This window comes from Gallinula chloropus, assembly GCF_964237585.1.
Source record: "Gallinula chloropus genome assembly, chromosome: 6".
NCBI lineage: Eukaryota > Metazoa > Chordata > Aves > Gruiformes > Rallidae > Gallinula > Gallinula chloropus.
This window is the reverse complement of record NC_140091.1, coordinates 28,041,760-28,285,552: the sequence shown is the minus strand read 5'-3', so window position 1 is coordinate 28,285,552 and position 243,793 is coordinate 28,041,760. Positions and strand designations below refer to the sequence as shown.

At 36.4% G+C, this 243,793-nt stretch overlaps 1 protein-coding gene across 3 annotated transcripts; it reads left to right on the top strand.

Moving 5' to 3' along the window:
* Positions 1-216: 216 nt before the first annotated feature.
* KCNT2 (potassium sodium-activated channel subfamily T member 2) lies at positions 217-130,980 on the top strand (the record flags this gene model as incomplete). Of its 3 annotated transcripts, XM_084266332.1 has the most annotated exons (28): positions 217-311; positions 29,279-29,358; positions 36,972-37,071; positions 40,844-40,892; positions 42,616-42,675; positions 46,892-46,966; positions 47,451-47,534; positions 48,117-48,211; positions 72,614-72,794; positions 74,866-75,030; positions 76,554-76,690; positions 81,074-81,137; positions 88,208-88,316; positions 94,835-94,943; positions 100,227-100,376; positions 101,450-101,679; positions 102,270-102,486; positions 103,831-103,936; positions 104,213-104,385; positions 106,385-106,456; positions 109,473-109,607; positions 114,394-114,505; positions 117,464-117,565; positions 119,476-119,559; positions 120,121-120,249; positions 126,047-126,347; positions 128,030-128,114; positions 130,846-130,980. In XM_084266332.1, 28 exons carry the CDS (start codon positions 217-219, stop codon positions 130,955-130,957), a joined length of 3,411 nt encoding a protein of 1,136 aa, XP_084122458.1. In that variant the 3' UTR covers positions 130,958-130,980. The 3 variants fall into 3 exon arrangements, with proteins under 3 accessions (XP_084122458.1, XP_084122460.1, XP_084122459.1); XM_084266334.1 differs by lacking the exons at positions 100,227-100,376; positions 106,385-106,456 and adding an exon at positions 122,254-122,274; XM_084266333.1 differs by lacking the exon at positions 106,385-106,456.
* Between the last annotated feature and the right edge of the window lie 112,813 nt (positions 130,981-243,793).

Here is a 243,793-nt window from a genome sequence, read left to right as displayed (position 1 = left end):
CCCGCCACTCCCCGAAGCCGCCGGCAGACGCCGCGCGCCGGCCGCCTTTGTGCGCGCGGCCCCCGCACCCGCCCGGGGGGCAACCTGCGCCGCGCCGCCTCCCGCCCCCGGCCCCTCCTGCCCCGCTGGGCTTTCCCCCCCGCCCGTTTCGGTGGGCGGGGGGTGACCGCCCCTCCGCAGGGGAGCGGCGGCGGGTGCTCCCCTCCTCCGGGCAGGATGGTGGACCTGGACAGCGAGGTGCCCCCGCTCCCGCCGCGGTACCGGTTTCGGGACTTGCTGCTGGGCGACCAGGGCTGGCAGAGCGACGACAGGTGAGCGCGCGGTCCGGGGCCGCGGGGGGCCGGGGTCACAGCCCGAGAGCGGGCGTGGGGTGCTCCTCGGGCGGTGCCGCCGCCTGAGAGGGGCGGCCCGGCGGCGCGGGCCCGCGGAGGGTCGGGGTGGCGGCACCGGGGTGCCCGGCACCGCCGGCCCTGCTGCCGGCGGGTCAGCGCGCTGTGAAGGCACGCACCGCCCGCAGGAGGCCGGCCCCGGTGGGAAACTTTCCTGGGAAAAGGGATGCGGCGGCGGGTGCGCCGAGGGGCTGCGGGTACCTCGCCCCGCAGCCGGGGGCCAGTCGGGGGCCGGCGCTCCTCACCGGGGCACGGGGCATCCCGTAGCCTTTCGGGGCGCTGCCGCCGCTGCAGGAGGGCAGCACCTCCCGCTTCCCGACGGCTGTGGCAGGGGGAAGAGCAGGACGGGTACAATACCGCCTCCGGACAGCATCGCGCACCGAAGGGAAACCCCAAGCGAAATACGCGTTTGCCGCTTGCCGGAGGGGCTGGCTGGGGGGTCACTGGATGTTTGTATCGCCCAACGTGCCCGGTCCTTCCCATGCAGTGTCTTCTCACGCTCCTTTAGTAGGCTTGGATGTAACTACCGCTTATTCCTTTATTAATTATTTCAAAGGGCTGTCAGCGTGTGTAATTAAAAATCGATAGGGGAAAAAAAAGGTATTTGTCTGAAAGGAAAGAATGTCTTTAAAACAATCAAAATAATCCCAACCGTTAGGTTAAAATAAACATACCGGGATCGTTTGCTGAATTTCGAGGTGCCCAGTGAGCAGTATTCAGGGACACGGCAGCCTCGTGCCTGTCTGCCTGCCCGCTCAAGCTGGCGTGTCAATAGGTGTGTCACACCAGCCCATCTCGCAAAGCGGTGTGAGATCCACGTCGCAGCAACGTTTTTACTGCGGTCAAATGGCAGGAAAGCAACATTGTCTGGTAATATATAATTGCGTATTGGATCGATTTTAATTCAATATATTGATGGTGTCAGAATGGGTCTTTAACACAGCAGTCAGAAACTTTGATTTTAGTTCTGATCTGCATTGTTTAGGTTTTAGCCACGTTTTATTTTCTGCTGGAACAGGAAAAAAAAAAACAAAAACCCACAACCTTTCTTATTTTATCAACATTCTGTATTTAGCTAGGGTTTTGGTGCCCAACACCAACAAAATATTTTCTGCACAGCTTTGGGCCACTCTGTAGCTTAACACTTTTGCCAGCCTCTGTTTTAAACTTCTGTCAAGCACCTCCCTGATATGAGCTGTTTGACTTGAACTTTATATAAAGTTACCTTCTACAGAAGAAGCATGATCTGGTCTCTAATAGGAAATAGTGTGTAAGCAACTGCACAAACCATAGCAGCCATTTAGCTATAGAAATGTCTACTCCAGGTCTATGAGCACTTAACAAAATGAAAGTAACTAATCCTTTAAAAGTATTGATAGTATAATTATGGCATACACGTATTACAGAGCACAATTACTGTTGGAGAAGACTAGTGGAAAATGAATAGTTACTTTTAATTATTTCATTAATATTCATACAAGAATTGTAAGAAAGACCTCTGGCAAATCTGAAATATCTAATATGAACACAGGGCTGAAAACAGCTGGTTGGAAAGGGCTTTCTAGATCTTCAAGTACTGTCCTGTGCTGAAGCTGGACACAGCTGTAGTGTTTCAGGATACCTGCACAGTTGTTTCCCCACAATGTAATCAGGATTGTGCTTTACACGAGGCTGTGGCAGCGCTCTCTCCAGCTCTGCTAGTTACTGTTAGCAGTCTCTCTTGATACTAGCTTTCCATTAACTGAATAAAGTCCATTATTAAAAACATCTTAGAGTATTGTCTTTTGTTTGCTTATCTTACGATAGGGTCCTGTCCAGATTCTTGTTTTTTCTGTACAGGAGGGTCTAACTTCTAATACTGAAATATTAATCCAATCCCATGGTGCTGGTATTTTGTTACTGTCCATTATAGAAAAAGTGTGCATATTCTGCATAGAGATATTGTAAAATGGACTATTTACAACATGAGACATACTTTCAAGAAATATTAATGAGAGACTGCAGGCCTGTGGGGACTGTGAGATCAATAGCTTAGTTAGTAATGATAAGTATTATATCTTATTTTGATAGTTTGCTTTTTTGTCTTTGCACCTTTATGTAACTGGTTCATCTTTGGTTTTGGTGAAGTACATCTGTGTTCTGTTCTAATTGGTGTGCAATACAGGTATTGCCAAAGGTGTTGCTCATCCCCTCTTCAATGGAATGGATATTAGCTATGAAAAGAATATCTGAACACTAAAGTACAGATGAAGTAGTCTTGTAGTATGGCTATTCAATGGCACAGAATAAAGATAACCTCCAAAATAAACCATTGGGTCTTGGCCGAGATGCTGGAAATAATTTTGAATTCTGGAAGTCTGGTTTTTATCAAGGGTTTTTCTGTCTGTGTGGTCTGTGAAGTTCAGGTTTGTTATGAGCTGCACTTCTTGTCTTCCATCTTAGTCCTACTTCCTTTTTGATCTTCCCAGTCTGTTCATCCTTCCGTTCTCTCATTTCTCCTTCCATTCTGCCCTTTCTGGGAAGATGCTCACTTCTTGCTGTCTGGAAAGCATATGTTCCATCTCTGTGTTTTCAGATGCTTGTTGATTCTTCAAAGGGGAGAGGAGATAGAATTATTCCTCTCATTTGCCACAAACCAACCAGGATTCTATGTCACCGAATCACAATTTTGGTAGCACAGTTTGCCAGTAAGTCATATGGTAGTATTTAATAATAAATGTGGCTGAAATGCTATCAACCTCTCCTTTCTTCTTCTGGAAGATCTATTTCTTGAATAAGCATAGTACCCAATTTTGAAACCTTACTGGTTACATTTCTTTAGCAGGACATTTTGTTCGTCTATTTCTTTTAAATTAACCTGCTCATTTACAAAATGTGCACATACTAAAATGCTTAGCTGAATGTAATGGAACTGATTCAGGAATTTTGTTCTTAGATCTGTACCTGTTTGGGAGACAGATTTCCAATCATCTTTTCTTGAGAACTTCTCCTGTGCTGTAGCTTTACTTAGACTTCTTTTTTTGGTGTCTAGTTCATTGTCCATTTCTTACTCATACCTTCTCCAATACAGTGGCATCCATCTCACTGCTTTTGCATTTCTCTCCCAGAAAAAAAGAATTCTATTTGCATAGCTTAGATTCCTCACCAACTTTGCAGTTGGCTTCAGTAACAGATGGGTTCTGGGCTGTCATATTCCACAAACCACCAAATTGGATTGTATATCATTTTTCATAAAAGAAGTTGTTGTGTGCAGAAGAACATGGTGAATCTTTGGAAAATGCACTTGTTCAGTAAATAAGCTATTTTGAAAAATTAAGATTTTTGAATTTGTTGAATGATTTTCTTCCTGGGGAGAAAAAAAAAAGTTTGTTAAAACCAGTTTTGTTTTTTGAAGGGTTAGATTTTCAAAAGACCCAGTTCCCTTTGAAAACAGTGGAGATGAAGTACACACATTTTATATGGAATAGTTAAATACTCATTTACTCAGAGAGATAACTTTCCTGTCACTATATAAAATACTCAAATGTTTCCTGGATCAATCTGAAAAGCTTCCACAAGTCAGCATGCAAAAAATCAGCCCAGCAGCTAAAGCATGTGTGTGTGCATCAGATGGGTTATTTCTGTGTCAGGTAGGGTATTGTACCACATTTCTTCTGTGTAAATATTCCAGTCACTAGGCTGAGAGTAAAGAGAAGATTAAGATGACTGACTTTTTCAAGAATTTTGTAAATATCGCTAATATCCTTCTGAGAATCTCAAAGTTGCTTTCATTATTGAAAGTATCTGAACTTGAAATAAACTGTTTTGATTTGCTGGGTATTCTGAGATGTTTCCTGACCATCACAATGCAGTTTGTCTTTCATCTTGGCTGCTGGGGAAAGGAACTTGGTGATTAACCGACCATCAATCCTTAGTCTTACCAGCTGTGTTGTTGAGCAACACATGTACAAGTAGAAAATATCCTACCTACCTTTGAACCTGACATGTTCAAAGCTGGCAAAGAATTTGATTCAGAGATGAGGAGAAAAGAATATATTTATTTTAGGCTCCCACGTAAGCTTGCAAAAGATGCAATGAGGAAGTTTTTCACTAAAAAATGTTTTCTTATTTAGATATGCAGTTACCATGTACTTCAGAATAGCCAAACCATAGGACATTAGAGATGTAAAGAAATAATTCTGAGTTAAAAATAAAAAAACCCATACATTATGTTGATATCACTGCTTTTTAGTAAGGTATCTTGCAGAGCACAGTTTACCACACATTTTGTAAGCCATTTATGTACTAATGCCCAGTCTGTTCTTTAGAAGCTTATAAAGATAGAAAAGTTGCATTTGTTTTAGTAAGTTCAAGCAAGCCTGGAGTGTGGGAACGCTTTTGAAACACGTCTGCTTGTATTAGTGAACTGCTCAAATTTTCCTTTGCATGCTTTGGCTGTAGCCAGCTAGCCAAAACTGTCTTGAACACTGCAGTGCCCAGGAATGATTTGGCAGTTTGAGTGTCGAAGGAAACACTCAAAGCAGAAAAGTTGCAGGGAGTCAACCGATTTGGGAAGCTGGAACAGTTTTCCGAGACATACGTAGGCTGTTTTGGGCCATTTAACATCAGTGCCTGGGCAAGTGTAATTTAAAGATGAGCCCAGAGAGGCTCAAAGTCATTTTATTGTGAAGGTAACCTCTACGCTTCAACATTACATCCTTCTTCCCTTTGTGCTCCTAGTTCTCTCTTTGTGGTTCTCTACATTTCCTGGACAGTCATGCACTCAGGTTATGCATATATGGTGATGCATTTGTAAAGCACAGACCTGCTTATGTGTGGTGCCTTCCTTCCTGTAATACACAGTATAGCCCTTATATACGGACAGCAAGTGCATTTTCTCCTAGAGTCCTAAGAAAAGAAAAGAAAAAACAACCCAACAAAAACGACCAAGTTTTTAATTTGAGTAATTATTTAAAAAAAAATTAAAGAAAAAGAGAAACATACGGATGTTAAAATACGTGGGGTAAGATTCATGTTGCTGACTTCATAAAACTGTATGTAGCATTTTTTGGTTTATATACCTTTTACACTCTAAGTCCCTTTGGGTTTTGGTAAAATTAAGCAGTATGTTGGACTTTCTTTGGACCTTGTACACCAAGGTAAATTTTATCAATGCCGAATAAAAATATTAATTAAGAGACCATGAAGTAGATATTCCGGCTTTGAACTGCTGAATTAACAGTCTGTCATATGAACATGTCATTTGACAATCATAAATATCTATTTTATAGTACTATTTCATTCTGCTGCCCGTTAACTTTTAGTATTGTAAACAGAACTATTATATTCTAGGAAAAAAGTCACTATTACTGTGCCACTTGAAATTTGAGTCATTTTGCTAAGGTAGATACTTTAATATTGAAACTATAGAGCTAAATTTTACTTTTGTGCAAGAACCGTTCTTATGTTGGGATACTTAAAGGACTAAAGTAAAATCAGCTTTCTCCTCTGACGTGTTTCGTGCATTAATGAACATTACCACCTATCTTGAAAGAAAAGAGATTCAGATAATACAGAACACCTCCACACATCACTTGGACAATTGTATACTGCTGGCTGTCATGTCGACTGGTGACTTTCAAAGAACTCCCTACTGTAAATCTGAGAAGGCACTTTAACAGTCATTTGTCACAGTGTGAATTAGTAAAGCCCTCCCCTTGCCTTTCCTTTTGGAAATCACCTGAGATTGTTAAACTAAAAGGGGATAAAAAGCCCACACATTTCTGAATCAAGTGATTTAAAATATCTGAGTCTAGATTCAACTTGCACAAAAATTCTATTATAATTTCCTCAAAAGCAAATTCTATTATGGTTTCTTCAAAATAATCCTCCTCTTCAAGAAATATTTCAGTCAATTTGGCCTCCTCATTTTAGAAAACCTGTTAGCTTTCATGAGTTCTTCCATTTAATGGTCTACAAAGGAAAATTACTTAAGCAAATATTGTCAAAATTACTTTGATTTGTCCTTTTAATTTTTGAAAATAAAGCTATTTAGAAGCTTAAATTCTATTTTAAAAACTTGATTTTTTGATTGAAGTTGCTCAAGATCTTGATGGTCTAATTCACTACAAGAACAAATATTTTCATATCTGCAGTGAGCCTCTGCACAGTAGTAGTTAGAAAGTTTGAGTTGCTCTAACCTGAAGAAATTGTTGTGTGTATAGGCCAAGGCTTTTACCACCGTGGAAAACCATCTAAAAAAAAAAAAAAAAGCAGTAAAGAAGAATATTAACATTTGTAAAACCACTGCATTGGCCACACTGAGAGGTCTGCGTTTTTGCTTTTGTGGCAGGTTTAGGAGTACAGTCCCCTGTAAGCAAACTGTCACTGTCACCATCCCTCTAAATTTACCTTAATTTTAGGGATTTCGCCCCTTTTATAGCTAAATGAGGGAATCCATTTACTTGTGTGGGAGGAAGTAAGGCTTTATAGAAGGCAGCCTCATGCTAATTTCTGTTTTAGCAACATTCTTTCAACAGCAATGAAAACAAATATGTATTATTTCTATATTCCACTTAAACTAGAAGACACTGGAATTGTGTTAAGGACATGAAAAAAGAGGAATACTTCAGTTCTGTTATAACTGCACCTGTCTGAGGGCTTTAGTGGTACGTCCCAGCAAAAGTTTTCTACGTGCAGAAAAGGTTTAAGTGTCTCAGCTTAAAAACTCATGCAGATCAAGTAGTCTTCCTCCTCTGGGACAACATGATGCACAGTTTGTAAACGTGCTTGGTATTTCAATCATTACTTAATTATACACTTATTACTCTAAAGCTCTTATTTTTCCATCTAGAACTTGATACATGCTACTTTACATCTGGCAGATACTATAATAATCCATGGGGAACTGAAGCAGTTCTTTCCCAAATGGTTTCTCTCTTAATTTTATGATTATTATTCTATCACAGCCAATGATTCTGATTATTTATTTTATAACAGTAAACTTCTGTGCTGCCCCACTCATTGCTCTCAGAATGACACGTCTGTAACAAATGGTAACATTGATTCATATTGTCTCCCTTTTACCCTGTAACAAAGAAATAGATCACTTGAAGCATCAGAAATGCCTGAATCTTCAAAATAGTTTCATTGTAAAATAAATCTGCCAACCATTTCAGCAGCATGCAATTGGTTTCTCGACTTCAAAATTAAAAGTGATCTTTTGTACTGAATTCAGATATGTACAGTATGCCCAAGTACTTCTACTAATCCCCTAAATGTTTTAAAAGTAGATTCTTCATGTTTTTTTCAAGTAAATGAGCAAGTTAAATCCTTCCCAGAGGCCTGCACACCATGGTCCCATAATCTCTGTGTCACTGGAGAGAATGCCATTCAAAACCTAAATGCTCTGCAGCCCAGAAGATTTGGTATGAAGTGCCTTTAAAACAGCTGTTAAAGATTTCAGCCTCCCCCGTGCAATCATCTGCTAATTATGTTAGCAGTCAACTTCCTGGTGGGAAGTAGCAGTAAAACAGAAACAGTCATTAAGAGACATAAAACAGTGTTTATACTCACAGATAAAAACAGTGATATTATTATTTACTCAGAACTATCTCTTGAGGGACAAATCCTGCCTCCACTTACAGAGATCTCTGTTAGGAAGTGCCTTAGTTTTGTGGTGGAAAGCAGGTTGCCAAGTCGGATATTGTCGTGCTTGATTTACTGAGTATCAAGCTATGGTAGGTAGGGAAGGAAGGCATTAGATTAAGATCAGTGCAAGTTACCCACTGAATTAGCAAAAAGAACAACATTTTGCCACTCCTAAACCTTAAAAGTCTTTTGCTATCTTTAGCCATTTACAACTGCATATCTAACTGCTGGCACAAGGATCATGTGTCTGGCTGGGGCAATGGGAAGATTTGAGCAACAGTCCTCACGAAGGATTATCTCTGCCAGAAAAGTCCTGCCCTGCCTCCTGGATTCTGGACCTCAAGTCACATCATTTTTGGCTATTTGTAAAGGAAAGCCCTCTGGCTTTTTATGACGTTAAAGCATTTACCATACTTCAAGTAGCTTTAAGTTAGAGAGCTTCTTCAAAGTATAGTGATTGTTAAAATATTTAATAAGGAGTAAACACTATAAAATAGCCTCACTCTTTTATTGTTCTAAATAGCCAAAAATGTTCTAGAGGTTTTATGTTTTTCTCACTTTGTTTTCTCTTTCCCTTGTGACTAGAGAAAACTGCAGCAAGGATAAAAGCAGTGTTACCAAACCAAATCTGAAACAAATACAGATGGGAAAAACAAGCTGAGTTGCAAATGGAAAGCTGTGGTTATATTTATTCCTTATGTGACAGCATCTGGTAATACACAACATTCCCCACCCAACTCTGGAAGGGGATTTAGTTTCCCATCTTCACACCAAATTCAAAGGAGGGTAAGGGCACTGGTGAATTATCAGTATTGCCCTCTAATTCTCACCATCAAACACACACAGTTCTAACAGAGGTGGTCTAAGGGCTAAGCTCTGTATTTAGCTGAATATACCCTTTCGAAAAGCAAGCAAGATACGTTTTTACTGTGTACAACAATCTAGCATTTGATCGTTTAAAGGTATTTAATCAGTTAAATAACTTCTTTAAAGGCATTTTTGTAGATACTGTCCAGTTTTTAATTACCATTCTGTTCTCTAAGTAGTAATTAAAAAAGAGATAATACAAATACAAAATATTCTGTAGTGTGCAGATGTTTAGTCAACCAGGTTTTATAAAGTTTACCAAAACATAAGTAGATTTTCACTCACCTAAGAGTATCATAAAAAGGAAGCTTATCTCACAAGAGTAATTCCAGATATCATGTATCTCATTGACACTGAGGAATTAATTTACAAACTGTACTCATTGACCCACATGATCATTTATTTTTGTACTGAGACTCACCACAGACTGCATGAAAATTACAATTTAGCTAAAATGATACAAACAACATCCAAAATGCAACGAATTAATTTTAAAAGCTTGATTAGTTTTTGATTCCCATTTTTCGTCTTATTTGGCACTTCACAGATCACAGTCTGAGTCCAGGAAAAAAACAACAAAGTAAGTGAAATTTGTGCTGACATTATGAATTCATTGAATACAATTAATTGTGGCAGTTACTGTTCTCAAGTGATGTTATGTTAATGTCTTTGTAACTAGTTATGAGCTTGGTGAGGCACTTCTAACAGGTTGCTGAGAAGCTGTGGCTGCCTCTGGATCCCTGGCAGTGTTTAAGGCCACGTTGGATGGGGCTTTGGGCAACCTGGGCTAGTGGAGGGTGTTCCTGCTCATGGCATGGGGGTTGGGACTAGAGGCCCCTTCCAACCAAAACCATTCTATGATTCTGTGATTCAACAGGTTATTCAGAACGTTGGGATTTTAATTTGATGTTGGCAGAGTGTTGCATGTGGTGGGAAGAACAAAGCTGGTTACTAGAAATGTTTTACAGTATAGAGGAAGTATCTGTGGTGCAGGAAAAAGGGAACTATGGTAAGACTGTAATAGTCTTCTGACATATGCTATGGGCTAATCTGAGATTATTGTGGAAAAGCTCAGGGTTGCTCTTAATTTCAGACAAAAACGGGCTATTAAAAGATCACCATTATCAAAGTTATAAGGCAAAGTTGTAAGTCTTCTTCCAAGGCAGAGGTGACTGGGGATGTAGAGTATCAGGCAGCCTGCTGCTAGTTGGCCTCAGGCTAAGATGAAGTAAGCATTGAGAAATTCCTTTCCTCTCTAAGATGGAAGTGCCACCTTACAGATAGAAATGGTCATATGGAGAGAAGGAGGCGCTGGAAGTACTACTATACCTTCTTGTATCACCCTAGAAAATTGATGATTGTTTATCATATCTCCTAATATCAATGCAGCCAGTCCAGTTCATAATATATAAATTTCTCCTCATTGTATCTATATATTCCACCCAAGTCTGATCAGCATTAAGATCTCCTAAGGAAGACTTTAAAACAAGATGACAGAACAGTACTTGTTCTAAGAATCAGTTTGGTTCTCACCAAAGGCAGCAAACTCTGAAATTTATGCATTCATTTGGGAAGTCACATTTAAGGAAAATAAGTAGTGTTTATATTGAACAGGACACTTTTCTGAAGGCACCTGATAAATGATTTTCTAAACACACACAAGGCACGTTATGAATGTTTGAAGGGATTATTTTGAAAAATTAAATACTGGGCATACTGTTCCACCAGCCATACTACTGATGATCAGCATTTTACTTCAGAGAGGACTAAAGTTGTTAGTGCTATTTAATATGAATAAAGATGACATAATTAAACATTTAAAATATCATGAAAATGGATATTAATTTTTTCTTAGCTTAATGAAAAGTAAATTAAACCCATGCCTTATGATTAGGAAGTTTAATAGCTCACTCTGAGTAAGAAGACTGAGATTTATATCAAGTTCTTAATTATATGTACCCTGTTAGCTGTAGAGAGAACAGTATCAGACAGGTGACATTATAGAGATAATAATGACTTTTACAATACTTGTTCTATTATGTGTTCAGAGTTGAATCATTGCCACTCCTTAATGAGATTTACACAATTTGTATTAAAAATTTATAAAAGTTTACATTTTTTTAAAAAGTAAAACAGTAATTGTATACTATGTTTGTACTGTGCAGCAAGCTGTATTTGAAGGGAAGAAAGCAATTCCACACCGCTGTTAAGATATATTAGTGTATTTATATGCTAAGATACAAGTATTACTGCAGAAATCCTATGTATTTTATACTCCACCTGGAGTCAAAGCACCTTTAAGTACGAGAGAATGAAGATAGATATGTACCAATGCACAATTCTTTCAGGAAAATCAGCAGAAAATGTCATCAGCACTCTTCTGTTGATTTGGGAGAGTACATGGATTCTCTGACCACCTTTTCTCTGAGGAAAACATCAGGCAAGATGCCTACAGTCAGCGTTGGAGGTGTTTGTTTTACGCCTTTTCCCTGAGTCTTTGCCTGACTACTCCTCCTCTTTGTAATAGCCCCCTTTGTCTTTCGTGTAACTGCTAAATGTGTGATTGTGGGAGACTGAAAGAGTATACAGCTCCCATAATTTCAGGGAATTACAGAGAGCTTGGGGTTGGAAGGGACCTCTGGAAATGGCCTCGTCTGACATCCCTGCTACAGCAGGATCACCTAGCATAGGTTGCACAGGACTGCGTTTGGGCAGGTTTTGAATCTCTGCAGGGAAGGAACCTCCACAGCCCCTCTGGGCAGCCTGTCCCAGTGCTCTGTCACACTCACAGTAAAGAAGTTTTTCTTCATGTTCAGACAGAACTTCTTGTGTTCCAGTTTGTTCCCACTGCCCCTTGTCCTGTTGCTGGGCATCATTAAGAAGAGCTTGGCCCTGTCCTTGTGACATTTGCTCTTTAGATATTTATAAGCTCTGATGAAATCTCTCAGTCTTCTCCAGACCTGGCACTCTCAGACTTTCCTTATACGAGAGATGCTCCAGTTCCAGCATCTTTGTAGTCCTCCACTGGACTCTCCCCAGTAGTTCCCCACCTTTCTTGCATGGGGGAGTCCAGAACCAGACACAATGGAATAGTGATAATTGGAGATTCAACTCCATATTTATATTTACTTCTCAGAGTTGAAATTCTAATGGAAGCTCTTGAGGTATTAAGTGTTTCCACATTGCAAGTCTGTACTGTTTTAACATGTAACTTTAAAAAAAGACTCCTTTTTGTAAAGCTACCCTGGTCCTGGGCATCTGTAAAAAGCATGTGCGGTATCAGTTTTTTTCCCCACTTTTTAACACTTCAGCTATATATGGAATCTCAGAGAAGTTCTTTCTAGGCATGTTAAAGTATCTGTGGGAAGTTCCTGAGAAATTTAATTTGACTTTTTCTATTTTTTTCCCTTTTAGATCAGGCATGGTTCCTATAATTTCTTACCCTCAAATAAACAAATGCTGCTAATCTGAATAAAGCTGTAGACAAGTGGGGAATTGAGTACAGTACACAAAAAATTGAATGAAACATAAATTAACTTTATTGTTTTAGATGTCATATTCTTGCATCATACCTATTTTAATATTATTTAATATTAATATTGCTTCTATCAGTAGAAGGATAAAGGTAGCTTGCAGATTTTTTTTTTTTTTGCACCAGAGCAATCTGATGTAAATGTTATCCTGTGCTTCAGTGCATTTCATGACAATGATCAGTACACATTTTGGATTACATTGAAAAAGATAATGGTGTAATATTTTTAGTTATTTAAATATTCTAAACCCAGTAAATTATCTTTAGGAGTACTATTATTAACTAGTGATATTGAGTCTTTAGAAATAGTGCTGGTTATGACTAGAGTCAAGAAAGAGCTATAAAAGCTAGACTTCTTTGTTGTGGGCTTTTCCCCCTCATAAACAGAGTTCATATGAAGGTGAAGAATGATCAGAATTAGCTAGATATTTATTTTAGATGAAAAGGACTTGGTCAGTATCTTTACTTGGTCAGTAAATTTCCATAATGACTTTCAGAAACTCTGAAGAGGCTATTTTAATCCTTCCCTCAAAAGAAACCAAAGAAAGGCTAAATTGTTTTAGTGAATAGTGGTTTGATGAGAATTAGCACAAAGCTTGATTTTAATTGCAAGTCTAATCTCTTCAAAGCTGAAAAATCTTTTTCAAGTACTTTTCTACTTCTCCGAGCAAGTAAAGATTCACGTTTGAGAAAGTTTTATATCAATTTTCACTTTAGATCATAGGGCAAAAAAGATTCCCTATTGCAAAGCCTAATGTAGATACCCTGTAAAAAAGGCATTGTTCCTAAGAATATATGCACGGATGCAAAACCACCAACTCTACTTATTTGCCATGTTCCCCTCTTCTCTTCTCCTTCCCCGCCAACAGATTTAGAGTTGAGACTACATATTGAAGAAGTGGGACACCAATGTTTTATCCATAAGATTGCCATAGGATCTGAAGTTGATTTGTACAAATTCTGATGTATGCAGCAAGACTGTATAATACTACATCAGAACTGTACAATACTGTCTTGGCCAGAGTATCATTCCCTATGCATCGTTAACTATTTATCAAAATACTGTAAAAATCGTATCAGAAATCATGTGGCAGGAGGGGGAAGTGTTTGTCCCCCTGTACTCAGCACTGGTGAGGCCATACCTTGAGTACTGTTTAGAATGTTGGGCCCCTCGCTACAAGACAGACATTGAGGGGCTGGAGCATGGAGGTGAAAGCTCTGGAGAGCAGCTCTTATGAGGAGTGGCTGAGGGAACTGAGGTTTAGCTGGGAACAGAGGAGGCTGAGAGGAGATGTTATTGCTCTTTACAACTACTTGAAAGGAGGTTCTAGCCACATGGGCAGTCTCTTCTCTCCAGTAAGAAATGACAGGACAAGAGGAAACAGCCTCAAGTTGTGCCAAGGAAAGTTTAGATTAGATATTGGGACAAATTTCTTCCTCAAAAAAGTTGTCAAGCACTAGAACAGGCTGCCCAGCTTGGAACATGAAGGAGAAAATCCAGAGTGGCACAGAAAATTTCCAATTGGTATGTGATCACAGAATCACAAGGTTGGAAAAGACCTTTAAGATCATCAAGTCCAACCATTCCCATATTAAGCTAAACCATATCCCTAAGTACCTCATCTACCCTTTTTTTAAACACACCCAGGGAAGGTGACTCAACCCCCTCCCTGGGCAGCCTGTTCCAGCCCTGACAACTCTTTCAGTAAAAAATTTTTTTCTAATATCTAATCTGACCCTGCCCTGGCACAGCTTCATGCCATTTCCCCTTAACCTGTCACCTGGCTGAAGAGACCATCGCCCACCTCTCTACAACTTCCCTTCAGGTAGTTGTAGGTGGTGATAAGGTCTCCCCTCAGCCTCCTCTTCTCCAGGCTAAACACCCCCAGCTCCCTCAACCGTTCCTCATAGGATTTGCCCTCCAGCCCCTTCACCAGCCTGGTTGCCCTTCTCTGCACTCTTTCAAGGACCTCAATGTCCTTCTGATGGTGAGGAGCCCAGAACTGCACACAGTACTCGAGGTGTGGCCTCACCAATGCCGAGTACAGGGGCACAATCACTTCTCTAGAACTACTGGCCACACTGTTTTTGATAGAAGCCAAGATGCCATTGGCCTTCTTGGCTGCCTGGGCACACTGCTGGCTCATATTCAGCCTGCAGTCAACCAACACCCCCAGGTCCTTCTCTTCCTGACAGCTCTCCAGCCAGTCTCCCCCAAGCCTGTAGCGCTGCACGGGGTTGTTCTGTCCCATGTACAGAAATGTACAGAACTCTACACTTGGACATGTTAAATTTCATTCCATTGGTCTCAGCCCATCCGTCAAGTCTGTTCAGATCCCTCTCTACCCTCAGGCAGATCAGAGCCTCCCTGCCCTCAGGCAGATCAACACTTCCTCCCAGTTTAGTGTAGTCTGCAAACTTACCAAGGGAGCATCATCTCTAACATAAGATGGTAGTGTAAACAGGACTCATGGTTAAGTGTTAAAATACTAACATAAATAGACACAGAATGCTATTTAACACTATATGTGAATATATGTGATATACTTCTCCATTTCCATTGGAGAAATAGTTCAATGTAGTCAACTAGAATAAACTTATCCTATTGAAAAATTATATTAATTTCCTTTTCAATTGTGCAGAATTGAAGGAAAAAATATTCTGAGAAAGACTAAACCAAAAACTGCATCTAGAGCAATTTACTTAATCTCTTAGTCTAATTTCCCCAATCCAGTCATTTTTTTCCACGGTTTTGTTAATGGTAAGAATTCTGAAGACAAGATATTTTACGCTCAGTCATTTTAACTGTTTCATTCACATTAGTGATTGTAATGTATTTTTCACTCTGAGTTGTGAAAGCATTATTTTGTAACTTACCTATCTCTAGTTTTCGTGGTAACATTTTAGAGTTGGAGAATATAGTACTGAAATAAACAAGGGACCACAGACAATACAAGAAGTCCAGGCTACAGAAAGGATTTGAATCAGGACCTCCAAGACATACAACAGAAGGCCATATTTTCTATTACCTAGATGGGTGAGATGGTAGCATGTTTAAAATGTAGGAAGCAAAATAACCATAGTCTTTCTGCTTTTTCAGTGCAGGTGGTAAACTACAATCCTAAACTTTCCATTGCATTTCAGGTAATTTCTTAGACTTCCAACTGTAACAGTGCAATTCCAGAATTTTCAATTCAGTCACAGAGGTACCAGGAGGGAAGGATGGATGCACGCAGTATCCCTGTGCTATCAGAAAAGGAACAAACCTGTATCAACCCTGTTTATTTAATTTTGAGTTGTTTACTTCTTTTCCTTATTATAAACATTTGATTTTTTTATCTCCAGTATCAATCTCCAGAGAACTGTTTCAAATGCCTTATAAAAATTTAAGTACATGATGTTCACTTCAGACTTCCCCCTTATCTATCTCTTCCAATTATCTCATAATGGAGCAGAGTGCTACAGCTCATACTCTATTTATAATCTGTCATTTGCTTCATTCTTAGTTTGTTCCCAGGCTAAATCCAACTTGTAGGTCTTGGCATGTGTGCCATTTATTCTTTTTCATCTCTTCTTGACATTCTAACCAGTACTTATATTTTTATCATTCTTAATGTACATTGTAAGAGTATTTTTGTTTGCCTTTTGCCATGATTTTACTTAGCTGCTATTTTTAATTCTTTACTCTTATCTCTAGCACAGTGGTTACAATCTATGTCAATTCAGTATCTGCCATTGTAGCCTAGTTTCTGCGCCTGGAAACTCCTAATGTTTTAGCAATGTTAGAAGTATGACACCTGGAATATATAGAATGAAGCAGAAGTCAAGTAATGTGTATGTAGCAAGTAGATAGACCAGGATCAAATATGAATCAAGCTATGAAGAATTCAGGGTATTTACCCTTAATTCTGAAGACTGATACCTGAGAGGCAGCTTTAGAGAAAAGAGCACTTTAAGACAGCAAACATGAAAATGGAAGAAAGACTGAAAGAAAAATAGACAAGGTACACACAGTAGTAAATGGAACACAGCCTTCCTCTAGACAGAGCAGTGGCTCTATACCCTTCATATGTAGACACGTATTTGTGCAGTAGTGTAGGACAGGGAGGGGATTCAGCTCTTGACTGAAGGTTAACTACTATTTCAGAATTAGTTTAGCATAAAAAAGATGACCCATAGAAGCTTGCTTTGGGGAATACTGGCTTGTGCATCTTTTTACTTGTACTTCTTTCAAACACAGTTCTGGCTACAGCTGTAAAAGGATTGGTTTTGATTTTATGAACACTAAAAACTGAAATTGGGAACTATAACACGCTTTATTTTAGTAAGCTAGCAGTGCATAATGCTGTTTCAATCTACTGTGTAAATTTATACAACTGAAAGTTAGGATTGTGAATTTTCTAACTGCCATTGTTAAAAGGGTGGAAGCTCTTACAATACTATTTTTTTGCCAGTCATTTGTCTTGCTCTGGGTTGGTTTTTTTTTTTTTAAATTTAAGAGTGTCTGCACTGAGACAGACTATTTACTCTGTTATTTAGCCAATTGAACTGGTCTGGTCAGTTATTTAGCAGACAGTGCTAAGAGGAAATAATGTAAAAGCAGAGGAAATAACACTGTTGCTGCTTATTCTAATATAGTCTCATCCTGGTACACCCTCTTTTCTGACTTTCCCCTCCATCAACATTCATCCCATTCCCACATTTTCTCCATTTTGTTCTTACTGTCAGTATAGTTGTTATTGAAAGAGATCATCAACGTTTTGTAATGATACCAAGGTGCTCCTGTTGCTGTGTCCCGAAGTGCTAAAATCTGATCTGGAACTTTTGTATTAGTTAATATTTACAAAATACTATTAGGCAGGCCAATACAGGCAGGAAAGGTTGCAGAGAATCATCTGCACTATCTTAGAAGTAACTTGTATTTATGAAATGGGCTTTGATTGGGTGATTATTAGCATGATCAAGCAAACAAGTGATATATTCTGCTTAAACTACCCCTGTAGGAGCTCTAACATCCAAATAGCAACAGGTATATGATTTTTTCATAATCCAATTGTAAATATTTTCGTGGTTTAAGAACACAGTTTAGGGATTTGACTACAAAAATATTGTCTCAGTTTAGGGAATTAATTTTGAAAATAAGATTACATTTGTCCGAATTTGAAGGAGACAAAGTTGAACCAACTAAATTATTTTTGAAATGCTGTTTACAAGTGTAGAAATTTGTCAGTTGCAGAAGTTCCAAATGAATGTGTAATAGAACTATGGTAGCTATTATTACTGCATCACAAATAGCACCGATGCTTTACAGAATCAATAGAAGGCCTTTCCTAAAAGGCTCACTAGCTAAAGATCAGTGAGGAAAGTATGTACAGGCAGCAAAAGTCTCACTAATAATGAAGAAACAGTTCAATATGCTCAGTCAAGGTTTAGTTTTAGACATACATATGGATAATGCCTTTTCTTTTTCCAAAAAGACTTGATAGCAACGTAAACCCAGATACCTTTAATCATATTTATGAATGCAATTCCATGAACATCACACTGTACTAGACTAGATTTTTTAATCTGTGGTCTCCCCCTTCCCTCCCATTATTTGCACAATTTGAGAACTGGTTGATGAACTTTACAGCTATACAAAAGAGTCCATAATCACTGGTAATCAGTCAAACACTGCCATTGCACCAAGGTCCTGCCTTTTCCACTACCCCAGAGTGCTTGCTCCTGCAATGCCTTCACATTAGCTATGATAGTTACAATGAAGATGAATCTGATCAACAGACTGATCCAACTGAAAACTCTCTCTCCGAAGGAAAGACTATAAATAGTATTAATTAGAAAAAATTCCCAGCCAGACTCATTTGGAACTCCCCCTTTTCTAAGGGTCACATGAGCTGGGACCCTGCTTGTGGTGACAGTTGGGTCTTACACCAGGCATAAACCAACATCCTACCTTGACAGTGTATCCACTGTGATCAGCTACCTCCAACACAAGCTGGTTTATATGGCTGACAGGTGATTCTGTGTTTACATTCACATCATACACAAGTCTGTACCGCTGGTTTCTCTGGTAATAAGAAAATCAAGTGTTAATTTGCAAGTACTTGGCAAGAAATTGCATTGTTGAGAGAAATGAACTACATGTTGATAAATAAACAACTATATAGTTGCAAAGATAAATCAAACAGCTACTGCATCTGTAAACTAAAAACTGCCTACATGACTTTTCTGAAAGCCAGTAGTAAGCCAATAAATACCAAATAGATGATTGAGTGAGGATATGCATCTGAATATTTCCTGATGATTTTCCTGGTTCTACAGAGGAACCCCAAACCTACACTAGCAAAAGACTCCACACTGAACACATGTACTTATTTCCATACCGTCTATACACTTGATTGCAAGTTTATCACTCATACACTGTAACATTAAGGAGTTCAAACTAAAACTGGTAGACACAGAAGTGCAGTCTAAGCACAGCCTAATGTTCTCAATACTTCTGCATTGCCAGGCCCCCAAGCAGCAGCTCTTTCTTTGTAGTGTGAGTGGAAGCTCAAATCAAAGCCCAAAGCTTGGGTCCCTCCTTCTTTCAGGGCTGCTATTCCTTCCACAGCAGGTTGCAAAAATAAGGAAACTAAGGATTCCTCTGTTCCATCAGTCTGAGCTGAATGACTTTGTGTAAAGTAGCTACTCTCCACATCGTAATCCTGGGCAGCCAGTTTTATTTTCCACATTGTATGCCCCTTTGTGAAGCTGTCCTACTACTTCCTCCAGCCTGTGCTGTAGTTTATTGTGGTAGGTGCCATCTATGCCTCCTTTGTTTTTCATGTGTTTCTGGTTTGGGGTTTTTTTGGTTCTGTGGGTTTGGTTTTTTTATTTCTTCCTTTTTTTTTTAACACACAGAAGGACAAATGATCAGTTGCATTGCCTGGCCTTCATGGATTACTACTGCAATAGTGATGTGGACTGCCAGGCTTCTATTTAAACTCTATTGCACTACATATCACCTGCCAAATAAAAGATTCAGGTCATTTATCTAAGCATAAAATATCTTAATTTGCCAGTCCTACCTATATATTTATGTTTACATTGCTAGGTAGATGTGTATATAGATTTACCTTCCAACATAGCATAAAGCCTTCTTTATAGTGTATAAACTGCTGTGAGCAAGTCTGCAGCAAAGGGACCCTGGAGAGCAGCTTTAGCACTTACTCCACACTCATCATATCCTTCTCCGGAGGGGATTAGGAGGTGACAAAGCAAACTGTGGTGACAGCTGGGGGTGGCAAGAGGAAGTTGTGAGGATTAGGGATAGAAGGAACCGAATAAGTGACAAGGGTGGTAACGGAAAGTGAAATTGAGCACTGTGAAATTGAGCACTTTTTTCCCTTCCCATCTCCTAAGCTGAAGAAGCGTTCTACAGTTTTGCTGAAGGAAAGAGGTCAAATAATCAAGGAATCAAAGATGTATGTATCACAGGTATGCAGAGGTGTACATACGGGCTACAGGTGATCTTCCTGGAGACTAAAATTACCAAGAAGTTTACCTGCTAGGTTTATCCATAGCAGAAAAAGTATTTTTGAGGGAATTGTGTGATTTACATTCTGAGGCATTGTGTTAGTATCACTTCAGAGGAAATACAGAAGGCACTTCATTAGCTTCATTTTAAAGCTGGATTTTTAGATCCTGCAACTGCAATATGTTTAGATATTATTTTTTTCAAAATCAGTGTTTATATACACTTCAGGTTTATAATTGTTTTAGAGAAATATGCTAAATTTCAGGCTTAATTTCTCCCCCAAATAACAATAAAATGGATGTTTTGTTTGTCTGAAGGAAGCAGTTTTAAAAGATGAGAAAAAGAAAAAAGCAGCAGGTCAGTCTCAACGGAGTCAGAGAATTCAGATTGCTTAGAGATACCTCTTTGGTGATCTCTCTAGCATATCTCTAGGGTAAGGTAGGATCTTAAATGTAAAGCGTACTTGTTTTTAGCTTGGGAAGAAAGTTTTCCGTGTTTGAAGGGAAGGCTATTCCAATTAACCTCACACTTCAAAATTTTCTTAGTATTTTCAGTGAGGATGGCCTTATTTTTGCCATTTTTACTGCTGAACTTAGTGGGAAGCTGTTAAACAATTAAGAATATTATGATTCCAATACAGTTATTCATTAAGTAATCATAAAAACAAATTAGGGAAGAGAAATATGAGAAGGGCATAGCTTGAAAAAGGGAGTTTGCACAATATACATGACATCCCACCAGGTCAGTGTGATACAAAAGGCAGCAAAGATCATAGAATCCCAGAAAGTTTTGGGTCAGAAGGGACCTCAAAGATCATCTAATTACAACCCCCTGCCATGGGCTGGGACACCCTTTTCGAGTCCATGTTGCCCAAAGCACCGCCCAGCCTGGCCTTGAACACTTGCATAGTAACTGTAGTTGTACAGGAAATATATTTAAGGCTAAAAAGACTTAAAATTTTAGACAAAGTTCTATTCTAATTGGGTTAGAAAACAATACCAAAATTGAAATGAAAACAAAACTATTCTTTGGATTGATGAATGCATTTTCCTTGGAAAAATTCAAGATAACATAAAATATAATTACCTCCTTGAACTAAAATTTCAGGGGAAAAACAGGAACTTGTGACTTTGATGTAACATGTTGACATTTCTGTCTTAGAGCTCAGAACATTCCATTTCTGAAACTTCTCTCCTTATGAAATGATAATCAGTGAGTAGGACTCCATACACAGATCACATAAATTCATCTGTTTACAATGAATGCTGTAGTTTAAGACAAGTTTTCATACGTTTCTATTTCTTTTTGGGTAGCTGCAGTTAATAATTCCCTATCATTTACTATGTCTTTGTTAAAAATGCAGGTTAACTTACTGAATCCCAAAGTTTCATTTTGAAAAACGAAACAAAAATAAAACCTTCAAGATTTGTTTTTCTTACTTGATACAATTATGCTGTGCATTTTTCTGGGAAACACTGAATAAATTTTTTTATAATTGAAGTTTACTAAATTTACCTAGCATAATAGAGTATGAAACCAAAAAGTAAAAACGCCAGCACATGTAAGTGATAATAAAGCAAGTTGGTAACAATAAAAAGCTGTGGAATTACATTAGAGAAGAATCAATATATAGTCTCTTCTGAATCTCACACTGACCTGCCAGTTTTGTGTAAAATACATTGTATAATTGCAATAGAATGAAAATTGCTTTCATTTTGGTAGAAAAATAGTAACCAAATACTCAAAGCAATAGGGAAATACCTATTTCAAATATTTTTACTATTATTTTACTCAGCATGAATACAATGTTTCCATTGATCTAACTGGGCACTGGATCAGACCTCCTAGGAAGCTGGCTCTGTGTTTCCGGTAACATATTAATGACTCATATTTCAAATTATATTTTACACTTGGTCATGGGATACTTGAAAAAGAACAGCTTGGGATTCACCCACAAAGTATTTTCTTCTTTTTTTTTGATATTTTTCCTATCCATCTGCTCTTTCTTTCTTCTCCCTTCTGCCGCATTTTCGAATAACTAAATCTTAATTTCTTATTTTTTAAAGTAAAAATAAAACTGAAATAAGCAATTTAATCTGCAAAGATACCACATATGAACAGCTTTCATCTTTTTTTCCTATTTGCTGTTTTTGAAAAGATGCAATCTTAAAAGAAAAGAGAGGAAAAGGTAACTTACAGAAAGAACAGCAGTAATGGAATAGTCAGATACGTTTATCTTACAGATGAGAAGTAGAGTTTAAGTGAATAATGATTTCAACATTTCTGCTAATCAAAGGATAACACAAATCACTTGTGAGGGACAAAATTTAAGAAGTGTTTGCTCAGCATTTTCTTAAAGTCAAGACATGCTGAGCACACCCTTTCTTTCATTAAACATGAGACCTATGCAAAAATACTGTATTCTGTTTTAAGCCCTTGACTACTACACCCACACACAATAAATGTAAGAAAAAGGTAGCTGCTCTGTATAAACAAAGATGACATGATTCATTCACAAGTATTTTTTTTAATGTGTAAGAAAGGTATGTGTACCTGTTAACTGCTATATCTGAAGTAAACAATTAGCCTTTAAGATATTTTATATTCTAGAGATGTCAAAATGTACCAGAACAGTTTAAGGCTCCAATCTGAACACCTGTTTCTATCTTTATCTGGATAATCTCCATGACAATGTCCCTCATAGTGTTTAGCTGCTTGCTTTGCAAGAGAAAAGTGTTAAATGGGGAGCATGTAAACTGCATCCAAACTTACTAAAATAAAAATCTAGAGAGAAATAACATCACATGTTAAGTGCTGTAGTAGGAGTGATACAGCTCCATCACTTCCATCAATCTATTTTAAAAGTACAGTGGATATTTTCCTATGTGGTCACCATTAATTTTCTGATGGGCAAAGGAAGCAAAAATAAAGAAAATTGGACTTTGACCACAAGGAAGGTAAGTTTCCAAAGGAGAATAGAAAAGGACTAGTAAATTTGGAAAGGAATAAAAACAGTCGTGAGTTACAATTCTAGACAGTGACAGTGTAAAGAAGAAAGGTATGTTGAAAGCAAAGGTCCATGTAGGGGAGGTTACAGGAAGGATAGTGTACCATTTCCTCAGTATTTTCAGTGAAATAGAGAAGTTCTGTAGTACATAAAAGAAGACAAGACAAGGTGAATTCTGCAAGGAACTAGAAAAGAGGAGCTGTTAAGGAAGGAGTAGCAAAATATTCTTAAAATTTGGGTGGAAGAATAGGAAGAAGGAGTTGGACTGAGAGCATGGTGAGAGTAAATTGTGATCTGAACATGGAGTAGCAGGAGAGAAGTCTCAGAAAACCAAAGAGGTTGGGGGCAAGAAAGTAAATACATGGAGGGCTAGAAAACTACTAAAACTACCCATCATCCTGCAGACTGTGTTTGATACAGAAAAATAATTTCAGGGAAACAATTTTAAAGAAGTTGTTCTGGTGAACAGAGATTAAAATTTGAGCAGAAAAAAACAAAAGATAAGGTAGCTTGCACCAGGTTACTGTGCCTTTTGTTCCTAACAGATTTAAACCCGGGCTGACAGCAACTGGAAGGTGTCATTGCAGTGTGCTTGCTATTCAAGAAGTTTGTTTCAAGTATCTTTTTGACAAGTAGACGCCAACGTTATGAAAAAGCAAACAATCGTTCTTGCTATTCAGATGTAATTGGCACAACTGCATACAGCTGAACAGTGTCTGGAATCAAAGTTGCAAAGCACACTCCATTACCTGGAGTTCTCTGATATTCAGAATTTATACTAAAAAGCCTTGAGTAATGGGATTTGGTTGCAGTGACTCTGTGCTGTCTGTACCATACATGTGAAGTATTTTGCCCAGAGATTAAAAAGAGCTATTTTTACATGAAATAAATCCACTGTAAAGTAAATATTCTTTCTCTCCCTTGTATAATTTGGAGGGTGGAGGAAGCAAAGTTGAAAAACTTGTCAAGTATATTCCTTGTGTGATTTTTTTCCAAAATTCAACTTAAAATCACCCTATTTCATAATGTATCATTCGTATTTGAATTATTGACTTCCTAACCCTAGGCAATATATTTGCAATAGGCAAGTGTATTTGCAGGGCCACTAAAATGGAGAGGGAGATTTCTCCAAGGTTTCTTTTCCCCATGGTAAGACATCATAGTATTTTGTGTTTCCTAAATAAAGTTTCTAATGACAAAGAATATAAATTGATAATTCATTTTCTATTACTGCACCATTACTAGAATAGTAAATTTGTCACTAGTTTACATGGGAGCAGGACAGATATGTTAATTTCCCTTTTGAATCTGCAAGACTGATTGTGAATGGGGGATTTATAAAAAAAACCCCAACAACACATTACTATTTGATTAAAATACATGAATACTGTCCATCACTGAGTTTCAGTCACTTGCTATCAGATTTCCCTTAAAAATCTTTGCCTCAAAGGAGTGGAAAAAATGAAGACATTTTGCACAACAAAGTTTGAAAAATAATGTCATTTCATATCACTATTGCTGTATAGGTGTCACAGAGGAAGTTTTATGTAACCAAGGCCAGCTGATTGTAAAAAAGAACATGAAGCTGGTTTACAATCAGATTATAAAATATATTAGCACTTATCTATATAAAAATATAGATAAACATTACTATTTAAATCACAAGGGAGAAAATTTTAATTAAGGGCTGAAATTTTTTAGCATTTTGGCTTTTGAAAGATTAAGTTTGCCTTTACAGAGAAAATATTTTCTTGTAGCTGCAGCTGAAAATTTTTACTTTGTACAACCTGAAAAATCCCATTTTCTGATGTTCTCTTTTATTTGTTTCAATTGAGCAAGCAGCACTTACTGGAAAGATAAAGGAAAAAGGGTTGGAGCACACATGTAGTTCTAAGCTACAGGGTTATTTATGCATTGCTAATCCTTTATTTTGTAACTTGTGTTTAAGCTGAATTTAGTTCCTGCTATTTCTATATTAATACAGAGAATTTTTACATTGACACTGATAACACCTGATGTCTACAAATCTATTAGTAAATGGTAACATCCAATTACATAATCAAGTGATTTTAGTTATGGCCTGGAAAAACATCACTAGGTAGATTAACTCAGATTCATTAGTTTAGAAGGTAACTTCTAACCTGTAGAAAGAACCAAAGAAACACCCAGGTACAGATACTGTAGCATTCACTCTGAGTATTAAAATTATAAAACATGTCTTTGTTACAGGACAGTTCAAATTTGAACCAGACTGTGTAAGATAGTCTAGAGTAGTATTGTGAGAATTTAGTAAGGAAAAATAAAGAGGTAATACTACAAAGCAATTATTAGAACGTGTGGAACCTGTGTTCTATCATGTACATTTAAAACATTAGATTTGGATAGATTTGAATTCTTTAATAATATCTAACAAGTCTCACATGTTCACACTGTAAGAATGGACTACCAAATTAGGCAGCTGCAAGAGAAATAGCATCTTTTCTGTCCTTCCAGTAAGTGGGACAAGCACACTGCTGCCCCGTTACCAACATCTGTTCTGGGATGCAGTCATTCAGCATGGAGGGGCATGAAAAGCTCAGAACTTTTATCTGTTCAGCTTTCATCATGACCCATGCAACTGATGACTGGTTTCCTACCAGAAACAAACAGAAGGCTTCCCCTAGTTAAGAGCCTGTAATGGAAAAGTACCTGTCTTGTCTCCGTTTCCTTCAGCACAATATGATGAGGCATCATTTAACGATCAGTCTGGGTATGTCATGCTGATTCTGGTGAAACAAGCATGACTGTTGCTCTGTGAAACTCTAAGGAAATCAGAGTTCTGACTATTTCAGAACTTGCAAATATTCAAAAAGAGGAGAGCTACTGCCCAAGACAGTCATTAAAATACAGTAGCTTTTTTGTAAAAGCTATAAGGAAAAATTGCCCATTTCTCTTTCTTTCTCCCCCTCCTCCAGTAAAACAACCTCTGACAATAGCAGCTCACTTCAGCACTTCAAAGACTTCATTTTTAAACATCTATCTACATTTTACATAATAAAATTTCAGGTTTTTGCACATATTGGACTGGTAAATCCCAATAAAAACATATTGTGTCTATATTACAAAGCTCTTTTTGTAGGAAAAAAAACACTAGATGATTGGCTCTGTTTATACAGTTAATGCTTTTTGTTGATTCTAATGTAAAAAAGGAACAAATATAAACATTTACAGCTCTTAGCACAAAAAGAGAGTGAGAAATCCAGTTCATGCTTCTGTTTTTGAAGGGACTACTTCCACCAAATCTGCTGTTTTCTAAGAGAAAAGGCAATTTGTAGATTTGAGGGTGCAAGGTAATACTGTCACTATAGTAAAGTGTAGCCTTGGAGTTAGAATGACATCATAAATAGCAATGGCGAAAGCGCAGACAAAATTAGTTAAGTAACTGGAGTGCAGACAGATTGGTCCCAGTGATTTACAGTCATGAAAAGTGCTTTGCATTAGTGTCCTTGGCATGAATTAGTATTTTCCTGCTATACTTTGTATTACATTAAATTGTACTACTCAAATTACTGAGTAATTGGCTTGAGCTAGAAGAATGAAGCGTATACTCATACTCCGGGTACTTCAAGATTCTTCTTACACTTTCAAAGATTTCGTTTACATCACTATTATTTGGGTTTAAACTAGGAAAGACCAGTATTAATGGTATTTAATTTTAAAAAGAAGGCTACCCCCCCTCCCCAATGTATCAGCCAAGTATTTGCGCATTCTCAATACAGATGAAGCAAGAGTCAGTAACGCATGAGACCTGTTCGACTTCCAAAAGCAGTTTTTTTATGGAATATTCAATGCCTAACACATACTCAGAAAAAGTCAGATGCAAGTAACTGACTGCATATGCAAAATCCATCCATACAAACATTTCTGTCCCAGTAACCATCCTCAAGGAATAGTGTTCTAATCCTTCAGCTTGATTTCCTTTAGGTCAGGGTGGACTGAACTACAATTGTTTTTTACAGAAAGAAAATAAACCTATGGAAAACAAATGGCTTAAACTACAATTTTAAATTACTTATACTAGAAATATGTAACAAACCCAAACCGGCTCGTTAGGCCAGATGATCTGTGTAGACATTTTATCACTCTGTATTGCATGAGTGTCATTGCAACAATTCCATTTTCTTGGAATCAAATTCCAATTAGAATTTTATTCTGCAACAGAATAATCAAGTTTTATATAAGTACACAGCAATGAATTTCACCCACTTGAAACACCCTTACTAACTTGTACTTAAGTCCAGAAAAACTTGTTCAAGCTGTTCACTACTACTAAATGTTTTAACATTGCAAGTGAGGATCAGAATTTGTGTTGCATTCCTGAAAGACTCCACTTCTTGGTGGGGAACGAGACAGTAAAGAGCAAATGCTTGAGGTAAAATTTGAATTCTTAAAAGACTGCAACAAAGGTTGAAGTAGAAGGAGTGTTCTCCCTAAAAATAAAACCCAGAGTGTTGGGAAGGAGCAGTATCTGGAGGTTTCTGTCCTTATCTCTGCTAGCGGCTCTTTCAGGCATTCATTCTTAGCTTGACCTAGTAAATCGTAACCTTTAAGAACCAAATATTCTCAGTCTGGTAGCCAGAGTATAATGAAAGTGTACATTGATTATAGATCAATGATAACATATTTCTTGCAACTGTAAAAGGCCAATATAGTTTTTACTTAAGTTTGAAAAGTCAGTGGAAGGAGAATGAAGAGTTGAGCCACAGAAACGGTGTTAGCAGCATTCGTAATCTATTTTGCCATGGAAACTGCTGCACTGTGGAATCCTGGTCTGCTGTGAGCACAGGTTGCTAAGGAAAGAGAAGTAGACAGCTGTTAGAAGGCTATCAGGCAATTCATAATGGTAGTGATAGGAGGGTGATTAACTCCCACATCCTCTTTCCTCATTATCATTAAATCATGGCTTACTGTTAACATGTTGTTCTTTCGTAAGTGACTACTGTAATTTTCTTACTGAAAAATCTGAGAGATTAAAGTGTGTAAAAAAAACACTGATACTGTGTTCCTTTTAAATACCATCCCTTACTTCAATAGCTTGTGCCACTTTGTTTACCTACTGAAATATGTCCTTGAAGATTAAGTATATACACTTAGCATGTGGCAGCTGCCAAGTAACGGCAAGTGTTTCCCACTAAAGCTGTCACTGCATTAATGACAGTAAGTACCTTGGAAAATGTGCAAAAATGAACTGGAGCCAGAGCTCAGGCCCCCATAAACCTGCTCACCTACTAAGTAAGCCCTGAACAGGCTTCCTTAACTTGCCTTTAGGCTACCAACCATGTAAATTGTACTTCTTTTGAAGGCAATGACTCTTTCAGTCTTGAACAGGATAACACTTAGTTTATATTTAAGCTCAATAAAATCCCAGAAATTAGTTGCACTTCATCTGATGTGCCACCATATAGTTTGGTGGCACTTTCTAGGACACTTCTCTGGGCCCAAGCTCTTTGAAATACACAGTTGCAGATACTCTTAATTTTAAAAGCACAGGACAGGTGTGTTCTTCCTCTTTAATACCAACTGCTTAAAGATCTTATTGCAGAAGGGGTAGAGCCAGATATAGAAAAAGAGCTGCTGTAGGGCAGAGGTTGCTCTTTTTACTGTGTCAAATGTGTCATTCCACAGAATAAATTCAAAATTCTGTAGTTAAAGAGCCTAGATCCAATACTGATTCTTTAAAAATATTGTTACATTTTTTCTTCCTCTGCATAAGAAATAGTGTTATTCTCCATTCTACAAGGAATACTCCAATAAACCACACTAAAGCTAAGTGACTGGCTAAAATTAACTGACCTCACTGAGTCATAGAGAGCCTTCTTTTTATGATGTGCTGACCCTGTCCTACAAAGCGATATGCCTAAACTTCTGGTAATAAGCAAGGAAGAACGAAAAAAATCACATTACCCGAGATGACATTTGTTCTGGGACCATGACTATGTAATCTTCCAACTCCGTAAGTGTACAGAAATATACAGTATTAGGTAAGTATTTGAAGGAAAAAGAGACTATAGATAACATTACATTATACTATGCTTTACACTGTAACATCAGACTGTCCAAGCAGTATGAAGATGATTCTGTATGTAAAGGAGATAAACTAAATAAGATGTCTGTTTTGTGTTTTTTTTTTTATTTTAAACATTAGTCATTCAAATCTAAGTGAGCTTTTGGCTGAACACTCTCTATATGTACCTCCACTTATATGTAAAGAATAGATGATTAGGGAATCAAAGTATTTTGAAAAAATAATTTATTATCTTTCATTTTCAATTCTAATACTTCCTTTTATATTTCAGGGTTCAAGTTGAATTCTATATGAATGAAAACACATTTAAAGAGAGACTAAAGCTCTTCTTCATCAAAAACCAAAGATCAAGTAAGCAGTTGGGTTAATTTCTGTTAAGCATAATTGTGATACTTTGAGTAGAATCCAATTCCTTTGGAGAGAACAGCAATTTTCTTCTAAAATTTTACCCCATAGAGTCAGTTTTATTTAATATCCAAAACAAATCCAGAAATTATTTGAACTTAAAATAATTACTTATTTTGTAGGATCAAATACATAGTGACAATTTTATTTCTGACTCATGATCAAATTTGCATGTATCTGACGTTGGAGTTCTCATTGACAAGTTTTGACCTTACATCAAGGAAAGCAAAGAGCCTCTAAGATGCTGGAGGAAAAGCTGCAGAAGTGCCTAGCTTTTTGAAGTATTCCTAAAGAATACTAGCTTTTGTTAAGTATGCCTAAAGAAATTTAAAACTTGATATGTAGTAAAAAACCAATTTGGAAAGGAAACTGTTGGGGAAGGTATACTTTCTTCTCCTGGATGTGGTACCTCAGAAATGTAGTTTGTGTCTTTAGTCTGATTTAGTGATATCTTCATTGATATATGCATTTAAATTCCTAGGACATCGTAGAAGAGAATAACGCAGAGGAACTAAGATGGTAATCCATGCAGCTGGTCTGGGGGATGGAAGCATGCTCTATCAAATCTTGATTAGACTAATGGAGTTCATAGCTGAGAAGAAACTAACCTCAGTTTTCCTCGTGTAGCAGGATTGAATTTACTTCCATTTGCCCGACCCCTGTAAAGAGCTAAAATTACACTAGCTTTGTACATAAAACATTTAGCATAGAAAGCATACATTTTGGCCTTTGCAATACAGTTAAGATAGTTCCATGGACACGTGTCTGTGAAAGGACAGGAAGAAGGGAAAAAAAAGAACTTCGTGTTTCAATGTCCCAATCTGAAAACCTCCTAAGACCAAGTTTTAGCAGATCTCTCAGTCTGGTTTTATCTGTAAGAGTTAGTACTAAATTAATACTAGTTTTACATCATAGAACATGATTGGCTAAGCTGCTTTAATTTGCCAAGTGTGATAACCAAAATAGTCTACATAAAAAAAAACCCACGTTGTACTGTGAATATCTGATATTTTCAGTTTGAGCTTTGGAAGTATTTGTCAGTTTCCAGCTGGAGAATCAGCTTTAACCAAGCTGTTAGAGCTTCATCCATGGGGAAAGCTTTGTTTATTACACTTACATAGATACGTGGGGAAAAGACATCTTAATTCAGGTGCCTAAATAGCATAAAAAACAGTGAACTACCTCTGCTAGTAAATGATGTGGATAGCCCTCAGGGTATCTCCTGTTCTACACTTCAGGTGGGACATAGGATTTTTCACATTATCTTCTATTTACTAGATTTGGTTGCTAAATTGATTTTCTAATGAAAACTTCTCTGAAATAATTGGCATTTTTTGTATTAGCACACTTTAGAGCTGTCTCATTGCATCTTGGACAATATGAAAAGAATGCAGACAAAAATTCAGTACACACAGAACAAAGAAAGGAGATGCACGAAGAAAAATTCTGTACTCAATTTTATATTTACAAACCTGTGTTGCAAAGACTGAATTTTTGCTCATCCATTTTTGTATAAAGTCTTCGGAGTCTCACTCTATAGAGGTATTAAAAAAACATCTAGACATGGTCTTGAGAATCCAGGTCTAGGTGGCCCTGCTTGAGCAGGGGATTGGAGAAAATGATCTGTAGAGGTCCTTTCCCAACCTCAACCATTCTGTGACTCTCGCTAGAGATAAATTACTTTAACTAGATTTGCATTTTAAATGTAATTAATTGCACTACAGCTTCTCAAATGGGTTTAGTTCTACTTTTCTCCCTGACTTTACATGTCTCCAAGTATTTTATATCTTTGTAGCCTTTGACTTCTTCTGACATTGATGTAGTGTGTTATGGAGTTAAGAGACAAAACAGAAAAAGTATCCTAAACTAGAACAGAGTAATACTTCTGGCTAGAAAGGGACTGTGGGAAGCTGCAAGCCATAAATATCTTCTTTGTTCCTGATATAGTCCAGAAAACATGAATTGCAGCACTCATGTTTACCTACTAAGAACATCTCTAAAGTTATGATGTGACTTGCTGTAAATCTCTTTTCACTGATAAGATAGGAAGGTTCCAAACACTACTTTCTTGCTTGAGATAACAATAAAAAAATTCCCTACTTATATCTTACCAAGATTAAAAACCCCACATATATACAGATACATGTTTTGACTATGTATATCCTATACAGATTGATATACAGAGACTGCAGATTCTGTACATCTGAAAACAGATACATTTATTATCAGCAGCATAAAAATGAAAACAGAACCTAGTATGAATTCATGGTCATTCCTTCACCAAGTGAATATGTTTAATCAGAAGGGCATAAAGAGAGGTGTCTTAAGTTACCATACTGGGACATCTCTATTATGATTGGGTAAGTGTGACGGTATGGGTCCAAAGGAGAGGAATGATGTGAAAGTTTATTTGAAATAGTCAAGCGCAACTGTTAATTCATCCTGTTGTAGATAGGTTCATGCTATAGACAAGTAGCTAAAGAATTTTTCTGTTTGACTTGCTTGATGATTGCTGGAAAAATCCAGATTCTGATGAATTCTTCTACACAACAATGGCATACAGAGCTGAGGTAGATTTTGTAGAAGCATGCTGAAGTTTTAATTAACAAATGAAAACACAGAAGTGAGTTCTTCCTGTAGACAGCTAGTAGAGACATTGTCATGACAGGCACTTTCTTTTCCTGAAATGTCCTTAGTAGAGGACTCTAAAGAAGACTTTGAGATGAGGCATATTTTTTCTATTGTTGAATTCTGCAGCAGTACACAGAAAGAAGTTGGAGAATGAGGGTGCTTACTGTACCTACAGCAGCAAATAGCATGGGTATGCCATTTTCCATTCAAATCCCCCAGGCTCCCCAAGCACAGCTACTGGTTCTCAAGATACAACAAGCTTAACCAACAATTAGACATTAAACAAAGCCATTCTTAGGAGAAACAAACAGGAAATACAGCAAAATTATTACTGTACTGAATGAAAGGAAAAAAAAAGACCCTAAAGTGTTCAGTCAAACAATCCTTCTGCTTAAGCAGATCTTGGTTCCTGTCCAAATACAACCAGAATCCTCTAAAATACAATCTCCAAAAACCTGCTGCTGAAATAGTACATGCCAGTCATTCAAGTGTACTCATTCAATCCCCCACTGAAATGAGAGGATTCTGTTGGTCAGAGGTACCAGGGAGTTATGGCCTTGCCATACTAAAGTTCTAATTGCTACTGTTGAAAAAATACTTATCAGATCTAAGTCACATATAGACAAGTAGCATGAAATAAACTGTTTCATCAATATTCTGGTTCTAGAAGTATTTATATGAACTGATAAAACAAGCCTTCATTTATGTGTAATGTCAACCTAACTTTTACTCAGTGCAAGCAAATGTCTAATCCAGTTCAACGAGTGCATGAAAAGCATTTTACAAAGGTGTCAGCCAGCACCACCCCATGGGGAGAACAAAAAAACCCAAACACTCCCCACCAAAGGAAAAAAAAAAAAAAAAGAAAGAGATGACATATTGGTATGACTTGCTTGTACTTGCCAAGATCACACACTGCATTATCACAGCCTAAAATAAGTCTCAAAGGGAAAAAATAAGTGAAGTTTCAATTCACTGGAGAGGGAATAAAAGGTAATCATCACCAGGATATTAATTATTAACAGTATATTTTGATTCAATGCCTAAATCCAGCTGATACTGCGATAATTTTGCTAACCCCTCCCTCCCCCAAATATGTAGGAGACTTATAAGAAAGGAATAATGGAGGGTGATGCAAAATCTTCAGCTGCTATCTTGCTTTGATTTAGATTAGCTTTCTAAATCAGGGGATTAATCTCCAGAAACACTTACAAGGGAAGCCTCAAGAATTTATAATAAAAATGAAAGTCACAGTCAGTCCTGGTGAAGTATAATGTATTGCTCTGTACTTAAAAATCCTTGCAAAAAATAGCAAAAACTTGTTCAAAGATACAAAAGGAAACATTAACATTTGATGTGGTGGTGTTTATTTCACAAAACAAATAGATTTTGAGCTATTGTTGATTTCTTTTTTTAAAAGGAGACAAAGGATGTAACATCATGGTTATATGTACACAGTGAAACTATAATCTCATCAAACAATATGTAACTGAATAATGGTGTATAACTGATGTAGCTGAATACAAGTTTCAGGCATCAGTGCCAAAACATAGAGATATTCTGTGCAAATGACCCTGATACTTGAACAATCTGGCTGTGAATGGCAAAAAAGAAATTAAGCCAAGCAGGCCATGTTGATGCACTGACAGGATGTAAAGTAGAGGACAAAAATAGTCAGCAAAACAGAAATATGAAATGCTTTCTCTATAACAGAGTAATAAATGAAAACCTATTTTAAACACCTTGTCTAATGATGGTTCCCTCCTTCCATATTTGAAATCCAAGATCTCCATAATAATGGAATAAATGCATTTCTTCCAAATCACAGGTAACATCCCCAACTATGAGACTACAGAATATTTTAACCAGCAAGAACACTTATATGGTAGTCCTACATTAATTATTAATGCTTTAACAGGGGTGACTAATTATGCTCCTTGTGATGAAGGGTCTGGAGCACAAGCCCTATGAAGAATGGCGGAGGGAGCTGGGGCTTTCTGGTCTTGAGAAAAGGAGGCTGAAGGGATGCCTTACTGCTCTCTACAACTACCTGCAAGGCATTTGCAGAGACATTGGGGTTGGTCTCTCAGGTGACAAGCAATAGGATGAGATGAAATGGCTTAAAACTGCAATGGGGGGAGATTAAGGTTAGATATCAGGAAGAATTTATTTACAGGCTGCCCAGGGAGGTGGTGGAGTCACCATCCCTGGAGGTATTAAAAGCCATATAGATGTTCTGCTTGGGGATGTGGTCTAGAGGTGGACGAAGCAGGGTTAGGCTGTGGTTGGACTCAATGATCTTAAGGGTCCAACCCAGGTGATTCTATGATAGCACATCCTATTTCTAAAAGCTGAGGCATACAGAGCTAGGAGAGCTGATAGACTTGAGGTCTCTTCTTCCATATTCATATTGTAGTAACTGACCCAATCACATACAGTGCAAGACCCATCCTATTGCCTTACTTATGTATAACCCAGCTCCTGATACATGCTCCACATCTATGCTGACTAAAACCCTTAGATGAAATCATGCTTAATATGAAAACCCTGCTTGTGGGAAACAACCATTCCTGTGAACAGATCCAGGGCCTGAAGCACTTTTAGGGATTGCCTGGAATAGATCTATGGAACCTAAATACTTGATACTTAAGTAGTTCTAGATCTTTCAGAACTAAGATTTGAGAGTTTAAGGCAGCAGCCAGGAGCACAGGTCCCTTGTACTGTTGTAGTTTTTAATCAGAAAAGCATTCTTTTCTTTTGGCATTTAAACCAACATCTTTTTCAAAAGATGATTAGAAACTAGGACAGTATCAATACAGAAGGATTTCACACCAAGATTAACATTTACAGAGCTAAAAACCAGAAGAAGCTAACAAAAACTTGTATATACCTAAGAAAGTTAGACAACACACCATTTGGTAAGGAAAAGAAATCCTGGTGGATTTTTTTTTGTTTGGGGTTGGGTGTTTTTTGATTTTTAGTCTTATTTAGGTTTTTTTTTAACATTATCTGCTCTTCTTGTTATAATAGTCTAGTTGTTATAGCAACCATTCATACTCCAGCAGACTTTCACAAAAGGCTTAGTAGAGACAAACATGATGATCATGTCATGTTTTCTTCAGCAACAGTTTAAAAAAAAAAAGAAATCATAGCATTGTCCAAGAAAAGTAGTGGGGTTCTTCCTACTCATATAATAGCATAACAACACACTCACCTACTTCCTACAGCCTCTCAACCCATTTACTACTCCAACCTTTTCAGGCATGTTGGGGAATAAATAGTGTGTGGCTAATTAGTCTTGATAGGATAGCAGGAATCACTAGGTTAATGTTCACAAACCTAATTGCCAGTAACAGCTGTGGGACTTCTTATGGTCAGGACCACAGGATTTTAACCCTTTAGTTTACAGAGGGCAAGATGCTCATATGTTAACTGCAACATCACAGTTAAAAGTCATGAGCAGTGTTGTTTAATAAATGTTAAGATTTCTTTCATAAAATTAATGGTAGAATATTTAAGAATCTATTTTCTGTTTTTTCTGTGTTGGCATTTTCTATGATTGCATTTAAATGGGAGGGTAACTAGTAAATACAAAAGGTGATTTAGCAGTTTTATGTGTAAGGTGTTAACTTTGAATTTAGGACTGAGTAATGTCAAACAGGTTAATTATGATTCTTTCCTTAAAGGGAATGTATGTATGTATACAGTTTTGAGTAGGCATAGTGAAGCTGTAATTCTTTAACTGCAGAAGTAGTATTGAGTTCAGCAAACCTGCAGACGTATTTGCAACACAGCATTAAAAGTTACTATCTTTAATATGAGTAGGTGCATATGAAGTCACACCTGTGTAAGACCTAGTCAGTGGCATTCTGCTTTGGACAGAAGTGTTCAGCCATGCAGAACTGGACTCTCAGTTCATAACATGGAAAAAAATTAATGCTAAGAGTGACCTCCCCTCACTTAGCATTAGTCAACTGACACTTTGAACTTGATTAGCGAACAAAAACTTAAAACCAAGAGATAGATATAAATATTTAGACTGGTAAAATTTTTAAGATTATTCAATTTAGTATGACAAGACTAAGAATTTAAACTCCAATTCTCTAATGACTGCAAAATCTGATTAAAATACAGTTAAGTTTCATCATAGTAGATAATAGCTTCAATTAGCACTGAACTAAATTGTGATAAAATCAAGTGTCCAAGTGGATCCCTTTGAAAGAATCCTGATTGTGCAGTAGACATATGTGGGGAAAAGTGTAGTATCTTGTGATTATATCCTTTCAGCTAGAACATTTCAATATTTACAGTTTATAGAACAAGTTGTTTATTCAGTTCAGTTGTGCATTCAGCATGATTTTCAGATGTCCTGATTCTTGAGCATGTAATTACACAACTTTAACATAAATAACTACAGTTTAATATTTTATAAGTTGGGATACTATTAATATATTCTGTATGAGAAGCTGCTGCATGAAGACTTCCAGATATTAATATTTAAATACTTGCTATTGTATATGCTCTGCCTAGGGTTGAAAGTATGTCTTCTTCAGGTCACTGTATCTTGCATCCCAAATACCATATGTCGTTCTGGTTCTCCTTTCAAGAAAGTGGACTTGTAAAACTACAAAAGACACAAAGAATGGCATCATGAAAGATAAATGGGACAGAATAGCTTTCAAACAAATGACTTTTTTTTTCTTTACATTAAAACAGTCAGAGTCTTAACCTAGATATTTCTAGGAACTGGAAAGGTGCATCTGACTGGCTTCTGTATGATATGCCATATCAGGGACAGGTTACTGGCTAGATTGATCTTTGTTCTGTTGCAATAAGGCTGTTCTAGTTCCTTTTAGTTTTACATTAAAAGTGGATGAAACTGTAAATAACCTGAATTTATTTCTTTATTTTCTTTTCTTTTTAAAAAGGTCTGAGAATACGGTTATTCAATTTTTCTCTCAAGCTGCTAAGCTGTTTCTTATACATAATTCGTGTGCTCCTCGATGATCCTACACAAGGACTTGGATGGTAATGTTTTTTTTTTGTTATTTCTGCTCTCAAAGCATTGTTTAGCTTAAAAGAAATTAATTAATGTAATGAATAAATGTCTTCTGTCAACAAGTATTTGGTTTTGTGTTTTGAAAGAACTATAAAGCTAGTCTTGCATTGTGAATAGAAATAAGAACCAAAATAACAATATTCTCTTTTCAATTAACTGCTGAAATAATTCTGGTTATTTGTTCAGTGCATCAGATACAGTTGTGCAAATATTTCTTTTTATTGTATTATCACATAATATTTCTATGTATCATCTTTATATTTATAAAAATAAACTTGCAAATAGCTGGTTGCCAGTTTATACAACAATAATTTTAGAATTTTATGTGAATCATTTTACTTGAAACTCCAGATCCTGGAAACAAGCAGACAAATATATGAAACTGAGCTTTTCTGCAGATGACATTGGTAAAAATTTTCTATATTGGTCATTGAGTTCTCTGCCCTTTTCTTTCCCCCCCATATGCTATAAAGTCAATCATCAAATTAGAAGAAATTGTGTTTATAATTTACCTAATCTGGTGCTTCAGTGGTATTTGTGTCCTTGATATACTGAATCTTCTCAATTCTAAATGGAAGTAGGCATTGCATTTTAGTAACTTACTTGCTTTCAGTTGGTTTTTGTTGGCCTTATATACTGAAAGAAACAAAGCACAGATAAAAATACTAAGTTTGGGATGAACTAGTGCAGTTCCCATAATGTTAGGCAAAGGACAAAGTATGACTTCTAATATTTGAAAAACAGTTTAATAAGGATAATAGTTTTAAAAAATGCCCAGGAGAAATACTGTATTTTACTAGAATTAAATTCAATGCAAAGAGATTTAAAGAATATCAGTTTAACTCATCAGTGCATGAGAGAAAGATAAGTGAATGGGAAGTACAGAAGATGCACATGAGAATTTTTGGGGGTCAAAATTTATTGTAGCAAAATTAGAAAACTGAAAAGGGACAGAAAAAGTCTTCCTGGAAAAGTAAGAACTGCAAAAAACTATTTTTTGATTCCACTTCTATCTTAGAATGTCTCTTCAAGGGGAGGAGCTGTGTAGGGAGGAAACAAGCAGTAAAGACTCTACAAAAACTTTAGAAGTGATGGCAAAGAGAAAATCCATCCTTAGAGATTTAGGCACAGTAGCACAGCAACTCAGGGACTTGAAATTTTACAGCTAATGATACTTTCTGACATGAAGAAGCTGCTGATCTTGCTTGTCATAAGAACTCTAGTGAGCCCAAAAGAGCATATTATACTGCAGGGTTATTTCTGGGTATGCAGAACACATCAGTTATCAGTACTTCACAGAATACTTCAGTACTTTTGTATTCAGATGCAATGGGTTTTCTGCATTTTGCATACTGCTTAATTTGCCAGGACTTTCCTGACATGTTTGTTCCTTCAATCTAAATTTTTAACAATTCACCAGCCAGTATCTGTCTTTATATATTATTCCCTTATATTGTGTTGTAGTCCATTTAAGAGACTAGTTTGCTCCGTCTCTGCATAATGTTGGTCTGGTTGAGAAGTTTCAGGTAAGTCATTTGTGCATGCTAAGACTCCAGTCTTAGTGCCAGACAAATCACTCTGTGCCTAAATAATACTCCATTAACGTCAATAGTTTTGCCCACATAGATCCTGAGGACTTGATACCTAAACTAAACTACTGTCATAATACACTCTTAGAGAAGTGGTGTTAGGAAAAAAAATACCCTTTTTAGATACTGTGTCACAGCACTATGGAAGAAACTATGCTGTGCTGAGGGCATGGCCACAGAAAACACTGTCATCTTGCTGTTTTTAAAGGGACAGTTCTTGGAGGAACGCTTTTCATCACAGACCCCCCCCTGCAGATTTATGTAATCTTTTCAGAAATGCCTGCACAAATTAGTATCTTTCGTTTTACTCCTTGAGGCACAGCAGGTATACAGCTTAAGATATAAAGCACCCTTATTAATGGGTACCATTTAGCACCCATCCCACTCACAGTCCATAAAAATACAGCTACTACTGATCTGTGGTCTGCAAATCCTTTTCTGTTCCATTGACCTTGCTTGGCAAGAGTAAACAAGGATACTTTTCATCATTTACATAAATGTATATTCCCACATGCTTACATCACCGTTTGAAGGGAGGATTTGTGCCAGCAATTCATGCAAGATAACATCACATGTACATAGCAGCTACTTTATTCATAGATGTCACCAGTTTCTTACTTCAGTTACTGCTGCATAGAATATCCAGTCCTCATCATGAGAGGATGTAAAAGTGCAGTTCCCTTTTTCTTCTTGAGATCATGGCATGTACATGCATGGGCACTCTTTCTATCCCAACCTATCCGTGTGGCAGGATTTTTAGTATCTCTTCATCTTCAGTATTTATTGTGTCCTTAGTTTGGCTTTTGAAAGTACAATTTCAGTTGTTTTGTTTTTAATTTGGAACATGTTTGAAAATAAATCTTTAAAAATGTAACCTTTAGTCCTTTATCTACAGCTAGAGAACAGAATCATAGAATCCTAGAATGGCATGGGTTGGAAGGGACCCCAAGGATCATAGAGCTCCAACTCCCCTGCCACAGGCAGGGCCACCAACCTCCAGGCCTGGATCTACACAAGGCTGCCCAGGGCCCCATCCAACCTGGCCTTCCTAGATATGGAACTACTTTCTCTAAGTTATTTTACTTTTTAAAATGTCTATGTTCATCACCTAGGGTTTCAAACTACTGCATGCATTTTATAGAACACTTGATAATGTAATTAATCTTTCCTCCTATATGTTTTTATGACCACGTTCCCCTGTACATTTGCTAATGAAAATGGACTTTGTGTGGATGGGATGACAATTACCAGCAAGGAATTAAACCGGAGTTGTTCCAATCAAAACTACACACCTGGAACCATTGATTGGTGAGTTCCTGATCTGTAAAAGCAAACCAAAAGTCCACATAATAATGGGAGGGGGAGGGAAACGGGAAGACAAATCCATTTCCACCTGGAATGGTAACATTTTAGCATGTAACAGTAATATGTCTGTAACTCTCAAGCAATTACTAATGTGTTCTTGAATGTTCAAAACTGCCTTTAAGATTTTAATTGTTTCTGATTGTGTAAGTGAACTGTTGGACTGGATGGTCTTGGAAGATTTGCATTCCATCAATCCTTATCCTTTGCTGACAAAAAATGAATGCCCTTATTTAAAAACCAACTGTAACTAGCAGTAAATGGCTAACAGTAAACTATTGTGCCATTGAGCATGCCAAATTCCAGCATTAGCAAATCAAGTGCCTATTACCATTGGATTTAGTAAAGATAACATGAGATTTTTCCAAGATATGACAGCTCCTGTGAGTTAGATACCATTTGTGTTGTTACACAGTAAAAAGTTCATTAAAAAATCGTCAAGTTTCTTTTGTCTACCACAAATAATTATTCCTCTGTATCTTTAGAATCAAAAGCTCAAATTGATTTATTCTTTCCGGAATCGTAGGGCGTGACCTAGAAGCCACTGAAGCCAATACAATATTTTGGTGTCACTGGGTGTTGGATTACTCCCATGGGAACACTCTGTCTCAGGATTAGAAATACAAGCAATATTAATACTCTGATATAAAATTTCCATTACTGAGATTTTTTTTTTTTAATAAGGCTGCTCTAATTTCCATTCACATGTACAAATTTCTATTGATTTTGTTCAAAACACTAACCAGACTTTGATTAATTTCATATTTATTTTCTAATTATAATGAACCAGGTCTCCTATTATTTGGGTGAATCGAAGCTTGCCTTTATGGGGATTACAGGTAATATGTAAATGGACAATTTATCTATTTCCATTTAATAAATGTAGACAATATTGAATTACAGCATTTTAGTGATGTTAAAGGATACTTGGAGAACTTGATATCAACAATATATTTATAAAATATAAAAGCTTATTATAAAATATTGGAGAATTAGATAACTTTTTTCTCAGAGTTATCAAGCCTTGTCGAGTGAAGTAGACACTGTTTGCTCTCATAATGAGTTTAGATTTCATAATTGCTTATGACTAGCTTTTGACATGCTCTGTGGGTTTTTTTGTTAAATAGACTAGAAAGCAGAAGTTACTTTGTAATGTAGAAGCCTACATGTTTAGAGGAGCATGTCAGGAATGACGCACTACATCAGGGCCTTGTTGGTCTCGGAGATCTTTTGAAGTTTGCGGTTCAATCCTCAGTGTCCTGGAGCACTTTAGGAACACTTTTCTAATCACAGTGGGAATTTTCCCTGTGAAATGTGTTTCTCTGCTAAGAATTCTGCAAGCTTCCAGAATGTTTATACCGTTATATTCTTGGATCACACTTCGTGCAATGCCATTGCAATGGTCTGTACCTCTATGTAATAGAAGATTTTTCTAAGTGAAGATTCCCTTGGTGATAAAAGCCTTTCAGTTCCCTGAAGTATGTATAGTTTGAATAAACTCTGACCCAGACATTCAGATTACTGTATCCAAGCTAATAAAAAAATAATTTCCTTATGATTACCGTTCTAATAAGTTTATTTGATAAAATAGGAATTTATACGTGTATATGTACGCCTGTGTATATACACATGCATTCAGTCGGCTATACACAACAATTGCAAACTATTTAACCTGCAAAGATACAACTTGTTTATATAAAACCAGTAATGCTTATTTGACCTCATATTTGTTTGTATATGTAAATAGTTTTCCAAGTCATAGCACCTTTTTAAATTCTAGATAATGATACTGTGAGTGCAAATCGTGCACTCCTCTGAGTTTTTAGTAGTAGTGTGAATTAGTTTAAGATTAGAAATCCTGAACCTTGTTTAACTTGAGGGTCCAGTTGGATTTCTACATCTTTTTGATAGGATATTTGCACAATATACACTACAATACAAATATTTACGATAGAAAAGATTTAAGTAAGCTTTGTTGTACTTTAATATGTATGAAACTTTCCATACACTAACTACATATAATCTAAGTGAAGGCTGGTAAGTTGAGCTCTGTTGCATTTAAATATTAAAATGAGCAATGAATCATTGGGTTTTGCTGGTTTTAACTTTCTGAATTAGACACAGTAATAAATGTGTTTGGTTTCCCACACATTTATAACATCTTTACAGAAAAGTAAAGAGCTGACTAGCTTCCCATATTTACAGCTTCCTTCCTTTGTCATGTGAAAAGATCTTGTACTTCTTAGGAACAGACAACTGAAGCCTGAGAAACAGTCTGTCAGACTGTGTATGGAGCTCTCTAAAAACCATGGAAGGCCACCCCACAGGCTTTCTGGAGTTTGATACTTGGAAAAGAGCACTAAGACTCAAGTGGCAGCCTGTGCTTCAGTCAGAAAAAAATCCACTTTTTAAGCTTCATGATAAATGCTGTTAGCTGAGATAATTTTAGAGGATGCATGGAAAAGCTGTTTTTTATCATCTTTTACTTTTCATTGTGATGATTAGTGTTATATGCTTTTTAGAAGTCAATATTAATACACATATTTTATCTCTTCACTTAAGGTTTCTGTGGCTTTAATAAGTCTCTTTGAAACTCTGCTGTTGAGTTATCTAAGCTACAAGGTAAGTTCTTTTCGTTACTTTTAGGCATAATGCATCAGAAAAAAGTAACTGAGTTAAGCATTTCAACATAAAATTCATGTGCTTGCATTTCTGCCCACACTTATGTATAGATAGTTAAGAAAAACACATGCAAAGGACAGCATATTGTGATGGGCAGCCCTGTTCATGTTTCTTGAATTTATGATCAAACAGTAATATCTAGAAAGTGGGAGTCAGAAAGGAAATTTCCATTTTTTTCCACTGTCCACTGGCACATAGTTATTTGAATACACATTCTTGAAAGGGACCTTGACTTTTGGGTACTGATTTTTCAGTTGTTCAGTTTTATGTATCTATTCAAAATGCAATGGGCACAATTCTCACTGATGTCAAAGCCATGGCTGCTCAGTATTTATAAGTCAAGATTCAGGTGTCTGAAACTGAATGCCAAAAAGGTAGGCCAAGATGGTACCTTTTTTTAAAAAAAATATTCTGGATACCTACATACTTGTGTTATGTTACATCTGTCTGATGTTACACACTTGTCACATCACTTATGTCACTGGAACATCTTTGCAAAATGACTTGAAATCATCTGACATGAATACAATATATCTTTGTGTTTGCATTCTCCTTAAAAAGATATATTTTCCTAATATTTCTATTCACTTTCCATTACATTTTCTATGTGCTATCCTAATGAGTTTTAGGTACTCTGTATTTTAATATCTTCAGGAGAAAATAATAAAATAATTTATCAAAGTAAATATGAAAAGATTTGGTTTCTAAAGCTGAAAATATTTTAGAGTTAATTTTTTTCCTTTGCTAATTTCTGAATTAGTCACATTCAGTAGCTATCAGAGCCACCAATGAAACTAGAGTTGTACTTTATCATACTTATCAAGCAATTAGGGCATAAATGTTTTCCTCAGTGCTAATAATGCTAAGAGGCTTAAAACTGTCTACTGTTTAAAAATTATTCTTCTTAGTCCTAGTAAGCATATACCATTTAGGTGTTGGGAGTTAAAAATGCAAATCAATTAGAGGCAGAAACAATCCAAAACTGACACATCTAGTGACAGAACAGTAAAAAGCAATCACAATGTATACTGTTGCTGAGTTTATTGGGCACTGTTTTATCCCTGTCTATTCTGCTTGTAGTCTACGTCAGTTTCACTGAAGATGAGAAAAATATTGGCAAGTCATCTCCCAGGAGTAGTAGTTTATTAGTGTGCAATGGGTGTAAAGCTCTGCTATCCTGATTTGCTGCATATACCTGTCACGGAAGCTGAGGCAATTTTACAATGGCTGTATTTCCAGACCCCATAAAGGAATACAAGTAATGTAAGGAAGAATTATAGTACTGAAATGCATTTTGGCAGTCCACCTGATGCGAACACCTTGTTCCCTTTGGTCCTATTCTCTTAGTTACAGTCTGGAAATATCATGATAGAGCCATTTACCCCACTTTTACAATGGTCTCAGGAAGCCAAGGCGGCTGTTACTTGGCCTGCTGTAAGGCCTTTTGCACAGTCAGGATGACTGAAGGAATCTTGGTTCAGGTAAAGCTGTGACAGATGACTTATTTCATGCAAACATTTCCAAAGCTTTTACAATTGAGGCAGAAGCCAAAGGCAGGAAGAAAACAGGAAGATGATAATGATTGGGTTTGCGTTTGTGATCACATTGCCAGGAGTTCACAAATGACCCGTAAAATAAATAAAACAGCCATTGGAAAGAATACTCCAAGGAATCTGTCTTTCTGATACCTGGTTGATTGACATAAGAGAAATAATTCAACCCACAGAATAGTGAGGGCACAATAGTACACAATGCTGCTAGGATACAGTGAATTTGTATTTTTTAAAATTGCTTTTATATGGGGAGGGATGGAGGGAATGAACGTAGCACTGCATTACACTGGTGATCATTTGGATCCAAGAATTAATGGTTTACAATCTACATACCCACAGCTTAACCCCCTACATGAGGATTTGCCCTCGGGGCAAAATTTTAAAAGATGTCTATTTTAGAAATTTTCATTCCAAAACTTATCACAGACATCTGTCAATCCTCCTATATCACTGGCATACAGGCAGTCTTGGCTGCTTTTACCAGTAACATACATTTTCACTGTAAAAGGCAGTTTTGCAGAAGACACGATGCATTTGTGCATGGAAGCCAGAATCTTAAGCTGCATGCATCATGAAGTACCTACAGCACATCTGCACAGGCATTTTGCCTGCACGAGTAAATTATGTGACATTTCTATAATGCAGAAAAGAAAGCTCTTAACATTAAAAATGGGGGAATTAGTGAAAACAGAATGGATTAGTTGGGAGAATAAATTTTATTTTGATTTTATTATTTCTACAAAGAAAACCTCAGCATACAGTCTCATAATTTCACTTCTGTTACCAAGGCTCCTTATTACAAGAAATATTTAAGATTATTCAAGTACGTCAAACTCCCACTAATTACAATTACATGGAAGACAGTAATCCCTGTCCCATAGAGACAATGGCTTCCAGATGTGTAAAGTTAAAAATAGAAAAAGAATTTTATATACTGTGGAGCTTGTATTTAATTTTCAGTGATTATATAAGATGTTTATTTTAACAGGAACAATTAATATGTCATTGCAACTGAAAATACAATGCTGTACTGCAAATTCTTACAATATTGCCACAATATGTGCTACATTCTTATTGCATTCACAGTCACTGCTCAGATAGAGCAGTGGAAAAGAAGTAGTATCATCTCCGTGCTGTAGCTAGCAGTAAGCAGATTAAAAGATCAGTACCACTTTCACTGAAATGTGTGGGAAGACCTCTAATTTCATTTAAGCAAGATCAAGTTCCAAAATGCCCTAAAATGTAGGAAGTGTTTGTGCAGAAATACAGAACTTGGAACTTGAAGTCCTAATTAAAATACTAAGCACTAGATTGTCTTCCTTACTTCTCTTTCCAAAACACTTGGGAAAGAGAAAATACAAAGTAAAGATAAAAGGTAAACGCAAATGAAGGAAGAACTCGCTGTAGAACACCACTATCTTTCCCAAACTTAATGTAATTAATCTTTTTAATATATATCTCTTAGTAAGTTAATATCTTCATAGTTGGACTGGAATTAATACAGAGCAATATCTAGAGCACTGTGACTAACAGGCAGAGGCTAATGAAACAAGATTAAGAGAACTCGAACTGGTATTTTTTGTTTGGGAAATCCATAATTTTTTCATGCCTCTTTTGCTTTATATTTTGTCATGTAGTTCTGTCAGAAACATTCATAGAATTTATCTCGTCTTTCATACTAAATGCTTACGTGGACTATAGGGTAGTCATCTATGCACAGGGGTAATCAAAACAGTTGATTTGATGGTAAAATCTGAGCAGTGCATGTCCTTTGGATATATGTCTCTGCAACTCTTATGCTGTACTAAGGCTTTTGTGTGTAGTTTTTAGACACTCTAAGACAATAAGCATTAAGGTGAGAAAATCTTTGGCACAGTCAAAAGCTAAAGCATTGTCATGCAGGATTTTAAAGACTTAGAGGCTTCTAAGAAAAAGTAGTAGATATAGTTGCAGATAAAAGAATTTACCAGCAGGGTAGTCTGTAACTTGTATGAAAGGTCACAGAAAACTAAGAATTATAAAAAGATAAATTCCCTAGGACAGGAACATCACCTCCTTGTGTCTCTAAGTGTGTGTGGAAAAATAAGAAGACTTTCTTCTTTGAAGAAGGAAAAAGCAGCGACAAGATGTCTATGTATGATTCCAAGGTACCAAAAAATGTAATAGAAGAAAATAGGAGCATATTATTCACTGAAAGAAATGAAAACTTAATTTAATGAAGCTCTTCATTAGCTGAGAGAATGAGTTAAATAGTTAATACATTTAGAATTCTTCATTGCATCTGTCTTGCTAACTAGGTCACAGCAAGGAAATATATGGTCACATGTAAGCAGATATCTGCTCTAGTAGAAATATAGATTTAAATATATGTTTTTACCTGTGAGGTACATTATGATAAACAGTAAGAAAAATAGGCCAGAGAGCCCTATATTCTACATTCACATTTGACATATGTGTTTAAATTTGAGATGAATGATCTTCCTGAAATTAAGCTAGTGGGAGAGATTCCATATGTAGCATCAGAATAGCATATGTATTTCCTGTCAGAACTATAGGTAAGCCTACTGTGACGCAGTGTGGGTTTTTTTTCTTTTTCTTTGAAGGGAAATATCTGGGAACAAATTCTGAGAATACCTTTTCTCCTGGAAATAATCAACGCAGTCCCTTTCATCATCACGGTAAACACATTTGAATGAATACATTTGTACACTGCCCTTCTATAGCTGCATAAATACTCTTAATTTCTATTGAAGCAAATTTGAACCTTATCCAGAGACAAATTTGTGCCTATGGGAACAGGAATTTGTCAACAACAGGAAGACTGTTTGCTACTTGAATGAAGTAATAATACAGATTAATTTCTCCTTCCTCCCTTGTAGGGGAAAAATAAAACCATAGCCCTCTAATGCAAATTACAACAGAATCAATAAAATAAAACATCTAGGTAGAAAAAAAAATTAAGAATCTCCAGTGTCTGCACTGAGAACTGACTTCCTTATTCTATCAAATTATCTTATATACAGCTCATCACGAAGGAAGAAAAATGTTATTTAAAGCCATTTCTCACACTAGAAACATAGTAATAATAAATATTTTCCCTCAAGTGTTTAATTGCTTTTTGAATAGAAAAGTATTTAATGAATTTATTAATTTTTCTTTCAGATTTTCTGGCCAGTCCTAAGAAACCTGTTTATTCCTGTATTTTTAAATTGTTGGCTGGCAAAGCATGCTTTAGAGAATATGATTGTAAGTATGACGAACGAAATATCTATTTTAGAGTTTCTATTTTTTAAGAATATTGTGTTTAGTGGGATTTTGGCAGTACAGTCCACTAACTAACTTTAATAGGAAGTTAACCAGATCTGTATTTATATCATACAAATGGTCAAGCATGGATTTCTGCAGAAAAATTACAAAAAAATGAGACATCAAGTGAAATCTCAATTAGTATAAATTGTTACTGTGCCAATAGGGGAAAGTTGGAATGGCTGTTTCTTTTGCTACTCTTCCATTCATACACAATTGCAGGGATCTGAACTGCTATGCCTTAATTGGCCCTTGCAGCCTGTAATTTGTAAGCTAGACATGAGTAGACAGACCTTAAGGCAGCTTGCAATAGTATCACGATTGTGCCAGGATGAACAAAGAACTAGTTAAATAATCACAGAATCACAGCTGGCTCTTCTGCACCCTTCTATATGATCAGCAAATTCTAAGTGCATTTGAATGACTGCATTTTTATCAGGGCCCTATATAATACCTCTATAGAATTGTTTCATGCCTTATTAATTCAAAACCAAAAATAACACCTATTTTCCATTACTATAGAATGATCTTCACAGAGCCATCCAACGCACACAGTCTGCAATGTTTAACCAAGTCCTTATTCTAATATCTACCTTACTATGTCTTATCTTCACCTGGTAAGTTCCAGAACCCCTTTGTTTTTACTATATATATATAGTTTTTTATTCCTTTACTACATAAAACAGGCATTGTGGAAGTCATGCATCGAAACAAAGAGAGTAATGAGTGAAAGTGTTAACTAGCACCTGGTACTCCTGGGGTCCTCACATGCTGAGTTTGGAAACAGAATGTGTGTGCATGGGAAAAGAAATCATTCTCTTGCTTTAGGAAGGAAATATAGATGGTGCAAAAACATAGGAGAAAGAAGGGGGGAACATTTATATATGTACCAAGAGTGAAATCTCAGCATAAAAGTCACTCAAATTTGAAGAGTAGCAACAGAAGTACCCATACTTAGGTCACCTTCCTCTCACTAGTGCAACAGAGAAGAATAGGCAAGATCTCAGCTTTATCACTCTGATGACCATGTCAGATTCCCATAAGGAGTATGGGAGACAGCTGTTAATAATTGTTGTAGTTTAACCTGAGAGGCAGCTAAATACCACACAGCTGTTTGCTCATTCCCTGCCTAGAGAGTTGGGGGAGGCATCTGGGCGGGTAAAAAAAGGTCTCATGGGTTGAGATAAAGACAGTTTAATAGGACATAAAAGGGAAGGGTAACAACAACAACAACAAAATGAGTGTTGCATAATGCAATCGCTTACCTGCTGACCAATGGCCAACTAGTCCCCATGCAGTGGTAGCAATCCCTTCTCCCTGGCAAACTTCTCCCCAGTAATATGCTGAGCATGATGGTCTATGTCAGGGAATATCCCTTCGGCCAGTTCAGATCAGATGTCCTGGCTGTGTCGCAGCTTCTTGTGTACTTCTGGCTTTCTGTTGGGCAGAGCACAAGAAGCTCAAAGTCAGTGACTTAACGTAAACACTACCAGCAACACCTGAAATATCAATGTGTAATCAACATGATTCTCATCCTAAATCCAAAACACAGCACTATACCAGCTACTAATAACACTATCCCAGCCAAAACCAGGACAAGATTACAGAAACTAGATTTTATTACTCTGGATTAGAGAAATAGTGGATGGTAGGCTCAAACAATCAAAATGTGTAATTGTGAAGAATTTTTTGCTGGAAGACCTTGAATACTTAGAGGAGTTTGGGAAGCACTGAGAAAAATCTGGTGAGGGCATAAAATATAATCATACTTGGTTAATGAAATTCACGAGCTGCAATTATTGGAGACTAGAACAAGATCCACAGGAAACACCACTTGATTGCCCCATTTTTATACCATACCTTAGAGATCTGCTGTAGAACAAGGCTGGAGACAGATAGACTACATGAGTCTTTGGTGTCAGTATGGCTATGCTTATGTTTCTATATTTGTACAGTGGTTATAATGTAGTTTGGTAGTTAAAGAATCTTCTCAGCAGTAGTGCTTGAGAAATGAACATATATGGGAGAGAGGAAAATAAAATATAGTAGAGGAAGAAAGCGTTTGTTACAAGTCAGTGTACAAGGGGGCAGTGAACAGAGAAGATGATTCTGTGTGGAAAGGCTAAATCACCTGTATTTATTTTGCCAGACAGAGTGCCTTTGGGTCAGCACACTGATAAAGTTTGATCTGTCATTTTGGAGACAGTGATTTGATTTTCTCTTACTTTATTTCTCTAGCTTGTCTTTCTGATAGCCGTTGTTATGTGCTGTCTAACCCTTTTGGTAATAACAGTGTAAAATAACACATGGCCTTTTCTAGTTTTGTCCCTTCTGTCCTTTATTCAAGAAGAGGAGTCTGTTCTAGCCACTAGCTAAACAAATGTCCACTTTCCCCCTTTGTCTTATAGCCACAGATCTATGTACTGCCAATTGCTGCCAGTTCTAAACAGTAACAAATTTCCCATTAAATATTAAGACTCTTTAAGAAGAAATTTTATATTATTAAGGACTACAATACTTGAACCAGAACACATAAAGTAGGACTTGGACATTCTAATTGGCTGTGATTTCACATTTTAATTTTTTACAATACAAAGTGCTCTTGAGTAAATATGCTTTCACCTTTTTTACTAATCTACTTCAATATTTTACTGAACTGCTGAAAAAAATATGTGTGGCTCTCAGTGAAGTTAAGCCAGTAACAATGTTTCCTAAGAACTCACTGTGATGATCCCTAGTTGAATAAACGACAGAAGCTGCAGCTAAACAAAACGTGGTGCTCACAGCCAGGTGTTTTGATAAGTGGCAGTAAAACATGTAGAAAATGGCAAGCTCACCTACAGTAATTATGTCTGGTCTCAACAGCCACAGATAGCAGCTCATTATAGATCATTATATATGGACCTCGTATGGACCCTGCTAGACTGCAAAATAAGCTAAATACGATGAAAACACCCAGTAATGCAATAACTAAGGACATGAAGCACTTTTGGAATGACTAGCAATAGTTGCTCAAGCATCTACAACTGGAGTTCTGTTTAGGCAATTGTTACCATTGCCTACATGAACAAACATAATGGCAGCTTTTACACTTTTTTAGCCATCTATGTATGATTTTATATTACAAAGTATATTTTAAAAATATCTAAAATTTCTCTGTAAACAGGCAAAATTAAATAGCTTAATATCTTTGGTTATGTTACATCTACAGTGAATTTGAGACAATGTTTCATTTTAAGCTTACATAAATTTCTTCATGCTGATAGATAAGCAAAGTCCATTTCTAGAATCTGAATGGCTTTCACCAGGCTGATCTTTCACATTTTCTACAAGAAGCAGCAGTAACCAAGTGTGTTCATCTCCAATAGGAGCCAGATCTATACTTATCCATACCTGTAATGGAGCCCAGCTCAAAAAAATTTTGAGCCAGTACCAGTCTGTTTTCATAGCCATGTTTTGGTGACATTTAGAGATACAGCCTTGGTCTGTGAAGTACCATGGCTTCAGTAACACAAAATTAGTAAGCTTAGATTAGTAGCTTGAACACAGTGCTCATAGTTTTTGAGCACTTTCCCTGGAATATATTCAGTACCATGGGAACATGCTCATGACACCATTGATAACTGCCCTAACCATGCCTCCCTGCTGACCTTTAAGGTTAATGAGATAATGACTTTCAGGCACTATATGGATTAAATTGTAACAAGGCAACCCTTAGTGTCTGACTGGCAGGCTTGCTTTCACTGTCTGCTTCAATAAAAACACTGACCTCTTGGTAATTCTGAAGTCAGTATAACTTTACAGCACAGGGTTCTGTTCAAAGCCATGGGGTTTTTTTATCAGACATACAGAAAGAGGCAGCATACAGATTTGTGTGGAAATCACATCATTTTATAAGTCTTGGATGGTAGGAAGCCCAGAAAGACTCCTCTTTCCACTTTCATATTTTACCAGTTCCGTTAGACTAGTGCCCAGAGGAAGTGCAGTGAAAGTATTTTGCTGTTGTGTCAAGTGAGATGAAACCTTTTCTAAGACTTTTGATGGTCACTTCTGTGAGGAAGTTTAAAACATTGAAGTGCTGAAACCTAACTACTTTCCAGCAATTAGTTTAGATATAAAAGAGGCTCCTTAACCAATTTTTCAGAATTCTGGGTTTATTTTTAACATATATTTAAAGCTGGGTTGTTCATGAAGTGTGAAAGAGATGCTTTACTTCCTTGTGCCATAACAGAAACCTTCAGTTCTTTACATAGTACCAAATAGCTCGATATGTACAATCATATTGGAGCTGACATGTCTCTGATAATTGACAGTACAATTCTGTTACAGAACATGTATTATAGGATCTTTTCTGAAAGCTTGTGTGTTCACAGAGTAAGAGGAGGTATTTATATCAGACCTGTATGCATATCTAACTTTTGTATGGATGCAAGTTCAGGAGCAAGAATGTGCCTCTTCCATCTATCTGTCTAGCCAGAACTGCAGTTATGCTTTTTCAAATGGGGAGTAACTGCTCAGTCCCAGGCATTTAGAAATGCCTCAGCACACCCAGGACCACCCCTGGCTGGAGCTCCTGGTCTCCCAGTTTATAGTGGAGGTAGAAAATTTAGTATATCTAAGACCAGCATATTTTTGTTTGTTCTTCTTGTGTGTAGACAACAACATCACATTTACTACCATTTGGTTGTCTTTCTCAACAGAAATTCACTTTAAAAATCAGTTTGAGGGGTCTATATTATGTACAATAGCTGGAACATATTTATATAAAACATTTTTTAAAAATTATAAATGCAGAAAATGAGCTCTTCCTCATAAAATTTGCTCCTGTCTGCATGTAATAAGTATTTTCAGAATAATTTCTACCATAGCTAGCAGAAAAAACACTGAAAATTAATTAAATTCAGCCTCATGCATCATCAGCAAACATATCTGTTAAATCTCCACAACAAAATCTTATAAGTAGTGGTTACACATGTGGACACATTCCAATTTATATCTTACAAATCAGGTGTAAACTTCCAGATGAAAGGGTTTTTTTTTTTAAAAAAGCAATCTAATGTTTAATTGGCTCGTCTCACAATTCGTATATGTCATTATTCAAACTGTCTTTGTACTCAGAAGATTGTGGGGAATGGCTCCTTCTGTATGTTTATATACAGCTGACAAATTTTAGTGTTATTGCAGAACAAACAGTTACAACAAAATTTTTACTCTATTCCTCTCCTCGATTGTGATTATAATTGTTTCTGGATCTGAGGGTAGAACCCATGTGCAGATTGATAAATTCATAAGCCCAACTCCATGTATCTGTAGTTCACAGATTACGCAGATGAGGTTTTTTTCTTTTCTGATTTCAAAGACAGATTAGGCTATCCAACACTTTTTCTTTCTTTAAATACCTCAGTAGTCTCCTAACCAGGGCAAGATGTGTACTCCTGTATGACAGGCTGCTCAGCAGTTATGAGCAATAGAGTTCTCATGAAAGTTGCAGACCTCGTCAAAGTATATGTTGTGTCATTCAGCTAATGGATGTTTTCACTTGTTTGTCAAATGGAATACTAATTATTTCTGTAAACTGTACAAGAAGACAAATAACAGTGAATGACTATTTCAGGCGTCTTTCTGTGACACAGTGAATCATCTCTTAAGACTTATTTTGCTTTTTAAATCAGTGTTAGTCATATATCACCAGTGTAGAGATATTAGCTTGTGAAAAAGGAAGCTACAAACTGTTTCAGATGGACATTTTTTTTCATAATGAAGACTAAGAAGCCTGCAAAAACTTCACTGAGATTTTCAGTGAAAGCTCACTGAGGTAAACCTTAACATTTCTTTACCCTTCAGTGCTTTCAAGGTAAGAAAATGAGGATGTTGCCACAAACTAACTTACAGAATAAATGTAATATGCCAACTCTGCAGCCTTAATGTCAGTTGCATAGTCAAAATCCTCATCTGGAGAAAACAGCATGAGTAAGTTACTTGTAAGGATGACAACATATCCAGACAATGATCTAGTCCAAATAAGACAAATCAAGACTTTCAGGTTTGGAACACTATGTTACAGAAAAAAAAAAAAAATAAACCACAAAAAAGGATTAATATCACATGATGTTAGAGGGAAAAAAGGCATCTCTGTGCTCCAGTTCCCTTTATTAACAGTAAGCAGAGACAGGCACCTCAGAGGGCAAGGCAGATCTGAAGGGAACTAAATCACTAGATGGAGGTCTGAGCTGCTCTGCCCTTCTGTGTAACAGGAGCTGACAGTGGCAGTTCTCCAAGAAAGACGCCCAGTGTTAAGTAGGGTGACCTTGAAGAATGTTGGTGGATTACGTAATGTAGAAGGAAATGTAGATTTTGGGTTCTTTCTGTGATGTTATGTTTTGTTGTACAACACTCTCAGTGCTCAGGCCCAATCTCAGTTTATAATTTAGAAAAACAGCATAAAAGTAAACAGTAATTCTGTCATTTGGTTTGATCAAATCCAGTGATTATAAAGTGGTAAAGCACATGAAGTCTCAAGATCTAACAGACTAAACAGAATTTAAATCCCAGAACATTACAGAACATTCATTGAAATTTCTAAGTAACTGTAAATACTACAACAAAAATTATTCAAATATTACAAAAATCCCACAAAGTATTAAAATAATAGTGGTTGTGCTTTTCTTTCTCTGAAATCACAGAATGTTAGGGGTTGGAAGGGACCCCAAAAGGTCATCTAGTCCAGCCCAGCCAAAACAGGATCACTAGGTCACAGAAGAACATGTGCAGGCAGGTTTTGAATGTCTCCAGAGAAGGAGACTCCACAGCCCCTTTGGGCAGCCTGTTCCAGGGCTCTGTCACCCTCACAGCAAAAGAGTTTTTCCTTATGTTCACATGGAACCTCCTATGCTCCAGCTTGCTCCCACTGCCCCTTGTCTTATCACTGGACATCACTGAGAAGAGCCTGACACTCACCCTTTATGTATTTATAGACATTGATGACGTCACCCCTCAGTCTCCTCCAGGCTACAGAGTCCCAGTTTCCTCAGCTTGTCCTCATAAGGAAGATGTTCCACCCCCTTCATCTTCTTTGTGGCCCTGCTCTGGACTCTTTCAAGTAATTCCCTGTCCATCTTGAACTGAGGGGCCCAGAACTAGACACACTATTCCAGATGTGGATCTGGAATAAAGAAAGAAAGAATAATAATAATAAAAAAATAAAGCAGCTCTATCAGGAACTTGCTTGTTTCAAACAAGGGATCTCTATTTTCTGTTTTGAAATATTTCTATGCAGCGTTCTCTAAACATAATCAAACAGCTCTAGAAATAGGCCAGGTAGCCCATATAGTACCTTACAAATCCATTGCACCAACTTCCAACCCTACCCTTGTCCTGTTTCATGATTGCTGGAATCAGGGCAACGTGTGTAAGTAGTTTTCCTATGAGTGTGTGCTGTTAGAATTGAGGTCTACTTTAGACACTACTTTAGCTTCCTTAAGTGATGGAACAATAAAATGGTTGTGCAGTCTCTGGAAGGTCAATAACAAAACATTTGTTAAAATATGCATTGGTTATTTAATTAGAGTTTATCTGAACTATTGCCTTCTGGGAAAACCTGTGTACACAAACACAAGGACAACCTTTTCATCAGCTTTGCTAGGAGAAAAGCATATTGCATACAGAGTTTATCCTTTCTTCGGCAGAGAAACCTCTAATGAGGCTTTGCTAAAATCTGCTGTAGAAGGAGAATGTGGAAACAGCATTGACACAAACAGAATCATGAAATGGTTTGGGTTGGAAGGGACCTTAAAGATCATCTAGTTCCAACCCCCTGCCATAGGAAGTGACACCCTCCATTAGCCCAGGTTGTCCAACCTGGTCTTGAACACTTACAGGGGTCCAGGGGCATCCACAGCTACTCTGGGCAACCTGTGCCAGGGCCCCAGCACCCTCATGGGGAAGAATTTTTTTTTCCCAGTGTCTAATCTAGATCTACTCTCTTTTAGTTTATTGTCAGTCTTGATTGTTTAAATGAAACACAAATGGAACAGGCCACTTATGGGATGGCCCACACCTTTTTCACCTTTGCTAGCACTGGGGATCATCAGTATTATTAGTATTTAAGGGCCAAAGCCTTTGAGAAGGCTTGATGAGGAAATGCAATGAAAAATTACAATGATGAAATGTAATAAACCCCCCAACTTGTTTCTTGGATTAATGCTTTTATTTTTATTGTGAAAACACAATATAAACCATATATAAACTTAGTTTTCTCTTTCCCCACTTTGTTTGAAAATGTAATTGTCATACTACCTTTAAAAATATTTTTACATGTTTCAGTTCAAGAGTTCAGCTCTTCAAAATGCATATGGGTGATTAGTATTGTTAAGGGGTTCTGCTGAAAGAGTATAGGATAAGGACTTAAATTACTGAGAAACTGGTTAGTTGTTTGTGAAAGGCAGAACAGAAATCATGTTTATTACAGGGAGAACAGAAGTATAGAAGCCAAATCAGAAGCCTTTTTGGCCACCCATCAAATATGGTTTCTATGGAAACCTAGATAATTATACAGTGATTTTCATGCTATTTTAGTTACTGATTTGGTAGTGACATAATATTTCCTTTGTTAATGTTTTTAGACATTTCTACATAGTTATTTCTAAAATAATTAGGTCAGCATCTTTGCCATGCTACATGAAGGGAATTCTTTGTGCAATTGATGCAATGGAACATTTAAAACTAGACAGAGACCAGGGAAATTAATAATTTGAATACCCTATTTACTGTGGTCTGTGCAACAAACTCATAAAGGTTAGAGACCTCAATCTAAATTACCTTCTGACTGTGAGAGTTGCACCTGTAGTCATCTTGTCTCCTGAAAATAAAAAGTCATCAAAAAGATTAAATGGTAGCTGAGAAAGCTGCTCTCACAAAGTCTCTGTAAAATGGTGTGTCAACAACAGATTATTTATAAGCAAATCCTCCTATTTTTTTAATATGTAGAGAAATATTATATTAAAACAGTAAACAATACAAGAGGTTTCTATTGTTTTATTGCACACATTTACTGGGGCTTCCAGTACTCGTGGACTTTACAAGTTACAGTCAAAGCTTTGATGATTTTCTAGCACAGGTTGTAATTAATTTATTAACCTGAAAATCAGTAGTTCCAAACTGAATTTAGATTAAGGTGGATAAAATTAAATTTGAATAAATTTGAAAGACAAAATAAACTTAATATGCTAATGTTAACTAATTATGACTTGCTAACAAGTGTAAAGCAACACAAAATTTCTCAACGTTAATCTAAATGCAATCCTTTGCTTGTTCTTGTGAAGGAACATGGTGCAAGACAGAATGACTATAAGGAATATATCAAATCTTAGTAAAATAAAAAATTAAATTAGCAAAGCCAGCTTTAATTTTCCATGTCACATTGGCAAAGAAATGGGGCCACAACATTTAATTTTGTACTATCATGTGAACCTCATAATGTAATAAAGGGGATCTGCTGAAAACCTAGAAGTGATTATCTTAAGACCAAGGACAAAGAAAGAATGTCAAAGAGAAACAGAATGCCATACTCCGTTATCCAAGATCCATTACCATATTTTAGTATGTGCAATATGTATTTGAGATATGTCTGCCTTCAAAAGTATCAGCACTTGAAAAAGATCCACAGAAAAATGCAGAGAAGAGGTTTTAGGGGTTGAGACATTGGGAGCTGCGGAGGTAAACTCAACAGGCATGCAAAGGTATGCAAAGTATTAGGATGTGGGTTCTCTAGTAAGCTTTCCATTGGTCTGTAAACACAAACACCTGCTGGTGAATCACAGGCTTGTAAGTAGATACCTTGTGTGAAAATGTAAATGTTACATATGTAAAATATGCATGTTACCTTCAAAACAGGGTGACAAGAATAGCTTTGGTAAAATAAAATGCTAGAATAAAAGTCAATCTGGAATACAACCAAAGTCTGCAGGTTGTGAAATACTGTTATCATCAGACTGGTAAAAGAAATCTTAGGGTTTGCTTTGGTTTTGGTACAACTTCAATAAAAGCAAGTGAAGTTCCCCTTAAATGGGCAATTCGATATTTAAAGTAAGTGTTAAAAACCTCTGTCTTCCACCTCTTTCATTACAGGAAGGCATTACATTTCACATGCTTTGTTTTATCTCTGCAGTAAAAAGAAAAAACCTGATACTCCCATGCTGTGTTTGAGAATGTTATACATCATTTTAGACAGTAGCAAATAGAATGCCATGTGTAATAACAGATGACTAATTATGTTGAGGATGTTAGTTCACCATTTAAAATTCAATGCCTGGCAGCAAACCATCATCACTCACAATTCCTGGCTCAAAATTGAAATTGTCATTAGCATGCAGACTTAAAAAAAAAAATAAAAATCTTTCATTCACTGATTCATTAGCCTGAAAAAAACTATTTATTTAACTTTACTAAAATTTGGTGTTTATGGTGGTTTATGCTAACACATTTAACTGTATTACTAGATGCCATCAGTTATTACGGTTCTTTGATTAACAGTAACTCATTATGCTGATTTGTGATCAGCCTAACTCTTTAGGGATTTGTTCACTTGTATTGTCTGTTTCGTATTCCAAGTGTATTTTAAAGGTGTGAAGTTTGGAAAAGTTCTTTTTTCTCAAATCAGAATCCAAAAAGTTTAAAAAGATGTTGATACATCTTTGGTCATACTAACAGAATTATTCAATCACATTCTGTTTGTATTAGGCATGATTTCGTGGAGTATTGAAAGGACATCTCAGAAGCTTTGGCAGAGATAAGGATGTGATAGGAGACGCTCTAAAAAGAAGACAGATTTTAGTGCATTGACAGTGGATTTTAGAATAAGAACTTGTAAACTGTATTAGAAATTACTATCATGTTTAGACAAATGTTTTTCAAACAGGTGGAAATCTAGAGGCGTATGCAGTCATCCTAATGTAGTATCACATTTGGGTGATAAAAAAACACATGTACAAATTCAGCATCCATGGATTCCTCTCTCTCACCCTTGTGTGACAGTTTTTTCATCAGCAATAGGGGCCCCATTCCCCACGCCAGAGCTGCTGCATGCCAAAAACACTTACTGAACTTAAATAAAGGAAGAAAATAATCAGAAGTATGATTCATTACAAAAATGTTACTTGTAAACTCCATCTTTCATTAATCACTTGTGGACTTCTTAGCCAAAACATACAGGCCTGTCAACTGTCTGACCTAGTCAACAACCATCAAATGTCAGTGAGTGTTCAAGATTAATTTTTAAATGGTATCTCAGCTCCACTAAATTTCTAGCACTGGTGGCAGATACTGCTTTCCATTCTCCATCTCTCCCACAAAGTAGAAATCTGTAAATAAATACCTTTAAGGGCATAATCCAAATAAAGTGTTTTCTGATTAACGAGTTCTGAACAGTCATTGGCCGTTAAAACCATCACCTAAAAATGTTAAAAATACTAAATTACATTCTTTGTTATCTCTCAACCTTAGTAAAATATCTAACTGTATACTTACAAAGTGTAACTGTATACTTATAAAGGAATTCAGACATAAGCTTTAAGTGGAACATACACTCCCATTCTTTGCAAAAACACAACTATATTTAAAAGTTTTTCCAAGTTGTATATTCCTGCAATACATATGAAAAATTATATATACTGTATATTAGAGTGGAAGTGCTTGAGTCACAGCAATAAGGAAGAAAAAATAATTGGTATTCATTTAGTAAACACTTAAGTACAAACCGTGGGTTGACTTTGCAGACTGAAAACTTAGCGACAGGCATGAAATCAAGTTGTCAGTTCCTTTGGGCACAGCATACCACACATAATTACATCCCATAGCAAAGCAGTATGTTTACTAATATATTACAAAAGGAGTAGGAGATCATATAAGAGATGAGGCTATTTAAAGGAATCCAATATTTTATGGTCTCAAATAATCACATGCATTCTGCTCCTCTGCTTAACTCTACAGTGGAAGAACAAAACTCTTCATGGCACTCCAATAAACTTTTAGTTACCTTTTCATATTTTCAGGACATCTGGCTTACATTTATGGTGAACCTTAGCCAACTGCTGAGAATGAGCACTTGTACTTAACTTGCTTTTCCATTTACAGTGTGTTGACATCAACAAATTAAATGCAATCCTGTATTTTGCACATTTGTTATCATTAGTGATGTGCAGTGAAAACAAAGTAAACAGAAACATCTTATGTAAAGGAATTCAAAATAAAATCACTAATGAGAGGGCTCAGCTACATGTGGGCATATATGTACAATTACAAAAACTGGATAAACATAGCAACCATGGGTCATGTTTCAACTGTACTCCACTTATCTTTTTTGTTCACTTTGCTAATATTCTAAAACTAACAAAAATCAGAAAATACTCAGTCAACTTGGAGGCAAATGTGAAGTACTTAATCTTGAACATTCAGTGGTGAAGTCTAATTTTAAGGGCCCTTGTAAGTATGTAATAAGAATAAAAACTTACTGAATATTCTCCATGGCCTAAGCAATCCATGTGAAATATGCCAGTAAAACATAGCAAAGACAAACTATGTAGTGTACTGTCAACCCTGATAGTCATGGTGATCTTTCTTCTTCCTCCCCTGCCTTCACCTTTCCAGCATTATGATCATATTATTTTGCTGGCTACATGAATCAGCTTCCCTCTTCACTCAGCTGTTTTTAGGTCATCCTGACACAACCTGTGCTATTCCCTTAAATTACGAGTATAATCAAGTGTGCTATTTTGAAAATGTAGCATGGTGGGGTTTCATTCAGTCACAACTCACACTTCAGAACAGTCCGGTGAGGTTCTGGATTTCACTGATTTTTAAGAAGAGTTCTATGTATATAACCATTTGAATTCAAGTCAACAGCCTTGAAAGTTTTTCTTTAAGCAAATGCCACGGTCAAAATGGCCTAAAGAAGAAAACTCAGATAGAATTAATCAAAACTTCTATGACTTTCAGGAAGCTCTTTAGCTATTGCAAAGTTCAGGTTTTTTCACTCCACCAAAACATTTCATTGGCAACACCATCAGGACTCCACTGGTGTTAACAACAGAGAAGCGGGAGGAGAAAGAAATCATGGACTTTGTTGATCAACCAAACAAGACCGAGGTATCCAACTCCTCTCGCTCTCTGCTAGAATAATTGCTAGGTTTCCAAGCAAAAACTCAAACTATAAAGGAACCTACCTCAGTAATATATGATACAATACATTGCTTTTATCTCCTAGCAGATACTGCCTGTAATTTTCACACCACTAGGCAACTTTTATTTAATGTTTGTCCCCTTTCTGGTATTTTGGCAGACCTAAGCCTGTTGTTTAACTACATCTTGCTCACAAAGCACCTGTTTCCCTGGTCCAGTCCCAAACAAGTTCTGTCTAGCAAAGACAGTATGTCAGCAAGGAGGCAACTTTGAATTAAATGTATCTTTCCAATAGGAACACAAACAATAACAAATCATTTATGTGGCACACGTTTTCATTTATGCTTTTGATTTTTTATTAATACATTATTCTGAATTAAAGGAGCCAAAGCATACCAAATGAGTTTTTTTTAAAACTGTATACTTTAAGTCACACTGCAGTTTCCATACATACCTTTGGATCTTGCATTACCCTTCAGCAAACTTTCTGCTCATCGTGAACGTACAGATTGTGTTCTAAATAAACAGAGACTGGACATCAGTGCAACTATTTTGAGACTGCCCTTACAGCCACCCACTTAACCATGTAGCTTGACAGGCACTACACTTGTAAAGCAACAACACAGTGTATGCTTTGCTTCCATTTTACTCACTGCCTGTTGGAACAATCTTTTTCTTTTTTAAGAATATCATGAAATTGAGGACAAATTAATAGAAATGAACATGCACAGGATCTACTTCTGTTGCCCAGATCCAGAAAATACCACTTGCAACCTGCAGAGGTATCTCTGTAATTCTTGGTCAGTATTTTCTCCACTGTTGCTTAAGACTGCAGTCATACTCATCTGCCCATTTAATAATCAATCCACCCATTGTCACTATCCTTCACAATCTCAAGGGTTCTCCACAAAAATAAGGAAGATGCTGGCAGTACCCCAAGACTGGAACAAACTGTTAGTAGTTGAGAGGAGCAAGAAGGCTACAGCTGTGACAGTAACTAGTGGCTTTTAGTATTTTCTGTGCAGGTGACCTCACTGGCTGAGGTACCAACATTTACAAGACCTATGTATATGAAAGAATGATATTTTGTGCACAGAATAACAGAATTATTGAAAGGAACCACTCATAATAATAATAACAGAAAAAAGACCATCAGTGAGTGAGGGATTTCACAGCACAGGTTGGAACTCAAAAAGCATACACCACCGTCCTGACACGATCTGACCACGCCCATTTATCTTACACGCTCTAAATTACAGTTTTTCAAAAGGTAGAACAATAGAAAGTTTCCCGTTACCTAAACTCCTCACCCATAAAGGTGTGTTCTATCCAACACCTGGAGATGCAGAAAACAGACATGTCCATCCATCAAACCTGTGCCTTGGAGAACAAACCTGTCTGCTTGCTTCATTTTATAAACATAAGGGGGTAACTGCATTTTAAAGTAGCACAACTTCATTATTTAAATACTATGTAGTGCTGTTATTTTCATTGATACTTTGAATTATTATTGAAAATACTGCAGAATGTTCTTTTCTGTTCATTGTTCAGCATCTTGAATAATTATTTAAAATACCATCTTTACTTCACAAAAATGCACACATCTACTTAAAAAGTAAATAATAGTGGAATAATAAAATCCAAAATGGAGCAGATTACATCCTCATTTAAGTTATGATAAAGCTTTTGCATTTATTAATCTATAAATACTCATAAAACCTCTTGTTGCCAATGTAAACGTCGTGCATTAGGAGTAGAAAAAAAATCTCTATTGCTGTGCACATAATTGTAGCATTTCACAATGGTCCTCATTTGGGCTTATCAAGCGTTCAAGTAAGTCCATCGTGTTCCATCTACCTTCATATCTGCAAACCTCTCTCCTTTATTCTCAGAAATATTATATAAAGCACAGCAAGCAGCTGCCATATGAAACAGATACTTCTTATCAGTTTATAGCCTACGTGACTGGGTCTTCTATTACTCACCCTTTAGTCTTCCAAATTGATATTCTATTGTTTCTTGCTCAAGAAGTGCTCTCTTCCTTTTGGGGCCTAGTAAAAGAATCCAAAAGCTCAGTATATAACATAACATATGAAAAGCTGTTTCTAGTAAATTATATTCCATGATTAGTTTTTCTTGCTTTGGTTATACATCACATACAAAACCACTGTTATATAGAATAATCACTCTAAAAGCTAGACTTGCAAGGACTGGAATGAGGAGGGTAGAATTTATGACTTAGACTGTGCTTCAAGGGGGCCTCAGAGCCCATGTTCTGGCTCAGGAAAAGTCATCTTACTCATATCAGTCTTAGTTCTCCATGCCATATAATGTTGAAGATTATTATCATTATACTACACTGTCCTTTTAGATAATTGGCGATGAAAATTTCTGGAAAAAAGGTGAGGTTATGCAGACAGGGAGGACTGACTGTATATTAAAAGATTGTGAGATACAAATAAGGCAACCAGAAATTAATTTCTTCCATGTCTACAACTAAAATTCACTTCTGACAGGCTTGGACATAACCTTTCAAATGTTTTATGGAAATTTAAGCTGGAAAGGAAAGTTTCACCTGGATATTATTTAGCTGTAAAATTCTGAGAAATTAATTTTTGTTTATGGTGTTAGTAAGAAGAAAAATTTGCATCCAGAGAAAGGTAATTGGGCTTGTCCTGAAGCAGCTGTTTTAAAAGCAGCAACAAGAGTAGTGAGTGGAGATGTAAAAATGGAAGGAAGATCTATGATGAATATCCTTGAGAAAAGGATAAAATCTTGAAAAGGCAAATTCTGATAGAGAGTTTTGACCAACAGAACTGAGGGAAAACTAGGAGGAAAATTGCACAATGTTATTCCACAAAAAGTCTGTCCTAAAAGGAAGGATCTAGGAAAAAAGAAATTACCGGGTTTTGTGTGCAAGATAAATCAAAACAAATACTTAACCATTAAATTAATCCACTTGTCATTAAAATAGGCTATAACTTGAATTAGGTTGAAAATAAAATCATTTTATCATTAAGTCATAATGCTGTCACAGTTGGAAGGTTGTAAATCATCTAAGACTGATCCTGTCTAAAGTGTTTATAAAATCTATTAAATCAAATCTTTTCCTAAAAAAATTCTTGAATTCCATGGCCTGATTTATATGGGAATCAAAAATGTATTACATTAGTTATGTTGCAGACAAACTGTCCAAATAGTCTGAAGCTGAGATATTTTACCACTACAGAGGCACCTACAGAGCTGCATAAAACTTATAAGCTGCCATAAAGGAATATTGGCATCTGGGATTTTCCAGGCATTGGAAGATATTCCACATTTCAGTGAGTTCTGGAAACACCCTCAGCATAGGCAGCTTTGGTACAGAATATATATGTAAACATGAGAGAGGAGACTTCAAGGTCAGGAATTGCAGGTTTCTTTACAATAAATAAATGTTTGTAATGAGGCTGAAGTGTACTCAGGCTAGGATGGACACACAGCTGATTCACTCTCTGTCAGAGAAAGTCTGCTCTTGTAACACAACTAAGGCATGCATACTGAATTATTATTAGTAGCGCTTTTAATGCAGGCAGAGTATTTCAGGGGAGAATCCATACTGATTTTGTTTACCCTTTCATTAATAAAATCTGTTGTTTTTCTCTTAGTAGAAGCAGGAGACTGAATTAGAGGAGCCTTTTGCCTAATCCAATAAGGATAGATATTGGCTTTTTTTTTTTTTCTGTTGCCAGGCCTTTTAGAAACTATTCATCTGGATTGAGAATCTTTTGCTTCTTCTTACCATTTCTTTCATTACTATAATAAAGAGGAAAGAAACAGGATGTGGGCTTGAATTCACAGTCAATAAAGGATGAATAGGAGGCTGGATCTGCCATATTCCCAGTAGCAACCTAATGAATAATGATTACTTCCTTCAAATAAGAGAAAACAATAAATAAAAAGTGTGACTGTCATAGTAGATATACCTGATCTCCCGAGTTTTAAAAGACTGAGTTTCCATTTCTTTATTACATTTAGCTTTTCTTAGCCAACTTACAATTCAGTATATTTTTTTTACAAATTTGACAATAAAAATCCAAGTTTACCATCTTTAAAATCTGTCAAGTATGTAGTTAGACAAGTTCTACAGTGGTACAGTACCAGGTTTTGGAAACTGCATAGTTATCCATGAGTTATCTCAAAACTAACTAACTTACATTCAGACAGGTATCAAAACAGAGTCCTAGAGCTAGTCTGCAGTTTTTAGGTTTTTATCATATTAATGAGGATTTTTTAATTACTTCTTATTATTTATGTTAAGAAGATAACTGTGAACTGCATTCTATCACTCAGAAATAAAATATATGTGTACTTGGTCATAATCAATACTTCTCCAATTCCTATCCTGACTCTACTGGGTTAGTTGCTTCTTATGCATATTTAAGATACATTTGGATAATGATTTTTTCAATTGTTAATTCGGTTGAAGGAGCATGGGTGGTTTACACAACTCTTACACCCTTAAAAGTGTTTCATAACCATTGCAAGAACATTAAGCATGATGTTACAAAGCATATCATATAAATTGTACTAAATTAGAAGTTCGCATTTTAATTTTCCAGCATAACATGTAGTTTCTGAATATCAAATAGATTACTTAATTATTCCTCCTGAGAAAGGATAGTTATGTAGTATTACCTAAGTAACACCCTGTAGGTGATGAGTATCTAGTGGTTGAAGTGCCGAGCACACGATTTCCTTTCCTGAATAGCTACTGACTCCTTGTGTCCAAACCCTCAGACTCCAGCAGGCTCTTACTGCAATAGTATTGACACAGTGACGCTGGAATGCCAAGGTTTACTCCGTTTGCCGTCAAAGTTCTGGGGTAGGCTGAAAGCACACACAATTACAGACAGTTCTTCAGACTTACAGACTGTGTAAGTGTGTACAGACCTTCTTATAGAAACACACTCAGCTGAATGCTGTCCACAGCGGGAACTCTACTTGCACAATCTCCATGACAAGAGTTTTATTGTAGGTCCAGTTCTCATTTCACAAAACACAGCAGCAGGAGTAGAAAGAGTCTCACTCACTTTCAGCAAATATTTATATTCAGATGCCCATTTCATAAGATCCTATTCTACTTAACAAGATGTTCTGCAGTTTCTGGAAGTCACATGGCATATTGGAAACTTATTTTTATAAGCTTGAGATTTTGCAACCATTATCTGCATGTAATGTACTTATCTTTGGGGAAGGAAAACACTTATATTAGACACTATGGGTAAGCAATAATTATATAATCTAATACCATGATTCAGGATCAAACTACAGTTGGAACACAGAAAAAAGTGAATTCCCTTCTAGCAGAAGAGAAATTCAGAATTCATTTCTGACATGGTAGGATTGCTATGCAGGGAAAGAAAGAGTTCTGCACCCCTTACCTCAGCTTGTATTCTAACTCCCACAAAACCAAAGAGCTTGATTCCAATCATCTTGAAGTAATCTGTATCTTTTCCTTTGGTACTGTTATTCTGAAAAAAATAGGGAGAGTGTTGTATGAAAATATGCCGTCTCTGCAAAGAAAATAGTCTGGAAAACCAGAAATGTTTATATTGGACACTCTAATGAAGTGACATTAGAGTTGCAAAAATGTCAGAGATACCTCTTACAGCATTAATTTTGTCTCTGAGTATTAAGAGACTACAATGTCCAGAACTATCTTTTTCTTTTCTGTCCAGTCCAGGAATACGTTTCTCCATGATCTACTGCATTCATAGGATCATTTGTTACCAGCTAAGAATAGCAAGTATACTTCTCTACTGACTTACTTAAAAGACAGCACAACAACATCTTCTTTCCAATCAGTATTTCTCCCTCATTCATTTCACTCTATTGTATACAATTCATCATTTCTATATCCTGAAATTAAGTGATTTCCACTTCTAAGCCTTCTGTACAGAATGAAAGGTGCAGATTGAAACTTGTCAATATAATTCTAAATTTCATATATTACACATGGTATATTGTACCAGATTATACAATTTTAACATTTAAAAATTGCACACCTACTTAACCTAGTAATTTTTCCCCCTATTTTAATGCTGTACATGAAAAATTGTTTTTCATACAAGAAACATTTAGGTTTTATAGAAGACCTGAGAAAGCATCACAGAGCTTGGAGAAAATTGAAGAATTTGATTTTCAGTAACTTAAGACCTCAGTTTCAGGGTGTTTGGAATGGATAGGAATTTTATTATTGGTCAGAAAGTGTTTCTACACTCATTTACTTGGTGTCATTTCTGCTCATCCCGTGTTCTTTGCCTCCTGATAATTGTTTACACAAGAATCAGAGGTCCAGTCAGAAAGGTTTCTAGGTCATCAATAAGGTGGTTAGCAACAACTTCACCTTTTGTAGCAGCAGACTACACAGCTCAGACTACACAGCAAATAAAATTCAGAGGATGTGTTATCATTCAGAACTCAACACACAGTATTTCCATATGTATCTGATGCAGTGAATTAAAAAAACTCATTTTACTATCACCCCAGTTATCAGTATTCAATGTACAGTTTTTTGAAGTGTAAATTGAGTATTTCATTATTCTATGTATAACAGTTCTGCAAGAACTAAGAATAGTTTTCCTATCAATGTCTAAATTTACAACACAGAACAAAGCTGCGTCTGGCTGTATATCAGCGCCCTACAGAAGACAGAACACCCCATGACTTCTCATTGTATGCAAAATTGTTTGCCTCTTTGCAAAGCAAGACATTCTACAGTTACAGCCATAGTACTAACATTGAGGACCTAAGACTAGCACCAGCTTAATATTAACAGTTTTGGCAAGTAGTGAACACTTTTTGCCAATTTCAGGACAAACCTCTATGCATTTATTAGTCTTCTAAGGGATATTACATGCCTCTCAGAGAGACTGAAGTATGAACTGCCCTATAGCCACATTTTATTTTGGTGCAAAGATTGAGGATGTTTCTTTATACATGTGGGTGAACTCTTTCATATCTTCATTTCCTTAAGCAGATAGTTACAGGCACTATAGTCTTAAAATATGTCTCAAATACCTGCCATGTATTTCCTGGAAAGTTAACACAATTGTCTTCTTCAGTATTTCACTGTATTTGAATTTTAACTAGAGATATTAGTACAGTTAATAGCTGATGATCTATTCATTTTGATGATTGATGATTCCAATTTTTTTTTAGAAAGAGAAAAAGTCTTTAACAGCATCATCAGAAAAATTCAAAATAATATAAACTGCAATTGGCAGTACAGAACAATCAAATAATAATTTAATAAAAAATAATAATTTGTAATTTTTTCTAATATCGCCATTCTGTAGTAGGAAATCTGGAACACATCAAGGTTCTTGGGTGGTATGAACTCCTGGGAACACTTAATTAATATGCATAATTACAATGTTTCTTAGTTATTTCAGATGTAGCTTCCGAAGTATTTAAGTGCTGAGCCTGTACTGCAGAATTTCATCGAATTTGATAAAATTAATCCACATTGATTTCAGCATAATCATTAGCTAGTCCCTGTAGCTAGCTACTTAAAACACAACAAAGTAGTTATACAAGTTGAAGCTCAAAGTTAAAGTCCAAAGAAAGCCCTGCTGTTAGCTGTTACCTTATCATCTCTAACTTTTGGCTTCTGCTCCTGGGGCATTGTTTTAGACCTCAAGAGGTTGTAACTCTAAGCAATAATTTTCTAAAAGTAAAAATGAGGAAACCAGACATATTTTGAAATACCGATAAATGAAAATACAAACCAATATAAAAGAGATTATCAGTCATTGATTACAAATAAGGACAGTTAATGCACAGAACTTGCAAACTGCTGTTGCTTTCTATGCCCATTTCTATGACATGCTACTGCAGCACGAAAAAAAACCCCAACAACTTAATCTCAGGGGTTATTATTGCAGTATTTCTGTACTGCATGTAGAGCTAGGTTATTTACCAAGAGTAGTTAGTTTTGGCACATAAAATACTCAAGCAAACAAAGATTCCAGGAATTAGAAAGAAAACTTCCCGTAAAACTAAGATTTGAACTCTCAATAGTTCAAATGATACCCAAACTAAACATAACTCATCTTCAGAGATTATATGTTACTATCTTTACTTCTTGTTTTTCAAGTATAGCAGTAGTACAGTGTTTAAAATTACACTTCTGTTCTCAGTAAGTTTGTAATAAATTTTGTGATTCTACTTTTACTTTAGCAGATCCATAGTTTGGGTTACTGCAGGCTTTTTAGTAACAATATATATCCTTTCCATTGAATCAGGGTTTGGGGTTTTTTGGGGTTTTTTTTTGCTGTAACTGCTCACTTAGATCCACCATGAAAAAGATGGCTTTGCTGAGTTCACAGGAAACCTAACAGAATTGTTATAGAACTGTTATGCTGAAATTGCCCCTGTGCATTTTCTCTGTATTTATTATTCCAAAGGTTTATTTTCTCCACAAGAAATAACTGGTGAGCATTGCTTTTGCTGAACATTCCATGGAATGAAAGAGGAAGAGGAAGTACACAAGGACAAGGAGATAAAAATACCACTATAAAACATCAAAACAGCCAAAAGATGAAGTCCAAGCTACTGCATATTTCATTATGTCAGGAAAAATGAGGAAGCAGACAACAGCATACGTTGTCTGTATTGGTACATGCAGCATTTACACATCTTTAAAAAACAATGCTGAACACTAAATTTACACGAAAAAAAGAAGTTAATGCTACTTTTCATATAAAGAATTAGGTTATATTAAAATATATCAACAGGTTGTGGGGAATGGAGCAACTAAACCATGTGGACTTGGCCTCACGAAAAGTCATTAACTTTGTATTGCACTCTCTATGCACTGTAATTAGGTACCAAAACAGATGGGAACAAGGTATAGATGCTGAGTGATTTTTCTTTAGAGGCACTGGTGGTGACATTAAAGTGTAATATTCTTGGGGGAGGAGTAAGAGGTAATAATTTCATTTGGCAATCAGACTTTGATAATATTGTCTCTGAAAAGTTAGTTTTTTCTACAGTCTTGTGATCTCTAGTTCTAGTACAAACAAAAGGCAGAGCAGCAAAACATTCAGTAAAATTAAGACATGGTAACCTAATTTTAGATTTATCATTCCCTTGTTTTCAGGGTTAGGGCTTCAAGAACAATTTGGTAGAACCTCATATGATATGCAAGTAGTTTTGAGGAAATAATTTAATTTTTTGAACAAGTTGTTAGAAGAGCTGAATTTCTGCTTCAGCAAAGAAGAAATAGCTGCCATGTCTTACTGACTTGAATATTGTTAACTAAATGTGAGAAGCTCTGGCTTATGCCCACTGAGTTCAACAAGAAACAGCTTGAATCCACAACATTTTGGATCAGGCACAAAATAATTTTGATGGCTTCAAGGAATATATAGGACTGTAAGGGAATACAACTGATAAAATGAAATCTTGGCCTCACTAAATTCAATGGGATTTTTACCGTTGACTTATAAAAGGCTGAAATAGTTAATGGTGTATTAACTTAATTCAGTTAAAGTATGACTGAGCAGGCTGGCTCTGGAAATCTCATGAAGAATAAAATGATAAAGAAAATATTTCCTTCAAGACTTGAGTCTTCCTACTAGCAAGCTATTACGTTTTTGAAAGGTTTTACAAAAAGAAGAACAAAAAGAAACAATTCTCATTTCTGGAAAACGTGAAATAAGCCCTAGGGCACCCTAGTCCATCCTGTCAAATACAAAGGGTGAAACTGACCCTTCCATGTATGCAAACACCAGAGAGCAGTGTCAGAAAAAAATATATCCCTACCAATGACAGCATCACACATTATCTTACAATTGCATCAATCTGTAGGTAGTTACCATGCTCAGTGGAGTAGTGCAATAGTGCTGCTATGTAGGAGCCGCATTGCTGGTTCAGTGTGATTGCTGCTCTCCTGGCCCCTGTGAGTTTAGTTCCTGAAGTCAAGGTTATGTGTTTTAGAGATGTACCCAACAAAAGACAACTAAAGAGAAGAAAATGCACCAAGGTGATCAGGAATAATAACAATGAAGAATTAAAAATCCATCAGCACTCTGCTTTTAAAATTACACATAACTTGTTGAAAATTGATATTAAAACAGCTGCTTTTTCCATACTTGGATGACTCTGCAGTATACTCCATTATTTAAAACTAACAATGGAAAAGGATTTAGCTGAAAAACTTCCTTGTCTGAGACCAAAAGAAAGCTGCATTATCATAATTCCTTACAAACCTTCTGTTCATATTTTCAGGGACAAAAATACAATTACCATTTTTGTCAAAAATAGACAAAAAAGAGAAAGAAAAAGAAAAACTGGGAACACAGTGAAATTATGGAACATCTAGATTACAACTCCAGTGAAAAATGTGGGACAAATTGGATGGGAATCTAAAAGTATCAGTTCTGACTGAAGCATGAAACTTATGCAAACAACAGGGAAAAAAACCCCACCCTTTTTAGAACATTTTGAGATGTGTGAAAACTACAAATGCTAGAACTGTGAAAAGGAAACTGGGAATTTGATCCATATGTTCTGGAAATGCCACTGCCCACAGCTAAATTATTTTTGGAGAACAGAACAGAGAACAGAAGAACAACTGCTAAAGCTGTTATAAACACAGGGTCTCCCTGGTGATGCAAAGAGCTTATCATGGCAGATATTAACGACTGACTATTACCATCTGGATACCACATATTAAGAAGTCATTTTGGTATGTTCTAGAATAAATACTAAGGAATAAGATATTATCAATTCTCTCTAATTGTCTGAAGAGAAAGCATTCTGATAACTCCAAGGGGGAAAAAAAACCACTTTTCAGGGTGGTTCAAACATTGATTTTCTTCACATAGGTGAATATCATTTCAAAGCCTGAAATGCTATAATTAATTCCATATATTAGGGAGTATCATACTTTAAGCTTGGGAATCTCTTTATCATGGTATATTTTTTTCAAAGTGAAATATTTTTAGAATCTGCAACATTTGAAGTAGCAGTAAGACCTGTGGACAGATTCTGCTATTCCTTTTCAAAACCACAAGCACATAACACGGATTACAAGAGAAGTAATTGCTAATTACCTTGGGTTACCATCATTTACTTGTTCACAGGAATGTGTAAACTTCATTCATTCTGCTATTCAAAGACAACCAAGACTTCTATTTCTCTTCTGTACTTTCAGCAAGCAGAATCTTATAATCAGTTGGCATCTTCCACCTTCTACCTGAAGGCTGACCAAGAACAGTTATTCCTCTGACAATTCCACAGGCTGCAGTCCTTGTATTCAATTTATTCCAGACAGTCAGAAAACATTTGTAGCACTGTCCTAGGACACAACTTAACGAGTTCATGATAATAACAGAAAGGGACAGAGACCAACATAAAGAGCAAGTGTTTTAAAGAAAATAATATGTGCATTTTCCTGGCCATACTGAAAAAGTTAAAAGATGTTTATGAAAAATTCTCAATGGTGGCAACTACATACCATCTGTTTTGTTCTGGTTTAGAAAGGCATTGCATCAATCCATGATGTTCTATATACCACCTCTCCCTCACAACATCCACTAAGCAAACCTAGCAACAAAGTTGTGACTATCACATTTAAATAATAATTTTAAAAGTTTCTTTTATTACAAATGACATTTTAAAAATTTATTAATAATGCACTTCTGGGTTCATACTAATTTTTACTCTTTGAAAAACTGTCATTGCTAAGCAATTTATGAATTCTGAAAATAATTCTCTGTTCATATAATCATCAAACTTGAACTGACCCTAAGTACAGTTTTTATTTTTCGTGTCTCTATTCATTCTTTTCTACGTAGTATTTGTGGAATTCAGCATCTGGAACGAGCAGGAAACAGGTTGACTCTCTTTGACTCCCTTTATTTCTGCATAGTGACATTTTCCACTGTGGGCTTTGGGGATGTTACACCCAAGATATGGCCTTCAAAGCTGCTTGTTGTCATTATGATCTGTGTTGCTCTTGTGGTGTTGCCCATCCAGGTAAGTGTGGATTTTTCTTCTCTTTAGAATTGTTTTTAAAACAAAAGAATAATAACTGAAATATTGCATAGTTATTATTATTGCATATAAGATACCCTCCTAGGCTGATTCTTTTTTTCCTTTTTCTGTTCTCCTATAGTCTAGATTTATAATAAAAACCAGAGCACTAATAACAGCTCGAAGTGCTGGGCAAAGCTTTCTGTTCCTGTCATGTACCACAGAGCCCCTTCCTTCATCCTGAGATATGGATTTGTTATTAGTGGAGCAATTTAAAAAAAAAATCAACAGTAGCCAGCACTTTCTTTATGAGTACAGCATTTCCTCTACAGGCTCTCCCTGTTTCTAATCTTGGTTCTCTCCACTTCCTATTTTACAGCTCGGGGCTAGCTTGAAACAAATCTCATTAAATCTGCAACTCAAGCAAACTTGGTTTACAGCTGTGTGTGTCAGTGCACACCCACACAGAACCAACAGCACAGTTAGGAATGTTTGACACCTACTTAGGTTTAGGACTTCTAACAGTTTCAACAGGAAAAGGCTGATTTATGAATATTAAAGTATTTCAAGGAGTGAATAAGTTTCATTAAATTTGTACCAAACATTTCCCAGCTTATTAGTTGAGGCTTGATGACAGAAACCCTGAGGTTACATGGGAAGCCCTGCCAAGACATTAACTGTTCCACACTTGGTGATCTCCCAGACCTTGTGCCACGAAAAGATGTGGAGAGACATTGTGCATGATTATCAAAACTTATGGTATCCCTGCTAAACCATGAAGCTCCAAAGTTTCTCATACAGCCGTAGTTTCTCGTCTCTGCTTCTCTGAGAGAGAACTAGAGCTCACTGTGAGCAAAGAAGATGGAAACCTGGGGAGGTTGGAAGCTCAAGCTTTCACTATTAATCTTCTTGAAAGTATTTGATTATTTTAATTATACCTAAATAGTTAATGCTTGCATACACAGACATAGGTACCAACACAATTCTATTTTCACTCAGTGGAAATTCAGTAAAATATATATTTTATTGAAAACCAAAATTTGCTTTAAGAAATTTGGAATTTCATAGGAAATAGAAATTTCATTTTTCAAGTAGTTCTGAGAGACACTACAAGCATAAAAGCTCTGCATTACCAGTAAATAACCTGGAATCTACAGCTCTTTCCCATAAATTTACCTATTATTAGCTATTTTATTTTATAGCTTTGTAGTGATAATGGGGCTTCATATAGTTTTCCATACACAGAATCTGGGAAGCATTCACTCCTGAGCTTTTGTCCTGCTATGATATGAAAATCAGTCATTATTCATGATTCAGTCTCTCCATCAGTTGAATGTGGATGAGAAAAAGCAGGTATCACACAGATAGAGTTAAGTTGAGCTCAGTATTAAATGCATATTACTTAGAAGAACCTTTCAAACGGTGTTTGTATGTTTTATTACAGACTTTTACAATGGCAGTGACTTGCAGTATTCTCTTTAGTCTAAAGGATTAAGACTACTAGAGCAATGTTTCTTGTCAGCCTGCATATATTGTTCAGCTGGCAAAGGCAAATTTGCTGTTATTAACAGCTGCTGTGTATTCATAAGACAGATAAGAGTATATCAGAAGGACGCTTTCAGGCATTGGAAATTTTCTGAGAAGAGTTACTGCCAAAACCAAGTAAAATGGTGTTTCTATCTGAGTTTCTATACTCATGGTATACATTTAAGTGTGTGAAAATTCAACCTTTAAGGGAAGCATTTTAGGTGACATGGCATCAGAAAGAGAGAGCTCAGAGGTATAGAATACCTCTACTTTCTAAAATCTTGAGATTTACTGTAACCTCATGATATTTTAATGGTTTTACCCTGCCATTTGTGTATGCTAGAAACTGACTCTACTGCCATGTTTTTCAATTGTTATTATTCATCTCACCCCCTTACTAGAGAACTTTTTACAAACAAAAGGACATTGTGGGTAAGGGCAGCTTTTCAGAGATGTGAGATGAACAATGCAACATTATTAAGCCGGCATACAGCTGTACTGCATATCTGCTTGTCTACATTTCACTGACAACTGGCATCTCTTGCAGTTTGAACAGCTGGCATATTTGTGGATGGAGAGACAAAAGTCTGGTGGCAACTACAGTCGACACAGAGCTCAGACAGAAAAACACGTTGTGCTGTGCGTTAGCTCTCTGAAGATTGACTTACTTATGGATTTCTTAAATGAGTTCTATGCTCACCCCAGATTACAGGTACAAACAATGAAAAAACCCACACCAAAACCCTCAAAACACTGATTTCCTCAGCCTTCTGAAATAGTCTTTAATTTCTAAAACTGAATTTGGGAATAGCTGACAGAATTTGGAATCCATAATTGCAATAAGCAGCTGAGACAGTATGGAGACATTAATTTTAAATTGAGCTAAATGGACTCAATATAATTATTGTCTTATTGACTTATGCCAGTCTTTTTTTTTGAAAAAATATTTCCAGAACAATTTCTTGTATTCTACCTCAAAAGAGGAAAGATATGAAAACTAAAACTACTCAAAATGTTTTTCCTGTCGTTTCGAGACTGGATCCAAAGCTTCTCACAAGTCAAAGTGTCTTTTGGCTTTTGCATGTTCCTTTTTTTTTTTGTGTTAGGAAAACCCTTTGGAATTGTTGAAATTAAGAAAGAAACAGACACACGTTAAAGGACAAACATTGTGAAAGATTACACACAAGAGGTTTTCTTAGTGTACGCAGATTCCCCAGCTAATGCAAACGCATCATATGACTTGATCACATAAAAAGCTTATTTTATATGGAAGAGCAATTTAGATTCATTATCATTAGCTTTGCTACAAACCATTTCTTTTACTAAATCTTCTCTATGTCTTTTGCTAAGTTACCTGTGGTACACCATGCTTCATTAAGTAGTGCAGAAAAAATCACAATGCAATCCTCAAATTGCTGAGCTGCAATTTGTCAAATCCCAAATCCAAAATATTCCTCGGAATAATTAGCTGGTAAGGTGTATAAGCAAATGCACAAAGAAACCCAGTTCTTTGTAGATGCAAACACAAATTGAAATCCAAAATTTAGTTAAGTAGCCTGAAGAATGAATCAGGCTTTGTGATACACTGGAGACAAAAAAGTCCTAGGACTACTTATGTGGCCTAAAATAGCTCATAAAAATTCCCAACACAGTTGAATGTAAACTGAAGGATACAGGTGATGCGCTGGATCTAATATGCTCAGCCTTCTGCCAAAGTCTGCACGTGCTAAGGAAGACTTCCATAACAAGGCTGTTCTAAGCTCTCAGTCTCTTCTCACATTCCATGTATCTCCTGTTTTCAAGTGTATGCACATGTACACTCCAGGACAACCTTATTTTTTCCTATCAAGGAATGTAGTACATCAAACAGGGTTTCTACCTGTGCATTAATGTAGAGGAAGAAATTTGGGGGAAGATAATTTTACTTCAATTATTGAAAACTTACATTTTCCAGATAGAATGTCAGAATATTTGTCTCTAAAATAACCCTATGCTCATATGGAAACAAAATGTTTGTAAATGGACTTTAGTTGGCACCCTGGAATCTTTTGTGAGCAGTTGACAACTGTACAGCCATTTTTATTACACAAACACAGGCATTCAAATAACTTTTGTCAATTAAATTTGAGAAGTATCAGACATTCTTGACATCCTGAGTCTCTATTGACTCATTCTCTAGCAACAATAAACGGTAACTTAAAATAATGTGACTATTCCCCCTTATGTTTTTGACAGGACTATTATGTCGTTATTTTGTGTCCTACTGAGATGGATGCTCAGGTCCGAAGGGTGTTACAAATCCCAATGTGGTCCCAAAGAGTTATCTATCTGCAAGGCTCAGCACTAAAAGATCAAGACCTGCTGAGAGCTAAGTAGGCAAATATTGACCAATATTGCTTTTTACTTTTGTTTTACTCATATTGTTTGATCATTAAGTTTGACAATTAACTGAAGCTGTGCTATAAAGAAATAACATGTATTTAGAAAGCAAGACTCTTTGATATAATCAGTTTTTCTTAATATCTGAAAATTTTCACGGAACAAATATTTGTAAGCTCTTTCATTTGACCAATTTTTTCTTCACTGTCTTTTCTGTCTCAGTTTTTAAAGGTATTGAAACAGTGCCTGTGGTTTCTTCTGAAAAAGCAGCACAGAAAATTCCAAAACTGACAGAAATGCTAGAATTTTCTTCTGCTCTTTGCAGCAAAGATGGTAAATGTGATGGTAGATCTCCTGACCAACTGAAGGGGAAAAAAGTAAACAGAAATAATTACCACCCTTTGAATCCTTGCACAGTTTTGTTTTCTTCCTAAATTCAGCCCTGTAGTTTAGGCAACTCCTGTACTACACCTCCATGTACTTTCTCTTCCTTCAGGGCCTTCCTCTTACTGCATACTTCCACACTTCTAAAAATTCCTCTCTGGCAGTCAGTAGTGAATGATGTTAATCAAAACACATCAGTCAAACGAGGTTCCTCAACCCCCACCCCCCATTGCTTAATCTCAGGAAGATGTGAAGGAATTCACTGTGGAATTCACACATCTTTAAACTTTGCAAGGAGAGAGAAAGGTGATTCTTAGCAAATGACTGATTTAACTTATCTTCATTGCTCTTTGTAAGAACTTATTCAGCAATTAGCATAAATGTCTAAAATTAAGCCAATACTTGTCTGAGTATTTGTGTCATTCAGCCTTCTTTAGCCCAGGAGAGTTATTTCCAAGAATCTAATCTGTCTAGTTAGCAGTGTTAACCTTCTCAGATTTCCACCACTGAAGAAACAACTACTTCTCTATCTGTTTAAAATTTTAAAAAACAATAAAGCTTTTTCCAGGATTAGGAATGTTCTTTTAGAGAAAGGTTCCTCTTTTTTGCTTTCTTGATAATTTCAAGAAGGAATTAATGTGGGGATTTAGCTGGCATTTGTTCTACACATTAAGAGAAGAAAAATTAGTCTGTTCCCTAAAGATAATCTTGAATTTCACTTATAATAACCTGGAGGTAGTCAACTGTGGAACTGTGCTCTTTCCTGCAGAACATGTAATTGAATGTACCTGTCATAGAATAATTTTCAACCTCTCCTGAGTGAAGAAGCATAGTGAGAATTTAATAGAACATTCAGTATGAAATATAAGCCAGTACCTAAGATATTTGCTGTATTTCTTTTCTAATGAGAGGATAATCTGCTGAGAAGATAACAAGGCACATGGTAAACGTCACATAAATAAAGTAATGGTTACCAACAACAACAAAAAATAACAAAGTGTCTCATTATCAAAAGGTATACATGTATGTGAAAGTCAGTGTCCAAATGACATAAACTTGTGTGAAAAAGTGAAGGGAATTATCAGAAGTTGGCTGACTGCATAAGAGGTAACCAGTGAGTTGTCTAAACAGTGTATTTTTCTTTATATGCTGTCTTACACAATTTGACTACAAAAATGATGTTTGTTCTTGGTTCCTATCATTGAGAGCTTCACTGTGCAAAATATTTGGTGTTCTCTGGAGAGTGCTTATGTGCCCAGTTTAAACAAAGAAACAAACCCAGAACAAACTCTGTCATTAGGTAGCACACTGATACTTATATTGTTCATCAGCATGAATGGAAACTTTACAACTAATTCAGCATTTGAAACAACACAACAGCTGATTAAAACAGTTCTCACTGTCCAAACAGACTAGCACTGGAAAGTGAGTAACACTACAATGCTTGATTTCCTGCCCCTACAGCTTTCTCCCATGTTCTGTCATGACTCCAAGTATTTTTTCTCTCTCCTTCCACTTTCTTTAATGAACCATCACAAGTCTTAATCCTCTGCACATCCAATCTTTTTCTTTACCTTAAACTTTTTCCTTTCACAATTTTTTCTTCAAGTGGTTGAGTCACCATTCCTGGAGGTGTATTAGAAGACATGTTAATGTGCTGCTTTGGGACATCATTAAATGGTGGACATGGTAGTGTTAGTTGAACAGTTGGACTTGGTAACTTTAAAGATCTTTTCCAACCTAAATGATTCTATGATTCTATATAAAGTCCCTTTAATTTCTGCCATCCTCAAGTAGTGGAACTATTGGGTTTTTTGTCTCAGATTCAGTTTTCTGGCAGATAAAAATGGTGTAATTGATAAAGCTTTTCAGTTATTAGGACATAAATAACACTTCACTCATACTCTGGATTCTAATAAATATTTTTAACAGAGTTGCTATTAGTGTTGCTTTTTAAAATTCATCACATCCAGAGGTGTTAGCCTCAGGTTATTATCCTTATCATTAGTGGCTGAAGATATTCAAGAAGTTACAGAAACACATTGGGGAAAGAGCCGAATCTGTCCTCATGAGATTTCTTTTCCTTACAAAATCATCATTGTCAATTCCAGTTATCTCATCAGCTGTCATCACACCATCATCTGATTTAAATTAATTTTCTTTTTTACAACTTGGTTAAAGACCTTATGTTCCCAATTCTCCTCCTATGCTTAGCTGAAACTACTCACACAGCCCATAAATATCTTCCTAATCAGTGCTGTTTTGGATACATGGATTTGCATGTTTTACAGTGATTTTTCCATTTTCAAGTATTTTAATCTTTTGAGGTTTCCCCTGTTTTCCTGCTGCTAGTTGCCAGTGGTGAAATCTACAATGGCCTGACTTTATCCTTCTCTTTTGTTCATACTTTCTCTGAATGATCTTACACAAACCACAAAGATTTAATCAGTATTTCGACCGTCAAAACCGAAAAGGCTGGATAAGCTTTCTCACATCTCATTACGGATATCTATTCATCAACTTTAGTTGCAGACAGTTGTAAATAGATCTTAATTTTTGTTACCAAAATAAAACCCGTATCCTACTCTGAATCATAAACTTGGAATTATATTGTAGAGCATCCTGTGTAGACTAAGCCCATATCTTTGTAGGTGCTTTCTCATACAAACTCTGATTTTTGCCCCACTTAAAACTGTATTTATGTTCTTGACATGTATTATCTCTACCTTCTCACAAGTCTATAGTGCTATTCTTTGTCACACGTACCACAGATTAACATATAAGTCCCACTGTGATATCACCCCTGCTGTCCTTTCAATCCAGGATGAATTTCTCAGAAGCATCTGTAAAGTAATCCCTGTCTTCTCCATCCCATCCTCTCTTCAGCTGCTATCTAGTGAGAACACTTTCTACCATAAGTTTTATATTCAGGTATTGTCACACTGTTTCTTCCTGTTTCCCATGTCTGCATATACTTTGTCATGTCAGGTGGAGCTTATATGGCAAGGACTGTCTTTTTGTTTTATGTTTGTACAATACCTAAAAACCGGGCTCTCAGTTTAAGCCTGGGGTCCCAATGGCTTAAACTGTTACTAATAACCACCAATTCCATTTTTTGCAGCAGAGAAACCAAAGAGTTAGGAATCTCAGGTCCCATTCCACACTACAGAAAGGAGTTGCTGGAATAAGCAGGGAATTGTCTGTTCATTTTCCCCTGCTTTTGTCTCGCTTTCCCCTCCCCAGAAAACCCATTCACCCAAGGAGGTGAACCTAGTCCCTATTTCTTTACTTCCATCTACTACCAAGTGAAGTGGGATTCATTGGAGAAGGATATCAAGATCTGAGGCTAGAGAGGAAAAGTAAACTTTGATGAAACCTTCAGTCAGGCTCTTTCTCCTCACTCCCACCACCATTCTTTTTATTACATGACCACCTGTATCCATTAGAGAACAATTAGGCATTAAAAGTTCTTTAAGAGAACCATTATCAAATGATTAATTTAATGCACACATACACAGAAATGGTTTTACATTTGTGCCAAACACATTATCCTAGTACTCATCTTTCTGCTAGCACTAGGCAAGACAAGACAATGTTATCTTTCCCTGCTCATTGATTCTTACCAAAACTAACTTGTACATATCATACTCTTACACACTACGCAGGCTGGTGCTATTTATTCATCTTTTATACTCATGGCAGATAAATACTTATTTTGCAAACTGCTTTTGAGGCCTCTCTGCTTTTATGACTTTGGCCCAGCTTCTATTGGCACTAAGGAAAGAAAGTTTCCCAGAACCTAGGCCAGAAGTCCTGGTCTACTGTGAGCTAGTGCACAAGGTGACTGCTGTTGACATTCAGAAAATGCATAAGAACAGACAGACTAAACTATTCTGTATTCTGTTTCTATAAGAATATAAGACTATAAACAATGAAACACAAGTCCACAGTTATTTTGTTGGTATGTAACAGGCTTCTTTCCCCTCTTCTAGAATGGATGATGCTGAAGCTTGTTTCATTCTGAGTAGCCGCTGTGAGGTGGACCGGACAGCAGCTGTAAGTTTTGGAAAAAATAGCTAAGAATGAACATGCATATTGTTTATACCATTACTGCCCTTATTCCCCTCAGGGACTGAGACTTCTGTGAACAGAAGTTAAAATTACCTGGCTTTGCACATGGGGTGACCTTCTTGTCACAGTGACAATAACGAAAAGGTTTCCATTGGTTCTGTAAGGCCAATATTCCACACATTTAGGAAACATATCTAATGTCTCACTTCACATAGTACTTCTGCTTTTTTAAAAAAGAAATGACACAACCTTCCTGCCAAAGAAGTCAGGATTCCACAGAACATTTTAGTTCTATATTGAACTTCTTTTTTTAAAATGTAAGAATTTCTACATTTCTACAGGACTTTAAAAAAAAAAATCTAAGAATACAGCACTTTCAGAAAGCAATTTTGATGCTGGACACAGTAAATTGTATGAGTTCCCTCCTTTTTTTATGGAACAATGGCAGAATATTATATAAGCACTATCATGGTACTTTATAGCTATACAGAGATATATAAGGCCATTAATCACTTCAGAGGGTAGCAGTCTGTCAAAAAATGTTTTATTCAAATTAGCTGGACTAATATCAGAGTTTTCTCCAGATATCCAATTCAAAGAGTTATATTTATTAAATCAGAAATCAACTGACTGGTATTTCCATTCACAAGTATTGAAATTTTACTACTAACAAAGTAAAGATAAATTGTAACTAATACCAAATAACAATTATATCTGAGTATTTGACCTTTTTTCATATTGGCCAATTTTAAATGTGAAGAATGACAGATATGCTTTTACCCATGCTGCTAGTTAATTAGTCAGGTAAGTTACTGTCCACAAAGGAACACTGCTAATTCAAGCTTCTACTCAGATATGTGATAAAAGAATTAAACTGGTTTAATATAAATTAGGGTTTTTCAAACTAATGAAAATACTTACTGATCATGAATATACAGGAAAAAAGACCACTGAGAAAGAATTTATGAACAAAATATTAAATTTTTCATCATGAGCTGCATACTAAATTGTTGTACACTTGCATCTGTTCAGTTTAATCTTGAATTCCAAAGGAAGATCAGAATATGCCTGAGTACTCACAAAGTTAAATTAAGATGCTTACAAATTACTTAATGAGATCAAGCTAGTATTTATATTTCACTAAGTATGTTGTAAGCTATATCGATGAAAAAATACAGTTTTGCTGCCACATAATAAGAAATAGCAATTATTTTTCTAAGTATTAAAACCAGCTACAGTTAAGACATGGCAAATGAGGGGTTTGCATTATGCATGTAGTATTTCATAATGTATTCTCTATCCCTTGCTACAATTCATCTGTCATCAAAATTTAAGTTGTTTCCATACCTACACACATGGCTTATCGGAGAAGGAAGAACAAAAAAAGCAACATAAGCTGCAGCTAGCAAGAAGAAAGGATTATTTCCTCTCTAGACAAATGAGCTTCCAGCAGGCAGTTTTATCAAAAATAACTTTTTGTAGACTGTCAACATTCTTTAAAAAATATTTTATTCAAAGCTGAAGAACTTGTGCAGGACCCATCACTTGCAAAAAGCCAATGAATTTGCTGAGAAATAAATCTGTTCTCCTACTATAATATTCAGATGTACTGAGCTGGGATCTTTGAATTTGATTAATCAGCAGGAGATGCTTGAAAACACAGTAGCAAAAGCCATTGAATTGGCAGCAAGTAATCCTGGAGTAGTCAAATAAGGCCAGCGCTCAGAATGTACTGTTTGGAAGTGAGGGAGGTGGTAGGGTTTTTAAGGACATGAACAAGCAAGAGTTCTTGCAGTACCTTGGAAAATACCAGTAACTTCTGAGAGACTGAAAAATATCAAAAAGCCAAACTGCCTTTCCTAAATTAGCCAAGAAGTTCAGAATAAATCAGTTGCTGCAACAACTCATTTCACAAATCAAACTTGCCAGTTGTGAAATGGCTAGGAATGAGAAATTCCATACAAGCAAAATATGTTTTACATTGCACTTAGAAGGTTTATGCAGCTTTAAGGACAGCTGCACCAATACCACAGGATTCACTTTAGAGGTAAGCTGTTCATCTCTGCTCATAACCTCTCTAAAATTTATAGAGATGAAGGACGATTTTCACCTCTGCTTAAGTCTCCTGCATTGCAGACAGTGGAACTTCCATCCATTCTGGACAGCACTATCTAGTTTTGGTTTCAGCTACAGCTGTCTCTAGGCAGCCTTTCTGCCCTTGGGGATGGCATGCCCCAGGACACACCAAAACAGTACCTGGTACATACTAGCTTCCAGTACAGACTGTTATCAAATCCCATGTATCCTTGTATCTGGAGCATGCAGAGGCAAAACTCATCAAAGGCTGAATCCAATTACCTTCCTCTGGGACAGAATGCCCTGTTAGGTGGCTGGCAGGCTAGTCCTAATGGCACAGTATCTCAGCAGTAGCACTGATAACTCTGAAGGTGAAGGTCATCTGAAGTTTTTAAACAAGATGCCACCTCTCTCTGGTTTTGCTTAGATTTCCTTTGCACAGGGAATGCAATTATTTATACTGCAAGGAGAATATAGGACAAGTGTTTTCCTTTTTTTATTTAAACATAGTTTTATGCTGCTGCCCCCTGGAGCTCTGAAATAAAATGGTTTTGATTTCCTACACTGCTCCAGCTACAGTTGCTACTGAGAATTTCAGCTACGTAGTACCTAAGGTTGTAGTTTGTCACTGGGCTGAAGGAAGTTCAGTTGTCAACCCAGTACTAGTCTTGAGAACTACAACTGACATTTCACCCTGCTGTGCTTGAGAAGCTGAAAAAGTGTTAGGATCCTCTCCTGTGTCTGATAGATGTCAAAATAAAGGTTAACAGATGCATCAAGGAGATTCCCAACCAGAACAGCTGTTACTCTTGTGATTTTTCAAAATGAACAAGGATTTTTATTTTCCCAGCTACAGAACTCAGCAGAAGTTCTACTCATTTGCCATAGATACCACTGGTTGTTCATCATTTGCTATTCTGTTAGCTAGTAAGTTTTAGTGCCAAAGCCTGTGTTGCTTATGACCCATGGATATCAATTGTATCTAAGAAGTACAGTAACAGGTGACATGCAGTTACTTCATAAAAATTGTCAGTTGCTTCCTTTTTCACGTGGAGGGCTAGGAACTTCCAATAGTCAGACCCAAAATTTGTCAGCTTTCCAGTCTCCTACCAGAAACTTTATCTTCCCTGGCAAGACAAAAAGCTCTGCCAAATTTTATTCTATCAAATGCTATTTTTATGCCTCAGACCAAGATGTAAGCTATTCAACTGCTACAGCAAGCAAGAGAGACATCTTTTTTCACTTTTGGAGGATACAACTCAAATTGTACTTGAGTCTGGATGACAATTTTTTATTCTTTGGATTGGAGGGTATAAGAGCAGTAGTCTGTGCCACACCATAAAATCAGCCAGTGACTTCAATGGGCTGCCTTCATCAAATTCCTCCACAAAACTTAGGGTGCATGCAAACAGTGCATCTGTTGTTTTAACCCAAGGAGGATTGGAAAGAGAAGTCTCTCTTGAATTATCCTGCAAACAATTCATGAATAGGCTATATAAATGTATGGAAGACCACCTTCTGCAGAAATCTTGGTTCTGATGCTTTATGAAACTTCGGAGATGGTTGAGATCAAGTTGTGTGATATTACTATACTGGTAATAACTATAGCTGTAATACAGTTACACTGCCGTAATGGCATCACAAGATAGATACATTGCACTTCTCTCCAATTTAGAGATAAGGACATGGTGGGGGACTGTGTCAAAGGCCCTGCACAAGTCCAGGTAGATGACATCTGTTGCCTTCCCTTTATCTACCGATGCTGTCACCCCATCATAGAAGGTCACCAGATTGGTGAGGCAGGACCTTCCCTTGGTGAAGCCGTGCTGGCTGTCCCGGATCACACGCTCATCCCTCATGTGCTCCAACATGTCATCCAGGAGGATCTGTTCCATGATCTTCCCAGGCACAGAGGTGAGGCTCACCGGCCTGTAATTCCCTGGGTCTTCCTTGTTCCCTTTTTTATAAATGGGAGTGACATGACCTTTTATCCAGTCCCCAGGGACCTCTCCTGACAGCCACGACTTTTCAAATATGATGGAGAGCGGCTCGGCAGCCACATCAGCCAGCTCCTTCAGGACCCTGGGATGCATGTCATCCGGCCCCATAGACTTGTAGACATTCACTCTCATGAGGCGGTCTCGGACTTGCTCTGCTCTTACAGTGGGCGGGGGGGATTTACTCCCCCAGTTCCCACCTTGAGTTCTAGGGATGCAAGGTTCTGGGACTGCAAATGAAAGCAATACATATTTTGCAGTGTTAAAACAGCAAGTGTGCCAAATAATCAGAAAGAAATTTTAATTTTATAGATTATTTCCCTTTCCTAGACAATTATCTAAAAACATTTTATGTTGAGATTCATATTTCTACTTTTACAACACTCTATGGCTAGGTTTGTTACTAAAATGATGTAATTCAAATATTTTTAATAAGCATTATTCATTTGTTTTTTAAACAATTCTTGTACCTTGGATTTTTAGACAAAAATTAAGAAAAAGAAAATATCTAACATTGTAAATAGGAGAGGAAGAATAAACTTAGTTTGAAATGTACAACCAAACTTGTATTTACTGCTATAGTTTTGGTTTATTACAGTAACTTTAATCTTAGCTCATGTATGGAATACTCAAGAATGAAAAAATAATTCACCTAAATTTCACTGGATATAAGCTATATTTCTATGCAAGTGGCACACAGGAAAGTCTTTTCTCACCACTCTTGCAAACCATTGTGGTCTGTGAATAATTACTGTGGAAAGAAAGGGAGGAAACTGTTCATGTCAAACCATCGCTGCAAGTGACTCTGAATGCATCTCCACAACACACTGTGCATAAAAAAATTAGGTACCATCTACGATACAGGTTTTTCAAATCTGTCCCAAATCCATGCCCAAACCTCCTACCTTTCCTGTAGTATATCAGTATAACTGCCATCTATATCAATACCCAGCCATTTACTACTTCTAGAATGAGTTGGTGTTTAATTCCCTTAAGGCAAAACTGGAAAAAAAAACCCTAAATACAAAAAAACCCTTAAGGAGGATAAGTCACCATATGCTATAGAAAAAGTGAAGAACCAGTTGAGTACAAGGAAAGTGTACAGCAGTGTACATGCAAGTTCTGCAATCTTCTGAATGGGCACAACAATCCTAAATCTGTGAAACTGCTAATAAGAGAAATGTGAAATAAAGTATTTCATCATCCTCAAAAGATCTTCCTCTTAAAACTCCATTCTAGTATTTCTTAGTAGAAAAAGTACCTGCTAACATCTCAATCGGCATTACAATATTATGGTTTGAAAATGTCAATTACACTCTGTTCCAGAGAGAGATTTTCCCTTGTGTTCATGAGTTTGAAAGCTTTTCTTACTGCTGATGCTGCAAACATAATGAATCATTCTTTACATTTTATCTTTTAATGCCACCAATTTCATGACTAGGCAAGGCATTTCTACCCAATTATTACTTCCTACATGCAGCTCTCACATATTCCTTTTTAGTTCCGAAACAAATAAAAACTGATTACCAGTACACTGAAATCAACCATATTTCCTGAAATTCAATATATTAATGCATAATCACATAATTTACTTTTGTAGGATAGCAGTATTCATCCTGCAGTTATCTCACTCTTGACATGTGGGAAGAAGTACAAAAGCTAACAGGCTGGGAAATCTCTTGGAATCCTGTAGCTGGTGAAATCTTAATATAATTTATGCAAGAGTTTTAGTTGCACAAAAATTTAGATCTGCTTTTGAGCTGATATGTTAATAGAATTATCCACAATTTTAAACTCTTAATCCCTGCTGTTCCCATTTAATATTGTTAAAATTCTGAGTCTCCTTGGAAGGACATATCTAATACATCATACTTGATTAATTAGACATGACTCATCGCTATCATCCAAGTTTTCACGCAATTCTTCCACATTCAAATGCCACCCATTCCAAATTAAACAATTCCCAATGCTTGCAATAAGACAGGAAAGGAACAATATACCTTATTAGTAGAAGATTTCTGGAAACAAACCCTCTCTTCTCCATTCCAACAAAGAGAACGTATCATACTAGGACCACAGGAAAACGGAGGTTGGATTGAAGCTCAGGAGGTGTCTATAGTCTGACAAGAGTCAGTTATGAACAGACCATGTTACCCAGGGTTTTATATCTAGGTTGATATGAAGGCACCCAAGGGCAGAGACAGCACAGCCTTTCAAGCACAGCCTGTTCCACTGCCCAACTGTCTTCGAGGGGTAAAGGTTTCTCCTTATATTTAGGCTAAATCTTTCTTTTCAACTTAACATCCATTGTCTCTTGTCATCCGACCACACATCACTGTGTACTAGCTCCATCTGCTCAATAACCATCCTGTTGACACTAGGCATTGCTGTTAGCTCCCCTTGAAGCCATCTCTTCTGCAGGCTGAATGAGCTCCATTCCTTCAGTGACTCCTCACAGGCCCTCTGAGGCACATCATTCATGTGCCCAGAAGTATAGCTCCCTGTTTGAAGATGGGTGGAAATATTACTTTTTCTACTGCTGTTAGAGACTTCCCCGAGTCTACACAACCTTTCAAATAAAGCAACCATACAAGGACAGTGGCCTGCTCTCTTTGCACCTATTTGATCCTGGGGGCCATATGGATTGAGTTTTCTGGAGCAATACCTGTCTAAAATTATCCGCTGCTGGTGATTATCCTCCTGCCTAAAGTGTGCCTGAAAGCAGAGGCCTGAGACACATTCTTGGTGAACACAGAGTACCTGAGTCATGCCTGTCTATATATAGTTAGGTGTTTAAATATGTATAGCATACATCATACACAATATTACTTGCAACATGTATGTAAACCTCCATACTAGATAGTATTATATAATCCTAAAATGAGTTTTCTTCAATGAAGTCAATCTGATTAAGAGGTTCTTTCTCTAATGTAAGATAGTTACTTGTATTTTATTGCCATCACGTCATATTCTTTATTCTAGGATCATCAAACCATTTTAAGAGCATGGGCTGTTAAAGATTTTGCTCCAAATTGTCCTTTGTATGTCCAGATACTGAAACCTGAGAATAAATTCCACATCAAATTTGCAGGTAAGCCTAATATTTCAGCCTTTTGAAACACTTGTTAGTATTTGGCAGTTTGTGGCATAAACACACAAGCAAAGTGAGATTCCCTAGGCATATTTATTCAGTAGAGCATATTGTAAAATAACTTAGCTGTGTGTATCCTATCAGTACTGAAATGTCATGTTTTCCACTGAAGTCTTATTTATAGGCACTTTTAAGGTTTATTACTCTTGTATGTTAGATAACGTACAGACTAGAATTACTTGATATATAACTCATTCCTTACTCCTTAATTATAGATCCAGGTAGAATTCTGGCTTGCTATATCAATGTCTTTAAATTGTTTCTGTCTATTAAAGCATACGTTTACTAAGGGGTATATGGCTTGGAAAAGGCCAAATTTTATCCAACAAACAACTGAAAAAAATAAATTTCCCACTGGACTATTTTTTCCTAAGTGCTATGAAAAGCATTATTTTAATTACTTTCAACTATTTTGGAAAGTGACATAGAATTTACTTCTACATCCAGTAAAATGCGTTGTCTTCCAAATTATGACATAAAATGCAAAATAATGCTAGAAAAATCCAAGCAAATACTGTCCTATAAGAAGAGATTACAAGCTTTAATTTAACAAACTGTTTCTCTGCACTATGTAGGTAGGTGTCTCTTTCTCTGTATACAAACAAACATGTAAGTGCATCTATAGGTACATACAGGCATATATATATATGTTCCTGCACAGAACCATGCAAATACTTTTCCTAATTAATTCATTTTGCCTATCTTTGGAAAAATATCCAAATAGAAGCAAAGCTTTCCTTTTCAACTGTAATTCTGAAAATTACATTTTCTTGAAGGGTATTGAAGAAAAGATTGCTGATTCATGCAAAATTCAAAAAGCTCTATGGAAAAATATTAGTGTCCTCCATCATCCCAGGATGTGATGAAAAACATAAATTCCAGTGCAGAACAATTCCAGAGCAACACTTAAAGCTGTAATTTTAAAAGCTCCTGAATTTACCACTAGGGTGGAAAGAAAAGAAAAAGCATCAATAGCAGTTCTGAGGTTATAAAAGTGTAATCTCAAACTATGAGATGGCACAGCAGGGAATAAGGCTCACGCTGTGACAAGAATGATAGTGCTTTTTCATCTCCCTCTTAAAACAGCACAAATACAGTCTCTTCTCCCCAGCCATGGCCACTTTTCTTTATCGGTAACTCCGTTAATTTGTTGTTCCTAATTGTGTTTTTAAGATAGCTTCATTATTCTTAATGGTTTGTCTCTGTAGGAGGTTATATATAACTAGACTTGCAAAACAGAGGTAATTTTTCATATCTGTTCCTTGTCTCAGATTGAGAATCTGGACTTCCAATAAAAAAAACAACTGAGGTTAACCAATTGGGTATCTTACTGCCTTCATTTATGTTCTGTAGTTCTTCAAGGGCTTGAGGAGACCGTATAAATTCTGTGCCTCATTAGCCTCTGCTATATTAATTATAGCAATACTGCATTGTACTGGGCATCTAAATATTTATGTAACACCTTACATTCCAAAAGAATTTTACATGGATCATAGGGATCACTGCATCCACTTCCACATACACTATCTGCACAACAGTAAAAGGAGAGAATGACAAGCCTTCCTTCAAGATTAAATTTAATCTTATTCATATAAAGCACAGGAATTTTTTAATACGGTTTGAAATCCAATAAGGTTAAAAATATGGTATAAACATCTTCACTGGATGCTTACCACTGATAGTGTCATGAGAACATTTGTTGTATGCATTTTCTTAAGAGGACTTTCTTTAGTAATTGATCTCATACAACTCTCAGTTTGAAATACATACCCAGTGGGGCTGCAGACTATATCTAGTCCTGTCCAGAGTGGTTATGAATAAAATTTGTTATAACCATACTGAACATTTTTCTAAATGCTTTTCCTATTATGATTCAGGACTGCTGTATTACTGCCATAATGCAAAAGCTTCTTTTAAATTTGATAGTCCTTTAAAAAAGAACTCCTCCTTTCCGGAGGTTCTCTAAACCAATATAGTGCATTTTTGGAAACCTGAAATATTCAGTAATAGGATTTCTTTTTGGTATTTCATCCCCCCACCCCTTACACAGGAGTTTAGAGACTGTAATTGTCAAAAAGAAAGTTTCTGAATTTAGAAAACATATAACCAAAGAGTTCCATAAAGTCCTCCTAGCAAAAGTTCAACTTTTAATTACACTGAAAATTCTAAAACATTAGAAGCCCGGTTTCTCAGAAGCTTATTTTAGGCTGACCAGTTGTCCTAGATTGTATGATGTGGACTTGAAAGTCTAAAAATTCAGATTCTGAATACACTTTCCTGTAGAAGGGTATCTTGGAAGTAGGACAATAAATTCTTATAATTTATTCCTATCTGGTAGAAAAGAGTTTTGCATTCTTCCTCTCTTAATAAGTATGAGAAGCTATTCTTGTGGTCACAACTGGAGGCTGGAGAAACATTGCACAGGGTAATATGGCCTGTCAGCAAGTCAGGTTTCCTGTCTTTCACCTGATGCATCCTTGCATCCTGTGTTTTCCCTATATTTTTTACAGTGGAGTTTAACTACGTCGTTTAAAATGGTAACTTAATACAGTGCAAGTATTTCTCTGTACACGAGTATGCTTCTTCAGTGGAACCTGAGAAGCTTGGGGCATAATTGCATGTCCCAGCAAACTCCTTTGCAAGTTCAAGGTGTGAACACTCTCTAAATATACAGTCATACGAACATGACAGTTATCAGATGGGCAAGAAAACACTGAATCACCATTTTTAAGAGTTTTATGCGCTGATTACTCATTATTTTTCAATATACAAATGCCACTATGTGCCCAGCTTGTCTTTTAGTAATACTGTGTTTTCCTTCACTGGCAGTTACATATGGTTTTCTTAATCTTCCTGCTTTTCCCTCAAAGACCTGGGGCTACAAAAGGCCATGTACTCTTAATCTGTGCATCTGGCCTTGCATTTAAGCACAAACATGATATAAAATGAAGACTGACCACAGCAGAGCAATATATTTATGCAATTCAGACACTGGAGTAAGTTGTCTATTTTCTGAGCTGAACTTACAACTTTTATATATTTGATAGAAAATAACTCCTTTTACCTTGAATATTCAGAAATTATGTATAATGACAATTCCAGGAACTGGAGACAAATTTTAACAGTCTCTATTTGTTCAAAGTGCACTAACAAATTAGTACAGATTGGTGAAGCCTGACATTAAACCTTCAGTAGTTTATTCGAAAGGAACACAGTCCAGGTTCATGAAAAATGGATACTGAATGCATCTGATGATTAATCCGTCCAATTACAGATAAAAAAAGCCTTGAGATAATGGATGGGATTTTTCTCTATCTGGTCTGGTAGCAATCATGTTAACTTATCAAATTGCCAACAGTAAGGTTTCTCAGAATAACTGTGTCAGGTCTAGGACATTCTTACCACATGGCTTATGATGCAGGAATAAATCATTATTTTGACTATATTTTATCTTCAAGAATATTACAGAAGTCATAACTCACTGCATTGCATTACCACATCTGAGACAGACTTAGCAAAAAACCTGAGTCAAAATATATTTTCAACAGCAACTGCAGCTTCTGAGAAATTCTAAACAGACTATTTCTTTAGTATAAATGCAATCCAAATACTTTGAGTTGGTCACTGATTTGATATATTTAACATTCAGTTAAAGATAAACAGTTTTGTCTGCTGCCCTACTGAGTAATTTGCTGATTCCAGTACCCACTGTCACTGGACCTGATTATATCCAGACCTGAGGAGTGGGATAGCTGTCAGTAAGCTTCCTCCCTACTCACTTGTGAAGAGAAAGCATCAGATAAAGCTCTGATAAAGCTCTCACCACGTGACACTCCTGACCAGAAATATAAAGCACAGTAACATTATAGGTAAACTAATCTGCCCAATATCTGGGAAAATAAGCAAGTTATTCTTGATCTGATCTGTGACCAATATGAGAACTTAACTCCTTAGCAGGAGGAGAAACCCATAGTATGTCTAGTCACCTCTATACATGTTTCTACCTCTATACATGTTTTAAATGGCTACAGAATTTCCTATCTTGGTAATTAGATCACTGAAGAATCTTTCACCCAGTGTTCAAAGTACCTCTGAAAATTCAAAAGCTTCACAAAACTTCTGAAGCAGGCAGTGTATTACTTTCATATACCAAATTTATAGATGCATGAGAAGTCACAAAGGGGACTGATAACATACACATGGTCACAGTCTACTAGAGGAATGGAAATCATCCTATGAGTGTCAGTTCTATGGCTCCTGATGTATGTCCTGATATGGCTCTTAGATAAAAGCTGAAGATGACCATTGTCAGGCAGAATATCTCTTTGCTGCTGTTAATAGCAAATTTTACATGAAATCTATCCAAATAGTCTACCATATACATTAGAGACTACACAACATATTGAGGATTTAAGTCTGAGATATGCTTTTCATTGTGCCATCAATGATTTATTAATCTTCCTTTATATATATTTAGGTGAGCATGTACAATTTGGTTGAAGTACAAGGTCTAAAGTAACAAACAATGAAGTAATTTTCCTGTAGATTTTTTTTGGTCCTACTTCAAAAGTATTAGTGATAATATAACAACATTCTAAACAAAAAATGAGGGGAAGTTATTTGGCAAAATCCTATACAAATTAAAAAATACAGTGAATTCTCATTCCCTCGGTATCAGGAAGTCAATATTCAACTGTCATAAATCTCTGCCATCTGACTAATGATAATGGAATGCAGATATTCCACCCAAGCAGTAGACAATGCCTTAGTCTCCCAACATTTCTAGTTTAAAATTTAAATAGATTTATTGATGGCACGTGGTCAACTAAACACATTTCTATCTGAAATATTTTCTGCAGGAAATACTTAATTGCTATAACTGAAATGTATTTAGGGGAGGAAAAATCTCATTTTGTTCTATATTTGACAGTGTCTTTATATAACTAAATTCATTCCTTCCCTATGACATTTAAATAGGCCTCGATCTTCAGAAAATGAATGAATTTCTCCTTTCAGTAATTAATGATTCTGTCACTGAAAAGCCTCTAAAAATTTTAGGAAAAGGAATAGAGGAGGCACATAAAGTTTTCCCCTGCTTATAAGTGGCATGCTTATAACTATGCCATAAATTCTGTTTAGAAAGTACCTTAAAGGTAAGGTGGTTCTAAGGACTTCAACGGTACATTATGACAACTAGAAGTAGAGGTATGTAGCCAGCTTGGGTATGGGTGGGGAGATATTTTTTTTACTTTTACTCAGTGATTTTCATATGGCCCTTGTTTTGAACATAAGCTATATTGTATATTTCTTTCTCATCAGAAATAAATTCTGCTCCCATTGAAAATAACACAGACTGAATCAAACACTAAATTCAAACACTTCGCATGCAATAAATACCCTTATGATCTTAGAAAGCCTTTATGACTAAGTTTCTACGCTCACAAGATGTTTAATTAAGTTGTAAGGTTTGTGCTTATCCCTTCTTGTATCTATTTTAATACTGTCTCAGGTATATGTGGATGACATTAAAGAGTAATTTCTATTTCCCTTTCATGCCATTACCAGCACTGAAAAGCATTTAACCATGATCTGAATTTTAAGCACAAGCCATCCAAGTTGAATACTAATTTATACAATACTGAAAGCATGCACAGAAGATTTGGCAGTTTTAAGATTAAGCCAATATCGAGGACTAGCTAAAATACATCTGTTCCTTTCTCTTCTCACTTCCCCAACTCTAATTTCTATTAAAAGACAGAAAAAAAAAATAGGTATAGTCTATAGTGCTGTTCCATCACTAATGTGCAGACATACTTCTTGTAAGGAATCTCAAAACCAAAGCTCAACTTTGTGCTTACAGAAGTCAGACAAGGACTGTGGTAAGGTTGTAAAAGGAAAGGAGAAGACAACCACCCCCTTTGCCTAGATTGCAAGGAGGCAGCAGCTGTTAGCAGTTCCTGGGGGAGATATTAGTCAAATCTACATCGCACAATGAAGTGCAGTGCAAAATCCCAGAGCCACTGCCAAATAAGTGGTCTGCACGACAGCTTTACTGATCAGCACTCGGCACGCGCTCGGGTACCCTAGGTAAGCTGCTTTCTGAACACAGAATTCTACCTCTGTGCAGTCCATGGTATCTCTATGCCAGTTTCTGCAAAACTGCAGAAGGTGCAAAAGGGACAAACCAGACAATGCCACATGGCTTACTCAAACAACTAGTTCAGCAAGTTTCACAGAGCCACTGCATCCCCTCCATGTGTATTTACAGGACAGAAAGTATAAACTGGATGCAAAATTAACTCTACTCACGCAAATTCAAGTGGAAGATGAAGATCTGGAGGTATATTTTGATTGTCCATATCTTCACCATTTTCCTAGACAAGGAAAGGAAGTGATAATTCTGTTTAATGGAAAGTATTTTTGTAAAATAATTTATATATTTTATTTTTTTTCCATAGATCACGTTGTGTGTGAAGAGGAATTCAAATACGCGATGCTGGCTCTAAACTGTATATGTCCAGCTACCTCTACATTAATCACACTGCTGGTTCATACATCCAGGGGACAGTAAGTATACACTAACATAAAAACCCCCACAAATTTATAAGACTTATAGCTGGTATTCTTTGGAAAATGTTTTACCATGAACTCCCAGACAACTACAGTTTTTAAAAAGAAATTTTAACTTTATGCACAGTAAAGGCCTTGGGACATTTTACTCAACATATTATAATTTCAAAGAGGAACACATAGCCCTCCAATATTTAATAATTTGTTTCACCTTCTCGTGCTAATTCTGTAATAGAAAACAGGAGAAAATTGCATTTTCAGTTTAGTAGATTGAATCATGGATCTATCACACAGTTGACTTAAGAACACCAACAGGACCCAAGAATACTTACTTAACATGTTAATTTGAAGGTCTGGGGTTTTTTTACATATAAAAATTCTTTTTTATTGAGCTCCAATGAATATTATTTGCTGTTCCATGCCTGTACATTGAGAAGCAAGCAAATATACACACGAAGAGATGGTTTTTCACATGATAACCACAGTGGTGGAAGGAGTACAGAACTATGGTGTCTCAGCAGACTGCGTATTCACAGGAAAACCTCTCTGTGGTTACCAAAATAATTTTACCACATCCAGTGTATCTCTGTTATGATATATTCTTGGAATAATAAAGTATTCTTATTAAAATATTGCAGGCAGAGAGTAAATCTCCAAGTATATCTGTAGAAATGGAAGACATGCATATAGACTACACAAGAATACATTTGATGATCTAGTAAAAATGCCTACTTTTTTTTCGAGTAACCATGGACCCAATAATATCTTGATATTTACAAGCAGAGATATTTAACCTTCTATAGGCCATCTGTGGTATTCCCCTGTGCCTAGGATGGGGAAAACTGAAATTACTGCTAGAACTTTTACTACCAACAACAAATGTCAAGATTTTAATGGCACTGTCTGCACCAGAATCTGTTAATAAGATGACAAAAAAAATACTGTTTCCATGCCTCCTGAGAATCATTCTTCATCTGCCTAGCTTTCGTTATCTGACATGCACAGAATGCAGAGCCTTCTTTAGTTATTTCATATTATATGTACATGAAAGAAGTCTATTATTTTCAACAGCTAGAAAAGAATTTTCCATCAGCACAAAACCAGACATAAGAAAGGGACTCTTTATCTACTATACAGAAGAACTTTAGTGTTTCACTCAACACAGGCATATTGGTAATTTATACAGATACCCAACTGCAGTGTGAAGTAACTACAGTAGAATGTAAAAGTGCTTATTCTTTTGCACAGACAGTTGTCAGCATTACTTTGACAACTTACAGGAACACACAAGCTTGTTGCATAAATACAGAAAGAATGGCAAAGTGAAAATAAAATGCCTAGGTGTCATTCTTCTACTTCAGCCAGCATTCACCAGAGCATTTAATCCTAGATGGTCTCCAAATTACTGAAAAATTGCGAACTTTGGACATCCTAGAGCAAGTGTATTAACACTGAACTATCTGGTTGAATAGGTATGTCTGTTCTATAAAGCCATGCTATGTGAAAGTTTAAAACAGACACAGTGAGAATAAACAAAAAATAATTAAAATTTGAGTAGTCTTGACTTCATTGTGCTAAAAATAAATTAAAAGAAATAAAGTATTTATCTCCCAAAATACCAATTTCAAAGCTTTCAAATTTAGTATTTTTGCTACTTCCTTACATTTCATTTCTGTGAAAAAGTTATATACTTCCCATGCTTCAAGAAACATATGATGCCCAAACTAGTGGGGTTTCTTTTTCTTCCCCTTTTATTCCTTACAACTTTTTATAATCTCATGGAAATGATGGAATATGTTATCAAAAGTTTAATTTTATTAGGATTTTAATTTTTTGTTTTTCTGTACAAGTGCATAAATCTATTCAATGCCTGATAAAAGTCACTAAGTGAAGCATTCAAAATTAGGAAACAATAAATTATGCTTTCACTAGGCTGCTCTGAGCCTATTAAAAACCCTACTGTGTTGTTGAAAACATTGTTACCATGTACTTGAACTTACTTTTTGCTTATAACTGAGTGTTATATTGCATTCTTAATCTGGAGGTTTTGTCTCCTGGAAAGTTTGGTTAAAATTATATTCAACAAGTAGAGATTTAACCATTATTTTTTAATAAGTATGTGCTTCTTGAATATAATATTTTCAATTTAAAGGACAGTAATCACACATAATTAAAAATGTGTAAAAGATTTAAATGTAAAAATAATTTCCTTTCCAGAATTAACACTTGAACGCCCTATTTTATCAATTTTATACTTAGTTTGCTTTTTTCTTAATCTTGCTAATGTGCAATACTATAATTGATTTAAACACTTGTTAACTAAACCTCATAGCTAGATACAGGTATAAATCTGCTCTTTAGAAGTATTATGCATAAATATAAAAGCAAATTTATTTTACTACTTTCTTATTGAGTATGCACTAAAGTTACAGAGGAAAAATAAATTTCAATCATTCTTCATAAGCATCTCCAGAGATCTGCACTGACTCTAAACTGTTTGAACACCATAAACAAGTGATTCTGCTCTTCATTGTCTTCAGGGGAAATCTGTTTCCAAAATAGGTGTTGGTCTTCAGCTTTATCTACAAGTTGTCATTGTGTTGCAGACAAAAGCTGCTTTGGATTTAACTAATTTATAAATCAGAATAATTGTTTTGGCTTTTCCTAGATATTTTCTAATATTAAACAGCATGCAAATTAATTGCCAATTGTTAAAATAGGTTAAATTACCTTTATACATATGAAATGTAAAGTCAGAAGTACATCTGAGTTTGGCTAAGTATAAGCAAAAAGATTAAGTGAAAACAGATGATTTATATTACAAAAACAATTATACACGCATTTACATCTAAACAAAATATTAAATTAGATCTAAATAATGAAGGGTATATGTTAAATAGACTTCCAGTGTTAACAAGGAACTACTTTCCTTTACATCATCCTTTCATTATCCTGGTTACTAGCAGCCCCTGCATTAACCTTTATGGACAACTTGAGTTTTAAATCCCTGTCAGTATCGTCTTCCTTATATAAAAACAGCAGAGTTGGATTATTAGGGAAGACTTCAATGAATCAACCACTTCCAGCCCATTCAAAGTCATTAGGTGGACTTTCTTAATAATTAGTTCATGTTCCCATTCAGAGAAGCCCCATACCTGTTGACTCACAAGTCTAGTGAATGCAACTTTTATTCAAGTTATTCCTGATAACCAAGTCCAAACAACTTCCCATTCCATGAGAGGGTTTTCCTATTACACAGTCTCAGGGATTATCAAGGAACTGGCCAGAACTTTCCTTGATTTTTGTCATTCCCCTGGTGGAAAGTTGTTGATTAAGGAAAAATATGACCACTTTCAAATTCTAGTTTCTTAACATTTATTATTTAGTGAAGCTATGATCTTAAACTAAGTGACTTTGTTTAAATGGAATTGAACAGTTCATTGACAGTTCATAGATAAAACATTGTCCTGACTGTTGTACTCTTACAAATGAAGTCCTCTTCCACGGGAAACCCGTTTACTGTATTTATTAAGAAATAGTGTGACACTGTTAATAATATGAGCTCTTTTCTGATAATCATGAAGCCAAGTACAGTGGGAAATTACTAGCAGGACAAAACAGGAATAAATTTTATTCTCTAATAAGCTAATTATAATAATAATACAATAAATGGTAAACAAAAAGAAATACATGTACATAAATTAAACGCACCTTGGCCTTTGATATATTTGAGGAAACGGGAAAATGTTCATTTTCTAAGGAACTTTGGCCAGATCAACTTGCTGTTAAAATTAAGGGGAAATCTGCTGCTGTTTATCTGAACTGGCTTTGGTCTTTAATGCTACTTTCCAGATTTAACAAGCTAGATGTAAAAAATCCCATTGTTTTCTCAGCTGAAATTTAAAACCCCAATCTGTACAACACTAAATTTCTACCTTGAATTACGTTTATAATCTTATTATTGATCTTAGTTATTAATGTTAATATTTAGCTTTATATGTTATTTATTTACCTAATCTAGTCATAGAACATTATTAGAGTTTGTATTAAGAAGAAATATCGGAAGAAAATAACCTGACTTGAACTTAATGTGATCTTTGCAGAACAGCCCCATGGGAAGCTTTTAGACAACTAACGGGAACCAGGCAGACTTTAAACAGGTGACTATTTTTTTCAGGGGGAAAAGTAAAATATGGAAAAAAATTCTTCTATAGTTATATGTCTATTCTACATCTAGTGCACCATTTGTTTATACTGTTGCCATAAAATCGATTTACTTACTTCCATCTTGAACAAAATGTTTCTTCACTGGTAAATTGAAGGAACACAGAAAATGTGTTAAGTTACTGAAAATGTGTAAATGACCAGGAGCACATCCCAACATCTTGAATCTTAGCTCTGAGTGGCAAAATACAGAGCACATTTGTCAGTTTTATGTCCTGTCTGCACATATATATGTATATATACGCATCTGCTGTATCCAGTAAAACTCATGCAGACAGGACCTTGCTTCCACATGAAGTTTAACAAAGAAAGAAGTTCACAGAAACCCCAAATTTGCAAGTCTTGGTGTTAGCTGAGGTCTCCATTTCCACTAATAGCTCATTTAGATAAAGAATGTTGGCTGCATATAGCAAAAGATTATATGCTTCATGTGGTTAGAATAGCAACTTATTTTTTTTCTTGCACCAGGAGAAAGAAGGGATGTGTGTCTGTATATATGTATACTTGTCATCATATACAAGGCACAGTAACTAACAATGCCCATAGGTAAATGCTGAAGATAACTGATAAGCAAATGCAGGAAAAAAAAATAAAAATCTTTCTTACACATAAAGTGACTAATGCCAAATGGGTCTTTCCTACATAATTTATTTTTAATGATTCTTCACCCACTTCAAACAGGAACCAGACAATCTGCCATGCAGCATCCGAAGAGACTGTCTATGAATAGAATGAGAATGCTTTTGGTTCACCTGTCATCTTTAAATTGCACTGAATCTACTTACTGTGGTGTGAATTTAAAGTGATTCAGCCATATCTCTCCTGATATTAAAGTACCTAATCTTATATGCCTATTACTTAGTAGAAAAAGCTCTTTAATTCATTAAAATAATCTCTGCACTTATAGTATTGCCAAGCTTTGATCTCAAATATTTTTTTCAGATGGGAGCATGGGACCTTTTTAACAGACATTTCTATTGCCATGAAACACTGTTCTGATTAATAAGACTTTTAGATTCAATTTTAAATTATCCTCTTTATCTGTACATGTTTCAGGGAGAGTCAGCAATCGCCAGAACAATGGCAGAAAATGTATGGCAGATGCTCTGGTAATGAAGTCTATCATATTAACCTGGAAGAAAGTACATTTTTTGCTGAGTATGAGGGGAAAAGCTTCACATACGCTTCTTTCCATGCACATAAAAAGTATGTTTATTTTCCTGTCAACAATTACAAGTTCAAACAGCTAATTATTTGTTTTGCCTGCAATATAGCTCTGCAAAGGTGCAGTATTACACATTACTCCCTCTGGATTTAGATATCTGGCCACTAATATCTTTCATGGATATTATTCTGTAAGTTACAGCTTGTCAGGTAAAAGCTCATGTTGGTTCTGTATAGACCAGCTTATGCTGAGAGAACGGAACATAAAGGATATATAAGTTAAGCTTGACAACCAGAAAGTACCTTAGAGAGGTTATATGAGAACGCTAGTCCCTTTTCCAAGTCTAAAAGAATCTAGAAAAGAGTGGGTGGGAGGGTGTTAGCATATTTTTTTTTTAAATGTCTTTATTTAGGAGTCTGCTGGAAGTCTGGCTTCCTTTATGTAAAATGTTCAATTTTTAGATTGTTAACATTTAGATGTTAACATGTCTTCCCTTAGGTTCCAGATCATCTATCACTTAGTGCTGCTCAGGGAGGTGAATGTACAAACTGAACACAAATCATTTATATTCATATATATTTAACAAAATGAACATATATCACGCCCTGAATATTGAATTTATTCTCATATTTAATAAGTGAAAGAAATTTTTTTTGCTTTAATTCTTTATTTTCTATCACTAATTAAATAAGTTTCTAGGACTGAATTGCAAAAATGAATTCTGAAAATGGTTTACATTACATATATGTAATGGAACAATTTAATAGGATGAACAATTTTTCATATTATATATCCATTCTTCTATTAATATTTTCCCAGAAGGGACTACTCATGTAACAGAAAAAAATCACCTTGAACAGCAATAAGCAATAGAAGAATATTATGGGGCTTAAGAAAAGTTCTGGATTCAAATGCTTTGGGATTTGAGCTCATAAAAGCTGCTTGATCACAAGTGGCCTATTTAGGAGACAATTTTTCTCAAACTTTTTTAATCCAAAAATCTGTAAATGTTCATAATCTGAAAATATACACTAGAGGTTCATTTCTAACAATAGAAATTCTGGTATATATGGGACTATACAACATGAACCATGCCTTTCCTTTTTTAATTAAGGTTTGGAGTCTGTCTGATTGGTGTTAGAAAGGAAGATAACAAAAACATTTTGCTGAATCCAGGTCCTCGATATATCATGAGTTCTACAGATACATGCTTTTATATAAATATCACCAAAGAAGAGAATTCTGCTTTTAAGAAGCATGAAAAGCACAGAAAAAAACATGAATCAAAATTATCTTATCATGGAGCTTCTAGGTTACCTGTACACAGTATAATAGCCAGCATGGGTAAGTAAAAAATAAAGCTTCAACATTCTTATTCAATGAACAGTGTGTATTTTGAAGCTTTTAACAGCATTCCCAAAATTTTTAGAAATTTTAAGTTTGCATCAAAAAGAATATTAAACACTTGCCCATGTTTTTCCTTCAGTTGACAGTATGGAATTAAACTGGTTAAAACTGTTGTATAAAAGTAGTAATAGTAAAGTGTATGCATAGCAAAATAAGTGAGAAAAGTTACATGGCTAATTTGTCATTCATAACTGGTCATAAACTTCCTAATTTAAAGAAATGCCCTTGCTTAATAACCTACAGGTTGTTGATACATATAAATATGGACTAATTATTTAAGGTATGATTTTAAAATGGCAGTTAATAAGAAAATATAGATTTATGGTCAGAAAATAGTGCTGCTTTGCAGGAAAAGGCTCCTTTGGGTATAGTTTAAATACTTGTTATATTTTAATGTGATAAACACAATCAGTACAATATTCCTGTCAGTCTTTGGCTTTGTAGTCAGTTAATTCCCACTAAACACTTGAATCTCATTCAAATGTTTTGACAACCACATTGAGAAAATGCTTTCAATGCTATTTCAGGGACAGTGGCTATCGACTTACAAGATACAGGATGCCGAACATCCAGGGGACCTACGCTGGCTCTTCCTTCAGAGGGAGCTAAAGAGGGCAGGCGGCCCAGTATAGCTCCTGTTTTGGAGGTTGCAGACTCATCCTCCCTTCAGACGTGTGACCTGCTAAGTGACCAGTCAGAAGATGAAACTACCCCATCAGATGATGAAGTCTCCGCAGGGTTAGAGTATGTGTATTAAATATAAAAGAAGCAACATAATTAAAAAAGCTAATATTATGTAAGTGGCAAGGATAATTTTTGACATGCAGATCAATCTAAGCAGTTGTAACAAGCAAAACCCATAATAAAGGCCAATTATGGAACTATTCCCTTTTATGAAATACTACTGTCTGTTAGCAGAATGCCATTAAGCCTATTTTGAAATAAAAACCCAACAGATTAACTCCTCCATTTGCTGGAGATTTTCTATCCTTGGTTATAAAGATCTAGTTGTGCGCTGCAATATTTTTAATAGCATTTTTATGATGCTTTTTGTTACATTATATAGTTGTAAAGAGAGAACTCAACTAATTTGTAAACAGATAAGTACTTTTGGCCCCAGAATGCAGTAATAATCAGATCACTCAACAAGCTTGCTAAACACTGGAGCTAGGTGCTTGATTTCAAACTGTAGGAATGACAATAACAGCAGTAACACACAAAATTATCACATCTAATTTAAAATGCTTGTTCGCATGTTACTGAAAGTAATGGTGCATTACTCACATAAAAACTGAAGATTCAATCCTATAACTGCCATGCAGATAAGCAATTATGTTTCCTGGGATTACTGACAGGGGTGTTAAAACCGAAATGCACAATTAAGCCAGTGGCTTACCTACAACAGTTCCCCACCTCCAACAGTGACAAGCATGAGAAGCCCCAGGGAAGATCATAAAGTTCCAATGGAAAAAAAAAATACTAAAAAAAAATTGGCTTAAATCTGCAGACTGAAATACTAGGAATTAAAAGGCCTCTTATTGAAAACTAAGGCCAATTAGAAATTTAATCTCATCAGCAAGAGGATTTGCCATTTAAAATTTATTACAACCATGCTGAAAGTATGTCATTATAGCAAGAGGACAGTGACCACACTTGTTTTTGATAAGCATTTGAAAGAAAAATTAAGAAGTAGCACAATTAATTATTTCGTTCCTCCCTTTTTTTTTCCTTCTTTAGAAGTTTCCAGTACCTGTGTTCAAAACACTAGGACAGCACACTGAGATACCTCAGCCCATTTCCAAAGATTCCTTTACAACAAAACCCCACAACAACAACAAACACCAAACCCAAGCAAAATTCCTTCAGTCCACAAAAACATGACTGCTTTCACTAAATTGTATTAAATTGGTCAAAGCTACAAAATATATTCCTTTGATCCTTATTAAGCATGGTTTTCATCTACTTGACCCTCTAGTCTACAGAAAACTGCAAGACTTAGACAGGTGTAAACATCCCATAAAATGGTTGTGTAGTCAGCTGCGTTTCTGTAATTTGCTACAGTGAAAAATGTTTGTTCCATTCTCCTAGGTATGCCAAAGGCTACCCTCCTTACTCCCCCTATATCGGAAGCTCTCCCACGTTTTGCCATCTTCTGCACGAAAAAGTACCCTTCTGTTGTCTACGACTAGATAAGGTAAAGGGGAGTTTCTGTTACTGGATAAAACTGCAGTCTCACTTGTCTCTTACATCTGAACAGAATAAAATTCTGCTTTGTTCTTGGAGATTAAGTTTGCTCAGCATTTACTGAGCTTTAATATGTTTTCTTGTTGCCATGCATTTGTTTATGTCTAATTGGGTCTATATCAGGCTACCTGATAAAATTTTCTATTTCTAATGGTAGCATCCTTTAATGTCACAGCTAAATCTCTTCATTCATATCTGCTGAACTTGTTACTTATTTTGATTTTAGGGATGCCAACATAACTACTATGAAGATGCCAAAGCCTATGGATTTAAAAATAAGTTGATTATAGTTGCAGCAGAAACTGCTGGAAATGGCTTATATAACTTTATTGTTCCGCTCAGAGCTTATTACCGACCAAAGAAAGAACTAAATCCCATTGTATTACTCCTGGATAACCCGTAAGTAGATTGTGTTTTGTTTTTTTTTTTTATTTGAAACTCATTTTACCAGTACTTCAAGAAATAATTGCTCTTCTGATGGGCATCTGGCCCAGATGAATCCACCACACATGATGAATTTAAAATCAAAACCATTATGGCACGTTTGTCTTTGAGGAGAGTTACTGACAGAAGTAATACCACCCTGTGTTCAGCCATATACATTTACTGACTGTAAATTGCCACAGTGAATTTAAATGTTTGCATTCTTCATGGCTCATGTTTCAGCCAAGTATTTCTTAAAAGTACGCAAAATAATGTGAATATTACTGCTAAAATTAACTTCATGCAGACTGTAAAAAGCTAGCTGTGGAGAAGTTGCCCAGCTACACGACTGTGCTTTAGACAACAGTGAGGTACTTAACACTTAGTGGCACTTAGTGGCCAGTTAGGTACATTTTTAATAATTTCAGACTAAGATTAACAGATCTTTAAGCCAACAGGACACCTACCCACCCACTTTGCCTATGATTATATATAATCATGGAAGAAAATTAAAACCTGCAATAGCGTTGTTACTACCTATCTGTCTGGAGATGGCTGGAATTCTTAGCCTTTCTTGCATTAGCTATTTTAAATTTCAGACAAATTCTTCTCTGGCAAGCCTGGTAATAACGTTAAGCCTGATAATATAGTCAATAACAATGAATGAGGCTTTGTTTTGGTTTTTTTTTTTTTTCTTTTTTTGGCAATATTCAAGTACTTAAAATCACAATTTGGAAGACACAAAATTCGAGGATAGCAGTATACAGAAAATTAGATCAAGGTATGACAAAAAGAAATGACAACAGCATAAATGTCCTGGAGGTTCTGATTCCAGAGTGACCGTTTGTAAGTTCAAGTGTTTACTCAGATACCTGCTCTGAAGTGTCCCACTTTAACCTCAGACAGCTCTTTAGGGAAGCTGCATACACCCATGTTTGCAAAATAGAAGCTTTTTTAGGTACATATTATGAGATAAAGTGAATTACACAAATTGGTAAAAGTATAAATTAGACTCAGGGACTTTAGGATTAAAGATGTGAGCATACAGTGCCCTCTAGCGATTGTTCTCTTTTCCAGCACAGTGCCCGAGTTTAGATACTACAATGCTGTTGTTGACATTTTGTGGTTAAAAGCACTTTATAATAGCATAAAGTAAAAGCTATGGTTGCTAATGAAACTAGTTAGCACTTTTAGTGTTGTACCTTCCTACACAGCTTTTGCAGTGACTCCTCTGAAAGGCAAGCATTCACGGGACTACAGAAGCTAGCTGAAAAGCCAGCATGCTTTTCATACATGCATGAGGTGGATGGAACTCAGGCTGCCATTCAAGTCAATTGGAATTTTATCATTTAATTCAGCATGTTCTCTGGTGAACATATCTATGCCTTGTTGCTATATCCCTTTTTCCTCTATCTATCAAGGCAATTTATTAGAATATGCTTATTCTGATACCTACACATCGCATGCATTTTAAGATTTCTGCTAGGTATGCAAGAGGAAACACAGCAAAGTATGATTACAGAAACATGCAATGAAATACAGTATCTTAGTTTTCACATTCAATTTTTAATATAAATTGTCTTATTGACTTGAATGGACCTGTTGGCAGAAAAACCAAATGATGATTTGGTTTCCACTTCACATTTTAATTAATTAAAAATTCTCACTGCTTATTTTAAGTACCTCTAAAGTCATGCATTGGAGAATATCTCGATAGTGTGTCTTTGACATCAGTCATTCATTCTTGTATTTGGAATGGTACTGTGTCATAAAATTTCTGATTTAATAGGTACATTTAGTAATGTAAGCATGTTAATTCTGATCATTCTTTATGATCACAGCTTTCTGCAAACCTCTTTCCTGTTGAAAGTGATATTATATTGCCACAGTTTTAAGAAGTTTTTTTGCAATATTTTAGAAGAGATGCTGCTGTTGTGATACTGTGTTTCATTTTGTAATCCCATCTGCTGCTTAGGCCAGATATGCATTTTCTGGATGCAATCTGTTGGTTTCCAATGGTTTACTACATGGTGGGCTCTATCGACAAGTAGGTGAAATAACTGTTAGAAAACTTAACATTGTAGTGCTCAGTTGGTTTGTTGTGTGTATTGTCATTGCATGTTCGTGTGTTGTATTTGAAGATGATCTTTTTGCATGCATGGTTTGTGTTTGTGTGCTATAATTTGGGTTTTCAAACTTCTGACTTGCAAAGGGTATCATTAGTGAAAAGCACGACAGGGAACACAGTTAACATCTTCCAAAACACAAGATTATGACTTATTTACAAATTATCAGATTATAGCCCCAATTCTAGTGTCTGTCTACACTTAGTTTTAATTTGTTTGGCTTTACTGACTAGGGTTTTGTAAAGATGGCTACAGAACGTTAGACAGTCTTGAATGTGTCCCACAGTTTTCATTTTCCGCTACTTAAAATATCACCTACTCCTACATTTCTGTCTTCACCTCTGCTAATATGTATTTGCATATCTAGGTTTAGCAACATATATTTAATGCAGAAATAGCAGTTTAATGTGAGCAAGGGCTCATTATCATTTCAGTAAACTCCTGTGTGTAGAATGTCAATTTAAAGAAAAAAACGGCTTTCTTCACTACATAACTAATACTGGAGTTGGGGCAACAAGCTCATCATAGTCATTCCTCAGACAGAAATCAAGTAACTTATTTCCTGACCTGAATTAGCAGAAAATAAATTTTCAATGAGAATTCTGGTTCTGGAGATTCAGTGTTTCTTTATCTCAAATTTTTGTAGAAAACACTTTACAAATACAATAGTAATAAAACTGCAGATTTGCAGGTTTTGTAAAAAAATCTACAAAAATGCTTTCCACTTCTTACCTTTCTTCCTTAAAATGAAAAATGTGTCTCAGCTTGTTAATAACTACTGCTTTCTTAAATCTTAATTCCACAGCAATTATAAAAACAATTCATGCCAGGAGAATAATTGAATTGTCTCGAAGTGTCCAAAGTAACTGACAACCCAAACATATTAACCTGCTTTTATTAACATGGAAAATTAAACTTCAAAAAAGAAATGACCAAAACCCTCCCTAAAGGTGCTTTGTTGTTTTTAGAATGGAGTGCATTAAGTTTGGAGTCTTTGAAATAAATGATCATATAGAATTCTGCAGTTTACAGGAATAGTAGCATGAACTTCTGTATCTTTTCTGACAATACAATCACTTTAATTCCTAGTGCAACAACCAATCAGATTTTGCAGGTTTTCAGGTTGTTTTTTTTTACATATTTTCATCAACAATAATACTTTTACAGTTCTTACGTATTCCATGTTTTCCTAAACATATTTTAATATAATGTATAATTAATAGATTATCATCTTTAGCTAACAACTACAATGTAGAATACGCAAATTTTCCTTTCTTATTTATTGAGCATAGAATACATTCTCAAAGTGCCACCTACCACCTTTAAATATCAAACGTACTTCTCATTTGGTCACCTGGCCTGACATGTTACCATCTTCAGTAGAAAACCTCCAAAGGAAATACTCTCATTTACTGCTCCTTTTTGTTAGAGGACAGCCTGCAGAAGAATAGCTTTACCAGAATTAATCACTGGGATGAACTTCATCAAAATTCGTCATCAAGTAGATACCTGTGTTCTACAGTCTTCGAGTATAAAGGGTTCAAGATCTGTAAGTGAAGAGTTTCATAGCTGTGTAGAAATCTATTCAGTATTAAGAAACCTCTCACTAGAGGTACCTGACAGCTACAATTACAATACTTCTAAATTAGTATTTTTTTTAAATTCTCCGCAAATTAGCTGAATGTAACTGCTAAAAGAACAACAACTGCTGGGTTTATGAAACATCAAAATGCAGAATATCTGGGTATTTCAGAATATGTTGCTATTTTCAGGGACAAACTGAAAGACTGAGAAAGCAGAAATACAAACTGTTCTGAGAAAGCTCAGAGTTCTGTTTGTGCACTGCCTTTGTTAGTATAGATCACATAAAATACAGCCTTTCTTTTGTTGTAGTCAGCCATAAGTGTTAGTGCACCTTTTTAAAGAATGTAAGATGTAAAATAACACAAAATCATACAGTTTTCCTTACCCAAAATTTTAAAAATAATTTTTACAATAGGCTACATAAACTTAAGAACCTAAGATGCTCATTACATCAAACTTCTATCAGGACAATTAGGACTTAGTTAATATTATAGACCGCCAAAGGAGAAGCAATTTTAATAGCAAAACAGCTTTTCACCTTGGAAGTGAACAGAATGATGCAGAAGTTTAGTTTTCCAACTTTGGAAATAATGACATTCACCCTTTCTTCTTAAAAATCATGAGGCTCCTACCAGTCTTTATCATTACAGAAAAATCCTCTCTGGACTGCTCAAAAGGTGTTTGGTTTCTATTGAAAATATTACTGTTAAAACAACTGAAACACGCTTCATTTTGGAAGCAAAGCTAAAAGGCATGATGAGAATAACTCAGTTCATTGGTGCTTTCCATGGTCAGGCTTCACAGGAAACATGGTCCAGCAGTGTGCACTTTTACTGATGTACAGCTGCTCCTAAATGCATCAGGAGAACACTCCTACTCATTGATAACCCTAAAAGAGGAACATAGTAGATGTCCTGATAGAACATTTATTAGCATTTTGAAAATTAAATATATTTGTGGGAAAGAACAACCCAAAGCATTTATTTTGGTCTGTTTATTACCAAAAGTAACTGCAATGAAGTAAATTGTTGCAGCACGTAAAGGACATACTGTCTTCCAAAGTAACTAGTAAAGGCTTACTTTAAAATAAATTGAAATATATTTATCATTTCAGCAAAAGGAGAGGGATTGTAACAATCTACTGAAGTGCATTCTGTATGACTTCAAGGAAAATAATTATGCCTATTCTATCAACTGAGATTATTTACTTGATAGAGATTATATTGGAAATCACAGAGATGAAGCAAACCAGCAACTCAGACTGTGATCTGCCAATTCCAACCAATATCTAACACTTTGAGTGTTCCATGTTTAAGTTGCTCGTTTCTTTTTCCCTCTTTCTCTTCACCAAAGCCTAGATGACTTACTGAGATGTGGGGTCACCTTTGCAGCTAACATGGTGGTGGTGGACAAAGAAAGTACAATGAGTGCCGAGGAAGACTACATGGCAGATGCTAAGACTATTGTGAATGTTCAAACACTCTTTAGGTAAGGCCTTTGTGCAATCTATCTACACACCCCCGTTAATCATGAAGTACCTAATGCCTTTTGTACTCTCAAAATACATTATTTTTTTCTTTCTTCTACTTAAGTTTTTTCTCTTAAATTAATTTGCGTCTTTGATAGGCAAACTTTTCTCACCCTGCTTATCATCCCAGGACTGGATGATAATTTTTAGCCAATTGTCAGGATTGCAGGAAGGAAAAAGGTACTCTTGAAGATATAGGACCAAAATAGCAGCAGTCTTTCACAGTAATGTTAAAGCCAGTATGAAAAGCAGATCCTTCTAACACTAAAAAAAAGTAAGCAGCGCATCACTATGAATTTTGTAGTCGTGTTCACATTTTGAATATTTAATTTTGAACAAAAAATAGGTTTGTAGGCAAATGTATGCAACATTACGTGACAACAACATACAAAATCATGAAGGAATAACTGAATACAGAGTGAAAAGATTTTCAGTCTAGTAAAGAGGCTGAGAAGACAGGGTTGTGATGAAGAGCTGCGCTAAGATTTCCCTTTCATTTGAGAATCTCTCCTGATTAAAGTCTCACTTTGTATTAAATATTCAATAAATACCAAAAGATACATGTCCCTTTAAACTGCAGAAAAAAATTCTTACTTGCTTTGAAAAACCCCAAACCACCACTACCCCCAAAACAGTTATGAAATGCCTCCCTGATTTGGGGCTCAAATCTAGCATTCCCTGTTGTTCATTCTAATGAGATCTAGACAAAATGAAGTCATTGCCTAGAGAATTCAGTATCATTCAATATTGCTGCCCTTTTCTGTGTTGAGCCTTCCAGATAAGACTGGAGAGAGGTGTATATCATTTGCATCTGTCAGTGTTTTAAAAAAAACTGAGCACATGAAACCACAAGTATTTAAAAGGAGATTTTTTTAATGTGACTGTGTGTGAGAATGCAGCAAAATGCTGTTAGCATTTCTGCATGGCCTCAAAAGCAGCAAAGTCAGTTGCATGAGAAGCTTGAGTTCTGTCTTTCTTTAACTTTGAATTTTTGAATCTGTACTGATACTAGCACAGGTGTTGCAAAATCACACTTGAATTTAATTTAGAATCTATAACTGAACTTAATTGGTGCAGCATTCCAGTCTACTCTTTACCATATTGTGCTAGGGTATCTCACTGAGGTTTTGACATACATCATTTGAACTTTTCAGAAGTACATTTTACTCCCAAATGTAAAACAGAAAAATGAGTTGAGTAAAAAAAAAACAAACTTAGAAAGTAGCAACTGATTTTTCCCCATAGGTGTACTCTACTTGGTAAAATACTAAAAAGCCCCACCATAAACAAACCAAAAACCCCACCAATCATTGTAGCAGTACACTATGTACTGTCGGTATTCAACTAGAACTTGCCATGTAACCATTCTGTTGCCTTACCCAATGCTTACAACTAGATGGCAGTTTTAACTTGTATATATCAACTATATATCTGGCCCAGTACAATTTTAAAATTGTATGTTAGTTTTTACAAATACCAAAAGAAATCAGAACAAATACCTTGGTTTAAGACTTAAGTTTATCAGAAAACACTGTAAACTTTTACAAGTAGTGTATTGTATAATTTTTCAATTTTTTTTCCTAGAACATGTATAATAATCTCAGTGCATTTTTTATATTATGTAAAAGTTGCAAAAATAAGTAAACTTTGGGAAGAGGCATAAGGTAGTGGCATTTCCCTGTTCTACAGAAGAAACTACATTCATTGCACCAAGGTAAACAGTTTTGTAAATTAACTTTAAATATGTGTTTAAAGGGGTTTTGTTATATAATAGTAGCTAATAATATCAGAAACTGATGAAGCTGTAGTGTTAAACAAGAATTTTAAGCCACTGGAGTTTTGCTAATATAAGCTGTAGTCAGAGATCAACTACCACACTGATCTACAAGATTCCACTTGACTCTCACCAAATGAGACCATTCTGAAGACACAGGCTAACCTAAAAAACCTTGCTGGTTTGAGTCAGCTCCGCTAACCCAATTAAGGGTTGTGGGCAGGCCTGAGAAGGTGATCTAAGTGGGCTGCAGTGCTGTATGGCTAAGGGTGCCAGTTCTCATGAACCTGTTCTGACATTACTCCCTGGTTTACATAAATTGATAATTTGGCAATGCCTGAGGAGCGTGTGTGTTCCCCAACTCAGATGCACTGTTTATAAGGACAGTGTAATTAGCACCTTTAAGGCTACAAACTGTTCTGTACCAATTAAAACTGACAAAAAACTACCTTATCTGAATTAATGACAGTTAAAACGAAGTGTGACTTAAATGGCATACTAAGGAAGGAAATCTTTAATACTCTGGATGGGAAAGAACAAGTTAGAGTTTAAAAGTACAAGGAGAAATGACTGGTTTTGGACTGGGGTTTATACATTGGTTTTGGGAGGCATGTTCTTAAATTTTTATTAGCTAATATTTTGAAAGCTATGTCTCAAATGCTGCAAGAAGCCTGCTGACAGCAGTACACCTAACAAGTCAACAGTTGGGCTGGTATCTAGCAGTTGGCACTGATTTATAGATAAAGAAAATCAGGCATTATGATGGCATTACAATGTTTTCTTGGTTTATCTTCTTGGTTCAGGGAAGAACTAGAAGTGTATCTTGCTTGTCTGATTCCCAAATACCAATGCAACAGTAACCCACGTCTTCTATCAGATGATTAGGCTTTCCCCATCCCATTCACTCCTTTTTTACCAGATTAGGATGAAAAAAAGAGAGATTTTTGCACAGAAGTAGCATGCTTTGGTGCCAAAATCTTGTGGGCCATGTGCCCTTCACTCATGGCAAGACACAATCTGGCCCTGACTACCTGGAAAGTTGTTTTCTCTAATATTGCTAAAAGAAACTCATCAGTAAAATACAAATTTTACTAAAACCAACTTTGAAACTTATTTCCTTATATACATCAGTTTCCATATCTTGGTGATAAACTAAACACATTTTTACCAGAAACCTATTAACCAGCATTTTTCTGTAAGGTGAGTATATTGTATCATAAGACCAGTTTTTAATTTCCTGTTATTCTTAGTTCTTAATGTTACACTGTTAGTTTTCAAACATGAATGCCCATCCTCTTATATGGCAGAACAAGAAAACTTCCAGTTAGCAGAAGCTTAAGGCATTCTATGCTACTTAATGCAGAATTAATGCAGAGGAAATTCATTCCTCCTAACACATTTCTACTTTGTAACTACCACCTCATACCCACAAGTGTGATGTTATCAGGATTTTTTTCAGTTTTCAAAAGCATTTCACATGTTTTTATAACACACAATTGAAGATGCATCATAGCTGCATCTTCAGGGTGCAGTTATGTATTTAATTGATGTAAGTGGATACCATTTACTAAGTGCTTAATCTTTAGTTAAGACATAAGCAGACTTTTTAACAGAATTCATAGCAAAGTCTGGCTGTAAGAGCTAAAAAGGTACAAAAAATACCCAACACCCTGCAGTGGACCCAAACAGTCACAGCTAAGTGATTCACATACTTACCCAGTTTGCCACATTCATTTTTCCTCAGATGATCACATTTTGTGTCTGGTTCATCACAGGGACGTAACTGCTAACGTCAGAATGGCTAACATTGGTACCAGCCTGTGACCATGGCCAGACTGCGCTTTGGCAGCAACAGCCCTAGGAAACTGTATTGCAGTAAGCTGGCATTAACATATACTGGCAGATAGCTTTGACATGTATTTCCCCACATTTAGTCTCTACTTGAATTGCCATTTCTGTTAACTTCCCCTACAAAAAAATGAGAGAAAAGAGATGAACACAGACTTGAAAAAAATGTACACTAATTTACTACATTCAGATTTCAAAATTTACTAAATTTCAGCTTCTTTTCCACTTTGGTTTTTTTATCTGAATGAAACAGAAGCCACATTAGAGTTGTCATTAGTACTACAGTTATCTGTTGACATATGTAGAGAAATACTTTCAGGATCAGCAGAACAGATTACAAACGCACGTCTCATTTTCTGAAACCAATCTGTAGAAGAAATACTCAATAATCTGAGTTTTGTTCTGAGTTGTTTACTATTTGCATAATATAAACTACAAATTTCTTTCTAGTTTTTTGAAGCCTGAGGCTGGGGAAAGGCTCTTCAGTCTGCTTCATGAAAATCTGTGTAATTCAGGCCAGATCAGCGCTAAAACTTTCCGCACTACTTTTTGTTATCGTAAACCTCAATTAGTTTTAACTTATATTCATTTTGTATATGTAAATATTTCAAAGTGACATGGTAAGCATACATTTTCTCAGCAGCTCCTAAGAAGTGTTAACTTTCATCTATGTTGCTCAGTCTGTGGACATAAAATCAGAGCTCAAAAAAACCTGGAAAGAGTATGTGAGCCAGTTCTAATAAAATGCTAATTTACATGCAACCAGGTACTTAGTGCAGGCTACATGGGTTTGCTTTGTTGGTTGTTGTTGTTTCTTACAGATCTGTGTCATTTTAAAAATAACTAAAGGTAATCTCTGGTACTTTAGTAACTGGTTACTTTCCAGCATGAAAATATTTTTTATAAGCTCAACATTTCAAAGTATATTTGCTTCTTTGTGAAGACTACAGAGAATGTTTTGCAGCTTCCTCTGCATATACCAGGATTTCAGGGTGCCAAAAAGCACCACAGGTTTCAGGCACTTCATTAAAAACACGGACATGAGTAAATATCGTTGTATAGAGCCTTACATTTGTGAATTGCTATAATTAAAGATCTAACTCCTACATTCTTTTAAAATGCAGGTTGTTCTCAAGCCTAAGCATTATCACAGAACTAACTCACCCAGCCAATATGAGATTCATGCAGTTCAGAGCCAAAGACTGCTATTCTCTTGCTCTATCCAAATTAGAAAAGGTAAATAAATTTGCCCTCCCCCACCCTGCCTTAAATGTTATCAATGTAATGCTCTTTCTGAATCTGTAACAACAGTTTCAAATCAAGTGGAAACAGGGAAATGATTTTATGGTTGTAGGGCTGATGTAAAAGATTATTTTTTCCAAATTCTGCCCTCATTTAAGAATGCAGTTTGATTTGAGTGGCATCACTTTATGTATAATATTAATGCTCCAACACTTGGAACAGAGATGGACACAGTTTGCTCATGGAAAATGAGACATTTTTGGGTAACTGAATATTTAGAGCTAATATGTTTTCCAGTAAGTTGCTACAGGCAATTAACGTGGAAAATACTTTAATTGACTAACACTTTAAACAAGTTGATTTTATTACAATGCTTTAAATTCACTTTAAAGCACTGTAATTACATATTCTGTATATGTTTCCATGTATCTCTATGAAGTATTTGTGTTACTGTGACAGTGAGTACAGCAACTGTTCTGTTGCTGCCAGTCCTAATGACTGTAAGGATAGTAACACTACTTAAATGCTAGATAAAGCCTTCAGTCTCTACATTCCACTGGATGTGCTGGCATTTTCAGGCTGTAGAGCAGGGAAATTACATGGAGATAAACTTAATTTGCTTGTCCAAAATAGTATTGCTAAAGCATTTGGTAGATGGTGCATACAAATAACATTGTGCATCTGTTTAACTTGGCAAACTTAAGGACAATCCTCTCTTTTGCAGATCTTTGTTGGTGATCTAACATCTAGCCTGCTTCTGCAGTCCACAGAACTTAAAGTATCACCTTCATGAGCTTTGAGAACATTTTCTGAATTTATGAGAGTAACACAAATAATATCACTGTGCCAGTCTTTAAGGACAGAGATCTTTTACTCCAGTCTTCTCTTTTTCCCCTTGCTATCAATCATGGTATTATTCCTGGGTTCTCTCACGTAGACACTCAATTTCCTCACCTGAGATATCTTACACATCTTAGTGAATTTGAATTCTTGCTGAACTTAGCTGATAATTTCCATTTCCTAGCTGTACCCTAAATATCCAGTAAACAGAATTTTGGGGCTTTCATATATTTCATTATTTACTGTATAATGTACATATATACATATATATTTAATGGAAAACAGCCTTTCCAGACAAAATTATCTTCACAGCCAGTTCCCAATTTCTTACACAACAATAACATTTTGCAAAAATTCAATCTGTCTAAATGAGATAGGATTAAGTACTAGAAGTCAATCTTTTACTCAGTTGACTATTATGCTTACCACAAAATATAAATATCTGGGTGATCTATTGTGACTTTTTTATCCTGAAACAGGAAAAAAAGGCTTAACCTTAATTAGGTGGCATTCTGATAAGCATATAAAATGGAGAACTGTTTTAAAGCTGGACAAAAGTTGCTACACAAAAACAGAGGAGCAGTTTGCAGTGGGAGACGTTGTTTGGATTATGCCAGCCCACTATCTGTTACCTGTGCCAACTCCAGGTTAGCACTCTCTCAATAGCAACTTCAGGGAGAAGCAGCCAGAACTGACTGAAATCATGCATTGCCAGTGTATTCAGAGCAACAAGTGCCAACAGCTGGATGGCACCTTCAAGGCTGTGTTCCAACCTTAGTTCCTTGATGTACTATAGCTGACAGCATTATTTTTTTATTTTAATTCAAGCATATTTCCTTAATCCATGCAGTTTATTGATACAGAGATGTAAGAACAGTAACAGCTTTTCTAGTGTGTGATGTCCACTGTCACCTCCAGAATGCTCCTTGAGCTGTAGACTACTTCACTACAGTGAAAACGGGACTTTTATCTCAGTTCTCTTTCTTGCTTTATATAGGCTGCTTTATTTTTCCAGCAAAGGTTCTGGAAATCATTAAAAACATTAGAATTTCTTCCCTATCATTACTAACTTACTGTGCAAATGTGAAGTTGGTTGGAAGCTGAAGAGTTAATTAACTCCAAACTATACCATGCTGAAATAGAGGTAGTTAAATTATCTTAAAGAAATAACATTTTCTTCATTGCTGTTAAAGTTGCCTGCTGCTGCTATTTCCCACTCATTTCATCTTAACATTTGCAGGGAACACTTCACAGGTGGTACTATAGTTCATTTGATGTTTCAGAACTCCCTCATGCAAAATGAAAGGCAATTAAAAACGTGGATAAAAATTATCTAATGCAGTCAGATGTACAGTTGATTGTTATTTCTACATTAAGTACCTCATCTTCACAAACACTACTGAAGTCAGGCAAGTTGCCTTCAGGTACCACTGAAACACACATGCAAAATTGACTTTTCAACCTAATGGGCTGCAGAAGAAAAATAATGCAAATCAGAAGTCCATCTGCTGTTGCAGCTGCAAATTTAGAGATAAATAAATCTGAACACCACATAGAAGAAAGCAATGGCCCTTATACAACAGAGAAAATGAAAAACAGAAGACCTGTGGTCTAAAATTAAAACTTATATTCTCCATTTGTCTTAAGAAAAAATAAACAAGATAACCTTTCTTAAAAGAAAGGGTTTAGAATATGATGAGGATATTTAGAATATCCTCACATTCACTGAAATGCTATTTTTCATGTTCCTATTCCTAGTAGACTTCCTGGACCTGAAAGAGTCCACTGTCAGCACCAAAAATTGGAAGGAATAACAAGAGCTTTGCTGCAAGTACAGTTGAAACCCCTCAGTCATTATAAAGATTATCTGGTAGAATATGCCCATGCAATTTGAGATTCAATGATTTAAGCAACATATGTATTAAACACATACTTTCAACCTGAAACAGTACTGAAGACGCTACACATTTGTCAAACACCCCTTATATTCAGAGTAAAGGGGCTGTTACACTTTTGACCCCCTCCAAGATACCAGTTTGATGACGATTATGCTGTTGCAGTTTTTCTAAAACCATCACTAAAAGTATTTTCTGTTTTTCAATTCCCTAACAGAAAGAGAGGGAAAAGGGATCTAACCTGGCATTTATGTTTCGACTGCCCTTTGCTGCTGGCAGGGTTTTCAGCATCAGTATGTTGGATACGCTGCTTTATCAGGTACTATGAGTAATAGTGTGACTTATCTTAACCTAGACATGCCTTGTTACCACCTATTTCAATGCACGTAATCATTAGATGACCCTGTTCTCCTACATGTAAGCTGTTAATGTCTGTGTCTGTACCAGGAACAAAGGCAAAAAGCTAATGGAGCACGTTCCACGTGACAGTACGAGCTCAGCTGTTAACCTCCAAATTACCCTGTCCTTACCCAAATTCTGTTGTTAAATGCCGTGTCGTGAACCTCTCTACAGTCAAAGAAGCAGGATAGTTTTAATAAGGCTTACATAAAATACAGCTTATACAGGCAAATCACACGTGTACTCTGCAACAAAAAGGCAGTTTCTCTAACCACAAAACCCAACAGTATTACTCAGTAATCTACAATTCATCTGCATTTGCTAATAGAGGTCTTGATTGCTTCATTGCGTCCCGACCCTCTTACTTGTTTTGACTAGACCTTCAGATGACAAGTCATCTTATCTTAAAGAAACCCATTCTGTTCCTAACAAGAAATGTATGCAGTGGCTATAAAGAGAGAGTGAGGAATGAAAAGGCAGCACTGAGCCTTGCTACCCGAGAATCTATGATGGAGCTCCAGTCAGGCAGCAGCCCCAGACAGTTGAAGAAAATATGTGAGAAAATATGGGGTCAGGACAAATGAAAGTACTAGTTGCTGCTTTCAGGGTCCAAAAAGAGGAGGCTTTTGTCCTCGCTACGCAACAATGGCCACCATCCTGCATGACCAGGCAGCAGCCTCCAGCACAAACCTTCAAGGATCTAGCTATGCAGAATAAGCAGCAAACATCACTATGGCCAACACAGTCTGCTCACCTAAGCAGCTACCTACTTTGCCTACATCTACAGTTCGCCTGTGGATGCTTTTGTATTCAGGCACGAAATACTCTTTCAAGAAAATTAGTTTCCTTGATAATGTGGTGCATGAAGAGTATACTTTCATCTCAATTCTACTATCAAATAAATTTCCTGAAGGCAAATTCAATGTAAAGAAAAAAAATTCCTGGAGCTAAGGTTTTCTCAAAGTCATTAATACACAAAATAGTCATGTATATAAGGGTACCAAAAGCAGGTAAACCAAAAAGATGTAAAGCCATTTGTTAAAGTCTAGATGTTTTAGAAAGAAAAGCATTTGCTTCTGAAACATGTTTCTAATCATGTCCCAGAAAATCAACAACATACATTTAAAAAGAGCACTCACATGGCCCTCAGTTTCCAGCAGGCCAACTCGTAAGGATGAGAACTCTCTGTTATTCTAGCTCATCTAACGTCTGCTCCTGGTTTTAGCCTACAGTTCTATATTTATCTTAATTTCTACCCTTTCACCAATGAGTAAAATGCTTCTATTATCTCAGGTCAGGCTTGTTGCTCAGATTAGGCAGATAAACCCTTAACAGAAGAGATGGATTGGCCAAGGCAAATGACTCATTTGAACTAAAATTACAGCAATGTCATCTTAGTATTACCTCAATACTTCACACCCATCCAACATAAAACAGCATTTCTTTTGCACAGAAGAGAGTTCATTATTATAATTTCACACCTAATAAGGCTAACAAACTATTTCCATTGATCTTACATCTACATTCATCTTCATTTTCATGGTACATTACTATGCCTTAGTCTTTTTGAATATGGCTAAGCCACAACATGTATGTACACAGCTTGCACATGCAGAAACAAATAAGAAAACTTATCTTGTGTGAGTATATTCACCACAAAGAAAGGCATAGTTATACCTAGTGATTAAGATACTTAAAAGACAGATTGATGTTAAACACATATGTAGGATTTCTTTGAAAGTCACACATGGTGTTTATGGTTACCTGCTCATCTGTTCATTAAAGCTATTTCTTCTTTCTTTTCCATCTCTCCTGTTAAAAATCTTGCAGTCATTTGTGAAAGACTATATGATTTCTATCACAAGACTTCTGCTGGGACTTGATACCACACCAGGATCTGGGTTTCTTTGTTCTGTAAGTTATTTTAATTAAAAAAAAAAAAAAATCATTCCAGAGTACCAGAGACGATTCTGTACTGTCCACAAAACACCACTACTTTCTTTGCATGGTGCTTCCTTTTGTGAAAGTCCAAGAAAAGCCATCTGTTTCCTTTTTCACCAGGGGAGAAAAGAAGAAAATTACACAGAAAAAAAATACCAGTTTTTAGTTACTTCCCTACCAGAGCATGCCCTCCACACCATTACCCCTAAAAGAATACACAACGCATTCTATAAAGCACAAAGGAAAACAGGAAAGACAAGAAAACATAGGAAAAGAGCATTTTATATGAAACGAATGGCTGTTCAGCTACCAATTTTAAATATTAATTCTATAAAACCCATGAAGAACTGCCTATGTTGTACTCCCTGGTTACAGACAATGCTATTTTGCAACACCCATTGCCATCAGGAAATAAAAGGCAGAACACCAGATAGTGCTTTGTGTTTTGTTTTTTTTTTCCCCCAACAGTAGTACAGTGAATGAATGATAAGCCCTCAAGAGCTAAAAACCCTCCTTCCATTATTATTTGTTCAGATGAAAATCACAGAAGAGGATCTATGGATTAGGACATATGCCAGACTATATCAGAAACTTTGTTCTTCTACAGGAGACATTCCAATTGGAGTCTACAGAACAGAATCCCAAAAGCTTACAACATCTGAGGTACGTCAGTTTACTTTTCTTTGGAGTTGATGGCAGAGTATGCAACATTCTTTGGTCCCTGTAAGAATGAGAACCACTGAACAAATACTTTAAATGCCATGTCTGCAAATGCACAGAGCCCCAGTCACCCACTGAAGGCCTCCCTCTGCTGACGTGTATATGGCCACATTAGCTCAGGGCTCATAGCCCCAGACTTCATGAATACCGAGAGCCAGTCTACATTCAGTCCTGTGCACACCTAACTGAGAACTGACAAGGGGCAGCTCAGGCACAGATAGGATGGATTAGGATAGTTAGGTCTGGCCTGAGTTTGCATATGGCAACTAATAGTTAATTAATTGTAAGCTAAATGATCTGTAACAAGCTGTATGACAAGGTCCCCTATCAGATGTGACAGCCATTTGTTTACATGGCAACCAATACAGTCATCTCATTAAACTGTGGCTTAAATACAGCTCTAAAACGCAACAGTGAACAACCTTCTCCTTTCTTCTGAAATAAGCTTTACTGATTTCCAAGAGAGACAATTTATATTTTCTGTTCTGTATTTCAGAAAAATATTATATAACATTAATCCATCTAATGCTTGACTGCATTTAAGAAAGTTCAAACATTCACTTATTTAAAAGATAAAAATTACCACAAGTTATGCAAGATTTCACCAAGTTCACTAGCATCTCTCTGTTGACCACCAGTACCTCTACAGGTGGCTTTTATAGCTCAGCCAGTGGACTGTGCCACTGGAATATTGACAGTGGATTATTTTTAAATGTAGTAGCATTAACATAATCCATCAAAATAATTCCTTAGCAAAGAATATAGGCAGCTAATATGAAACAAAAGTCTGTTGTAGTTTTCAACAAAACTATGACAGATTCTAACAATTCATTAAATAAATAAGATAAAAGTCATGGCAATGCTTTATTCTCACATTTGCAGCTGGCTATTTAACTTCAGGCCCAAAAGCCACACATACTCAAATAACTCTTCTGAGAAAAGCTTATTTGATACATTAAAGGTCTTCCAAATGTTTTTCTGAAAATTTGGGATCATCAGTCTCTTAAATCTAAACTCACAATTTTACCATTACATGGGGAACTTCTGGCGCCTGTACACATGCAACTGCTTAAGAGCTTGTAACATGATGAAACCAGGATACAATTCAGTTCAAGAGAGCTATTGGTTATCTTTTATTGTAAAAGTGTAACATCTTGTGAGTTGAGATAGAGACAGTTCTTTAATAGGTAAAGCAAAAGCCATGCGCACAAGTAAAGCAAAACAAGGAATTAATTCCCCACCTCCATGGGCAGGCAGATGTTCAGCCATCCCCAGGAAAGCAGGGCTACATCATGTGTAACAGTTACTTGGGAAGACAAATGCCATCACTCTCAACATTCTTCCCTTCCTCCTCCTTCTTCCCTCAGCATTATCTGCTGATCATGACATAGGGTATGGAATGTCCCTTTGGTCAGTTGGGGTCACCTGTCCTAGCTGTGTCTTGTCCCAACTTTTTGTGCAACCTAGGATTACTGCTGGAGGGGTGGTGTGAGGAGCAGAAAAAGCATTGCCTCTGTGCGAGCACGGCTCAGCAGTAACAAAAACATCCCCGTGTTATCAGCACTGCTTTCAGCACAACCCAAAACATTGCCTCATACTGGCTACTGCAAAGAAAATGATCTCTATCCCAGCCAAAACCAGGGCATAGGTAAATGAGAAGCACTCACTTCACTCTGACAGATAAATGTAACTCCTTTGACAAGAAAGCAAGTTTTCTGTGATATAGTTATTGTCAGGTAAATCTAGCTTGTGCCTTAGTGACCCACACCTATGACTCAAACCATTTCCATATCAAAAAAAAAAACCCCAAAAAAAAGGGTGTGTGAGGTCTTCCATACTACCTGTGTACCTGATTTTCTGTGGTTCCTGTTAAACAGTCCATGTTTGTTTCTTTAGATTCAGTACTGTTTAAATTGTCTTGTTTTCTTTTCCCCCTTCCTTTGTCAGTCACGAGAAATGGCTTCTCAAGTAAGTATTTGCTTATTGTCTGCCTGTTTTTGGGTGTCATGTTTTAAACCTGGTAGGCAGTAAGCACCACACAGCCGCTTGCTCACTCCCCCCATACAGTGGTATGGAGGAGAGAATGAGAAATGGCCTTGGCTCTGTGTGAGCACTGCTTAGCAACAACTACAACATCTCTGTGTTATCAACACTGCTTCCAGCAAAATTCATAACATAGCCCAGTACTAGCTACTATGAAGAATATTAACTCTATCCCAACCAAAACCAGTACAGTGGGTTAAACCCTGGGAATAAAATTCTTGCAGGAAATGGAATTATGCAATGGATCATCCTTGAGCAAATAGATCTTAAAACAACATTGTTCTGGACACAAACATCTCATTAAAAAAAAATCTGTAAATGGATAGACTTGGACTTTCAAAAGAGCGCAGCTGAATTTGGTCCCTACTGAATATTGGAGATAAATACAATCTCTAAAGTCTTGATCTTAAAAATCCCCAGGTTCATCATAAAAGGAATACATGATTGTACTTAACAGTGGTTCAGACCGCTGTTGGAGTAGAGAAGCATTCCTAGAACCCTGGGTGCAATTAAAGGAGTGTTGGTGTACAGAACAGTAAGGTTATTTCAACATAAAACTTGGATAAAAATATGGCATTGATTCAGAGCAGAATAGATGAATGTGCATATCACAACTGTTAGATATTTTACACACTTAGCTCACAGGGAGCAGCAAGACAAGGGAAAAAGGATCCAAGAAGCTAATTGATATATGGTGTCATAGTGCTCTTTTACCACCATACTCACAGCCATCCTGACCATCTCAGACATGAACACTGGTGTGTTTGTGACTACATTCCCATTACTGTTATGTGTTGGCCAACCTGAGCTAATGTTTAAATGAGGGCATGAAACATCCTATTAGAGCACCTTGCACAAGTAGAAAAAAACCCTGCAGGTCACAGATATCCAGCAGCAAAAGCAAGCAACCACACAGCCTGACACTTGAGATGGGAATTTGCCTTTACAAAGAACCCAACAAAAACCATGAAAAAAAATTTTAAGTTTAAAGGTAAGCGTTTCTCTGCTTTTTGTGTGACACACAGATTTTTCCACAGTAGAAGTAACAGTGACTATATAAAGACTTAGCATGCACCTTAGTGTTACAGCATATTTCTATTTTAATATCTATGCTTTCCATAAATAAGACAATTATTACTACACAATAATAGTGACACCATATCATCAGTTATGCTTCTTATACAGCAGGTTTAAGCTGTGCAAAAAGCAATCTAAATGAAAAGAAATTAAACCAGTTAACCTCAAAACAAATTAATGATAGTTACAAGAGTATTAATAAACAAAGTTTGAGACTGATTAAAACAGAGGAGGCCAGGCAGAAGTAATCTCCACTGGGCTTTTATCTTCTGTGTGTGAACAGCTGTCACTGGTAGGCACGCATTTTTTGTGCTGCCTATAAAAGGGGGTTTGGGTTTCATTGGTTTTGGTGTGTCTTTCGTTGGTTTTGGTTTGTCTTTAAGCAGTTTAATTTTTTTTCTTGTGCATAGAGGGAAGGGCCACTCTGCACACCTTTCTCAACAGCACATAAATGCTGAATGGTCACCTAAGTAAATATTTATCACCTTCATTTATGGTTTCACCTATCCCAGTATTTCAGAAGTTCAAGCTAAGCATTTACAGTTTCACAGACCTTGAAAAGCCTTGTTCTTTTGTTTGGCCAGTGCTGATTAATCTCTGGGTCAAAAAGAGAAAAAAGTGACTTACCCTCCTGTAATAATAGGATGATTGTTTTCTGCCTTTCCAATACTACTGCCAGCAGGTCTATATGGCTGTGGTACCAAGACAAGGAAAGCTACCAATGCAGACAGGAAGAATGATAAAACAAGGCTACCCTTTAGACTCACAGTTTGTATCAAATTGTTGACACCAAGTAGACCCTTCTCAACCATAAGTAGCATCTTATTGTATGGAATGTACATTGCTTACCTTAACCCACACCCTAAAATACGTGCAAAAGCACACTGCCAATTTAAAATAACAAAAATCAAATTGCATTCCTGGACACTGGGATTCATGGTGCTCTCACACGGCCCACCCAAAAGATCAGCAAAGTCAGTAACAAAACTGTTACAGGCAATTTACCAACGCAAACCCCCTTCTTCTGCAGACTAAGCTGAAGAGCCTCACCGAATTAGTGGGTCTTTGCATGAGGCTTTTTGAAAGATCCGAGTTTACAATATAAAAAACGGGATTTCACGTCTAGTGCTGCACCATAAGTGTGTTTAATATTCTGTTTAATTCTTGGGTTTGGTTATTTTGGGGTATGGGGTGGGGATTTTTTGGTTGGGGTTGTTTTTCACACAGATAAAAGTCTGCAAAAGGGAGAAAATTTGTATCTTTCTCACAATGTCAGATTTACATGAATTATATATTATGGACATTATGAACATTACAGACTCCGAGTGGAGAGTGGTGAGCCTCTTAAAGGTTATATTATAGCACTGACAAGCTCAGCAAAATCTCATTTTCAGGTTTTGTATTAATGGGAAAAAGCCTTTAGGACCTCAGTAGCTCTTCACTTAAATTTGCTTTATTCACTGATCAATTCCAGTGTATTGTGAACTCTTTCTACTCTTGGGGAGTCATATAAACTGAGCCAGCTCAATTTTAAGTCGTCTTTGGTTTATACTTCATTTATTTAAGCACTCAATACACTGAATTTGGTCACCAGCAACTTGGCAATATGACTGCACTGAAACCAGCAATGGTTTCCCTATTTCAACATCAATAAAAGATGTATTTCAAAGATCCCAACAGTAACTCAAGATTATAAGGTAGTAGCTTTGAAACTAGAAGCTAAGAGTATTAGTTAAGGGTAAAATAGACATTAAAACAATTCTGAAGGTAGCTTTTCAAATGTTTCCTCTTGTATTCTCTATGCTCTTTTTGTGTATGAACTGCATATGTAGCCCCCATCCACTTGAGCTATTTCAGTACCATACATGTACAGTATTGGTCATACTTGGGTGGCATGAAGAAAAGACAGCAAGGGAGGGACAGATTTTGGCCCTTAAGTTTGAGGGGGTTTTTTTCTGTTATGAATGAAAATGCAACATGACTGTGCTTCAATGTAAGAATTAATGACCTTGTTTGCAAGAGGTGCCCCAAATCACATTGAAGTTGAAAGCTACATATGTCCCTATTTTCAGACAGAGGCATTCCAGACATTATGTGCTGGGAGGTCAAAAGCACCTGGGAACTTGAGACACAGGTAACAGGCACATTCCACCAGCGGTCTTAAAGGAGTAATTAAAGCAGTGCAGCCAAAGGTGAAGAATTACCTAATGAATCCACAACATACATCTAAAAAGGAGTTACAGAACTTGAATTTCTAAAAATATGCAGATTTAGAAGAAAATGAAGAAGTCATTCAGAACAGATTCCTAGATTCAGGAGAGGCAGTATCCAAAGGCTAGAGCTGTTCTCAGAATCAAAATGGAATTGGGCACTAAATATCACTTAACTGCTTTTGCACTTGAGTAACATGTTTATGTCATGGAAAAGCTTTTACATAAAAAGTCCAAGTCTAGTAAAGGGTGCCCAATTGAGGAACAGTTGCTGAGTACTAACTGCTGAATCCCCTCAGCAACACTGCAATCAAAACACATGTTTAACTGCACCGTTGAAAAGAGGAGAGAACATCTTAATCCACTTCCATTTTTTAAAGGTCTTAATCTCTCATCATTTTTCTTTCAAGTCTCAAATCTCTATCAATGTGGAAGACTGGGAAGACACTAAAGAGACCAAAGAACAGCTCAGTTATCGCAGTAATCATCGCAACTCCACATCGAGCGATCAGTCTGATCATCCCTTGCTGAGGCGAAAGAGCATGCAGTGGGCCCGGCGGCTGAGCAGAAGGGTGCCAAGGCACTCTGGAAAGACAGCTGAGAAGATAAACCAGCAGCGAATGAACCTTTACAGGAGGTCAGAGAGACAGGAGCTTGCTGAACTTGTGAAAAACAGAATGAAGCATCTGGGCCTTTCTCCAGCAGGATACGGTATGGTAGTTACAATACCTTAAATTAATAAAAACCATTAGTAGTATCCGAGATTAACTTGTGGGTTTTTTCCTTTTTCTTTAACTGAGAAAAACTTTCTTGAGTGTTTTTAATCAGTTCTGTTAGCACCCATTCCTATTTTCAGATGGAAAGCTCAGAAGGTGGCATGTCAGCCACATTTATATTTAGCACATGTTGGGTAAATGCTTTACTTGATTACTTTTGTCTGATTTACACATTTTCACAATCACTTCCCTATTTTCTTACAGTTGTGCCTCATTACAGAGATAGCTTCTACTTTTACAACCCCAGTAACACCCACATTCTGGGAAAAAAAAAACCAAAAAAAGCCTTGAAGAACCACAAACCAGTTTCACACACAGAGTCAGCAGCAAACCTGGGTTGTCACATTCCCACTGTCATCTTTACACCCTCCCTCACATTCAGAAAGAATTTCAGGAGCCCTTCAGCCCCCTTCAGAGCTAGCTTGCTCCCTACTCATCCCACTATATAGGAAACATGGAACATAAATGTTAAATCTCCCAGTTCTTTCAAAATAGCAGGACTTGATCACGCCTGTTAGCTCCCTGCAGAAGTTAAATGTAGTCCTTAGTATTATCTCTCTGCACTGGCAGAGACCGATGGGACAAACCAAACAGGATATAAAATTATGAAATACTGTAAAAGACCATTTTGACTGTGTAATATTATCTATACTAAGAGTCTGTGTGAGCTTATCTAATTGTTTTCTAGACAGGAGTACTTACAGTGATGCAATATGTGATACAAGCACGCAGATAAATAACATATATCAAACATGGTACTTTTCAGTTTAGAGACAGAATATCAAGAACATTCCATTAACAAAAGGCTTTGGAATTGCATTCAAAGAAGAACAGTTCTGTTCTCTTTTGAATTATTTTCACTAAAATACTGAAGAGAGAAATTAACACAGAAGAAATGCCTCTCCTTTTCAGGCCTATCAAATTAAAACAAGTCTCACTGCAGCAACCCAGGAAGACCACCAAGAGAAAGCTATATGGAAGATACTGCAATGACAGCTACAAAAGTGTAGCAAGACTTGACTAGGCAAAAACCTTAAAATAAAAACCAAACTTCTATCAACCTTCATTTCCAATATACCATTGTAAGAATAGTTAAAAATATATTTTAAAAAATGTTCCCAATTTCCATTTATACAGCATTTCAACTCATTGTGATAGGTAGTAAAAGCAAAATGCTTATTAGATAAATAGGAAAGGGAAAAAAGGTTTATGACAAAATCTGGGAACAGATGAGAATGCTGTACACCTGCATTTCACCTTACTTAGCACTTGAACTCAATGCCAGCTGAGGATGGAAGTCCCCACTTCCCACATAGTAACATAAGCTGCACAACAGATTGGTGAGTTATACTAAAACTGGGTTGCACTCAGAATTGCTATGACTGAAAAAAAAGACAATATTTTTAGAACATTCAGAAAGAAAACAGGGTATTTTAAAGGCTTATAACTCAAAAGATGTTAGACCAGACAGTACACTTAAAGAGAAGCCATTAAACTTACTTGAAATCACTTTCACATCTGTCATTGACAGCTTTATGAACCAAATATTATGTTTTATCAAATTAGTTTGTCACTTTTCACAACTTGTTTGTAAATATATTTATTTCTGTCCTCTAGATGAAATGAATGATCAGCAGAACACCCTTTCTTACATCCTGATCAATCCTTCGCCAGATACAAGATTAGAGCTGAATGATATAGTGTAAGTTCAAGTGTGCACACACAATCACAAGACCTGCAAAATTTCATGTTTGACTTTCTACCTGATTTCATTTTATGATCTTTCTGCTGGAGAAGAACTGCAAACTTTCCAATGTACCTAAAAGAAATAAGAATATGGAGACTTATTTAAATAGACACCTAGCTATACATATATATACACACACAAAAGGGTATGTATTTAAGATACACTAAATAATACATATGCTAATAAGTTAATAATGCTCTTACCTTGATATACTCTCATCTTCCTCCTACTTGTCTGGATAGTTTAACAGAATTAATATTCTCAATAAATTCTTTCTTATAATGTATCTACCAAGTCTTAACAGAAAGAGCAGCTCTTCAAAAAAAAAAATTAAAGAAAAAAAAAATCAGTATTTTCAAGTGGAATTTGTATTACATGGATTCAGAGTTCATTAAAGTAAACAGTAGTCTCACACAAATATTCATGCTTAAGATAATTCAAATACAAAAGCCAGGACCTTTAACACTGGAATCTTTTTTCACTTGCTCACTAGGAATTTTGTAGGCTATAGAAAACAAAGAAAAAAAGAAGGTGAATGCAAATTTGAACTGTCAGGAAAGATCTGAAAGTCAAGAATTTTAGGTAATCATGGTCTCATACTGAGTCCAGTGTGATTCCTGGCCCTGGCCTCTCCTATCTCTGCCCTGCTCTAGTAACACACCCCAGCTACTCCACAGGAGAGAAACCCCATAGCTCAGCTGTGCGAGTGCCAACCCATCTCGCTGCTTGCTCACAAGGAAGGAAACTGAACTTCTGATACTAGAACAAAACCATCATACTGCTTTGTAGCATTGTAGTGTATGAAAATCAGAGCATAATATTAACTGTATCAAACAGCAAAGGCAATTTTGATGATAAAATTTGTTGAAATTATTTTGCATATTATTTTCATTGTTGCAGAACCTCACAGGAAGAGGTGTACTGTATTTAACCTTTAAATTCACATACTGTTACCTAGCCTGTCATGGTGGACTAGGCATCCTGCATTCCTCCTTTGCAAAAGCAAAGATACTCAGCAAGCCAATATTGTTTAATTTTGCAGTGGTACTGAATTGGTACTGTGCTACCTACGCATACTGTTTTTCATCCTTCTGACAAGCTAGAAGGCTAGTCTTCCTAGATTTTTCTTCTCCCCTTTTCAATATATTTTGCAGACTTCTTTCACAGAATCACAGAATTGTAGGGGTTGGAAGGGACCTCAAGAGATCATCGGGTCCACCCCCCCTGCCAAAGCAGCTCCCCAGCTCATATGGCACAGGGAGGCGTCCAGACGAGTCTTGAATCTCTCCAGAGAAGGAGACTCCACCACCTCCCTGGGCAGCCTGTCCCAGGGCTCTGTCACCCTCACTGGGTAAAAGTTCTTCCGCATGTTGGTGCGGAACTTCCTGTGCTCCAACTTGCAGCCATTGCCCCTTGTCCTGTCTCCACAGACCACTGAAAAGGGGCTGGCTGATTCCCCCTGCATCCCATACTTAAGATATTTATAAACATTAATAGGGTCCCCCCTTTGTCTTCTTTTCTCTAGACTGAACAGTCCCAGCTCGCTCAGCCTTTCCTCATAGGGGAGATGCTCCTGGGGAGATCCCAGGTGCAAGACTCTACACTTGCTTTTATTGAATTTCATTAGGTTTCTCCCTGCCCAGCTTTCCAGCCTGTCCAGGTCTCTCTGGATGGCAGCGCTGTGTTCCACCCCTCCCAGCTTTGTATCATCGGCACTTGCTGAGGGTGGATGCTATTCAGCTAGTTACTCTTTCTTCACACTTGTTAGCTGCACATTTATGCCAGCATAGCTTGTTCCTACCCAAACTGTGCATTTCTGTGCATGTCTGTGATGGAAGCCAAAACACGTATTCTCTTTAACCCCTATAGAAGCAACCTACATTCTCTGATTTCCCATGCTTATATAACTTTAAGTCTTCACTATGGCATTCACTATGGTCCTGTTACATCTGCAGTTTATCATGGGTGTAACACACAACCCTGAAACAGCACATAAGGAAATTTTCTGGGCTGTTAGAGGCAGGTTACACCCAAGACAGCATTTACAGCTGTTGGCTGGTCAAAAAGCTTTCTTGTTAGTCTTCACATTTCTTAGCTTCGCAAGCTAATGTTTGGTACCTTGACCTCATGAAGCTTAAAGGACAATGATCTCACTGTTTTTATTTAATAATTAAAACAAAAGCACTTACATTTCAAGTAGTATATTCCATGTTTCATCTAGCCTATTTGCCTCAAGAAGTACTGAATAGCAACATTTTCATTCTATAGCCATGAGATTTTTGTACCAAAACATTTTACATTTTACCCTCAGCAGAGCATAATGTTCTTTTTCTATATCAGAGTTTAGTACTTGCCGACGGATCCTGCAGTAACACTCCTTGTGTTTTCTCACAAAATGCTTTTAGAAATCACTCTCTGGACTGCTTGTCCTTTTTTTAAGGCATAATGAATAAAGCAGACACATAAAGAAACCCAGAGTTATTGGCAAAGGAGCTGCCATGCAAAATTAAGGTTTAGGTGTACCTAGGATATATAGATGATGGTCTATGCACACAAAATGTGGAAAGCTTTATTTAGTATTAGCATCTCAATAATGTTACCCGACTGTCCAAGTTACCCAACAGGAACTAGACTAAGGACCTTCAAAATAAGTCTCTAAGTCTGACCTTCTAATTTCTTTTCACAGATACTTGATCCGACCTGATCCATTGGCTTATGTTCCAAACACAGCACCCAGCCGAAAAGACAGCTTCTGCAATACAGTTGGACAAGACACCAGGGAGGAAACACAGCTTTGATTGTAACTCATCACAACATTAAGAGACAGTTTTATACACATGTTGTTTCCACTAACTGTTTTGAAAACTGAGTGGTATATTTTATTCAGATTTTGGAAACAAAATGACAGTGGGTAAGTGACCAAAGTTGCAAATGTGGTGTCTAAAAACTTTGATTAAAGGGACTGTCAGGCTTGCAGCCTGTTCAATATGGTAGTTGAACTTTATCAGCTGAACAGAATTATGACGCCTATTTAACGAATATGAACAAATGATTTAAAAAATGATAGGTTCCATCATGTGTTTTACTTAGATGCTTCTAAGTATATTTATCAAGGTGACAGCACAGTCAGTGACTAAGCTTCTGACCTATATCAGTAAAGATTATCTGATGCCCATAGACAGACCATGCAGTATTTGTAGTAGAAGTTATGTTAATACCTAAAGGTGCCAATGAGGCTCTGCGTGCCAAGAACACAGCCTGTGAGAAAGTTTTCAGTCTCAGTCTGTCACCTGTTTACATTCAAACAGGCCAGTTTCAGTCTCGCTTCGAGCCTCCAGGACCAGAGTTCTCTGGGTTAGGACCGGAGTTCTCTGGGTTACACAGACGAGGTTAACACAGCCTTGCCACACGGTCTGAGGTGTATCCACTGAAGGACTAGCTCAGAGGAGCCCACCTAGAGTAAAGTCCCTATTATCTCACGCAGGCAGCCCCCCACATTCACAAAACCTGGGAAGGTACTATCTGTGTGAAGCTGCAAACAGTGGTAGCTCAGGTGAAATAGAACCCTTTTTAACCTTACGGAGTTTGTCGATAGAAGCCTGACTAGATTATGGTACAAAAGCGAAAGTCCCTCTAGAGAACAATTCATATGACAGTCCTTCCCTTTTCCATGAACATGGCAGAACTCCAACTGTCCAAAGTATGTTCATGCCCATTCGTTCAGATTACCCAGGTGTGATACATTTCCATATGGAATTTCACATAGAAAATTAAAGACATCAGCCATTTCAGAAAAGGAATGTAATACCACACTACGTGAAAAGGCACCATGGGTTGAAGACCCTGGGCATTAAGTACACAAGGAAGCATCTGCTCGTGTATGAAACATCCAAAGCTGCTACAGGATCTCTGGTCTCCACATGCAATTGGTCAAGTTTTCTACAGAATTAAGCATGCCTGCACACGATCCTCCAAAAATCACACTCCTGCTTTGCCATCTGTCACAAAGGGGAATCCCATGCTTAAGGTAAAAGCTCTACTGTTGGGACAAGAGGCTTGGTAGGTAGTCTGCAATGGAAAAACTGATTATCCTTTGAATTCCCTTGATGTCTTACCTGTACAAAAAGTCAAAATAATTTCTATTCTCTTCTATATTATTTGATAAACCAACTACAATTTATTTCTGAAAAATAAAATACCAAGTTGCCCAGTGAACGACTCATGGATGCATGTCTATCAGCATTTTAAGTCATATTCATATTAGAAAAGACAGCAAACCTGCTATTATTCCCTCCATTCCTCTGAATTATTACAAAATTTAACTGATCTGTTCCAGATTAAGTCAGAAATCCTAAAGCCACAATTATTTAAAAAAACCCAGAAGTCTCAGAGTGAACTGGAGCCATCAGAAGACCAAGAGGACCACTTGAAAGGGAAAAAGGACAACAGCAAAGTATGTTTGCTCAGCAGTAGTATTTTTCTTTTATGTATTGACATATTAGAGTAGCTTCATGGTTCAGAAGGTTTTCAGTGTTCCTGCACAGAGTCCAATATTGTTCAGTGTTTTTCCACACACACATAGTCATTTATCAAATTATTCACAGGTAAAGCCGAAGTATTTCAAATGTTCCCTCTGAGCACTATGGAAAAAAAGAAACAATTGAAACAGCTGCACAGACAGAAGTCAGTGTTTTTGTTTTTTTTTTTTTCAAAAAGCTGTGTATGGTACAGGATCTTGTCCAAGACCTGTCATAGAAATTATCCCAGAAGAGACTGCATATGCAGTGTGAGTAACTTTCTATTTTAATGCCTTCAGTGAGAAGACTCTGTTCCAGTTCAATATTTTTTAAGAATTACAAGTTTCTTAAAAATGTTCACTCCAAAATATTATGAGGATCTGTTGTTTCATACTTCAGGCCTTTCTAACAGAGTCTCAAGTAGGCACAGAGGATTCCAGAAACACAGCTATCCTTCAGATGGCAAGCCAGATACTCTGTTTTCAGTGTGATTCACGTGCTCTTCGCAGGCATTCCCTGTACACTGTCCAGAATACCCACACAGATTTAAGAACTCTTCTGTCACAAGGATCTATAGGTAGGACTTGATGCCTCACATTTAACAGCCTATAAAGCTGTAGAAACAAGAAACCAGTCGCATCTATTTTCCCCACCTGACTCTGCAGAATTGTTGCTCAGCTAGAGTTGAGTAATAGCTTGTAATATGACCTGGTATTTCTCCAGGCTTAATGAATTTCTAATTGCTCATTAGCCCCAGAAGATTTGCTAAAGCAAACACAAAGACAGCTGGAGACACTTATAGTTTCTAAAGTGAGAATGGCCATTTTTCTGAACAAACTACTTGATTCTCTTCAAAAATCTGCTGGAAGACAAGCAAGGTAATAAAAACTAACGCCAGCTTTTTTATGAGGCTCCAAAAGCATATGAATAGTATACCCCAAAGTTCTGTTATTCAAAATATACTGCCTTTCATGTGGGAAGCAGAAGAGCTTTGCTTCCTCTAACATATCTTCACAGATCCCATTCTAGTGGGTTTTACACTTTCCAAGAACCACCCTGACTACCTACCTCTACATTAACACTGAATGAGACAGCATGCCAGGGAGGCGACTGTTTCACAGTCATCCTACAGGCAATCTTATGTTTACATGCCTTCTCATCATGATTATCAGAAACTTAATACACACCTGGCTGGACTGCAGACCATCTTGAGGAACAGTAATCTCTGCCAAAGAAGGGATGAGGAAGTTCTAGAATCAGTAGGTCAAAATGACTGTTGAACTGAGGAGTTTTGTCTGGTCACTGTTTACTCAGAAAAATCTAGAGCTATGATTGCTGACATAAGCAAGAGATATAAACCTAAACCAGCTGTCAGAATTCAGAAGGCCAGCTAACATGTATTTATTTCTAGAAAAAAACCCTGTATTATTTCAATCGGTGCCTAACATTCTTTTTTTCCTCCTGACTCACTTCTACTAATAACTCAGATACCCATGTCACCCAACACTACCTTACCACACAACAAGCAATTTGGTACCCAAACTCAGAATTCCAGTGAAGAAAGTGAGAGCAGGTAATTACTTCATCCTCACAAGGGAATTCTCCAGCAAAGTGAGACCTACCTATGAAAACACATTACATAGTCTGTAATAAAGTGACAAAAAGCATTTCAGCAGAATACGGTGTGTTTCCTTAACCATTTCACTCCAATTCCAAAACATATATTATTTCATGTACAAAGTCAAAAGTTATTAAAGTTTTCATTACATTTTGACTTTGACAAGAACAATTACTTCCCAGCATACATATTCCCCTTCCCACAAACAGCTTCCTAGTACTACTCTTTAACAACTTTAAAGTATACAAGTGTATGGTATATTACTGAATATTTCTTACACACCTTTGTTTACCAATGCACCAATGAAATGCTAAAGAACAAATAAATTTCAGGCTTCAGCAGTGGAGGAAAACCGAAAGGGCTTCAAAAGCATCACAAGTAACACAGAATTCTGTAGTTTCTGGCCAGCTAGAGCTGACAGCAACCATTCTGTAATTTTGAAGCACTGATGCATGAGGTCTTGCTGTATTGAATTCCACTTGATCTGAGTGAAATCAGTCACTACACTCTGGAAACGAATTAATAAAAAACAACTGGCACTGTGTAGTGACATCAAGTTGTACAAGACTATAAAAGATATTTTTTCAAGGCACTGATATAAATGCAGAATTATAAAATAAACCAATCTGCATAAAATAGTGTTGCATATTCTTGATACTAGACACAACCCACCCCACTTTGCAATAGACATACATGGAATAAATGTCGAAAGAGCATTTACTTCCAATTTTCAGCCACTGTTCCTTGTGCTTGATACAGAACGTGCATTGCAGGGAGACAGGAAGAGAGTTATTAATTCACATCAAGTTATGAGAGATGACCAAGTCCTTTTGGGAAGCTTTTTCATTTTGTTCATACCAAGCATGCCCATTTCCAATGACCTGGTCCACAATAATTACATCACTCTCCAGTACTTTGAGATCCACTGCTTTTAAATTTCTCTCTGCCCCACCCTGGACATCTCTGCACCCCTCGTTCCCTTAAACTAGGGTTATTATTCAAGACCACTGCCAATAGACTAGCTTTCTTTTCCTGATCTTTTCCTTTTGTGCAAAAGCAACTATATTTCTCCAGTAATATTGCTGTTCATTGATCTAGATATCCCTGGGCTTAATCTGTAATGCCCAACAACACTGGTGGGTATGTGTGGTGTGTAAAAGATGTGTTAAAGGGGCCAGGATGCTGGAATTATCTTGGTTGTCCAGAGCTATCCTTTATCCTTCATGGACAGCACTGAGATTGAGAAGCAAAGTTCTTATTCCCAGGGCAAGGCTGACCTTTAGTTTGTTTTACTTAAGCATGAACAATACCGAAGTCTACAGTAAAATTCCACTACCTCATTACACTGCAGTTGTAGAACATGAACATGTATAACAAAGTGTTGTAGCTTAGCCTCACAGGCAGTTAAAACAACTACACAGACTTTGCTCACTTAAAACACAACGTAGTTTAACACATTTTCTCAACGCTATATAAAAAATACCAAGCATATGGTACCTACCATGAGCTTCTTCAAGTTTCAGATATTCTTATCTACAGCACACTCAACTGCATGAACTCAGTCTACTTTGAGCATTAATTACTGGGCACACAGTTGGGTCTCTAGATAGATGCTTTAATCAAGAACAATTTTGCTTATTCTTCATTATTTATACTAGTCTGCCTGAATGAGGCATCCAAATATATTATTCATAGATGACCCTTACACTTAGACCATTGACAATGATAGGATGGAATAAACATTAGAACTCTTATATTTAAAATATACCCATATCCCACTACGCTAGCCAGAAAATCAGCAAGTTATCTACCTAAATTCATATTGGAGCCAGCTACTGCCTGACAAAATGAGCCTCATTTCAGCAAACCCAAATTTAAAACCATTATTTTAAGTCATACAAGGTTCTGTTTGTGTCAATGGTTAGTTACAGAGGAGGTGAAAGCACCACTACTAAGGACCTTGAGGTTTCTCACAGTGCCTGCATGCACCATCACTGAAATGCAAACAACGCAAAGTTTCTAGACAGCTATATTCACCATGCGAGTCTCATATCAGGTGTTGCCTACTCCTGCCCCATTACTTGTCAGCCAATGACACATGGATGATAAGACTTTATATAAGAAGGTCTCAAGATGGTCATCTTGGAATAAGAGCAAGGCATCAGCATCTGTCTGTAAGATACAACCATCTGTTAAAAAAACCTCACAAAAATATATACACAAGTAATAATTATGTAAGGAAAAAAAAGCCAAAGAGCTCAACACACTTAGAGCAAAATAATGACTTGGACAATAAAAAAAGGGGAGATGTGACCAAGTGCAGAAGCTTTTGAGTAGAACAGTTTTAGGCCCCAAGAAGTACAAGTAACCAGATGGGTCTTCTACATACCAGCAAGTAGGCGACAGCTAAACCAGGAAACTGCTGCAGGACGTTAGTCCGTTTGAAGTTTGAAGAGAATCTTAAACTGTACATCTGGGTAAGATGCCAATTATGCAGTGCTTACCACCTGGTCCTCTATAAGGCTAAGGGCCTGTCCCCCAAATTCAGCTCAGCCGCTAAGTATTGCCACTAACAGGCTACCTACCTCTGTCTGTGCAAATGACATGGCCAGTGCAGCCCAACTGCATCAAATGCAGCAAAGCTTCACACCCCAGTTGACAACAGGTAGGTGTAGTCTTCTTGTTTGTTTTGTTTTAAATTCAGCTTGGCAGGATGGAAAAGACATGGTGTTAATTACTTGGGCTGGAACAGGACATGTTTTTGGATTACTACATGGAACTTTCTCATTATCAGCTTTAAAAAAACCCAAAGGCTAGATCAAGGTACAAATGACTGTTAGAAACATACACAGATGCTTCATTTACCTCTTCTTACAGATATGACTTCTTAAAAAGCTTTATTAGCAACCATACTGCAGCTATACATGAGTTTTATATATAATCCACAACTTTGACTCCTAGTATCATTTCATAATTGCAATCTGAAGAGCTACTGTTTGCAAAATCACCATAACATCATGGTAGAGGCAATAAACATTTTCTAAAGTGATTTAAGGAATTTGTGTAGAATAAGAGATCAATGAACTATGATAAGCTAACTAAGCTTTTTTTTTAACTAGAACAAGTGACCATGTAATTCAAGCACAAGCAATCCATTGGCCTTTGAGGCATTCAGCACACCAGACTATTGCTACACTTTTGCTATGCCTTTGCAGTGTTTTTTGCATATAAAATACTACTCTCTATCAAGCAGATTCAGTTTTCAGGCTGACTTCAAATAACTTATTCATATGTCTAGAAAGAAGAGGAATATATTGCGGCATAAGGACAGTTCTTTAGTCATCTGAAAATGTTATGCAAATGTTTGGAACACCCTCCCCCCCCCCCCCCCAATTATGAATGCAAATCAATAAAATATTTGAGACAAATCACTTGTTAATCAGATTGTACTAGTATTTTGTTTCTTTAATGCTTTGGACAAATACATTCGTCAAAAAACCCAGAACACTGAAGACAGGGATGACCAAAGGGAATATCTCTATACACTGAACTACAGCAATGGTGGTTCTAAACCAGGTAAAATTTAGCCTGAAGTTTTATACCTTTTTCCAACAGCTTCCACAGCACAGAAGGCCCTAAGATAAAGATCAAGGCACCAAATCTACAATACAGCTTTTTAGTTCTGTGTACTGACAAGCAGAACAGTAAACAACACGCCAGCAACAATAACAGTAGGAACAAAACCCAATTATCAGTTACCTTTTTCAGACACAGCTTTAAATTACTTCTGGATGCAAAATACATTACGTTTTTATCAGCCAACATCAGAACTGGAAGACAGTAATTTTCTTGGGCTTGTATTTCCTGAGATTAGTCTTACCTGAATATGGGAACCTGAGGCAATAAAGTTATTTTTCCACTTTCCTTCCACCCACCTTCAGTAAGAGCAATTCTGACCTCATGAAGACCTTCTTGAACAACAATGGCTCCAGTGGAAAGAGGAAAACACAGCCCTGCCACAGGGGTCACCACCTGCCAGGACTGTTTGTGGATCAAACTGGTGAAAAGACTCACCTGTGTCCACAGCCAGCCTTAAAGAACCAGCACCATGTCTTGCACACAGCATATTGATTTAATTTGCTGAATAAAATCCGAGGATTTGACCAAAGCACAACAATAGAAACCTGAATTTCAAGTGCTTCTGGATCATGACAGTGCAGAATCAAATCTCACTTTTTAAAGAGGTTTTATTGTTCTGGATCCATTTTGAAAGGGCTTAAGACATACTACAGAACCAAAGCAGTATTTAATGGCTTATTCTTTCTTTCTGGTGGTAGACAAATATCAATTTGACACACTCAGTAAACTTCTCCAAGTAAGCACTCTTTTCTGGAGTTAATTGGAAAATTTGCATCAGCAAGTATTGTCAGCTGTAGTAGGCAGCATTCTGGAGCAAGGCCTCTTTCAGAATTACCGCTCCTGGAGTGTGTCCTGGTTCTCGTCCAAGTGCCACTGCAACTCCTCTCAATCTCAGCACACTTTACATACGTTCCTATAACCATATAATGTCATACAACCAAAGGACCATAGGATAATGCCATTTGAAAGGAAGCTCAGGAGGTCTCCAGTCCCCACCTCCCTGCTCAAAGCAGGGGTAGCTGTGAGCTCAGGCTGCTCAGGGCTTTCTCTAGCTGCAGAGATGGAAAGTAGAATATAACCCATACTTCTGTCCTGGGGAAGATCACTAAGCTATTGCTGGCATATTAGTGTAACACAACCTTGAATTAGAAGATGGCATAGAGAGAAGAATTCTAGCTTCCTCAGGTTGTCACTGCTGGTCATTTTAATCAAGACTTTTAGTAATTAATGTTTGGGTTTTTTTTTTCTTCTAAATGGTTCAAATCATTTGAATTTGTAGACAATGCACAGAACTAACTGGATTATCAAGGAGAAAAGGGAACTCAGTCCATAACCTTGATTTCCACAGGTGAATTTCCTAACGGAAGTATATTCGGGATTTTTCAGAGCAACTGCAGAAAAGGGTTATTTTCTCCACAGGGAGACCTAGAATTCAATTAGGTTTCTTTATTAAACCTCATAATGCATGCTTATAAAAAGAGAGTAGGGATGCATATATTGGATTCCTACTTTCTCACTTCAGCTCTTGCTGAAGTATTTATGTAACTGCCGTTCTGACTCCCACATGTATTCAATAAACTTGTTGCAAAGCTACAGGTACTTTTTCTCAGATATTCAATTACTCCAGGCAGTTGGCCCATTCAGTAATTACTGTAAAGATCTCTTAATTCTTATTATGAATAGCAGATGATTTATATTCTTGGTTGAAAAGATATCTGGAAAGTAATTATTTACATAGATATTTTGACTGAAATTTTAGCGAATTCAGGTTATTAAGCATCACCTTATTTACATGTCTCATGTGGATCATCTGCTTTTATTTCCAAATTTCCCATTTTCACCTGGTAGTTCTCCATTTTCTTTCCATAAGAACTGATCAAATTTAGAAATAATATTTTTATGTAAAACAGCTTCACTTTCTACCACAGAATTGTATCTCTTTTGTAAAATATGTTTTTTTCTTCTGTTATCACTGTTTTGAAATTTACTTTCAGTTAGAAAAACAACACGATCACAATTCAAAACACAGAAAACCAAACAAGTTGCTGTAGGAGAGATGGAGGCAATCACGAAAACCCATCTCCTGGTTATGTTGGCAGCTTTGAGATGATGCATAGAAAGCTAATTTTTAATTGGAGAGATGAAGCAGTTAATTTGCAATTCTTCTTTTCAGTGACAGAGGAAGATAAATCAATCTCCAGGCTTCTGATTCTTCAATATTCCTTTTTTTTCCTATTTTCCCTTTTCTACCAAAACATTCATAATTTTTTTTTTTAAACTAGGAATATGTGAAAAACTGAAGAAGAATTTCAGGGTCTTCTTTTCTTTATGTAAGTGTAGTACAGATTTAAAAAGGGTCTTTAACAACAATGAGCCAGCAATGTGCCTTTGTGGCCAAGAATGGTACCTGGGTTTCCTTAAGAAGAGTGTGGGCAGCAGGTCAAGGGACATTATCTTCCCTGGCTAATCTGCCCTGGTGAGGTCAAATCTGGAATTCTGTGTCTGGCTATGGGCTCCCCAGATCAAGAAAGGCAGCAATCTACTAGAGAGAGTCCAGGGGAGGGATGCTAAATATTTACTGACATATAAACACCACATTTCCCCATTTTTATGCAAGTAAAATTTTACATAAAAAACTTTGTTATGGGACAAAAAGGGAACACACACATGTGTGAAGCCACAAACTTTTTCTTAGTCTAACAAAACTGCCAAATCAAAAAACGGCTAGTAGTTTAACTGTTACACAAAGGAAGGAAAGGTGGGAGTTGATGGAGACAAACAGATCTACATACAGTTCCCAGTATGTCCTCCTTTTCTCTCATGTTATTCTCGCCTTTTTTACTGCCCTCTGGTGTGGTCCTACAAGTCAGTGGTGCCAGATTTTCTGTGGAGATGGAGGATGAGAGTGGTTTATGGCAAACTGCCAGTGCTCCACCTTCTCTACCAGAATGAAAATCCTCATGCTGATAGAAGTGTCCTTCCCCCTTAAGAATCCAGCAGCACTAATTTCCATGTGCTTTCTAATACACCACTTTCCTCCTTCACTGGTTCTCAGTTCCATGTGAAACCTGGTTTTATTATGCATGTTGTTTATGTTGGATAGCTCCTCTTTGTTCTCTTCATTACGGCTAAATTCAGTTTCACCCAGCTCCCAGGGGTGCTCTCCTACAGCAATAAGTAATTAACTACTGGTGTCACTTTTCCTCAGTTATCAAACCCATACCTACATTCCCCTGCATTACACTGCACCTTTCTTTTAATGTCATAACCAGGTACTCAACAGATAATAGCTATTTGCTGCAGGAAAAAAATAAAAATAACTATAAAAACAAGTAAAGCTAAAACTAATGAAATAATAGTAACCAAATCACTACATAATTCACATAATTCACCAGCTTAAAAAAGCTGGAACAAAGCTCCAGGCAGACATAATGAAAAGCAGGGTTAAGTAAAATTTAAAAAGCACCTTTATTTTCCTGAGAATATCTATCTTACCAGCAAAGAGGTTGAACACCATGGAGCAGCAGTTCTGAAGGAAGACAGCCTCCATAGTTTTCAGTTCTTTGGCAGGTCCAAACAGTATGTATTTATCTAGGTATAACAAAGGGAAACCAGTAAGCACAAAAATCCTTTGGATGAGAAATAATTTACTTGTGCATTTATGAAGCTGGAAAAGGTAGCAGTTTATTGGAATAGTTTGTTTCCACAGACTGTGACAAACTGTCACAGGGAAACTATATGCTGGAGCCCCCACCCCATAGCAGGCTGTTTGCCACCATGCAGCACAACACGACCTTCTCCACATCGAAAAGGCTAAGAGGAATTTGAAGTCATAGATTCTTTTCATGTCAAGTTTTAAGGCCCATTTCAAATAGGAGAGCATGCTGAGCTGCTTGCATACAGATCTTAATAGGATTTCTAGACCACAAGCTGCCCTGAACCAGCATCAGTTTTAACCATGTCATGTCTGCTTGTACCTTTCTAATGTACTTACTGCCTTGTTATCCTGCCTATTTCCCAAATGCAAGCCGATATTCCCATACTACACTTTCAATCCATTACTTCTTGAAGTTTTGAAAACAAGTACTCTTTCTCTGTGAAGATCATTTGATAAGTTTTACCTTGTCCCTTCTCAGGCTTCACTTAAGTCTCCAAGTTCTGACATCTTTTCTGAATTTCGCAGCACTTCTTCAGTTGTCTGCAGCAGACTGACATCTCCCTGAAAGGACAAAGAGGACTCATTACTTCTGGTGAAGCCTAGCACTGGGAGAGTAGAATAGAAGGACTACTTCATGTAGCTTTCTCCCTGTTTGTACACACTGAGGAAACATTTGTCTTTTTTTTGGAAACATTAGACCATTGATTCATACGATCTGCTATTACAGTAACAGGTAAAGCTTCTGAACTGCTCTACGCTGGCTCCCTCTTCCACATGGCTGCTCAGCTTATATGTTACCTTTGTTTCTCATTATCTCAGATAATTTCCACTTTACCAATCAACTTCTCATTATTTTAGTACATTACTCAATGCCCCTTTTGAAGCTCTGGTCAATGTAGAATTCCATTTGCATAAGAAGTCACTGCAAGGTAATCTCTGAGACTGTTTTTCTAGACATTCATATAATCCCCCCATGGTAGTTTCATCTGCACCATTGCTCCTTACCCACTGATTCTGCCCCACTCACTAACAGCAGCAACAAGCAGAAATCCTTGGCTGCTTATCCAAAATGTGAGCATGGTTTCCCCTTATTTCTGACAAACAATCCATACCTTCAGTAAGCCCACAATGCCATTACGTAGGCTATGGGAATCTTGTAGTTTCCATTAGTGATGTAGGCCCTGCTCTGCATTTGGTTGAAGAAACCCAGGCAATCACTGTCAGCTCTTATGACTACAGACTATAACCACCCTATGAGGCCAAACTGGTTATTTCTTCTTTATACACATCAGTGAAGATATTTGACACTTCAAAGATATATATATAAGTACACAATTTTGCGTTATAATTTAAAGGCTAACAGAGATGCTTGTATTAGGGCCACAAACACTCCTGTATGTCTAAGCAATGGCAAAATAGATAAAACTTCCCTACAATGAAAATTGTGTTTCTAGTTTACTTGACATGAAGGGTTTTGTAATGATGCCATCTTGTGCCCATGGTGAAAATGACATGCTGACTAGATCAGTGACATTTCATTTTTTTCTGTATATTTTAGGCTCAGGCAGCTGAGCAATCAGACAATGTGAGGATCAAACAGGCAGCAGGCTCTAGTTTTAGTCCCATGTCTTTGTTTGACCTAAAACTGTTTCCCCATGGTTAGGTTTGCATCAAGGTCTTCAATAGATACTCCAAACAAAAGGTACCAAACAACTCCCAGTAATTTCTGAGCATCAACCCCCCCAATTTGCCTATGGGGAACTGTCTGCCACTAGAATTTTCTTTAAAAACTGTATCTCATGTGGAGCCTTCTTGTCAGATTTATTGATGAGTTTAAAGATATCATTTTAACATTAGGGAAACAAGGTCTCTACAAGGATATTGCCTCACTACACACAGCCACCTATACTAAAAGTATAAATTTTCCAGTGAATATAACAAGACTTGAAGATGGGGGAGTGGGAGTATGAGGAAGTAAATTCAAAATTTGGAATCAGCAGAGTGATACTGTATTTTAAAACAGCTGATGCTAGCTGTGACCTAATAGGGGCCATTTCAGAACATACCTGAGGTGGCCTCATTATGAATTAGACAGCTATTTTATACCCTACATACTTGAACAGCTACACAATTTTCTTAAATGTACCAAGACAAATGCAGGAAAAAGTCGCTTTGACACAGGTTAGAGACAATACATTAGACTGAAATTTCATTTTGTGATGTTTATCTTTCACTTGTTTCTTGCAATTACATCTGGATTCTTAAACTAAATTTTACCATGGGCATAAGAACTAAAACTACATCAGTTTTCTTTATTAGCTTGAGTACACGGCTGGGCTTTATAGCGATTAAGATAAATTAGAATAAGTAACAGATTGGAGCTGTTTGGCTAATTTGTATTTTATGAATAAAAGTTATGAAAATAGTGACTCATTTAATTACAATAAAAATAACTTAAGCATAAGTATGGGCATTTACGTGTGGGTAGCTCATAAACAACTAGTCTACTAGACTACTGTCTCCTAATGTGTTATGTGGATTCCTGTAAAAGCTGCAGAACACTCAAGTCTGTCTTCTCTCCTCTCATTAATCATGAACTTTTAGAATTTAATTCAGCTAAGAATTACTTCTATAAAGCTTCATTATTTGTTAGAACATGGTGCCATTGCTCTGTCGCCATAAGGGGACACGCATATGGGAAGTTTTGAGCATTTCCATTCAGCAGTCACTGGCTGCAATTCAAAGGTCTTGTTCACTGCAGGGATCAGGAGTATTTCTCCACCGGTGTAACTGGATGGGTCTCAGGCCCTTATCTACAAGGATTCAGGACAGGGAGGTCAAAATACAGTATAGGTAAGCTGGAACCCATTCTACTTGGGAAAGGTACTGAATCAACTCTCTCCTGTCCAAGATGCAGTGCTACCTTCACCTCCTATGGTTGCTGCCATATATTTTGTATCTTCACCTGCGTGCATCAGGCATGAGGAATGCATGCACATCAGATCTTCAGAAGATAAAACCAAAATGTCACCTCATTTAGAGGTGACTTAGAGAACTTAGAGGTGACTTTGGAGAACATAATGACATGCGGGGTTAAGTAAAATTAAAAAAGCACCTTTACTTTCCTGAGAATATCTATCAATACCTTTCCTGCCCAACCCTTCATCTTTCTGCTAGATCCCAGGGAATGTACTCTCAGCCCTGACAGTCAAGGATTCCTGTAGAAGATACTCTGCAAGTTTTCATAGAGTACTCAGGCAGCTGCATCGTCAGGCTTCAGCAAAATCAGCTGAAAAGGGCAAACACTCAGTACTGAAAAAGTACTATGAAACAGCAACTTCTTACAACGATTGTTAAAGCCAAAGTAACCCAATGAGTCAATTTTTGGAACAAATTCTGGGTAGGAACAGTTTTGTTTTAACTTTAAATTTCAAGGGGACACAAGATTCTGAATTAATATTTCTTCAGTTCTCCATTAGGCTAAAAACTTCAAAAGCCCCAAGCAGGCAACAAACCCAGGTACTCCTAATGGTCCGAATGCAAAGTATAACCAGGAACTGCTTTTCTGGCACTTGTGCCACTGCTCAGGTTGTGCAGAACAGCAACTATTTTCCAGTTGTGTGGAGAGGCTTTGTAGAGATGCACTAGAAGTTGTACTGCTGGTTAGATCTAACTAGTGAGAAGTAGAACAACATTTGATAGCGCTAATAATCAGCATTTTGTTGTAGTAGCTTAACCTTAGCCTGGCCTCTAGATGGTAGTGTGATACCGCTGGTAATAACTGGTGGGCTATAATGGAATGAGTATTTTCACTTTTATCATTAGCCAGCTCACATTACAATACAGTCATAAAATCCATGTGTTATCAGTCTCTATAAAACTAGCTGGTAGTTCCAGTTCAGATTTTATTGGAAAGCTGTCTGGTTTCCACCATCTGAATTTGCATTCTTATTGGCTGTGACAACCAAATCATTATTCCCTAGCACAAATCAGGGTTAAAATGCTATGCTGTAGTAAAATATGAATTTTTTAATGTTCCTTTAGATGAAAAAAATAAAATTGTGGTTTTAGTCTGGCAAATAAACAAACACCACTATCAAACATCAGCTATCTTTAAAACAACAGCCTTGTGGGAAAATGAATTCGGAGGACTTAGAATGAATCTCATCATCTTTTCAGTATATATTTTTTAGTACTTTAAAATTGCTTTCTTGTTCTGCACATGAAGTTTATTTACTGATAGACTAGTTCATAACACATTTATGCATAAACAAGTCCAAGAAATATTTATGTCTTCTATATAGGACAATGGGTTATGATGACTGAACTAATTACATTGAAATGATGTAATGGTTATTTTTGATTCATACTAAATTTTACTGCCTATGGACAGAGTTACTGAGTTGGGAAGCTTAGTTTTTAAAATCACTTCTACAAAGACTACAGAAAGCACAGTTTTCTAGTCATTAAGGATACCCCGGTAGATAGAGTGAACCTTTATCAATCAAGACACTGTGCACAGTACAGTGTAGTTACAATAATGAGGCATTTTTCCCATCTCTTATCACCTCTGAGACTGGATTTTGAAAGAAAGCATAAGATACCCTTTTCTTTAGGCCATAGTGTTTGCAGTGGAAATGTGTTCCTAGCACATGGGATCCACTGGACTGGAACTCACATCGCAGGAATCGCATGAGCTTGTTTATAAAAGTGCAGCTAGTTCACATAGCTTGTGAACAAATAAAGAGGGTTTAATCCACAAATTTAAGACATAGAACTGCAAAAATCTCTCTAGATAGATACCTAGAAGTAAGATTCAATGCACTTTGAATGCCATGCTCTGTAACTTAGGTCCTACCCTTCTGAAGCTAACCAAGTATCAAGTAGTCACAAGCCAGAAAATGGATACCTTTTAGCACTGCAGAAAAAAAGCTTCAAGTCAAGAGAAATAGCAACATAGTCTCCTCAAAGAAGGTCCTTTGTCCTGAAGACAATAAATAGAAAAGCAGATAATCAGATGACGTCATCCACTAAAAATATTGGGCTTTTAAAAACAAAGGTAAACTGTTACTTCCTGTCATAGACAACTGTTTTATCACACCACTGGATTACATTGCAATGTTTTAGAGGTAGGATTATAACAGCTACTAGGAAATTATGTAACAGAAATTTGAATTTCTGAAAAAAGTATTATGACATACTTGATGTATATAGGTGAAGTATATACATAGGAAAGCACTAATATCTGTAATGTTCTAAAATTAGTATATGAAGTAGATGATAACCTGTTGCTTTTGGGATTATTTGTATTCTTCCTCTGTTACTCTCTTCCCTTCCTGCTTCTCTTCCTGATTTTTGCTACAGCAAGTAATGTAGTAGCTGAAAAAATGCAGTTGAATTATTTAATGGGAATCACATCTTCAAGGCAAGTACAGAAAGAACCATTTAGACATGCACTGACTTCTAATGTTCCTCCATTTGCTACCCATTCCTTGAGCTCTTGCACCATTTTTACTTGGATTTATAATTTAGATTTGCACTTCAGAATACCACTGCAAATAAGCCTATCGTGTATAAATAAAATATGGCTTGGAACTGTCATAGTTATTATTTCATAACATAAAAGTAGCATGCATGTGCCAGCAAATAGCAATCTACACTCAGTAGCAAAACCAGTGGAAAACAAAATTTATTAATACTGCATACAGTATTTACCAGTTTTCAGAACAGCACTTCATTGTGCATTTCCCTCGTGATCAAAAGTTTCCAAGGGGAAAAAAGGACACTATTTTCTGCTAACCTCAAATAACCAAGTCACCTAAAAGCCAAAGCAAAAAGAACAGGCTCCAACACTAAAATTCTGTGACCACTTGCGAATTCCTTCCTTAGTTTGACAGCAAAAAGATATCTTCTGGCTTTGCATTCCTATCTGGAATACAATTTACTGTGGTAAAGGAAAAGGGAACAGAGAACTGAGATCTGAAACACCACCTGCATCTTCTACATCATTCTAAACAAAGGACCAAAAGCTTTGGAAAAATTGAGGCAGTATTTAATATAACGATCTTTACTCTTTATAGTTAGGATTGATAACTAAAAATCTTATCAAAGTAATAAAATATTCTGTTGTTTTATATATGGCAAAAATAAGAATCAATTGGAAGTTTCTGACTCCCAATTAATTTTTAAATAAATTTAAAAGGTAGTGATATTGGCACATTTGAAAAATATTTGGAAATGGGATAAAGTTTTGCAGGAAACATTGTACTAGTAAAAATAACTGAGGGGCCTCTTCATGAGTCAAATTTCCACTAAGGATATCACAGCAAAGAATGGAGTGTTTGGCCCTCTTCTTCATCTCTCATTTCTGAAGTGTGGGAGACAATCACACTGCTAACATGAAAAACAAGTTCTTATGCAAGGACCACAATTTAAAAGTGCGTTTATACTTCCCTTCATTACAGAAGTTGCCACAGTCACTGTATTTCCTTACAAAAATGGTGACATCCTAAGTAAATAATAGTAAATGGTTCTTCTGATAGGCAATTCAGATTAGTGCTTACAAGTGCCATCAAGTTACAGATGCATTAAAGCACAGCAGGAATGACATACCTATCGCCCCAGTGCTCCTGGTGTGTCCAAAAAGCTTGGGTATTTTAAGAGACTGTAATAGATTTTGACACTGCAAGTCACTTTCACAACTCACTGTGCAACAAATTATTTAACTATTGCCAATCTTCTGTTGGCTATCAAAGCCAATAATTAAATTGCAATTGCGTGCTCCTTCTTGATGTTTGCAGTGCTTCCTTCCTATCCTCTCATAAGCAGAAAGCATGGTGGAGAAACTCCTCTTCAGGTTGAAACTTAGGAAGTGGGGTGAGAACTAGTTTCACAAGCTCTTAAAATAACCCCTCCAAACATGTCACATAAGCATTATTTAAGCACTAATATTGTGTCTATGTGTAGATATTAGGTAGGAGATGGAACCAGTAAAACTACTGAGTCAACTGCCATTTTATTTTCCTCATGCTTACAGTTTCCCTGTTCTTCTTCCAATTTCACTTTAGCCTTTATAACTTGTGCAAGAGTATTTATTTAAAATTTAAATTCTAACCTCTGTTAAGACGATACAGCCTGCTCCAGAAACAGTGGTCTTAAAAATTTTTAAATCCAATTTGGAAAAAACAACCCCAAAAGATCTATTTTGTGCACATATAACAAAACGTGCAATCCCTTCTATAACATAATACATAAACTTTATTTCCTACCTGTCTAACTGCATTGCGAGCTAATATACTTTACATTAGCTATTACTTCTGCAAATTCTCATTTTCTCTGTCAAATGATGCATGAAAGCTAGAATCACTACAGCTTAATGGAATAAGCCCCTTATCAGCACTATATATCAAAGGCATCCCTCTCTGAACATCTAAGGACAGAAGGATCACAAGTTCTAAGACAATTTCAACAGAATCCACAACAGATCTCTGGGCTTGAAGCTTTGCCCCAGCTGTTTAGTTTTCCCTTGCTGTGGAGACAGTGGTCAGTGTTACAGTGTTAGCTGTGATGTCAGGAGGGATTTCTTTGTCCCAAAGCAGTGTGCTATTTGTCTGTCAGACAGGTTTGGCAAAGAAAAATAAGCATATCTGAACTAATTTATATAATAAAACCAGCAATTGATAAAATATCATCACTATCAAGAACAACAATAATAACGATATATAATTGATATAACAGGAAAGTTATATAAAAACTGTTTTATATATCTATATAAACACGTATATAGAGAGAGTGTTTTATAAATCTAAGGCTATGGTCAAAGAGGATATGCCTAAAGAACATAAGCACAGTTCTGGGGTAAGTACCAAATAGTGATGAGGCAAGAAGAGAAAGAGGATTCAAGTCCATGAGTACCTTGACTGACTACATCTGCATCTCTCCCAAGTTTATGGTAATAGTACATGGTAGATGTAAGACAGGATGATTCAAGGTCCATCCTGGACAACAAAAGGCAAGAAGATATATAAATGGTTGGCGTCCTTGCTTAAAGAAAATCAACTCACAAAATATTCCTGAGGTACTCTTGGGAAGGGCAGGAGGGAAGTCTAGGTCTGTGCAAAAGGTTCAGAACAAAACACTGAGAATCAATTCAGAAAACATTCCATACATGCATACACGTCCTCTTGCACAATGTCTAAAGCCAAATCTCACTTTTCATTTTCTTGAATCATATGTTTATGATCCTATGAGAGAAAATGAGTCTGACTGAAAGTGTTCAGGTGACTGTCAACTATTACTTCCCTTACCAAAGTCCCATTTTCGTTACAAAGCTGCATCTTAGCTAGATCTTCCAACTATATGGAGATTTAGCTCATACAAACTATATGCTACCTCATACTAGCTGCATCCTTTTTTTGATTCAGTCAAGCAGTTTTAATTTTTCTCTCATCTGAAAATCTGTGGGCACTTCAATAGAGCTTTGGGAGCCAGCAAGAAACCCCTAATAAGTCAAAACCCACAAGAATGAGGACATATTTAAGGTTTTCCTCATCCATTTCTATCAGAAAGCAGAAAAGAGAAATGAACACAAGAAGCATTAAACTAGATTTACACAGGAAGCTTTTGAAGTTTCCATCACTGAAGAGCTTTAAGAACAATTTAGACAAACTTGAGCCAGGATTGTTAGCCTGCTTTGGAGTATGAGAATTCCCCTGATGATCTCTGAAGACCTCTACCTTGTATTCCTGTAACTTCAAGAATATATTCACTTACAAATAGTTTATTTAGGATCTTTAAAAAAAACCCCAACAACCCAACAAGTTTAAAGTATGTACACAAAACACTTGATAAACCTTATAAAAAAAGGATTTTTCCTCTCCTCAGGTTAACTTATTCTCGTCAGTCTAAAGATTCGGGGTTCCCATTAATTTCCAAGATCTTTATACAGGTATATGACTCTGTGTCTCATATTTGATAATAAGAATATTTAAGTCACACAAAGGAATTTGCATTAAGTCTTTAGTTTTCTTTATATTGACTTTCATATTCTTCATACTTTATAGTATGGCTCTACTTTAAAATACATACCATAACAATATAAACCATAGTTTGTACTCCAGAACAGTTTGTTCCTATTACTTCAATCTAGTTTGTTGTAATTCCCAAGACTTTCTCTGAAATTATGTTTATTTGGGATGATAGTCTCTATTTTACCACTGCTGTGGTAAATGAATCAAAGAATGACTGAATTATTTCAGTGAAACCTAACAAAGTGTGGGAGGTGCTAAAAATTATTTGCATTTTTTAAGAACCTGGACAAACACATTTTACAAAGCTCCTGTTGCAGCAGCATAGAGTCATGTAACACTAGAAGACTCTCTAATTATTCAGCTCACAGGTGAAGCAGCATGAGCAAGAATGGGACACAGATGAAAAAGTGCTGACAGATGGCAGGTATACCAAATTCTTTCCTGCATAATAAAGGGGCTGGACAGCTGGAGGCACAGAACTGATATTAATTCATTTCTGACTCTGTGAGGCCATGAAGGTTTTAATTTTCTAAGCCTTTATTTGTTGTGGACTTCATAATGACATGCAATTTATTTAAATAGCCTTGATTATCAAAGGTAAGAAGAACACTGTCACTAGCTTGCTATGAACCATGCTAGCAAGCATGTTTGTATGAAAAGCAACTCAGAAAAATCTCCATGATTTAATGACACTTTCATATTCTGGTTCAACATTTTGCAAGTTCAAAATCCCAATTCTGAGAAGTCTAAGCAAAAGTTTTACATATGCTGTTACAACGTACATTCCTCCTTGTTACAGTTTATAGCAAACAAAATGGTTTTCCTTCTTTCTGTTCATCAGTTATTTGTAAACAAACTTCTCTTAGCCCTACTATTTGATGAAAATGTTTATTAAATATTTTGAGTTAATAATACCTGCCTGCAAAGTTTGTTGCTGCTATCCAGACTCACTCAAATTTCCCCATGGGCAGTTCCTGCTGATAATGCTATTAGCACTGCATAGAGGATGCTTTTATAAGGGGCAGTTGCTGCACACTGGTGGTTAACTTTGTGCACATATAGTCCTGTAGTGTAAACCAAAACACTGCAACCAAAAGGTAAGGAAAGTGTCCCACATGCCAGCAGCAATCGCTTCCCATGAGAGCTACCATAACACTACTGGACTTCTCAGGTGCAAGGCCATGAGAATAACAGCATGAGGACAGTCGCACAGTGTGCTACTTTGGGAAGGAGGAAAAAGGTGAAGTTGTAAGACTTGTCTGGATTACTTCCAAAGTGATGGCCAAAGAACTGAAAAACTGAGCCAGGTGTTCCACAGTCTTGAGAGAACACAGGTCCCAACAGATCCCAAACCCTGCCTTTCAAGGCAGACTCACTGATTTTCACGTGGGTTGTTTAAACTCATGCTCATGCTAATGCCAGGGTGCCAAGGAATCAGCAAAACCATTTCAAAGATCATCTCAGTGAGCCGATCTTTTTCATGTGATTTATGGAATCAATTTGGCAATCTTTAAACCTGGTGATACTAATGGTATCTTTGTATTCAGGAAGAGGTCCAGATTCCTGACATATCCAGGACATAAAGCATATTTGTTTTTTCTTCAAAGTATCATGACTTGCTGATAACGTATTATTTTCTAGTTTTAAAAGTTCTGAAGCAGAGAGCAGAAACAGCACTACGTGATGGATGCTATCAGCTGCACAACACAAAATCAACACTTTATCCTACAGGGCCAAAGTCACATATAACCTACATAAAGAGGATCTGTCAAACTAAAGGTTCAAAATAATGCAAGTCAATTACTAATCACAAAAGGCCAAGAGTGATCCTAGACACTAATTGTAAATATGGGAACCTTTCCACCATGTTTAATGAGTACTTTTTCCTCTTATGAAAACTGTTTTTAAACCTTGTTATTGTACCAAAAATAATGAGTTATTTCCTCTCCTATACACTTCTCCTAAAGTAAGGGAATGGCTGAAAACCAATGCTCCTTTCAAAAGTCAAGCTGCTCTTTACAAGACCCAATTCCTCTGAAGTTGCCTTACCAGATCATGGATACAAGGTGACAATGCTGTAACAAATAAAAGAACTAGCACAGTTAATGGTAACCATGAAAAACTGTTCAAACTTACCAATATGTCCACTACATTCAAACAGCAAAACATAAATTTAGGGAAATGTGCCTAACTGCACTGTCCTTAGCAGTATCAAACCAAAATCCATACTTTTCTCAAGATCTCCTTACAATGACACTCTAACAGACACAGTGTAGGTAGATATTCGACCCAGTTCTTAAGAGCCAATACTGATCACTCATATACCATTTCTTTACTTGCACAACTCATTAACTACAATGGATTTTATGCTGATAACTATGAGACCAGAATCTCACTTCCTAAAATAAAAATCCAATGTGATGAAAGCCATAAAATGCAGTTTAAGTGGCACTGAATTGCAGTCACCAATACCTTTAATTAGCAAAGTGTGAAGAAAATGAAGCCTTGTTTCCTGGAGGGTATTTAGCTGCCTTTCACTGGCAACAGATACTGAATGTATTTCATTCTGTTTCAGGTGCCTTTACAGTACCCATGTACCTGGATGCTCTCCTCAATGCAAATTAACCATTTGAGCTGCGTTATAGAAGAAGGAACACATTTTAAAAAGAAAAATATCACCCCAGTTTATACAACAATTTTAGAAAAGGGGTAAATCACTGTCCCTGTGATTTACCTGTCCTTCACCACTGTCCTCCACTATCAATAAAGAGTCAAGAGAACAAGTCAGTGCATGTATCTAGAATCCAGAAATTAAAGAGTACAGATATAGCAACCACTGTTCCCAAAGCAACTCACTGCAATGACCAAGCACCAATTCTAAAAATTTGAAGGAAAAATAGATATGTTCTTCGTCCCTGCTGCATCCCTCTGATTTCAGTAGGTATTTATTGTAAGTCAGAGGACTCAGAATCGAGGATCAGTGTAAATTAACTGAACCAAAGTTGAAAAAAGATTTACAGGTTAGCCATCTCAGCTGATCCCAACCTTGCTATGAATTCAAACAAACAAGTAAAATTGAAGACAGTGGATTTCCCTTGTTTTTTACAGGTGGGTTTGGTCTCAAGTGCCCAATGATGCCTCATGATATCACAGTGTGTTATCACCTAATGCCTGAGATTAGAAAGCACTAGCATTTTCTTCCACTTCGCGGAAACATAAATTGTCACTGGGTCACTGGGCAATCAAGCCTGAAAGGGCAGCAGGGTGAGACAGCTGCAAGAGAAAGAGATGACAGCAAAAGTAAGAGACAGTAGCTTGCCTCAGCCAGGGATGTTGCTCCTCTGCTGTCCCTTTTTCATTATCTGACATACCACATCCTGCTATCTTGCTACCATTATGATTATCCTTATTTTTTTCCTTCAAATAATCTGTGGGTTATCTGAATATGGGAAAGATCTACCTTTATCTGAACTCCGGTGCCAAGATGAGTTACCTGAGTGTGGATCACCCAAGGTTAGGATTAGGAAGAGGAAAATGAAGGAATTAAATTTATTGTTAGTTCTGACAAAAAAGAGCTTTTTGTGGTCACGGTGCATGGCACAATCTCTCTAAACAAAGTATGATATGCCTTAATTTTTATTCCTAAGCATACAGACACACACATATCTACCCAGGATGACAACTACTAATACCTGTAAACAATAGAGAATGCTGTATTATTTGCTGTGATTACATTTATAACTCTGAACCGTCACTGATGGAATTGCCAAAGTAAGCAGGTTTTATTCTTCCTCCACATTCACACAGGCCTGATTTTCTCAGATGCTGACATTTTATAAATGTCATAGTTTACGGGGAAATAATAAAACACCAGATAACACCACACAACACTGTGACCTTTAGCTGAGGGATTGCTATAAGTCCTTAAGTAAGCTGGATAAGAAATTCAGAGGTGAAAATTCAGGTTCTGGTAAGTAATTGAGGACTTCAAAGGTCACAGACTTAACAGAAATTCTGTCTTTGAGTCAGTCTCAGTAATACTTTTTTTTCCTCACCTGTTGCTTGTGATTTGATTTTGCAAATGACCTGCTTTAGCTACACACTGTAAAAAGCTTTAATTGAAAACCAGAAATTTTCATGGTTATCTGGAACTGAACTTGTTTATAACTGACCAGTCAAATCAAACCTAACAGCCTTCCCAATATTAACAGTATTGCTTAGAAAGTAGATTTTATGATATATCTCCATGACAGTATTTCTGGCAGTTACTCTCAACAGTCTCAATATTTCCATTTAATGAGCCATTCCCAAAATACGGTTAGAAAAAAATGTGCTTTGTCTGTATTTAAAAAAAAGATTACTTGAAAAGACTGAACTGTTTTCAGGACATTTAAGCGCTATCATAGCTTCAACAGATGCCTTGAAATTTGAAGAAGAGTTCTCTACTAAAAGGAATAACTATTGCTCATTCCATGTGAACAGTTTTGGGTCTCCAAAAGGGGCTATTCCTTCCTCCTCTCCAAAACAGGAGAGAAAACCCAAAAGATTGCTCCACACTTGGAACTTTAATTTTGGCACATCTAGTATTTGGAGAGTCGACCTTTCCTGACAGTGCTTGAGTCTCCTACATCTAACTCAGGGCTTATGCATGTGTATCCTAACAGAATAACACAGATTTTTATTCCCCAGAGTAGTATCAATTCAGCTCATGCTGCCTAAAAAAAAAATGAACTGGACAGAGAACTACATGGCAAAGAACTACATCTGGGGCTGCATAAAATTTGAAGCTATAGCTATTGGAAACAGCATAACCAAACATAACCACAACCAAACCCCACCTAAAAAAATCAATATTTAAGCCAAGAATCTGTATGCGTAGAAAAAAATAAATAAAAGTAACCATATTTAACTGTGCAGGTAGTTCATATAGTTGCATATCTTTAAATGTTACTGAAATTCTGAATACACATATATGAAAGGTATTTTCTTGCAGTATACAAACCATCCTTACACTCAAATCAAGGCTTCTAATAGATCCACACTTCCAGCAAAAAATTGGCAATATAGAATACAGTACAATGAAGTAATTCACATTTAAGGTTTAAATGACTCAGCTTGGCTCCTAAAGCATTTTGATCAAAATCCCTGAAATTTCAAAATGCCCATGACTGACCAATGTTGAAAAGAAATGATTTGATCCATGTCTGGAGCAAAATTTTTGTTGCAAACTCCGCCATCTATTATATTACTGTTGTGTACGTATCATGTAAAAATATGAGCCCCTGCTAGAATGGTATGAATAGGGATAGTCCTGACAGACACTGAAGAGCACTGTTAAAATAGTAATGGTTTTCTAATAGAAAATGAAGCATTTGAGTAGTTTGGCACTACTGCTCCAATAAGCTATAATAAGCACTGTGGAACTCTGAACTCTCAAATTAGAACCGCATTTAGGTAAGAACTGGGAAGTCCGGTTTACAATTAAAAATATAAATTTAAATGTATTTGTAGAACATGTTGAAACATCCCAGTAGTAGGTTACCTGGTAGCTCCACATAGAATTTTTATCGTGTTGCTGAATTAATGAATTCTTAAAATATTAAAAAAGTGAAAGTTGCTTTACTATAACTGAGAACTATAGTAGTACCATTTTGTAACACCCTTTATTAAAGAATATCACAAAACCATCAAACTTGCCAGCTCCTTGAGTCACATATAATTATCTCCTAATGCCTGAATTGTAGAAAGAAATTCCTTTAAAGCTTCCAAATGTGCTAAGTCCTTTTCCATTCAAATTTAATGAATGTCAATTTGCTCCAGCTCCCACTTACAAATTTATTAAATCTTCTTCTTGGTTTTTTTTTTTTATGGTTTTTTGTTGTTGTTGTTGTTGTTGTTAAAAGCCCAGGTTCAAGTTTAGAGGGCTTTTGCATGTCACTGTTGAGTACAAGCCAGGAAAATGACGTATCATTTCATCTCAGTCTGCAACTACCTAAATTTATAATGTGTTTTAAAGTAAACGATTCATCAGAAACAGATAAAACTCTGAGTAGATGAAAGAATAGATTTTGGATAACAGGAATACTTGCATTCACATAGACCACTTTGAGAGGGAAAGGCCAATTTGGTCTCTAGATAAAAAAACTGTCAATTCCTTTAATTTTAAATAATAAATTTGCCAGTACAGTTATGTATTTTCATGTGTCAACTAAGTTATAATTATGACTTTGCATTAAACAAAATTGTTACTGATAAACTATAAATGCTTTGCCAACATGCATGTTTTTAAACTTAACATGCAATGATATTGAAAGACAGCATGAAATTTCTCTCTACAGATTTTGCTGTGTACCATTCATAACAACCTTTAATACCCTTCAGCAAAAATCTGTTAAAAATTAATCTGTCATAGGAAATAATATTTTGAATACACCATGCACATCTAACTCCAACTTATATCTTCATTTTTCTACAATAACACTTTACACTTATATTGCACCTCCTACAAAAATGTATTTTAGAAGACATCACATACTCAGCTGAAGTCAAGTTCATAAAACAACTGCGACAGAATACAAACATCATTGGGTATTAGAAATAAGACATCAGATTTCATATGTAGAGCATAATGTGGAAAACATTAATTAGAAGTTATTAGGAACCTAATCTAGGAATCATTTATGAAAGGTCAGTTGAAACTATTTCAAAGAGGAAATGGAATAACACGAATGTCTCTCCTCTTCCTTTTTCCATCGTTAAGCACTCATTATGAGACATGATTAAGCAAAGTGTGTGAAATCCTGCAACTAGTTGATCATTTGGTCTGTGCAGAGGAAGTTTAAACAATGTTCTGCATTAGACTGAGCCATCTAATGAAATGCTCTGATCAAGATTTTGTGCAATGGGAATCTTGTTCTTGAAAAATCCTTAGGGACTTTTTTTTCCCTCTGTGTGGATATTTTTTTTCCTAAAGAGAGAAAATTACAAATCTGTACACAAACCCATTTATCCCTAAAATAAATTAGCACTGTAAGGTGCTGGAATCAGGAAAATAAAGGTCTCTCCAAGATTCACTAGTAAGAGAACCTGTTCAATTAATTTCATTATTGTTTCACCAAGAACGAGGGGGAACAATATGTTGGTTTACATTCCCTTCTGAGTGTCAAGTCTTTCTCCCTGCACATTTGACTTAATATAGAAGTATAAATGGCATAAAGCTATTAACAGAGGGAATGCCCTTTCAATAAGATGTCTTCATGTAATTAAGGAGTTTTTAGAAGTTTGTTTTGTGGAACTTAGCAGTATCTATATATAAACTATATGTATTATAAGAACATCTACAGTTACCCCTTCAAAACACAACTTCAGCTCTTCTGGGAGCATCAGGCAGTGATGCACAGACACTTATATTTACTGTGCTCCATTACCACTACAGTCAGGTATTCCACAGTCTTTTTATTTATTTGTAAGCTTTCTGCAAACTCAGTAATTCCAGTAGAAAGGATTGTATGCAAAAGACCTTGGTTCCGTACAGATAAACACACCAGCTCAAGCCCTTATTTAACAACACAGGAAAACAAAATCCACGCTCTGTGATTAACAAACATGTCTGTTTGCTCTACAATTATACACAGAAAAGAGAAATTACGAAAATTTACAAGCTTGAGTAAAACAATAACCAAACATTTTTTCCAAATAATGATTAAACATCCTCCTTCTCGCAGGAACTTTTCACTAACTCTTTGCAACCTGCACATGGGAATATTCCAAAGATCACAGTTTTCCCAGTGCCATTCCACCAAATCATATGTATTGCAAGATCAGCAACTACTAACCCAAGACTGTCAGGTTCATCTTGAGTTGGCCATGTATGGATTTCCAACACGAAACACCAGCTTTCCTTTTTTTTTAACCATTGGAACTTTATTAGTGGTAGCTGTGCTACCTCTCAAAGCAAAATCTTTACACTAGGAGAGGCTAAGACCCATCAGTGAAACATTAAATACTTGGAGACCCTGCTATAAATCAGGAAAATTTTTCTTCCTCCACTACCCTTCATGTAAAGATTTATAATGTGCCACTAAAGAGATTCTGAATAGACTGCTCCCCACAGTACCTTTTTAAGGCTTACCTCTTTATCCACAACAACCTAGAGCAGGTAGTTAATAGTGGATTGCTTCTACAGCTTCTCAGCAGCTGCTGACCTTGGTTCAGCTTACAGAGCACACCATTCAAACTAAGATGTAACATGCTTATATTCTAATGTCTAGCAAGTACAAGAGGACCATTAGTCTGTGCAGTTATCTAGTTTATGACTTAACCCAGCCAAATACTGAATTACATTCTTCCCTTAGTGGATAAGGAAGATAGTAAAGGATAGAAGAGCTGCAGTTGCATTTCCATTTCAGCTACCTGGGACAGAGTAAAGCTAGGTTTCATGTTACTTGGAAAAGGAATACTTGATTCTTCGGTAATACATGGTGGTTACCTTGCTCTCTGTCTTTTTCATTTGTCCAGTCTCAGAGTAATAAGTCAGTCTGTGACCGTAGTCAGTTATTTATCATATTCATATTGGTCTTGTAGCTTCAACTAGGAGAAGCACAGAATGAACTTCAACACTGCAGAGACCTGAAAGACACAGGTGTGAAAACTGAGCATTTTGTTAATTGGGATCAGGTAAACACAACCAGGCAGAACATGTGCAGGTGTGCTACTGGTAGGGAAAAGAGCAGTTCTGTTTATTGAGGAGGAATTAGAAATGAAGAAAGTGGAACATCATTCAACTGCTTTGTTTTGAGTGGGAGATTATGGTAGCATTCTGAAATTTAGGTGTAACAACTGCTTTGACCCCTATTTTACTCCCAAAACATTCCTGAGAAAACAGATTAGTTACATTCAGGGGCAAGTGAGATTCATATCTCCTGAGTCCTCAGAGACATTTGGGAAAAGTATAAAGGATTACTCAGTGTGAGTCAATCTCCTGCTAGTCTAGGAAGATTGCTATAGACTTCCTAGCTGAATTGAATGTTTCTTGCAAATACATTTAGCCCTCCTAACCATCTCAGTCACAAATTCCTTTGGAAAACAGGGTAACACTGCTCTTTTTTTGTAGGAGTGAGTTGTTCCACAAGATGCCTCGATGTGACAAAGCCTATTGAAGCTAATTTTCAGTAATCAAGGTAGCACCTGTAATCTAAATAGTCACTCCAAAGAGAATGGCTCATCAGTTACATCCTTGAGTTAGAAGTAAATTCAGAATGGCCTTGATGAGGTCCAGAATGTCACTATATGGGAGGAGAATCTCCCTTTAATTCAGAAGGGCAACGGGTACTCACTAAGGCTACTCATTTTAGTAATGAGTACTCACTGCTTCCAAAACTAAGAATCTTATTTCTCCATAGAAAATGAGGGAGGTTTTCAGTTGGCTTCAGGAATTATAATTTTATGTCATTAAAGTTTTTATCTACATAGTTTAGGCTACTTTATTGCACATAAAGCAACATATCACAGGTTTGACAATGCCTGTATTGAGCAGACAGCCATACATCTTTCTTTAGACAGATTAATGAGAGATTTTATGAAGGAAAGAGCTCATTTAGGAATTATGTCTGAGACTGTATTGCAAAGTCTTGTCTATGCGAGTACATTAAAGGTGATAAAACATTTAGAATTACTTTAATGAATCTATTCTTATCTCTAAAGGAAAAGAAAGGGGGGCAATTCATGCAGTTAATGCTTAATGGAAAAGGTTTATGTGCTGATACATACTGTTTTGTTAACCTTTTTCTAGTTAATTCATTATGCATTATTGAAAAGCCTCTCAAGATGCAGTAAGAGAGTTTCTCCTGTTAGCCAGGCAAAAACAGAGTAGAGAAGGAAAAAAATAAAGTAAACCCTTAGATGTCTCACACCATTCCTTATCGTCAAGAATCCAAGGCTAATTGCAAAAGACATGACTCCAATTTTTAAGTTACTCCATCTGCTCACAGAAAATGTGAAGTCCTGTGAGTAAAAATAGACCAAACAGCAGAAAATTCATTTCACTCCATTTTCTGCCATTAGAGAGACTGTTTTCCTCCAACTGGCATCATCTTGATGACCACAGTTCTATTTTTCTTTATTTTCATAGACTTCCTACACTGTGCACAGCCTGCAGATAAAGTTTTTTAGAGGGCACGTTGTTTTAAGTGAGAGGTATTCCTCGTTAGATCCAGTGAAAGAATGAGATGTTTTTTTCATTAGCTTCAGTGGCAGTGATTTTGTTCTAAAGTAAATTTTACTGGTACCACCTCATACAAATTCACCTCTATTTCACCTGAGAAAGGTTGGCAGAAATCTGGTTCTTTCCCTCCCATCTAGACCACACTTTTTTAGTACTGCCTTTTCTGGTGTTAAAAAGCCATACTTCCTTGGTTTTTTAATTTTCAATATATTTATCGCCTTCTGAATTCAGTTTCATTAGTGAAGTGTGGAAGACTGCATTTTCCATCCAAACACTGCTGGATTCTCTTCTATGAATATGAATTACTACTGAATTGTTCTGTTAGTATCAGATACAATGTGGCAAAAAGGTCTTAATAGCAATGGAAAACATACTTTTCACACAAGAGTGAAGCATACTGTATCATTAAAGCAAGGGACTGAGAGATTGAGAGTTAAATGATCTGGGTCATCAAGCAGCTATGCATTAAACATTTATATGAGGCTCCCCTAACTTTTATTGAATCAGACAGTCAACTTATATTTCACATATCCAATGTCCATGACAATCAGGTCAGTTGTCTGAAGTGTCCATATCTGAGTTTCCTCCACACACCTTGTAAGTGTTAAAGTCTCTGTCATAATTTCTCTCCTTAAGAGTAAAAAATGTACTTTTTTTTTTTACAAAAGTATATAATTCATCTTAAGTAATTAATATACCACTATTAGTAAAAAATTAAACCTCTTAAAGATCAACAGATGAAAGCTGCTAGTGAAACATTCTCATTAAGAACCAGGTGCTAATAATCGCAAGTTATGATAGGAACAGCAAATAGTTCTAACGAGGTCACAACCTACCTCTTTCACTTTCTCATTGGATATAATAATCCACTTGGATTGGAAAAAAGTAGTTACAGCCATTTTTTTCATGATTACAAGCAGAGTGTAAAAAGATACTGTTCATCCTGTTGCTGCAAATTCTGACACTGAATGGCTAACAGAATCCTTTTAGTAACTGCATTTCTGTCTGAAGGAAGGCATTAAAGGTTTAGAAAGATTAGAGGAGAAACTGATTTGGAGTTTAACATTATCCTCTGACCTACAATATACAATGACATGTTTTAAGATTAGAGGGCATGTCCAGACAGGATGTAGAAAGGTTGTATTGGAATGATGCAGAGTCTTTAATTGCTGACTATTAGAGGCATATTCCATCAGAAAGACACTTCTCTCTTTTACTCGGCTTGTCTCCCACAAAGGCGTTGTTGTGCAGAAAAAATCCACATTTTTATACCACTTTGTTGAAGAGTCATGGGACAATTTCTAAGTTTTTTTAAAAAAATAGCTGAAACTATCTGCTATCATAAAAATCTCAAAACCAAGACTGTTTAAATTCAAAGCTGAATAATGAAGGTCCCCCCCTTTTACTTGCAGTACTCCTTATTTAACAAGCAAAGATCTCACCCATACCCTACAAATCAATCTGTTCTCAAGCAGGTTATGCTCATGGGTCCTCAGTGTAGACACATCTGTTTATTATTTTCTAAGTCCTCACAAAAATGAAGAGTATCAAGCATGAACCAAGACATTAAAGATTATGAACTTGATTATAACTTCAGAACCAGATCTTGTACAGGAAAGCCTTTAAAGCACTGGCCAAAGAAGAGTCCAGTTTGCTCCCCCTGGCCCAAACTGAAGTGTCTTTGCTATACCTAGGCAGCAGAGAAATTATTCCTCAATTTCATTAGCAAACAAGGAAAGAAAAAGAATTTAGAATTGGAAAATATACAAAATTTACAGCAGCTTTTTAGGTTGGAAATAATTTCTGAATCCTAATCAGTGTTTTATTACTGAGTCCATTAAAAGCTACCGTCCCCCTTTCTCCATTTCCTATCATAGCAGTCAGTTGCAAAACCAGCACTTTAGAAAACAGACATTTTTGTGTGAATGTCCTTTCAGTTTGGAAAGAAACAACAAGTAATTTGTTTATATAAAGATTTTCAACAGCTAAAAGCTTTGTGATATATTTAGCACATCATGAAGGCACAGTGTCAGTTGTTTGTAGCAGTGCAAATGATTTTGCTGTTTACTTTCCAGATCACCACTTCCACAGAAAATTCCAATGACTATTGCATTGGAAGTGTGTTCAATTTTTTGCAAATTTTTTCTAGTGTACAGTGGATTCAGGTAAGTAAAAAATGTAAAATGTCACATCATTAGTTATATTTCAATGCAATTAATTCAAGTATCATATATAATTAGAAACCTACAGAAGTGAAGCAGAATTATTCTCCCTGTCTGAGGCAGGTCAACTCTGTCCCAGCTGAGCCTGATGAAATTTTCTGAAATGCAAATAATATTCGAGGATCCTTTCTTGTGAAGTGCTATAGTCTACAGGGATTTTATTTTTATTTTTTCTACAGGATCATGCAATATTTCATTACAACTTCTGTAATTTACCATATTTATAAAGCAGAAATGGAAACCCACATCAGGGAGGGAAAATATGCCACCATTTCATAGAATCACAGGGGTTGGAAGGGACCTCGAGAGATCATCGGGTCCAACCCCCCTGCCAAAGCAGCTCCCTAGCTCGTATAGCTCAGTTTCATGATCCTTTATCTCACACAGTGACTGGATTCCCTGACAAATCAGCTGTATGATATTGTCTTTAAAAATGGCACTCAAAAAAAAAAAGGCATGTCACCCATGGAAAAAAAATAGCAGCTGACAAGAAAAACTCATCATAAAGTAGAAACTAGTCTAATGAAGTGCTACATCTGCAAGGCACAGGCATGACTAAGACAAAATAGGAGAGAAGTTGAACTGCCATCCTGTTCAAACGGCAACAAGAGAAACTGAAATTCTTTTGTACATTAGAACAGTGATAACTTTTCAAAATGGACATAAAAGCGTGTAATCCAGAAGTGTCTACCAGCCTTGGTAAGCAGAAAGAGGATAAATTACATCAATATTAGGAGTTTATTATTTCAGATACTGTGCTTTGGTACACAGCAGTATCTAAATTGTGCTTAAGACCTTTCTTCCTATAAACTGAGAGTGAATGAGTTGCCATGTAAGATCTTTCACTACCAGAAGCACTGGAAAGCATATTAACAGCTAATATGTATATTGCTATACAGCTACACTTGTACAGACCTAAAGTAGATTTAAAAAAATCCTTCTGTCAACAGTTCATGATCTGAGCAGGCAAGGCATGGAGAAGACCCTTTATTCTAGCCAGGGACTTGTTATCCTGTCCTTTACATTACAAATATTCCTGAGTACAAACCGGTAACAGTTTCCATACCGTCCAGAATACTCAGAACTGATGGTTTGCAAGTGACAAGCCACTGTCATAAGCCCCTAAAATAAAATGAGGAGACACACTGAAAGCCCAGGAAGATAAGGGTCACACAGCAAATCAGCTGCAGATCCCAGTGGAGACTGATCAGCAAGATCTGTTTAGCAAAGCTGTTCTGTCTTTCATAAAAAGCACTTTATCTTCTAAAGCAGCAAAACCAGAGCGGAGCAGTCCACCCCCACTCCACTCATTATGAGATACCTCTTCCAGTGAGTATATAAAAAAATAAATAAATCCCCCACCATTCCAGATGGGAGAGATTTTAGAACAGTAAACTGATTAAAGCCTGGAAATACAGTATCATAATCTTGTAAATTGTTTTTAAGAATCTAAAGGCTAAATTAACTATATTTTTATTATTATTATTAAAAGTATGAATTTGCAGAAAACTGCTTTCATTTCTTGTTTAAAATTAAAAGTTACTTGTGGCACAGGATCACAACATATGAGGACATGAGGGGACATCAGTGATGAAGAACAAATCCTGGGATTGTCAGTCACTTGAATGGACAGCTAGCAGGTCAAATACAGTATCAGTTAAACCCAACTGCTGCAAGTATAATTGAAAACATAAACTCAGTGAAGGAGATCATTGTTGTGAAGCTATTCTCCTGAGCTCTTGTTAACCGATGGCATGAAAATTTCCTAAAGGAAAAGCAGGACATCCTTGAAGTAATTCTACCTGTGACAAACTTCTATAAAAGGAACAACTCATTTGCTCAGAAATGCAGACTTACAGACTAGATTCCTGAATTAACAGAGCTTTTGGCTCTGGTGTTCTCTTCTAGAGGCCAGTCAGTGGGTCATAAACTTAAATGGAACATTAATTGCATCACTCTGTTGAAAGGCTTACATTTTATCAACCTTTTTTAAATTTACTTCACATGAATATAACATTCTGGTAATAAAGTACTCACTTCTAAAATCAGTCAGAGGCTAAGACTCTATAGTTTGCAGGAAAACCTGTAACTCCACATAACTATCTTGATCTTAGGGAAACTAAGTGAGCTGCAGTGTGCAGCATCACTCCAGTCCTACTTGCAGACAAACATCTCTGAGCACTGTGATAACAGAGATGTGGCACCCAATAATGCTACCTCTGGTTGCAGCTAAACATATGAGTAAGAGGTTGGCAGAAGGTATTTACATGCATTTTTGATGCACAGAGGTGGATTTGATTCCATAATTAAAGGTTCAGTGAGCCTTTACATATTATCTTTTATTAGTCGCTTTGCTGAAGCGGTTCATGAAACTAATAAAGAAGACAATTAACTGGCTTAAGTATGAATGGATATAAACCCTGAATTTTCCAGACACAGTAAAAAAGATGCCTCAAACATTCAGATACAGAAATCCCAAATTTACAACAATAATTGGATAAAGAGTTGCTTTACAGTACAAACACAAATTGCAAAGGCACTTCTCTAGAAAATACAGTATCAGTGTTGTAATTCAAGCATACATTCCATGATTGCAAAGATTGACTTAAACAAGAGTCCCAGAAATCTGAAGCCTACTTTATTTGTTAGTTCAACATATTTTGTATGTTTAGACAATGCAATTAATATCTAGTTATTTCCAAAGTTTTCAAGCCTCCACAGTTACTTTCTAAAAGAGAACAACTGTAACTGAAAGTAACATCTAGAAATTCTTATTGTGACCAATAACTAACAAGATGGTGTATACGACACCCTGCCACAGGCAATACTTACAAAACCCAGGCCTAGCAAAGTTACTCACTTCAGATGAAATTCATAATAATGTCCTACAAGTTGCCTGAACTACCAACAATATTGCTTTTGCGATGCAGTCATATCTGGTTTCTCCTTATCTAAACATATGTAGAAGTTATAGGAAAAGGAAACTAATTTTTATAGAACACAGTATGTCTGTTGGAAGCTTGTTCACAGTGGCAACTACACTGTTAATAGCTTCTATTTCCTTATTTCTTTTTGAGGGATTGTCTGCATGAGTTATGATGTCTTCAAATGTATCACATAAAAAAGACTACAGCAGGATGGATCTTACTTCTCAAATTACACATCACCCCTCTCCAAATTCTTAATTCCTCCAGACTCTATAGTCAGTAGAGCTTTGATAACCTGTCCTGGTTCTGTCAAGGCCAGAGGTAACCTCCCCAGGCAGTGATCACAGGTGAGTTGAGTTAGCCAGGGCTGTTTTCCACACCACCTGATATCATTACCTCATAAAAAAAACCCCAATGACTTATCAATGCCTAACATACTAGCTCAAGGGAAATACAGCTTTTTGATAACCACTCCTTTAAAGTCTCTATTCATTGTGGATAGAAACAATTCCGTAAGAAATTATCACAGCTGAAATTTGCAAAGTTGGGTTCCACCCGGCTCTAAAAGCCAAAAAAAAAACCCTCCACAAAAGCCCATAAATCATTTATTTGCTTCTGCTTAACTGGTGCTTTGTAGCTGGTTAAAGGGTTTCAAAATTTTTGTTTCATGAGCAGACTGGGATGGGAGGCAACACTGGAACAAACTGAATGTGTTTTCGCATTGTTCATCTCAGTGGTAACAGTATTAGTTTGATTCAACTAATTGTAATGCAAGGCAGGGACAATGCTTATGGCACAACGGCACTTTATTTTTGGAAATATGGTTCTATATAATCACAAACCCTTGCAGTAAAAATGCTACAAGACTGCTTTTCCCGTTTTATCTCAACTCAGAAAATGCAGATGACCAGAAAGCCTTTAAAGGAAATGATGCGATAATTACTCGTGTGTTGAGAAACTTAAGTATAAAACGCTGAAATGCATGTCTCTTTCTAAATAAAAACATGAAAAATGCACTACAGCTAATTAAATTATCAGTATATATTTTCACAAATAAAAAAAAAATTGATATGTAGTGTGTCTGTTCAAAGAAGCACTTTGTAGCTTCAATGTTTTAATGTTGTTATGCTTGAATAGCAACAAATTTATTAGGTATTAGAAACAGGATCATTTCAATCTATAAATTATTTTCATTTGGCCTTAAAATATATTTGTGAGATTTGGATACTTACCTTTTACCTTGCAATCTCTAGTAATTTGGATTCAGAATGTCTTAAAGTGAGATAATGTATAAAGCCATCTTTACCTAATCATCTACAGAAAGCTTTTTTTTTTCTAAGTGAAATAAATCATTAAGAAAATATGAATTGATGAAAACATGTATTATTTTTGTTCATAACCTGATCCTGAAATCATTATACCCTATAGTGAAAAATACCACAGTACCCAAGACACCATCACATCCTTAATCAGCTGGGAAACAAATGCCAGTCAGTTGGGCAAGAGTCTCAAATTCAATTCCAGATGAAGTCCAGGAGCACAAACCCCGCAAGCCTTTAGTCATGAGGACCCTCCAGAATACCCAAGCACCACACTTTCAGATTTCATGCTCTTTTCAAGCTTAGAAAGAACAAAGACTGTACACACAGCCAAATTTGTATATTCCAACTTATCTAGAAAAATATAGTCACCTTGTATCACAATTCCACAACTGCTTTATCATATTTCAGATGTTTGCTACACAGTCTGGGATGTTTCAGGCATTATCACCTTCGGTTCTTTATATCATCTGGTGACAAGAATATTTTCTTATAGTATTCATACCTCTTATGGAGTGTTTCTCTTTCAGTGCCTACACCTGTTCTAGGTACACATACAAGGAAACCTCCCACCTCAATTAGAAAAACTGAACACCAGTCTATCTGCATTGACTTTTTAACAGACATCTATACACTGCTTGCATCCCAGGAGTCTTTCCCAAGCTTCTACACAGATTGGTAAAATGGAGGCAAGATAGTTTAGAAATCCAGGTACTAACAAAAGAAAAGTCATGGGAAATAAGAAAAGTCATGGGAAGTAAATAAAATATTTTATTTATCCAGAAACTGGACTCATTTGACAAGAACATCGTGCTCTATATGCATTATATCACATATTTTAAATTATTTTAGAATAAACCTCACATCCTTTAGTATTTACCAAATGTACTGTTACTTAAACTAGCCATATAATTACTATATAATTTTAAAAAATGCTTTTGGAATGTATTTAAGTTACATAGGTATTTGGGGAAATGCACAACCATGTCCTTGTACCTAGCATTTTAGGTAAAATTAAGATGACAGCAGAATCAACTTCTTGAAAATAATTCTGGCAAATAAATTTACTTTACTACAGCACTCCAGCATTCAATTCAACTTCTAAAATGTGTCAGCAAATATCAGAAAAAAATAAAGCAGACTTACAATCAGGTTTCTGCTTTTATTAGCAGATAGGTAATTACCAGCAAATTTTACCTTACCAGTCAACTGCTTTCATGCCTGAGGAAACTTGGCTGGAGTTGGGAGCTACTGTCAAATATTGCAGCAATTTGCTGTCAGTGTCTGATGCTCTCTTGCCTTATCATGTAAAAACTGTCCTTGCCCAGACACAGTTCCCACATGGACATTACTTTCTGTTTCGTACAGGGGAATGGTGGTATTTCACATGATTTTAATTTCCTCTTGTGGATTGTGATGCTGTTCATTTTACTAAGACATAGCATACCTACAAGAAATGACAAGCAGCAAAAAATCTTTGACTATGAAAAGAACTACAAGGCCTATTTGTTTTTTAAACCTGAGTATAACTGTTGGATGTTTCCCAGTAATGTGTAGCAGACTCTGTACGTGACTTCATACAGTAGTTTCTTAAACTTTACTAATACCTGGAGAGAAACAAAACTGGACAAGCATGGGAAGGAATATACGAAGCGGAGTCTAGGCAGTTTTAACTGCTGATTCCACTAAAACATGCTTTAGTAATGATAGTCATCTTCTGCACATTAAGTGCCTTCAAATTACCATATTTAGTCAGCTTAACATCAAAACATGGTGTGAACATGTCACAGCAGCTACATGCCTCAGTAACCATACACAGGTTAAGCACATCTGACAACCCTGACGTGACAATTCGCTTCACACCATTAGAAGTGTCTTTGGATTTATTTCGCCTTTAAAAAAAAAACAAAACAACAAAAAACCTCCCCCAAACCTCAAACCAACAAACAGCTCTGAAAAGAAATAAAAGGAAGATTGACTCTAATAAAAATCTGGTGATAAGGTATCGTGTGCTATAAAGCAGCTTAGAACCTGTTCCATTAGACAATAATACTTGCATCTTTGCTGGTTTTGACCACTTCGTTTTCTTACAAGCCTAAGAGCTTCCGTTGCACTTTAACTTAGTGAGAATGCAAACACATAATTAAAGGAGGATGGCAGAATACTTACACGGGTATTGCACACCATACAGAAAGCTGACCTTGAGGTGGAACCACATACATGTGGAGGCTGATCCATGAGACAGGAGAGCACTAACAGGTAAGAGTGATGCCCCATTCCCCTAGGTCCATGGTGCTGGTCCACACTGGACTAGAGGATCTGAGACCTGGATTGCTCCATGTGTGTAGACTGGAAGTGCCATAAAGTATTATCATCCTGGTCAGTAAATAAATTTTAGACTGTATGTCACTAAGGATTATGGTTTTAGTGCCACAGTCACATAAGTGCCCAGCTGTGGACTTGCATACTGCTAGAAACCCCAAGTGGAAGCAAAACCAGTGTAGTTTCTATGGTTCTCTCAATCCACAAAGGATGCCTCACGTTGTACCACAAATTTTACGGTTGAAAGAAAGTAAGATCCAAGTAAAAAAAAAAATTCCCATTATAAAATAAGAACCTTGATTTTCATATCATTATCTAAATATATTAAAATTAGAATATTCTATAGACATATATATTCTATATATTTCTATAAATATGCATCTTCCTTACCTATAACTTCATATAGTTAGAAGATGAAACATGTGGGAAGCATTATTTTCTATTTTTTTCCCCTTTTCTCTCTGGCTTTTGCTAATCAATTAACAGTGGTCTGTTTTCATCTTATTTTTCTCCAATGAAATTTTAGTTCTGAATATGGTGTCACAAATCCGGAGCACGTAGGGAAAACCAACTAAATCACCAGTTCAGAATACAAAAGACTCAGATATGCTGGGTCTTCATGCCTGATGAAGACCCTAAGTCCTAAGAGGAACAGAGGATTTTTTTATTTTTACCTTTTTCAAAAATTAAATACTGAAATCAATAGGTCATGCAACTCCAGAGATTATTTTTTTTTAAGTCTACTGCCTGGTTTAAATTCAAAGAGCATAGAAAACAGTATTTTTGCTTATGAGTTGGCAAAGCTCCTGGCATAATGGGAATATAAAAGCAAAATGTACGCTCTTCCCCTGAGCACAGGGTTTTGCATAACATGTTTTACATATTAAACAATACTGACAAAGTGATATTTGTAATGTCCCCAAAAAATAAAGACTACTGTTCCCAGTTGCCCCATGAGCAGCCTTAACTTGAGCAGTTCCAATAATATCATTGGAATTCTACATGCATAGATGGGTATAATTGGAACAGCTGATCAGAGTCTATTTTTATATTGGAAAAGAGCTCATGCATGCTACTACTATGAAACACTCCCAATTAAAAAAAAAAAGCGCCCTACGTAGAAAGCTTGAAAGATTAGGTCCAACCAGTCAATAAAACCCTGAGTAAGAATTCAAAGAGAAAGATAAAGAATGTTATTAACATCACTTTGCATCTTTTTTAACGTAGGTGTTCAACTCTACTTTGATTAGGCAAACAGATGTTCTGGCTTTCTTCTTCCGTCATCTCAACTTTCAGGAAAAATAGAAAGGGTGTAATATGATTCTACTTTAAGGTGCAACTTTCTAAAATCCACTGTATGCAGTTACTTTTATTTAGTTGTTTTGTTTTTCCTGTAAAAGCTATTTCACAAATAGAATGGATTTCTGTAGAAATATGCCAGATGATACAGAAATTGATAGAACACAGCCCTAATCTTCATGCAGCAATAGAAAACTGAATTTTCATTACTGTAATTTTAATTTACGACTGTAAATTTCATCAAGTGCGGTTGACTAACAGGAAAGCTAAATGGATTATCTTTAGTCCTCTGCTGCAGGCAGGTAATAATCTTGTGAGATGTGATATCTATAACAGCTTCTATTGTTATACAATAAAACTTTCACCTGAGAAGGTAAGCTATATGCAGACTCACAAACTAAGACACTTAGCTCTTCGCCTCTACAGAACCGCATTTTTCAAAACTTATTTTGCAAATTTGTAACTGGAAGGGAACATATCTAACCTGTTGATAAACTACCAACAATGCAGATTTCACAAATAGTTCTAAAAACTAGCACTTCTTCGTAATCAGTTTGTGATGGTATGGCATCAGAGTACCAAAACTTTTGATAGGGAAGTACAAAGCAGTTTTTTCTCTAAGTTTCATATAGCTCTGTATCCTTCCTTAACAGCCTGATTTCTCATAGGCAGTGTTGAATTGAGTTATATCTCATTCAGGGAACAGTTGGATGAAGTAAGCTCAGGTGAAGCTGGATGCAGAGATCCTGAAATCTTCAGCTTGTTTAGAAGTGCAGAGGTTTGTAGGATCAAGCCTTGACTATTGGTAGAAGCACGTAAGATTCAACAGGTAAATACTTCAGAGCTCCTATCAATTCTTAAAAGAATCAGTAGTAGTTAAATTTTTCATGTGGCTCACTGTTGCTAGTGTATTTCCTATATTTCTGCCCCCTCTTGGTCTTAAAGGAAGTCCCTGTCTGTGTGTATGCAGCAAGAAGCCAGTTGTAAAACAGAACTTCAGGCAGACATTTCACTTCACAAATAAAAGACAGCACCCTTCCTAACCTGTGAGAAAAGAAAAGACAAGCTCCTAAGGAGCTAAAGACTAAGGGGGAGGTGCTATATGCAAATTCTTCTAATTGCTGGGTTAAGCAATCATGGACAGGACTTTGATCCCAGTTGGCACCAGCTGTCAATTAAGGCACTTCTAAATAATGCCATCAACAGCACAATCCTGCCTGTGTGGCTGCACTGAACACAATTTAATCCATGTTCTGAAAATTATATTGTCTAAAAATATTTTATTTTTAAATACTTGATATGAACTTGATCTCTTCTAGTTCTGAAAGATATTCGAGAAGATTTTCAGCAGTTTACTGTTAACATCAAAGGAACATGGAAATTAGACATGAGCAGACAAATCAAGTACTTTCTGGGTTTGCCCAATGAATAATAAGATGAAGCAGTACATCTGTTACATTAGAAAACAAAGTAAGGCAGAGATCCAGCTCATCAGTACATGCTGAAGCCTTGCTACAGTAAGTGGGTGAAGCTTTATTGATGAAGTAATTTATTTCTAAGGACACATATGAGTTTGCATTTCATAGATAGCAGGATTTAATGACTGATTCCCCTAACAGGTAATTGAACATAATTCTGTCATTTTATCAACAGGAGTGCAATGTTTTCATGTTATAATTCCAAGGAATATAACATTACTTATTATTACCAAATAGTCTACAAGAAGTTAATTAGACCTAATAGCTGAGTTAAGTGATATGCACTGCCATTAGTATTTACAGCAAAGTGAAGGCTATTCATTTGCCTGTAAACACTCCATTTGGGATACTCTGATTTTCTACTCTACTGCTAAGAGGTAGACAAAGATTTCCTTGGTCTGCAACAAGTATAGTTGGCTTTAAGAAAGCTTTTTTTCCCTCCCACACGTGGCCTAGCATTGTTTAAGGACAGAGTCTGTAAAATGACAGTGTCTGCCATTTCAGTGCTCTCCAATATCTCTGTAGCACACCATTAATCCATCACTTTCCAAGGGGTTCTATGAGGCTCCTCAACCATAAAGCAACAAGGGAAATTCTGCTGTAGAAGATCAGACTTTTCTTCACAGTACAAAAGAACTAGAAAAGCAGCAGTGACTTTCCTTTAGCATTTCCCCCCCTCTACTGACTTTGGCTAACTTTGTGTCTGTACACCATTTTGAAAAATTGACATCAGAAGCCAGGCACATTCCATGTGTTAATATATGAAGCCTACATGACGTAGAAGAAATGGAGCAATGCTCAACTCACCCAAACCCCTACTCAAGCAGGGTCACCTGGAGCAGGTTTCATGTTGAATGACACTGAATTCACATGCTTTACATGTGGTAAAGCCTTGATCCTGCAAACTTCTACGCTTTTAAGCCTGATGAATATTTGAGGACCTCTGCAGCTGGCTTCATCTAAGCTCATCTCATCCTGCTTTTTCCTCAGTGAAGTAATTTTAAAACACAGGTCAAGTCTAGAAGAATTCTGAGAACATGCTAAAAAGCAGAAAGAATTTCTGTGCAAATGCATGTACTGATCTACTAGTGTAAGCAAAACTGAGTTAATTACACAGCTCCCAAATGTCATCCTAGTGATATTTTAACTTCTTTTGTAAAAAAGCTGGGTTTTGTTAACAAACCAGAAGTGAAGGGTTTGGCTTGGATATGTATTTAAAAGCTCCATATGCTCATCACAAAATGAAAGTACTAAATCTAATGAATAGCCATAGGAATATAAAAAGACACTCCTGGAGAGGTCCATGTTGCAAGTGGGACCGTATCTCCTGTAGAATTGAGATAGCTTTGAACTACTGACCTATTAGAAGTAATCTTGCTGTAACACCACAGACTTCAGTGACAAATCTAAACCACATCTGGGCACAGATGAAGCTAAGAAAACTGCAAGTGTTTCAGAGGGCTTTAAAATTCTCAAGAACCATATCTTCAATATAACAAGATATGAAACAGCTCCTCAGTATGTCTATTTTTTGACACCTGTTTGAACACCTGTGTAGAACATTTTATAACTGTAAAGTATTTAAGAAGTGTTAGCATTATTTTTTACGAGTCAACTGAATATGGAATGGCAGGGCATATTTTTCTGTGATAATGTACCAAAATTCAAGTAAACCTCTTCAACATTTTCTACTTCCATTTGACGCACAAAAAATTACCAATCATCTTTAGCAGCTTGTAAGCTGCTTGTAAGTTTAAGGAAGGCTTGTCTTATTACAGGTATCAAACACTGCTAACAAGACATATGATGACACTAAAATTTATTTTGTATAAGGAAGCTTAATGGCTCAAGGGACTGGCAAACATATTTGGAAAGTAAAGTCTTCAGCATACCGCTCAAAATTTGTAAGGAAAAACATTACAGTCATGCTTTTTGATGGATCATGTGAAATGAATGGGTGTTGTGTATTGGTTAGTCTGGTTACTGTTAGTCCTGTGTCGTGATTTAACCCGGAAGGCAGCTAAAACAACCACACCAGCCTTTGCTCCCTCTCCCCTCTTCCCACAGTATTATAAGGGAAAAGAAAGAATGTAAAAACTTATGGGTTAAGATAAAGACAGTTTAATAGAATGGAAAAGAAAGACAGTAACAGCTTCAACAATAATAATAACATGTACAAAACAAGTGATGCACTGCACCACTCAAAGCATATGCTCAGCTACTTTCCTGAGCCACATTGCCTCCCGGCCAACCCACAGTAATATACGAGGCATGACATCATATGGTATGGAAAGTCCCTTTGGTCCGTTGGAGTCAGCTGTCCCAGCTATGTCCCCTCCCAGCTTCTTGTGCATCCCCAGCCTACTCACTGGTGGGGAAGTAAGGGAAGCTGCTTAGCAACAACCAAAAGATTATTCCCATACTCAATCCAGAAAACACAGCACTATACCAGCTGCTAGGAAGAAAATTGACTCTATATCTGCTGAAACCAGGAAAACCTGTTATGAATTTTAATAGAATTGTCACAGTTTTAATGAGCTTTGAACTTTAAATGGAAACAAAAAAGGCAACAACATGCAATATTTTAATTTATGATTTCGAAGTGTAATGGAAATTGTAAAATGAGAAATCCTAGTTTCTATTTGCAATAGTAGAATAAAAGTCAGAGCACAGTGTTGTCCAGAAAATGATCCTGAAGCTGGAACAGTTGTGACTATCAACCATTACCCTTAAGCTGCAGAAAAAGAATGCTCTTATAATAGAAGCAAAAAAATGAGATCTACTTGGCTTCCTGCCTAGTTACACTGGGCCATGGTAAGTAGAAATGCTATGAAATAAATTAATCTCTCATTTATCAGCTCTTACATATTATATCTGCCATCTCTCTAAAAGAAATAAAAACCATGCAGTGATATTATAAAAACATTATTACCAAGTACCAACTAGAAAAGCATCTGTTATATTAGGCATTGATAACAAACAATATCACAGTGAGTTAAACTTTGTTGGAACTGTGGATATGTTAACCATGTGGTTATTTATGCCAAAAATACCTGCAGCATGGCCACTAATCCATGACAAAAGACGTGGGCAAATAAGATGACCAAAAGGAATAGGATAAGCTACACAACAAAAGTTATGAAGCTGCCTGAATTTGAGAGGACAGTGATGCAGCTAAAGAAAGATTTTGATACAAACAGCCCCAGATGTATGCTTCTTCAGAAGGCATTAGAAGAAAGACAAATTGCTCCCATCCTTAATTGCATGAAGTGTGTAAAAAAAAAGTCATTAAAGTATATACAGGTAATTATCTGGACTATGGATGAAAAGACATTTAAATGTCAGCCATTTCATTAATTTTATAACTGAAGATTGAGATCTGGCAGAGTAGAGGGTAACAAACCATGAATGGCTGTCATTAGGGGCCTATATAGTATGAGGAGGATTCTGATTTCATAAAATTAATTGTGATTGAGGTACATGCAGAAACAGAGGTGTGTATGTGCTCAACAAACTCAAATCCTCTGTGAGGCACACTGTGACAAAGAAAATTAGGCATGTTGTGACAATTGTACTGCCTGGACTACATGGTTTATAGATAGGGCAGAAAGATTTATCATGATGATGCAATTTGCCTAATGCGCTATTGGCAGGGTTTTGATCCAAAACCTACTTCAGAAAAATAAGAATGCTAAATTTATGGAAACCCTAAAAGGAGAGCATAGCACGGATTTGAAGACATTAAAGAGACCAAGAAAAAATTAACAAGGATGCTATGGTTAAGCAGAAATACATTTCAGTGCTGAAAAAGGTTCAATTTTAAGACTATAAATGAAGAACTGATTCATTACCACTACAGATGAATAATTCAGATACGAGATCCCTATCCTTAACCCTAAACTTTCCATCTATCCTGATCCCCACCTTCTCTGTGCTGAAGGCGGCCAGACTATACACAGTGGTGTCACCACAATGAATTGACCTTCACATGCTCATAAGTTTTGCTTTCTTAAAAAATTTCAGAGGACATTGGAATCAAATTCCAGGTAGATGCTAAGGCAGTCAGTCTTAAAAGAGGTAACAGAAGTCATAGCCTTCCTTCCTACAAGGAAATATTCCCTCTCCAGTGCAATAGAGCAGTTCAAAGTGATCTAGGGACATTTTATTTTTCTCCCTTGCTACAACAGAAATGGCAGGACTGGCAACCACATGTCAGGGTCACAACTTGGAAAAAATCAAATTCTTCTGAGAAATTTAGTTCAAAATACAGTTTATGTTCTCTCATAGTAGCAGTTATATATATAACTATAATTATATATATATAATTTGTTAATATGTAACAAATGTAATTAATAGATTCGGCAGTTCTGGTTCTTAAGTCATAAACATTTAGTGCTTTGATTTATAAAAGTAAAATATGAAAACAATTAACGTACCTTCCTACATTCCTTGAAAAGCAAGACACTATATACCCATCCAGATGCAAGACAAGAAAAAGTATTTTCATGGAATTTATTGATGTGCAGATGCAGTACACAAAAGCAAATAGATTTTGATCAATCTCAAAGAGAATTTCAAGAAGCATGAAGAAAAATCAGTGATCTACCCCCAGTAACAAACTGGCAAGCAAAAATTTTTTTAAAAAAATTAAAATCAGGTGTATTCATACTGAAAGAGACCATATTCTTTGGGACTGGGATTTTAGTAAAATCAGACCCCAGAAAGGTGTGCTTTGCTTGCTTTGTTTGTTTTTCAGGAAAATATAATAGCCTCATTTACAATTATTTATTTGTCCCTGTTATTCAGTTCCCTGATAATTAGAAGACAGTTTTCATCCCTTGTCAGGCAAAATATTATGTGGAAGCCTAATGATACCACCCCCAAAGCATCATTAGGTTACTTGATGGAGGATATGATTTATGTACGTTATGGAAGCATTTACTCCAGGGAACCTTTTCAAATCAGCAAGAACAAAATTTTGTTCTCTGGTAAACAGAAACGTAATGACAGGCTATTAGTTTTGGGTGGCTGATGTTTGATTTCCCGGAGTTATAAAGACAGTCTGCTTTTGTTCTAATGCCGTTCTGTATTTCTGTGATGGAAATAATTAATGGCTGCGCAACTTAGGTCATTACTACTGTGCTACCAAACACTGTTCAGCTGTACTCTTACACATATGTAAGTTTTAGAGGATAGATCAATTTTAACCATTTTTTCAGAAAGGAAACAGAAAGTGGTACTCCAATCCACACACATTTGCAGGCAGAAAAGTTTTACTTTCCTGTTCTGCTTAAAGACTTCAGGTTCATTCCCTCAGTCACAAGTGCAGTCAGACAAGTTATTTCATTTCTAACAAAACATTAAGGTAGAGAAACACACTGACTCATAGATGACAGTGCCATCTTCTATAGAGTTGAGCAGCATCCTGTGACGTAGATTAACAGGTACGTAACAGATTAAGTATCAGAAGAAAGAGAAAACACAAATCAAATCAAAGAAAGGGTTTTTTTTGTTGTTCCTTCCATCTCTCCACTGCCACTTATCATCAGCCCCACTAAAACCTTCAGTAGAAATCCTCACTGAATTGCTTTCTTTGCAAGGTCTGCTGTATAAGGAAAATATGCAGAAACTTTCCCCAGTGAAGTTTTTGTTATGCTTAGCATGGTATTACGACATACTCCAGAATCAGGCAGCCACCTACCACTACTCCAGACATCTTTACAAGATGTGTAAAGCTTAGGGTAAAAGATTTAAATCACTTCAAAGCTACTTCATTGGTTCCTTCTACCCTCTCTGGCCTCTGACTGTAATGAATCAGAATTCTTTGGTTTGTTTAAAAATCTCAGTGTAATGTGACTTTACAGATAATAATTACTGAACACTTGTGTAAGACACAAAACACCCAAAGAATTTATTTTGGGGGAAAAAAAAAAACCCAAAGCCCCCCCCAAAATCCCCCACGCCCCAAAACCCCACAACCCATAACAGCAGAATACTGGGCATAAACATCTTTACAAAACAGCACTGAAGTTGTAGAAGAGAATTCAGATATATTTGCAATTGTTCTTTTCACTCTTTCATCAGACTGATGTTAATAGAAGTAACCTTAAAGTACAAAGGAAATGAAATTGCTGAAGGTATCCAAAAGCATTTTGCTAACCTCAGGCTACTTGGGAAATAGGTGCAGCTATACAGAGTTTTATTGTGAAGTAATTATTATAATTTACATTCTGGGTTGTTACAGGTACAACCTGTAGCCAAATGCTTCTACTCCCTTGGGTCCAATTACCTCATGATAATCATGCCAGTTGGTGTTGTGTTTAGTTTTATTCAAAATACAATGCTCAAAGTTAAAAATAGATACTTCCTGATTATAGAGAACTGGACTGAGGGATTGGTGAGTTACTAAGTGGGATGTGCAGCCCTTAATAAGCAGCTTGTCAGTTGTAGGTTACTTTAGCAGTCAAGAATAGTTTGAGCTACTCCATTTCTAAGAAAAAAGCCCGAACTTATTGATTCCAGAACTAGTAACTCCAAGTGGAACAGAGGACAGGTGGAAAGGTGACAAGGAACTTGGTATCATCTACCTTGAATAAAGATAAGGAATCTCCTGACCAAAGTAATATTACATGTAACATGATGTGTGTTCAAACCTTACTGAAAGGTGAAAACTGAGGTGAAAACTCAGTGAAAGAGATGAATGTCCAGTAGCAAAATCATTTTGGATATCACTATTGGCACATGGACTGACAAAACTTATTAGACTTTGAATTTCAGTATGACTTGCCATGACAGGATGTAAACTTCTGAAAACTGCAAGAAACTGTAAGAAACTGTCATTGCACAACTTCTACTTTGTTTCATAGTGAGATGTGACAATGTATTATAGAGAATAATTTCCACTCTGTAGGCGAGTGAAATAAGTTTACAGCCAAGTGAAATAAGTTTACAGAACCAATTATACAAAGTCCCAGATGTCTAAAGAAGTAGTGAAGCATAAAGAATGCTAATATGCAACCTGAATAAACAACACCATCACACACTGCACTGAAATTCACAGGTACCTGAGGGGATATCTGTCTAAAAGCTTCACGAACAATTACAAAAAGCTACTTACATATGCATTCCCCAACAAACAGCAGGTTACACTATAGTGACTTTTTATTTAAAATTTCAAAGACTTTTGTAGTGAACTAACATTGCTGAGTATATTTCAGATACATTTCCTTGGAGGGCTGATGTTTGGGTATCTAGATTAACAGAAGTGGAATGCAGAGATTTGAACCTGGAAATATCATCTGTAACAAATACTTTAAAACTCTCTTAAAAACAAAAAACCCCAACCCTATCCTCAGTCTACAAGAAATAACAATACAATGTTATACCATTTTAGCCACAGAAACTAAGAAGCTTTTTTTTTTTATATAAGTTCCTGAGTTTTACATAACTTGATCTTTTATATGATAACATGCTTCGAAAACTGTAGATATTATATCACTCACAGTTATACTGCAACAGGTACAGATTAGGTGAACTGGTGCCAGGCAAGTGGGTATCAAGGATGGCTCAAACCCAGACAGACTTTTAATGATCAAGTTGTCATGGCATATTCTAATGATCTCACAAAATGTTTTTAAATATCCACCGCTTTAGAAATACGATCATTAACATACAAAGCTTGGTCCACCATATTTTGATAAACCAGAATAAAGTTGTTTAAAAAAGTAATCTATATTCCACACCTAATATCTGACAAAATTCTGAATTGGAAATCCAATGGAGGCAGAACTAGAACACATTCAAATAAATAAACAGTGGCTATATGAATTGTTTAGATTTCTCTCATCAGGAAAAAAGAACAGAGAACATAAAATTTGTGTTATTAAAGTAATTCTTTAATATAAGTAAAAGTATTTTTTTTTTTTAAATCTTGTTTTAACTGTGTTTGTCAAACATGTGCCAAATTAAGACCTTCGAAGAATAGAGCAAAATAACAAAGAAGGATCAAATTGAATGGGAAACTATGAAACACATCCATACTGTCTTAAGGGCTGTTATAAATCATCTTGGCTGATCTTACAACACTGTGCTTTCCCAATTAGTGTAAAGCAGCTCTATGTCTGATAAATGTATGTGCAGCTGCCGGAGTTGTGAGCTGCAGGAAAGACAGTATCATTTTAAGTGGTGTCTGTTTTTTGAATGGATCACTTAGTTGTTCTGTGTTACCACTGTTTGGTTGCCAAATAATCAGTAAAAAGGCTTTTGATAAAGAAAACAAAATCTCACAAAAACCTAAGAGACAAACTCTTACAACCCTTAACAGAATAAACCATCAGGAGTTTGCTGGGTTTTGGGTTTCTCTTTTTGAAGAGCTCTTCCAAGACCACAAGAGAACAAGAACTTGACTCTACAGTAGCCTCACAGATCTTCAAGATGTAATGCATGGTAACACAACATTCTAATAAGTCAGCAAAACAAGCTTTGAGTAGTTGTATGCTCCTCTTCTCCTATTTTCCTTTTTAATGTCGATCAAAAATTAATTCGGGATAGACTTTGATATTACAGTAAGGAGAGGGTTTAACCTGTGTATATATGAACACACACATACTTTCTTCAAATTAAGTGAAAACATATCCCTCTAAATATAGCCATATATCTAATAAGAAAAAATGTAATCTCTAGTTAATAAACCATCTGCTTCAAGCTCAAGTATCATTCTTCCACCACATCACTAGACCTACACAGATTGTAAACTCTGCCTCCTAACTCTTAAATACCAAGTCTTATGTAAAGTAGATTCTTTGGCCAAGATCAAAGAAAGAATAAAATTACTGACAGTACCTCATCATGTATTTCAGTAGCAGCCTGTGTCCAGAATTGCAGCAAATCTTGGAAGTAAATGCCTGGAGACTTTTCACGTAATGTGAGCAAAACACGACTCACAGATACTCTTGCTGTAAGGTAAAAGAGATAGAAAAGAACATACTTTCTCCTTTCCTCCTGGATAAAAGCCAAAGCTATGTTTTTTTCCCCAGGCTCACTCAGGCACGGAGGTTCAGGTGATAACTCTTGCCTCACCCAGATTCAGCAGGTTCAGGTACTAAGATAGGTCATTAGTAGAATGTTAGATAAGGATACATGGAAGGATTACCTTTTGCATTCAAATAGCTGTACCTGTGCAGTGTGATCCAAATACTAAAAATCTCTTAATTTTGTTTTATCCTACAGATTTGTCATCTCTTGATTTTAATTCATAGCCAGGAACTGTCTTGGTGATCTGAATTTTTTTTCCCATGTCATTATTGTATTTCATAGCAACAAAAATTCCAGGAATTCTTCACAGCTTCTCTCCAGTCATACAGGACAAAACTGGAGAATGGAGTTTCTAGTCTAATCATAACACAAGAAATTATTTTTTTTTTTTCTGCCAAACACATATTGGTGTGAATGTTTGGGTTTGGTTTCTCACCAGATGAGCAGCTAGAACAAAAACTTTAGGAAATGTGCGAGACTTAATATGAAATACACATGGACAAAAGAATCCCACTCCTTTATACCAGACTATCTTTTCACAGTAGGTATCAGCTACTGTAACAATTCACATTCCAAAGTATCTTTTTCTAGGAATGATATAATTCTGCTATCTTTTAAGGAAACAGAATGTATAAGGAACAAGAAAGCTTTTGATCAGTAGCTATAAGGAAACAAAGATGTTTAGGTTTTTCCCAAAACCTGATCCAAATTTCATTAAAACAAACAGAAATGTGCTAGCATTTGCAGGCATAAGCCACAATGTTAAGAAATATCTGAGACTCACATGCAATGCAGCTGCTGTGGTATTTTTATGTGAGTTCCTATATATAATACAAAGAATACAAGTTACCATTGTCCACCTCAGAGCATGGCATTCTGTGAAAGGCACTCATTTTAATTATGATGCCCCAGGCACATTAATAAACTATCATTTAATCGGAACTTAATTGAGGCAAATGATACAGATATCTTTTGTGGGCTTAGCAAAGGCTATAATTTTATTATAATTCTTCCATTTCTGGATGAAAGAAATACAATTTCTCATGTGAAGTTCGTATCTCATTTCCTCTTGAAGGGCAGAGGGAAAAATCCCCATAAGGGACACCCCTCCATGCAACAGTCCTTCAACCTTATGATTTCTTAAAGACTCAAAGAAGACAGACCCAAGATTTCTTAAATACTAACAACAGGAGTTTGGAATTAAAGATCATCTCTCACCTGCTGAAAAAAAGGCCAGCAATACCTTAACAGCAGACAAGGAACTCTTCTTACCACCTCTGAGATTATTTGTTATGAACTAGAGGCTATAAATAGAAAAGTGATAGCATGCAGCAGCTTTCTGTTATTTAGGAAAATTAAGATTCTTACAGTGCCTTGTTTTAATTTAAAAAAAAAAATACATTATGAAATTAGCATTGAAATATTGCTTTTTTGGAGTAGCATTTTAGGGAGTAAAACTTCTTTGTAAAAACAAAATCTACTTCAAAATCAATTACATAGTAATAGAATTAATATTTTTCACCTGTGGCCAACATATTTATGGTGCTTTATTGTTGCATTAAAATAGGGTATTTAGTTTTTAGAAATATTTTAGAAAGGTCTTCTGAAGTAAAGTAAGCATTATAATCATCACTGGATGATAATAATGGTACAAAACATTATCCAAAATATATTAGTTCACCTTTCATCGTAAAATTTGAGAGAAGATTGACACAAAAGAGGCCATCAAATAGTGAACATAAGTTCAGTCACCTTGCATAAAGCAAGTATTTATTGTTAGGGAAGGATGTAAAGGAAACCAAGGTGGTTTGTTCTCTTGTTTGTTTTCTGGTTTTGGTTTGGTTTTTATTTTAAAGAGACCTTATGTTTTTCTGCTTTCTCTTGATAAATAAAGTAACATCTACTGCAAATATTGTGCAGTAATAGAAGTAAGGCTGAGTAACAAAGTGAAAATCTTTGAAAGTCACTGAGGCATAAAGAAAAGCCATTCAAATAGATCACGATCCTGGTCTGGTGCATCAGGCATGATTCATGCTGCACTATTCTGACACATACCACGTCAGGAAAGAAACAAATATTATTGCAGATGCAGTAAAATTTCATAATATTTATAGGTTTATGTGCTTCATAATAAGCATAAAATAGCTGAATTCGGGGGACAGGAAACAGAATAGGCCAATTCAAACCAGGATTGGCTAGAAGACTGACAGTCCCTATAGAAGTAGGTGAATTGAGGATAAAACGCTTTCCCATGGCCACATTGGAAATTAGAAGTTGCAAGATCCTTTTCCCCATTCCTACTGAAAAAGATTGAAACAGCTTTCATTTTCAAGGCTGGAAATATATATTTTTTTTTAAATAGGAGGAAGGGAATGTCCTCTTTTTTAAATGGTCACTATGAATACTCTAATCAAGAGCTTATGTCATCACCCCAGCTACCTAGACAAGCTAATTTATATTAAAAAAATTAGTAATTTTTTCCTTTTTCCCCCAAAAATAGTATTCCAATGTTGCTAATGGAAACAATGTCAGAAGTCTGGAATCAATCACTGTGAGCTTTGATAGCAATAGTTACAAAATCATTACCTGAACTATATAATTTATTCTCAGATTAAAACCAACCAAACAAAAAAGCTGATTAAAGTATTTTTCCTCCCTTTGCCCTCCTACCTTCTCACCAGGTTTCAGTCAGCTTTGGAGCAAACCCTGAATCTTTCTAGCTAAAGACTTTAGAAATTTTTAAAGGTAGAAAGGAAACATTTTGAAATCCATTTAGATATGAATGTGTTTATGTCTTCCCTGTATCTACTGCATTTAACATATTGAAAGCTGGAGCAATATAGAATATGACAATGTTTTATATTTTGGAGCTCAGAAAAATAGAGTTAAGCAGCTTTCAGAATTAGTTTATTATAACACTGAATCTACATCAAAACACAGTAAAGAAAATATTTTTTGATATGCAAGAACTATCTTTTGGTTCCCCTGATGAGAAACAGCCAGGGTTAATCTCTAGATAAGAGGAAGAAAGGCTAACAGACATTTATATGATCTAAGTGCTTTCAACCTCTTTTGAAATTACTTCTCTATGGCTACCTTGAAAAGTTATGATCACTGAAAGAAATTAATAATAAATTATAAGAAATATTGAATCTCATTAAACACAAAAAGCTTTTCTGTGAAAAGTGAATTTTCAAAGTTTTACTTTGAAAATTTTTGTGAAAAATATAAAAATCTTGGATGAGAGAAAGTAATGGAAGGAGAAGGAAATAAGTAAATGTGCTACTCATTTTACTTTTTAGCCTTGTCCAGAATTCATCAGAAGCAGTTTTTAATAGCTCAATCTGTGTTCTGACTTCCTATAAGAAAGGTTAAGTCATAAGGAAGATGGTATTTACGGATTCCAAAAGCTGGCCCTTTTCACGGAGAAACCCTGTCTCGTCTCCTTTCCACATGTACTGGTTAAATACCAGTAAGAAGATTCTGTACTGCAAGAGAACCAGAGGCATGCTGAGGAATTTGAACTTCAGACTGGACCATCCCCCTACATAATGCCGAAGGAGAACACATATGGTTCAACCCCACAGACTGAGCTATGAAGAACTGCAAAACATACCGGTGTTTGAACCTTCTACAAAAAACCCTCATCATCTAATGGGGCTATAGAGTCTTTACTTCTATCAGCCTATTACATAGCACTCTCAACAGTTCTAGGATGACTTTTTTCCTTCCAGAAGCTGAATCTCCACTTATCCTACCGATCAGAATAAACTACTCTTTAGGTAACTCATTCCAAGTAGAAAAGTTCCCACAGACCTTACAAACATGAAAGGAAGCTTAGCACATCAGCAGAACAAATACTTAAGGAAACACTGTTACATGACTGTTTAGGATAGGAAGACAGAAACACCTTACATCATTTTAAAGAAGCTACTGGGGTCAAATATAAAAGACACACTGTACAGGTTGCTACTAAGCTAGACATGAACTTTGCTGAGGTAGTTTCAGTGACAGCTATCTGAAGTTTCTTGGACAGATGAAAATAAAATTAATGAACTCTAAAATTAGCAATCTTCCCTTCATTACTGCTGTTTAAAAACACCAGAGTTGCCCAGTACTACAGTAATTCTTAAAAATGAATTTTTCACCTCTTGTGAACACACTAAACAAAAAAAGGTGTATAAGGTGTAGTGAGTGGTAGAAGAGCAAAGCCTCAAATATTATGCTTTAGTTCCACTGATTGTCAAGATTATAATTTACATCAGATCTGTCTAATCTAAACAAGGTTCACTCAAGCAAGACATGCCAAAAACCCAAACAAGGGATCTACTATTTAGAAAAAAATATATTTTATTAGAGATAAAACATAGTTTAAAAATACAGATAACCATTAATGTCAGCATTCCATCCCTCAGAACACTCAATGTTAACTAGAATATACTATTACTAGAAATACAACAAGTATTTGACCATAATATAATGTATAACTGAACTGTATATACTCCACTCTCAAGTATGCATGTTTGGATATTATGCAAGATAATCTGAAAGCAAAGGATCTATTCAATTCTCAAAAAAGCAGGGAAATACCCAAAGAAAGATAAGAAGAACTTTTATCATAAGACATTGCTCCTTCCAACCATTAATCAAACAAGAATAAGGTAGTTTTGGGTTTTTTGGGGGGCATCAGAAGGGTTTCTTTGTTCCTGTAATTAATTTTTATAATGATTTATTGTAATTCTCTGTAAGGGGAACACCCAACATTTCCACACTGTGAATACTTTCATTTAGCAGAGAGACTAAATTTCAAAGATCTTTCAAAGTTCTGGAAATCTGCACTGTAGTATGGGGGGAAGATATAAATATATATATATATATATATTTGGGAAAGTTTCACCTCTGAAAAAATGCATAACAGATGCAGTAATAGGAAGAGATAACCTCGTACACAAAGAGTATTTCAAATTTAAAAGGCAACTTGTTAGAAGGTACTGCTTAAGCACAGTCAAACATCACAACTTGCTTAGAGCAGAGAATGATTGATCATTTCCCTTTTGTGTATATCTTGGTGGTGCTGGGTTGGTGTTTTTTTGTTGGTTTTGTTGTTGTTTTTGTTGTTTTTATTTGCTTTGGTTTTAACAAGACCTCACTAGCTGTAGCATTTTGCCATTAAATGCTTAGTTTTTCCTTGACACTGACAAACTGACATATTCCCCTTGAAATCTCCAGTTACAAGTCTATTAAGTATCTTGGGAAAATAAAAGCTGCACCTCTATATGGTAATGCTTTTATAAAAAAGTAATTTGAAATAGAACTTTACGAACAAAGTACAAACTTGTTACTGCATAAAAATGTGATGCCTTTCCTTATCATGTGAAAAAAATCATGAAAATGTGAAAATGTGAGATTATCTTAATGTGAGCTGCTTTCCCTGACTAGAACATGGCTTTATGCTGGATACTTTTTTGGTCACTACTTCATAAACAAATGAGAAACATTAAGTAATTACTGAAGACTGTAGGAAGGATTGCAGTAACAATCTGTTCAAGGTGCCTTTCCAGCATCATTTCTAAGCATAGTTTGATCATGTCCCCTTCCTCAGCCATGCTTTAAGCCCAACAGTGGTCAGAAGGTACAACAGGAGAGTCTGTGATGCAGAGCAAGACAGCATTTGTCATTCTAACTCTCAGTATATTTTTTTCTGCTTAATTAAATGTTTTTTTTTTCTCTTCTAAGAGCTTTTCAGCAGTTTTTAAAAATTAAGAACAGCACACCATTGCATCTGTAGCAAATCTGTAGACAGCAAAAGACTCTACACTGAGGAAGAAACAACAGAAAACTATTCGTTGTGTTTTTCACATTTTCACTAGATCCATTAACTGCATTAACATTGATTCACATACATTTACACCTGCATAAATAGATCCATAATGACTTGCAGTTTACAAAAGTCAAACAGATAAAGAAAATACTTTCTGTAGGGCAGAAAAGAATTTGTTCCTCAAACTATTAACAGTAGTTCCCATATACTGACAAAGGAGAAAAATCACTCAAGAAGGAATTTTCATTGCAAGATTTAATTCCAGACATATAATTGTTTTCTAAGGAAAAAAAATAGTTTAAAAATATTGTTCATAAACACAGTCACTTTCTCAAATTTAACATAATTTGGAAGAAATTGAAATTGAGCAAATGAAAAGGCTTTGAGAGCAGGTACAAGCTTTTATGTAATAGCAATTAACTTGACGCAGTTCTACTAATCTGGCCTGTAGTTTGCACTGAGCTACAAAGTGAATTGGTATAAGTATGATTTAAATGTATTTTGCATATTTTCTCTTCTCAATTTAAAAGGGGGGAAAAAGTGAATTTAATTTAATGTTTTCATTTACATCAAAACATAATTTCAAAGCAGAGCACAAAAAGCTTTTTGTAGACAATATGATTTTTTTAACCTTCAAAGCCAAAGCTTTTCTCCTGGTTATTTTAATTATTCATTATCACATATAATTTTAATGTGGTATAAAATTAAATATGGCACCTGACACACATTCCAATCAGTGCATATAATTGCTTTTAAATAATATTTTAGCCCAAATAGGAATTTAAAGTAATCTGTCATACCACATGAGAGCACATGGGTTCAGAAGTTGTCTTTCTGCTACAGTTTTTTTTTTAAGTTCCAAATGGCAATTTCAGTTTTTTTTCTGAAGACTGCTATGTTTATGTGAACCTCTCTCAACTCCAACAAATATTCCTGTGGCAGATTACACCTTACATACACACAAATATTTGATGACTGCCCTCTAACACAAATCCTCCAGATTTTTCTTTTTCTGAACTTCCTGATTTTGGGAAAAGGCTATCTCAATACTCTTTTAACAGGAAGGTTATTTTAAATTATTTTTAAGGTATGCTGTTATATGTCCAAAAGCCTCCAATAGATCACATTTTATTTTAATATATTTTGAAATGGCTATGCTTATATGCAGAGAATCATAGAGGAAGCATTTCTCCCATCTACACAATTCAGACATTTCATTCTAACCAGTAATCTGTTGCATCTTCAAAAGCTGCAGAAATAAAATCTCTGTTACTCTTCTGTGCTAAGTATTTCAGAGTTTCAATATCATTGTCACGACAAAGTTTGTCACAATTTTAACCTAGACCTTTCTTGCCTTATCCAATTAAGTCTATTATTTCCTGTCCTACCTGCCATGATCACAAAAGCAGAGATTACTGTCAAACACCGGTAACTGTTGCAGAAACATCTACAAAATTGAAGATTTCACTTGCTACTATCTTTGAGATAAAATCAGTTCCCTCAATTTCACAAACAAGACAGAGGAAAAGGCCCAACATTTAACCTAATTGTTTTCATTTAATTACTTAATTTTTCACCAACTGAAAAAAATATGAACAAAAGACCTTTTCATACCATTTTATTCCAGGAATATTTAAATACTAACCCCACTGTTTACCTTGTCTAGGACAAAATCCTGACCCCTGCAAATCTAGGGGCCATTTCAAAAACAGTCTTTGTTATCACAGAGTAATTCTCCTACCACCAATTTTCTCTCTCATCCATGACTATAAAATCAATATGGCATTACAGTTTGAAAAGACTAGAAAGTAGGGAAAAACCTCACCTGGTTAAAGGTTTTCTCCTTTCCCTGGGCAGCATGGGCCTGAGATCCCAGTGTTTCTGCAGAATGCAAAGGGATATTGGATGATGAAGCACTGTTACACTCCATGACTCCATACAGGAACCATACTGAAGAAAAAGTAATAACTTGGATCTGAGGCTGTTGTAATTCAGGTGGAAGGAAGAAACTCAATACAGACTGAAAAAAGAAGGTGCTTCTATGTTATGCACTGATAACAAATCTGAATAACAGTTTGGGGTCAGTAAGAAACGGACCAAAGTGTGACTGAAATTTGCCTGTGACTAATGAAAGTATTACATGAATGTAAAGCTAATGCTCCAAACCAACATGGATCTTACCACATGCCTAAGGTCTGACTACAGTCACAGTTACGGTCTCTTTTAAACTATGAGTACTTCTGCACAGATGATCTGAACCCTTTTACTGAAAGTTCCTCCTCTTACTGTGCCAGTGATTGATGAAATAAAAGGCCAGCTGATAGGATACAGAAATTAGACATTTTCTCTTTTGGCAAGGTCAAAGGCAGCTTCTCGGTAGCCAGACAGCTTATTTTGTGCTGCTAATCACTCATGCCAATGTCTATAACCATTCTCCCTCATAAACTCTCTTATAATCTACAACTAAATTTATCAACTTGTTTTTCACATAAACTATTCAGACCTGAACAGTTTGTACACCTAGAAGTATGCAGGAACGGATCAGGGTGTATAAGGACCGGTGATCCTACTTAGAGCAACATGACAGACCCTCTTTAGCTAAGTTGTCACTCCTATTCTGGAAAACAAGAAGTTAGCTAAAGACCTTTCATAGTCTCTGTCCAATCCCAAATCTTACTCAGCAACCTTCCTCCCACACCCTGACCTCATTTATTACATTTATTCCCCATCCTCTGCAAAATTTGCTTAAAAAAGTGAGAGCTTTAAACCAGTATTACACTGCATGGCAACACAACTGTGGAGACACCCACAGCAGCAGCTTCACAGTGGAGTAAACTAGGGTTTAGACAACAGCAGTCAGCCAAGCACATTTGTCCCAGAAATCTATTAGCAGAATCAAGCTTTATTTTACTCAACAAACTACTGTACAGATTTCAAGCATCAGTCTAAAACTAAAGATATCTTGTCAGAATCTAAACATATTATTCACAGAAACAGCTGGCAGAGTAATTTTTCAACACCTATTTTTGAGGTACCAAATGTGATTTAACAGCAAGCAAATAAAGAGTGACATTATTCTTAAAACATAAGTTATTCTGCACATCCATTACCAAAAGTTGAGTTTCTGGTACTCAGCCTTTAACAGCTGGTTATCCATCTCTGACAGCAAAATGGGAGAAATTGGGAATGTCCTTCAACACAGCACTTTACATCTATTACATGCTATCAATTCAGGTGCTAATTACAGTAAGATAGGAGATTGAGTCTGTGCACAGGTGCTTGGGGAGGAAAAAGGTTTCATTTGTTTGGGAAGAACAAAACCACCTGTTGTCCTTAGAAGTAGCTTGTATGTGGATGATACTGCTTGTGATTTCACTTGTTCATAGGGACCCATTAAAAAGTAAAAATAATATTGCTTCATTTACAGTTACATTTTTTTAATGTAACTGCTTGAGGAAATTAGCCTTTTTTAAACAGAAATCTTATTACAAATTGAACATTTCAACCCTAAAACCAAAACAGCCCTTTCTCATACTCTTTATGGTTTTGGCTCACTGGGACACAGCATTTTATTCCAGCTGCAAAACTTCATCTTAGCATGCCCACTGCTTGGCCTCAGAGGGTGGCTGAATCCAGGTGCAGATCATTAAAAACAGGTTTTTTGGTAGCTTCCTAGATTATGCAACCTCGTTCTCCTGCCTCTCAGTATATGGGCTTGTTTGATTCATGAATTCCTGTTTCAGAAGAGACATCTAAAGAGAGCTATCACCCTTTTCATTATGGCAGCTTTGACAAGCATGTTATAAAGCTACCATCCCCACTCACAGGACAGAAAGGCATATTACTGACGCCATCCTTTAAGTAAAAGCAGACAACCATTAAAAAACCACAAGTAGCTGCATTTTAAATCAGATCTGTGCATTACTAAGCAACACATTGCAATAAAGAAAAATATATTGTGCTACAGTAAGGTCTATGAAATACCTAAGAGACCCATAAAGCATAATTAACAGGATATTGTGGATTATAAAGCTGTAACGACATAAATTTGCTATTCATAATTTAAATGAAACTTAACAGTAATATGTTTCTAAAACTCTTTTTCACGTACACTGTAATGACAAGTTGTTCAATACTATGGTGAAACTGGGAACTTTTTCTGAATGCATTTTTGGGCTACAACTAACATGAGGGTGACACATAAGAAATGTTATTTATTTGTGTTTCATGAAAGCAGCTTAGCTATACATAGGTGAAAAATAAAATTCAGTAAATCAGATTGGTACAGAGTACTTACACTTGCTTACTGTAAAAATGTTTAGCTATAAAGTTGAGCAGTTTGACTTCTCTTCTTAAACTCCAGCGACTGAAGGGACTTAAAAAAACCCCAAACTACTCAGCTGCAGTACAAGAATGCACTCCTGGTAAAAACTAAAAATATCTAGGGAGTAGTGAGGAACATGCAGTGAACACTAAATTCAAAGTTGTCTGTGAAGAAACTATAGACAGTCAAGCCTTCAATTCAAAGTTCCAAATTTCCTCTAATGACTCAAAATGTATGTGTCTGAATTTGTGCCTCAAGACAGAAACCTTACAAAGATGTTACCACACAATCTGCCGCATGTACTCGCAAGAATACATTACCCTTTGAAAAAACATAAGCAAAAGTAGATTCAAGACTAAGATGCTCTTTTCATTGCAACTGAGAATACCATCACTGGTAGGTATTTTCTTGCACATACCATCAAGTCACTGTGTTTCAAATTCATACCTTTCCACAAGCTCAGATAAGCCACCTGCATTCAAACTGTTGCACCTGTAGTGGATGTAATGTAAAAGGTCCTGTGCCAAATCACATCAGGAAAAAATTTGCCTTGTCACCTCTCTATTAATTTGTATGATTTCTCAACTATATCAAGAACTTTTCATTACTTTTTGTTTAGTAAATACTTTCTGTATTTTGAGATGGGTTTTGCATATGCTAAACACATTAAGGATGAGCTATTCAATCAGAACTGTCCATTTGATTAGATGCAGTGTGAAAGGTTTTTAATTAAAATATATGTTTTATCACAATCTGAGAATAACAGGCTGTGCTCGCCAAGAAAGCACTTTCCATGTGCCTCTTAAATTACAGATCATTTAATTTACAAATGACACAAAGGGAAAGGAAGTGCTAGAACCTAACTTCAATCTTCTTCCAAGGTGCAAAAAAATACTAGGAGATGATAGGTCATTAATAAGTTTTTGCTATTTTTATCTCATAAATTTTAGAAGGCTAAATATAATTTCTTGGGTTAGCTTCATTCCCTAGAATTCTCTTTACAGCACACCTTCCTTTCTTGGCAAATAGTCTGGGCCTTCTACACTTCCCCCTGTCGAGGCTTCTCTAGAAGCTGAGCAAAGCCAGGAATGTTCTTGATGAGTCTTCCATTATAAATTATAATATTTAGTAGCTGAAGTGGTTTTGTTTCACCAGCACACGTTGAACTCAATTCTCAGTAGTACATATTAAATATATTTTTCATATAAAATGTTGGTTTAGCTATGTAGTTTTAAAGAATCCAAGGCTTATCATTCTAGCCATACAGTAGCTACTGCTGAATTGATGTCCACCTTCATTTTCATCAGACTGATGGATGAGGAAGCATTGTTAGATAATTTCAGAAGACCAAAGAGGAAAGGGACAGGCAGACAAATTCTGATGCAATAGAAGAGGAAAAATGAAGTATCTCCAAGAGACGGCCCTGGCAATCCAGAAAAATGGTGTTGAGTCAATTAGAAGTTACGTTATTTTTCAGTCAGTACAAAGAACAAAACCAGCGTTCCAAACTCATGTGGAAGTATGAAAATGGAACAACTCAAAGTGATAGTTCCTAACCCAGCATCATCCTGAACGACAGAAGAACAATAAGCAATTATACTTACAGGTCAGAAAGAGCTTGAAGAAAAAAAAAAACCAAACAAAACACACCACCACCACCCCGCCCTCCAAATCAGTTTCTGAGAAGAAAAAGCAAATCACCTCAAAACTCTGGAATATCTATGAATGCCATATGACAGGATAGAAATAAATGGCAGCTAACCCTACATTCACAGTGAATCGATTAGACTTGTCTCTCTGAAATTGTGAATTATGCATATATTATAAGTTTTAAAATGGGATTAATTGAAATGAGAAAAATATATTTAATGGGAATTTATCAGATTTTTAAAAAAATAAAATCACTGGAATTATTTGTTCATAGAAGAAATTTGAGACTTTATGACTACCATTTTTAAGTGTCATTGTTCAACTTATTTTCAAAAGCATTTTGGGTGCTTTGTGAAACAATTCAGAGAAGCTTCTGCCAGGAACTTACATATTAGGGTCTAGATTAGACAAAATAATTTGTATACTTTGGAATGACAGGACTGTGAAATTGATGTTTCTGAAATACATATTTTACCACTATTTCTGCTGTGATCCAAATACAAGAAAATGGATGTTTGGCAGAGGAAAGTGAAGTAGTGTTAGATGGGTAGTTTCAAAATTAAACCGCAGCAGAACTTACTGTTTCTTAAAAAAAAATTTACAAATTCTACCAAGGCAAAAACCCCAAACACATAAAGAAGGTGGAGCCTTGCTACAGTGCTGGGCTGGCGTGTGATGAAAAGCACAGCAACAGTAGGTTTGGGAATGGCAGTTTTCCACATAAGTTGGAAGGTGTGTGTGTGGCCTTTCTGTACCAGAAATTCCTAGCCCCATAGCTGAACAAATGTGAAAAAGCCTCAGGGAAAAGGTTCACAAGGTTTATGGAAACATGAAACAACATCTGCAGGTATAATTAAGGCAAAGAACGTACAATGTTACAAACTAAACTCTTTGGTAAGTGCTGAAAATCTGCCAACTGTGGAGCAGAATGTAATGTATAAACAGTCAGGTTGTAAAGCAATTTAGAAATTCAAGAAGTGATGTAATTCTCATTATCATTCATGTAACACAGGCAAGTAATAACAGTACCATGAGGCATGACTTCTTTATTAGCATAATTTTCTTCTTGATGCTACCATTATAGTTTTCTTATGTTGACAAATGACTGCTGCCCATTCCTACACCTGCTACCCTCTCCCTCACACAAACTATTTTATGCCTCTGTTCTCCTTTTAAAAAAACCAAACCCTAAAACCAAAAAAACCAACTCTTTTAACAGTATTTCTGTTTAATCATTTTGTTTTCTGTATTCGTTATGCCATAGTTACTTGTGCTTGCAGACAGTTGAGTTACTCTGGCACATGTTGATAATCAAGCAAAATTTTATAAATGTAAGCTTTAAGAAATATTAATTCTGCTTTTCACAGTTATTTCTGGATATATACTCTACTATAATTGCATTATGGATGGAATGTATTCTGGAGTTTTCTGAACTAAATTTTCTTGTGTGGGGACCAATTTTCAAATCAAGCAATTAACATTAAAAGGTAGCCCAGGTCAAAGATCCAGGTAATGGTTAACTTCATGCAATTTATCTGCTCTATTTCCCGAGACTGTGAAGATAGTGTTTAAAACATAGACCTATCATCATAGATCTGCATAGAATGAGTTTGGATCCTACAACCTGATTTTTCATTTTAAGGCCCTGTTAACAGCCTGAGCCAAAATTCTGAACAAATAGTTTCCTTCAATCTTTGAAATACTTGCTTGGTTTTCAGTAATGCTACCTACTGAGGTACCTTCCAGAGGTTTGGATACAGACCACCTGTGTAAGTCTCCCGACTTCTGCTTCAGCAGATCTAAGCACCTTCAGTGAAACATCAGCTATATAAACACAATCTAAACTGAAGAAAAGTGGTAGTTGCCTTCTAGCTGATCACCCAGGAGCAAAATTCAAACTACTTCTGTGGCAACCTCATGATTTAGATGAATAAAGCTCCCATCCAGGCATTCCAACAGCAAGCACGGCAATCTATCCCTCCTTGGTTCTAAGCATTAATTTATTTTCTAGTCCCTTCCTAGCCAACACAGCCATACAGTAAAACAAGATGAAAATCCATCACCACATATACCCTTGTATGATTCTTTAAGCAAAGGAATTCAGAAACTTCCTTCAGCTTCCAAGTAACAAACTGCTTCCCATTTACAGATAAACGGCATGACTTAGAAGTACTGCAGATGCTAAGCACAGCTGGCAAACTCATTTTTCAAAATAGGGCAACTCCATTTATATAAAATTACAGACCAGCTAAACCCCCACCTTGCACATGACTCATCACAACATATTTTTCACAGAAATTTTCAGAAAAAGCAGCATGGCACAGTGCTGACCAGAATATTTCACATGAAAATATTCCTGATGAAATATAAATCATTTTCGTTCATGAGAGCATGACACAGACAATGGACTAGAGTGCAGATTTTACTGAAAGGAATAAAAACTGTCTAACCATTTTAAAATTTTGATTCTGAAAAAAACCAACCTTTTAGCTTATAAGAAATTAGAAGGGACAGAGCTGGTAATTATATTTTGCATACTGAAATAGTGTGACAAAAATTCTGATTGTAAGAGTTAAAAAATATCATAAAATAAATATCATAAAAAATAAGACAACAGTTCTTTTCATGAGAGGCTGTCCATTAAAAAAACCCTGTAAGCCTGTAACACACTTTTTTCTGAGGAGAGAAAAATCTGTATATTTTGGCAAAAGTTCATTAAATATATATGATATAGGATAACACTTCCATATTCTCAGTATTTATAAAAAATATTTCTAGTTAATTCATTAGGTTTTAAGTATGCGTTAATTCATTTTTTTAAAATGAACTGCTGTCACTAACAAGTAAATAGGTACTAAAAAAAATACGCATCTATTTCCTTTCTATTTCTTCAAATTCCATTTTTTTACTCATGAAGAGAAAGCAAGCTCATTGAAAAAGACAATAAAAAGAAAAACAATCTACCCTTTTTCCTCCCAAATCAATAGGTTAATCAAAAGAATCTTAAATTACATGACATTGGAAAGCCCCACAGAAATGAGCTACTCTAAGATCCATACTTTGTAGCAAGGACAAGATAACCTTAGACTGGGCATTAGAAGTAGTGTACAAAATTGATTGTTTCTGTTTAAAGAAAATGTATTTAGGCTAAATTAACAGAACCCTATCCCAAAGAGACAGTAAAATATGACTTTACATTACCAAGAAACATCTCTTAAACATTGAGCTTAATGTATATAAACTTGATGTAACATTTTAAAAAGTGTTTCAGAAAATGATGCCATCACGCTAATTCCAGAAAGAAAACAAAGCAATATCCACTGAATCAAATGAGAAAGTATTTTAATCTCAAAAAGCAGCTCTACCCCTTGAAAAACAATAGTGAAAAGCCATCAACAATTTTGCTCTTATCTTACAGAAAACAGTGCATTAATGAATCCAACAAAACTCCTGTGAGGTGGACATATATGCACTTAGTTGCTGCCAGATAGTATCAAAGAAAATGCAAGCACACTGAGATTTTTACTCTAATATGAATTTAGTTCAAGGGATGAAAAATCTCAAATGTCAGAGGGACTTAGGGCCCTAGACCCCTGCTAACGTAAGACAACATGTAGTCAATTCTGTTAATTCACACAGCAGTTCTGAAAACAGGTTTCTACACTACACAGAAAAAAGAGCTACCCAAAGAAACTAAAAGCGTATTGCTAAGGTGAGTGTTATTGGCTTGGATACGGTGTATGTCTAGAATTTCACACCCAAGGTAACGTTATCCCAATACATTCTGCTCTGTCCTGAAGTTTCTGGACTACTCACATGCTCAACTGAACAGAGAGATGTTTTCAGACACTTCGGGCATGAGTCGTCTGAAGCAGGCACACTGTATTTCAAGTAGCAGCACAAGTATATTGAAATATTTCACAAAGTAAAAGAGAACTTATCTGAAAGGGGAGCTAAAATACAGGATAGATTTCTGCCTCTAGAACTCCCAGAGAAAATACTTGAGGTAATTGCTTGAGGAACTAACCAGGAGCAAAACCAACCTTGGAAAGTATGTGCAAATTAGCAGCAGGAAAGGAGAGCAAGTTGAAAGTGCGTGAAAAGCCACACCTTCAGATTAGGACACATTTAGCATCAGTTCATTCACAAGTAAATTTCCAACTGTTTCACTAGGGGTGTATTACTCTCAAAGATCATAACACAAATTAGCAAGACTAACCATAAAAAAAAAAAAGCCATTATTTTACTCTAAACAACCATGACTGCCCCTAACAGAGCCCACCTGCCTTCAAGGTACTTCTCAAAAAAAGTGAAGACAACAAAAGTGTTTATTTAATACTAATGCAGAGAATGCATTTCAGACATAGTAGTATTTGCTGTGCAAAACCGATCAACATCTGTGTTCTTATGTTGAATGTTTAGTTTAACAGTAAATTTTAGAAGAAAATCCATACATTACAATCCTGGAGACCAATGCATTTGGAGAACTGTTAGATTATAACTGCCTGGAGTTGCTTGTGACATGTAACTTTTGCATAAAATGGAATAGTATTGCATCACAAAATGCACAATTGTTAACACAATTAGAAGTAGGCAGTATTATCAGTGTTTATTCATTTTTTCATTCATTTTGTCCTCTATAGGTTTTTTTTCCTCAACGTACATAATCAAATAAGGGCCTGGAACATCTGCCCTACGAGGAAAGGCTGAGTGAGCTGGTGCTATTCAGCCTGGAGAAAAGAAGACTATGGGGGGACCTTATTAATGTTTATAAATATCTTAAGTATGAGATGCAGGGGGAATCAGCCAGCCCCTTTTCAGTGGTCTGTGGAGACAGGACAAGGGGCAATGGCTGCAAGTTGGAGCACAGGGAGTTCCGCACCAACATGCGGAAGAACTTTTACACAGTGAGGGTGACAGAGCCCTGGGACAGGCTGCCCAGGGAGGTGGTGGAGTCTCCTTCTCTGGAGATATTCAAGACCCGTCTGGACGTCTCCCTTTGCAATATGAGTGGGGGAGCTGCTTTGGCAGGGGGGTTGGACCCGATGATCTCTCAAGGTCCCTTCCAACCCCTATGATTCTAGGAAATGCACTGTGACACCAGAGAAGAAAAATAATTAACACAATGTTATAAAATAATATAAAATGGTAAATTCAATATTATAAAATATCAACTTTATGACGATAATTATAAAAGTATTATGGTAAAAGGCTTAAAAAAGCAATGTATAGATATTGTTGCTTGATTAAATGGCAGATTTTTCTATTCTCAAGTTTCATAATGACAAAATCAGTATTTCACCATCATTACTACTGTCTCACTATTATTTGCAAAACCAATGCTGAAATTCTAGGAGACAAGTAATGTGGAAGCAGGAGTCACTCAACTAAATATAAATTTATTTTTTAGGTTTTTGTGAAGTTTAAAGACAGTAACATTTTGGCTTCCAGATATTTACCTTCCATAGGCTCTAAGACTGCACACATTCTGTCCAGCTTTAAATATATAAACGAAAAAAAAAAATTAGCCTCAAAATTTCAAATCTGATAGACTATATTCTCTGGCATACCTGTCACTCTAACAATGACGAAACTGGCTTCTCTGACAGCAGATCTCATTTTCCTGCAAATTCAGTCAGCTGTTATCTTAAAAGCAGCAAACTACCTGAAGGGGACTTGTTAATATGACCATTTATCATCCCAACCTCTTCAAACATACTACTTAATAAAATAAAACATTTAATAGATTTAAAAACCAAACACCTGTGAGAAGAGTCTGTGGGGCCCAGTGCTTTTTTCCCTTGTCATTAGCTTCACAAAGAGCTTGATGGACATTTCAGACATTCCTGCATGGAAACAGAAGGATGAAAATATGGATTATTTTTGTCTTGGATTTTGTATTCTTAAAAAACCCAGCAGTATAGGCAACAGCATTCCACACAGCAGAAAATGAAAGGCTTTAAAAACATGGCTGCTTGAAAACACCCGCTCATGTAAACACAATGCAAGTGGAAATGCAGAAGGAAAAAGTGAAAAACTGAAAAAGATAAACATGTAAAGAGTAAATTTGAGTATATGGATATCTCACAATAAAAAAAAGAACAGGTGAATCCATGTCAAAATGCAGTGCTGTTTTCTGTAATGCTGTACCTCAAAGACTCAACTTTTGTACACAAGAGGAGCACTGCTCACATCTACCTCCTGTTAACTTTGCCAAAACCATTAATTAAAATTAATCTATGATGTTATTTGATTTTCTGTTTAATACTTTGTAAACATGGAATTCACATCAAAATCATATTCTTATTGCAAAATTATCTTCCTGATTTCCACTAGCATAATTATACTTTTGTTATTAAATCATAAGCATCTGTAGCTTAATAGATATCCTCTTGCCAGTCAGCACACACCCTCTAAAAGTCTATATTCTGGCATGAAAACAAAAAACCACCACCCACAACAAAAAAGCAGAGCACTTGAGACTCATGATTGCAGTTTAACCCCAGAAAGTACTGGTGAGCTGTCCCAGCTGTGTCCTTAAAATGGGCAAGTTTTTAAAATGGTTGAATTCACCCCAGAATTCCAGAGTCTTCATATTCTTAGAGATACCAAAAGAATGAAAGGCAAAAGGAAAGTTTGGCAATCTGATATTATTGCAGATTAAGAATTTATAGGTTTAATAAATCAGAAATATGCTCTAGTCAGACAAATTTGAAGCTATGATTTCCACCTTAAAGCTCTCTTGTTTAAACAGCATGTTTCACTCAACTCTCAAAAAGTCACTCCTCATAAACTGGCAGAATATGTCCTTCTGGGAATTAGTTCAGCCTGAAAAGAAATGCTGCTGGTAGGCTGAGGTTAAAGGAATGGCTCTTGCTGCATTTTATGGAAACCCAGGTTCTAGCTTTTAACTGTAGTTGTAGTGTAAGGCAAGTTTGAACAACATCTAAAACTGAATTCCAATCCTGAGGTTCACACTTTCATTTCTCTCTCTTCAACAAATGCAAACAGAAAGTATCAAAGGTAAAGAACATAAATTGTTTATGTGAAATTACAGTGAAAATACAAACTCAGAAAAAATTCCCAAGGTCCAGCGATATCTATAATAACAATTAATCAGCTGCTTTTACATAGATGATGAAACTACTCTTGTAGTTGGTCTAATAAACAAGTACACTTGTTTCAACTAGCCTGGGACAATGAACCTTATCCAAGAGAGGCCTAAGCAGTTAATTGATGTAGATGCTGCAGGTCATAAATTACGATAGAAACTACAAGTGAGGCCTATGGTATCTAACACAGAGCATTCAATAGCATGTATGGCATGCACTAAAAGCTAATTATTAGATCAATATTGCTACTTTTTTCACTGATAAAGTTATCCAAGCACAAAAATCCAGCTGCATGTACTTTCAAAGTACATGTCACAGTTTCATAGTGTTTCAGCCCCCACATTTTTTTTTATTTTGGTGGTAGTGGTAAATACAAAACATACAACTTTATGTACCCCGTCACCACAGTGAGGAAGGTGATAAAAAAATACTGTTTCAGATGGTTTTGGGTGCAGGAGCTAGAGACTGAAGCACAACAATTATAAAAAAAATGGAAAACAAAAAAAAGGGAAATTATCTTAATTTTTTTCCATGCACCTGCTGTGAATGTGCATTTGTTACTTGTGTCCTTTATTCTTCCCATGCAGGTGATGTGAACTCAGCCTGGTATAATATTTACTGTCCCCTTACACTTTCCTGTGCTTGACCCTCCATGTGAGCCCTTAAAGCTTAAAAACCTGTAAGCTCCAAAGAACTGCCACTTCAAACAGATACTTTAACAACATAATAGTTGTTCCTCCTTCATAATCGAATGAAGATTTCATTCAAAATTATACTTTTCTGATACCTAGGCTAAATTAACAAAACCCTATCCCAAAGAGACAGTAAAATATGACTTTACATTACCAAGATACTGATACCTTGTTAACAGCTAAAATTCGGAAGCACTTTGATTCCCACCTTCAGTATTGTGACGCAGTTGCAGAAGCTGCTGCCCAGGCAGGCAGCAGGCCGCGCTGCTGGTTACAACGCTGAAGGCCGCAGCTGCAGAGAACAACCCTGGTTTTACTGGTGCGCCTCACGCTCTTGTTTGACTAATGGTAAAACTGGGAATAATCCAAAGCGTGTACACAAGTGACATTTGTTTTAGGCTCCTGTAATGCCAGCGACTCCAACATCCCAGTTACTCCTGATTTACCCTGCTATAAATCAAACCGCAATCACAGCCTGGGAGTACCTTTTTGAGTCAAAAGCTGGCATTTCCACATAATTACTGTTCCAAATAGATCTGCAGTTAATGTCCTACTTATTTTTCAGAATTCTTTGCACTGTAGTTTTCATTTCCGCTGATTTAGCGATGTAATTACTTTTCAGTGGCGGCAACAGCAAACATGCTTTTTGCCTTGCTATCAAGGCAGCATTTGTTTTGTCAGTTACAGTAATTGCATGTGTCACTGAGACCATGAGCAACCAGCAGGGGCCAAATGGGGGAAAAGAAGAAGAAAAAAAAAAAGAAACCAAAAATGGTGTAAAAAATAATTTCAGGATCTGAGGTTCCTTTTTCCCCCCTCAAGAAGTAGTGTAACAAGAATATTGCACATCAAGTATCATGGATCAAAAACCAAATACTAACAAGAATAAAATGAAATGTTTCATAACAGTAATGACTTAAGGAGTTCATTTTGAGAGTGAAGAAAGCAGCAGCAGAAGAAAAGGTATTGTAGCTGCAACTGATTTCCATACCCATTTATGAGGTAACTAAGAAAATGCCACTGTGGAGCCACAAAACTCAGAAGTATGAGAATTCCACAGAGGAGGCACTGAACTGAACACACCCTCCTCCCCCCCAAATTTATGTGGAGTGTATTTTAAAATGCATTTTTTAAATAAATTCAAGTGAGTCTGTGCTATGTAGTCTCAGTGAGGCCAAAGCACACTGTAGAGAAGCTTTAATTGAAAGCACATTTTCAATTATTTACTTCAGGCACTGACAATAAACTGGTCAGGGCAACACAAAACTCATTATGAGCTAATTTACATTGCTACACTCTGTGCTTCTGCGGTTAAACTGATACAGTCACCTCAGCTGATAATTTGTGTTATACTGTAGCTCTTAAGAAGCAGTTTATGTTTTAGGGCTACCAGTGCTATCTTATCAAATTCAATGCTGCCGATATACAACCCTGATCGAATTTTGTTTTCCAAGAGGTGCACCAGTTCAAAAGCAATCAACAGAAGTCAAGATAAAAAGACCCTTTTATGGATTTCAAGTCATACATCCATAGATTATCAAGAAATTCATTGCCACAAATTGAACACAATTTGGTGGAAAAAAATAGAAGTGCCACAAAAATTAAGCAAATTATTTTTCCTTGTAGAACAAGAAACCAAATGTTTTTAGCTCAAGGACAAATCATCCAAACAGTAATATGTGATGCAGTCATTACTTTACCGCTTTTACAGTTAATGGATAACTGTAAGAACAAGGCAGCCCTTATCTTAATATTCTGCTAAATGCAAAAAAGGGATTGCAGTACTTAAAAGGGATTAAGAGAGGAATCCAAACCCTTAAATCCAAAATCACTGTTGCAAGCCCTTGTTCAGCTGCCACTTAAGCCACAGAGGTACCTAAATTACTTACTTCAGATATGTGCCTTAAACACCTTCCAGCATCTAATACTTTCAGGTATTTTTTGTCAAGTTTAAATCATGATATGGCCAAATAACTCAGTGCTTATGATCAGTCAGGTTGTATTAACCTATCACACTGAATTACTCTAGAATTCCTTAACTGCTCAAAAATTTGCTTGAATTGCTCCAATCTTTCTCAGAAATACATGGTGTGGGGATAGGCAGGAAAGATGAAATGGTAAAAGCTGTTCCACACATCTGTTCTATAAAATAAATAATACTCAGAGCCTTGGTTTAATTCATGTATGTGCCCAAGTACAGAAAAAACAGATCTCCAAGGAGAAGACTAGAGAGCATCATAAACTCTTTAGGCTGTTCTGCAAAAATAACAGCCTCTATCTTTCTGTAAGATTCAATTGGAGAAGTGACAGCTGGCAGATAAGAATGTTTAGGATTATTTGTTGAGGTTGAGGTTCCTCTGCTAGGAGTTTTTAATATGTATTTTACATGAACCCAATCACTCAATAAAGCACACCATAAGGTGCTGTGGTGGTGTAGGGACAGAGTCCTGCAATGTTTCTCTCGGGATGGTTTTAAACATTAGGCTTGAAATTTAAGTGTGGGGTTGTAGATTTCCTTTCTCTCCATCTCAAGCAATTACTTCTTTTTCTTCTTCAAAGGTGGAAGAATCGCAGTTCAACTGATCTCTCATACTTTAAAGAGAAACTTTTCTATGGTCCCTTCAAACTTCCCTTTTAGATGCCTACTTCAGGAGACAGTTCAAGACTAAAAATTTAGCTGAAAACAGATGCCATCCTACTGGGGCAAGATTTAGAGTACATTTCAGTCTTCATAATGTTGTACTTTAATTCTCAGTGGTTTTCTGATCAATAAAGTCTGGGTTTTTTTTTCCAATTTAATTCTAGGTGGATAAACATTTCAAGCACTACTTGAAAAGCAAATATTTAACACCAAAACTAAAGAATCTACATGAATCTAGCCAAAAGTTTTAGGAAAGAAATGAAGAATCTTTAAATTAGGTTTCTTATTTGGAAAACTTGTCATGTTAGGCCTTGTAAAACAAACAGAAAGGGTTTTATTTCACCTACCTTCTAAACATTTAATTACATACCTATGTTTTACGTTAAAAGACTCACTAATCTTAACGTTTAAGGTGTACATAATTTCCATCTCTGAAACAGGAAAAACACTGAGCAATTAATTCTAGATTGCTAAAAAAAATGACAGTAATAAACAAAATTAATTCACAGGCAAATTTGATATGGTCCATAAAAACAAACAGAAAGCTACTTTCACTTGCAAAGGACATCTGTCACAAACTAATTTGGAGATATACTTCTAACACATACGTGGATGCAAAATAAAACTATCCACAAAGCAGTGTGCACATCCTGCACCTATTTGTGAGCACTCTACTGAAACATATTATTTTAGGCCAAAATAGACATCAGAATATACAAAGCTACAGCTGCATTTTCAGATGAAACTGGTGTGGTTCAAGCCAGGTACCTACTGCAGGATGCAAGGCTACATGTCCTAGGCCGGTGTTATTCTGCCTAGCTATATTCTTCACTTCTCTCTATCTCCCCTTTTGGTCTCTTACTATAGCTGCTCTATGTACTGCTGTTCCCTGGAGTTGACTAGACCAAGTATCAGTTGCCTGCCATGGCAGAGGGTTAATTATCTAAGGGCAGAGGAGACCATGATGTTAAAATATTTTAAGTGTGTACTGCTAATTTACATGCAGGCTTATTTAAGTGGAAAGAAGTATATGCACAAACCCTTTGAAATTACTGTGCCCATGCTTTTTTCCTTCCCATTAATATGTTAAAGACAGTAAACAAGTGACCACATATATAGTTCATGGTGCATTGTAATATTAGCATGTATGGGGGAAGGAGTATATGATCAATTTTATTTCAAGGAAAGGTATAATTTTAAAATACAACTTTCACATATGCTGTAAAAACAAGAATCCTGAAGTTTCATACACTACGCAATTTGTTATTCTTAAGTTCTGAAAACTGAAAGCAGCTGCTGTTTAAGAGATTAAACTGACCATTATTGCAGCAACATGGCAAAAACACAAATGAAGAACAAAACATAGAAAAACCCCAACTTGTTAAAGCATAAACCAAGCACAGTCACATGCATCTGAGTTTCTATGAACCGATGAGAAGATCCACTGCCTTTATTAAATAAGATCTTCTTGCTGAGGCTATTGTTATGGCTTATTAAGCAGTGTCATTGCTATTTACAAGCTGCAGACACCTGTCCACTGAGAACTGGCCTGAGACCAGCCGGAAGAATTATCCTCACGCAAATAAAGGTCTGTGTGTTCCAATGGCTACATGAATGAACCCTGGCTAATCATTCCTCACAGTATCATCCTCAATTTGGAACATCATCATCATGGGGCCGCTGTAGAGCAGAGGGATGGGAGGGAGACATAATGACACTCCTCATAGTGAGAAAACAGTAGTACCAAGGATAAGGAATTGATAACCTGCTGCTGTTCCTTTCAAGTTTGATGATCAACAGACTTCTGCTCAGTCAGGAAAATCTATGCATTACCTATCGCCACAGCATTGCTGTGATTTTTGGAAGTAAACATTGATTCATTGTTCTGAAGAAACTTTCAGATTTGCATTGCTACTAATACAGTTTTAAGTAGTTTCTTTGCTCTTCTAAAATTAATGCCTGTAGCTTTATCTTTCTTCTATTTTCAATTACATTAATAGAGATAAGTACAGAATCTACTCAACATAAAAGTGATTTTTTTTCTATATTTTTAAGTACTAAGTAAGCATTATAGTATCAGGTGCTTTAATCAGGCTAAATCCTTCCTGTCTCATGGGAACACACACAGATACTGTTTAGAACTAGCAAAGAAAGAGGCTGAGCTGCACAGAATACACATCTGTTTATAAATGCATTTATAAATACATCTTATTTTAAAATCTCAAGAACTAATCAGTGTGAAGAGAGTTTCTGAGGGAAAAGATACAGAAAAATTCATCCGGATTTTTCCCCTCTATGAAAACACACAATAAAGTTTACAGTCATAAGCATTTATTCGTGAAAGTAGCTTATAAGGATTCACTATGGGGGTTTGCATCTCACTAAGTATATTACAGATAATATGTTAAAAAAAAAAGGAAAGAAAGAAAAAAAAATGAACACTAAGCTACCAAGACAAATTTCTATGCCAAAGAAATATATTCTGCATATAAACATCAAAATTTTAATATCAATCATAGCGGAGGGAAGACAATAATATGACTCTTTAGTAGCTGGCAGTTAGCTATTAACTCCAGTTTCAGTTGGAAATAATTATGCTCTTCAAAGATGGCACAAGCATAACACAAACATATGTTGACAAAGAAAAATTTTATTTTTCCACCATTCTGTAACTGAGAAGGTATAAGCAAGCAACCAAAACCGTCCCTAAAAGACTGCAGGGCTTCCGTTACTACCAGACATGATGGATCTCCTCTGTTGTACTACTGATTTTCATCATATTGAAGATGTGAGCTACAGAAAAATCAAAGAGAAAAGCACAGTATTGACTATAGTAAGAGGACTACAAAAGGCAATTTTTTTACGGTGGAAAAAACCTTTGAGATCAAGTCCAACCATACCTATCCTCTAAAAAACCACATCCCTAAGAACCTCATCTAGCTGTCTTTTAAATACATCCAGGGTCAATGACCCAACCACCAGCCTGGGCAGCCTGTTCCAATGCCCAACAACCCTTTCAGTGAAGAATTTTTTCCTAATGTCTAATCTAAACCTGCCCTGGCACAGCTTGAGGCCATTCACCCTCATCCTATCACCTGTCACTTGGGTGGACAGATCAACACTCATCTCTCTACAACCTCCTTTCGGGTGTTTGTAGGTTGCAAAAAGATCCCCCCTCAGCCTTCTCTTCTCAAGACTAAACATCCCCAGTTCCCTCAGCCTCTCCTCATAAAGTTTGCTCTCCAGACCTCGTTGCCCTTCTCTGGACATGCTCTAGGACTTCACCAATGCTGAGTACAGGGACACAATCACTTCCCTGGACCTGTTGGCCACACTATTTCTAATACAAGCCAAGATGCCATTAGCCTTCTTGGCCACCTGCGCACACTGCTGGCTCTTACTCAGCCTGCAGTCAGCCAACGCTCCCAGGTCTTTCTCTGCCAGGCAGCTTTCTAGCCACCCTTCCCCAAGTCTATAGCAGTACACAGGGTTGTTATTCTCAATTCATCAATACCAGACAAAAAGAAATTAACTGGCACTCACAAATACCAAACCACTGATGGGAATAAACACAGAAAATACAACCTGGGAAAATACCAGAGTCCTGGAGAAAAGTCAGCATCTCAAGGAAGCTACAACTGCAACAGGTCACTATTCAATATTGTGAAGAGCTCAGCACAAGGAGCAAGACACTGTTGATGCAGGAGAATGTGTAATAATGAAAACAAAGCAATCAAAAGTGGTTGAGCAGACAAGAAGAACCAAAGTCGCCAGGAAACCAAACGTAAAAGGAACTGAGGTAAATAGAGGATGAATGGTATCAAAGACAAAACATGAGTAACACTGAAGTTAACAAAAAGGATATCAAATGAAAGAAGGGAAGGTATTTACAAAAGATATTAGAACAAAACACCCAAGATAAAACAAGGCACCTGCTAAAGGAGGATATGATGTAACTTCTTTATCAGCTAAGTGAAAAAAGAAATTATATAAAGGATATATATATTCTAACAAATATTTTTATATAATATCAATATATATTCCAATAACAGAGAAAATAACACTTTTTAATGGAAAAAAATGGAAATCACAAATTAAGATATAGGAGTTACTTCCAAGGCTGTCTTCCCTGATTGGTAAAATTTAATTCTCCATTTCCATTTTAATGACACTACAGATTAATTTCAGACAGAAATGAAAGATACCCCAACACATGCTGTATGTTGACTTTGTGACCCCTATTAAGACTCAAAAGGGAATACTTCATAAAATTTGCAAATGATAAAGGTGCTTGTAAACATGCATTTCTTTGTTTCACTCAGTGGAAGAACTCAGTACCAATTAAACAAAATACTTAAGAACATACTCCTTATTAATTACACAAGGTAGCAACCACTCTACCTCCTTGCAAATATAAGGATCTGAATAAAAAGAAAGAGCTGATCTGTAGGTTTTACACTCCTAATTATTTTAAAGCTTATCATTACCTAGATTATAAACTTTAGTGCAATGAGCTTCCCTCACATGTACTTATGAACATCCATATAAACAAGAGAGATGTTTCCAGTTCGCTACTACAACACAAACTAAACAGCATTTCAGTGAACACATCAGCAAAAACTGAAGATACAAAGCAGAAAAGTGATTAAGCAAAGAGAGTCCCTTTCGTATTGGTTGGGGGGGGGGGATGATTTTAGAGCTATGAATATTGTGTTCTGAACAGAGGGCTGAGCTGTGTTTCATTACACTTGAATTGGCTATTTTGATGTAATTAAAACCTATATAGTGGCTGTTACTGGGTTTACAGCAAATTTTGAAGTTAGCAGGAAGGCACGCACAGAGACAATTGCTTGGAGCTCACAGTCATCAGGTTTTGCATTCAGCTAAATTTATTTCCCTTAAATATCATAATTAGGATACTCAGTCTTAGCTGATAATGTGACATACAAATTCAAACAAATGGTTTTCTAATAGTCACCTAATAATTCCATGTGATCCTTGGCCTAAAGTAAACAGATATACCAACATAATACACATATATCTAAATGGATGCACTATGTTGGCAAATACACAAAAATTTATCAATTTTTAAATAAATACTTGTATCAATGACAGCTAGAGGAAGATTTAATTTCACAGGAGAGTGCCAGCTTTCAGTGTTTAGAAACAGAAGAGACAAACAGGGCAGGACATAATCAAGAATCATGTGCTATGGCATGTTTTCTGTAAGTTCTCACAAATTTTGAAGACTTATTTATCAGTGGTGGATTTTAAACATAGAAGCAACCAAAGTTTACTTTTCAAAATATACTTGTTATATAGCCCTAATTTCAGGCAGAAGAAAAGGCTAGTTGGAATGCCCTGTACTTCCTCAAACCAGTAAGACTGATTTGCACTTTCATGAAATTCCACATTTGTTAACTTAGAAACAGCAGGGGTTTTTTTTCTTTGTATTCAGATTACAAGCTGATTTTTTTCTCCCCTCTTTATCCTGTACTCGAATTTTAATGTAAAACTGGATAAAGTAAATGCAGTGCAAAGTAGTGGTTTTCTAATCAGTAATGTGATTTATGCATTAATTCATAAAAATGAGCTTGACTGTTGACTGGAAAATGCCATTATACAGAATACAACTTAATAAAGACAAATGCTTGTGCCATTTAGAATGGCTACATCCATTGTTGTTATTAAAGGTTCACTTTTTACCTGGGAACACTGCTAAGTTTCTGTCCCTTATGATTTCAGTATTTTATATTTTAAAGAATTCTAACAATCACTTCTTCTAGGACCTCCATATGCCCTTTAAAATTAAGGGTTCCAAACGAACTAATCTTGTAAAAATGTTGCTTATTTCCTAGAGAAGTGAGATTTTACAACACAAGGGTAAAAGTTGAAAAGAGTGGTAGAAGTATTCATAAGCCAAGCACTCAGACACTATTTGACTTAATTACCTAGAGGAGATATTATTTCATTATTTATATGCAACTAGAATTGTTCCTATTAGACTAGCAAGTAACCTCCGTAGATAAATAAAACAAGTGGCCCAAAACACTTCAGTTTTATTTAATAGGTTCTCCAAAGAAGCAGAGGAACATGAAGAGAAATCTCTGTCTTCTAGTAAGGATTCAGGAATACACCACCACATACAGATGATGCAGAAGAGGATGAGCTCATCAGAAGTTTACTAGTAACTTAAAACCGGTATCTTCCTTCCCCAAGGACATGGTTGTAGTAAAAATTACAGGACAGTGGTCTGAAGATACTCAGGATAAGCAATTGTGCCCAGAGTAATGACAGCTTCAAAGCTGTGCATGCCAACAAAGGACAGCATTGTGTCAGAATTAGCAGTGATGTAGTTGACAATGACCAGTGAAGAGTCCTGCAACAAAAGCATTAGCAACAGCCACTGCAAAATAACTGTTCAATGAAAGAGAAACCTCACAAGTTTGTCCTGAAGAAGAGCTGATTCTACCCTACATTCTTTATGGCCACTATGGCTGTTTTGCACTTCAACCACAGTTCCACATGAGGCTACTCCTATTTGTTTAGAAGTAAGGTTTAGAATATTTTCTTTTGCTCAATGTTGTTGCCCTGCAAGGATGGACGATTCACAGATTAGACCTTTCGCAATGCAGTAGCCTAATAGAAGCCCTCAGTCTCACTGAGGAGTGTGAGACTAATCCAGTGTGTGACAAAGAAATAAGACTCTATCCGATCCCATCAAACAGTCTGGCTTCATCATTAGATGCTGCAAAAAACCAGTGATCCACTGGAGACAAAGTTTGCTCTGTGCTCAGATTTCCCCACAGCATCCATAGCCTCTGCTAGAGATTTCTGAAAAATTCATGCATCAGAAACTACATGTATCTAAAGTCACATACATGAAGATACTTGGTTTTCAGATATGATGAGAATTAAAACTCTATAAGCAATAGAAATAAATGCATCCTGATTTTTCTGTCTTCGTATTGACATTAAATGCCCCTTAAATATTTAAACATTTAGTCCTACAGTCTTATCCAAACCTAACCTTCTGTCTAAGAGAAAAAAGTACATAAAAATTATATGAAATACCTGCAACTGGAAAATTTTGAAGCCCCATTCTGAATAAAAGACGCTTTCCTGAATTGTCAAGCAAAATTATTACTTTGCTTCTGGTAGTATTGTTAGAGTTCTGCAGCATACATTGTGCATATTACAGGATAACGTTGTGAGCTTCTGAATAATCCTTAAACCATCTACTTTAAATGTAACATCCCTTCATTTGTCAGTTTATGTTATCAGTAGGACCATTAATTTACCTCTTCTGTACTCTTAACAATAGAATTTAATTTTTTTTGGTCACAATAATAGATTACACGCTGCACATAACTGAAAACATTCTCTAGTTCTCTGGTACGGTCTGTTTGGAGAGAAAGTACTAGATATGGTCTCTGAATAAAAAAAAATTAAGAGCTAAATTTAAGTGTATGGATTATTATCCCTGTGTGCTATTCAAAATGGGCTTTTGTGATAGATGCAGCAAATGCAACTGGTTTTGCAAGCTTATGAAGATTTTACAAATTTGTCTTGCAAACTCTACCAATAATTTGAATTTTCTCTGTGTTGTAAAGGAACTGTGAAACTCCACAGTACAAGATGCAACTGCATCTCTGACCATTTGCTTCCACTAATACCTCAGGTCCATCCTAAAGTTCCATTTTAAGGTTAAAAAACCATAAATGACCCTAAGCAAGTAGTCTAATTTGGCTTTAACAAAAGCTTTAACAGTTCTACACAGTGGGAACGTGAGAAGCATTGATCATCTTTCATCTGAAGTGAGGCTGTTCCCATTCATTACCTTTTTTCCTTTTATTCTCAAAGAAGGCACAGAGTGAAGCCACCAAAACATGAACTATAGATCTTGCTTTAAGTATATTTCGTGAGACAGAGAAAGAAAAGCCGTCTAATAAGCTCTTGTTTATAACTACTGAAGTGGGAAGGCCCAAACACTAACTGCTTTTTGGTCTTTTCCAACTTGTGCCAATATTTTTCCAATTTCCCAAACATGTTCAGGCTAAAGAGATTAAGAATATCAGCCATCCAGGTTTGCATTTCAGTATATCTAGCAGGCAGCAAGAGCAGCCTCCCCCTTACTCTGTCATACTGCACATCTTGTACAGCAGTGAGTGTGCCTATGGATAATTCTATAAATGCCATTTTTTCCAAACAAAATATTATTTCACAGAATATCAAACTTCTTTTAAAATAGTGATTGTGTCAGATCACATACAGATTACATACAGCATTAAGAATCTGATTACTGTTGTTGCTTTATTGAAAAAAGAAATTAAGTTCTGCTAATTTTATTAATATTCCTAGGCTGAGAGCATGTAGAATAGGTTTCATCTTATAATACTTTCAAGGCTAAACAATATTCTTTAAAAAAAAAAAAGTTTTTTTAATGGAAAAATTAGTACAAAATTCAGCTATCATGTTATTAGTGAAAATTATCTTACTTTTCACTGACACCCAAAATCTTTAGAACTCTATGGATACTGAATTTTCCAATTGTTAAAATAAAAAATGGCAATAAAACTTTGTGGTTTAGGTTTTTATTACTAAAAGGGGGGGAAAACACACCCCACAAATCTAACAAAAGATCAAAAAACCTACTTCAGTTGTTCTTCACCATCCTTTACCTGTGAACTGAAATGCTCCTGTCCAAGTGTGTTGCCTTTCATTTTTCCCACTGAATTTCTTACAATTTTTCCAGATTGTTGGGTAGGTTTGGGTATTGGTTTGGTTTGCTGGTTTGGGGTTTTTTGGTAGGGTTGGGGTTTTTTTTGTTTGTTTTCTTTGTGGTTTATTTTGATTCAGATCATTCAAGTATCCTTCAAGAGACAAAATATCTTAAAAGGAAGAAGGCTTATGAGGTCATTATGACAGTATGTGTGCAGCCTCCTTTTAGGGCAGGTACTGTCAAAAAGTATGTATTCCTTTAGTCATAATGAACAATATAAGCCATTTTGAGAAAGTGTCATACCTGGGAAAAAACCACATGAAGCTAGCTTAAAAGGAAAAGAGTAGTATACATTAAATATTCATTGTGTCACTAATTAGTATTCATTTCTAGTTTCTCCCAAGTAACAAAGGAACATGGCAAATGGAAAAAAATATAGGAACAGCAATATTTAAAATATAGATGTCACTTAGCTCACCAAACTCATTATTTTCTTTTTTCTCAGGCTATAAACAGCATGCCAAGAAAAATAGTTTCTGTGTGTGGTCATTTCTATGCTTTAATATATTTTATAACTTTCTGAGGAATCATTTCAATCCAATGCAACAAATGCTGGAGGCAACAGTAGGCTATTTTGATTTTTTTCCAACTGAATAGCTTTACTATATGATTCCAATAACTGTCAGTTTTATTTAATAGCAGAAGAACTTTTCCATTTATTAAATTCTGCTTATTTCATAGGTTCACTACATGCTCTTAAACAACGCCTCACTCTTGCAGTTTTTCTTTCCCCTGCAGATCATTCTGAGACACCAAATGGTGAACAAGTCAAACTTACTCCACTATTCACCCTAAGTTTGTAACTGACTGAAATGATTGGTTATTTCATGGGGGCATTTCAAATCGTTGGCATTTCATTTAACCCACACTACTAAGATCACTTTTGCAGAGGTCTACTGAGTAATTTTACTAAGATTTGCCCAGGAGTGAAGTCCTGTCTCAGGACACCTTTGTATTCTGCATGGCCTCTTCTCCTCTGTACTGCAGCATTTCTCAGGGATCAGGAAATCTTTTACGCTAATTTAATATATTTGATTATATATTTTAAATTTACATATTATTTAATATTTACCTACTAAGAATTCTCAAGTGTACCGTTGATAATACTATGATGACAGAATCCTAACGTGACTGACAAACTTGATTTGTTGATCAAACTAGACAAATGAATTAGACACATGAATAGTTAAGTATAAATTTGGCAAAAACCCCACAACAAACCAACCCAAAAACTAAACCAATGTATATAAAGTAGAGAGGTGATTAGGTGGGTGGAGCTGTCCCTGGGTTGATATCAACTACTGTGAGTACAGCTGAGAAGTATACATGACAGAAGGCTTCCTTTCCTCTCAGCTGCAACCTTTGTCGGTCTCCCCAAGCATGTATTGTTGAACTGTTCCCCTTGGCTGTTCTTTAGCTGCCCAGAAAGAACTGGCTGGGATAGCTTTAAATCCCAAATGTATGTAAGGTCACCTGGCCCAGCAGACAGGCTCCCAGCAGGGAAAGAAGGAACAAAACAGTGTGTAAAGGAAAAATGGACATCCTGTCATCATATATCTGTATATCTCAAAGCACATCCCCAGGTGCCTGCCACACTAGCAACTATTGCCACCTCTGCTGACAGCCCCTGTCCCTGCTTCTGATTTTTGTTTTCATGAACGTATGTTATGGAGTAATTGCTGGAGGTGACTTAGAAATCAGACTTATATTCACTCTCAGATACAACCTTGAAGAAATTTCCAGGGAGGAATGCAGCTGATACACAAGGAATCTAGTCCTCAGAAGTTCCCCATGCAACTTTAGAGGCTGGTAACAGCAGGGAGGCTTGAGCCTGACAGAAATTATACAGGGGAGACACCACGGCTTGATCTGTGATATATGGGAACCAGGTGGCACCATGGTACTGAAAGCTGCTAATGGTGACCCTGAGTCAGCAGTTCTTCATTTTCTGTTAGAGTTATGTCCTTTGGGTGAACTCTGCTCATTATAATCTCATTAAATAACAAAAAAACACCTCCGCCCCAAAAGTTACCCACCTCCAAGGAGTGAGCACCCCTCAATGAGCCTGCACTCTGAATTTCTGCTAGGTTATACACAAAACAAGGAAATTTTATACCAATTATAATAAAGGTATGTATGACTAGAGTCACTCAAGCTCCAACTGATAGGTAAAAATAGCCTAAGAACAGAGGGATGTTAGGGAAGATACCATCACAAATATGTCAGGAAGACACGATCACAAACTATCGCTGACTTCTGGGGGCTGAGCCTCTTCCTCTCCCAGAGGGAATGCCTTAGGTGAGATCTGAGCACTTAATTATTCTAGGAAACTTAGAAATCACCATAGAGATTTAGTCATGTTATTATAATACACGAGAAGTCTTATGTTGTTTTACTTGGCTGTATTACTTGCAGATGTTTGTGTAGACAGCAGATCATCACCAGCAATCCAAAAGAATCTGCACTCCGTTGCCTCAATAAGCTGCACCATTCATTAATCTATTAGTGAGAGTTCTCATTGAATGAGACCAAACTCCTTTGGTCTGGCCATGCTAGTTCACTGAACATGACTAGACTGACGGTGCCTTGCACTATTTGTGCATCCCTAATCATAATAGTTGAGTATATTGTATGTGGATGGACTTACAGTGCTAAATTGGGAATCACTCAGAATCTAAGCCCAGCCAGCTCTGGGCCCTCTGATATCTGAGGACTGTCTGGAACACATAGGGGCTTATTTTCTATCAAATTCCTTTAACCATTTAATGTGACACATGGCAATTTGTAATTGTCTCACTTAGGCTTAAACCTGCATAACACATGTCATTTGGTGGAGGGAAATCTGGACCAGTGATTCTAAAAGCACCAAATATTTTGAAAAATTTTGCCAGGTCTTTTTACATTAAAAGCAAAGAGGTTATCTCTACAGCTGGTAAAATCATCTACAGCACTGGGAGTCTCGTGCGAGCTGTCAAATGGTTTGGAGTAAACACAACTACAGACAATTTTAATTGGAAACTCTAGATTTGCCATAGAGGTTTGAGCAATGGTCCTCTAAGGGTCAGCGGGGGAAGCTTGTTTGTAAAACCACCTATTATAAAAGTCTGCTTGGTTTGGATTTAGGTAATCTCTACAGAGGCCTGCAAAGCCAAGTATAAAAGCTACAAAGATGATGAAAATTTGAAATCTCACTCATGGCTGACATTCTCAATCAGTACCTACTTCGCCCAGTTAGTCAAAACTGAGGGGAACCACATCTGATGATACCTATTTCTACTTATACTGCTAAAACACTAGACTGTTTCAGGTTTTTGTAAATGAATTTTAAGTATGCCACACTACAGTAACCACTCAGAGCATGCATACATATACATGCAATCTGGTACATAACTATGTGCAACAGCATTCTCACAACTCTCATACATTTTTATTTAAGTTTATAGATGAAATGAGAGGAAATAAGTATTTACCAGATTCAGACATTAGTTATTGCTGAAAAGCAAGGATCCTTCTTGAAAACTATTGTCTTGAAGATTATGAAGGTAGATGAAAGTATTAGGTACTCTCTGATGTTTCTAATCCAGGGTATTTGCTTATTAAAAGGATTAGCAACTAACAGATTGCACATTTACTACTGCAGGAAACATTAAATACCCTTAAAGAAAAGCAGATAAAAGAAAGCTACCAACACTATTTTAAACACCTACATAGGTCTTTGCAAAAATGTATCTTAAAAAAAGATAAACCCTTAAATTTTCCACCTTCAGCTTGAAAACATATTTGCAAAATCAGATACAGACCACAGGGATACAGGTTTAGTCTTTCGTGTAAAAATTATATATTAGTGACAAATATTTTTTTCTACTTCTGTAGGTGGCAGAAAAATGCCAGTGGGCTTGAAAAATTCTCCACTTTAATTACATTTTAAAGCTGCAATATAATAGGTCCTGTCATTCCATCATTAGTTACATGTGACCTTTCAGCACAATATGAAGTTAGCTCAAACATTTCACAAAGTTTGCTTAGTTGAAGCTAAGAAAATTACAGTTGGTAAGCAGAAAGGGTCCTTTATTTTCTTCTCATAATTTTTCACAGTCAAACAACAATCTAAGTGCCTAAGAGCTAGCACTCAAAGTAATTAATGGGTCTGAAACGACAGAACAGGCTCTTGATTCCTAACAACTAAAATTACACAAACTATCAGACCTTTCTATTAGTTTCTCTTTAATCCTCAGGCACACAACTCCCTGAATTATTACAGTGATACACTACACTAGTAAAAAAGTATTGACAGCTCTATGTAGAGAATGAAGGAAATTTTCAGTTGCAACACATAAACAAATAACCAGCTGAGATCAACAGAATCCCAAGTGTGCAGGTAATGAACAATGCATAGTCTGTATATAACTAATATTCTTAATGTCTGCATAGCAGCCAAAATGCACTGCAAATGGATCACAAATAGCTCATAAAGACAGATCAGGGAAAGCTAAATGACAGACTCCCAAAAATAATTCTGTCAGGTTTAGTGGCTTACACAAGTCAGCTTAGAATACCATTCACCAAACAAATTAGAAGTAACAGGCATGCTTTCAGAATTTAATTTTTAGAAAGTCTTTAACTATGAACTGACTCTAGGAGAAACCTTGCCTCTAATTCTTTATGCTATCTTCTACCTGCCATTCCAACCAAACCAATTTCTCTGCGCACTTTGGTTGAGTTTCTAGGGAATTTAAATGTTTATCTGTCCTGGTTTTGACTAGCAGCTGGTGTAGTGCCATGTTTGGGAGTCAGGATGAGAGAAATGCTGATGTTCCTAGTTGCTGCCAAGCAGTCAAGTACTTTTCAAGAAGGCGTGGGAGGGGGTGTGGGGAGCGGGGTGGGGGTGGTGGAGGGGCACCCAGGAAGCTGGGAGGGGATGCAGCCAGGACAGGTGACCCAAACTGGCCAAAAAGGGTACCCCATGCCAATTATGTCATGCTCAGCAGACATGCTGAAGAGTGGTTGGGGGAGGAGTGCATGGCTCCAGGAAGTGTGGTTTTTAGGGGCAGTTCAGCTTCAGGATGGCTCTGAGCTGTATGGCCTGAGTTGTGCAGTTCAGTGAGAAACTGCATTTGTGTATCACCAGTTTTATATATTTTGCTATAAAGTCCTATTATTGTTGTTTCTCTCTCTCTGCTGTCCCAGTAAATTATTCTTATCCCAACCCATGAGGTTTTCCTTTGATTTTCCCTCTCACTCCCTCTTCATCCTGTCCCCAGAGAGAGCGGCTGTGTGGTGCTCAGCTTCTGGCTGGGGCAAAACACAACACACTCACACAACCCTTGATGCAGAATCCAAAAGTCATGGACCTTCTCTTCCAAATTTACTTCATATTTTTTAATATATGAAGTGAAAAAAGAAATCGTCACTGGTGAAGGTGCTACCTTTTCCTGATACATCTACGGTTTACATATTTCCTATTTATTGTGTGACAGTCACCCTGCTTACACTGTTTCCTACTACTATTAGTGAACAATTTTAACCTGCCTACAGTCAATGAAAGATATCAAAACTCCTTATGCTCTGCATGGTGTGCTCTCAGTGATATTTACAAGTTACCTTTCCTTCTGGAAAATTAGATCACTGAACTAAGTGAACAAAATAGGTCACGAACCAGAACCATCACAGCTGATCTCCAGAGCTTTCAGCAAGAGACCGATACAAAGTCCAGTTTTGAATTTTTTCAATACTTTTTGGAGGATCTTGGGGAAAACTTCAAAGTGGCAAATACTGACATGTCAGCAATGCGCAGAACAGACAGAGCCTGACAAATTTTCTGCAAGCAATCAACATTATCTATAATTTTCCACACCAAAATGAAGTCCTAAAGAACCACATGACTGGTCAACTTTAACACTGACTGACAAAAGGACATAAATGAGAAAAATATACTCTGGGAAGCATAGTAACAGAATGCAAAAAATATTGTAATCATTAACTATCCAGATGGTGCACTTACTGTTGCTTCATTTTGGATCATGAATTAAACACTAAAATCATACCATTCTTGATGATCTGCATATTTAACAGCAGTTTGTCTTTTCCAGTTGATCCTAATATTAACCACAAGAAGTGGATGAAACTGTATACTTTTGATTATGTTTGTTGTTTTTATTTTTTTCTAGTGAACCTCTATTTCTTCACACTTGGACCATAGGATTTGTTTTCAATTTGGCCTACTTATAGAAATGATGATCATATACAGCTGGTATGCTCATGGCAACTTGTATAAGCAAGGAGAAAAGCTGCTGAATTTCACTACACAGCTCTTCACAATGTAAATGCTTTTCAGCACACAGCTGCATGATAGCCACAACTCTACCACAAGCAAGACAGGTGAACATAAACGAAACATCTGCGATCAGACAGGCTGCATATAGTTTATCGCAATACCAGTGTAAACAGCTTGGCCAAATCTACAGGATTTAAAGCTCTTTAAATAGAATACATTTTGAGAGAACTTACAGAGGGAAAGTGTTCAGTCTTTGATTGTAGCAGAAAGCTTTTACCAGAAAATTGAGAGCGATTCACCTTTGTCAAAATCAGTCTAGCAAAAAAAGAGGAAAGAACCTATTTTTAAGCTGTGGAAGTACTAGATACAAATCTCACTCAAAATCCCCTAAAGAATTCCAGAGATAACAGCCCGAGACAGCAGCTCAGTCCCATGTAGAACCCCCAACAGTCACATCTGGTTCTATGCCCATTTTATTCATCTTTTCTAGCATAATATACAACTAAGCCTCCTAGTTACTTTAATGTTCCATCTGTTAAGGCACATTCTATAACTGCACTGTCTGATTATGCTGACACAGATAGCTCAGCCAGCAAAATCTTAAAACTCACCATAAAAAGCTATTGTTTTTTTGTAAATAAAATAGCAGTAAATTGAATGATGATGAACACAGGCATCAAAGTGAAAAATAATCTTGCATGATGATGGATAGCAAAGATATTTCCTAATTTTATTTTATTTTGTCTTTATAGTACTAAAATTTTATTTGTTTGTCTTTATACTGTTAGTTATTATTTCCATAGGATAAAAAGAGAATAATTTCCACTCCTTTCTTTGTTCCCAATAATTTCTTTCTATCAGAGATTTAGGAACAATAAAAAGTACAGAATTTCCTTCTTTCTGAATATAAAAACTCTTAAAGTAGCCTTCAGAAGTCCTGCAATTCTAAATAAGGTTAGAAGAACCTTAAGAATAAGAAAGAAATAAATTTCAATACCTGATTTTCAGCTGTTAAAACCAAACAGACTTCCCACCATTATTTTTTCTATCTCAAACTGCCTCTTTCACACCAATAGCTAATATCCTTTTATTTGGGTTGTTTACTTCCTCACTGGGCATTCAGTTGAAATAACCTGTGGCACATCAATTGACCTCAACAGATTAGCACAGCCATGAGATGCTATGAAATGGGCATATCTCTGCCACAAATATAATTAGTTTGAATGTTACAAGATTTGTAACTAAAAAAAAAAATGTATATTCTAGGAGTCTTCTTTAGGATTAGTAGGACTCAAAGACAGTTTAGAAAAGGGATTATAAATTACAATTACCTAGCCTAAGATAGAAGGATGATATCCTGAGCAATCCAGGAGCTTTCTTACAGCTTCAAATTTCAAAGCCAGACAATTAAAATCACCATCCTATATTACCTTTCCATCCCATACTGATTATTCAAAAAACCCTAATGATCATTTTTCTCTGTCCTGACCAGGCTCCAAAAATACCACTGTTTTTCTCCTTTTTCCTGAAAGGGGTTCTCCCACCATATACTCCACCTTCAACACACCCTAATGCCTATGCTTTTTCTGTACCTGCCTTATTTTTTGCAGTATATTTAGTTGTAACTAACTGCTCTATTCATTCTTTTACTCCTCACATCTTAATTCTCTTTTATTGCTCTTTAGCTACCAAATTGATTTTTCTCAGTTGCCTCTGTTTAGTGGTCCACACCCTTTGATGGTTTCTGGTGTCAACTGATTCTCTATAGTTTCCGTCTGCACAACAGTGACCTTGTTCTACAGGAAATCTTTATCACTCCATGATTGTTCTTTAAGAACTGCACTGAGAGTGCTTCATAAATAATTACGCTTTTGACTTTTGAAATTCACATAAAATACTTCCTGTGGCATCAAATGCTGCAGATAACAATACATTCAAAGGACTAGCTAGTGGAACTAAGATGCAAGAAGAGAAAATCACTTTCCCCTCCCTTAATTTTTATTTAGGTTTGGTTCTATTGAGAAAAAAAAGATTACTGAAACTGCACCTACAAATGAAATAGAAAATCTGATTAGGTGTAACCTCAGTGATTTTTCTGCTGTTACAGATGCAGGTTCTAAGCTGTTTCCTTCAGATGCAAGTCTGAATTACCAGCGTTTAAATTGCTGTAGCCAATCCTGTTGAGTTGTAAGTACAAGATAAATCAAACCCAATTTTCCTTTCCCCTACTTTTCTGAAAGGAGTAGTAAGAAAATGCTGAAGAATGTAATTCAATAAGGGTTTAAGGGAAAAGTAGAAAAAACTATGAGAACAGTGTTTAAAGCACAGAAATGAAGAACAGTCACATTTACCTAAAGTCACAGCTGTTAGGAGTCAGTAATCCACATCAGAATGTGCTTTGGTTTCTGTGAGGATATAAGCATCTATTCAGATGCTCACATAAGTCAGTCTGGCATCCTGGGATCTGAAGGAAAGTAAGGAAAAACATGGCTTGCCTGGAAGGCTGTGACTTTTACTGTTGTCCAGTTATTTCACTATTTTACAAGAATGTGAAAAGGACCCTTCATTACAGCATAACATCAAGTCAAGTAGAAAAAAAAAACAACACAACCACCGAGCTATAAAGTTAGACATAGAATGTTCTACTAACATCAGTCAATAGTCATCCTGTTAAACTCATAAAATTCTGACTCAATTGAATATTTTCTCAATATTTAATATTTTCTCCTTGAGTATCACCTATGATGTTATCAAAACTAAACCCGAAAGTCATGCTATGGGTATCTTGATAATTATGTATCATCAATGCACATATTATTAATAGCATCACCAGATAGAATTAACTGCATATGTCCTTCTCTATACTTTTATCAGTAACATGAAATCCTATGTCACTTAAAAGCATTGGCCCAAAATGACAGGAAAATTCTTCAGAATAAAAGTCAGTACATGTACACTTCCTTGCTCTTTCTCCAGCCCACAGGACGTAATTTGAAATAGTACTGATAGATTTTTATTTAAGTGATAAGATCTCCACTGAGCACAAGAATTGTCCTCATCTCTGTATATATAACCACAAGCCAAGGCTAAAAGTAAGGAAAAGAAGAAAAAAAAAAAAAGGAAAAAAAGAAAAAAGTTATTTTGGCTGGAGGAAATTGGATAGCTGATACCTATAATAGACCAACAGTGCGACAAATCATGGAGTTACCCCTAATTTTGCAATCCAACACTTAAGGACAACCACTTTGTACTTTCAGCCACTTGTAACAATGGCATTAAAACTGCATCTGGCTTATAACTCATCTATTTGACACTCTGGAACTGCTGTTTCACAAAGCTACCAAGACTTGTGTCCTATCTGCAGCCCTCCTTTAAAAAAACCCCACTAAAATCCTAAACAAAACCCAAACAAAACAGTAGCCATATGATTACAGGAGTTTTGGGGTGAAAAGATAATCAGCATCCTGATTTTAGATTTATATTTTAAAACAATAGAGCTAACACATACTTAATGCAGACCACTATGGGTCTCACGAGCCCTGCAAGAGACAGCAACAAATTATTTATTTCCTACCGGTGCCTTTCACAGCATTTAAAGGACTGTGGACAGGTATTCAGGAGTTGGCAACAAAGAAAACACAAAAATATGACAAATTGACACAAGCTCAGTTTATAAGGGTTTTGGTCAACGCCACATAAATAGTTGTGAATTTGGGAGAAAAAACACACAAACTCTATCAATGGGCAAAACTACATGTATTAATTAAAAAACCTTACCCTTCATATTATTTATGCTATTATAAATACTGTTGCTTCCCAATATTAAACCATCCACAAGCACAAACTAACAACTAAGACGCTCGTGTGCTAGTCAGTCAGAAATGCTAAACAGAAGTACGATAATTTTTAATTATAATTTTAATTATATTTAAAATAAGCGTAAGTTTGCAGATAGCAAATTAAAAACAAATTAAAATTTTTAAATCTTTAAGACAAGGTTTTAGAGCATTGCTTGAAATCTATATTTTTTAAAAATCATATTGCTAAAGCCAGCTGGCTATTCTTGAATTAAAAATTGCACTTACTTTTTTTACGCTTAAGTTTTAATTAGCTGTCTTAAGCTTGCCTTATTTATGCTAGCTACTCTTCTAGCACACCCCCAAGTTGTCATTACTCTGCCACACTCAGAATTAATACCACTCTCACAGTAAGCCATTTGCTGATTCTGGTGGTCCTAGAGAGACCAACAGAAAATACAAATAGCCAGTCTCAGAAATCAGAAGGGAAATTAAAATAACCTTCATGTATTAATACTTTGTTCAAATGCCAGGACTTGAAGACTCTTGGTGCATTTTTCTTGTTATTTCCATTGACAAAAATGGAAAAAGGAGAGTAACATGACAGAGAAGAAGGAAAGGACAACCACATGTCTATACTGTATCAGAGGATGAATAATGAACTAACTGCTTGGCTCTTTGAGTTCACAGATTTCATCATTCACATAGGAGAAAGCATTGATTGTAAGAGATATGCCTGTCAAAAAGAAAGATAGAACCACAGTGTAGCCTTTGTCAGATTTGGGAGCAAAGCTTTTCAGGTGATGAGAGGACAGAGATGTGCCACTTCTTACAGGAATTACGGACTACTTTACTCCCTGGGCCTTCAGAGAGATGTATGAACTGCCCAAAGAAAAAAGGCAAAAATCTTCTCCCTCTTTCTAAGGCACTTAATAAAGATAGGATAAGGGTTTTTCATGACAATCCAACATCACTGTAGTCCCTGTAATCCTACAGACCCTTGATAGTAACCCTAGACAGGGATAATAAACGAAGCAGCCCAATCATCCAGCAAGTGCTGTTAAGACACATTTGCTAAGACATACGTTCATGCCTAGGCAGCTGGGTAGAGGTTTCTAGCTCCCAGGCTAGGAAGCATGTATTATGGGAACCTCTTAAATACCACTTTCACTGAACACGGTGTGTCTTCAGAGATTGTTTTAGGGCAGTCACCAATCTAGGCTGGGGTTAAGCCACCAGGGCTCAGCCCTCACTACAAAGGGAAACACTCCTGGTAACAGGGGATGCCGAGAAGGTGGAGATACTGAATGCTGCCTTTGCTTCAGTCTTCACTTCAAAGGCCCCTGGGGACCCACGGACACTGGAAGAAAGTAAGAGAGTTTGGGAAATGAAGAGCTTCCCACATAAATCCATGAGCCCAGATGGGATGCATCCACATGTGCTGAGGGAGCTGACAGAAGTGATTGCTGAGCCGCTCTCTATCATCTTCAACCGGCCTTAGAGAACAGGACAAGTGCCTGGAGACTGGAGGATAGCCAATGTCACTCCAGTCTTTAAAAAGGGCAAGAAGGAGGATCCTAGGAACTATAGGCCAGTCAGCCTCACTTCTGTCCCTGGGAAGGTAATGGAACAGCTTGTTCTGGATGCCATCACCAAGCAATTGGAAGAGAAGAAGGTCATGAGGAGTAGTCAGCATGGATTCACCAAGGGGAAATCGTGCTTGACCAATCTCATAGTCTTCTTCAGTGCTCTGTGGAGACAGGACAAGGGGCAATGGCTGCAAGTTGGAGCACAGGAAGTTCCGCACCAACATGTGGAAGAACTTTTACACAGTGAGGGTGACAGAGCCCTGGGACAGGCTGCCCAGGGAGGTGGGGAGTCTCCACCTCTGGAGATATTCAAGACTCGTCTGGATGCCTCCCTGTGCTATATAAACTGGGGAGCTGCTTTGGCAGGGGGGTTGGACCCGATGATCTCTCAAGGTCCCTTCCAACCCCTACAATTTTATGATTCTAAGACAAACTCTATTCCTCTTTCCTTACCCATGTGTTTCCATTCTATATGGAAATAATAAAACTAAGGGAAACTACAGAGACCAAATAAATCTGTTCTTTTTTAATTTTCCCAGTAAACAGAGCTTTGAAGGGCATAGCTATTGATTTTGATTACAGATTTATTAAATCAATAAATAATAACATTCAGGGAGGAAAGCTGAATAAACAAAGATGAAGCTATAATTCGAGTTTGCTTGTTTGTTCCTTTGTTCTTTCAACACCTAGCAATTCTCCCATTTAACTTTGGAGTGAAATTCTAGAATGGTATTCCATTCCCCATGTATGGGTATAACAGTAAACCAGCAACAGAGAAAACAGTCTCAGATTCCTTGAATGGATCTGAAGCAAACAGGATTCATATCCACAATGCTTCCAGAATTAAACTACATCCCTCACAAGATAAGTAGCCCTAGCAGAATTGCTATCCAGACTATACTAAGTAAAACAGACCCAATGTAATCAGATTTTTTTCAAGTGCTTAAGACTCTTCCCGACCACTTCACATCTTACCGTATCTGCAATACTTTTTCTACTTTCTCTTGGATTTTTATGTACCAGGCTATGAAAAACCTTGTGAGGACTCTGCTTCCATGCACAGGCCTGTTTGATTACCACTCTGTTTTGATCCATGAATTCCTATGCAGGAAACCAGAGGATTTTGATTGAAGCATATAAAAAGCATTTCACATCTAGAAACAGTTACTTTGAATCTATATTCCTTTTCTTGCTGTTATATTTGGAAAGTCACCTTTACCGAATAAATGTTTTTCTCTGCTTATTTTTTCATTTGATCATAAAGCCTTGAATCTCCCTCTAGCAAGAAATGTTTCTAAAGACTCAAACCTTTCATTGCATATGCCAGATGACTTGTCTTTACTCATCTGGCTACATAAAAGAGCTTACAAATATGCAATCAGATCTTTTATGACTTCACATTTTAAAGATGCAAGAATGTACTATAGTTCCTTTTAAAAAAAAATCTTACTTTCTACATCAAAAAAATCTTCAATATACCAAAACTATTTTGGAAGTAAAAATTAACACAAATTTTAAACAAAATCCAAAAGGAAAGCATTTAAAAGCTGAAAACTATGTTGCATTTAATAATAAGAGTAAATATATAGAAATGTGACATTTTTCTCAGGCAAACCAAAAGCTGAATTTGCATGGCGTTTTTACTTCTGCATGAAGTATTTCAGTTGAGTACAGGGTAAATATGAATGAGCATTCAATGAGATGTATTAGCTTCATACCCACAGCATCTGTGGAAAACTGAAAAAGAGTGACCAAGAAGACTTTCATGTTTTAGTGCACTCTACAAGGAATTATATAGATGAAAATGGCAATGCCAAATAGGTAGAAGCTTTGGGTTCAGAACTTCTCACTGGGGTCTTTCAACAGCCTCATACACAGGAAGCATGTCCTCCATAGTCCGCTGCAGGTGTGGTTTTAGGCATGAGATTTACTATTACCACATTAATATATTCTGTTTCGGAATATATTTCACATCTGGTGGCCTTGTTTTGGTTTTTTTTTTTTTTCTTTTTTCATTTAGCTCTCATTATGCTTAAGCTAATTTTAGGATATGGGAATCACAACAGTAACTTTTGTAACCCTGTTCCTGAACAGTGTTAACAAATACCTGAGTTTTGGGTCTTGGAGTCACAGTTCACCTTTCAAAGAAAATTAATTACCTATAAGACTTAAGGATATAGCCCCTAAGTTGAACAGTAGATGCAGCAATGGGAAGTATATCTAATTAACTACATAAGGCAGGCAGGACAGAGAAAGATTCATAAAATAATTTGAGGTATATCCGCCTTAACGTAAAGACATGTCAGAAGTCCTTTTTCTGGCAGTGATGACAGTTTCATCAAATCCAGAACTGCAGATAACAGAGTGAAGGTATTATACTCTGTGCAGCATGAAGGATTTTACTGATTAGAATATGGATTTTCCGACTAAAATGAGGATTTTTTCATCATTATTTTAATAATTCCTGGATTCACCAGTACTAATAGGTCTCATTTTAATTTACAACAGAAAAATGAATTCTACTGCATGAATAAAAAATGAATTATCAATCCAATGCCACAACAGAGTATTTCTCTCCAAATTTCAAAGATCCCAAACATATTCCAGGGTCCTATTTTTACATGTTTTCCCACAATCTGATGTCAATGGCAGAAGTATTTTGATTACCTTCATGACATTCCAGATACCCCTGCCCTTACTACAGAATATCACTAATCATTTTTGTCCCTTAATTTTTATCAGTTGATTCTCCCTCATTTTTCTGTCATTACATCCTTTAAAAAACATTCATCAGTGGAGACTAGAGAAAACCTTGCTTTCTATATTGTTTTGTTATACTTCACTATGTCATGGTGAAGAACATTCTCCTTTAATGTTTATTATTAAGGGCTCATTGACTGTGGTCCAACTAAACCACTTGCTAAAAAAAAAAAAAAAGAAAAAGTAAAAACAAAATAATCTTTCTTGCAAGGTAGTAAAACATCAGTACCCTAACTAGGATGCATGGCATCAAGCACTTATACACTGAAGTATCAGTCAGAAAGAGCATTCTTTGTGTGCCAAAGTGTTTCCTGCACTGAAGTTCATCTGGAAACTGTCGTGTATCCATTTTCCTTCCCCCTTTTTTTTTTTTAACTACATACCCAGCATCTCCCATTTGTAAAGCACAGTTCTGAATTTCTGACTGCTTTGAAGATTTTTCTTAATTCTAGCCAAACTCAGAGCTTCCTGGAGTAAGGACTGCAACATTTAATCAGCAGTCAGCTGTCAAGCTTTGTCAGGAGGAAAGGAACATTCAGCAGTTTTAACTAACTGTATCTTTATTAAGTGTGCTTCAGCTTTCCAACTGCTGCATTCAAACTGGATGCTGTTTAAAACAGGCATTAGAATGACTATCCTCTCCTAAATATTCTGTTGAATTAGGCTGAAAGCAGCTATGGCATAAAAAGGAAGAGAGCAGGTTACCCCTTCTGATGATACTAATGAATTGTCATTAGATACTAAAGGCCCAAAGGATTCATCAAGCAGTTAATAACATTAGGAGCTGGCATCTTCCAGATGACTGGACAGACTTATCTTGCCTTGTCACTTTCTGTGGGTAGATATTAGGAAATTTGAGGTTGAGTCTTTATTTCAACAGCAAAAAGTGAAAATTACACCCTTCTGGTTGCATCCATATTCTTCCTTGCTAGGAAAATGTCCTACTCTGACAACAGGCATCATGAGAAAATTGCTTTCTAACTTTATTAAATTGCTTTCTTAGATTTTACTGCACTGATATGCATTGATATTATTCCAGCTCCTTCACTAATTCTAGTGCTTCAGAGGGTTTATTTCCCAATAACAAGTCAGATCATCTGCCTCCCTATTTTACAGTAGTCTTGTTGGTTACACACAGTATTCTTAGCAGAGAGTTCTCTGTACATCTTTCATTATTCTCTAGAATCTAGATCTAAGTTATGAATAAAACTGAAAGACAGCTGACCTTTTTTTACCAATGCTCCTATTTTTCTTCATATTTCTGAATTGTTTGGTATTTCTACTTCCCAGTATCTATTGTCAATATATGTCCTTGTTACTAATTTGGGGTGAAAAAAAAAATCAATTTGACTACAATTACAAAAAGAGAACCATTAGTTAGTAGTTTTTCCCCTCCTGGGTATAATCAGGGAAAATCCATACTCTGAATATAGGTAAATATTAAGTGAAAAAGCCTCAATAATATGGGAAAGTTTCATGTTAAAATTCTGACCCCCATTAAAATGGCTACTTACAGTACATCACTTTCAAAGAAAATATCGAAGTGACTTTGTCTGCCACAAAGGAACTCTGAGGGGCAAATATATTTCATCACATTTAAAGCACGTAAACAACAATGGCAACATTGTACTGAATTTTTACTTGATAGAGAGTTTCACTGAATTTGCCTCAGGCAAGAAGTAAATTGTGTTTTATCTCCTCTCAATGTCAAGTACAGAGTAATGCAGAGAACAAAACTACCATACAATTTACAAAATTGTTGTCTGTTATGGTCATACCTAACCATTGAATATCTGCTTATATTTTCTTCCTCCTTCAGGGTTCATTACCTGGGTATTTGAGGAAAATACACATTGTACCGTGCCATATTGTCTGTGAACTCTGGGAGAGTGAGTCTGTTCATCACAACAATCACTTCTTAATTCACCCAATTCAGCTAACACTGAATGGGCAACAGCTTGTGCATGATTTATTGTGTGAAGTAACTGCACTGCTTCTGAAAAATATCATCCAATCTGTCTCTGAAGGGCAGTGTTTATTTAAGACACTTGATGCACCTGTGAGGAAGCATTTTCATCTGTGCAATCTATAAAGTACACAGTTCCATCTTAACACTAGCATGACATTATAAAAATTGATGAGGATGTAAGCTCACATACTGTCAAAATGCAAACCCCAATGTGTCTCTCAAATACCTTCTGTTACAAGAACATGGGGGCTGAGTTCACTGATCCACATGGGTTCACTGAATCACATGGACTAGAAGCTTGTCTTGGACAAGGGCCAGCACCCAAATGGTGGGAACCACACACATTTTTATGGGCCAGATTCTGACCTAGTTTATATCCACATAAAATCATGAGTTACAGTTCCAAAATCTACTGTGTTGAACCAATTAATACATTACTAAAATTGTATAGTCATGATGTGAAGGAACTGATCACAAAATCATTATGGCTGGAAAACACCTCTAAGATCAAGTCCATGAAGTCATTTTCCTTCTCCAAATTAACTTTGGAAGGACCAAATGTGAAATGTTTGAACATTTATGGAATTTCAGAGCTTCTGCATATTGTTTGAGAGTAAAGAGGAACCTGAAGGCCCACAGAAGTCAATGAAGGGTCATTGTTTTACATGGGGTTTGATTCAAGCTTTAAATGCAGGGCTAATTGGGTTTTTCTGTACAGTGGTCAATCATTCCATTAGACGTGAATTACTAAACTTTAAAAAGGCTATAATGTCTTTTAGCTCTATTAAACCTTTATTTAGGCACTTAATAAATAGATTTTTGTGCAGACTGCATCAGATCTAATGAGTATTCAGGGACCCTTAATATCTACCTGACTGGAACAATTCAGTGTAACAGTCCAAGTTTATTGTAGCCTGTTTGGTCAAATCAGACTAATATATAAAACCAGATGTGTGGGAGTTTGGTGCTCAACTCAGTGTATATCTATATTCTAGCCTTCATGTGTTGTTTATTACTTATACAATGCAAAGCATAATGGTATAAGAGTTGGAAATATGTATATATAACTTCTTGATGTTACGAGAGCGTAAAAGTACATGTATCGACTTAATGACTGTTGTGCAGTACTCAAAAACCAGCGTATAACCAAACTATCACCAATAACTGCAGAATTTGAGCTAAAACAGAGAAATATAAACATTTTGAAATAAAATACATTGTTTTCTTATCTGCTTTTCTCATTATTTTTTGTGAATTCTTTTATCTAAGACTAAAGTTAAAAGAAAAAGTCTTCGGACCTTCCTGAGAAATGCTCAAAGCATTTAAGAAGCTGATGACTTCAGCAAACTGTTGATCCTTACATAATTCTTTTTTTCCTGATCCACTGGTTATTTTGTATCAGTCTGGTCTCTGGTAGTCCTTGACTGTAGAGTGGGAAATTGATGTGAAAGACATTTCCCATGTCTCAACAGACTAGAATCATTAAGTAACTTTCTGATGCACAACAGGATGGTGAATAGAAGCCATTTTTCTTTCCCCTTCATGTTGCATCTTAAGTTTTAGTAGGGAAATTATCTTAATTGCTTTCTTTGTACCTATATCTAGGACAGAAAAGGTAATGTGATAAGGAAGGTTTTCTGTTCCTGGCATTGCATTTTTATGGGGTATCTGAAAAAACTTTACTTAACACTCCTTCAGTATCCAATCATGCTATCGTGCTTTTCTTCTAAAAACTGCTTATTTAGATGAGTATTTTCTGTCTCTTCATCTTTAATAAAGCTTTTACAACTAAGTAGCACAAATTTGTGCCTCATTTTACTTTCCATTGAGCACCACAAGCCTTGCAAATGAAAAACAATTCAAAAACTCTCTCTTTCTCTCTTTTCTATCAAAGAGATGTGCATAAACAATCTATTATTGTTGTGTTTTGTTTCATATGTTACTGGCAACCAAGGAGGCAAGTTAAATGCAATTTAGTTTTATCTGGAGATACATTTCCTAACCAAATGGGTCTCCTTTCTGCTTAGCTACCAATCCCTTATATAAAAATACAATGATGTTCCAGCCTCGAGCAATTTAAAAGATCAAGACCATCTGTTATGTATTACTTGCAAATTACACACTGGCATCTTTACATGTGGAGAGAAAAAAAAAATAAAAAAAATCACATTAACAACATATTTAGGATTGAGAATAATACATATTAGTCCTCCCTTGCTACAAAGCTACATCTGCAGTTTCTAATTCCAATCCAACAAATACTTGCTCATGAGAATATTTATGATGCACATGAACACAGAAGTAGTGTTTCAAGCCCCTGACTTCACATTAGGCCACACTATACTTCACACTGACTGTCACTATACCAACATCTGTCCCTAAGGCTCCCAGGCAGTTAGTAACTCCTATCACTCAATAGACTTGAACATCCTTTACCTCCTGAACACCTGGCAAACCTTGTTGCTTTGTACCTTCTACATGCCGGAGCCAAAAAACGGAGTAATAATTGCACTGCTCCTACATGACCTGTCAAACCCTCAGTACTTCTCTCAGTTGTAAGATTGTATGGACATGAAGGACATAACACTTTGGTGCTTGCAGGGCAGTTACTGGAGCTGTTTTAGCATGCTCTCTGGTCATTCACCATATCAAACTGCCTTGGAAGCCAAACCTCAGCAGACTAGACATGGGGGTACACAGGCTTCACGTGCAACTTCAGTTCAGGCTGATGTGAGTGTAGATCAGCCACTTTTTGCCTTTCCTTTTGCATAGAAAGAGCTACAAGAATAGTACATCTCCTGTACAGACATACACAAGTACACAGACACCTAGAGGTACTATGAAACATTAGAGAAACCTGCCTTTTTATTTTTGTAAGCAGTCTATCCCAGCTTCTATTACTAAACAATATTGGTTTAGTGCATTCAAAGGTAAATTCATAAGTTTACTTAATATATGGTACCATAGTTTAAACATTTCACCAGCAAGTGTTACTCAGGATAACTTCTTAGTCACATGAAGTATTTTTAAATTAATAGAAAACAAAATAGTTGTCAAAGGAAATGAAAAATGTTTTGCTTAAGCTAACTGCACTGCAGAAGACATTGCAGATGAAAGGAGTCTTCAGCTGGCTATCATGGGAAAAGAACATGGAAAACTGCATTATTATGTGATACTCTAGGTTGACAAGGTGAGACACAAGGGAATCATAATGTGGCCCAGCAAGAGTTCTTGTCAAGTGAAGTATTACAAATAAAATTGTCACAAGTTCACAAAATGGCTCCCTGAGCTGCCACCAAGTGACAGATCAGTGTATTGCCAAGAGAGTAAATATTCTAATTTCTTAGAGCAAATGGCCTGCATACACTACAAGCAAAACATACAGGATTCCTATTATAAATGAGTGGGATGGCAAAAATAGTGTTTTGCAAAATCCATTGCATTATAGCATCTTGCATAAACTGTTGTGCCAAAACAGCTGCTTCAGCAGTGTCAAAATACATGGTAATGTCAAAAACAGAAAATAAAAAGGTTTTATACCTACTGCTCAACAACTGAAAAGATAGTATGGTTCTCTAATGTGGAGGTTTTCTTAGATCCCTGAGGTTGTCATGCTTTTTATTTCCTCTACCACTAAACAATATGACTATTGACTCCTTTGTCTAACGTGAAATCAAACATGTGGGTGATTGTGAGCAAATAATTAGTCCCAAAGGGAGGCTCCAAGAAACGTCTTCAATCTATTTAACTTTTTAAAACATGGAAAGCAATTCAATGTTAGAATAGCCTAATTAATGCTGAAAGACAACACAAAAAATCTGGGTGTCACCACTGTTCATTAGAACTGTTAGGAGATCCAGAGTTTGGTCAACTTGACTCGGGGCCTGTTTCAGGCTTGGTAGCAGGGCCACACTGTCACACTTCAGGAGTTGGGTGTTATAGACAAAACAAGATTCGGAAAAGGTCCAGGACAGAAGCCTTGTAGAAAGTGTGTTAGAAACCAACCTTAAGAAATGGAGTCCAAAGCAAAGCTCTGGATACAAAGGACTAAATGCACAATAGGATTCAAAGTCAATGGCTTGGAAAGAAAGATAAAATTGCAGAGAATGTACAAAGAGAAAGCAGAGACTCTGGGCTGTGAACCTTCATTTAAGAGAGACATACTAATCGCACAGCACAGGTTGTGAGCTGGAATACAGAAATCAGTGAGAGAGCTGTGGGCAGCAGGTCAGACTTAAAAAAAATAAGCAACCCAAACTCACAGCACCTGACCCAACCCAAGTCCCCTGGCTCAGAGCTGGGGGGTGAAAGGTGTTGTCTTTTTTCTTTTTTCTTCCCCCCAGCATGTAACCAAAATAATTCACACAATGTTTTTGAAATGTATTACCCTTCTAATTCATTAGGTTCCCTAATATCAGTTTTACATATTGACAAAGCACACGTAGAAATCAACCTCCATATTTGTATATTTTTTGTTAAAGTAACTTTTGTTTATTGAAGACTCATAAGACTTAACATCTTCTGAGACAGACTTTTCATTGAACACTATACTACACTATACCAATTATTCTTAATTGCTTTCTTTAAAGAACTATATATTGCCACTCAAGCCTAAAAAAATTACTCAGGCAGTTAAAATCAAGGAAGTGCATAACTACATTTTCAGACAATTTAGCACTAAGATTGATTCTGTAAATATGCACATAGAGAACAGTACTAAATAAACCTTTCTGCAAGGGAATGCATCTGTTGTAAGCTGAACCTCTTGACCTTTATAAAACCCCCAAAATTATATGTAACTTTGAAAAACAGTTAATCCTTATACAAAATAATAATGAAAATTGTCAGCAAGTAGATAGTTAACTAAGCTGATACATCAAACACATTGTGAAAGTACTGCTTTAACATATTGGTAGAGCAATCGGCAAATTAAAACAGCTATTCTGCAGTCTATAATAAAAGCGATTGGGACTACATCACCAGTAAGATAATTTAAGTATTACAGTAGCTGATAAGACCCTTTTCTATGCACTAAAGACAACCAAAACTCATAATTATTGTATGATAAAGAACACGGGTTCCTCCTTTATGCTGGAACTCACCCTAATATAATATGTCATGAGTATTCCCAAAAGCCAGGTACAAGTTCTTGTAATGTGAGTAATGTAGAAGTGGGGGTAAAAATGGTGATTTACATATGCCCCTCACTTCCAGTTACAGCTGAAGACTGAATTCTCCAGCTTCTCTAACATGAAAATGCCATTCTGAAAGGGCTGGAGACTTTTCCATCACAGGAGTTGGAATGGGGAGGAAGAGTTCTTCATTGTAACCAGAACTTTTCTCTAGGCTGTATTAGCCTGTCGTAACACAGAACTTGTCTGGCCACAGAAAAAAAAAATGTTGTTGGTGACACTGTTAAAAAATCTGAAAGATGATTCATTTTGGAGTAGGCAGTCAAAACTTATAATATAATAGTTGGTTTTACAAGGTGATCTACCTTAAACAGTGTGGCAAGATAAAATACAGTTTGTGTGGCAATACTTATTAACTTTGCCTTTTTGGCACTAACTTGAAAATAATATAGCAGAAAGCTGAGAAACGTGCTTTTAAAAAGTGATTCTTCTCTTTATTGTCTTGCCAACAGCTTTTTCTGAATCACTGTCATACTGACATTTATTTCCTTTTCTGCTATCATCGTAATGTCTGGTAAAAAAGGGACATTATGATCTCTGGTGAAAATATTGAGAACTTATTCATAACCTAAAACTGATTTAGTCAATTGAACTTCATACTACTTAAACTTTTAAAAATGACTGTAGACCTATTTTGCTTCTCACAAATGTAAAAATTTTACAGATAGTTTAATTTACTACTTGTGACAAAAGGAATGGCACAAGTCATTTCACTGTCTGACTTCTGTATGGACAAAATACGATCACAGTTTGGTTCCTGCTCAGGACTCAAGACTTTTACCTTCCAGTAAAACTCTCTAAATGATTGGAATCTGAGCTTGATACTAACCAAATATTCCAGAAGAACTAAAACTCAATTACTGAAGAAAACTACTGGAAGTTTTAAGTGAACTCAAATATTTTACATGTGGACACTATCAATTTAAAACATTTTGAGTTTGCAAATATGCAGAGCTATGCACACAGAGACAGCTTCCAGCCCTCCCCATGTGCCAGACTGTGACATGGCCTTCTTCAAATATAAAGTTTCCCTGATGCCTCCTTAAGTAATACCTAGTTTTGATATATCTGTACCTTCTTTTTCCTTACAGACATCAGATCTACCAAAGATTAAAATCTAAAGCTAGGTTTCATGATGGCAGAGACTTAAGGCATGAACTTCTCGAACTAAAGAAAAAAAACTTGGAATGAAACAAAAGGGAAGGGGAGGCTTATCCTCAAGGAGCTTTGGCCATGGAACAGACCCTTCCTTTTAGATTTCCTCATTTAACACTGAAATTCCAGAACAATGTAGTATATGCAAGAACCTAGGAAGATCCTTGTTTCAGTTCCATCTAAGGTGTGACTGCCTGTTTAGCTCTGTTCTTGCAGGATAGCCATCTCACATAACAAGCTCCCTTCTCCCTCTGCCATCACAGCTCACTCACCCAGCCACACTGTGCATGCCAGCAACTTCAGAGTCTGCGTGGGTCCAGATTCTGCCAGGAGTGCACCAAGCACAATGCAGCAGCAGCAGCTTCCACCCTGTTGGTCATCCAGCCAAAAGGTTTTTAAAGAACACAGCATAAAAATCCCTGTAAACAAATAAAAACAAGTATTATCTTTCACAGTTGACATCATAATAAACTGAAGCTGTTTTAGGGAAAGTAGCGACGTCAACTGTGCAAGTGTGGGGTACACTATATCTCTTCTCATTTCATGTCTCCCATTCACTTCTCCCATTAATTCAAGAGTTCCAAACTTAAATGTTGCCATCACCAGTCCAGCACTATTTGCCTTATCCAAAAGCTTTTCTTGGTGGCAGTAAAATACCTGAGTTCAACTTGCTCAGATTTCTTCAAGCTTAGAGTACTACACAGCTTGATACCTATGTGGAGAACAACTGAACAATGAAAAGAGACTGGAGATAGGTAAGTACTACTGGGGAAAGCCAGAGCAACATCAAGAAATTAGGATAAAACCCAAGGTACTACCATACACGCAGCACGAACTTTTCAAAGGAACCTTAGAAAGTGACAGGCTCTACTCCCTCTTTCCTAAAGTCTTTTGAAATCTCTAATCTTATCTAGTGACCAGAATTCCACTAAGTTCTGCACCAGCTTTGTCTTTGGATGGTTTTAAGATGACAACACAGGAAGCACTTGTTACAATGTCAAATCAAATTGATTTATAAAAAGAAATTCTAAAAGTCTATCTTCTTCCTACCAACGATGAACTTCAAAATAAAAAAGGTGTGTTTTTCTTACAAATGCATAAAGAAAATACTTTTCTGTATTTTTTTTCTTCTGCATCAATTTAAAGACATTGATTCAGTTCGTTACATCTGTTATTGATTAGACTGGTAATAACTGATCAGCAAAAGACTATCTACTTTACCATACATTTTGTTTTGAAATACATTCCTTTCAACAAAGACCAAAAAAAAACCCCAAAGCCACCACCACCACAAAAAAACCAAACCAAAACAAAAACCCCAATCCTAAACACCAAGCAGTAAAATCTAATAAATGACCATGGAATTTTTGAAACAAAAAAGAAAATCTAAATGAAAAAACCTCTTCCTTAAGAATCAGTTAAGGTTGCCAAGTTAAAAAAAAATAGCACAATTTACAAAGCATATATGCTTAAAAGAAATCAAGTGAGAAGTTACTGACATCTTAAATTTTAAAATACTTCGGAAGCTTAATTTCAGTGATGTAATCAGATAAAAATGTAACCAAACAAGGCACAGTACCTTTCCATACTTATTTTTAATACTTGAAAACAATCATATGAAATAATTAGTTTTGTAATGATAACCCAGTTCTTATGACGGATACAATTTCACAATATGTTAACATTTATTAAATTTCACAGTAAAATACACCTATTCCAAATACAACATACGTGCCTCTAGTAATATGTCATCAGTACCTTTTTGAAGCTGCACGTATAAATAGCAATTGAAGACAGTTTTGTTAAAGCAAAAAAAATAAGTGGAGAAAAAGTGAAGGAAGTAAGTAGAAGTCCTGTGAACATACTAGTATAATGTTATCAAATAGGCATTTTTCCAATTAATTTTGGAGGGTTATTCTGTCAGAAAGACTTGTATATAAATCCTAATTAGCTGACCCAGTGTCCTTTAATTCTCATAAAAATGGCTTACTCATGAGACCTACATTATACCAGTTAGATATCTCAGTAGAAATGACTTGCAGAATAATTTTGCTTTCCTTTATTGAAATGACAGACCCTACTTTGTCCTTCAGTAACTATTCTCTTGGCTAAAAAATACTGAGCTCCTTGGATTTTAATGAGGTTAAGAGGTACAAATTAAACCAAATAGATATAAAATATTGTTTCTGAAATTTGATAGATCATTTAAAGCTCATAATTTTACAGGAATTACTGGAATTATTCTATATGTTCAAGAAGTCAACTTTCTGCCTTTCTCACTTACTAGCAAAAGTTGAACTCTTAGAATTTTTCTTCTTTTTTGCCCCCCCCCCCCCCCCCCCCCCCCCGATTTCTGAAACAGTTGTGAATGGGGCAATGAAAAAAGAAATGAAGAAAAAAAAAGATCAGTCACCTTCATCAAAACCAATACTATCACGTGAGTCATGCCTCAGCTTACAAGGCAGACAGGGGACCAGAGGAAAAATAACATATTAAGAACATGCAGAACCTGGAAGAGAGGCATAGTTTTCTCTCCTTGCTAAGGAAATCAAACTTCTCCCTGCTTCATTAAATTCTGTCTTAAAGCACTATTGTTCATTCTCTCCACATTTTGTGTTATTTTAGTCAATAACTTCAGTGTAAAATGAATGCATATATGCAATGAGGACAGCACTATTGCTTGGATGCTTTGAGCACGTGCAATGGCTGTAAAATATGAAGATATTGGCCTTTTTCACCTAATTTACAGGATGTAATTAAATTTATGCCATAGAAACTCAACTTGGCTTCCGCAAAATGACTGAATTCACTGCTGCTCTGGGATTGGGAGATTAGTGATATCCATTTGTTCTTGGTTGTACATTATTTTTATTCACTAAAACTCCCCAAGGAAACAACGTAAGACAGGATGATAGATAAGATTTCTCATCTCTCCCTTCTGCTGTTGTACAGTTGCCCATCAGACTGTCAAATAAAGGTGCCACATCCATCCTTCCGTTTCATGTTCTGAGAATTGCCAAGGTGATGGTGACAGCACTACTAAGCTATATCCCAATCTCACTCCATACACTGAGCTCTACAGTGTGTCTGCTGTCTCTGGCAGCAAGGAGAGCCAAAGTATTGTCTATCATGCGCTCTGCTAGAGTGGAAGATCAACGGGTAACCACGTTTTACAAGTCACTCATATTCTAGATAATTTTTTTGTATTAAAAAAAAAAAAAGATATATTATTCCATATCTAATTAGTCAGTAAAATATTTAACCAAGGCTACTGATGTCCCAGGAAGTTTAAAGTACTCATCACACTACAAGAGTTTCTCTGCTTTTTCTGAGAAAGTTATTGCTCACCATTACCTCAGTAGTAAAAGTTTGCCACAGCAAGTTTGACAAGAATAAAGAAAATGATAAAATAATAAAAAGCCATGATTTATAGAATCCATGCTAAGGAATGATTCCAAAGAGCCTATAACCAAGACAGACTGGTAATTAAGTTAGACATGCTACCAAAAACTAGCTTTTTTTCCAGTGAATGCCCACAGCATCTATTGTCATATCTTGAACAGTAGTTTAAAACTTAATTCAACATTCAATTTGACCCTGTTCTTGTAAAAGCACGGAGAAATTCTTTAAAACACCTACAGCAGAACTCTAGAGAAGAACCCAGTCCTGTCTACCACTAAGATTTGATAGGGACCTAACGAAGAGCTGGAGTTGGTTTGCATTTTATATAATTTTGAAAGCTTTTTAAATTGCCACATTAAGTTTGATATCTCAGAAGTAATCAGAGCTCAGATTTCTGCCTTGAGAGTCAAGAGTTATGTAAAAGCATCAGCCAAACCCTCTCTTTCTAACTGATACAAGCCCTAGCTTACTGACTAACCATTTGAACCACTTAAGATCATATGTCCCATGCAAAACAGAAACATGATGTTACTGAGATGTGGTATTTCAAAATGGAGGAATCACTCTTCATGGAGCAATGAAACTACTAGAAAGAGACAAAGCAAATGACATCCTACAGCCTCACTGCATTCTCATTAGAAGTACAAGGCAGAAAAAGCTAAACTATTTCACGAGGAAGAAAGCACATGCTCAAGAATAGGTCCTTGATCAGGAATCAGACTTGGATTAGAAATGATCCCAGCTGCTGTTATAACCATTTTCTTTCTGAATTTATTTTTCTGTTCTACCATCTAGTTCTCACATCTTCTAGTTTAATTTTTAGCCAGAGTAGGATGCATTATCCTGACTCAGAATTTTCGGGGAACCTGAGAGACAGGGACCAGATCCTGGATGGAGGTCAAGTACTGCAACACAAACATCAAATTACTAGAAACCTGTGCAGAAGTTTAATATCTTAATCAATCGATTTTAATTGTATTTTGAGTATACAAGGCCCCTGGGTCATTAATGCTCTTAGTCAGATATGAAAACAAATTATTTGTGGGTTTTTTTTTTTTCCTCCTAATCACTGAGGAATCTAGAAGAATATGAAAAATACTTTTAACAGTCCAGAAACCCTTCTATTTTGGAAACTGATTTCAAATGCATATAGATAGCCTTCACCAAGATACACGTAACTGTAGTTGGTTATGTACATGCAACAACCTTGAAATGATAAATAATAATAAATGATTATTGTCTGAGTGGCCAGCTTTACGAACTAAAGAGGTCAAAGCTCTGGGACTGCAAAGAAAAGTTTATCAGGCACCTACAGGTGCCCTGGACTTAACATACAAAAAAAAAAAAAGGAAAGGATGGGCAGCTACAACTTAATAACTGAATGCCAGTTCAGGATTCAGATTTTTTGATCTATTGCACTCTGAAGCTGCTTTACTGAACATATGCGTTACCTAATTGAGGGTCTGGACCAGTATCAAAATTACAAAATGCTTAAGCACATTGAAAAATTATAAAACTATAAATATAATTTTACAGGAAGCTAAAAATAGAGGATGAGACTTGTGAGTCATGAAAGGAAAAGAATTACCAAGCAAAAAGGAAGTAATTGATTAAAATCATGAGCTTAGAGCAAGGAAAAATAAAACTGAAATCCTAGCAACTCTGACATGCTCCAATTCACATGAACTCAGCTGTGTGAAGGAAATATGTGGAATTTGCCTTCTCTTTCAGGCATCCACCCCATTTAAAGAAGATGCATACCTAAGCAGTTACAAAAGTGACTATACAGCACTCCCTATGAATCACATAATAAACACTGAACCATACACATTAGCCCTGTAGTTGCAACCTACATGACTCGCGCTGGAAGAGCTGCATTGCAGTATTCAAATACTTGGTGCAGTTGAAGGGAACTACAGTACCTGCAGTGTCTGTTACCCCTTGGATTGCACAGCTCTACCAGGTGTAGGACATACCCCTGTAGAGCTCCTTGTGATGTGGAAATACATCATGGCTTGGAACAAGATACAATGCATTATCATGACTTAACAAACACTGGACAGTTTGCACCCTAGTCAAGTTTATAGATAGTACAAAACTGGGAGGATTGCTTGATACACCCAGTGGTTCTGTTGCAATTCAGAAGGACTTCAACAATCTGGAGAAAGGGGCAAACAGGAACTCATAAAGGTCAGAAAGAAACACAAAGTCCACCACCCAGCAGGTGCACTAGGCCATGCTAGGGAATAACCAGTTGGAAAAAATCTTGGCAGAGAAAGACCTGGGGTTTCTGGGGAAACAAGAGGTTGAATGTGAGCCAGCAATGTGTCCTGGCATAAAAAACCCAACAGTACCTGGGTTGAATTAGGAACTGTGTTGCCACTGGGTGAGCTGGAATACGTAGCAAATAGTAAAAAATGGGCACAGCAAAAATTTGTCTGTTGTTATTTGTCTGTTGTTCAATATTATTTGTTTGGATATTGGGAGGTGTGGGGTGCAGTGGAGGTCTACTAAAGAAATTTATTTAAATAGAATCAGAGGCTGGAAAAAAGCTTAGAATCAGCCATTACTTCATTTTTCTTGACAGCCATTGATTATCAATGTGACAAATGTTTTCCTAAACAGGCTGTTCTGAAGTATCTCTACTGCTGGTAACAGTCTTGAATTGATATGAAAATGTTTGTTTTGACTGAAGAACTTAATTTTCTCTTTAGGTTATTCAATCTGTTTTTTAACCATTAAATTTTAAGTCAATGGCAAATAGAAGATCTTCACCAATGCAAGTCATAATGTTTTGACTTTACATGTTTTGACTTTATTCCCTTTCTGGGTTTTGGTGTGTTTCTTTGTTTTGGTGGGTGCTTTAGTCAATTGTATTTACTTTGTTAAAACTTCCAGTGCACTACTGAAAACTGTGGTAACTCATGAAACTGCTAAAATTGTTTTTACCTGGAATATATAACTAGCTCTTATTTCTAGTCAAATAAATGAAAAAAAAAAAGATTGATTTTAAAACAATCACTTTCCATGCCGAGTAAATCCACATCCTATAAGCAAACTCCAGTATTTGTATTCTATACAAACATTTTTTTCATTTTGAACAACTATATGGAAATGAATACAGTAGCATGCCATTAAATATTACTGGGTTTGTCCTATCACTGCATTTTTGTGTTGTTAAGACGTGCGAAGCTCTTTCTATTAGAGGATTTTAATCACTCCTTAAAATATGCTGACAGATGGCAACATTGCATACATGTGAAAGAAGAATCATATTGAAGCACATACAAATACAATATCACACTTGAGTAAGGAACTGCTCTTCACACTTTAAAAAAAAGAAACAAAACCCAAACCCACACACCTTAAAGTACCTAGCTTGTAGCAAGAGGCAGCACCAGAAAATGCTGTCATCAAAGATGTGGGACTCAAGGTTAGAAAATTACCTAGAAAGTGCTTTATATGGAGAGAGAAAAGTTCCTAATGTCCTATGAGTGTTTCTATCATGTGCTTGGTTACAAGGAATGTAAAAGTTCTTACGATCCTGCAAGATTTGAGAAATGTTCTAAATATTTACACTCATGATTATGTTCAACATCTCAGAGATTATACAACATAGTAGCATATTCCCCACTAGTCCTACTCATGCTATGAGACCTGCTTGAGTTATTACATGATTAACATTATATTAAAGTCAGGCACATTTTCTATAGTTTTCAAGTCACATATACGATGATTTTGCCCAATACTAATACAACAGCAAAAACATAAACATTTGAACATAAAGGAACTAGATCAGGATATTCCAGTAAATAAAGAACATAGTAGAATTACAGAGAAGCATTAAATTCTTCAGACAGTAGCCAAAGTAGTACATATGGTTTTCCAAGGCTGAGCCTGAGGTATTTCAGACAGCATGATTGTTTATTCCCTCTTAAAAAACTTTCAATTAAATCAAGTTTGGAAATTAAAAAATACCTAAATAATATCACCAAGGATAAGTCATTTATGTAAAAGATAAACAACGACAGAGAAGGCTCCAGAAGCTTGTTATTAAATGTCTCTTTAATCTAGGCATCCAAGCTTAAGCAACACACTTTCTTCCAAGGACAATACAGATGCTACCAGTGTCTGTACTACCTTCCTCCCCTCTTCCTGAATTATTACGGTGCAGTCACCCAGTTATACATCTGTGACATTAGGTACTCAGAAATACAATGTCGTTTTTAAGCAGCAGTATTGGACATACAAGAACACGTGAGTTTCTTTCTATATAATCCACAAACTTCTTAAACAATTTAAAACAACACCACAAGAACTAACCAGATATTTCTTGACAAACTGTTGTGGTCTGGCTTAAGCACTTTTCAGGATATCAGTCTGATAGTTCATCTCATTGAAGAGAAATGCTGTGAATATTTGTCTATTAAATAGTTGTCACCAAATAGTCTGAATCCTAACACATAACAATCTACACAATGGGGAACTAAACTGAACTGTACCTTACTATAAATAAAACAGAAACTACATTAAAGCCATCAACATATACTATAAATCCATCATCATAACACTGCAGAAAATATTTTGGAGCCCCTAATCAGACTTTTTAAAAGATTTTTTTTTAAATGAAAAATTCAGAACAATTCCATTTTCAAAAAGGTTTGGTTTAGGTTTTTTCCATTCTCACAATTATAAAAAACGAAAAAATTGATAAGTGCTACAAACCAAAATTGCCATAGACATTGATGCTGACAATCCAAAAAAAAGGCAGTAACCAATTCCTTCGTATAAACAAGCTCTCATGTGCTCAGGAATTGTGATGCCAGCTTCTAAATTTCCAGCAGAAAATTGCATTTGTCAAACACCACCTTCTTTATACTGAATGAGCTACAGTATCACTATCCACAGTCCTATTTTCATGTAAGACACTAGGTACTAGAAATCTTTGCATTTCAAAACCAACAATTAAAAATTACCTAGTTATACTGCATGAGACACAGTTTAGGAAAAAATAACAGTAAACATTTCCAGGAAATATTTTGTATTATCATAATAAAATATATTTTACTAATTTCAGGACAGTCTGTTATTTTTCAGTCGCTGTTATCTCAGTGAGAATTGGCTACTTAGAAAATTTCCAATGAAAAAATTCTCACCTAAAAATTATATATTTGAAAATCTAAGCCTACTG